The 288,358-nt window shown below is 39.7% G+C and overlaps 4 protein-coding genes and 3 long non-coding RNA genes across 13 annotated transcripts in view; 4 read left to right on the top strand and 3 right to left on the bottom strand.

Moving 5' to 3' along the window:
- The window catches only part of cdkal1 (CDK5 regulatory subunit associated protein 1-like 1), a 259,083-nt gene extending 256,592 nt beyond the window's left edge, over positions 1-2,491 (top strand). For both annotated transcript variants that reach the window (XM_086310824.1, XM_086310823.1), the window contains one exon: positions 741-2,491. In XM_086310824.1, coding sequence (XP_086166950.1) covers positions 741-902 — 162 coding nt within the window. In that variant the 3' untranslated portion in view covers positions 903-2,491. The remainder of the gene's footprint in view (positions 1-740) is intronic.
- Positions 2,492-17,081: 14,590 nt separating this feature from the next.
- On the bottom strand, positions 17,082-24,493 carry LOC147318745 (uncharacterized). The gene is made up of 3 exons (XR_015131395.1): positions 24,355-24,493; positions 17,447-17,634; positions 17,082-17,343 (listed from the first exon to the last, which is right to left on the bottom strand). It is a non-coding gene; the product is annotated as an uncharacterized LOC147318745 (long non-coding RNA).
- A 42,193-nt stretch (positions 24,494-66,686) lies between these two features.
- Positions 66,687-70,315, top strand: LOC147318744 (uncharacterized). The gene is made up of 6 exons (XM_086310819.1): positions 66,687-67,032; positions 67,342-67,604; positions 67,800-67,990; positions 68,124-68,217; positions 68,399-68,592; positions 69,213-70,315. The coding sequence occupies exons 1-6, from the start codon at positions 66,835-66,837 to the stop codon at positions 69,398-69,400; spliced, it is 1,128 nt and encodes a 375-aa protein (XP_086166945.1). The 5' UTR covers positions 66,687-66,834; the 3' UTR covers positions 69,401-70,315.
- LOC147318743 (uncharacterized) lies at positions 67,349-72,089 on the bottom strand. The gene is made up of 6 exons (XM_086310818.1): positions 71,600-72,089; positions 71,209-71,337; positions 70,809-71,002; positions 70,165-70,312; positions 69,865-70,069; positions 67,349-69,784 (listed from the first exon to the last, which is right to left on the bottom strand). Exons 1-6 carry the CDS (start codon positions 71,807-71,809, stop codon positions 69,480-69,482), a joined length of 1,191 nt encoding a protein of 396 aa, XP_086166944.1. The 5' UTR covers positions 71,810-72,089; the 3' UTR covers positions 67,349-69,479.
- Positions 72,090-113,175: 41,086 nt separating this feature from the next.
- On the bottom strand, positions 113,176-117,806 carry LOC147318742 (uncharacterized). The gene is made up of 2 exons (XR_015131493.1): positions 116,888-117,806; positions 113,176-115,822 (listed from the first exon to the last, which is right to left on the bottom strand). It is a non-coding gene; the product is annotated as an uncharacterized LOC147318742 (long non-coding RNA).
- Positions 117,807-130,432: 12,626 nt separating this feature from the next.
- sox4b (SRY-box transcription factor 4b) lies at positions 130,433-135,100 on the top strand. The gene has a single exon (XM_086310817.1). The coding sequence runs from the start codon at positions 131,020-131,022 to the stop codon at positions 132,262-132,264; it is 1,245 nt and encodes a 414-aa protein (XP_086166943.1). The 5' UTR covers positions 130,433-131,019; the 3' UTR covers positions 132,265-135,100.
- A 4,505-nt stretch (positions 135,101-139,605) lies between these two features.
- Positions 139,606-253,145, top strand: LOC147318740 (uncharacterized). Of its 6 annotated transcripts, none has more exons than XR_015131491.1 (8): positions 139,606-139,717; positions 141,226-141,609; positions 193,090-193,226; positions 226,222-226,497; positions 231,569-231,631; positions 246,524-246,580; positions 248,912-248,968; positions 252,788-253,145. It is a non-coding gene; the product is annotated as an uncharacterized LOC147318740 (long non-coding RNA). The 6 variants fall into 6 exon arrangements; XR_015131489.1 differs by having other exon boundaries at positions 252,783-253,145; XR_015131488.1 differs by lacking the exon at positions 231,569-231,631.
- The last annotated feature ends 35,213 nt before the right edge of the window (positions 253,146-288,358 follow it).

Here is a 288,358-nt window from a genome sequence, read left to right as displayed (position 1 = left end):
CAGAGATAATAGCATCATAATTGAAATGCACTCATTTGCATAAGCAAATGGCCAGTTTTTATGAATGCTTTCATCCGCAAAGTATTAAAACAAGCACTGCATTTTAAATTCACTTTATTATTGTTTTCCTTTCCACATGAAACTGAGTTCTAGAGAGGAAACAGATGGAGAGAGACAGAAGGTGTAAGGAAGAGACAGCAGTGAGCAAGCAGAGGAAGTGATAAATCCCTGTCATTATCATCATGCCAGCATCCATAGATATATTTCAAAATGTACACAGTAATCAACACGTATGATCTATGAATGGATTTATTTCTTTTTATTTTTTGATATTTCTTTTGGGGCTTGCCTCACATCTGTCCAGGAACTGCAGTTAAAAAATTATTTAGTTGGCTGAAGTGTCATATTTAAAGAAATAGCTTGTGTGTGCTGTGGAATAGACTCAAAGACAGCTGGGGTTTGGTCCTTAAATGCTCTTCTTTATCTTTTTCACTGTGCTGTCAAGCCTTCTTTGATTTGTGACTGTGGCCAGCTGATTTATTTTAAAGATGATTCCACCAGAATTACACGATATGAACTCAGTATCAAGCTCTGTGTGTCTGCATAGGAGATGGGTTTTCACATATCACAGATGATGCTAAAATTAAATCATTTAAACTACCAATCGTTACAAATAGTGCAGAAAAAACTCTCTGATTTGTGTTGGGATTCTTTTTAATCTGCTTGTTTTCCTCCCACAGGAACAAAAGGTCAATGGCGTCCATGTTTCTGCTCCCACGCCGCCTTCGTGCACCTTCTCCATTGGATCTAATAGTCTGGACAGAGAAATGCTGAAGAAGATTGGGATCGGGCTCGCGCTGGCAGCAGTCATCTTGGCTTATATTGTACAGAGAGTGTACTGAACAATGACTGTTGTGTGCGCGGTCTTTTTTATTGTAATGTCAATACCTTCTCTTGGCAGTCTATCGGCATGGTCAAACGGCTTCACCGAACACCTTTTATACCAGTCTTTTTGGTACAAATAATTCACCAGATTTAGGATTTCATTTAGAATATTTTTTAAGTGCTGATTACTTGTGACAGTGACAGTAGAGCCATTTCTTGCTTAGGAAAAAGGTAAAAGTGTGTTTTGTTTAGTTCTTACTGATGGCTACTGGTGCAGCTGTTACACAGATATTCAGTTGATCATACATTCAGGGCTTTACCATCAGTATGAGAGTCTGATCTGTCACTCTGCATCCTTTTAAATTGGAACGTGATTTAGCTTGGTTTATTTCATTTCGTGAAACTGAGTGATGATCTGTGTTATACTTTGATTAAAGTGTGTACAACTTCTTTTCACAGTATTTATTTTTGAAAGTGAGACATGAACATATTTTCAGAAAATGAATGTCATTTGTGGTGTTTTAAAATGTTAACCTTATGTTTCATTGTTCAAGAAGTGCTTTGTGTTTAGAGTTTTTCCACAATAATTCATAGAATATTTGGCAGAGATGCCAGGCGAATTCTTACTGCTGGGATTCATTTATTATTGACACGCATTGTGTCACCACGCACACATTTTACAAGTAAGATGTAGTTGTTTGCTTCTAGCATACAAGGTTCCCTATATTCTCCAATAGGCCACCGTCACACAGGTCTAGAGAATGGTCAGAAACCCTCTGGCAACCACAGGCTGCAATAGAAAAATCCCCCACCAGTTGCCAAGTAGTTGCTGGCTGTTGCTGAGTGACATTGGTTGCAAAGAGGTATACAGTCCTGCACATCCTTGTAATTTCTTTGGTAACCGGCAAGCAGCCATTGTCACCTGTAGTTTCCATGGAAGATACCAGCTTGTCTCCAAACACACTCCTAACTGCTTGCCTAGCGGTAGTGAAACTGTAAAAGTTGCTCCTTTTAAACCTGTTGGTTAAAGGAATAAAGCACAGCTTTTACTTTGCCTCACCCTTTTTCCCACTTTCACTGCTGCTCAGCGACTAGATGGGGAGTGTTCCAGATATCAATCTAATGCCCGGATAAGCTATAGGTGACTAGCAATCTGCTAGCAACCAAAGCAAAGAGGTTTTTGGTGCAGCACCCTCTTTGATACACATTTTCCCAAGCGATCTGTAGTTTCCAGAGGGTTACCAATTGGTCTCTAGGCATGTGTGGCTGACTTGCAGTGGTATCTAGCTGATTTCCTGCCATGCCAGTCTAAATAACGAGAATGATTCCACCTCCATCATTGATTCATAGGGTTCATAATTCACATGTGGACAAAATTCAAATAGTTGGATAGCAGCAGAAATCTCAAGGGCACCGATATCATACTACTGCTGGATTTTACCAAAACTTGCTTGTGTTTTTTTGTTTAGTTTTCCTCCCTTTCTATAACAGTGTAATTACCCTCCAATACAACTCTCTATAGTTAGATTTTTTTTTTGGGGGGGGTGTTGTCCCAACCATCCAGAATTGTTAAATAAAGGATAAAATCCATTTGCCATGAGTAAAACTGCCAAAGTGTTGATTGATTGACTGAGTCATTGAATTATTGATTGCTCGGTTGTTGTCATGCATAGAGTTTCCCTGTGTTGCTCTCTAATGTCAGGCTGTTTGGACCTACAGCTGTCCCAGTGCAAGCTCTAAAAACCCCAGACAGTTAATAATGCATGCCCCAATTTATGTGGCGCTTCACTGGGACGTGTCTCCACCAGGATGTCTGTATTTGTGTGTGTGTGTGCACCCTGTGCATATTTATTTCTAGTCACTCACTTAGCTTGTTTATGGGCTTGTGTCAAAAGTTGTGTGTGTCAGAAAATGCCTCTGCTGTCTGATGTCTTGTCTGTAGGGTCGTCCTGTGCTTAATTTAGCAGAAAGTCAGCATGTGTGCGTCTCTGTTTGTGCGTGCGTGTGTGTGTGCGTGCGCATGCTTTAGAACTGACAGGACTCATCGCTCTCTTATTCAAAAAGCCCTCTTGTTAGATATACAACTGCTTGTAGCCTACATACACGCAGGCTTTGTATTATCTAAGTAAATGATGCATGTCACACATTTTGTAGACAAACAGATACAAGCATGCACTCAGACTTTTTCTTCCCTAGTTGATGCATATTGCATGCACGCACACACATACACTCACAGCATATTGCAGCTTTGTAGTATATAGGCAAATGATGCATGCCAGGCAAACTTGTGCACAAACACAAGCACCAAAGCTTTGTATTACCTGATCAAATGATGCATGTCGTACACACGGACGCACACACTACCTTTTGTATTATGTGATCAAATGATGCGTGTAGCTGTGAAGCTTGTTACATCCATCCAGCAGTGCCCTATATTATTCTGCAGCCATCCATACTGTGCGACAGTTCTTTTGATGCTTTGTAAGCACATTTCCTGCTTGTGTATGTCAGTAACACTGCATTGTTCTCCAATGAAATATGGATTCAACGACACCCTTTATGTTTAGGAGATCATCACTTACTGTGAAATATTGAGGCGGGAGCCATCCACAGAAGATCATTATTCACTTCGCATCATTCACTTCAGTCGTTTCTAATAAAAGCGGCGGTTTCTGAATTCTTGTCTTACAGTTGCAGCTGTTGTCAATTTGTCATCTGTGATGTCCTCTTGGTTTGAAACGGAGAAACTTTGGACGCAAGACAAATGCAAGGGAGGCTGAACATTAACACACTTTTCGGTGTCGTCTCTCATTTGTTTATCATCTCAGTTCATTGATCTAAATGCTGTTTGGCCAGCATAAGAAAATGTTTTCAGGGGTACATCAAACTAAGGTCTTCTAATCCAAAATAAAACAATTTAAGAGATCTAAGATTCTATATGATCACACTTTAAGTCTTTGTTCTAGAGCTTGACAGTGATTTACTACAGGAAAAGTTACAATTAATATGTAGACCGCAGGGGGAAGAAAGAAGAAAGACGTCTCTGCATTTTCAACTGTACAAGTGGTAGCATGTGGGAGGCCAGCATACGCTCACTGTTTTCATGCTGCTACACAGTATGTCATCCCTTTGCAGCCCAAATTGTTGAGTCTGATAGGAAAAAAGGTCCTATACTCACTATCTGTGTAATAATTGATACTCTACTGTGTGTGTGTGTGTGTGTGTGTGTATATACAGAGCTCTAGACTAACTTTTTGCCATGGGCGTACCGGTTAGGCGTTAGGCGCACACAAATTTTATAATAATTTATATAATATAATGTGTTTTTCTGGATACACTGTGCTTTTTCAGCATTCAAAGATTGATGACACCATGTCAGAGCACTGGCTATGAATTTCAGAAGGATCAGGCCTTAACTTAACAGAAAAGTTAGCAATAGTTCTTTTCCTATTACAGCTACAACCACTTCTGTCGTGGCTAGGTGGCTCACTAGGGCTGGGTATCATCACTGATTTCTATAATCCATTCGATTCCGGTTTTCAAAGTCCCGATTCGATTCAACTTAGCCAGAAGAGTCAGAAATATTATAATTCTGATCATTTATCAGTACTGACTTCATCAGAATTGTGAACATCACAGCAGATGCCTTTGTGTGAAAGTAACTAAGAATAAAACACAGAAAAACATGAAGGAGATTTTCCTGGTCTGGCTTTTTATAGCAGATAACCTTAAAAATATTCTACAATGTTCTGCATATAAAGTTTAAATTTCTTCAGTATTGAACAACAGAAAAAAATAGGCTTTTTTTTCCGAGGTCATTTAAGTGAAAAAAGAAAAGAAAAAGACAGCAGCCACAGCGCTGTAAACAACGGTAGACTGGTGGGTAATAAGCGAATGAATAATACAGAAAACAGAGATTGGAGACGGGAAACTGTTCTTGAAGTACAGAGAGAGATAGAGAGAGAGCTAGCTGTGCATGAAGTGTGATTTTAATAGTCGTGGAAGCAAAACAGCAAAATTCATGACGACATTGATCAAAGTGAAGCGCAGTTTGCTGCTTCTTTCGCTGCTGGCTCGGTGAATTTTGGTTGGAGAGAGACAAAACCTGCAGCTCAGAATCAGCGCAAAAAGACGTAATCGCAGCGCGGACCGGACGCATCAGGATCGCTAAGCTCCGACAGCGTGTCCGTCTACGGGCCGTCGGGTGAGAAAGCCGAGAAAGACAAAGCTGATTCTGATACGTCGGTCCGCTCTGTGTTTACGTCTTTGTGTGGAATCCGTGTACCTGCTCTCATCTGCTGTTTGGTTGTTGTTGAAATAGTTTTGTGAGCTTTAATCTGAGAATCTGGCGTTTCTGGCAAAACACAGTTATATTTAAAAGTCGATTCAGGATTTAATGAATTGATATCGCTTTATTCAAGCTACTCACCTCCCACTTCCACCTGCACTTTCAAGTGGACCACGGCCAATCAGAGAGGTCCCGCCCCTTACTATCTCTGATTGGTTTAGTCCACGATAGGGGCAAAATGTGTGTCTGTTGTTGACCACAGGGAAGGTTGCAGATTTTTTTTTTTTTTTTGCTACCCGAATATTTTTTTTTAGTCGCACCACTGAAAAATTTGGTCGCACTCTAGACCCCTGATATATGTGTATGTATATATTAGGGGTGCAACGATACACAAAATTCACGGTTCGGTTCGGTTCGATACTTTGGTGTCACGGTTCGATATTTTTTTGATACAAAAAAAATGTTCATGCCTTTTTAATTTGTCATTTATTAAAATTATAAATATATATTTTAACTCAAAAGTACAGTTTTTAAATTTAACCCTAACCCTTGTGCGTATTTTTTATTTTGACAGCGAATGCGCACCTGCGGACCACTTATGTGCAGCCCTGGTTATTTAGCTCGTCATATTGCGGCCACAGAAATTATTTTGTCCATGAAACCATAAAGCTGCACTTTCTTTTTGCCTTATAGTCTGATTTGTCATAACTTCTCCGTTTTGTGGTAAGCTTTTCTTTGGCTGTCACTTCTTCACCCCGACCTGTCTTATTTGGCTCAGCAGAACTAAAATATATATACTGCTACTTTTACACACGCACTCACATAAGCTCAGCGATTCTCTGCGCGATCAACCTCTCACATGTTTAAGCTGCGGGAGATTTCACTTGTCATGTTTGCATAGTAAGCTAACGATTAATAAGACGATGTCAGAGGAATTGGTGCACAAATTATCATCACTCACAGATCAGTGCTGTCGCTCTCTATACACAGTTCGCACGATTGCAAAGTGAAAGCAAAAAAACAAGCGCAAATTCAAACGCGAGTGGCTCACCGATGCCAATGACATAATTACCCAGCTACATTTCTGAAAGAATGCAAAAGCATTGACATATATTTTTCCTTCCTACAATAGCCCGACGGGCAGGGAAGAGATAGATTTTGGTAGCCCGACTGAAAAAATCGCTAGCTCCGGGACGTCGGGCTAGCGATATTGCAAGCCCTGTATCTGATTGAGGAATCACTCATCTTTGGAAAAGAGAGTTTATTACAGAGAAATGTCTCTTTCCAAAATAAAAGCTATACTATCCGCTTCTTCTGGGCTATATTCTCAGCAGCATAAGGAGAATCACGTGCTAACAGCTGTCTAAATGACTCGGCTAAAGTTAGTAGCATGCTTGTTGTTTTTGTCTTTGCACTAGGATGATGTCGGCGTAAATGTGCAGTCATATTCGTCGTGTTCCCACTAGTGCTTTCAGGTTAATCTCGTTGAAATGACCTTAACGCCACAACACGGCAAATCTCCGTTAACGAGCTACCGCCGATCGCCCCGTGCATGGGGCTAGACGGCCAACACGTTAACGAGCTAACTGCGCTAACACACTAGCTCCCACCCATGTAATTAAGCATTGCATGGCACATCCAACATACTGTTTTACTTTAGTCCATGACTCGCTTACCTTCAGGGTCATACGTCACATGACAACCAAAATAATTCCAAACGCCAGATCTGAATGAGGGTGGGGGAGGTCCATGTTGCAAGGAGAGCTTAACTTCTGTCTCGCTAGCTTGCCCTGCGCTCTTCCTTCTGACTATGCTGTCTGTGTTGAGTGCTCAGTGGATCTGCGCTTGACAGTGCAGCCTAGGCGGAGTAGTCGAACGCAGATTCACTGAGCGCTCAACACAGACAGCATCGTCAGAAGGAAAGTTGATAAAATAAATTACAAATGTTGTATTGTTCGATACATATGCGTACCGAACCGAAAGCACTGTATCGAACGGTTCAATATTGATACGAATATCGTTGCACCCCTAGTATATATGTGTGTGTGTATATATATGTATATATATAAAACGGGCAAACTGCGCTAACGCAGTAGTTCCCACCCATGTAATTGAGCACTGTGTGGCATATCCGACATACTGTTTTACATGTGTCCATGACGCGCTTATCTTCAGGGTCATACTTCACATGAAGACCAAAATAGTTCCAAAGGCCAGATCCGAATGAGGGTGGGGGAGGTTCATTTTGCCATGTTGCAACGAGCTTAGCTTCTGTCTTGCTAGCTTGCGCTGAGTGGATCTGCGCTCGACAGTGCAGTCACATATAGCATGTCCTGACCCCACAGTCAGGTGATGCTATATTATATTTAGATAGAAGCTAGCGAGCTAACTTCCTGCTAACTTCTAACTCCGTTAAATGTTATAAATTCCGTTTTCATGGATGCCTGGATGTTAAACTCAATTGTTACACCTGGTAGAGCAGAACGCTGATCATATTATGAAAGACTTTAGACAGTTTTTCAACTCTGTGATGCCATAGTGATCGTTTGATATATGGACCTGCAGCGGAGTTTAGGCCCAGACACGGCTAGTGACATCAGACTTAACGACCGGATTGTTTTCTGTATGAATATGTCATCTGTCACATGGTTCTGGGGACATTTTGGCCCATTCTTCTTTACTTCTTTGCTCTGCACAGTATTTCAGGCTGGAATTTAACTGGACCACTCAGTATCTTTATCACTTCTACCTCTTCTTAAAGTCAATAAAGAGTTCTTTTACTGATGGCATGAAGTTGGCTTTAATGTTAGTTGTAAGGTCTCGAGGTTGTTACAGCTTCACCTTGATCACAAACTACGATCCAAGGAAATAGTAAGACGAGTGAAATAAAGACATAAAATGATCTATATAACATACAAACATACCTCGCTGGCTGACCCATGCTTTGAGGCAGAAATGAGCACTTTACAGATACTTTTAAGAAACAACTTTCTCTGAATTAAATTGGCTTCTCTTGCTTCAACTTGCCATGCTCACACATCAACATGGGCGTGCATCTCCCTCAGGTGCACCAGTGGAACCAACATGCAGTACAATAGTTCCTACATGAGAATTTTCACAATAAATGACCTAATGGCATATAAAATATGCATAGTGCAAAACAAAATACATTAACTGAAAGTAGGGCAGTAAAAATCTTGATTCTGTTCTGTTTAAGCTATTCTGTTGCTGCTATGCTTGGGATAAGGTTTTGCATGTGAATAAATGGCTTCACATTTGACTAGAATACTTTGGCATACATTGAAGTTCATTGAAGAATGCAAAGTGCCCAGGTCGTATCATCACCACTCCACCACCATGCTTCACAGTTGGTGTGAGCTGCTTGTGCTGATGTGCTGTGTTTGGTTTTTGCCTAAGGTGTTGCAGTGCATTGTTGCCAAACATCTGTAGTTTGTTCTGTCCAAAATAAAGCCTTGTGGTTTGTTCAGAGTCAACTTTGCACATTTAAGCTGTGCAGCCATGTTTTGTTTTGTTTTTAGAGAGAAGAAGCATGGCAACCCTTCCAAATAAACAGTGCTTGAATCATCTTCTAGTTATGCCGCCACAAACTTTAACATTTAACATGCTAACTGTGGCCCATAGGGTGTGAGATGTATTTATGGTATTTTTGTTGTTTCCAAGCCTTGCATGGACTGTTGTTGGGGTGAATATGCTCAGAAATTCACTCCTGGTAAGATTGTAGAATTTTATTTAGGCGTACCTGAAAGCTCCAGACCAGCAAACTGCAAAAACATCTGATTTTATAGATGTGCTCACACTTACTGATGATCAGTTAAATCAAGTGCATTTGATTTGAGTGTACCTGGCAGCTACTTGCCCTTTCAATTCCTAAAAGTCCATCCATCCATTCTCTTCCAGCAGGGGGCTTGAGCCTATCCCAACAGAGTACACACTGTGGCAGGGCTTGCACAGAGAGACACACAACCACTCACACTCATACCTATGGTCCGTTTAGAAGCACCAATTAACCTAACTCCACTAACTTCATATATTTGGACTGTGGGAGGAAGCCAGAGTGAACATCCAAACTTCACATGGAAAGATGTTGGCGTTAAACTCAAGACCTTCTTGCTTTCAGGTAACGGTTCTAACAGCCACACAACAATGCTGCCCAGAACTCGTTCAAATTACTGTACATACCATGTGACACAAGAATCGGATGAATTCTAATTAGAAGTTAATAAAAATGAAACACATGCACCAAGAATGTAGAATGTAAATCATTTTTAAAATCATTTTGAATGCTTAATCACTGCACAGCCCCCTGGTTACTATGCTTCTCTCTCTCATTGCTGTTGTTGTTGCCTCCGTTTGACCTTTCTCTCGTTTCCTAATGTTCGTGTTGCCCCCTCTTTCCCTTTCTCTCGCTCCCTCTATCTAGGTGTGTTTCCACATTCCTGCATCTCTGGCCAATTAAACAGCCACACTTGAGATTCATCAGCTCATCAAGACTTAGCAGTATTTAACCCCTGGCTCTCTTTATCGTTCCCTACTGGATTGTTCAGGTCTGCACTACACCACACCACACCACACCTGTAACTATAAAGTTATCGTCTTCTTCTCCTTGTGCTCTTTTTGACCTCTAAGCTATCCATTTTTCCATCTCAATTTCTTCTTCTCCTCCAGCCACCAGTTCTGCCTCACCCCACCATCCACCTTCTACTCTCACCGGATAAAACCTGCCCTCTCCGCTGTCCACTTTGCTCTCGGCTAACTGTACCAGCCACACCTCTGTTCTCCAGTCTCCGCTCACCTGCCCCCACCTGCTTCCTCTCTCCCAGGGCTAAAATTCTAAGTAAAATCAATACTCCAAAAGCCTTGTTGCAAATGTGAATTTTTTACCCTCTGAGTTCTGCTATTCCATCCAAGCTCTTTTCTTTGACTGGATCTGTGTGTCCTGAGCGCCCATGATCCGGTAACTCTAATAGTGCTGTAGAATGACATGCACTAGCTAGTCTTCTCTTCTGGCTTTCCAGGTACCCTTTCCACTGAGCTGATCAAAAGTTCGTAAGAATACAATTAATTTCAGATTAAACTTCAATTTCACAGAAGATGAGTTCTGTTTAAATAAATGCATGTCAAAATTAGACTATATACACTTTGATAGCAATAACTAGTGTGAATTGTTGGTTAATACAGAGGGTCTTGACATCAGCCACCGGCTGACGGAGATTCTTATTAGCCACAATCTCAGGCAATGACCTTTTCATTCTCATCTAATGAAGTAAATTTCTCACCATTTTTCTGCATCCATCTCTAGGATTATGTATGCAGTAGCCTCTGCTCGAGCTTATCTGAATGTAAATGATTCTTTTGATTAATGGATATTTCGACTGTTTCAATTTTCAATACATGAAAGCAAACAAATACAATTTAGAAAGCAAGGTTTTTGCTTTTTTTAGACTTTACCTGATACCACTCTTGTTAATGTTTGTTCCGCTTTCCTGCAGGAAAGCAGTCATTAAAGTACAGAGAATGAAAAAACCTGACATAAATCCCATGTTGATATATGTCAGGTTAAGCCCAATTTAGCACAGTCAATTTACCATGCTGTCATTCAGCATGCTTCACAACGGTTTCATTAAAAGTATCATTTTCTCTCCCCGTGTGTTTTAGCTCAGAATTTTAACCAGCATCTTTCCTCCATGCCAGTCAAAGCTGCAGCAGCGAGATTACACGGACAACAGCGCTGAAGGTGCAAATAAAATATTTACACCATCAAAGCCTTTCACGCACCATTTATTACAGCGCTGATTCTAATTGACGCAGGATGACGAGCCCACAAAAAGAAATATGAAAATACTGCGATTTGTGAGCGCTTGCGTGTGTGTCTGGAGGGAGGGTGGTCTACTTGGCCCCGGGGCAGATACACAGTAAGAGCAGTGATTGACATTACCTTACAACTGAGGCCTGGCTGAAACAATATCCGCTAATGTGCGTGCAGCGCTGCACTAATTTCCAGCTGCCGCCGTGACCTTCTTTGGAAACAAGGTTGGAAAAATCCTTCTTTTCCTCACCACCTTCCAAATTTTGCGCACATTTCTGCACGCACTGCATGCACCGACATCGTAAACGCATGTTGTAAAGAAGCACACTGAAGCCATATCAGACTTGAGCTACAGGGAATTAAACCAGTACTCCGGCTATTAATTGAGTAAGGACAAGGACGGATTGTGATAATGAATGGAAATATTTGCACTGATGGATAGTTCACCTAAAACTGGCTTAATTTGCTCCAACTAGACCCAAGTGCAATTGTTGAGTGTGAATGAAAGCCCACATGGGTGTAACCAATTAATTTTTGCAATTTTGGTGACCAACTTGCTTTGTTGCTTTGTCTTCTTCACCTCCCACCCTACCCCTTCTTTCTGTCACACTCTGCCTTTCCATATAGGCTGAGTGCTTAAGCACCTTAGTGCCTTCTGGAACAGAGGGGAAACTGTCTTGGCAAGCATATCCATTCCTAATCATATATATGTGTGTGTACATGGGTCCTCATGCCAGCTCCGTCCAAGCATTTAGTTTGGTGGCCCTTGTGCCTGCATTCAGTGATTGTGGCGTTTTTATCTGCACTCACGCACAGACGCAGACTTGCACACACACCCCATTGTCGCTGCAAAGCAAACTGGGAATTCACAGCCTGGCGTGTGAGCGAGAGATTGGCTCTATTGAGCGTCTTGGTGGTTTGCCAGTTCTGATTCAGTGTGTTTCTTTGTGTGTCTCTGGTTTTGTGTCTTCGTGTTTGATGGACCTACATACATCTTTGACTTTGAACGGTTAAGGGTGTTTGTAATCACCAGTGGGACGGGAGACCAAAGTCAATATTTTAGCTCCACACTTTCATTGTTCTTGAAAGCACTTTAATAAGCACACAGAGACACGGCAGCGCCGCAGTATTACTTGGTGTTAAAAGCTGTTATTAGTTTGGAGACAGTTTTAATGTCCCTAAACATGCCAAGTGTGTGCTGTTTGCACAACAGGAAGTGGATAAAATCATTTAGTTTATCTGTCTGAAACTAAAAAAAAAGAGAAGATTTTTGTTAAGTCATCGTGAACTTGTCTGCATAGTCGTGAAATCTTGTCGATGAAATAAAATCTCTCCACACAAAAGCCCTGTCAAAATGAAGTCTATTTAGGAGTTCATGATGTCATTTATGTTCAACTTGTTCCAGCTTCTGGATACTTAATGAAAAGCTTCTCATTGAACTGATGGACTGCTCATAGCTGCTTTTTTTTTTCTTCTTCTTCTGAGAGAGAGAGCACTTCACTCAGGTAAGTTTGCTCAGATAAGAGCTACGCTGTAGATCTTGGCAAGCTTACAACTCACTTTTACTGTGGGAAGGGTCAAAAAAGTAACTCCGAGAAACTTTGCTAATTGCGGTAATGTGCCACATTTAGCAGGTTTTAGTTTAATGAACCGTCTGAGTTGAATATTTTTCATCAAACAGCAGGAACGTGCATAATATCTTTTTAAACAGGAATTTGAAAAAAGAAAAAAACAGAAGAGAAAAACAGAGAGATCACCTTGAGGTCTCGTGGCTGTTTTCCTCTTGCTAATGTTTGATTAGAGTACTTCACTTGGCTTCCAAGAAACTTTTAATGATGTTGTCATGGAAATAACTGTACATTGCCTGAGACTCCTGAGGGCTGGTTTGTTGCCATGGTGAAATGTTCCTGCGGCGTTGTCCGCGCATGAAACAATGCTCATTTACATAACTACATTGTTAATGTTTATTGGCAATATTCTCACATGTGTGAAAGAAGAATGCTGAATTAAGGGTGTTTTTTAAGAGTAGAGATATGTAGATATATCATATCTGCTAAGCCAGTGGTTCCCAAACTTTTTTTGCTGGGCCCCCCTTTGTTTTACAAGAAAAATGTCACGCCCCCCCTTGCACTCACACATCCTCCATCCATGCACACCCACATTTAGTAGATAGATAGATATAATTTTATTTCGAACATGCAAATATAATTGAAATAACAACAGAAAAAAAAAAATTAAAAATCATCAAGTTTTCATGTATATATCTATGTCTACAGAACGCGTGTGCTCGAAAAGGAGTAGGATGAAGTTTACACTTTTCTTGCTCCTACCCCCTTATTTCAAATTTCATTGCTTACAAATCCATATCCAGGATTCAACATTATTTGATCATATATGGTTAACTATGTACAAGTCTAACACATTGAACATACACAAATAAAACCATTTTCAGCACGTAAACCAGAACAACAACAAACTACATTTTTACATAAACGAATCACTCTGTCTATAACAGCTGCTTAACCTCTGAGCTTATTTTCTATCTATGTGACAAACACCTTAATGAACACTTAAGGTTGGGTTACTCAGACCTTGATCTATAAAAAATGAGGACACAATGAGACAACTCAGTCACTGAGAGGAAGATTTCATATATTCATACAATTTATTATTTTTGAACAATCGTGTGAACTTTTGTATTGATGTACTTGTCTTGATTTCATCTGTAGAGGTGTTCCACACACTAACTCCTCTGACATTGTACATTTGTCCTTACTACTGGCTTGCTGAACATAAGGATCCCTCTCAGGTCATGAGTATTTGGTCTTATTTGGAACAAGTTCTGAATGTAGTGGGGCAAAGATTTATTCGCTGCTTTGTACATTGTTTGCGCAGTTCTGAGGTCAACCAAATCTTTAAATTTGAGAATATTTAATTTGATAAAAAGTGGATTTGATGGTTCTCTTGAAGTAGCTTTATTTATCATCCTTATTGCTCTTTTTTTGCAGAATGTAAACAATTAAGCAAATACAAGTAATCTGCAATAAATTACAGGTGGTAATAAAATAAACTACTAACTCTTTTACGCTACGTCCACACCTACACGGGTATTTTTGAAAACGCAGCTGTTTCTATGAGTTTGGACCTTTCGTTCACACGTAAACAGCGTTTCGAATCACCGAAAACGGAGATTGTTTTAAAACTCAGTTTTTGCGTTTACGTGTGGACGAGGAATACAGTTCGTCACGCAACATCAAAGGTATGCGCCTTTATATTCACGTCACGCTGTGCGCCATGTTATTGTTTACATGAGATGAATTGCAGAATGGCAGATAGTCAGATTAACAGTATTTTGTCTCTATCTTCAGGTTTTACATGCTTACATATACATATGCAGTTCCTGTCCCTCCATTTAGAAAGGCAGAGGCGTCACGGTGTAATTATTTTACATGTAGTTGTTTTTTTTCTGTGTAATAGTATTCAACATTGCTATCAATACATTTTTCAAAAATGCCTCTCTGTGCAAAATGGGTTTAAAAACATAAACAGCTGTAGGATACTGTTTGTCCATGATTTGAACTGGGGGAACAAATCGTGGCAGGATCAGACTGATATTATTTGTATCCCACTGTAACTTTACTGTATAAAGAGCTAACATCTCCAAAGTGTCAGGAGTAGTTAGTCATTACAACAAGTGTTTGTGAACTAAAAATCAAGAATGTGGGATACTGTTTGTCAGTGATTTGAAGAGCCCAGCGCTGCTCCCGACGCAGGGAAAACTAATTCTGTTGCAGAGACCTACCTTGGCACTTGTGCAGGTGAAGTCAAAAGGAAGATATGCTTCACCATATTTTCTAGTCTTTGGCTTAAAATGAAGTTGGTTTGGAAACATATTCAGCGATGCTTCATCTCTTGCGTTTCTGTGGGCGCCCCGTGCTAGCAGTGTCCAAGCGTTTTGGTTTTTTTCCCCCCCTTTTCATACCGCGCCCCCCCAGGCGGCGGGCCCCACACTTTGGGCAGGTCTGTGCTAAGCGATCATGAAGATGGCTTTACCTGAATAAGTGTACATATTAGTCTATTTACTGCTGTTTCAACTTGCATAGTGGACAAAGTGTCAGAACAAATATTGGTGAGGTCAAGAACTCAGCCCAGTCTGACCAATTAAATTTACATGAAATTGAATTACATTTACATGAAGAAATTAAACTCTTCTCAAACCGATTGGAAAAAGAAAATTTACTTGAATAAACCAATACCAGAAAAAAAACTTATACACTGTAGATCGATATAAAGGTCCAGAGATCCAGCCATGGTGGGTTTCTCCACACATCCTCCAGGCTATGACTCAAGTGGTCACTGTAGAACAGGCTGCATGCTTTCACCCTCACTGACAGACCAGAAACTTTCTCCGCATTTCTGTGTGAAACATCCCTTCAGGCCGCTCTAAACGCAAAGTCTTTTATCACTCTCGGCTCTGTATCAAGTCAATCTGTCAGGGTATCTGGGTCTGAGTGACCCAGGGACCCTGACCAGTAATGAACTTGTATTATAATATATGTATTTTTGGTATTGCTGTCCCTCGTTCTCCCTGCTTGTAGATATATGTGTGTGGATGCAGGTGTGCTGTAAGCACTCGTTTACAGGCATCTTCAGGCCTGGTGGGTGTGGCCCTGGGAGGTGATTGGCCACACCTGAAGACCGTGACACACCTGCAGCTGATCAGGCCTCGTCGGAGGAGGTACTTGAGAGTGTGGTGGAGCTCTCTCCGACGCTGGATCATTGCGTGGCTTCACGTTAGTCTCTCGACCAGTTCCTAGTTTAAGTCTGCTGCATTATTGTGTGTCTGACTGCTGCTTCTCTCTTATGTCCCCAGGAGTAGCGGGGAGACGAGAGGACAGCGAGCACGGGGTGCTCATCACGGAGAAGCGGAGACAGGAGTATTAGCACTGGGAAGAGGACACGTCACAGGAGTCGGTAGAGCACGGGGATTTATTGTCATGTTTTTCCATCACTGTAAATAAACGCACTGCTAAGCACACAGAGCTCCACGCCTGGGTCCTCCTTCCCTACATCCCCACAGTTTGCCCTGCCAAGCCGTGAAACAATCTGAGCGGAGATTAGTTCAGGCTCAGAAGCTCCACCCACCCGCTGGTGAAAACTTTTGTTTGCATGAGGCAGCCAATGAGAAGTAGAAAAACTGCCTAAATAAAGAAGGGACAGGAGCTAAAAAATGTTTCCCCACACAGATGAACTGAGAGCAATAACCATCATCCAGCAAAAGGTGAATAAGGATACTGAAAACTACTCTGGTATATTAAAAATAACTACAATAGGGCAGCCTCTCTCTTCTGCCTTACTTTTTAAAATTATATATCATCCCCCTTTTCACCTCATTAGGTTTTTTTTTGCTTTTCTCCCTCTGTCATATCTCTCACTCATCTCTGCTTCCCACTGTTGCCAAATGGTTGCTACTAGGTTGTGTAGGGCGTTCGTAGTTCAGGGCGTTCGTAGTTCAGGGCGATCGTGGCTCAAGAGTTGGCAGTTTGTCTTGTAATTGGAAGGTTGCCGGTTCGAGCCCCGGGTTAGACAGTCTCGATCGTTGTGTCTTTGGGCAAGACACTTCACCTACCGCCTACTGGTGATGGCCAGAGGGGCCAATGGTGCAATATGGCAGCCTCGCTTCTGTCAGTCTGCCCCAGGGCAGCTGTGGCTACAACTTTAGCTTGCCAGTGTGTGAATGTGAGAGTGAATGAATAGTGGAATTGTGAAGCCCTTTGAGGGTCTCGAAAAGCGCTATATAAATGCAGTCCATTATTATTGTGCTTTTTGGGATTGTTGTAGGGTCTTTGCCTTAGAATATAAATATAAGGCACATTGATGCAACTGTTATTGTGAATTGGCACTGTACTGATACAATAGAACTGAACTGATGTTATGGACATTCACTGATGAAAAAAGTAGGTAAACTCACCTGTCCTCCATTCCCCATTCGGTGCACATATAGCAGAAGACAAACTCAAATCATATCCAAACATATTCATACATCTAAAGGACTTTCACTGATAAAAGGGAGTTGTTATTTAATAGGCACCTCTTCACCTCATAGTGCGAGCGTCTGGGTTGAGGGAGAAGAGCACTGACAGGTTGAAAATGACTTAATATCACAGCTAATTACATGCATGTGCAAGGCTTTCATGCCATATTTTGAAGTTATTTTTTTCTTTCTGAGCTGAACATAGCTTTTGCTGACAGTTTGCAAGGCAGGCGGTCTGCAAAACAACAATCACACATACGGAGTTGAGAAGTCATTCGCAGGGCAGCCTCGCAGCAAGAGGAGTCAGAACTACAAAATGAACAGAAAAGGAAAAACAATAATGGCATTCAAGTTCCCTGAAGACATTTTCGTCACATTTTCCTGTCATGTGGGTGTGGGGGTGGGGGTTCACCTTTTGCTCTTTTTCTCTCTTTATCACTCTTCTTTCTCTTTTGTTCATTTCCTCCTCATGTTTCGTCCTCTCCTCCCTGCTCTTTTCATTTTCTCTTCTTTTTCCTAGCCACCCTCCTCCTGTCGTTGACAGCTCCAGTTAATTTAATGTCAGCTCTGCCAGGCTCGCCTCAGCGCTGTGAAACAGATCTGAGCGCAGGAAAGTGCGAGAGTGGAAGAAAAAACAGAGGCGAAAGGGGAGCAGGAAAATAAGAGATAAAAACTACTTCAAAACTTACCAATAAATAGATAATGACGATCAAATAAAGAAGTCGTACTGTCAGAGCTGATACATGGGAGTTTGCCTTCCCACAATCCTTTGCCTCTTGCACGGGAGGCAATTACAATTTCACAGGTTGAAAATTAAAATTCCCTGTAGTGTGTGTTTGCGTGTGTGTGTGTATTCCATGAGATAGAGCAGGCTGTCAAAGTGATTTCAAGCTGTTTAAAGCCTAAGCTCGCAAAAAGGATCCTTGTGCAGCAAAGGGAGGAAAAGAATCTAAATCTCCTCTCCCCTCCTTTTTAAAAAGAAAACTAATTCCTTGAATATTAATTGCTTGGCTGGGTCTTGACGATCGGCTTATTTGTTTGTGATGAGGCTGCAAAAGAAAAGTACTCATAATCCCTGTCTCTTTCTCTCTCTCTCTCGCTTCTCATGCTGTCTACTGCTTGCATTAATCTTTGCGCTCTCCAAATCTTTTTCTTTTTCCTCATATATTTTTTTTTACCCTTTCTCCATCTTCCTCTTTCTTGGAACATGTTAGTTATTTGTATAATATTTTGCTCCTTAGATAAAACTATAAGCATTTTAGAGTTGGTGTCATCGGATATTGAAGTTCTAATATCTAATTTCTGGTCCTGCTTTATTTACATCCCTGAAGATTTATGGCCCATGTCAGGTTTCATTTTCAAGCCCCAGAGTGTGGCGTGATTTATTCCCATTATAATAGTATCTCCACTTTCCAGTCCCTCTCTCTGATTCCTTACAGCATTCTGTGCAGGCTACATGAGCTATATAATCTCTCTGAGTGTCTGTATCAGTCATCAGTGTTTATGGGTTATCACCCTTTATTCATCCAAGAAAGTCAATGGAGCACACTTGTTTTCATTACAGCAGCACCCTGGCAAATGTTAATACCTGGGAACAACTAACTGCAGCTGCATACACCCGGTGTTCTCTCAGCTGCTCTGCTGGGCCTGAAGTCTAGATTCCTTGCTCAAGGGCACTGTGGCTGGGAAAGAAGGAAGGAAGAAACCCCTACAGGAATATTTAGCTTGATTTATGTGTGAGCTCTTTGATTGAATAGGAACCACTCCAGGAATTTAAAAGGTATGAGGTCAGCACTCGGTAAAGCAATACTTGAGTTGATCATGATTTCATGAAAAAAACAGCAATCAGACATAAATGGTTTTGTCACACTCAAGTAAAAATATGATGAAAGAATTGCATTGATTTTTTTTTTTTGCATTCAGCGACTGATCGGAAGCAGTTGCTGTAACCAAACCTCCGGGCGACCAACCCTTTGAATGCAGGGCAACTGCACAGGTCGCCTGGTGGGAGGCAACCTGTCTCCAAATAATCACAATCACTGATTGATTGCAATCCTTCTCAGACAGAATGGTGAAGCAAATAATTTCTGTCTAATGTATAGATGGAGACAGACTGGCAACATGTTGCAGTCACTCTGAATCAGTCAGAGTAACTCAGCACAACTCCTCTGCAATGAGACTCTTTCCATTAGGTCACTTAAGAGGTTGCTGAGTGGTTGCATCCTGGTTATAGTGCCTATATTAAAGCATGAATACTGGGCATCTTGAATCAACTGATCAGCTTTAACTAAGTCACTATTTCTGGAGGAATCTTTAAGTTTCTGCTTCAGATCTTGTAGGTTTTGGCCAGACTCTGTAAGTTCTTAGTGAATATCTGCGTATGTTGACAGCAGGATATTTGTGATTTTGCAGACTAATCACAGTTAATCACTGTATCATCACAAACAGATTGTGTGTAATTGCAAACTGGACACCAATGAGTTACAAACTGATAGCAAACTGATTAAATGTTATTGCCGTCTTGATGCACCAAAGTCGCTTTGAAGACAGCAACTAATTGAGCGGTTGAGGACCAGGTCCCCGTCTTCAAACCAACAATTTCAAAGGCAACAGAATCACAACTTCATTGCAAACGATGCCTTTTTTACTTTTACGCATCGTTTTCTCCCCGGTTTGTCCTCATATCCAAACTGAGACGGTGTTTTCACTCAACAAAAACGCAGTGTTTTGAAAACGCTCTTGAAAACGTTTGAAAACGGTGCTTTCGCGTCGCAGTGTGGACAGCGAAAACGGAGACTTTTTCAAAGCAATGACACATTTTAGTCATGTGATGCAGTCAAGTGACCAATTAAACTAAGATAGCAGAGGGCATTATACAGCAGTTGTTTTGTTTGCTCTCAATTTTGACATCCCTGTCAAAGATTAATAGTTTGTACATGCTTCAGATAGCTTTTCTTCAAATTCTTTAATTCTCACTCACCTTTGCAACTTTGTACCTTTGTGTTACTCGCAGCAACAACTCCACCTCATTGTTAGTCCATTTAAAAAACTCGGTGCTTTTCCTCGACATTTGCCGCGACGTTTCAAAGAGCCGGAAAGTAAATAAACAGCAGGCAGAAATGAGGCAGGTCGAATCGTCTTGTTTCACGCAAGATCATAGAGTTTGAAGCATCTTTTTAAGTGACTTAGATAAATTTTGTCATCCATAGCGATAAACAGCACATGGATGTGTGTGATAGCTTTTCTGTGTATGTGCAGAGGTCCAGACAAACCACAAACTCAAACTAATTCACTTCCTCTTCTCCTGGCCTCCGGCTGTTTGCTGCTGCCTCTGCACATGCACTGAACTATCTGACTCTAACTGCAAAGTTTACTCTGAAATTAAGTTTCAGCTTGAACAGATGTGTTATTGTGCACTGACGTGAATTTCCATTTTCACTTTATACACATCCATACCACCTCTTTCACTTCACATTGTAGCTGAATGCAAAGAACACATTCTAGCAGCCCAGGGTGCAACTGTAGGGCAGGATTCACACTTTGTCACTGTTGTGGAGATAAGACGAGCCAAACCTGTTACAAAGCGAACAGGTTTTCTCTCTGCAGGGGCAGATAGAAATCCCAGAGCAGCTGGGAGCAGAGTGATTACAGGCTGCTTTGAGCAGCAAGCAGAAATTACTGTGGCTCCTCTCCACTCACATACTCTTTTCGTTTTATGTAGACTTGGGACTTGAGCAAGGTTGACTAGGTCACACCTTTTGGCAGAGCTCTGCTCATTCATTTTCAACTACATTTATTTAGCTGTACTCAAGATCTAAAACAGTTTAAGTCCTCTTCTCTAGCCTGTAGGGCTTTTTTAGCAGAGTGGATGTTACACCGGTGGATTTAGGAAGGGCCTTTTGAAGGACATTCTCAAAAACCAGCTGCACTGAGATGAAAAGACAAACTTTTTTCTCTTTCCTTTTCTTTTTTTAGAGTTCAGCACCAGACACAAAATCTGTAGCACAAACTTTTTGACTTTGGAAAATTAATGATGGTGACTCGGTTTCCCCTTCTTAGTTTACCATTTAAATAAACTCACACCTCCTCTTGATTTTGTTGATTGTGTTTTCTTGTGCGGTTCTAATAACTCTCTCTCATGAAAAAGCTCGCAGTATGATTGTCAACTGATCATTTATTTACATTTTTCCATCTGCTACACCAGCCTCGCTCATGGGACTGCAATGTAGTTATTGCTTTCAGATGCATTAGTAAGCAAATCAGATTTTTTCTTTTTCAGGTCTCGGTGCAACATTTTTTTAATAGCTAAAACATTAGCAGGAACATGATTTTAAACCCTGGTGTAGCTTCCAGAGGAAACTGAAAGACTATTGAATAATATAACATGCTGACTTATTACTTAGGAAATTGCAGTGCTTGTGGTGAATGACTTCTTGCAGGGTGTTAATGTAAAAACCCAGCAGAGCAGGGCTCACACTTTGCAAAAGACAACCTTATGGAAAACATATTTTACTCAGCATGGGATGATGCAAAACAGGTCCTCTCCCTCCCCCCCCCCTCCCTGTCCCTCACCATAGTTGATTAATATTGCTAAATATTAATATAATATTAGATGCTGCTCGATTAATAATGCCAAATCTTGCTGACCTGTGCTTTTTGATTTTATGCTCCCTGCACTACATGGCTTTGTGTATATGCACGTGTGTGTGTGTGTGTGTGTGTGTGTGTGTGTGTGTGTGTGTGTGTGTGTGTGTGTGTGTGTGTGTGTGTGTGTGTGTGTGTGTGTGTGTGTGTGTGTGTTCAGTGGTGTTGAAGGCATTAAAGTGTGAACGCATTTCGAAATTGCTCTTAAATTGCCCACGGGACAGGTTTGGTGAATATATGCCTTACAGAGCTGATGGAAGGAGGACTACTCATCCATGGTGGAAACACTTGCGTAGGTAAACATAAAATGATTTTTTATGTATAGATATACACAGACATACTCTGCTTTCCCCACCATTCCAGCCACACTGATCAGTCTCTTCTGATCCTCCTCCTTACCCTCTTCTTTTTGATGCTTATAACTTGCTTCTTCTTTCCCCTCCTCCTTTCTTTCTCCCATTGCTGTGAAAGACGAGAACCTGATTTCTTCCACTAACCCCCCCCTCTTTATCAGTCTCCCTACCCAGTCAGGTTTAATCCTGTTAGTTATGGTGGATATATGGGGTCCTGCTCACTCTGACTATTCCAGTGAGACATTCCCCAAAGAGCAACCGTAGAGATTCAGTTGCACACTCAGTTTAGAACTACTTCTGTAGGGAAAAGTGTTCACGCAGATGGATTCGCCTGCTTTTACCAGAAAGTGTTTTAAATAAGGAATTACTGAAGTGATAATGTAGCAATTTAAAAAATATATATACACATTATATAGTACAGATTTTGGAGTGTATGTGGCAACTCTTGGTGTTTACTTTTATGCATGGAATGCCTGAAAACCATGAAAATTTGCACAGTCTCGCATTATCCTGAAATTACTTTAAAGTTGCAGTATGTAAAATCTCACCAGTAGATGTCAGTAGACTGCGGATTCTAGTCAACTGAATATTTTTCGTAAGTTTGAAATCATAGCTATGGTGGCCACTGTAGCACGAACAGAATTAGAGCTCAAAAGCATAAAATTTACACTTTAACCCATAATGGCTGTGGCCAGCCAGCTTGTTTCTACTACTGTAAAAAAGAACCCCCTATCCCCACCCCGCAAAAAAACAAAACAAAAACCAAAACAAAAGATTGTATGTTTTAAGATATTTGACTAATATAAACACTCCGAATTTTTTAATTGATTTGTTAAATATTTGGCAGCCCCCTCAAAACGCTGGCCGCTATTCATCTGTAGTCAGCGTAGGCTGTCTGTGCGCTCTTTACCTCAGCTGTCAATATGCCAGGTGAGAACTGCTGTCTGTTAACCCTTTAAGACCTACCATAGAACCAAGGCCGTCAGAGCTTACTTTATATTTTTACATGCTGTAGTGCCATTTTTGGGAGCATTTCAAGTTGCTATACATCAATACAACTGTTATAGCCCAAATTTTAATATGTATGCATTAAGTCCATAGTGACTACATAAATTGCAAAAAAGTGCAATAAACTACAAAAAAATTGAAAATCACTTTCTACTTGGAGAAATTTAAGAGGTTTATCCCTCAAAACTTTAAATACAAAAAAGTTGCAAAAAATAGTTTACAACAACAGAAAATTTATTTTGAGTGTCTTCATAGTTTTATTTTTGAGATACACCAATTTTTATATACTGCAGAAAAAACAAAAAAACAATCCTATGATGCAAATTTGCAAAGACAACAGCATGTGCATCAAAATAAACTATTTCCAGCAGTGCAATTAGAGTTCTAAGCATCCCAGCAACTATTTAGAAAAGCATTAAGTCAAACATGACATGACTTATAAAAACACCAGTATAGGCTTTTAAGGCCTACAAGTAAAAAAAAACTACATTTTCTGCGAAAATGACGTCACTTTTGGTTTCGGGCAGGTAATGGCGGACATGCGATCATTAGCGCTGTCGTCTGTTTCAATGTGGGAAGTGTTACGAACAGCTGATCGGATAGGCTAAGTGTGTTTCTGGAATATTATGTTTTTGTTCCTGCAAGCGCTTTTTATGCAATATTTGCAAAGCTATATGTGGAAGGAAACCGTGACCTAGGACAAGCTGATGGCATAAGATGTAAGTACAATTGCTCCGGTTTCATATGCAAAAAAAAATACTGTGCTAGCTTACGCAGTTCCGGTTCTACAGGGATTTAAAAATAGTTACACGAAATGGAGCGTGCCTGCTCTGACCGGCTTTAAAGGGTTAACTCTGGATGAGGCTGTAAAACTTTGTGAAAGAAGCCCAGTATGAGATGATAAGTGATAGTGACACTGAGGTTAGTTGTTGAGAATGTCCTAGACTTTTCTATCAGTAGCTTTTGTTAGCCTCTGTTAGGTTTTGTTAGCCTCTGTTAGGTTTTGTTAGCCTCTGTTAGCTGCTGTTAGCTGCTGTTAGCCTCTGTTAGCTGCTGTTGGCCGGTGTAAGTAAAACGTTCTTTAAAATGAATCTAACATTGTTGGACTTGGACAGTGAATTTGCTCTCATATGATGGTGTATTGGGAGAAAAGTGTGATTTCTTTTTTTTTTTAAGGACACACAAAGCTATCATTAGCTGCCACAATTTTTGCTTAACAGCTGTTGTTGTTTAGCCAACAGCTGTCTGGAGATTGGGGGGGTCACACTTCTAATCTGCTGACAATAATATCAGGAATAAATAAACAACCACTCACCTGGAAGTGCAGGGCAGTTACGCCAGGCTGCTCTTTGTTGACTTTAGCTCTGCTTTCAATACGATACTCCCGGACAGACTAATAGTTAAACTGTTGGAAATTGGACTTCCTTCTACCACCTGCCGCTGGATCAGAGACTTCCTCTCAGACCGTGTACAGAGAGTTAGAGTGGGCCTCACCTTTCCTCAGCCCTCAGCCTCAACACCGGCTCTCCACAAGGCTGTGTACTGAGTCCCCTACTGTACACTCTGTACACACATGACTGTGTTATTTCCCACCCAGACAACACAGTCATCAAGTTTGCAGATGATACCACCGTGGTGGGGCTCATCTCAGGGGGAGATGAGACGGCATACAGAGCTGAAGTTCAAAGGCTGTCAGATTGGTGTGTAGATAACAACCTGGACCTCAATACCACCAAGACAAAAGAACTGGTAGTTGACTTCAGAAGGAGGAAGTCCGAGCTGCAGCCTGTCAGCATCAACGGGGAGTGCATGGAAAGGGTCTCCAGTTTCAAGTTTCTGGGTCTGCACATAGACACAGACCTCCAATGGAGCTCTAACACTTCTGCGGTCTTAAAGAAGGCCCAACAGCATCTCCACTTTCTGAGAATCCTCAGAAAAATGGACCTGAAGAAGGAGCTGCCGACCGTCTTCTACCGCTGCTCCATTGCATCGGTGTGTGGTTCTCCAGCTGCACCACAGCACACAGAAAGGCACTCCAGAGGGTCATCAACATGGCCCAAAAAATCATTGGACATCCTCTTCCCTCCCTGAAGGACCTGTACAGCACTCGCTGTCTCAAGAGGGCACGCAGCATCCTACGGGACTGCACACACCCAGGACACGGGGTGTTTAAGCTGCTGCCGTCTGGCAGGAGGTTCAGGCTGCTGAGGTCCCGAACAAATAGACTCAAGGACAGCTTTTACAACAGGGCAATAGCCCTGATCAATGTAAATAGCTGACCTGACTGGATACCTCCCTGGACTTTTTTTAGGGGGGAGGTAACAATGTTTAAAACAATAACAATAATAATATTTATATTTATAACAAGGTGCAATAATAATTAATATGCAATAATAACAGTGTTAATACACATACACTTATTCTTTTTTATACTAAGTTAATATACTGTGTTGTGTTGTTTGTTGCGTTGTGATGTGTCATAATGTGTCATGTTGTGTTATATGTAGTGCCGACGTAGGACAGTTTTCCAATTTCATTGTACTAGTGTACTATGTATGACTGTGCAATGACAATAAAGAGTTATCTTATCTTATAAACATGTTTTCTTGCATTAAAGGCCTGAATTCAGTTCATGACAAATGAACAAACTCCATATGTTGAGTCTAAAGGTTCAGACAAGAATTGAAATTTGCCTCATTGGTACACAGATGCCTACAGGTTCTTTTCTCCTTTGCCTATTGTGTACTACGTATGTGGCTGGTCTCTAGCCACAAACATATAATATGATTAGGCAGAATGGCAATATCCATCTTGACCACTGTATTCAACATGGTAGAGTAACCACAATATCAGAGCCAGCTCCTGCGTATTTTTAATGGATTAAATCTAAGGTTATTAGAATGCATTATTTTGTTATAAAACATAATTAAACACTAATCAGTGTATATTTATAAGAATAATATTTGTTTTTCCAAGTAAATAAACTTAAAAATAATAGCCTGTATCTTCAATTCCAGTACTCCCCAGCAATTTCTTTTAAATGCTTGCAAATGAAATAATCACAAGATTACAGTTTCCTTCTTGCCAGTTTACATGATTTCACATGACCTTGTAAAGAACAATTCGGTGACTTCCCCCTGTTTTTTCTTAAGTATTGGTAGCTGGAGCAAAACACAGATGTGGACTGGAGACATTTTCATATTTTTCCGCTGAAATGCAAAGATGTGTCTTTTTTCTCTTAGATTACTACAGCATACCAAACCCATAACACTAGATTTTGTTTGTTTCATAACCCACTAACATTTCAGGGTGCACACAGTGATAGGACTGTGGACATGATTTAAAAATAACATTTTAAACAGCAGTGGAAAGCTTTTTACAATAAGAGACAGTGTTGGCCCGTACTTCTGTCAGCTCTCTGCAGCAGGTGATGAGAGACTCTTTGGGGTACAATAGCCTTTGGGAATATATTCTATGAAATAAATTCAGTTTACCTAGAAAATCCTTGTCTTATATTGCCACACTTACCCATACACTGATAAGTTGTTATATGCAACTGGTTATATGCAGGCAGTTATTAACTCAACACTTGAGGTTGTATTTACTACATATGAAAAAGTGCACAAAAGAGCAGGTGTATTAGCAGAAGAGTGTCTTATTTTACAGAGCAGGCTATAATATTAGAAAAGAAAATAGAGAGTAGAAAGATAATTCTAGATAAATGTAACACAAGTCCTTCAGCCAAAGCAGCATGTGAGTGCGTGTGACTGAAAGTAAAAAAGCTCTACAGAATGAATTTTCGTGTGCTTCAAGTGATCAGCAAGAGTATAAAAACACTATATAAATAAATCTCTGTATAGCCATGAAGGGAGTTATACAAAATACCAAACGTGTAAGTAACTTTCCTATATCCATCTCTAATGGCTATAACTTTTTATTCCTTTAAGGTTAAAATGAAGGTATTTCTGTGATGTTTAAGACAACTTTAGTCATATTCTCTCAGCTGCAAAACCAGGCAGTCTGAGAGCAAGTAAAGAGCAAATAGAAAAATAGAATTCAAACTGGTAAGCAGGCATACTTGCAAATTTTTATAAGGGTCAACAAGTACGAGGCTTTGGAGCCCTTAGGATTTCTTCACTATATTAACACAGCGAGCAACAAAATTGGTTTAAAATTGCTTGCAGCAAGCTGGGGAAAAAAGAGCAAGGAATTAAGCTGGTCTTAAAAATCTCTGTTTCTTATTATGGAGGGGCAAAACTTTCAGTCTACTAATACCCTCTCACTATGTGTGCATCAGCACTATTTACCATATTGATTTAAAAAGCGAACCACCTGCATGGACCTGAAAACCCAAGGTTGAACTTGAAGCTACCCCACTAAGCTCCAAGTATTACATCATGGCACAGGCCTGTGGTGGGGGAAAAAGGAAAGGCTGATCGGTTTTCTAAAAATAAACAAATTGTTACTTACAGAGCTGATCATTCATTAAACTATCAGCCTACAGCTGAGGAAAACAAAATGTTTTACTGACAATGAGAAAAAAAGCCAGTTGACGATGTCCCATTCCTCTGGAGATCATTTTTAAGTGTTGTCGTTTATCACCAGCACTTTGCATTTTTTTAGCACTTGGTTGAGATTTTGTCATGAACTGAGATCTGTACTACAAAACAGGTTTCTGGACTTTGTGAGGTAACTTTTATCATTTCACTCTGGTTCTACATTTACCAGGATACATCACCATGGTAACCTACACCCGAAACCCAATCTGCTCTGAAGAAGGCTAATTGAGATAACAGTCTAGCGTTCATGAAACAGCTGCTTACTGACCAACCAGTTCTGCTGAAATCTGTATCACCATTCCTAGAAGATCCTACTGAGCTCAGTGTGTTCCAGGAGTCTCTCTAGGGGTCTAGTTTCTAGATGCCATCTAAACCCTTTAGCCTTCCCTGATGAGCAACAATAATATTGTACAGACTGTCTTTTCCTGCTGGCCTCTTTTTAAAGTCATTTCATTGCTTTTTGGCATTTGACATAATCAACAAACAGACACCACTGAAGCTGCCCACTTAGCTGTTTGCCAGACCGTTCAACAAGCCCCATAATAATAAACAGAGTTGTCAAAAGTACAGACATTCTGCACTTAAGTAGAAGTAAAAATACTACTGTTGAAAATACTCCAGTAAAAGTTGAAGTACTAATTCAATTTCTTTACTCAAGTAAAAGCAAAAAAGTACAGGCTATGAAGTGTACTCAAAGTAAGAAAGTAAAAAGTAGCTCTTTGGGGGATCTTTCTATGTTTGTGCAAATCTAACTGAACCTTGTGCTTTATTAACATAATGATAAAATAATATCAGTAGATTTTTATAAGGAGCTCCAGTAGATTTTCTTAGTGTACAGGCTGTTATCAGCCGACCTGCTGCTGTGGATGTACACAACTGAAATCAACCAGATGTCAGCAGATGTTTAATGAGTTGTCCTGGCTGATTTCATCCTCTACACCAGCAGTCTCCAAATTTTTTTTGCGCCACGGAAAAATACAAAATAAAACTAGTACCGCTACTGAAAAATAGAAGAGTTATTCATAACACACGTGAAAAGACCCAGGAAAACAGAGTTAACGATAAAAACGATAACAAAATAACGCTGAAAAACGATAAAAACCCTGAAAACCACACATTTCATACCTGAGCCTCAACTCTCGTGACCCGGTACCAAACGACTCACGGACCAGTACCTGTCCGAGGCCCGGGGGTTGGGGACCGCTGCTCTACACTAACAGCACACTGTTTAGGTTTGACCTAATTTGACTGTTTATATTAACTTCATATGGCCACTGTGCATCAGTCACACTCTGTTATTTACTTTACATCCATCACAGTAGAGCAAACTAACCTGTTTATCCTGCTTTAACCTGCAGAGGATTTTCATGCAACCTTTAAATAACACAGTTGGTCTACCTCGGTTTGTTTTGCACCATGTTTCACAATATAAAAAACGTAATGTCACGTGTTCAGACCCAATACCTGATATAAAGTTGCATGTAAGCTTCAAATTTGCAGTTTATCAAATCCCACTGAGCAGTCCTGACCTTTAAATCTAACCTCTCTTCTTCCTGTCCTGTCCTGTCTTTCTTATCTTTCTCCATCTCTGAGTGAAAATAGCTCTCTTTCTTTTCTCTGTTTCTTTTTGCCTGCATTGTGTGTTAATTTCCAATTTTAACTTGTACTAGAGTGATGGCAAGAGAAATGTGGCACGGACATGTATGGCTGCCAGTGGAGACGGGTCACTCGTGTTTACTGATGATGTGGCTGCTGATAGAAGGGATTTTGAAATGTGCATGGCTGTTCTCTCTGCTCAGATTTAGAGAAATGCTGCAAAAATGACCCGATGAGGGTTCACAGTGCTATCGGAAAATGACCCAAAAGCTCACTGCCAAAAAGTTTTTCAAGGCAGTGAAATGGGATATTCTGTGATGGCCAAATTCACTGACCCGAGGTGAAAGTCTCTACTCTTTAATTACATCTTGATTATTTGATGTAAAATAAATCAATCAAGTGTAGAGAGCTAATCTTGCTAAACAAAAGAAAACAAAACAAAATATGTCTTTGTCCAAATACTTATGAACCTGACTATATACAACATGCCAGTACATTTAAGAGCTGAAGCAATCCTTATATCTTAAATCCTAATTTTAATGTTAACACTCTAGCTTTAATGATACTTCACCTACTTATTTATGTTGCCCTTCTTTAAGTGTTTCTGCCTTTCCTTCTCTCCCACCTATCCTATTCTCTATTTTGCAGTGGCTCACACTTTTATGTCATGGATCAACAACAGAGGTCACTCTTTGCATATGTGTGTGTAGGTGTATGTGAGCAAGTGCACATTTTGATTAAGGCCTTGTCTGCAGGCCCCCCCCCTTTATTTTAATTAAAGAGCAGATGCACCACCCTTGTCCCGTCTGCTGTCCTCTTTTGTACGTGCATGTGTGCGCGCATGCCCGCTTGTCTTATTTTGACCCAGCTTGCCCTCACCATGTGCCACTTTTGAGCCATGGTCTACCCAAGACTGTTGGTGCCATCCACGTAGAAGATAAATTAGTAGGCAGGAGGGACAAAGGGAAGATCTACACACAACCAGCTATTCAAATAGGTTAATAGCTCTTCATTAAGTGCAAAGTTTAACCACTTTTTAACAAGGTATGAAAAGAAAGGAAACACACCCTTTCTTACTTTGTCACACCCCTTTGACTGGCTGATTGGAGGTTTTACAGACTTGGTTTTAAGGTTAGAGTTAGAATTAAGCAAGAGTTGGAAATGTATTAGGCAATGTCCTCACAAAGATAGCATCGGTGTGCATTTGCGTGTGTGTGTGTGTGTGTGTGTGTGTGTGTGTGTGTGTGTGTGTGTGTGTGTGTGTGTGTGTGCGTGTGTGTGTGTGCGCGCGCACTCGCAGAGCCCAGATTTCACAGTCAGTAGGAGAGCTAATTCTCAGCAGTTGCCTCCTATTGCATCAGCTGACAGTCAACAGATGGAATCAGCTACCGAACCCACTAATAACTTTATTGAACAATGTGTTGGACACAGACACACAAAACAGATGTTTGTTTATTGAAAGCTAAAAAGAAAGTCTCAAGAGGATTAATAGCTATCAATCTGTATTATATGTCTTCTATTACCACTGTATTACCACTGTCTCTTTATATCCGCCACCAATTAGTTTTTGACATAAGCACATATTTTACCAAATGTTGTATAAGGCTTTGACCACCATAACCCACATCTGTTATTAACCATTAACGATAAAAAAATATCCAAGATTAATATCCTGGCTTTGATAGTGGAATATAAAGAGAGTCACACAAAGTGCATAATTGTCCTGACCACATGTGATTATGGGTTGTAAGTCATAATATAATATAAAGGTTGCCTCAAAGTGCTTTAGATTATAAGGTGAAGGCTCCACAGTATTAAAAAGAAACCACAACAATCAGATTAGCCGCTATGAGCACACACAAGGCAACAGTGGGAAGGAAAAACTCCCCTTTTAACAGGAAGAAACCTGGAAGGAAAGAGACGAGAACAGAGGGAGCTCAGACAAAAGACACACTATGGGAGAAGTCAGAGTTCAACAGTTACATATGATCAATATAAACCTTTCATAGCTGCAAACTATTCTATGTGAAACTGCAAATTCATTTTTCGAGCAAATTTACATTTAAAAACTATAGCCATGAATGAGACTTTTGCATTGACCTAGGGTTACGCTGTGTAACCTCAGTGTTTCTTTTTCCTTATCGCAGTAATTAAGGTCTGCTTCTTTTTTGTCTTTCGACACTCTCTGACTTGTAAAAAAAGATATATTCCAGTGCTTTTGGGTTTTTTTGTTAAGAAATACTACACGTTTTCACCGTTTCTGGCCTGATGAAAACAGTAATACATTACCTTACAAATATTCTTAACAGAAGCTCTTTGACAGGCAAAACAGCTTTATTAGGAAAGTTCATGGTGCAGCTCCCTGCAAACTTACTGAGTCAAGGCTGCCTCTACTTGCTTCCTTCTATTCATACGGTCTTTCAATGTGCCATTTATCTCCTGCTAAGAACATTTTAATTTCTGTGTGTCAGAAACAGAGAATGAATAGAATAAATGGCACTGGTTTTTCAAATGCGTGTGTTTGCCTAAGAGTCTATTGGGTGATGGAGAGAGCAGCGTGGTAATTGAAATCTTGTTTCGGTACGTGGAGACCTTTTTCTTTTTTTTTTAACAAATGTGCTGCATTTTGCCCACAGTCTCTCTCAGTCGCTCGCTCTCTTCCTCTCTCCCCCTCTCCTCCTCTCTCTCTGCCGTGTTGCTACCCAGAGATTTGGCAAGTCACTCAACTTAGGATCCATGAGTGTGTTGCCAGGGCATTACAACATCTCTAATTCCCTCAGCCAACCCAATCACAGTAATGAATATCACTCTTTTTCCCCCCAGTAGTTTTTCATAAAACACAGGCGTAGTGGGTCGCAAACAAGTAATGTTTTAGTAAACCAGATGTAAAGTTTTTCGGTAATCTCTGAAGATGGAGGACAGTTATGATTCATTCTTTTCTTTTTTTTTATGGCAGGTATTACAGATATTAAGTTAATCATTTTGTTTTCTGTATAAGCTCTAATCTCAGTCACACACACACACACACACACACACACACACACACACACACACACACACACACACACACACACACACACACACACACACACACACACACACAGCGGTGTAAATACTCCCACCCTCCTCCCTGCTCCTTTCTGCTCTTTCTCCTATGGATCTTTTGATGTCTGCTGTGCTGTGGATCAATGGGCTGACTTTCTGGACTCTACACACATCTGTTGTCAAAGCAGGCCAGTGGCAGGTCTGCCGGGAATGCACGCATTTACACACACACACACACAGGCACACAGAAGATGCTGACTGGAAACTACATTGTGATATATTGACAAGATAGGATTCTGCTGAAAGAGCCCTGACCTCCTGAAAACCAATATGACTCTCAGATTGACCTCGGGGGAAGAGATTTGATTTGATTTATTGACATTCTGACTTTGAGAAATTATTTGTTTGTACAATGTTACCAAAATAGCATAAGTGTATACATATATGTTGAAATGACTAAAACCTACTGCTTATTTGAGAGTTACAAATATTTTTTAATATTCAGTGTATCAGTGTTTAAGTACTTGCTTCTCATTAAGTGAAAGTCTTGTGAGTAAATATATTGTGCCCCTGTGTGAGAGCTAGTTACTACAAAGCAAATTGTAAACATCCTCTTTGTACGTGTGTTTAATAAACGATATATAAAGCATATATGGTAAAACGTGAGATAAACAGAGGTGCATAAAGGCACGGTTCTGAATTATTTGTACGAATGCATGTGGGCATAATTTTGGCATGCAGCTGAAACTGGTATTTCTGTCTGTGTTGTGTTGGCAGTGAAAATGACTGCTTGCCTTTTCTTTCTTTTCTGTATTTCAGAGGTTGCATAACAAATTGTTTCAACAGCTATGCAACCATTACAGAATCCCCTGCTTTGAGTGGCCTGCCCGCAGGCTCCCAGACTGTGCAGCCCAAGAAAATTGGATATAAAATGTGCTTTTGGACCCTCTAACCACATTACTGAGTTGAATCATAAGCATAGAGAGTGCCTCTGATATTCACAGAAGTATATTTGACAATATTGTTACAGAGCTTGTTATTCAGCCAAGCGAATAATGGAGCTGCTTTTGGGTACACTGTTATTTGAAAACTGAAGCAGTTTGGTCTTTGGCAGAGGAAGGCGCTCATTACTGCACCGCTGGCAGTCAGTCACACCTTGGACATGAATATTTCTTTTGATTCCATGATACACACATTACATTAGCCGTCAAAAGAGATGCAATTGAGGAAAAAAAAATATTGCCTGCAAACCAGCATGGGATACAATATTTGTAAATATGACAGAGAACAAACAGTGAACACATAATATTCATTACAGCAACCGCTTTGATCCGTGCTTCACTGCCTGTTTTGTTTAGCAGGAAAGTGCAAAACCGTGGATTTTCTTTTAGGTCCTTTCATTAATAACTTGTGTTTTTCTGCTTTGGTTAACTTTAAAGACGAAGCTCTCGAGCAAAACTTCCTGCACCTGCTCTTTTTTTCCTTTTTAAAGCAAGTAATTTATGAGTAGAAATCTGCAAAATGTCTTTGTCTTTGTTCATACTTCTGTAATGCCAATCAGGTGACTGTTAATCCAGTGGCAAATGCTGGCCGGGCAGATGTTTGGTTTTGCAGATGATCTGTTTGGTAAAAACATGTATGGTAAGTTTAAAAGTGTGTTTACCCAGCGAAATCAGCATTCAGAGCCACACCGAGGAGACCGTTTGAATTTCGAAAGCATCAAGGGAATGGAAGTACGCGATAAGCCTCTCCATATTTGAAGATTCACTTGTTTATTTGACGACGCCTGCATGGAAGATTGCATGCTAAACAGAGTTTGCGTGACTGACTACCAATTGGCAAACAACATGGCAGTCTTTGTCTTAGGAGCCTTCATAGTAAGAGGAATTTGGGGGCTATCATGTAGGGTTGCATATAATTGTACCTAAGATAGATAGCTGTTATTAACATTATACCTGTGTTATAGAACAGATACCAACACATTGTCTCTTTTTTGCCTTTCATAGTCACTTGAACATTTGGAACATATTTCAAAAATATGTGACATAACTACATAGTACAATATGTTTTTTGCCATTATTTGAACTGGTTTGATATTATTCAGTAGGAAGCTCTGAATAGGTCATGTTTGTCTAAAGTTTGATAGACAAGTGCAAACAGCTGTTTTCTTTTTCATCCTGTCCCCTCTTACGTACTCCTTTAGAAAGTGCTGTTGGTCTTTTAATTACCACTTTCATTTGAGGTGAAAATAGAATTTAAAAAATGACACAATTTGTACTTTTTGATGTGATACATCTGATTCCACTTTTTTGACAGTGATATCCCTTTCAAACATTGACATTCAGCCCTGTTAAATTTGCTGAATGAATGAGATCGTTCCTTTTTTCCCCCCATTGTGCTACATTTTTGGACTTTATTCATGTCTGTTAGCTGAGAAAACCAGGACTAATTTTTTATGTGCCAAATGTCATTCAGAAAACCTCTAAAAACATAGTTGCCCTTGATCAGAGCAACAATAACCCACAGAAAGACTAAGAAAACTGCAAAGGGGAGCGAGACATTAATATTACCAGAAGGTTACATTTATGCGAATTTGAGGACAATAATTCCTGCAGCTGCAGCGAGTGAACTAATGCATGCGGTCTGACCACTGACTGTCAAAACCTCAAAAAGCATTTTGCTTGATTAAAGCAGGTAAGTGAAGGGGGAAAATACTTCAAAGTGTTGTGGATGTCATATTTGTTAAAGACTTAAAAGTTGTGCGTGTGAAAGATATTGTGTCCTGCTAATGCCAAGAATGCTCACACATTTGCGTCAGAGTAGGTGATCAAATTTGATGTCTTGCCTGAGAAACCTCAAAGCAGTTGTTTTGCAAAATGATATTCATGAAAAGCAGTGGAAAGCCAGAGTTGCACTTGATCAGAGTAATAATGACCCTGCAGGCAGAGCAGAGCAATTAAAGGAGAGTCCAGGGGAGAGATGAGAACTATTAACAGCCACAGAGGACCTTCTCTCTCCCCATTTCTGTCTTACTCTCACTGAACCGAGGCTAGCAAAGCTATACACTGATGAAAAAATTGCTGGAGAAACTGAAAAAGCACTAATTAAAGAGGGGGGTGGTTGGGGTGGGGACTAAAGAGGGGAAAGAGATGAAGATCCTCTGTGCTTCAGAGGCATTTCCTGTCCAATTTAATATGTTGCATCAGTTATTTTTGAACTGCCGTTTCTTGCATACAATTTTACATTCACACAGGGTTCTCTGCCTGACCCCAGTCCAAGTCACGCACACTACAGTGGAATAGGAAACTTGGCAGGAATATGACTGTGTAGGATGTTCTCAAATGCCTCGTAGTCACTGGTATAATGACCATGGCTACCATGTTTCTGTAAGCTAATATCTTATTACGATTAATTAGTGGATTTCTCGCTGCTGAGAAAATACCAATTAATCGTTTTTTTTGGCTTAAATTTGTCTTTTCTTGCTTGTTTGAAAAATGAGAGACTGCGTTGGCCACTGTGATAAACACAGTAGTCATTTCAACATTAAAACTCCTTTTTGGCTTTGACGGTAAGAAGCCTGATGGTAAATCTGTTTAAAGGAAAAAAAGCAAAGTGAATGAATGAATGTTGATGATGTTTATACATCATCTTTACAACTATTACTATGTGTTACATTGACATGAATGCACTGCACAGTCCTATAATGCATATGTATATTTGGTGCATTCATATATTTCTGCTTAATCCATAAAACACATATTACAAATGCTGACGTACTGTTTTTACCATAGTGTATTTCCAGCCTACCGCTGGACAGTGTAGTGGTACGCCTACAAACCTTTGGAGCGGGAGTTGTAAGTTCAATTCCCACCCGGTATCCAGTAAGGGTCCTGGCTAGACCCCCCCATGCTAAAACCAAGCCCTGGAATGCCGCAGCCTGTCCGCATCTCGGACACAAAGCATTGCACTACATGTTGTATGATTGTGTATATTACAAATAAAGGCTGTTGTAGTATATTACTATACATTTTATTATATACTTTAAGTCACAGTGTCCTGCTATACTTATGAACAACAACAAAATAAAATCGTTTTTTCTTGTATTTGTACCCTGGCCTTGGGCATTGCACTGTATATGGATTTTTAAAAAATGTCTGTTTGTTCTCCTCTGCTTACTGGATTTGATTTATAGTTTTTCATAAAGCGTGTTGTACCAGCTAAGTTTGTGTCCTGTCTTAAGAAAAATGATGATATTCTGTTTTTCTCCTCTCTTCCCATTTTACCTGCTGACCTCTGCAGAGAGATCTATAGCTCAGTTCATTGACAAACAAGTTCAATAAACAATATATAAATAATATATATATATAACACCAATGTTTAATCTTGAATCTAATCATGAAATAATTATCAAATAATTTGTATTATGAAAAAAATACATATGAAATCCCCAAATGCAGAACAATAATAATTTAGTGTTCTACCCAGTAGCAAAGCAGCTGGTGTGCTTACCACATGAGTATTGATGCCCCGGGCAGCAAGTCCCTGGTTGGATTCCTGGCTGGCCAGTTCATTCACCGCATGTCAGTTCTCTCGTGTATATTTTCAGTTTCTTTCCACTACTCCTGCTAATAAAAATGCTCACGAACAAATCTTTAACAAATGAATTCACCTGTATGGTATCATATTTTAAGAACACAACGTTATTTTGTGTTTGAATATTTTTTCAAAGTATACCATTCTTCATTTTACCAAACAAATGCTAGTGTGTTACAGTTATATGAAGGAAATACTAACAACAATACCAAGGAAGACCCTAACATTGCATTAGAATTCCTGTTGTGGGTCCTGTTTCCGGGCAGAAAGCAACCACTCCCTCTAATACAAATTTCCAACAGTGGTTCCACAGCTCGGTGCAGTTAACTCAGAAAGCAGAATAAGGCGTGAAACAGGTTACCTTAACAGGGTCAAACACCAGCTCTATTTAAAATGTCACTGATACGTTCAGGACATATTCCAAGAGTGCGTGCTTGTGTGGCTTGGCTCCTGAACAACCGTGGCAGTGGTAGAGATGAGCTTTTGTGGCCTAGCCTTAAAGTCACATTTAATTGGTGTATTCCCACAAGTAAATAAAAAGGTGACATTTTCTCTTTGGTGCCATGAATGGAATGCTAAAAACCTACAGGCCGAGGTCCCTGAAATGTCAAGGAGGAATAATTTCCATCACATACTATGTCAGCTTTTGTGCCTTGGCCCTGCTCTGCTTTGGGAGACTTGAAAAGGTCATCAACACGTTTGACTTATTTTATGTCAACATTTGGCTGGGAATCAATGACATCTCTGCGTGATCAAAGATAAGTAGGCCATTGCTAAATTTTGTCCCGTGCTTCTACTTTTCTATTTGATACAGCGATACATTAAGGCTTAGATGTCAGATTTCTACCTCCTCCTTGCATCATCCCTGCTTAGGTGGTTTTCTCTGTCTTGCACACACTCACAGGAACACACACTAACACACAGTATCTACAGACTGAAAGCCCCCCCTGGCACAGTAAACAACTTTAAGCGCCCTGGAAAACAAACAGATAAAAGCACGCCTTTGACATGAAAACATGACAATTTTCCCCTAAGAACCTCTCAGAAAAATAAAATCCTGAGAGAGAGATAAAGGCTTTGCTGACAAGAACAGACACCATTGACTGAATCCATGTTATTTTATCATCTGGCATAGCTCTGTGGCCGGCTTTAGGCCAATACGCAGCGAATTACCTGCTGCAACATCAAAACATTCTCATGTAACCATTCAGCTATTCTAGGCCTCAAAGCGTCTTAACAGAAGAAGCGCGTTTGTCCATTGGCTTACAGTGAAATGATTTCAGAAACCAACGCGGCAAAATCTTTAAACTATTCCCTCTTCCTCCCTTCGTTTGTCTCACTCACTCCCTCTGTCCCTCTCTCTGCATTTAATGGCACATTAGGCAATGCTAATCAAATCCAGAGTGATCAGGTTTGATGCATTCATTGACAAGGATTTGTCAGCGCTCTCAAAGAAAGGACTTAGCATTCATAATAGCACAGAAACACCTCTCCCCCTAAACCCTTCCTTGTTTTAGGATTTATGACTTACAGATATGTAGGCTGAAACCTAAAATGGAGGTTTTCTCAACCTTTGATGTCAGTGTTGTGGAGGTTGATAATCTATGTGGGTTGCAGCAGTTTACTTGGGTAATAGTATGTGCATGAACCACACCAATCCCCTTACAAAATGCAAGAGCTGACTAGCCAGTGTATTCCACCACATGATAGACTCATCAACACAATTTGGACTTTGATTTGGACAATAAAATACAGGGTGTAGGATTAGGATGTAACTGTCAATGGGAAAATTCTTGGACTAAAACAAGAGATTAAGAAAAAAAGGAGCGATCATGAAACTCGGTAAAGCAAACGTGTTTTTGTAAACGCCTCGCAACACATGCAAATGTTCATTTTTGTCCCAAACACCACCAAACTGTGGGATTACAAAAAATAAAGAGATACTTGGTAGAGGATTTTTAGGAAAACAGTTGCAAAGACGCAACCAACTCAAGGCTAAGTCAAACAAACCAATTAGAGAAGCCTCCTCAGCAGTGCCTGATATTTAAAAGTAATAAACAATCAGGCAGATAGACAGCCCCCAAAATTAGACACACACACTAGAGGTCTATTATCTCATCTCATATTTAACAAGCAAGTGCTTGATTAACAAACAAGGAGCTTAACAAGCTCTGATTGTTTAACGATGAGTTGCATTAGGGGAATGATTTTAACGTGGATGATTTTATTCCAAACTGATGGCGATGATTTGGATGCCTTCTACGGGCCGCCGTGACATTTGCAGTAATGAAAGGTTTCACTCACTGTTTTAAAGTTTTATAAACCCACGTCAAGACAAAAATCATTTTACTCAAAGACTAACGCAGCAGCGGCAAACTCAAGCAGGAGTGTTTCAAAAGACTTGTCAGATTTTTTATCCCTTTAAAACCTGAACCATAAAAAAACTGCCAGAAATCTTTAATTTTTTGATAATGGAGTGTTTGTTGAACCTTTAGACAAAATATATAAAAATATATGAAAATTTTAAACGGCATATACGGGTGTTAATTTGTATCAAATTTGCTACATTAGCCATATTTTTGCAATTTAGTCATTGAAAATGTCCATCCATCCATCCATTCGCTTCCACTTACCCTTTTCAGGGTCGCGGGGGGTGCTGGAGCCTATCCCAGCTGTCATAGGGCAAGAGGCGGGGTACACCCTGGACAGGTCGCCAGTCTGTCGCAGGGCTATCATTAAAATTGTGTCATGCAATTTATATCATTTTTTGAGGGTAAAAAAAAAGTCACGCTGATGATGTAGAAGTCTCAAGAACTCACAAAAACACATGTATCAAACACAATACACGTGGCTTTAAAGGGTTACAAATGATTTTGGAGAACATTTGCACATATGCAAATCTAAAATACTCTAAATTTAACTTTAATAAGTTGAAGCCTTGGGTGAAAAGTGAGGACAATTAATCGCAGTATTTTCACCCAGCAACATTTTGCTGATCACACTGTTGCAGGTGGTTTAATTTATTCCCCCCGTACACTTATTCACACACAGCGTGTGGGTTAGCACGTTGAACCATGCTGGAGCTTTAGATGTGTTGTAGATGGCATATGTTATGAGGTGGGGCAATGCAGTTAAAGCAGCAAAGAGAATAGCACACACACATATGTACTGCCTGATGAATATGAAGTGGGATCTCCACCTAAAGCAAACTGCTACAGCTGACATAAACTGAGCATGAAGACTCCAGTAGAGGCTTGCACTGAAGGCTAGCTTCTAAAGCTCCCCCATATTCTTTTCTTCTTTTGTTCAGCTGTTTGCCATCAAACAGACCACTGACTTATGCGATGGACACAAAGAAATGGACGCCTTAAGGCATTTCAACCACTCGTCTCCTTCATGAGTGTCAGCCATATTGAAATAGCTGAGATAAACCCCGTTTTTATGATTGAAAAAATGCGGAGACAACCTGAGCTGTGGGTCTTTAATGGTAAAACGGCGATTCTAAAGAAACAGACCATTTTCAGCTCATTTAATGGCACTTGCGTTGACAAGCACTTGAATGATTATTGAGCCTCTTGAATAATAAGGCAAGTCAAGTGTTCCCCGTGTCAACAGAATGCCCTGTCCTTTTAAATCTGCTCAATTGCAGCTGTCACTTAAATGACAATTAAATGCATTTGCTGTGCTGCACAGGTACACCACCACAAATCCAGACTCCAAGCCATTTCAGCAGCAAATGAAAAAAAAAACAAAAAAAAAAAACAGAAGAAGTTACGTGACTATATAAATATAGCATTGACTACTGGTGCTATCTCAGCGTCATACTTTTTATTTTGCTGTCAACACAAGCATAATGATACAGCAACCTAAAACAATCAGAAGAGAAGAAGAAAGTGACACATCGTGGGCTGCAGGAGTTATGGCTTACTGCTCTGCTGCTACAAATTCATCATGTTTGTGACAAGCGAAGGATGATGTTTTTAATTGCTACAACCTCCAGTGGCACCCACGCCTGGCCTTGAGGGACCTGGCGGAGTATGCATGCCATTATATGTATGTGTTGATGTGAGAATATGTACTGTAAGTGTATCAAAAATGTGTATCTGAGAACGTGTTTGAACTTGCAGCTCTAATGTAATCAGTATAATTGCGGAGGTGTTTGTGCGTAATCTAGGTCTCCAGCTTCTTAGCGGAGCAGGGCAAGGGGATATTACAATGTTTAATTAGTAGCTACAGATACACAAAGGTCTCCTTGTGCAAATCTGTGTAGGACAGCACACAGCTCACAATGCAAAAGCGAAAAGATTTAACCACATGTAGCCATGCATGTAAGTTTAAAATCTGTGGTTTCCAAAAGCAAGCGTAAACATCAAAGAATTTCAATGCAGTCTCTTATAGATAATGAAAATCCTTTTATTCTCATGGCATGAGTATGTACACGACTGCACCATTAAATAAAGGCTTTAATGTATCCCTTCCAAAGAGGACCTCCTGGATGGGATCTTTCTGTGTGGAGCTCTCGTGCGTTTTCTCCAGGTACTTTAGCTTCCTCCCACAGTCCAGGGAATGCATGTTAGGTTAATTGGTGATTCTAAATTAGCTTGTGCATGTGAGAGTTCCTATTTCTCCATGATGGCCGTGTCCAGGGTGCATCCCTGCCTCTCGCTCAAAGTCAGTTTGGAATAGACTCCAGCGCCCCTGTGACCCTAAATTGGATAAGTGGTGAAGAAAATGGATAGATGGGTGGAAGTGACTAAAATACACTGCATACATAATGATCTGACTCTCTGGAGAAACTGTACCTGCCATAGTCCCTATTCTTCTCCCCTTCACTGCACAGCTTCCCTCTCAGCACACATTAGGGCCCCGCGCTAATGACACCCATTCTCTCTCCCTCTCGCTCTCTCTTTTCTTCACACACAGACACGCACTCAGGCACACACACACACAGGCTTCCTTTACTAATGAACTCAGCCTCCAACACATTTGCATCTTTCTAAATTAGCTTGATTATTTCAGGCTTATTAGCATAAGCGTATGGAAATTAAATTGGCTATAGTGGCGCGGTGGCTTCAAGGTGTTTTTTTCGTGTGATGTGTAGGTAATGGGCTACATTTGATGATTCCTTAGGAGATGTGTTCCTCTTGTGTAGTGTGAAGTCAGACTGTTTTTAGATCCAAAAGGGCCCGCAAAGCTCATAGATTCTCGATTCAATTATAGTCATTATTAATTGAAATATGAGGACATGTTATAGGAAACTGATTGATAGGAGCAAGTATCCAAGAATTGAGGTCGGGATATAGCTTGTTTCTACCAGTAACTTTGTCCTTGACTTAAAGGAAAAAGTCGAGTAGTTAACTTGGCTAGTTAACTAGCATCCTCAACAAATAGTTCTACTGTTAGTAGCTTGTAGGGGGAAAACACTGCAGGGAGCCACTGAATAGGAAACAAATGTACTCATTTTATTTTAATGTATTTAGAATTAAGAGGCAGTCTGTGTCGTCTTCCTTCATCCCTTCCCTTGATGCCCTCTAGTTTTACTGCTCTACAGTAATAGGGGCCTGAAAGCGCTCCTACAATAATAACTCAGCCATGGATTATTAATTAATATGTTGAAAGTACTCTCTCTGATTCTAACCCCCGACCACCATCACCACAGCTAATGTGAACCCTGCGAACTTCTATTCTGTAATATTCACAAAGGGATGTGGGTGATGAAAGGGAAATATTATATTCAAGTTTAGGGCACTCTAAATTTAAGAATCTAGGGTGCTCACTGGCCATATTAAATAGCCATGTAATTAGAAGTATATTTCTGGGAGGTGCATACATGTTTTAACTCAGCAGTGAAAAATTAATTAAGTTAATGGTGCCATTCCAGAGGTAGGGCATTCAATGTCTTGTTCAAGGAGACATCAACAACGATCAGGGTTTAAGATTTAGTCATTTTCACTGCAAAACAGCTCACGAAACATGCAGATAGCCAGAATGACTCTTCTAACCCAGCTACTAGAGCTACATGAAGCATCCTTGACATATGTTACCTATAATAATAGAAATAGCACCATTAACTGCAACAAAGCACATCAGCAATTCATTCATCATTTGCCTTTATTGTAAAGGATGTCTTCAAACCAAAATGACAAAACTGATTTGATTTTGTGTTCCAGAAATATTTTACTATGTATGTGTCATATAAAGCTGCATTATAAAAGTGACATTTGTAGTACACTTTGTCAATGTCATAACTCTTGCTCCGTGTTTTGTTATCCAATCCAACTGCCCTTACGTCTTCATGCACGTGAGTACATCCTTTGACACTGCATTTATAAAGAGACCAAAGAGCAAGCGACACCTTCTACACAACAGTGCAAAAGCAATATGGCAGTGCAGGAATGTTCAGTATATCAAAGTAGCATCAACCATTTGTTTACACACTTGGTGTCTTTATTTGCAACCAGAAGTGACTTTCTAGACCAGAGGGTGGAGTGATTTTTTTTCAGTGGATTTTCTGGATGTATAGCTGGCTGTACCTCGCAGCAGGCCATGTTATTATAATATCATGATTCCATTCCAACACCATTAACACGGTCCAGTTCAGTCAAGACTGGAATTACTAGATGTGAGGCTAAACAGACAGCCCTCAGCATGTTGGCACACCAATAACAGTGGCTGAAACTAAGTATGTACAATGAATTGTTGAAAAAAAAATGGAGGCACCCTGCTGTGTGGTGTTTGCATGTAATCCTTGTGCCTGCGTGGTCTCTCTCTGGGTACTACTTTGGCTGTAGTTATGAATGTGAGTGTGAGTATGTATGTGTTGGCTCTATGATAAACTGGTGACCTGTCCAAGGTGTACCCCACTTTTTACCCTATAACAACTGGGATAGGCTCCAGCAGCCCCTCATGACCATACATTAGAAAAGTGGTTAAGAAAATGGATGGATCTTTAAGGAGTGTTAAGTAGGTATTGGAACTGCAGGTTTTCTTCACAGTTCTGCATTAGCTTTATTTTTCAGCACTGGCTAATGCTACTTGGCTAACAGTGGTTAAACTCTGAAGCCTATTCCAGATATAAAGCAGACATTCTGGCGAGCCTCAAATGTATTTAACAAAAGTCAGTCAATGGTATTGACTCCCTTTGGTAACCACCTGTACTACTAACCTTAAAATAAAAAACAAACAAAGGGGACTTTGAATTGCAGTTACATTTGAATTGCAAAAACTTGATTCTGTTCATCTGAATGTAGCTTTCTCAGCTTTAGACTCTCTTCTAATATGGCTTAATGACTCACGAGTAAAGTGTCACACTGACACAGTTTTATTATGAACACCAGGAAGGTGAGAGAGCCCTGGGCCACTCTGAATATCATTTTCCGCTTGCAGTAACAAAGAAATCTGCACATTCACATAATTGACCCCTGGGAATATACATTTAAAGCAGAATATACATGAGTGTAACTTCATTCATGGCTTATTGACTCTGCCTCTCTCTTCACAAACAACACAAGCCTGCACAGAGAAATATCACATATATACCACAGCATCTAGTGCTATACATTGGGGGTAGTGATAACATTTATGAGCGTGATGCTTTTTTCACAGAGGAGCGTTGTAGTCGGTTATTGATGAATCCCACTGTGTAACATTACTTATGAATCAAAAGACGGCGAAAGGGAGCAGATAGAGATGAGAAGAATGTATAGATGTTATAACCTTATCCCTTGAACCATATTTAATCAAAGCTCATGGCTGGAGACCCTTGTTGTCAAAGACACAGCTCACAAGATTTTCTTTTGCAGTATAAGTTGAGCTCAGTACTCAGAGTACATGAGTGTGGATTTCATACTACAGAAAAGTGACAAATCAGATAGTCCGAAGATGAGCGCAATCAGACTTTTGAACTGGATATATACTGGGTATATAGCTTCTAAATGCAATGTATGCTGTTGTTGCAATGTTCGTGTGTAATGTAACTCAAAAATGTGAAACATTCATACTTCTGCCCTGATAAAATGCCAGGATTCCCAAATGGTGCTGCTATCACTAACAATAAGATTAGACATTTAAATTTCAAATAAAGCAATTTACAGATGAAAAAATGGCTCCTTGTAAATGACTGTTGGAGAGATAAGGAGAGTATATAGACTCAGCAAGCTTTCTCTATCTTACTTATGAACCAAGGGAAAGGTAATTAACTACAGCAGAGTCATAGTTAATTATGAAAAAAGGAATTTTTTATGTATTCAATGACAGTTTGGCTGCATCATACATTTGAAGTTAATCAGAACACTGGCTTGTTAAGTCATTTCGTCGAACGGAGGATGAGGGGGTAGCGAAGAAGAAAAACAGCACAGTATATATGGGCACAACAGCCACAAAGCATGAAAAGAAAACGCAAGACATCTAGAAACTTGAGCAAAAAAGGAAGAAGGAGAAGACAAGAGGATGAGCAAAACCGAGGTGAGCACTGTAACAAATTAGCCAATCAAACTGTATCAAGTAACAGTTCTGCTAGATACCAACTCATTCCGATTGGTCCTGAGCTCTTATAAACAAATAATTCAGAAAGGAATCCCTGCAACTTTCCATAGAGAAAGAGGAGTCCTGAATACAGTCCTGAATATAACAAATACAGCCTCAAACGTTATGTAAAATCGTTGCGTTTCAGAACCCCCCCCCCCCCCCCCCACACACACACACACACACCAGTACTCCTACTCCTTATAAGCAAACACTTGACAACTGTGTGTTGAAAAAAAAAATCCCTTTTAAGAGAAGGAAACCTCCAACCGAACCCGGCTCAGGGCCATCTGCCTCAACTGACTTGAGATGAGGGTGAAGCTTAAAGAGAAAAAAGCACAGAGATATGATAACAAACAATGTGACAAGTATCTTTATTTAGTATAATAATAAACTAAAGGCCAACGTCTATTTATTTCCCTTTGCATGTGTGTTTCCATCCCAAATTCTTGGTTGGAAAACACTTAATCCAGCGGGACCTACCAAAAGGTGGTTTTGAGGACTTTGGTAGGTGTTTATAAATTTATGTAAAACATGATACTGTCATAACCTCACAAGATGCAATCATGCACAGGTATGCGGATAACATCAAAATAAAAGCTTGAGGGTTTAAAGATGAGTGTGGAGCTACAATGTTGTTGCAGGTGGTTTATATACTTAATGACCTTGTAGTGCCATATCACCCTATTAGAGCGCTTTGCTCTCACTCTGCAGAACTACTTGTTGTTCCTAGAGTATTTTAAAGTAGAATGGGAGGGAGAGCCTTCAGTTTTCAGGCCCCTCTTCTGTGGAACCAGCTTCCAGTTTGGATTCGGGAGACAGACACTATCTCTACTTTCAAGATTAGGCTTAAAACTTTCCTTTTTGCTAAAGCATATAGTTAGGGCTGGACCAGGTGACCCTGAATCCTCCCTGCAATAGACGTAGGCTGCCGGGGATTTCCATGATGCATTGAGTTTTTCCTTTCCTTTCCAGTCACAATATAATAGACCTCTCGGTATTGAATCATATCTGTTATTAACCTCTGTCTCTCTTCCACAGCATGTCTTTCATCCTGTTTTCCTTCTCTCACCCCAACCGGTCACAGCAGATGGCCGCCCCTCCCTGAGCCTGGTTCTGCCGGAGGTTTCTTCCTGTTAAAAGGGAGTTTTTCCTTCCCACTGTCGCCAAAGTGCTTGCTCATAGGGGGTCATATGATTGTTGGGTTTTTCGCTGTACCTACGGAGCGCCTTGAGGCGACTTTTGTTGTGATTTGGCACTATATAAATAAAATTGAATTGAATTGAATTTTTAATAATAATAATAATAATAATAATAATAATAATAATAATAATGGATTGCATTTATATAGTGCTTTTCGGGGCCCTCAAAGTGCTGTACAATTCACTCACTGGTGGAGGCAAGCTACAGTTGTAGCCACAGCTGCCCTGGGGCAGACTGACAAAAGCGAGGCTGCCATATCGCGCCATCGGCCAGTCTAGTGTTATATGTAAAAACGGCCATTGTTTTTCAAAAACAAGAGGACTGATTTGCCAAGTTTTTGGTGGCTTTAAAGAACATTCTAGATAAGTGAAAAATGTTCCTTGAACTAAAGGTCCTATGCTTCTTCAATAAGTCACTGCTGATCACCGCTGTTTCCTTGTTACATTTAATGAAAATTATGCCTTTGTAAAATACAGCAAATAATAATTTTTATTATAAAGACTTATTCGTTAAACAAGATGAAAAAATATGGCGTCAAATGCATAATACATAAAAATAATTTGTTAAAGTGTTTGCTTCTGATTAAAAGAATATAAAGATGGTGACCTCTAATCTCTACTTCTGGCTATGATATTATGTTATGTGCATAACAGAAAACAAGGTTGTGCTGAATACTAAAGACATGTGAAACAGATGAGAAGAACAAATTTACACATGAATATGTAAAGCGAAAGACAATAGAATAAAATTAGAGAGGCATGACGACATTTCTTTTTTTCACAAGTTTCATTAAAGTGAGAAAATTATTGAAGCTTGTGTACATACAGAGAAACGCTGCCCTCTTTAATTAAGTACATCTATGTCAACTTTAAACAATGAAAATATCTGTTAGAGTTAGACAAACTCAGAAACAGTTTTTGTTAACAGTTTACCCTACATTACCTCAAAAAGCACCAAGTATCTGGTGAAAAGTTGCTGTTATCAATTGGCAATTACTAGTTAATGTTATTTGCGGCCAGTGTTGGGGAGTAATGGAATACCTGTACCCGCCTTAGGTATTTAAAATACAAAGTATGAGTAACTGTATTCTGCTACAGTTACTGTTTAAGCAGCGATAATTAGAATACAGTTAATTGTTGAAATAAATGGATTACACGGCGGCCTTTTTCCATTTTTTCCCCAATTTGAATCAAAACAACAGAATTTGAATTAAAAAAACAGAATTTGATCAAAAACCAAAGAATTTGCATGAAAACAACAAAATTAGAATGAAAACAACGGAATTTGAAAGAAAACAACGGAATTAGAATGAACAGAACAGAATTTGACGTACAGAAAAAGACGTACAGAAAAAGAGTAGAATTAGAATTAAATGAATAGAATTTGAATGAAAACAACTGAATTAGAATGAAAACAACAGAATTTGAATCAAAACAATGGAATTTGAATGAAAACAACAGAATTAGAATGAAAACAATGGAAGTTTAAAACAAACAACAGAATTAGAATGAAAACAATGGAATTTGAATGAAAACAACGGAATTAGAATGAACAGAAAAGAATTTGAATCAAAACAATGGAATTTGAATGAAACCAACAGAATTTGAATGAAAACAATGGAATTAGAATGAAATGAATAGAATTTGAATCAAAACAATGGAATTTGAATGAAAACAACAGAATTTGAATGAAAACAATGGAATTTGAATGAAAACAACAGAATTAGAATGTACAGAACAGAGTTTGAATGAAAACAACGGAATTAGAATGAACAGAACAGAATTTGAATCAAAACAATGGAATTTGAATGAACAGGGGCCTGTTCTTCGTACGTCGCTTACTACATCCAAGATCAAATGACACATCCAAGACCAAACCATCGCGCTAACCGTGAGCTCGCTAATCCGGTTCCCCGAACACACCTGCTGTTGACGATTAGTACAGCTGGACGCAGGAATGTGACATCACTGGGTGTCAAGTCAAACCGAGTAGGAGGTGGAGAGCCCTGAGAAAAAAAAGTAAACGTGACAGACTGGAGGGCGGAACTAATCTTGTGTCTGGGTTTCTGTCGGGAAGGAAAAAGAAGGCGAACTGGGGAGCAACAGGAAGTTGCCACTTTCGGGAAAAGCCCAGCATAATTCTTTCAATAAGTTGTTGCCAACATGAATATTGTGTGGAACTGAAGTATCTACAAAGCCAGGGAGGCAGCCAGTAAGGGAATGGTTGCTGACTATGGTAAAAGACTTTGAAGCGAGTTGCTAAAGAATCGCGGCTGCCGCTAGCTTACGTAGCATTAGCACTGTGCCGTGAGTTGGTCGCCTGTTTACGAGCGGCACCATTGTTTATTGTTGGTCTGCATATGGAAGACTGTTAATGCTTGCATATGGTTAAGAGAAGCTGGTTATAAATACTATTGTTATTGCTCAAGTTCTAATGCAGATTGATTATTTAATTTAGCACTTTAATAGAAAGCAGTATTTCTCAAGGTGTATGTACAATTGCTAGTGAATTACATAATTTGAGCATTTAAAAATACTCAAGTAAATATTGTACTACAAAGCTTGCGCACTGCATTGATGTGTTTAAAAAAGAAAATGTGTTTGGGATTGTTTACAATATTTGCAGATGTGTGATAACAAACATAATTTGTATTTTGGTTTTTTGGTTTGTATTTAAAGGTTTTTCACCTATGGCTGACTGTGGCCGAAAAGAAGATTAAAGAAAAGGAAAACAAAAGATCTGCCTGGTCATTGAGTGAAACCCAGTTAAACACCTGTGGTAGATGCATCAATCCCTTTCAAGCGAGGAAGCTGCACAAACTTAGAGAGCTTGGCAGTGAAAAACCGGGAAATCAAATCTGGGAAAAATGACCTGGAGTCCTGGGATAAGGGAATAATTAGTGCAAAGAGGAAATTCGGAGAATCCCTCAAGTTGCATGTGCCATTCCCATTAGTAAATAAACCCCAGTTCAAGCCTGAGCACACAAAAATGGCAGACCAAGCTGCTGGAAAGTCAGTTGAACAACTCAAAGGAGTGAGGGCAACAGCCAAGAGATCATTCTCTCGTCTGGTTAATAGCATTACGAGGACGCATGAGGATATGACTGAAGAAGAACTCAAAGACAGTTTCAATAGACTGACGATGGAAGCAGAGAAAGTCATGGAGGCCAATGATGATCTAGAGGCCGGTTTCATCACAGAGCTAGAGGCAAAGCCTGACACAAGTGAAGCAGCTGTGCTGACAGAACAGCAGAGAGCCGACTTAGCAAAGACTGCAAGTGAATGTGAGTTAAAACTGAAGGAAATAAAAACCCTAGTCAGAGAGGCTCTCTGGGCCAACTTTGGAAGTGCAGAATTGTCCACAGCACTACAGGCAGCAGAGGCTGAGTGTGAACATGTTGCTGCCATTACGCCTGACGGTAATTATGAAGTGTATGATTTCGTTCTTGGCCACCTGAAAGAACTGGTGGGAGTGGCAAAGGAGAGGTATAGCAAGTGGAAGCATTGGATCCCATCAGGTATTCGGAGAGATCTTCAAAGCAATATACAGAAGCTGGAACTCTGCGTCCCCAGGCTGGTTTCCAGAAAAGCTGACTTTCTGGAGATGAGAATAAAGGAGGATGCTGATCACCTGTCATCATTGCCAGTTACCTCCAGCTGCCCCATGCCAATCATCAAGCTGAAACCAACAGCACTTCCTAAGTTTCTTGGAAATAAACGAGACTTCCACAGATGGAAGAAGGAATGGGAGGTTCTTCAGGGGCAGGCGGAGCCATCTGGTTCGAAAGAGATCAAAAAGTTTCAGCTACTTGATAGTGTGGATGAGAAAATAACGAGAGAACTTCGACTCACCACTTACAACACTGCAGACGACATCTTTCGTGTTTTGGAGAATCGGTTCGGCAATCAAACATCAATTGCTATTGAAATAGTGGAGGAGTTACAGAGAATGCCAGCTGTCAAGAGCCACCAGCCAAGAAAAATAGTGGAATTAATTCAAGCTGTGGAGAAGGCACTTCAAGACCTGGTTGACCTTGGTGACACGGGGGCCATAAAAAACCCACTGGTGACAAAGTCAATCGAAAGTAAGCTTCCGGAAACACTCAAAAAGGAGTGGCTTATTTATGTTGCTGACAGTAGAAACACGGTCACTCCAGAAAAACGATTTGATAGTCTTCTGGAATTCCTCAAAGAGCAAGAAACCATATATGAACAGCTTGATCATCTGAGAGAGGAAGAGCCAAGTAAGCGAGAAAGAGTGGAGCTGAAACATTCCAGAACCAAATTCACCAAATCAGGTAGTGATGAAGGGTGTGTGGTCTGCGGTGATGGAAAGCATAAAAAGAAACTCTACTTCTGCAGGCAATTTAAGACATTAAAGCTTGCAGAAAAGAAGGCTGCAATTAAGAAACTAGGCGCATGCTGGAGTTGTCTCGAGGTTCATGACAATGGGTCATACTGCAAACCCGCTTATCTGTGCAAAAACCCAGGCTGCAAAGAAGCACGCGCTGCGGAGCACCATTACTACCTATGCCCTAATGCTGAGGTGAGGAAGGGGAGTGCAGCAGGGAGGCAAAACAGATCTGATCCAGAGGGAGGAAAGGTCAGCAGGAAATGTACGGAGGATCAGGAGGAGTTCCTCAGAAAACTGTCACCTGAACTGGCAAGAGAATGCAGGGATGCGTTTTCAAACACTGCATCTAGGGCATGCAGCACCACCAAGGAGAAGCCAAGCCTCCTGTTTGAAGGTGGGCTTCGAGAGCTGCCAGTAATCATGATGCTCCTTGAGGTCACAGCTAATGCTGGGCAAAAGATTGGGACATTAATTGACCTGGCTTCTGACACCAACTATATAACCCACAGAGCTGCAAGCAGTCTTAACCTAAGAAGTGAAGAAATCACTCTGGTTGTTCATGGAGTAGGGGAAATGAAAACGCACGTGAGAACAAGGCGGTATCTTTTGAAGATCCGAGTCAGAACGCCTAGAGGCACCCTTAGGTCACACCAACTGGTCTGCTATGGACTCGACAGCATAGCAGAAGTCCACAAACATGTCACACCGAGTCAGCTACAAAGGTTCTTTCCGGATATACCACTCAACGATCTTGTAAGACCGAAAGACATTCACCTGCTTATAAGTCATAAAGAAGGTCGGCTAGCGCCTCAGAGGAGCAGAGTCATCGGTGACCTTGTGTTATGGGATGGGCCACTCGGAAAGACAGTTGGGGGAACTCACCCTGAGCTCTTCGAGGAGCTTACTGTCTCTGCCCACATGTCCAAGACACACTTTGCCAGGTCAATGAGAGCAGCAGCTGTCAAGTATGAGGAGCTCATTGGCGAGGCCTCGGACCAGTCTTCAACAAGGAAGCATGTTCCTGCTAAGCTTCAGAGGTCAAGTACCTCAACCACCAGTCGAGGATTCTTAGAGTGGTGGAAGTGGGATAGTATTGGTGCTGCATGTGAGCCAAAGTGTGGGGGTTGTCGTTGCGGAAATTGCCAGCCAGGTGGGAAAGAAATGACACTGGCCGAGGAGAGAGAGCTTGAAATAATAAGAGAAGGACTCACCTATGTCACGGGTGATGGCCACAGCGACGAGCCACACTGGCATACCAGATACCCTTGGGCTGAAGATCCAACATCCTTACCAGATAACAAAAAAGGAGTTGAAAACACATTCCTCCGGACAGAGAAGCAATTGGCCAAGGAGCCTGAATGGAAAGCTGCTTATGCCGCCCAGGTGCATGACATGGTGGAGCGTGGAGCCGCAGTCAAGTTGTCCAAGGATATGATCAGTAACTGGGATGGGCCAGTGTGGTACGTGAGCCACCTCATTGCTCCGAATCCCCACTCTGTTACAACTCCAGTGAGGCTTGTGTGGAATAGCAGCCAGAGGTTTAGAGGTGTGAGCTTGAACGACCTGCTAATAAAGGGTCCAGATGTCCTCAACCAGATTCGAGCAGTTCTCCTCAGATTCAGGGGCGGAGTGTACGGAGCCCTTGGTGACATAAAAAAGATGTACAATTCAGTTTGGTTAGAAGACAAAGAGATGCATCTGCATAGGTTCCTCTGGCGGGACTCTGAGGATGACGAGCTAGAGGAATATGCCATCACAAGGGTGAACATTGGAGATAAACCGGCAGGATGCATTGCACAGCTGGCAATGCGTGAAACTGCCAGCCTTTCTACCTTTTCCCACCTCAAGGAGGAACGTCGTGTACTCCAGCAAGACAGCTATGTCGACGACATCCTTACCTCTCACAATGACATGAACCAACTAAAAGTCATTACGGAGAACATTGAGCAGATCCTAAAGGCTGGAGGATTTGAGCTGAAACCTTGGGTCTTGTCTGGTCAAAGTGGGAGGAGGAAGCGCAATGACGAGGGTGAGAAAACAAGAATGAAAACCATTGTCCTACCAAACCAAATGCGTGACGAAGAAAACAAAGCTCTTGGTCTGGGTTACATAGTGGAAGAAGACAAGCTTCATGTCATGGTAGCAATCAACTTCTCCAAGAGGAAGAAAAAGATGCGAGTTGGCCAAGACCTTGCCCAGGAGCAGATTAAGACCCACACGCCAAACCCACTGACGTGAAGAGAGCTTCTCAGCCAAGTGTCAGGGTTGTATGACCCAGTCGGTTTGGTCACTCCTGCAAAGCAAAAAGGAGCAATCTTAGTTCGCAGGGCATTCCAAGAGACAAAAGTAGAAAGCTGCTTGGTCAAGGACACTTGGGATATGGCGCTCTCAGATGCCCTGAGGGAGGACGCCATTAGGCTTTTTGAGGAGTATGCCCAGCTCAGCAAAGTCACATTTGCAAGGGCGCTAACTCCCCCGTGCTTCACCGAAGAACCCTGGGCAATTACTTTCTCCGATGGAAGTGAGCAAGCCTATGGGGCAGTGTTGTACTTAAGGTGGAATTCAGATCAGGGCACAATCATCAGGTTGGTGGAGTCCAAAGCTAAGTTAACTCCATTGGACCACAAAGGGGATGTTGTCAAAGCAGAGCTGTGTGGGGCAGTGTTTGGCTCACGCCTAAAGAAATACTTTGAGGCGCAAAGCCGGATTCAGGTTGAGAGGTGGTATCACTTTGTCGATAGCCAAACCGTCATTGGGGCAATACAGCGGGAGAGCTATGGGTACCAGACCTTTTTTGCAAATAGGATTGGAGAAATACAGAGCAGCACAAGGATTCAAGATTGGTGGTGGGTTCCTGGCCTTCAGAACATTGCGGATGTAGTTACAAGAGGAGCTAGTCCCAGGGATCTAGATGAAGACTCAGAATGGCAAAATGGTCCAAAGTTCTTGAGTTTGCCAGTGTGCGAGTGGCCAGTCAGGTCAGCTAAAGAGTTAGCCGCCACTGCCAAAGAAAACGTCAATAAGCTGCAAAGAAAGGCGTTTGTCGCTGCCTTGACAAGGGCCGAGATAAAAGGGCAAGAAGAAAAGCGAAGTCGGGCTGCTGAGGCCCAGGGAGAGCAGCGAAGGCCACCTGCGGGGTCAGTCATCAAGAACCTTGTAGATGTCAAGCGGTTCAGTGACCTAACTCGATTAGTTAGATCAGTTGCTTGGACTTGGAGAGCAGCTAGAAAGTTTCTTGGGGGACATCCAGCTGCTAATGACCCAAAGTGGGAGGCAGTCCCGTTGGTAGGAGTAATTTCGGTGAAGGAACGTGAAGATGCCCTAAGAGACATCTTCCTTGCAGCACAAGACAGCGCTGTCTTCCCAAGCACTACTACAGATAGACTGGTTGTATACAAAGACCCAAGCTCTGGGCTCTTTGTTTGTGGCGGCCGAGTGCAAGCTTTTAAGAAAGACCAGGTTAGTGTTCCCATCTTGGCTTATGATGCTTGGATCTCTACACTGTTGGCTCGGGAGGCCCACAATGAGAGTCATGAGGGAGTTGCTGGGACCCTGCTCAGAATGAGGAAGAAAGCGTGGGTCATAAGAGGGAGAAGGATTGCTCAAAAAGTTGTGGATGGTTGTGTGGTTTGCCGGAAAGCAAAAGCACAGAGTTGCCGGCAAATAATGGGCGACTTACCTCCGGAAAGAACTCAACCTGCTTTACCTTTTGAGTTCACAACAGTGGATCTCTTTGGACCCTACCAAGTGAAGGATGACATCAAGAAAAGAGTCATGATAAAGGGGGGTTGTATTCTGTTGTATGGCCAGCAGAGCGGTTCACACGGAGTTAGTAAATTCCTTGTCGACTGAAGGCTTCTTAATGGCTTACCAGAGATTTACAGCAATTAGAGGACATCCAAGAAAGATCTGGTCAGACCCAGGTACTAATTTCGTAGGAGCAAAGTCTGTCTTGAAGGAACTTTACGGATTCTTGGAAAGTCAGAATAAGTTTGTCTTGGAGGAGACTGCAGCAAAGAATGGAACAGAGTGGATGTGGAAAGTAAATCCGGCTGATTCCCCACATAGAAATGGAGCTGCTGAGGCTGCTGTGCGCATTGTGAAGAGAGCACTCCAGAGTCTTGGAAGGGAGTCTGGGCTAAGTTACAGTGAGTTCCAGACAGCTCTTCATGTGGCAGCTAACCTTGCAAATGAGCGCCCGATTGATGCCAGAGTACAGAGTCGGGAAGGTTGCATTCATTACGTCACACCCAACAGTCTTTTGCTTGGTCGAGCATCTCAAAGTGGGGACTTCAAGATGTTTGACTTTTCCGTTTACCCCTATAAGAGACTTCAAGCAATCCAGGCAGACGTGAGCAAGTTTTGGAGGTCCTGGAGCCAACTTGCTGGCCCTAATTTGTTTGTAAGGAGCAAGTAGCACACTGCACACAGAAATGTCACTGTTGGAGATGTCGTCTGGTTAAGTGATCAGAATGCGCTGAGAGGGCACTTCAAAATGGGCATAGTTGTCAGCACTAATCCAGACAAAAAGGGTATTGTGAGGGACGTCAATGTCCGGGTATGCCCAAGTTACAGTGGTTCTGTGGCTAAGTCCTTGAGGGCGGAGGACTTAAGCTCTAGTTCAAGAGGAGCGACTCCAGTGGCTCAAGCTACCATCCTTCATAGAGACGTCAGACGTCTAGTTGTTCTGTTACCTGTGGAGGAGCAAAATGGGACCAAGTCGTCAGTGTCATGCTTAAATGGGATGAGTTAAACTGCGGTTTGCTTGTGAACTTGGCGATCTCCTGTGTTCCAAGGGAAGATCGAGTGGGAGGTGTCAAGTCAAACCGAGTAGGAGGTGGAGAGCCCTGAGGAAAAAAAGTAAACGTGACAGACTGGAGGGCGGAACTAATCTTGTGTCTGGGTTTCTGTCGGGAAGGAAAAAGAAGGCGAACTGGGGAGCAACAGGAAGTTGCCACTTTCGGGAAAAGCCCAGCATAATTCTTTCAATAAGTTGTTGCCAACATGAATATTGTGTGGAACTGAAGTATCTACAAAGCCAGGGAGGCAGCCGGTAAGGGAATGGTTGCTGACTATGGTAAAAGACTTTGAAGCGAGTTGCTAAAGAATCGCGGCTGCCGCTAGCTTACGTAGCATTAGCACTGTGCCGTGAGTTGGTCGCCTGTTTACGAGCGGCACCATTGTTTATTGTTGGTCTGCATATGGAAGACTGTTAATGCTTGCATAAGAGAAGCTGGTTATAAATACTATTGTTATTGCTCAAGTTCTAATGCAGATTGATTATTTAATTTAGCACTTTAATAGAAAGCAGTATTTCTCAAGGTGTATGTACAATTGCTAGTGAATTACATAATTTGAGCATTTAAAAATACTCAAGTAAATATTGTACTACAAAGCTTGCGCACTGCATTGATGTGTTTAAAAAAGAAAATGTGTTTGGGATTGTTTACAATATTTGCAGATGTGTGATAACAAACATAATTTGTATTTTGGTTTTTTGGTTTGTATTTAAAGGTTTTTCACCTATGGCTGACTGTGGCTGAAAAGAAGATTAAAGAAAAGGAAAACAAAAGATCTGCCTGGTCATTGAGTGAAACCCAGTTAAACACCTGTGGTAGATGCATCAATCCCTTTCAAGCGGGGAAGCTGCACAAACTTAGAGAGCTTGACACTGGGTGTCGTAAAAGGGGCTACGCATCGATAGTAGAAACATTGATCGGCAACCCGCTGATTGGTCGGCGAAAATGTCGAAGGGGCGTGCTCGGTATTTTCCGGCAGCAGAGCAAGAACTCATGAGTGAGGGATTTCAGGAGTTTCAGAGTTTAATTAAAACGCAAGAGAACACTGCAAAGGCTGCAAAAGCAAGGAGAGAGGGCTGGCAGAAAGTTGCTGACAAATCAAACTCGTAGGTAATTTAATAATAATAATAATAATGGATTGGATTTATATAGCGCTTTCCAAGGCACCCAAAGCGCTTTACGATACCACTATTCATTCACTCCCACATTCACACACTGGTGGAGGCAGCTACGGTTGTAGCCAGGCTGCCATATCGCGCCATCGGCCCCTCTGGCCAACACCAGTAGGCGGTAGGGTAGATCTATCATATGACACTATATTGTCCAATATCATATGGCATTATATTATATTATAATATGTTATATTATATCCCCTTTCACATTAGAGCCACAACAGGACCCACAAGAACATGGGAACAAGTAAAAGTGGAATACAGGAGTATTCTACAGAATGGTAATATTTATCTCTTAGATTGCTTTGCGTCTCTTGGCAAGGTAATACTGGCCTGTAATACACTGTTAGTTTGTTCATAACAGCAACCAAGAAAAGGGCAGAGGAAAAAAAGACAGGTGGTGGTCCTGCACCCCCTCGTCAACAAGTTGGTTAAGTAAATAATACCCTCACGGGAAAATCGATATCTCTCTATGAGCACACTGTCGCGCTGAGCTAAAGGATCCTGTCTATCCTGCAATATACGCTGAATTCTGAGGACTCTCCTTATCAATCTTGCACCTTCCGCAATGGGTTGGTCGCGTATACAGACAGGACATGGCTGCGACAGGCTTCCCAAATCCACCTTCGCTTTTATAGCCGTGGTCTCTCATCTTGATTACACGAAGTAATTTACAATTACTACTCTGAAATATGATGTAATAATCACATACATGTAATAGAATGTTAATAGTTCATTTCCCTTTTTTAGGAAATGACCTGTATGTATCTGTGTGACATCAATAAAAGGATCAAGTGCTGCATTATCTTTAGTTACATTGATGTTATTTATTTATGGTGAAACAGTGGTAAAATATCGCTGTTGCTTTCGTATAAATGAAGCGGACGTACCTGCTCCCGAGCAGGTTTACGCTTACGGCTCTGTTGCTATGACAGCAAGTCCCGGATGAGCTTCGGGGAACCGAACGATCCAGGATCACGCGAAATCATCAACAATCTAATCCAGCTGACTTACTTAGCGAGGTACGAAGAACAGGCCCCTGAAAAGAATTTGAATCAAAACAATGGAATTTGAATGAAAACAATGGAGGTTTAAAACAAACAACAGAATTAGAATGAAAACGACGGAATTAACATGAAAACGACGGAATTTTAATGAAAACAACAGAATTTGAGAACAAACAATGGAATTTGTATAAAAAGAGTAGAATTAGAATTAAAACAAAAGAATTTGAATGAAAACGGAATTTGAATGAAAACAACGGAATTTGAATGAAAACAACGGAATTTGAATGAAAACAATGGAAGTTTAAAACAAACAACGGAATTAGAATGAAAACAATGGAATTTGAATGAAAACAAAAGAATCTTGAAGAAAATATAACCTGATCAAACATTATTCAGCTTTAGATATTGTTCAGCTTTAAAGTTACTGTGCAACTGTGTAATAAAAATGTGCTCACGACTTTGGCCTTGAGAGCGATAAGAAGCGATCGCCTCATCCTGCAGGTGCAAGATATCTGCAAGCGAAGAGACTAGAACACCCAAGGCCGATTTCCTTTTATGGAGTTGTTTTTTCTGCTAATGCAGCACTTTCCTCACAACCCCCTCCTGTAAGTTTTAGAGAATATATACCCATCCTCACAGCAAATATTAGGAATCTCTTGATGTGAGCTGTGTTGAGAGGTTGTCTCTGTCTCAATAAAAGTTCACTGATTCCCCATCTGCAGCAGGTGTCCGGTTGTCTTCATTCTCCGCCAGCCTGGTTAAGTCAATTCCTCCTTAACATCTAAAAGAACCTATTTAATGAAGGAAGACGGGTTCACTTTGTGTTTAATATTATTCTATTGCTGTTGTTGTTTTTTTTGTATCCTTCAATTGGCGTCACGGAACAGGATCCGCTCCAGGTCAACTGGAACGGATGGGAGGACATCGGCCGTGGTCTGAGTGAACGGAGTTTGGACAAAAGCTGTGTGCACACAAAAACAAGGTAAGCAGACCTTTTATTTCTGCTATATTGAACATTATAAAAATACTTAGTGTCCAAACTCCTAGTAATTCATAACCAAAATTGTCTGGCTTACTTAAGGCTTGTTGAGAATCAGACAAGTGAATAAGAGATAAGTGAATAAGAAATAAGTGAATAAGTGAATAAAGATAAGAGTGAACTGAGGTCTGACCACGGTTGCAGCCGACGGGTTGCTCTCCGGTGTCGGATATATACCTCAGTGCAGGTCTGGGACCTTGAAAGGGTTTATTAGTAACGCCTTTCTAAACAAATTAAAAGGTTAAAGGCCTTGAGAATATTTTTTAGTAATATTCTCTAAACTACAGAAGGGTTAGGAAGGCCCAGAGGACTTTATTAGAAAAGATCCTCTAAAACTTAAAAAGGAGAAGTACTGGTTGGAGTCCAAAGGAGGGGTCCCTTTGATCAATAGGAGAAAACGGATCTCTTCTTAAAACCCCGATGATTTTAGTGTTTTAAATGTTTTGATGTTCTGTTTGATATTGGACACACATAAATACACGCTGAATGCTTGCTGTGGAACACTGGGCAGGACAGTTTGGTTCTCCGTTGTTCACAGATTACACAATTAAAGGAACTAGGTTCCTCTTTTGGTTAAAATAATACACCACACATAGAATTTTTTTTTACACATTTATTACATACATAAGGAGGGTAATGAGTGACTGCAGGTAATGTATGAAGTGTGAATGAGACGTGTGAACAAGGTGACAACCAACTAGCACCCCTATCAGGAAGCTCTAGGCAAGGCTACCCGCCAGACCCCGGTTTGGTAGAAGCTTGGTAACACCTGAAGGGATATTTCAGTGCTGACTCACCTTTAAAGCAGCGCCCCAGCTGTTAGTGCCTAACAGAGGCAGAAACCCAGCTGGCCCAAATTCTCCTTTAAAATCAATAAAAGAACACTCCTCCATTGACAGTAAAATGGATGGAGAATTAGATCGAGAAACTAATGATGATGGTTGGGGTCCCGGTGTTATTCTTAGCACATTGGGAGAACAATTAACATGTGTTGAGACAGTCATCAACTCCACACACCAGCCTAAAGAAGCAAAAAAGCAGAAAGAGTCATTGAGGAAAACAGCTGAAAGGTTAATGAAAGAAAAGGGAAAGGACGAGGGGAGTAGTGGTAACTGGGGAATAATTTGGCAGAATAAGGCTATGCAGGCAAAAGAGAAAGAGGAAGAAGCCAACTCAGCAGCGGTTACTTTTACAACAGATCAATTACAGTGGTACATGATGTCTGATGAGGCAGCTCCCCATGTGTCACTGGCCTTACATCCTGGACACCAGGCTAAGGAGCTGGGTGGAATGGTTAAACGTTCCCTTGCGGCCACTGACTGGACACCTACAAAACTCCCACAGGTTTTGTTTTCTCCATCTACCAAGACATACCAAATTTTAAATGATTGCTTTAATTCCTCAACACTGCAACATGGAGTGGTCAGCGGGTCACATGGAAGAGAACACACAGACCACTGTGATGCTGCGCCTTTACTCGACTCTCTTCCAGATTGTTTGTGGTCCCTTGGACCCACAGATGTAGGTTTAGTTGATGTGGAGCCAGTCTCTTTTCAACTGTCATCTGCTACCCCTTTGTGGCAGCCTCAGTACCCACACAGACCGGAGGCTGAGGCTGGGATTGCAGAAACAATTTCTGGTTTGGTCACTGCCGGTGTCTTGGAGCCCTCTCATGCCTGGTTCACCTGCATTGACTTGGCTAATGCCTTTTTCTGCCTCCCACTTCGTGAGTCACTGCGTGACATTTTCTCATTTACATTTAGAGGCCGACAATGGCGTTACACTCGCTTACCACAGGGATTTGCCCTCTCCCCAGGACTGTTTAATCAGTGTTTGAAAGAACTTTTACAAACCAGCCCACTACCATCTGACTGTATGTTAATACAATATGTGGATGACCTTTTGCTGTCTGCCCCCACGGCTGACATCTGTTTGGAGGCCACCAGAGTGGTACTTCACCACCTGGCCAACACAGGTTTTAAAGTGAGCAAAAACAAACTACAGATTGCAAGAAAACAGGTTTCTTTTCTAGGCCGCATGGTCTCACAGTCCGGTATTTCCTTGTCCCCAGAACACAGGAACTCCATTTTGCACCATCCAAAACCTCTAACTGTAAAAGACATGTTGTCATTTTTGGGCCTGACTGGTTACAGCAGGACCTATGTCCCAGACTATGTTGGCCTTACTTCCCCTTTGCGCGTTTTGGTAAATGAACAAGGCATGAGAAACCTCTCTGCTCGCCTCTCATGGACTACAGAAACAGAACAGGCGTTTATAAAGTTAAAACAACAGCTTTCTGTCGCCTCTGACCTTGCTGTGCCAGATTATGCTTTGCCTTTTCATCTTGATGTTTCTGGAACTGGAACCCATATCAATGGTATCCTGTTCCAGAAAAAAGGGGGAGAGAGAAAAGTGTTGACATATGTAAGCGTAATGCTTGACAACACTGAAAAACGCCACCCACCGTGCACACAACACGTTTCTGGACTTGCAAAAATCATTCAGAAAACAGCACACATAGTGATGAACCACCCACTAAAAATTTTGACATCACACAGTGTGGTGGCCTACGTCTCCTCACAGGCCTTCACACTCACTTCACTCAGGCAGAGACGCCTCAGTACCATTTTGGAAGCACCACACATCACCTACTCACATGAAGGCATAAACATGGCTGATCACATGGGATCAGGGGAACCACATATGTGTGAAGAGGTTGTGCAGGTACAGGAGAAAATCAGGCCAGATTTGCAGGCAGAACCTCTAATGGATGCAGAAAAAGATTGGTTCACAGATGGATGTTGTTTCAGAACTGAAAGTGGAATGTTGAAGGCTGCATGGGCAATAGTGGAACAGACAGACATGAGATGGAAAACAGTGAAAGCAGAGCAGTTGACAGGACAACAGTCTGCACAGAGAGCTGAACTGAGAGCGGTGATTGAAGCCTTAAGGATGGGAAAGGGACAGAAAGTGAATATATACAGTGATTCAGCTTATGCTGTGGGAGCAGTGCATGTGGAGCTCAAGCAGTGGCTAAGAGCTGGTTTTTTGACAGCCAGCGGAAAGCCTATTAAACATGAGATAGAAATGAGGGAATTAGCGGAAGCACTGTTGTTACCTGTTAAGGTGGCAGTGGTAAAATGCAAAGGACACAGTGCCGGATTGAACTTAGTGGCATTAGGTAACAAACAGGCCGACTTAGTAGCTAAGCAGACAGCTGGTTACTTACCCTCCCTGATTATGGTAATGGACCCAGAAGCCACACCCCCTCCAGAAAGACCACCCATACAACTAGGCCTAGCCACAATCAGAGAGTTACAGGACAAAGCCAGCCCCCAGGAAAAATCATTATGGGTAACAAGAGGGGCCACAAACACAGATGTTTGGCGTGGCCCAGATGGAAGGCCCATTCTACCGCCAGGGGTCAGACAGACAGCAATGGAAGAGGCACATGGAGTGGGGCATGTGGGACCTGCACAAATGATGAGGAACTTAGCCGCCTGGTGGCACCCTTATCTAAAAGACATGACAAAATACATGGTTAAAACCTGTAAGGAGTGCAACCAATTTGGAATCAAGCCCGCCTTCAAGCCAATAGCAGGGTACTTCCCCATCCCACTTTGCCCAGGGAAAGAAATAATCATTGATTACACAGACATGGTGGACAGAGTAGGTAGTTACAGGTACCTGCTGGTGGCTGTGGATGCATTTTCAGGTTGGCCAGAAGCCTGGCCGACAGCAAGTGAAAACAGTAGAACTGTGGTGAAGTGTCTGATTAATCATTATATACCACAGCATGGGTTTCCCGAGGTCATAAGGTCGGACAATGGTTCACACTTCAGGAACCACGATCTGCAGAGGGTTGAAGCCGCATTAGGTTTGAAACACAAGTTTGGCTCAGTTTACCACCCCCAATCCCAGGGGAAAGTGGAAAGGATGAATCAAACTCTAAAAACTAAATTGGCTAAAATCTGTGCACAGACCAAATTAGATTGGGTTAAGGCATTGCCTCTTGCATTAATGTCCATAAGATGCTCAGTAAATCAAACCTCTGGTTACACTCCATTTGAGTTGGAGCATGGCAGGCCTTTTCCTGGCCCCTCCTCTCGCCTGTTAATGTCGGATGAAGCTGATTCAGACCTCGATCCGAGGACATATTATAACATGCTCCGCAGTTTTGTTGCCCAGTATTCCTCACAGGTCGCTGAAAGAAACCAGCAAGAGCTGAAAGAGGCGGCTACACCTGGAATGGACTACGTCCTCCTGAAAGTCACAAAGAGAAAGTGGGCTGAGCCTCGCTGGACAGGCCCTTACCGCATAACAGAGCGGACCTCCCACGCTGTCAGGCTCGAAGGGAAAGGTGACACCTGGTTTCATTACACACAGTGCGCTGCTGCCACCGAACCAGGAAGAACCTTGAGAGAGGTGCAGAAGGACCTGTCAGAAGGAGCTGCAACAGCATCACCAACCACTTGAGGGAGCCAAAGCTCAACCTACAAGCCGGCTGGTTACAAAAGGGGGTGTTCTTCATACTGAACTAAACATTTTTATTTTTCTATTTTTAACATCTTTTATGACTTTGCTTTTATATTGGCTTGAGTTTTTAAGATTTACATTTTACATTGCAATAGTTTTAACTGCTGAAAGCTCATTTAAAGTTGTGTCACTGATACTTTTTGTTGCTCTTTAACTCCTCGCCAACGGATGATGAAAACTCTGATCGTGAGGGTGACGAACATTATCGTCTTTCTCTTGTTTAAATGCTTCTAGAATGGTTGTTTCTCTGTGGTGTTTTGTATTAGGCTTGTTATTAATTGTTTCCCTCACCCACTTCCTCTTGAAGGATATATCTGGTTGAACTGTGTCTGGTCGGGTTGTGAGGGTTAAGCGATGTTCTCAGGGTCTCCGGACTTAAGCCTGAGCGAATGTGTACTCCCACCACTGGATATAAATTGTTTTATTCCACACCCCTTCCTCACTTTTTAACATATTCACTTTTGAATGTCCTTAGCAGTTACCGTTCTGTGTTTATTTTACGGTTGATTTATTCTTTCACATTTTCACGTTTATATCTCTCATTATTATAGTATACTCTGTACTCTCCACATTTTTATCATTACTTATGCTTTTTGGTTGCTAGGTTACAGGAACTGTTAATTTTGTGTCACTACCCTGGTTGCACTGACTCGTTGTATCCTTGGTTGCAGGACAGCTGTTACTGCTTTCGTCGGGAACCGAGACTGCTTGCAGCCGACCCCTGGGCAGGGTGGTGCCTGGACTCTTTTCTCCTCATCTGCAATGACAGATAAAGACAAATGATAAGACCCGAGGAGTTTTTCGAGCCAGGCTTCGACACGTCTCTGTGTTCCTTTGAATGTTACTTATTTTTGTGTGTTGACCCATTTAAGATGGGTCAAAAGGGGGATTTGAAGAAAATATAACCTGATCAAACATTATTCAGCTTTAGATATTGTTCAGCTTTAAAGTTACTGTGCAACTGTGTAATAAAAATGTGCTCACGACTTTGGCCTTGAGAGCGATAAGAAGCGATCGCCTCATCCTGCAGGTGCAAGATATCTGCAAGCGAAGAGACTAGAACACCCAAGGCCGATTTCCTTTTATGGAGTTGTTTTTTCTGCTAATGCAGCACTTTCCTCACAACCCCCTCCTGTAAGTTTTAGAGAATATATACCCATCCTCACAGCAAATATTAGGAATCTCTTGATGTGAGCTGTGTTGAGAGGTTGTCTCTGTCTCAATAAAAGTTCACTGATTCCCCATCTGCAGCAGGTGTCCGGTTGTCTTCATTCTCCGCCAGCCTGGTTAAGTCAATTCCTCCTTAACATCTAAAAGAACCTATTTAATGAAGGAAGACGGGTTCACTTTGTGTTTAATATTATTCTATTGCTGTTGTTGTTTTTTTGTATCCTTCAATCTGAATGAAAAGAACAGAATTAGAATGAAATAAAAAGAATTTGAATCAAAACAACGGAAATTGAATGAAAACAACAGAATTTGAATGAAAACAATGGAAATTTAAAACAAACAACAGAATTAGAATGAAAATAACGGAATTTGAATGAAAACAACAGAAATGGAATGTACAGAACAGAGTTTGAATGAAAACAGCAGAATTAGAATGAACAGAACAGAATTTGAATCAAAACAACGGAATTTGAATGAACAGAAAAGAATTTGAATCAAAACAATGGAATTTGAATGAAAACAACAGAATTTGAATGAAAACAATGGAAGTTTAAAACAAACAACAGAATTAGAATGAAAACAACGAAATTTGAATGAAAACAACAGAATTAGAATGTACAGAACAGAATTTGAATCAAAACAATGGAATTTGAATGAAAACAATGGAGGTTTAAAACAAACAACAGAATTAGAATGAAAACAACGGAATAAAAATGAAAATGATGGAATTTGAATGAAAACAAAAGAATTAAAGTGAAAATGATGGAATTTGAATGAAAACAACAGAATTTGAGAACAAACAATGGAATGTGAATAAAAAGAATAGAATTAGAATGAAAACAAAAACATTTGAATGAAAACGGAATTTCAATGAAAAGAATGGAATTAGAATGAAATGAATACAATTTGAATGAAAACAACGGAATTAGAATGAACAGAACAGAATTGAATCAAAACAATGGAATTTGAATGAAAACAAAAGAATTTGAATGAAAACAACGGAATTAGAATGAAAACAACGGAATTTGAATGAAAACAATGGAATTAGAATGTACAGAACAGAGTTTGAATGAAAACAACGGAATTAGAATGAACAGAACAGAATTGAATCAAAACAATGGAATTTGAATGAAAACAAAAGAATTTGAATGAAAACAACAGAATTTGAATGAAAACAACAGAATTTGAATTAAAACAACGGAATTAGAATGTGCAGAACAGAGTTTGAATGAAAACAACGGAATTAGAATGAACAGAAATGAATTTGAATGAAAACAATGGAATTTTAAAACAAACAACAGAATTAGAATGAAAACAACGGAATTTGAAAGAAAAGAACAGAAATTGAATGAAAACAATGGAATTTGAATGAAAACAATGGAGGTTTAAAACAAACAACAGAATTAGAATGAAAACAACGGAATTAACATGAAAACGACGGAATTTTAATGAAAACAACAGAATTTGAGAACAAACAATGGAATTTGTATAAAAAGAGTAGAATTAGAATTAAAACAAAAGAATTTGAATGAAAACGGAATTTGAATGAAAACAACGGAATTTGAATGAAAACAACGGAATTTGAATGAAAACAATGGAAGTTTAAAACAAACAACGGAATTAGAATGAAAACAATGGAATTTGAATGAAAACAAAAGAATCTGAATGAAAAGAACAGAATTAGAATGAAATAAAAAGAATTTGAATCAAAACAACGGAAATTGAATGAAAACAACAGAATTTGAATGAAAACAATGGAAATTTAAAACAAACAACAGAATTAGAATGAAAATAACGGAATTTGAATGAAAACAACAGAAATGGAATGTACAGAACAGAGTTTGAATGAAAACAGCAGAATTAGAATGAACAGAACAGAATTTGAATCAAAACAACGGAATTTGAATGAACAGAAAAGAATTTGAATCAAAACAATGGAATTTGAATGAAAACGGTCCGTGTACTTTTCGGTATTTGAAGTTTTGTTTCAGAAACCAAAACGAAAAAACGATATTTAAAAGAATTTTCATTTTTTAAATTTTTGATAAAGAATAAAATGGGCGAAAATAACTTGTTTTTTCATTCGGTGGTAACAAATAGCCGTCATACACTTAAAATTAGACGTGCTTTTTTGGATTTCTTCGTGATTCAAATAATGAAAGTATACTAGCGCAAAAACAAAAAAATAGACGCATTTTCAATGTCTGAAACGGGAAGTACTTCTTCTGCGCGTTTTTTTATGGCGCGCGCACACCGTCCCCCACACAAGAGATCGACGGCCTTAAAGTTACACTGGAATAAACAGAGGATGGACCATTACGTTGTTTTTAGGAAAACTAAGAGAGTGACACTCCGGGACGAAGACATGACTGCAGAAAAACTGGGTCGCATCTTTCAGGTAGATATGTAAACTTCGCAAACTTTGCTTTCAGCAGTTTTTTTATGAACGTTATTGTTCTTCCTTACTGCGGAACGGCTAACGTTAACATTTGGTGATTTCATGTAGGCCTACTTTTACTAATACTATGTCTAGCCGTCTTCATTGTGCTAATATGTGAATTGTGCACATGTGCTAATGTGTAAATAGTTATTCATTGACTTTTACCGGCTACTAGCTAATAAGTAAGCCTTTAGAGCCTATTAACCGTGTGCACAGGAGTAACATGTTAGCAGAGCAACGTGATTTACGGAAACTTTTCTTAAACAGGTATCCGCGCATACTCTGTACATCACGGATGATTCAAACGTGGCTATGTTCCCCGGTGCGGTCTCTGGTGTTTTCAGCGCATTAGACCTTACACCCAGAGGTCACTATGAAGTCCACGGAGAAGACATGGAGTCAATTCCAACAGCAGGTTCCAGCGGGCAGCGTTTTGCATTTATGCGAGCACCAGCTGTGGCAGCGTCTGCACCTTCACGTTCACAGCAGGCTACTTCAAGTTCCCCTATGTCCTCCAAAACATTTCAGAGGTAGGATGAGTCTGTGTTCTTGAATATTAAATTACAGAACAGGCAAAATAAAAAGAAACATAAGGTGCATGGATAGTTGAATTGTTAAGAATAGCAAAGCTGTTTTAGTACAATTTGCCTATAGCAATCACTGAATGGATTTGTGGCCTGCTGTCTTTTACAAGATATGTAAAATTATTATGTTTTGTTTTACAGATCAGTGTACTTTGCAGATGTAGTTGGTGGGAGGTTGATTCCCAATAGAATGGTGGTTGTACGATTCCTGGAGTCTGAGGCTACGCTTCAAGGGATAGTAGGAAAAGTGCAAGATGCCATTGGTAATTACAACCCAATAATTTTGACAGATGCACAGGGCAATGCAATTCTGGAGTCGGAGGGCACAACAGGTGAGCCATAATATTACAGCTAAAGCCCATATCTTATGGAGAGACATGTCTTACCAGACTCTTTGTAATATTTATTGGGTAATATGGTATTGGCTTCTAAACAGGTTTCTTTGGTTTTGTTTTTCATCTGTAGGGTCACAGTACTGGAGACAAAATGCACGAAAAATTCTTGCTGTGCCTGAACAAGACTTTAATTGCCTCCAGGGAACAAAGAGGAAGAAACTGAGGTATGTGAATAAATATGTATATACTATAGGATGAACATCAATATAGAAGAATTAATTTGATTTAAATCCTATAATAGCAGTAAGACATCACTACATAAATCATCATCTATCAGTAAGTGATGTGATGTTTCTTTAAGCCAGTAAGTAGCTTTGACATCTGATTATCCATTTTTATTTGTAGCAGCCGTAAAGATGATGACAGTGCCAGTTTGGGAGAAGTGAGTGACAAAATAGAAGAGTTGGTGTTGGCATCTCAAAGTCTGCCAGCTGTCACAGCAGCAATCAAAGAGCTCACTGATCTTGCAGTTGCCCAGAAAGTCACAACCCCCAAGCTGCAGACACTCAAGGAGGGATTTAGCTGCGTGGTTTGTATGAGTATGTTCAAATGTTGCTTAGTAAATACATTACATCTACACTAACATTTTAATTACAATTAAAACAATGTCAAACCACATTCAATCATTACTTTGGACAAACATTTTTTTACCAAACATAGGCTCTTTATTCAGCAGTGTCCATTTAAATACTTAGGCACAGACAATCAAGATGCAGGTCTACTGTAACATAACATTCAAAAGTTTACATGCACATTTAATTTGGGTTCTCCTTGCAATCTTGACTATGAAAGTATAGCTTTTCAAATTGATTACAATGTCAGTATGGGTGACGGTACACTGTTCACAGTAATGTAAAACTAAAAAGTTCACATTTAAAATGGGACTGTAGTTGCATATATTGAATCAAGTACCTGTAACTTTTTCATTTTTCTTGCTTGCTAATTGAGAAAATGTACTGATTTTGCCCCTCATCAATTATAGACAAAAATATAGACAGGGACTTTCTCAGAACAGCGTGAACAAGAGGAATTACAGAATAACCAAAAATATTCTGCATGCTGTCTGTAAATTTATGTCAAGACTGACTTTGAACCTATAGTTTGAACTAAATTCAACATAAATGGATAACAGTCTCACTTATCTGATTTACTTTTGCAGACATCATTGAGGATCCAGTGTTCTCACTGTGCTGCAGAAGCATTATTGGCTGCAAGACATGTGTGGAACAGTGGCAAGAGACATCACAGCACTGTGCAAAATGCAGGGAGAGTAACAACGGAGTTCTACAAATTACTGGTCTAACAGCTGCATTTTCTGTATTGAAATCTTTTTTTGCAGAGGAGTAATGTAGTGTGTACACACAAATGTTTACAGTCAGTTGATTTTTTTTTTTGTCTGTTCTGTACAGTTTACAGATGCAGTGGTTCATACATTTCTCTGAGTTATGTTTATGAGACAGAGCAGAGCTTCTTTGTATGGCATAAAGTCACCATTTACGGCTCTAAAAAACAAATGTGAAATATCAGGATATTTTTCTGCAAAATGACTCTCTGTTCTAAGTTTGTCCTGTTCGGTTGTGAAGGGATCAACTCCAAAAGTCGAATATTCTTTGAGTGCAGATCCCAAGTGCTGCCTGTAAAGGTCTGCTGCTTCAAGTGCATTTGGCAAGAGCTCTGGAGAAATTCTTCTTTTACACCCATGTTCTGCAAAGTGATTTGGTATGCCTTTTCCTGTAAAAAATAGAGGAGGTGTTTAAATGTTCATTATCAGGGTTGTAAGCAATCTGACTTTTTTTTTTTTTTTTTTTTACCTGGGATTCTATGAGCATTCCATGATTCTACCACACTTGCAAGACCAATGTTACACAGCTGACAGGTTAGATTGGACACACAGTATCGCACAAGGTTATCCTCCATATCTATCTCCTCCTGGTCCATCAGCTGGAGTAGGGCAGTTTTTAGTGGGTAGTTGACACGGTTGTTGATTTCAGGCCAAATCCTTTCAACTGTGTGGTTCTAAAAGAGTTAAAAGAAACATGTCTTAAATGTACGTAGTAGTACACGTAATAGTATAAGAATTTCAGCTGATGTTAATGGTACTTAAATCTTACTCTTGTGGATGAGGTCTGTAAATAAGGCAGTCTCTCCTGATTGAAGCGATGATGTGACAGCATCTCTTGCATGAACAGTGTTAAATAAAATTCCTTTCCATGGTCTACTCGCACCTGGTCCCACATACCATAGGTGATCACTGCAGGTCTGGTACAGGAAAAATAAAGAACATTTATTAACTATTTTGCTTTAAGACCAGCAAAGGTGTTATTATTTTGAATGTATTCATTCATGTTTTTTTTGGGTAATATTTTAGTTGTAGTAGGACAACATATATTTCTTAAGTTTCTTTGCAATGTCACTGTCATGCTCAGACTTTAGATGTATGTCAGAACAATTGAAAGATATGTGGAAATCCAAGAACCTTGTTCCATTCATAAATGAACACTGATTAATTGCAATAAAGTAGTTAAATGATTCATGTGCAATTCCATTTTATTTATTTTTACATTAATAGAAAATGTTGATCAAAATGTTTGGTAAGTTCTTAATATATTATATTCAGGAACATAACCAGACCCATCTGTTGCATGTCTAATTTAAATTCAAATATTGTAAATTTGGGTGCAGCTCATGTCCAATATGACTAACATGTCCATCAAAACACTTAAGATGAAATAAATGGTTTGAGAGGTTGTATTACCTGAAAACATATTCATAGATGCTCAAGTTGTTTTTGATTGGCATTGTGGAATGACTCACAATCTTTTTACTGAATCCATCTACAGCTAAAACATGGGTGACTCCAAACATTACAAGTTTCTCGTTTTGGTCCAGGTGAACCTTGTGCCCCATGCATTCAGCATGGTACGGTGTGGGATTAAGATTCCGAGCTCCCTTACAAAAAAATCACAAAAATAAATGACAGCTGACTGGATAAAGGCAGATTTGATCATATGTTTGAGGAAGAGTCAAGTAACTGTTAAAGCAGGGCGTACATCTGTTAAACAGAATTAGGCCCTACCATTACATGATGTATATCACAAATATGACAAAGAACATTGGAATACAGTTCTAGTGGAAGATTAAATAACATAGGCTACCTGGCGTCTTGCTTCATGATAAGGTTGATGCACCTCTCTTAAAATTGACCCAATTCGTCCCTCTGCAGCATGTACCCCTTTTGTGGACAGATAGCCCTTCATCATTTTGCGGCCATATGTTGGGCCCACCTGTTTAAAATAAAAGATCATGCTACTACTAGAACAACAAATGTAAAGTAGCTTATTCTGAAAGCAAATGTGTAAAGCTAAAGTATTGTGCTAATTAACTGTACAAATACCAGTGAGAGACATCTTTAAAATAACTAACGTTACCCACCACCCGCAAGACGCTAAAACGCGCGGGCGCGCGCACACAGTCTAGACTAACCCCCTTACAACCCAGTTAAGACAACCATACACAGTCATAAGGTGAAGGAAGAAAGTACCTTACCTCATTTATAGCTTGTGTCACCTCAAGCTCCAACCGTGTGTCCGAGAGTCGACAGCTAGTGATTTGCTCAGCACAAAACTTTCTAACATTTCTCGCAGAAAATCCTCTCACTTCCCCGTGTTCATATGACAGACGCTCTGATATAATTTCCGATGACAGGCCTTGTTTTGCCATCTCCATGATCACGTCTGAGTATTTTTCCAACGTCATGATGTCCACACTACAGTGTTTGCCATAAGTTTGCGCATCACTTGTACAGGTTGTTGACCTACTAAAACTTCCGGTTCAGACAAAATAAATAAAGGGCCCTTTCTCGTTCTTTTTTCTTGGGTTTTTCGTTTCTGATGTGCGAAAGGACAAAATGAAAAAAACAATTGTTTTACGTTTTTCATTTTAGCTTTTTAAGTTGAGAATTAAATAAGTGTCTCATTTTCTTTTTTAAATTATACTTTCTGAAACGAAACTTCAAATACCGAAAAGTACACGGACCGAAAACAACAGAATTTGAATGAAAACAATGGAAGTTTAAAACAAACAACAGAATTAGAATGAAAACAACGAAATTTGAATGAAAACAACAGAATTAGAATGTACAGAACAGAATTTGAATCAAAACAATGGAATTTGAATGAAAACAATGGAGGTTTAAAACAAACAACAGAATTAGAATGAAAACAACGGAATAAAAATGAAAATGATGGAATTTGAATGAAAACAAAAGAATTAAAGTGAAAATGATGGAATTTGAATGAAAACAACAGAATTTGAGAACAAACAATGGAATGTGAATAAAAAGAATAGAATTAGAATGAAAACAAAAACATTTGAATGAAAACGGAATTTCAATGAAAAGAATGGAATTAGAATGAAATGAATACAATTTGAATGAAAACAACGGAATTAGAATGAACAGAACAGAATTGAATCAAAACAATGGAATTTGAATGAAAACAAAAGAATTTGAATGAAAACAACGGAATTAGAATGAAAACAACGGAATTTGAATGAAAACAATGGAATTAGAATGTACAGAACAGAGTTTGAATGAAAACAACGGAATTAGAATGAACAGAACAGAATTGAATCAAAACAATGGAATTTGAATGAAAACAAAAGAATTTGAATGAAAACAACAGAATTTGAATGAAAACAACAGAATTTGAATTAAAACAACGGAATTAGAATGTGCAGAACAGAGTTTGAATGAAAACAACGGAATTAGAATGAACAGAAATGAATTTGAATGAAAACAATGGAATTTTAAAACAAACAACAGAATTAGAATGAAAACAACGGAATTTGAAAGAAAAGAACAGAAATTGAATGAAAACAATGGAATTTGAATGAAAACAATGGAGGTTTAAAACAAACAACAGAATTAGAATGAAAACAACGGAATTAACATGAAAACGACGGAATTTTAATGAAAACAACAGAATTTGAGAACAAACAATGGAATTTGTATAAAAAGAGTAGAATTAGAATTAAAACAAAAGAATTTGAATGAAAACGGAATTTGAATGAAAACAACGGAATTTGAATGAAAACAACGGAATTTGAATGAAAACAATGGAAGTTTAAAACAAACAACGGAATTAGAATGAAAACAATGGAATTTGAATGAAAACAAAAGAATCTGAATGAAAAGAACAGAATTAGAATGAAATAAAAAGAATTTGAATCAAAACAACGGAAATTGAATGAAAACAACAGAATTTGAATGAAAACAATGGAAATTTAAAACAAACAACAGAATTAGAATGAAAATAACGGAATTTGAATGAAAACAACAGAAATGGAATGTACAGAACAGAGTTTGAATGAAAACAGCAGAATTAGAATGAACAGAACAGAATTTGAATCAAAACAACGGAATTTGAATGAACAGAAAAGAATTTGAATCAAAACAATGGAATTTGAATGAAAACAACAGAATTTGAATGAAAACAATGGAAGTTTAAAACAAACAACAGAATTTGAATGAAAACAACGAAATTTGAATGAAAACAACAGAATTAGAATGTACAGAACAGAATTTGAATCAAAACAATGGAATTTGAATGAAAACAATGGAGGTTTAAAACAAACAACAGAATTAGAATGAAAACAACGGAATAAAAATGAAAATGATGGAATTTGAATGAAAACAAAAGAATTAAAGTGAAAATGATGGAATTTGAATGAAAACAACAGAATTTGAGAACAAACAATGGAATGTGAATAAAAAGAATAGAATTAGAATGAAAACAAAAACATTTGAATGAAAACGGAATTTCAATGAAAAGAATGGAATTAGAATGAAATGAATACAATTTGAATGAAAACAACGGAATTAGAATGAACAGAACAGAATTGAATCAAAACAATGGAATTTGAATGAAAACAAAAGAATTTGAATGAAAACAACGGAATTAGAATGAAAACAACGGAATTTGAATGAAAACAATGGAATTAGAATGTACAGAACAGAGTTTGAATGAAAACAACGGAATTAGAATGAACAGAACAGAATTGAATCAAAACAATGGAATTTGAATGAAAACAAAAGAATTTGAATGAAAACAACAGAATTTGAATGAAAACAACAGAATTTGAATTAAAACAATGGAATTAGAATGTGTAGAACAGAGTTTGAATGAAAACAACGGAATTAGAATGAACAGAAATGAATTTGAATGAAAACAATGGAATTTTAAAACAAACAACAGAATTAGAATGAAAACAACGGAATTTGAAAGAAAAGAACAGAAATTGAATGAAAACAATGGAATTTGAATGAAAACAATGGAGGTTTAAAACAAACAACAGAATTAGAATGAAAACAACGGAATTAACATGAAAACGACGGAATTTTAATGAAAACAACAGAATTTGAGAACAAACAATGGAATTTGTATAAAAAGAGTAGAATTAGAATTAAAACAAAAGAATTTGAATGAAAACGGAATTTGAATGAAAACAACGGAATTTGAATGAAAACAACGGAATTTGAATGAAAACAATGGAAGTTTAAAACAAACAACGGAATTAGAATGAAAACAATGGAATTTGAATGAAAACAAAAGAATTTGAATGAAAAGAACAGAATTAGAATGAAATAAAAAGAATTTGAATCAAAACAACGGAAATTGAATGAAAACAACAGAATTTGAATGAAAACAATGGAAATTTAAAACAAACAACAGAATTAGAATGAAAATAACGGAATTTGAATGAAAACAACAAAAATGGAATGTACAGAACAGAGTTTGAATGAAAACAATGGAATTAGAATGAACAGAACAGAATTTGAATGAAAACAATGGAATTTGAATGAAAACAATGGAAGTTTAAAACAAACAACAGAATTAGAATGAAAACAAAGGAATTTGAATGAAAATAATAGAATTTGAATGAAAACAATGGAAGTTTAAAACAAACAACAGAATTAGAATGAAAACAACAGAATTAAAATGAAAATGATGGAATTTGAATGAAAACAACTGAATTTGAGAACAAACAATGGAATGTGAATAAAAAGAGTAGAACAAAAGCATTTGAATGAAAAGAACGGAATTTCAATGAAAAGAACGGAATTAGAATGAAATGAATACAATTTGAATTAAAACAACAGAATTAGAATGAACAGAACAGAATTGAATGAAAACAATGGAATTTCAATGAAAAGAACGGAATTAGAATGAAATGAATACAATTTGAATTAAAACAACAGAATTAGAATGAACAGAACAGAATTGAATGAAAACAATGGAATTTGAATGAAAACAACAGAATTTGAATGAAAACAACAGAATTTGAATTAAAACAACAGAATTAGAATGTACAGAACATAGTTTGAATCAAAACAATGGAATTAGAATGAACAGAACAGAATTTGAATCAAAACAATGGAATTTCAATAAACAGAACAGAATTTGAATCAAAACAATGGAATTTGAATGAAAACAACAGAAATTGAATGAAAAGAACGGAATTAGAATGAAATGAACAGAATTTGAATCAAAACAGTGGAAATAGAATGAAAAGAACAGAATTTGAATGAAAAGAACAGAATTCTGTTGTTTTGAATGAAAATAACAGAATTTGAATGAAAACAATGGAATTAAAAAGAAAACGACGGAATTTGAATGAAACCCAAACAAAACACGCAATGAGAGGCTCTAATGTAAGCGTCCTGTTGATGTTGGTGGTGTCAGATACACAATGGACTCGGAGCCAGCACAACAGAGCCAGGGCAGGAATGCATTTCTTCCGATACCGCTTCACATTTAAAGAAGAAAGGGATTGGCGAAATCTGACCGTGCAATGCAAGTGCTGTTTGCCAGCAACCAAGCTGCTCTCAGCGTCAAGACACTAACGTTAGCCTACTGCAACTACCTTGTTTTAGTTGTGGTAGATACCTGGGTTATGTGCCATTTCAGTATCTTCAATGTACTATTGCTGTGTGATTTATTACTTTCACTGAAGGCTACTCGCCACCGAGCTAACGTCTTATCTTGTGCTAACTTATGTTAAACTAAGTCTTTGCTCCTCTACATTACATATATTGTCTAGTCAGAGAAATTTAGGCCTAACAGCCCGTTAAGAAGCAGAAAGATGTGATTGCTACATTCATGTAGTTCTAAAAGGCATGGCAATATATTAAGTAATCCAAACTACTCAGAATACGTTACTCGCATTGAGTAATTTGATGGAATACGTTACAAACTACATTTTGCGCCATGAATTCTGTAATCTGTAGTGGAATACGTTTTAAAAGTAACCTTCCCAGCACCGTTTGAGGCTTATATTGATATAGTTACTACAGAAGAGACCAGGAGAAGTCATATGAAGGAAATATGTGATCAGTAAATTCTGTGAAATACAGTGAAGATCTTTGTCTTCATAATTCACTTCAGATTAGGGTTGTCATCGCACTAGAAATTCAAACCGCATGCCTACTTGGCTTGATTAGAACAATAAAAAAATTACTTAGGTTTAGCAAAAGCTTGGTGGTTTGCGATAAAAATGGAACATTAATCATGCCCACTGGAAAATGACAGTGACCCAGTGATGCCAGGCATGTATATGTGGTGCATGTGGATGCTTATAGGGGATCCTTTGGTCAATGCAGCAGTTCTTTCAGCAAGAGGCTGGCAATTTCAACATAAGCCCCCACCCCCACCCGAGTGCGAGATATCAAAGAAAAGTGGCTTCCACTTAGTTTTTCAGTCAACTGGATCTTATGTTTTGTTTGCTGTTTAATAGGCAATGCGGATTATTAATGAAAAAGAATCTCCTTCTGTAGCGATCTTAACATCAAATAAAAGCCTTGTTTGTAAATTCAGAAGAAGCCTAATCCAAACTAAGCAGAGACCAGCGCAGACTCTTTCTGCTCTGCTCTGATTTGTCCCAACATTTTTCATTTGCTAAAGAGACTAAAGAGACCCAGACTACCACGCTCTAACTACTTAGGACCACCAAAGATAGACTTGAAAACGTAAGCCCAGTTTCAAAAGTTCAAGAATATGAAAGGAGAAAACAATAAACCCTTCTTAGCCGAATTGCTCTCAGTGGGAAGTAAACAGTTATTAACGTATGGCAAGCAGCATGCAGGGATTTCAAACTGGGAGGGAGGTGGGAGGAGAAAGTTGGAGAGAGCGGGTGGAACATGTCAGGACAGAGCGAAGGAGATGAGGAGGGAAAAAGAAGAAGAGAAAAACTAGAGGAAAAGGGAGAAATCTGTCCTCGGTGACAAAGCTGCATTTAGGATTCTTAACTCTAAAACAATTCTTTTATGTGCCCCCCCACCACCTCTTATTTTTCTCTGCCTCCTATCCAATGCACCTCCTCCCTCAGAGGAGTCACTTATATTTCCCCTATCTCACTTTCTCTCTTTTCCCCCCTTTCCTTCTTTCTTTAAATTTTTTTTCTTTGAATAATTTACTTCAGCAGGGGAGACTGGTAGTGCGTTTATTTTGAGTGTGTTTGCGCTTTAAACAGAATGCTTAATGATTGCCGATGGGAGAGAGACTGAATTAATCCCATTTATGTTGAGACCTTTTAGATGTACTGACACCCGTGGCAGACAAACAGGGCCTAGGCAGTGTGTGTACACATATGTGTGTATGCACGTGGTGGGACCTCAATGGGTAGACACAAACGATATCCCATCATATCTGTGGGAAGAACCCTCATATCGCACTTTCTGTTTATGTGTGTGTGCGAAAGAGAGAGAGAGGATATACCTCCACTCGTGATCAAGGCGAGGCCTTTGGGGCATCCCTCTACTTGTTCAGTTGATTTGAAAAGATTTCCTTATGAAATTCAAATTTTTCAGAGTGTATGTATTTCATACTATTTCTGCATTTCCTGAAATACTGAAAAAGCTTTGAAAACCATTTTCATTTATCTTTGTCCAGCTGAGGCATATGTCATTGAATATAACAGCAACCTTTAAATGGTTTTTCTCAGGGGTGTTTTCTTTACATCTGGGCAAAAAAGAAAGAAGTCAAAGGCTTAAAAAGCATTTATAACAGTAGCTAAATTCCAAACTGAGGTGGTATTTACATGCAAAACAGTTTAGCATTGAGATGGTATCTCATGGTGTTGGAAAAACAAACATGTTAGATAAAGTTAATGACTATAAAGGACAAAATACTTTACCTGTCTATGGAAATTGTGTTTTGCTTCAAACTTACACTGGAGTATCATATTTTGATACATGACTGATATTTTGCATGTTTCCATTTAAAGCTGCAGTGCCACATTCTGCCTCTTCTTCTAGCTGTGAGAGAAATAACTCAAATACCGTTAATGTGAATGCTTCTGAATAGGAAATGCAACACCAGGGCATAATCCCCATTGGACAATCAGACAATTCTGATGAGCTTGAAAGTCAGTGTTTAGTATGACCACCTTTAATCTTCAACACAGTCTGAATTTTCTTAGCTTTCTGGTAAGTATTTAAGCAGTCATCAGGAATAGTTCTCCATGCTTCTTGTAGGACATTCAAAGCTCTTCTTTGGATGTTATCTGCTTTTGTTATTTTCTCTGTCAAGATGATCCTACCCTGCTTCAACAATGTTGAGGTCTGAGCTCTGGGTAGATCTGGCTAATGACTGACACTGTTCCATTGCACGTTTTTCTATGCAGGTATTCTTTTACTGTATTGTCAGCGTTTTTGAGATCGTTGTAATGCTGAAAAATTAAGCTGTTGCTCATCAGACACTTTCCAAATGCTACATCCTTCATCCTCTACTTGTCTAATTTCCTCAATTTTTTTAAGGACACACTGCACACCATGCCAACACTTACCAAGTTTTCAGCTCATAGCTCTTAACAATCACTTTGTTGGGCCAAAACTAACATTTTTTGCCAAATTATCTTTGGCAGTTTTTGCTGATTTAGCTAATAAAAAAAGAAAAGGGAGCTAATAATGTGTTTTTGTGACAGGCTGCTAGTGATAAAGTGGACAAAGATAAAATTTAAAACTGGTTACCTGTTATGTGTAGTCACAACACTGGTTCCTGGTACCACTCAATGTAGTGTTTTAAGATTTGAACTGCACTTTGTATTGCATCCAGTATTAGGAAAATACTCTCATGAAGACAAGGGTATATAGGGCAAAAATCAGGTGAGCACCGGTCCCAAACAACATTTATCTCAAGCTTTATGTATGCATTGAAAAGCACCACTGAGTTCAATTGTAAAGCGAATTTATTGGTACATTAAAAGGCCTTGCTCCTTTTTTTTATATTTCATACATTCAACTAGGCATTTACGTGCCAGGCTCTATATTCAAAGCTAATCGCCCCCATTAAACCTCTGCCTGTTGCAGCAACAAAAACTATTTCACAGCTTCTGCAGCGATGTTCACCAGCAGCACTTATGGAAGAGCATTAAGGTTTCCAACAGTCCTTGAATCCACATAATATTGAGCACATTCAGTGTTTGCCTCTGGTATCGCTTGATGAATTTCTGAGCATATGGCACATTCCTCTGCAGGTCAGCATATGTCAGCACAGAATTTAGATTCAGTTTAGATTTAAAAAGGAAAGAGAAAAAAAAGAGAAGAACCCCCCCCCTTCTTTTTCCCACCCTCCCTCGCTCTCCTGCCACTCCACTTCCCCCACTTCCCTCCTCTCCATCCATCTGTTGTTTCTTGTAGATACAGGGAAAGTGAAAAGAGAGAGAGAGAAATAAGCGAAACATCTGATGAAACTCACTGTGTTGTTCTGGAGCTGATAGCCCCGTAATGCCCATCGATGTATGTATGAGACAGAATAATTTGTTACAGATTTCTGTTTTAGGCATAAGAAAATCTGTAACCTTACATCTTATGACATAATTCCTGCCATATCATTCAGTGATTAAGAAGACTACGGTACTACGCATCTCAAATAAATTTCTATAATGAAAAATTTTGACATGGTTCTTTTGATTAAAGAAAGGTTTATTAGAAAAGGGACCAAAGAAGCTCTCAGGGTAATCAGACAGGATTTGGTAAATTTTGAATATTTTAAAATGGGATTTTATTTTCCAGAAACGAGATTGATAAAATGTATAATCTCTCTCCACATGGAATTCCCTTTTATAGTCTGTTGACTATTTATTGTGTCTATACCTGCACTTCTTAATAGGCTGGTCTATATTTGAACATTTTATGTTACTGGATACGGTTACTGCATCCCTGTTCCAAGAAGGTCATCTGGAAACTGGTTACCTGTTTGGGTTTTTTGTTATCTCTTTGCTTCGGGTATATTCTGTATATTCTCAAGGGATCTTTTATATATAGATTTGTTTTAATCCAATAAATCCAATTCTAACTCCAAATCTTTTTCTCAGCAAAACTGCAAATTACTTTGATGCTACAGATCTGCAGACAGGGTTAAGTTCAGGATGTCACGATTGCAGTGATTGCTTTTGCACACACATATATGTTCTATTAATGCCTGACACCCATGTGCTGTTAGCTTATAGTATGAGGAGTGATTATTTGAAATAGGCCAGATGCCCGGGTATACGTGTGTACATGCTTTGAAATCAACTTTATGCTAATCCGGTTCCACTCCTTGACAGTCTTAGTGAGGAGAGACATTAGCATAACTAGCTAGCGCCACGAACCACAGGGGGTCCCTGTTGTTCACGTACAACATGTAGGTGTGTGTGTCTCAATCTGTTTGAGAGAAATGCTCTAAAGAGACAAAATGCCAATCTGTTTGCTCTTTCACTCTGTCTTAGTTAGAGGTAGGCCTCTGTCTGCTGCCTCTCAATCTCATTTACACCTAGAGGTGTGGGATTTGGGAGACTGACGCACATCCCCACAACCATACACACACACATGGCGGATGGAAGGTGTTTGTCATTTTCCCGACACAGAGTTAGAGAACTTCAACCTTCATTATCTATAATCTATGCTTTGTGATTTTTGCAACCGATGTAGAAAACATGGTGTGGTTTTATACATAAATATATATATGCTGTCTTGCTCACTTTCAAAAAAGACAAAAGTGTATATTACAAATGCCAATCTGTAACCAGGTCACGGAGGGTTAATTAGTTTTAGTTTAGGGTCTGCTACCAAGATAAATAAACACACGGAGGGGGATGATTACAAGAACTTTTCTCTATTCCATCGTTGCTGCAAACAAAAACCAGGTGTAAAGAAAAGGTATTGTAGAAAGATGAAATCGCTGAATAGACAGATAGAAAGTCTGCATTCCTCCCAGTATCCATCTCTCTCTTGTTTGTTCTTGTCTGCTTGTTTTTAACATGGAGCCTAACTCCCAGCAGGACACTTGAGGTGGGCAGAGTTGACACACAAGAACAATCGCACACACATACAAATACACACACATGCATGCACCATCCTCCTGGCACCATGCCATCCTGTCTGGGTCTGTCTATGTGTAGGGGGTGAGCTGTCTGCCCTCATCAGTGCCAACATGTCGCCTATATGTACACTGCTCCGGGGGGACCTGCATGTATGTGTGTGTGTTCCCGTCTGTTCAGCCCTTTACCAATACTCAGTGACCATGTGGGGACAACAAAGCTCATTACACTGGTGACCCCAATCCTATCTGATATGTGTATCCACATTTCATGGGCATACATGCACATCCACAGACAAAATACCTCGGCAGGGACATCATTTTAGGTAGATGAAAGTATATGCATGGATACAGATACAGCATTTTTGGCTAGTGTGCATTATTATTACAGTTTTTTCTGATGGCTTAAGCGCATTTTTTTTTGTAACTATTGGCTATTTTTGCAAAACTCTACACACAAATAAGAAAACCCTTCACCAAATCAGCAAAACATTGTAGTTTTCTTGCAAAAGCTAATAAACCTTGTTTAACTCTCCAAACCTTCGTAAAAATGGTATTTTCGTATCAAACAGTTAACACAAGCCATCACATTAATAAGCACACAATGCACCAACTACACACTGATGGTATGAATAAAAAACACATCTGGCTTTTGCTTTCTTTGTGCACAAGGTAGGCTATGTCAGTTTGAGGTCATACTTTTGTCACAGGTCCATAAACATAGAGGGATCCAAACTTCAAGTACTGGTGTTTATTCACACACATCAAAAGTGTTTATTTCCAAGTCAAAACAAAATAGTAATTTCACTGAGGAAAAAAAAGAAATCAGTCTACATCGTGTCGTCTCTCTGGGTCTGGCCATAAAATTCCGTCTACATCACATGCAATGTCCTCTAGTCCAAGGCACCGGGGAAAATATCTTCTGGAATGGTGTATCCAGGCCTGACATGATGCCTGGTCAATATCCCCACATGCCTCCTCCATTGCCTGTAAAAGGGCTATGCTTTGATGGGGATGACGGTCAGACCTTCCAGTGCCAGGCAGCGAAGAACTCTTCAATTGGATTCAAGAATGGAGAGTATGGGGGGGGAGGTTGAGTACAGTGAAGAGTGGGTGATCTGTAAACCACTTGCAGACCAAAGCAGCCCTATGGAAACTAACATTGTCCCATATGATGACGTATTTGGTCTGCTCTGGTCTCTGAACATTAGTAAGCATGTCATGTAAGGTGTCCAGGAATGTAATAATGTGTGCAGTGTTATATGGGTCCAGCGTTGCATGATGGTGAAAAACACCATTTTGACTTATAGCTGCACACATAGTTATGTTACCACCACGTTGTACTGGGACATTGATTATGGCACGGTGTACAATAATGTTCCTGCCACCTCAAACCAGCCTCATCCACAAAAAACTGCTCATGACCCATGGCATCTGCCTCTAGCTCCATCACTCTCTAGACAAGACAAAACAAATTCAGCACAGCAGGCACATGCACGGCACTACAGTGTGCACTTCCAGATTCAGTACCAATGATACTATAGCTTACCTGCACATAGTCATATCGCAGCTGTTTTACACATTCACTGTTTCTTTCCAAAGGTGCTCTGTAGATTTGTTTCATTCGGATTCCGTTGCGAGCAAGTACACCACCTAATACAGAAATGCTCACATTTTGTATGTTTTGGAAGGTGGTGTCATAGGTATTGTTGTGTTTCTCATTAGCATATGGCAGTGCTACAAGTCTTAGTGCAAAGTGACTGTACTAACCGATTCTCATTTCGAAATGTCCTTATGATGCTTGCTACAGCAAGCTTCCCTCAGGATCATTCCATGGTTGATTACATGGTCCACTATTGTAGCTCTGATGTCATCAGTAATTCTATATCTTATTCTTCTTACCCTTCCTTTTACCCCTCCTCGTCCTCCTCTTGCTCCTCCTTGTCCTCTTCCTCTAACTTCACCTCCTTGTTGTCCTCTTCGTCCTACTTCTTCACCTCCACGTCCTCTTCCTCGGCCTCCTCTAATTCTCACTCTTCTCACTCTTCCTGCTCCCTCCATTGTACTCCACACGGACAGCTTACCTGTAGCTTATTTATAGTGCTTATGCTGATTGCAAAGCGAACTAATTATCTAAAACAGTTTTCACATGTGACAGTGTGCCGGACAGTTGGCAAAATAGTGTAAATAACAGCCATAAATGTGTATAGTTTTGTTAGGAGCGTGTGGAAATTGAGTGTAAAGCAGTGAGTTGTGTTCACAGTTCCGTAAAAAGAGTGCTGTGCAATGGATTGTGCCTACAGTTTTGCAAAGTGTGTGTTACAAAATGGCAAACTGAGTGCAAAGCAGTGTTTGGGTTTGGTTTTGCTATAAGTATTAATAGTTTTAGAAATTGTGCTATAAGAATCACAGTTAGGGTTTAAGCATTCAGAAAAAACTGTAAAACTACAGTGAAATTCTCTAGCAAGCCTATAAGATAAACTTACTTCATAAACTGTGCATTCAATCACTGTAGACCTGATTTAAACTGGTCCAAAAGCTACACACATGTTCATTTGTTGTCGTTGAGAACAAAACATCAGTAAACAAAATATCACAAACCCTAACAAGCCTAAAAGCATTTCATATGTTTCATCTAAAATAGTTCAAACAGTATGATATATATTCCTGCTACAACCCTAGAAGAGATACATATGTTCACCAGTGAGCAGTGGAAACGCTGCTTCTCAAAGGTAAACATCAAGTTTCAACATTGCAAATGAGCTATATTTCTAACCACAAAGACCCTTTCTATGTTTCCTTTGCAAGATTTTTCTAGTTTACTTTCATGAAGCACCAGCACAGCAAATGATGTGCAGTTTAATCTGTTTTGTAACATGCCCCACAAGCATGCTGCATTCCTCACATCTTTCAAGTCTAAACATCCTTCGTGAGTAAAATTTAGCGACTTAGTAGTGTTTAGGGTGTTTGGATTTTTACATTAAAATCAAACCTAACAGAAGAAGCCTATTGAAAACAGATTTGCACTGATGCCCCCCCCCCCACCACCACCAGTGGAAAGATAAACTCAAAGGTCAAGTCTGATTTCCCGCTGGGGAAAATTTGATTTTCTACGTGCAAATGAAAGAGATTCCTGTTTATAAGGGGATTTAAAATTAGAAACAGATTGAAGTTGAAAGGCTTTTGAGATTTTAGCTGTAAATCAAGATAGAAATGCTTTACTTATGTTTACAATTACAAGTCCAACAATCTCCATTTCCCCACTGTCTCACTGCTGCACACTGTTGTGCTGGTGAAGTCAGATCAGCTGTTTGTAGGTGCAGTGTTCAAAAGTTCTGTTTTCCAGGGATTTATGTTAACTTACAGATGAATAGCTCTGATACCTAGAACCGATTTCCCATTCAACATGGTCACACCTTGGTGATAACTTTTTTCTGGGTAAAAAAAAGAACTTCAATAAAGTTCCTTTTAATATCTAGTCCTTTTCATTTTTTTCTCTAAAGCCATCAGCTGTCCAACTCCAAAGCCCTATGGTGGTAATTGCCCTTCTCTCTTATCATGACTGGCATTTGCACATAGCACTGACACATTGGTCCTTGCTGGCATTTGCTGATGAGGCAAAAGGGCAGTATCTTACACACTTCTGCACCCACACATAGATGGACTCACACACAGACACACAGGCATGCACCTAAACTTGAGTTTGGAACTGTGCGTTCTAAGGTAGGTGCTCAAGCATAGATATATAGATATATATTGTGGTGCACATTTATACACAGAAGTGGCGTTTTGTCACGGTATTTGTGGTTTCTCTGTTTTTATATGGTTGAGCATGAGCGACAGAGTCTTCTTGTCCCCGAGGCTCTGGTGTCAGGAAGTATTGGAGTCGACACAGAGTACGCTCAGTAGGCTGCCTGGGCCATGCAACACTGATCTTTATGTCAGCTCAAAGAAATGGAATCAGCCCTTTTCTCTGTCAACCGTTGTGTGTTTTATGTGTGTGTCTGTGTGTGAGCGCGAGCATGACAAAAGCAATGAGGAGACAAGAGGACTCAGCCTTGCCTTGAACTCTGTCACTTTGTTATAAGTCACTACTTTATGCTTTCTGTATGCTCTCTCCATTTGAGCTCTCACTATCTCTTCTCCTCTTGGCAGTTTTCCCTTTTTATCTGCTTCTTTGGTTTGCTCACTGCAAAACTTCTTCCTCAATCAATACATTCCACGGCTCACAAAATACAGCACAGAAACATTTTGGTGGGAAAAAGAATGCACCAAAAAGTGCATTTAAGAATCTTTAATTACTTGGTTAGACAGCAGGTGTTCATCCAAGGTCTGTCCGTGTGGTCTTGGTACAACATGTAGCTCTAATAACCATTAAAGTGGGTTTGATCTCACAACACATAGGAAGCATTGCAGCTTCTCGGACATCAGCTTCATGTGATCCTGATTCTGGATTGGTTTGGAACAAATTCACAGCCTCTATTTTTATCAATTAACTGTGCAGTGCCATGAAATCCTTCTTACTTTTCTCTATGAACACATGAAGCCAGACTACACAAACACACAACACATTTTAAACTATAACGGTGCTTGTGTGAAAAAAAAAAAAGAATCTCCTCTTTTAGTTATGAGCGGCTGTGGCTTAGGAGGCATCTACTAATCAGAAGGTTGTGGTTGGTCAATCCCTGGTTCCAGTTGGCATGCCCAAGTATCCTTGGGCAAGATACTGAAACCGAGTTGCTCTCAGTGTGTTTATTGCAGTGTGAATGTTCGATAGAAAGGGTCTAAGGAGCTTGCAAAGAAAAACGTCTGGACTTCTTTAAGTTGCTTGAAGACGTTTCACCTCTCATCCGAGAAGCTTCTTCAGTTCTAGGGTCAAATGGTGGAGAGCCCCAGATTTAAGCCTTGTGGGAGTATATTCTGTTATGATCCAATGTTGTGTTTGTTTTATGTGTGACTCCTCCCACCAGAGGATTACTGTGGGTTTCTTCCCCTTTTCTCTCTTAGGAGGTGGAGACCTGGGCGTGCCTGCTGAGTAGCTGGGTGGAGTCTCTGTTCGTAACACCTCCCAAGAAGGACAATGGACTCCCTAATGGTCCTCTACCTAATCACATGAGCCAAAGTGTGAAAACGGGTGTGGGTCACAATTAGCTAAGGTTTTGGGTGAACTCATTGTGAAACCTAGCCCCACCCTATCATGTGATTTCCTGAGGTCACATCACCCAGGATTCAAATCGCCCAGGTTTCACAACCTGGATGGCTGAGAACTTTCACAGACACGTTAGATAGAAAGCATTTAGGCATAGAAAAGAGTCCTTACATTAGTGTGTATGTGAAGAGGCAAATGTGTGAAGCGCTTTGAGAGCTAAAGTAGAAAAGCACTATATAACAACCAGTCCATTTACCATTTTACTATATCCAAAAAAGCTGCAGCTTGACTAGACACACGCAGGCCTGATTGTTACCAGAGCTTCAATCTAATATCCGACCATCCATTGATCCACAAAAAGAGGCTATTTTCTGTTCTACACCATCTACTATTTGTCTGTTTATTGGGAACTTTTTAATTCTCCTCTGTGATTACAGTGACAGTGCTCTTTCATTACTCAGCAAAGTCTCTTATCACTAACATGTGAACTCTGACTCAGTGGACCTGACCTTAACCCCACTAGCTCCTACGTGTGCCTGGGGATGTCAATATTCAGCCTACACTCAAGCAGTCAATAACTGACGTTTAGCTTTTAAAGAAAGAAACAAATTAAACCTGGATGGGGATGAGCTTAGGTCCAGTATTCTGGGTTCAGTCAATTTCAAATTGTTTCATTACTTTTTGTCTTTTTATAATTTGTTGTCTAATTAGGGTGAATTTTACTTTTTGAATGTATTTCTCCCCTTTTTGTGTTCAGTCTGACTCGTTTTCTTTAAATCTATATTCTTTAAAATCATTAATATAAGTAATATAATTGTTAACATGTTTGCTTAACAAAAGGTGTATCTCCAAATACATGTGTTGTGCGGAAAGGTGAAGAACGCGTGGGGAACTTCCTTGCAATCACCAGTTGTTTTAAAAAAAATGCCCCTTTAAAATCATCCATATAGAGATTTTCATTTAGCTGCATAATAATGTTTATCATTTGATGCCATTGTGATAAAATATCTGAAGTAGATTTCATTAAAGATTATGAGGCAATTCTGCACATTTTTCATGGATTCTGCTCTTTAAAAAAATCCTTTTACAAAGCTGAGATCATTTGCTAATCCTCCAAAGTGACTCCGTCCTTTCCAGCACATCCACAAATGTCAGTTAAAGCACTGTCCTTCATTTGAATATCCCTGATTATTATGCAGCTCCTTCTCTTACATATTCAAAATGGGGTTCTCAATCCAATTAAATGGGCAATGTGCTGTAAAGGCGTGGGCAAACATGATTGAAGGCAGAGCTTAGAATGACAAACAAGAGCAATCTGAGCGAGATGGAAAACCACTTGCTGTGAAGTTAATGGAAGACTCTGTGATGATCACTGATGGAGCGGTGGGTGGAGATGTATGTGTGTGTGACAGAGACACAGACAGATAGAGTGAATAAAAGGTAAAGTCTGAATGAGAGAAACCAAGAGCAATATGGAATCCTGGGTATGAGTTAAGACATACACATGCCAGATTCATGGAGAGGAAGTGACCATTTTTATAGAACACTTAACGAACAGCTTAAAATCAGAAGCAAATGGCTATTAATGTAACATCTACGGCACAGCGTGTTGTTTCATCCATATGATGTTTGGACAAAATCTTTAATTGGCTTGTTTAAGAGATCCAAGAGTGAGAGGTTTATTCTTACACTGCATCTGTAATTAAAAGCAAACTGAACCATGAGGAAATTAAATATATGCAATTATCTGTTTGTGTTTATAATACAGCCCTTCATCTGCCCTTGGTTTAAAACCAAATCAGTGACTTTAAAATAAATACTCAGGAGTGGCTTGATGCTGTTTTGTCAGACTTCTGTCTGATGAATGCCTCTGCGTCCCACTGGCTCACTAAATATGCACAGTGAAATGAGCTGAAACATGGGCCTTAATTAAAAAGTGGAGACCCACGAAGATGTGATTAAAGCAGCGCTCGGTGGATTATAGTGACTAAAGCATCTCCAAAGGCATACAGAAAGAAAAAGAGAGAGGGGGAATGAAAGAGAGGAATGAGCGAGTGATTAAGGCACCGCTTTCTGGGTCTTTTTTCTTTTTTACTTTTCATTTTTTTCTCTTCCATGTGCCTCATAAAGAGCAGCAACAGAAGCACTGTTAGGCTTTGACATGTATTCCCAGTTACGACTTCAGACCCTATATGTGATGGCCTTATGCAAATGTGTGAAATGTCAGACCTCCCTCTGTTTCACCGAGCTGTTATTGTCATATAAATGCTAATGTTAGCAAGAGATACATTTTGGTTAAAATAAGATTTAACAGTTCATGTATACAATGATTACAATCAGAATTATTTTGCCTGGATATACTGTATAGTTTCAGCCTGAAAGAATATTTCTGTAATAGTCTCAGCTGTACAGCAGGGTGATTAACTATGCAGTATGTGCTGTTCATAGGAGTGCTCAGACAGGAGGTCTAGTGGGCCCTTTATAGACACTGCATAGCTAAGCAGTCATAATGATGCTCTCATTAATAATGCAAGGTTTATTATGGACAAATTCACTCTTCTCTTCACTTCACTCAATATTAAACTTTTTTTTCATGTAATTATGAAGAAAAACAGCACCAAGTGAATTGAGCTCCATAAGTTGCAAAAGTTTTCTATATGAAACCTTTATTAAGCTAGCAGTGCCCACGGGCTCAGCAATAATAAGATGAAGAGTTAAATATTAGGACGTTATTCCAAGCAAAGGAGAAAGTAAAGCCTCGTATCACTCATGGCAATATTTTCTAATTAACCTCTTTGTTGTTGTTTTTCTCCATCTGTCTCACTCAGTGCCCCGATGCCCCATGTTGACCTATAGTATGTATGCAAATATCCTGTTTTTCATATCAGATTTCTTACTGTATGGACGTCGGTTCCTGTATTAATCAAATCCCTTTGCACAGTCTCAGCATGCAAAATGGGATAGCGGTAGATAACACAGCGATAAACAGACACTGCTTATACTCCTTTTTCTGTAGATAATCTCTTTAACATCAGTGTGATTAAAGGCTGCATCCCCTATCCATGGGATCTGCGATCCAGTAGCTCTTTTATTGAATCTCTCGTGAATGGGATTAGTGTGGGATGAAAAGTAGGTGGAAAAGGTCATAGAAGACTAAGAGGAAATGAATGGATGGATGAATTCTGGTTTATTAATAACTACCAGATTTTTATCTTCTGTTTGACTTACTTGACAAGGAGGATACAGAATAATATGAGTGAAGAGGAATAAGAAGAACGAAGTAAAACAGGGTCAAACGGTACGGTGTAGAAAGAAAGAAATAGATGGCAGACAATGTGATAATGAAAGGAATGCACATTTGTTGGTGCCGGAGAAGAAAAAGCATAGAGTAAGTAAACAAGTAAACAAAAGAAAAATGAGAACAGAAACAAGGGACTCACACTGAGCACTCAGGTTAAAATAATTCAGAATTAAAGCCAATATGCTAACCAAATCATTATTTTAAGTAATACCCTTTTAAACATTTGATAATTTGAAAAGGAGATCTGGAAGTCAGTTTTAGCCTGTCAGAATTGAACGAAGACGAGCTTCGCAGCCTTGTGACACACTACATATATACTCCATACGCAGCAGCTCTTTCTGCAGCACCCTTGCCACTCATTCAGAATCACATCACTAACATATCAGTGCATTACCTGCTTCCCAACCCCCCATCCCTCCCTCTGACACTGACTGATTAATAACCTCAGACGGTCTTGCACACCCACTCTTACCACTTTCAATCCCACCTAACCTCCTGTGCGTCTCGCTTCTCTTTTAATCTGTACGCATTAGTTTTGTGGCTTGTGTTTCAGTTCTTCTACTTAAACAGACATGACGTAGTTGATGGTGACAGATGGCATTTATTATTGCATGGCTAATATGCAAGAGAGTTGACTGTTTACGCTCCTCTTTCTCTGTTTTAAGTTACCCTGCACTAAAGGTCTTCTTGTTCCAGTCCAGTGAATCACTGGATTACTCATATATTGCTATTTTCTTGTTCTGCCAATCAGACCATAATCTCCCCATCTCCAGTTGTTCGTGTCATCTATCTGCTAACTCAAATTCTCTGCCACCTGTGTTTAAATAGAGGGTTCTCTCATCTCCATTTCCTTTGCTTCATTGCATCTAATCACCCATATGTTCATGGTAGAAAAGTGTCCCTTAAATATTTATTCCCAGAGGCCAAGGCCTTAGTTACACAGGCCTAGAGAATAATCAGTGACCATCACCTGTCATCAGGCAAAAATGTATACTGGTTGCGAGTGGTTGTTGGCAGTTGTTGAGGATTTAATCATTAAAGATCCATTCACACCGGCCAAGCGACTGGCCTAGTAACCACAGGTTTCTGGGGACGAGTGTGTTTTGGACAAGAGGCCAGTGGGTGCTGGTAGCTGTTAGTGTGAAACTCGTCTCAAAGATGGATATGGTGCTAAACTAAAAACGTCCATGCGATTACTCTGGTGGCTAGCAGGTTGTAATATTCACCCACACTTTACATGGAAGACGCCAACATGTCTGAAATCACTTGCAAACCTGCTACAGTGAAACTATGAAAAGTATTGTGTAAGTATGGTAGCAGGGGTTTTGTGTATTTATTATTAGTTGTTGGATTTTGTGAGCTTTTCTGTTTGTTATTAGTTATTTTCATACTCTTAGATTACACAGCTACCTGCCTCCCATGTCTGCATTTTGGGTTTTCAACTTTTACAGAAAAGCACGATGGCACTTGTAAATGGAGAATGTTTATCTTCAAAGTAAAAGTGTTAAATGTGTTTGTGTTTTACTTCGAAGGCTAACATTGTCTATTTCAGGTTCACTAAGCCTGGCTTTGAGTGCTACAAAAAGGCCACACTTATTAACAACACCATTATAACTGAAAGGAAGACAAATACCTAATGGCTAAAAAGCTAATAGCTTTCATATAGCTAATAGCTCTGATGCACAGAGCACTTCAAAGTCATCTGATTGTTAAGTGATGACGTGACGAATCCTACTTCCGGGCCTAAAGTAGTCTGCGTTTAATATGGCTTTTGTGTTGTTAACATGTTTAATGTTATGTATTTTCTTCTATTTAATCTCAAAAAGCTCATAAAACAGTCAGTGATCACTGTTGACCTCCCTCGGCTTTTATTACCGCTAATCATTTATTTAAGATCAGTTTTTAAAACCTTAGGATGTAACTACAGCCCAGCCCATGCAGCAGTATATGAATGACTAACCTCGTATTGTGGATGGATTATCTCAGTTGTTCTCCTGGCTGAAGTTTGGTCCTTTTACAGCATCCTGCCATGCGATTACATTTGTTCCTGACCACCGAGAACACTCACGTTAACTTTTATCGAGTGGAAAAAAAGTTAGCTTGTTTATATTATGCTAACATAGCTGTGTCGCTAGCGGTCACGTAGCACATCATTATATACCTGCTAGCCAAACTTCAGTAACCCTACAAACGTCACTGCTGTTTAGTTTTCTGTCTTCATTTATGTTGGAAGTGATAAGGAAGCTGTACGTTTTAATTTGTTTCCAAAACCCCGCAGTCAGGACATGCTAAATTGTATTTACATGGAAGCTAGCGAGCTAACTTCCTGCTAACTTCTAACTCCGTTAAATGTCATAAATTGCATTTTCATGGATGCCTGGATGTTAAACTCAATTGTTACACCTGGTAGAGCAGAAGATGAAAGACTTTAGATAGTTTTTCAACTCTCAGTAATGCCATAGTGATCGTTTGATATATGGACCTGCAGCGGAGTTTAGGCCCAGACCCGGCTAGTGACGTCAGACTGAACAACCGGTTTGGTATAATTGCTAGTAGACTGAAGTAACTCAATATAAAACACTATGTATTCAATTGGCAGTGACTCTCAAAAGAGCACCTAATTGTTACACAAATTAATATTTACACAGGCTAAGGTAGGAGCTAGCAACAACTCAGACAATGAAAGGGTTTCTACAGTTTATGATTAAATGCAAATGATTTCTTCAACAGTTTAATTGGAAATAGCATCATTTTTTCTGTGCAGACTCACTCAGTCCTTCATCTTAAAGTGTTTATTAATTCCCTCATTAGATCTATGAAGTGTGCTGCTCATCTAACTTGTCATCTGACTCATGCTGTCACCTGCACTGCTGTGTAAAACATCCAGCGATGAAAAGGTCAAGGTGTCATTGCAAGTGAGGAAATGAGAGTTTTGAGCTGCAATACACAGACATGACTGTCGGTGTCTGTTACTGTAGCTGGTAATGTGATGCACACTCTATTCTAAAAGGTAAGTGCTGTCTTCACCACAGATCTGGTAGACATTGATTTATCAAGCTGGTCCATTAGGTCATTCACCTTGTTAGGCACTAGTTAACTGATCTGTGTATGTTTCACACACCTTTTCAGAACTGAATACAACTGTGCTAGTGACTGTTTGCCTGTTGTGTTGTCTTTGTTTTGTACAAGCTGATAAAATCTTCCTGTTGACTGATGGAAACCTATTTTCAAATTTCATTCTGAAAACTTAAGAGAGTGTTGTGCTTTTAGTTTGCCCTTCATCAAAGTACTCTGGCTGGCTTTGCTTTCACTTTGTGAGTCTGTGAGTTGGTCTTTGAAACATTTACTTTAGCAGAAACTACAACAAATCTGTGGACAGATTTTGCCCACAGCATACAGTCACAGCTACAAAAGAAATGAAGGTTGAGTTTGAAGATAGGCATCGTTTGGCCCCATGCTTTAGTTCACCTGTTTGACTTTCTTTTGCAATTTTTCTATTTCTAACTCAATGTATGAGGTGTCTTTACCTCGTATATGCACACACAATTTTTGAAAAACTAATTGGCTTGGTGGCTGGTGTGATGCCAGTGCAAGATTGGGTCTTGTTGACATGGTTTTAATTAGCTTATGAAAAGAGTTACTGCTCATGAAACTGCCCTGCTAATCCTCTAATTTGCTCTGGCCTCTGATCCCGGACACTTATAGGAAAGTGTTTTCTCCTAGATGCTGGCGTTCTCCCAAGGGTACCTGAAGTAAGTTTGTAATGTCAGTGTCAAGTATATAATCTTAATTCCACTGCCAGTGCACAAACCACTGGTAACTGCACAACTCGAACGTCTCTGAAATCTCCAGGATGGAAGAGCAGTCTGAGATTTGAGAAAAGTCCAGGATAACATCTGTGTTTCACATATTCTGTCCCGCAGCCCCAGTTTAATAAACCTTGTTATGCACAGAAAGGAGCCCTAAAAAGTTGAAAGCAGGACACAACTCAATAAGTCAAATTTTTATTCCAGATTTATCCACCTTTTTACTTGCAGAACATGCACTCATAAGTACACAGAAACTGCTGCTCAAATACTGCTCCCTTGCCGATCAACTCTGAAGTCAGCCTAAGAATAACGATTGTAAAAATGTCATCACAAGTTTGCCGCTGACATGCAGAAAGACAAACTGGTGGAGGACCTTCTGAATAGTTGTGCAAAGAATTTGAAGAAAAGACACAACCTTGTTGGCCTGAGAAGCTTGAAGAGGTAGAAAACATTTTGAAAAAGACATTGTGATATGTGCACACAAGAGTGAAAAGGAGACAGTGAGACTGAAAATACTTAGAGGCAGGAAGTTGGCAGCGCTGTCAGTGCAGAACTGTCTCAGCTTGCACAACGAGGTGAAACCACCTGATGAGGTGTCTCACTCCTACACACACATATGCAGCTGTGTGACTTGATGTCAATGACTGTTTTTCTGACAGCAGCAGTCTGCTGCCTCTCTTTCTGATATTATCACCTTGTTAAAACATGGTAAGATGTTTTTTTTTTTTTGGTTTTTACATGTTGGAAAAGGTGTCTAATCAAAAAATAAAAAGTGTGACTGTTTACATTTTATAGTAGTGAAGCAGGCTGCGGAGGCATTACTCATTTTTTACATATTGGATGCTGTATAAACCACAGAAAGTAAACTAAATTTTCCCTACAGCTCATTCTCCATCTCTGCATGTCTCTTATTTCACTCCACCCCACGTCCCTCCTACTCGCCTTCATCCTAGCTTCCTGCTTGAGTGCCTGGCGGCGCTATAAATGAATTGAGCTAGATGTATGATCAGAAATAAATTTATCTGCTCGACGCGCTTCCTGTGACAATTTCCAGGGCAATATGTAACTGTTTGAAGTCTAAGTTAGGTCTCAATCTTATCAAACCAGAGAGGGCTGGCTAGAGAATCTAAGCAGGCCTCCCCAGACTGTTGGATATTATTCACTCTGATGGCTTCAAGAGCTTTATCAGTGTGCCAGAAATGCTAAGTAACTGAGTAAAGCCTGTTTCTGTATCTGGCAGTGCCTTTTCATACAGACGTTCTTGCTCTTAAACACATAAATACACATGTTTGTCTCTGTTACCCCGTTTAACCACACGCAGCAAAACCCCCCCTCACGTTCCACACACCCATACTTACGTTTAATGTACTTGCCCACTAAGCCTCCTTCTATGGGCAGGCGCAGGAGTACTTGGACTGGACATAAAAACAGACACACTGCCTATCAACCTCCTACAGCCACATAAGCGCACACACACACACACACACACACTCAGACTGGATTGGTCCCAGCGTCTGCCATCTGCGTGTGTTTGTATGTTGGCCTATTGTACCAGGGAATGTGTTATATTAATGTGTGAAAGTGAATGAATGGGTGTTGAAATGAGTCTTTTGATATTTGGAAAGTACAGAGGGTCAGTCTGTTACATGCTGTCAAGGCCAACGTTGTTTCTTTGAAGAAAGTTTAGACTAAAGTTTGTATTCACAGTGCAACTTGGACTTGAAATATCTGAAAGGCATTTTTTTAAAGATCATTTTTATGTGACTTATACAAAAAAGACCCCTACCTGTGTAACACAGCCATTCTTAAAAACATTTGAATCAAAAGTATTGTCCAAGAATGGCTATTACATCCCATTTATTGTGTATTTGGAGTCTTTCAATAGAAAGACTCTTTCTCTGCATTCAACATATAAAGAACGGTGAAACTGTAGAAAAGTTAAAAATTGTTCAAACATTAAGGTGTTTAAAAGTCTTTGATATCATCAACAATTACTCCAGAGTTTTACTTTACTGAAAGGAAGTTATTATTTCCAACTACAATCATTTGCATATATGCCAGCTCATTTGTAAGGTGCACTTACACAAGGTGTTTAACTGCCATTTAACACAAATATTTAATCAGCCAGTCACATGGCAGCAAGTTGGTCAAGGCAACTTGCTGAAGGTCAAACATCAAAACAAATGTAAGTGATTTTGTGATTCAAGTGTGTTTGCAGCATGGTTGTTGGTGACATTCAAGCTGAGTATTTCAGAAACTGCTGATCTACTGGGACAAACATCTCTAGGGTGTACAGGGAATGGTCCAAGAAGAGAAACTATCCAGGGAACATGAGTTCACATGAGCAAAAATGCCTTCTTGATGCAAAAGTAAAAAATAGCCAGAATACTTTAAGTTAATAGGAAGGCGACAGTGACTCAAACAGTCATTTGGAGAAAAGGATCTTTGAAGGCACTACACAGTGAACCTTGAAGCAGCTATAAAAACAGATAAGAAATGTCAAGTCTGATGAGTCTTGATTTCTGCTGTGATGTGCCGATGGTAGGGTCAGAAAAAGGGTGGTGTAATGATGTGCTGGCTATTTTCTTGGCAAACTTTGTGCCCCTTAGTACCAACTAAGAAATACTAAAAAACTGAAACCTACCTGAGTATTGTTGTTGATCGTGTTTATCCCTTCATGAATACAGTATACCAGTCTTCTGATAGTTGCTTCAGTATTATAACACGTCTTGTCTGGTCAAATCATTTCAAAATGGTTTCTTAAACAGTTCATTGTACTCAAACGGCCTCTACAGTCCCCATATCACCTTTGGGATGTGGATGGATGCGCAGCTTAAAAATCTGCAGCAGCTGTGGGGCGCTACCATCTCAGTATGGACCAAAATCTCTGACTAATGATTCCAGCATCTTGTTGAACATGTGCCAGGAAGAATTACAGTAAGCAAAAGAGGATCCACATCGGTATTATCGAAGTGTAACTAATAATATAACTGGTGAGTGTATGGTAGCATGGATTTTCTCTGGTACCTCCAGATCATTCCATGTGACAATGTGAAAATGCTAAAATAGGCAAAGCACAGCTCCTTGCAATTGCATTTACCTACCTGGAATGCCTTGGGCACAGAGAGCGGCAACAAAGACCCCCTAGGGAACCGAACAGTCTGGCCATCAATGACAATTGAAATGACGCAGATTAAGTAAGTCACAGCTTGAGACTGAAAACCACCACTCCAGTCAAAGTAGCTTGAACTCAGATAGATACTATGTCTAAGGCAGTTACATAGCACACCCTGAATGAGGCTTTGATAATTAGCCATTAACTTAAGGGTGTCATTGTGTCAGGACTGTCCACCAAGGCTAACCTTGTTAGCTGCTGGAACTAATGCTATACTCCATTACTAATTTCATGCTAGTATGAAGTACACTCAAACAGGTGACTTTCTAAATCCCTTCACTGGCTGTTGGCCATCATAGAATTTTTAATAAAGGTATTTTGAAATCCTTGTTCCCTCCTGTGTTTCATAAATAAATAAATAATGTTCTATTGCTGTTGACATATCACAAGTATAGAGTGAACAGAGTCAATTTTCTATGAAAACTAAACGGCTTTTAAATCTGCTGATGACAAAACATTGTTACCCTTCACCGTTAATGTAAACTCTGCTGTGTCTTTTGCCCGCTCTTGTTATTAGCTTATTTTTCCAGGGAAGATGAGAAAGATTGAATGCCTTAGACATAAAGCACACAGAAATCTATACACATGGCCTTAGGAAGACCTGAGCTTTAGGTGGAGCGTGACAACTGTACCTGAAGGTGTAAATTATTTTCACGCAAGGTAAAATTTAGCTCTGGCTGATGCTTTTTAAAAAGGATACATTTTTTGACAGGCTTCCACATACCACATACATTATCAAACATTATCAAAGTGATAAATATAGGAGATAACAATACAGGGACAACCACAATAACCAAATAAGACTACACAGACTCTTTTCTGAGAAATCTTTTTCTCACTATTTACAAAACTGCTGTACTGGCTTCATATCTTACCTATGTTTATGCCGTGTGTACTCCAAATCTATCAATTTATTAATCTGTGGTAAGACTGCAAATTTGGAGGGTATCATCTGCTCTCACAAGCTGTACTTTTAGCCTCTCCATAGCAGTATTTCTTTTTTTTGTACAGAGAAAACTCTAAGATTTCAGCACTGAAGGAATGGTTGTAAGGTGAAGTTTTTAATATGTCAAGAGAATTCGAAATGACCTTCATTCCTTATTCCACCTCACCAGTGTGTAGAGTGGATGGCACTAGCACCCACTATCGTCCTACAAATAGCACACATGCAGCAACTTGTCACTGTACTCAACACTTGGTGATAAATCTCAGCAAGGATACAGGGCTACACATACTGATGGTCTGCCCACACTGTTGTCACGATGACTTCATACTCGGCAAGTTAGTTGGATCTTTGAGATTAGTTGGCACACACGCCAAAGCGTTACTTTTGACTGGTCAGGCTGTTTCTGTCTGACCTGCTTTGCTCTTTTCTTTGTATCAAGGCACTGAGCTGCAATATAACATGGTATACATATACCATGATACAGACCTTTGTTATTTTATTTGATGCTAAGTCAAATGGTAGTGTTTTTGCAGACAAATTCCAAATCCCACCAGTTACTAGTTAAACATTTGACTTTCCTACTGTATTTGTTAAAACATGTTTTAAAAAAGGTTTTCTTTAATAATAATAATTTCATGTTCTTGCTCTTTTTGTTCAATTTCTGTATTTTCAGAAGTGGACAAACATACAGAGAAACAGCTCTATCCAAAGAGATGCAAAACAGACAACTGAAAATGCAAACACATGCACACATACAATATCTCTCTGTGTTGTTCTCTCTCTCTCACACACACACACACACACACACACACACACACACACACACACACACACACACACACACACACACACACACACACACACATGTACACACACATATGAGTAAAGGGCTTATTTGAGGTTATTATGGGACATTAGTTTGGCTTGGGAAATGACAGGGCTTTGCATGATTCTGCCGTTGCATAGCAACCTAGGTAATTTTCAGATAGCTAACACTGCTTCATTTTAGGTGATAGAATTTTATTTTTTTGTTAATAAAACAGGAGGAGTGTAGATATTTTTGGCTGCCAGCCACAGGGAGAAAGAAATGGGGGATAGAATAAAAGACAAAAAAAGCAGTCTTTTAAATTGCATTTATATATCACTATGTGTTTTTAAGGGGACGTAACTGCTATCAGATTCTATTTTCTATTAACATAATGAAGATTAACATTGTTAATTGACATATTTGCATTTTGCAAATGTGCTGATAATGAACAAATCAGTTCAGTCTTTAGATATTTTAACGAGGAAAATGAAACAATCAAGCACTGCTCTGTAGGGACTTACAGCATTGTTAAGCTTTTTGTACGGTTATACGGTTATAGTAAAGCACTGGAAGCACTCGGTTAAGACTGGGGAAAAGTCATAAAGTCATAATCATTCCACCCCAAAAAAGGAAAAATAATCCACAGCTGGGCCTTCAACCGCGATTTGAGGTCTACTCTTTTGCGTGATGATGGTACAATTCTACAATCCAAAGTCTGATGTCCTTCATACATGTTGGACTTCATGCAATGTATTTTTGTAGTACAGTACAGTGTTTTATATGAGCACTATATACCTTTTCAAGTCCTCTTTCAGAAAAGGACTGCATAGTATCTTGGCAAAACGTTTATGACAATTTACTTCTACTCTCATGAAAATTATGTATTTGAACTAAAACTGCTTTTTCCAGCCTCACAAATGAGCAAATAAATATGCACGTAATTAGTGAGTGACAATAAAAAAGAAAAGATTCCACTTTTTTAGTTAGGCAGGTGAGTTTGAGCCTCTTCCACCCCAGCTACCTCCCACAATTTTACTTTAAACTGATACAAGAAAACCTTACATTCGACACGACAGTTTTTCACCAACACCAGGAAAGTGAAGAGACTGACCTGAACTTCAGTAACCAAACTTAAGTAGTTTCTATGCAGTGAAAACAATAGCAATACATGAACTCCTGGTGCTCCACGAGGACTATATTCAACCTCATAAACTCACATTCTTCTCTCTTTAGTCTAATCAAATTTCTCTCAATCAAAGGTCCCACCAAGGCATGCAGTGTCAACAATTACATTGTAACACAGATTTAATTAGACAACTAATTTATTAATATGCAACTTCTAGGAGCCAGGGTTGACAGCTTTGATCACTGTTTGTGAAGTTAAGTTGATGGTGTTAGTAACATCCATGAATAACAGAAGCGCTGTGTAGGTTTTCTAAATTAGTAAATCATTTTGAGAATAATGTAGCCTTCAATTCACTCTCCCCTTTAAAATAGTAGAAGAAGAAAGAAAAGTATTTATGATGTACTGCTATGTCACAAATTTGATTTAAAAGATAAATATTGTCATTTGAAAAAACTAGTGTGAAGCCAAGACATAATAAATATACTAAATAGTGCATTTAACATTTGGCAATTAAAACAAAGATGAACACAATGAGAATTTGCATCCCAAATGCCACACTAGGTCACTCCCAGCTACTCCTTGGATAAAAGGGAGAAAAGATAAGGAATAAAAGAATGTGACAGAGCGGGGGGAAAGCAGAGAGGTACAGAAAGGGAATGAGTCTTAGGAGAGATAGAGCTACTGTACAACATGCTGCTGTAGTGGCAGATAAGTATTATTCTGGTGGGGCAGATTAAAAGACTACAATCTTCCGATGAATATATTAACATTTCATGAGACAAATCGAGGACTGGCAATCTCTTCCCTTGCATAAATAATGAACTAGCTTAATATGAATGCCTAGTTGAGAGCCTCCCCTGACATGTGCGAAATCGAATGGGATGCTGTGTGCGAGTGTTATTTGCAGGATGTGTGTAAATGCGAGTAAAAACGTGTGTGTTTAGTGGACGGGGCAAATGGGATTTCTGTTGCAATATGTGTTGGGGTGTTGGCTAGTGATCTGTGCTGTTCCTGCACGTTCAGGCAATGAGGAGTCTCTTTTTCCTTTTTCCAGAATGAAGAGATCAATTGCAGCATACACCAGAGTGAAAGCCAACATTTTTCCAGTACGGAAAGAAGTAAAAAAATTGTTGTTTTAAAAGTGTAAAGTGCAGTAAAAGCTGTAAGACATCTCATCAATTTCACACCTTTTTCTTTATTATAGTATTTGAAAATATATTGACATATATTACAATATAAAGCACCTTGAGGTTAAAGTTGACATTTTCCTCTAAATAAAATTTAATTGAATAGGGTCATTTTTCCAGCTGCTGGCTACTAACCCTAACCCTAACCTATAAAACTTAAAGGCACAGCATTTCTGTGTTATTTCTATAACAAACAGAATAAATAAGGCTTCCAAGATAGTATGATAATGGGGAGATGCTTCTGCTATAGTTTACCTTTTCTTTATAATGTTAACTATGAAGATAAATATTAGAAAAAGTAACAAAAAGTTCCTTATCGTTAAGTCCTCTTACTCTCTTTATGTTTTTATGCATACATCATTTCCATCTCATCTTTGGCTCGCTCACTCACCTCAGCCACTCTTCCTCTCTTTGTGTAACTGGGAGATGGAAAGAATTAAGTTGTAGAGTGCTAAAATGATTAGAGATTACAGATATTTTTCTTTTTCTTTTTTTGCTAAAATGCCCCTGCATGTTTTTGCACTCTTCGACAGAATGACATCTGCAGCAAAGTTGTGGAATTTTGAGTGGAACCCTGCTGATTATTTAAAGCAGCCATAGCAAAAACTGGAAAATGCGCCAGCTACCCAAGTGTGAAAGTAGTGGGTTTAAATTGATTTTTGATCCGTGAAAACACAAACATGGTGTGAACTGCGTCGCTTCCAGTTCGCTGGCCCAGTTTAGAATGGACTTTACTGGCAAGGGTGCAACCCAAAATAACCAACAAGCCGATCAACATTTCTCAGCAGAGTACGGACAAGTTGCCAACCACGGTACATGTTTCAGCTTAGACACACAGTAGAGGAAAGTAACAAAGCAAAGCAAAAAACCCGCAAAACAAAACACATAACGAATGACATAATGAAATGCATGTTATATTGATTTAACTGAAGACTTTTGGCATTAATCTTTTACCTCGAGACCACGATGAAAAGATTTCAGAGAGTTTTGAGGAGCCTCTTATCAGTCTGTGTTATGAGCAGCTATTTCTTATTCCTTTTACCCTGTGCTACTTTAGCGCTAAGTTCCCAGAGTCTATTAAAGCTCTGCATTTTGACGCTGGTTTCCCTAGAGCGTGACAGATCAGTTCAGTCGAAGAGGGTCAAGTAAAGTTCACAGATAAAGGGCAGTTTGGAGAGAATGATGGATGAGGGGGAGGTGGAGCAAGAAAGAAACGTTCAGAATGAGAGAGCTCTCACCTTGCTTCCACATGAAACATCCAAAGACACCAGTAGCTGATGCTGCATTAAGGTTATGCTACTATTAGGCTGTGTGTGATCAAGCTTGTGCACTATATCAGCGGTCCTCAACTCCCAGGCCACGGACTGGTAGCGGTCCATGAGTTGTTTGGTACCAGGCCACGAGAGTTGAGGCTTGGGTGTGAAATTTATGGTTTTCAGGATATTTAGCGGTTTTTATCGTTATTTTTTTAATCGTTTTTATCGTTAACTCAGTTTCCCTGGGTCTTTTCCCGTGTGTTATGAATAAATCTTCTTTTTTTTGGTACGGGTACTGGTTTTATTTTGTTGTATTTATCTGCCTTAAAGGCCGATCTGTGAAAATATTGTCCGGAATACACTGGTCCATGGTGTAAAAAGGTTGGGGACCACAGCACCATATAACATGACTTATAATATAATGAGAACCTGTTGTGAATCTGAGGAACAAAAACAATCAGTAACTGGGATAAAACGTCATGTAAATACCCAGTCGGACACAGAGACCTCCTCTCAGTTACAGCCATGCCATAGTTTCCATATCTGCGAGTCTGCTGTGGTAAACAATGCTATCAGATGGTGAGCCTGTGGACATCCACATGCCTGCCAGTTTTAGTGACAGTGCAGACTAACTAAACTACAACTGACCAACTGTGGATATGCCCTTCAGCACACTTGGGTGGACTTTATAGATGTGTAACAGGAAGGCCTACGTTCTCTGGTGTCTGCATCTTCCCATGTCTGTGTCTGGAACTGAGTATAATCTTTGCCTTTGTATTCTTATTATTATTTTTTGTCATGTGCTCACAGACAACTCATTCAAGTGATTCTGAAGCTTTTTGGCAAGAATTGCCAGGAATGTGAGGATTCCCCACAGTGGTTAATGCCATGGCCCACTGCAGGAACAAAGCTGGAGTGTCGCTATAACTCCCTTCAAACACGCTCCCTTCCATTCTAGTTTTCCTCAGTTGCTCTGGCTCACTTCTTGGCAGTTGAAATTGTCAAAACAGTAGGTGAAATCCTTCACAGCATTGTGTTACTTGTGAACACCAGAAAGAAACTCTCTTTCTATGTGAGTATTTACAGATTGTTGAATTGTCAAAATCTGCTGAACTCACATGTGTTAACTTATGAATATGAGTATTTTAGAGCCTGAGCACAACAGATTTCCAACAGTTTTTGAACATGGATCCAGCACGACGAGGGCAACAGCCTGGCCATGGAAGATGGAGAAGAGTGTGGTAGTGTAGCAAGGGGAAGACAAAAGAGTATAGACTGATACAGAAGAGAGAAGAGTGGTTCTTTCTCCCATTGTCACATGAAGGAGAAAAATTGGGGCTGATTAGAATGTGTAGCAACCACTATTTTGTAACTTTTGTTACAACATGTTGTTTATTCTGTTTACTATAGTGTAATGTGATATGTAACCATTTCATACATCATTAGTAATCAGTTTTGTTCCTTTTGAATAGATCTCTTGAAATTAGCATGTGAAGAGTATTCACTATGATACCCAATAGCAGTCAGTTAACAAGAAAGAAAATTCAAGAAAATTCCTGATTTGATTTCTTCAATCTCTAAATGGGGAGTTTGGCTTCCTTGTGATATTGTTGAGTTTTTGATTTCTCTTTTTACTGCATGAATCCTTTTTTGTTACTATTCTGTGATCCTGTTTTGGTTCATGTTTCCGTTATTATTCTGGTAATGCTGAATGTCTTTTCTTTTTTACTTTTGTTTTGTGATATCTTAAATTTTAGTTCATGACTATCTTATAGAACAGGTCTATTATTTATTCTGGTAGCAGTTGTGGAGATCACCTTTGCTGTGTTTCTGTCTCATTTCTGTGTTTAAGGCCTTGGTCTCGTACATCGTATTAAACATTAGTATTCACGTCTGCATCAGTATCTTCAGGCTATTACCTTTTAGTCTTTGAAGGTTTGTTTTCTTTCATGTCTTGTCTTAGTTTTACTTCCTGTCTTTCTCCCTCTGATTGTCTCGTCTTGTGTTATTTCACCTGTGTTTAATGGCCTTCCCATTTGTCATCCATTAATCAGCCCTCCGTGTATAAATAATCCCGCCTTCCCCTTAGTCTTTGTCACGGTGTCTCTTATGCTTCCTGTGTAAGCTTGAAGAGCATGCATGTGCTCCTTTTTCTGTTTCCTTCTTGGACTTTGATTATTTCTTTAGTTTTTAATGGTTTAAAAGCTTGTTTTTGTTAGCCTCCAGCTCCAGCCTCCTGAGTTCACACTTCACTCTTACAATATCACATCTATTGGAGAATGAAATGTGCACAAAATGCAGCTTTATGTTAAATACTTTACCACAATAAAGTCAGAGAATGCAACACATCTGATTGATGACACTTAACTATTATGATTCACATCTGAGCTTTGACAAAATATTAATAGGATGTAAAGTTAGAAGTTTATTTGGAGTTCTTTTGATTAGTTTGCATATTGTGACTTCTTCTACAGAAACAGATATTGTAGAGATCATCAACTGATGGTTATATGACAGTTGTTTCTTTTAAGTCAATCTTTGTGAAGGTAAACAAAGAGGTAAAAAGAGTCCATAATGTAGTTTATATCATTCATAAAGAGGTATTTTTCAAGTCAGCAGTTTAAGTCTAGTTACATACTCTGTTGTTAGTGTACACCTAGTACACATGATGTCCCCAAGCTTTCCCTGCTTGCCACCAAAAGCGAGTTTGTAGATGTCTTGAAGCTGTGTACACGAGTCCATATGCATGCATGATGTATCTGAGAAAGTGTGCGTGTGTGTGTGTCTATTCCCTGCACAGCTTCTGTCCACAGTCACTGTCAAAGCTAGTCCACTGGGTCTTTCAATGCACAGGTGGTGATAGACTGGCCCCTAATGAGTCCATATGGGACTGTCTGGGAGAGGTGTGTGCTGTGTGTGCTGGTTATCTCTCTGTGTGTGTGTGTGTGTGTGTGTGTGTGTGTGTGTGTGTGTGTGTGTGTGTGTGTGTGTGTGTGTGTGTGTGTGTACCACTGGCCGGTAAAGTCACTGTGCACTTTAGATATCAATGTCCCCCTTGTGCACAAAAGGTAAAGCCCTGCTGTATGTGAGAAAGAACAACCCACCCACTGAGAACAGTAAAGATGAAACTTGCCACAGTGGGTGAACTTAAGCATCCTGTAAACAACTGCTATGCTTTTACAACCACATACAAACATGCACACTGGTTATGCAAATTCTCTGCACTGCATTGTGTAACAATCAAATTATGGGTTCTGTGGCCAGCATTGTTATGGCTTCTACTGCACATCTATTGGTGTTCTGTTGATCTTACAGCAGTTTCTGTTTATACTTGTGTCAATTCTCAAGGATTCATTTTGCATTTTAATGTATTATATTTCTTATAAAACTGTCAAAACCAGGCAATTAGATATTAACTACTGAGTGTCCTGATCTGGATAGAATCAAGCATTTCTGTAATAGACTTTCTCAGTTAGAGAAACCCAGTTTGTTTTTCTTGTATGTGTTTTTAGTCTGGCTAATCATTTATCTTTGCTTGGTTTTTCAGATTTCCACCAATTACCTCCTTACCAGGGAGTGCAAGCTGTCCCAATGTCAACCGATAAATCACCAAATTGGGATAAAGGATTGAAGAAGTTGAGCAAGGAACACCTGGCCTTGATCATTGCTCTGCAGCTCAGCTCTTCTATATTCTAATTCCGTCATGCGCTCCCAGGACATTCTGGATAAACAGGATTTTCCTCCAGTAATTCCAGGAATTCAACTGGACAAGGCTTCCAAAGGAAACCTGCATCACCACTGGCTGTCACCTTGGTTCCACCAAGAAACCCCACAGCCTCAGATTCTCCATAGCCTCCTGCATGGCCTTGCAATCCATCCGCAGTCAGGCTGGTCCGTGATACTGCAGTCAATTCCACCTTGGTTCACACTCCATCCTGCTCCACAATTCTTATTATAGGTATCTCCATCATGTTGAAATTCAGCATGAAGATGGACAAAACTTACAGCTTTCCTTGTGCTTGAGTTCTGTAAGTTATTGACAAAATCCCAGAGATTAAAGAAGACTATCTGAAGTTGAAGTGGGTTGTAGTCCATGTGGGAACAAATGACATCCAGTATCAACAGTATGAACTTGTGGTTACAGTCACCTGCTGAGTTTGCAGACCTGGCTGTCATCAATGTGTAACGACTATGGGGTGATTTTTATAGATAACTTTGACTTGTTTTGGGAGCACAGACAGCTTTACCAAATAGACTGTCTCTACACTCTAATAGACTGGGTTCATGGAGGTTATTGGCATAAATAGCTTAATGTTTACACCACTTGCATGCTGCACCTTTCTCTGACAACTGCAACCCAACTGCCACAATCTGGTGTTTAAGTGATGACGTATGAATCCTTCTCCTGGGTCTAAACGACTCTGTGTTTATTAAGGCAGTTGTATTTTTAACGTGTTTTAATGCTTTGTATCTTGTTCTATTTAATCTGAACAAGCCCCTAAAAAAGGCAGTAATCACTGTCGGCCTCTCTTGGGTTTTATTACCACTATTCATTTTAAAAGTCAGTTTTAAAAACATTACTATGTAACTACAGCTCAGCCCATGAAGCGGTAAATTAATTACTAACCTCATATTGTGGATCGATTATCTCAGTTGTTCTCCTGACTGAAGTTTGGTCCGTTTACGGCATCCTGCCATGCAATTGCATTTGTCCCTAACCATCAGGAACCATCACGTTAGCTTTCATCGAGTGGAAAAAAGTTAGCGTTTATCCTCCAACTTCACTGTGCTAATGTGTTTATATTATGCTAATCATGGCTTTGTAGCTAGCCAACTCTGGCCTCGAGTGCCGGTGTCCTGCAGGTTTTACCCTGGGTCAACACACCTGAATCAAATGATTAGTTCGTTACCAGGCCTCTGCAAAACTTCAGGAGATGTTGGGGAGGTCATTTAGCCATTTGAATCAGCTGTGTTGGATTAAGGACACATTTAAAACCTGCAGGACAGCCCTCGAGGCCTGGAGTTGCCCACCCCTGACATAGCACATCATTATATACCAGGTAGCCCAACTTCAGTAACCCCACAAACATCACTGCTATTTAATGATAATAATAATAATGGATTGGATTTATATAGCGCTTTTCAAGGCACCCAAAGCGCTTTACAATGCCACTATTCATTCACTCTCGCATTCACACACTGGTGGAGGCAAGCTACGGTTGTAGCCACAGCTGCCCTAGGGCAGACTGACAGAAGTGAGGCTGCCATATCGCGCCATCGGCCCCTCTGGCCAACACCAGTAGGTGGTAGGGTAAAGTGTCTTGCCCAAAGACACAACGACCAGGACAGAGAGCCCGGGGATCGAACCGGCAACCTTCCGGTTACAGATACGCTTCCCAACCCCCTGAGCCACGGTCGCCCCAGTTTAGTTTAATGTCTTCATTTATGTTCCCTTATTTAGAACATGGTATATCATGTTTAGGTGGAAACAAGCGAGCTACCTTCCTGCTAACTTCTAACTCCGTTAAATTTCAGAAATTCTGTTTCTGTGGATGACTGGATGTTAAACTTAATTGTTACACCTGGTAAAGCAGCCACACTGATCATTTTATTAAAGATGAAAGAATTTTGACAGTTTGTAACTCTCAGTGGTTCTGCAGTATTCTTTTGACTTTAGGACCTGTAGCGGAGTTTGGACCCGGAAACGGCTAATGACGTCAGACTTAAAGGCTGAACCAGAACTACACGTCAAGCTTCAATCCCTTGAGTGACCAGTTCACATTTTTCAGGTTTGTTCATTTCAATCTAATTACCGCCTACAGTAAGCACAGTCTAGTAAATTCAGGATTACAGTAATACAGTAGTCCTGAATTTAATAGAGTAATTCATTTAAATGGGGACTTTAATTATTTAATGCATCTGCATGACTGTCATAGCCACCAATAAACCAAATCCTGTGGAGACTGTCTGCTCCTAGACCAGCGGTCACCAGTACCGGTCTGTGTTTGGTACCGGGCCGCGAGAGTTGAGGTTCGGGTGTGAAATGTATGGTTTTCAGGGTTTTTATCGGTTTTTAGCATAATTTTGTTATCGTTTTTGTCGTTTACTTGTTTTTCTGGGTCGTTTCACGTGTGTTATGAATAAATCGTCTTTTTTCGGTACCGGTACTAGTTTTATTTTGTTGTATTTATCTGCAACACCTTAAAGGCGTGAAAATATTGTCGGGCATAAACCGGTCCGTGGCGCAAAAAAGGTTGGGGACCGCTGTCCTAGACCACCTAAGAACAAACAAAATACCAGAAAAAAATATTTGAATTATGAAAAATCACAAGAAAAAAATACTTTTTTAACTAAGATAAGATAAGATAAGATAGAACTTTATTAATCCCTCGGGTGGGTTCCTCTGGGAAATTCGACTTCCAAAAAGCACAGCAACGACCGAAGTTACAGTTACAGAATTGTTATATATATATATATATATATATACACACACACACACACACACACACACATATATAAATACAGAGACAAATATAAATAAAATATACAAAGGGGATAAATAGAATAAATAGGAATAAAAAATAAAAATACAAGTGAATTGCACATTTCAAGTATTGAGTCTATTGCACTGTTGACTATTTACAAAAAGTATTGCACAAGGTATTGTACAGTGAGGTGAAGAGGCACTACAGCTTAGTAGTGTACTACAACTGTACTAAAGAACAAAAAATAAATAAATAAATGTGGAGTATTAAAAACACGAGATTACTCTCTTTCAAGTCCCTGACAGTTTATGACTTAATTGATTAAAAGATTGATTTATTTTGCCTCACAGAAACCTGGCTGCAGCAGAATGAATATGATAGTTTAAATGAATCAACAACTGAAGTTATATTAACTGTCAGAATCCTCAAGGCAAAGGCCAAGGAAATTATTTTAACATTCATATATATTTTGCCAATAACAGCCTCAATACTGTATTGAATTATTAGACTCAGCTGGCTTTTCTCAAAATGTAAAGTAACGTACATATGGCACTGAACAGTTTTTCCTGAAAACCCTCTTTTGTCTGACAATTTCTTAATAACATTTAATTTTATAATAATGGACTACACCGAACTGGAAAACATTTTCGGTACACTAGATATTTCACTGAAAATGCTGTAACACAATTTAAAGTTCTTCCTTCTATGTTCAATAGAATTCTTTGTACCAACACAATTAAGAGCAGTTACAAGAACCTCACTCCCACAGAAGTCAATTATCTTGGTAATAGTATTATATCTTTATGGTTTATGGCCCTGAATACAGTCACTCCAAAAAAAGAAAGTGTCAAATCAAAGAGTCAAATTGATGATTCTCAAATGCCTTAAAGTAAAAATGGCATTGTACTAATTTAAATAAGTCTTTGTTATAGTTTTTTGCTCTCTAAAAAAAGATTTCTTTAAAAATAAAATTCCAACCATAAGAGAAAAAAAATATTCAGAGTCATCCCTCAGACATATGATTAATTAAAGCAACTTTAATAACTGCTGATATTTGATTACACTATTTCATGCCTATTGATCTTTCTGAATTAACTTCAATAATATCTTCCTCTAAATCATCTACATCTTTATTGGACATCATTCCTAGAAGACCGATCAAAAAAGTATGATCATTACTCAGCACCACAATTTAATATGCATATTAAAAAAAGGTAAAAAGTCCTTACTTCATCGAACTATCTTAGCTAATTCTAGAACAATTTCCATCCTTATTAAGCACAAGGCCACACATAGGCCAGCACAAGGCCAGTTGCATACACACTGTTGGTCCTATGCTGGCCCATGTGTGGATTACCTCCGGCAAACCTGATCTGGGCCACCAAAGGGCCGTCAATCTTTGCAGTATGTGAGCCATCTGTAGGTGGTGTGCAGCCACGGGCCAGTTGTAGACAGACTGCTGGCCCTGTGCTGGCCCAGAATAGTTTCAGCTCTGGCCCCAGATATCAGCCTCTAATGTGTACCTTAATCAAGCCATGTAATAACAACATGTGCCAGAACATGCAAAACAGGGCAAAAGTAACATGCCGAAACTCTGTTCAGACAGCAAATGGACTGATTATTGTCTAACACTTTACTACTCTCCCAGAATACTTAATGTGCTCTATACAACATGCCACATTCCCCCAATCACACACTTTCTCTTAACTGAGAGCTTTCTAACTACATACATATTCACACTCTTGACATGCAGACTGGAGGAGCCAGGAATCGAACCACTAAACTTCCGATCAGCAGGTGACCTGCTCTACCGCCCGAGCTACAGCCACCCAGTGGTAAACACGAGTAAACCGTTACTAGGTTTTGGATAAAGTGTACACTCACAAACTTGTCAGACCTGCATTTGAAACATTAGCTACCATAGCAGTATAGTATTGCAACATGGCATTTGGATCTTCTAACTAAAATAGGAACATAAATAGTGCCATCATTGCCAGACCTGGCCCATATGTGGTTGACATACACTCTGCCAAGACACCGGTCAGTCAGAAGTGCCAGCTTGATGCCAGATCTGGGCCAGACCTGTTTTCTATGAGCCTGGGCCACATAACCCAAACCACAATCAAGCCAGATATGGCATGCCATCACGTAGACAGTGCCATCTATGCCAGGCCTGGCCCATATCTGGATGACATACGTCTTATCATGCCAGAAGTCAGCCAGCAGTGCCGGCTTGATACCAGATCCGGGCCAGACCTGCTTGCTATGTGGGAAGTTAGCCATGTAGTTCCACATGGTTTTTTGCTGGACATTTTATGTTATAGATGCTTCCCTCAGGTAATATTATTAACACAACACTAGGATACATTTTCATTTCTATGCAGATGAAACCCAACTATTTTTATCTATATTATTCCTCTATTTATTTATCTTTAAAGCCACATGCATAATTCAATTAGTTATAGAACATAGTTGGTGCAGGTGTGTCTTAAAGAAAAAAGCTTTGATTTCCCATAAATTTCTCCTCCTAAATTCAAACAAAGCTAAGGTTATTATATTCTGCCCTAAAATCCTCAGAAACATGGCGTCAAATCAGATCCTTACTCCAGATGGTATTACTTCGGCCTCCAGCAACACCGTCAGTAATCTTGGAATAAATTTTGACCAGGATATGTCCTTCAATACACACATTAAGTATGCAGGACTTTTTCAACTCCTCAATGTGTCTAAAATTAAAAACATCCGGTCTCAGTCAGATGCTGAAAAACTAATTCATACATTCATTAATTCCAGGCTGGAGTATTGTAATTAATTATTTTCACGTTCTAAAAGCTTCCTTTTAATCCAAAATGTTGTAGTGAGAGTACTCAGAGGAACGAGAAAGATCATATTTCCCCCATATCAGCTTTTCTTCACCACTCCCTATCAAATCCAAAGTTGAATTTAAAATCTTTGTCCTCCTCACTTACTAAGTCTTGATGTGATCCCATTTTATCTTGAAGACCTCGGTAGCACATTATCACAAAAGAGCACTTTGCTCTCAGACTGCCACCTTACTTGTGGTTTCTAAAAGTAGAATGGGAGGCAGAACCTTCAACTGTCAGGTCACACTCCCATGAAATCAGCTCCCATTTTTTAAAATCAGACTAAGCTTTCCTTTTTGATGAAGCTTATTGTTAAAGCTGGATCAGGTGACCCTGTGATGGTGCAGGGTTATAATTATTATATAGGCTCATACGGCTACGTGATTTATGTGGTGCTCTAAGTATTTCATCTCCACTCAGTTTTTCACGTCACAGCTGTTTATATACCGCTCCAGCATGTCATTAAATTTTTGTTTCCTCCCTCTCTTAGTCTGTGTAATCCTATCTCCCTAGGCTCTCTTTTTCTCTTCTCCCTTCCCTCACCCCAGCTGGTCACGGTAGATGGGTACCCCTTCCTGAGCCTGCATTTGACTGATGTTTCATCCTGTTTAAAGAGAGTTATCCCTTATCACCATTGCAAAGTACTTGCTCATGGGAAGTTGCTTGATTATTTGGGGTTTTCTCAGGAATCCTTTAGGTCTTTATCTCGCAGTATAAAAGCCCTCAAGTTAGCTAAATAAATAAGCCTGAATTCAGCTGAACTGAACTTTTGTTGTTATGTGGTGTTGTTAAAAAGCTGCCCAAGTTACTTAAAAGATTAACTAATAATACAAATATGTGACTATAATGTAAGAAACAGTGTGCCTTCAAATGGTTAGTCTGACCTTAATATTGTGTTTCCTTGTAATCTTTGTCTTTAATGATAAAATGTTTAAGCATAGCAGAATCCATTTTTATGCAACAGATCTATCTGCAGGATTTTTGCTTACAAATGCAAAAGAAAGGGAACAGTTATATCAGTTTAACTGAACACAGTGGACAGATGTGTTTCACACAGTCGGCTTTGTGTACACTAAACTTAAACTATGAGGTGTGTGTGTGCTAGATTTTTCCATTCGAGTTCAAAAGAGTTATCTCTTTATCTGTTTATTCAACACAGGCTGAGTCACAGTGTTGAGTCAGTGGTTTAAAGCAGGTTTGACCTGCTACATGAAACCTGCCTCACATCATCTGGAGGGGCGAGACGGCTGCAAAAACAATAACAAAGAGCACTTTGTGTCAGCAGACTACCAAAGTGACACATTTCATTATGCATGGTGGAGAGAATCTCCAGTAAACACTTTGATGTTTTTCTAAAATGTCAAAATACAATTAACATACAATCCAATTCAGTGTTAGCAGCATACTGCTTTGTGTTATGTGTTACAAGTTTTGTTTGGATTAGCAGCAAACACAAGAAAAGTAGGAATAAATGAATGAATGAAAATGTGTGAAGAAGATCGGATTCAGTGAAAGAAGTGCGACGCTTTCAGTTATTTTATAATGGGCATTATAACAGAGGAGCTCTACACACATCACAAATCTTGTGCTTACTTTGGAAGTGATTTTATTTTCTGTATTTCTGTCATCATGTGCAGAAGCAGAAAGACGTCACAAAATCAGCGTTTTGAAAAATAATTTTAATCACATTTTTCACAAATAGCTGCCTTGTACAGTTCTTTTGAAATATACTTACAGAAAACTTAGTGGACAACCACTTACCTGTTACCTGATCATTTAGTGTTTGCCTTGCTGGATTTACTGGCTGTTAACCAAAGATGACCAGCTGTATTAAAATATAAATGACATAACAGCATCAAAGTGATTCGCTTGCCATTGTGGAAGTCAGTAAGAAAGGAGGAAATTAGATGAATCATTTGAAAGAAATGCCTTTTGCTTAGCTTAATGCATCAGACAGACTTCAGAGCCGATAGTCAAACTGACTACATCACAATCCATCACAACAGTATATGTTAACTTTCCTCCTTTCACACATCAGATATAACTACAAGTCAGCAGGAGAAAGGTGAACAATTTGTTCTTCATTCAAATAGTTTAAGGATACTTCCTGTTATTTAGTCTTTATTGCCTTGTTGTCTTATTGAGGCCTAACATTTCATATAATAATTAGAACAGTCTGCTCTAATGCATCTGAGCAGGAAGAGTTAATGAAAAGGGAACAGTGCTGTCTTGGAAGCAGATGACTGAGACAACAAAAAAGAATATAATGAGGAATAATATAGCACTTTTTCCGCCTACTGAGGACAGAACTGTATTAGACACAGTGAGGAAGCTTAATGTGAAGGACGTGACTTATAAGAGGCAAAAACATTTTTTCCTTGATTAATGTAATGCTATGCGGTCAGTTCACCGGTTGATCCATGAGCATTACTGTGCCAACGTTACCTCCTGGTGTGCCGGTTATTTCCATTAATTCAGACTCAATGTGACATTAGAAATAAACCACAAGGAGGACGAGTGTCATGGCACTGATGAGAGAGTTAAGACTACAAGCCTGGGTTTTTCAAAATTCTCATTACCATTTGTATTAAAGAAATAGAAATGTTAAATGATATTTAGAATGAATGCGGTTTTTTTTAGTATTTAGTGTCTAATGGTCTATTGAAACAGAAATGTGGCATTTGTTGAACGTAGTTGTTGCTAAAAAGTCTTACATCACCATGGATGTGGATTATTTTCCAGCACATCTACCTCTTAGGTACACATTTGGAATTTACTTTATGGGTCAAACACAAAGCAACACTAAAGAGAAACATAGCACACATTAATTTAGAAACCAGATTCAGCAACACTACAACACATTTCCTTGTTAAATGCCTCTATTATTAGGAATATATTCATATATCTGTATTTATATTTAGCTAAAATTACTATGTTTAAAAAATAAACTGTATTTGAGTTACATAAAAAATCACTATACTATTTGAAGCACATTTAAAGCAAAACCTGCCGAGAACCAAGACTCCTCACTAACATCAAATAGATGGCGGTTACATTAAGGACCATGGAGCAGAGTGCATTTGTTTCCTGGCGTTGAAGTCCTGCATAAAATCTCCAATTCTGCAGCACTTTTATGACTGTTACTGACAACTAGCATTGTCCACCATGTACTTGGCTAATAATAGACTATGCAATGTTGAAGTAGTGCCAGCCATGAAGGCTTTTTTCATCTCCCTTGGGATTTTAGAGACATTTACAAACCAGGTTTCAATAGGAAACAAGATAAAAGTGAGACGAACAGAGGAAAAAATATAAGTACATTTAGTAGTAGGCAATTTTGACAGAGACAGAAAACACCATTGCCGACAGATGTGATTTACTCTAAGTGGCTTAAAGCAAGAGATGTGCTGTGTAGTTGCCATTTACAAATAATGGACCTGTCATATATGATGTGGGAAGACGAGGGTATAGAAAATGGGGGATGCTACTGATTCTTTGTGTGAATGTTTATGCAAAGGTCAACCTTATTATACTGATATACAGAGAGAGCACAGTAGCAAAAACAAGCTTGTCAAACAAGACAAGTATCTGTCAGGGTTACAAGGCAAGCAGAAGCCTTGTTAGTGATTATTTAAGCTGCCAGAGTGCTCCAATGAGGGGAAATAACACTCTATTTATAAATTCACATGTCTCAGGGCAAAGTGTGTTCTGTCCTGGACTCGTGTACAGAGAGAGAGCAAGAATGAATGCTAACAAACACAATCGTAAATGCTTCTCTAGGATATTTCCATTGTTTTTTTGTTACTTACAGTAGATGTGAACTAGAAATCCTACTAATAAAATTAGCAACATTTGTTTTATGACTGTAGGTATAAGTAAATAATTCAGTGATGTTGGAATTTGTTGTGTGAGCAAAACCAAAAGAGATCAGAAAGAGCTGGCTGTACTTATGCGTTCTCGCATCACGAATGCAATGTACGTGGCATTTGTTTAAAGTGTGTTGGAAACCATAAAATAAATATAAACCAAAAAAGTCTGAGCAGTTCTTACAGTCTTACAGTCTGATGGAAGAAGTGCTCCCACCACCTTTTTCTTTAAAGAGTTAAAGGAAATACAGGATTCTGATCAAGCCTATTCAAGAAGGTGAAAGCAGTGTAATTCTCTTTCATGAATAAATCATTTTCTCCCCCTTTCCAGCCTCGATTTTCCTTGACAGATGCCTGTGTGTCCTCTTCCATTACCCATGTCATTTCCTCTCCTTCAAGTGCAATTCCTGCTCTTGTCCTTAACACTGATCCCTGAGGACTGACATGTAAAGGGAGGGAAGTGATGGGGGGGGGGTCACGAGGAAAATTGGTAAAAACTATAAAAAGGTTGCAGTGGGTGCATTAAAAAAACAGACTTAAAGACAAAAGAGCACATAAGATAATTAAGACATCTCTTTGTTAAAAGTAATAATCATTATGAAAAAGAAAAAAAACTTGCAGAATGACACAATATAAATCCAATGCTGCCAGATGGACAAATGCTCAACCAGCCAGGCAGTCACACTTGAATATCGCACCTTACCAACTGTACAGTCAGCTACACAAAAGCTGTGAGAACCAGCTTGGAGGCCATCAGCTTTCAGACAGGCAGCTTTCTATTCATGAGGCAATCAAATAGATATAAAGCCGAGCTCATGAGTTAGGCTCACACACAGATAGATATAACTGCTGCTGCTACTTTTATGCTTCCTCTCTACTGACACTAGATAAAAGAAGCTAGATAACATAATCCAGTATGAAAAAGTGTTGCGGTTAGAGTTAGCCATACATGATAAATGCTGGGGAGGAGAGAAAAGAAGAAAGAGGTAAATATATAGGGGAGGGGTTATGGGGTGGTTGAACGTAGGGGAATGAAGTTTAAAGAGTGCTGAGAAAAATTGGAGTGGGTGGTCAATATGGAGTAAGAAGGGTGCAATAGAAAATAAAGAGTCAAAATCTGTGGAAAAATATGGAGAACATAAGCAAAACCAAGACGACGTCCCGGGGTGACTTTTCTGTTTCTCAGCTGTTTGTGTGCCAGAGACTTGGGTTACACCACAGTCAGCTCCATTCCCCCCAGACACCCCACACAATGGATGATTAATGGTAAAAGATGAAAGTAAAGCAGCAACATAGCAGGAAGAAAATAACATTGGATATGGGGAGAGGAAGGGTGTGAAAGGTGTAAAATGAGTGGATGGAGGAAAAAAAGACAAAATGTAGGAGAGACAGCGCTGAGGATCGGCTTTCTCTCTCCTCTGCCACGGCTAATTTCTGATTGTGTTTGTTTCTGTATCTCATCTTCTGCTTTTCATCTTTTATTCATGCGGTTTCATCCCCCTACCTTGTTTTTCTTCATACATTTCTCTCTGTCTCTCTCTTTCTCTCTCCCTCTCCCTCTGTCTTTAACTCCAGACTGTTAAATGTAGGTCACTCTGTCTGGAAGCTCCCCTCTCCTTTCTCCCTCTCTCTCCCTTGCCACTCATTCAGCCCATCGTTTCCTGCCTCTTCTTCTCCTCCACTGGGGATGCAATTTGTCTGGGCTGGGAGCCGGTTGCTGGATAGCTTGCTCGCCTGGCTGGATACCGCTGTACTGGATATGATTTATATTGCGTATGGAGAGTGCAGGAGCTGCACAATTATAAGGCCCGGCCGCATCTATATCCTGGAATTAGCGGAGACATTTCCAGTGCTTTTTCCCTAGCAACGTGCAGGTGGAGATTGAGCATAGCCAGAGCCCAAGCTGCTGCAAGACTGTTTTTTAAAAGAGGGCAGGAAAAAACCTTTGGCATTGCCCCTGCCTTCTTAATCTCGTCCAAAAAAGAAAAAGACCCTTGGAACGTTGCGTGTTCGTTCGCTTCCAAAATCCACCACATAGGTCCAAATTTCGTTTTCTTTCCTCTCACTTTTTGTGTCTCGTTATTGGCAGGCAGGTTGAGTTGTGCATATTCCTTTTGTCAGGATGATGCTCCGAGCCTCTTTGAAACAACTTTCAGCACAAGGCAAGAAAACAGAGATTTTTGAAAGGTATTTCTGGATTTTACAGCAGCTCTCCATCAAGAAGCGTAAAAATATCGTAGTTGTGTCAAGGCTTTGCTTGCTCCTCTTCTCTCCCCTTCCAAAAAATCTGGGAGTGGAGTGGTGAGTGTGTGTGTCTGCTTCCCCTGCTTGCCGCAGTGCAGTGCGACTGGCTTGGAGAAGTGAGGGAGGCAAAACGCAGACTGTTGCTAACTCTGTGGTGGCAGACTGGCAAAAAGAGTGGTTGAATTGTGTGGAGCTGGATGGCTGCAGTTTTAGTAGCACAAAAATCAGCTGAGGCTGTCAATCAGCCATCACTCACTGTCAAGCACAGTCAAAACAAACAGCCTCGTGCATTAGTGGGAGCGTGAGTGGGTGTGTAAGTGGGTGTGAGTACAACAGTCATCACCTCAGAGACCATGCAGACAGACACCCTAAAATTCATATAGACAAAGACACCTCACGCACAGACACGCAGACACATATGACTGCACATAAATACAGACAGCACTTATCCTGACTAGCAAGGTTTTTGCTCTGCCTCTATATTTAGTTTAGTCTCCTGTAGTTTAGATACCTTAATGTAGTTTTCAACTGCCCAAAGATACAGATACGCATCTTTCTCTGTCTTATTGGGTTGAGAAGATCAGGCATTCATACAAAGCTTATCATAATTAACTAAAATTAGACTAAAACTAGGTTTGAAACAACCGATTACCTGGAAGAAAAAGAAAAAATGAGAAAAGGGTACTTATGAAACGACCTAAATTCTAAAATAAAAGTACAGATGAAAGGTCTTCAGTTTTAGTCTTTGACATTGAATTGAAATTCAGCAACCCCCAAATAATCAGGCTTTGGTACACGTATCTTTAAATCTTAAAATGCCAGTGCTCTGTAAGAGTATTTGAAATGCACACAGGTCAGAGGAGGACCTGACTTACCACCTCTTTCACCTCTCCTCGGGTGTCTTCAAAGCTTTTTTCAGAGGCTTTCCTTCAGTCATTCACATTTTTCCCCACTCCTTCTTGCTTGTTTTTTCCCTCCTTCTCGTCTTCACATGAGCAGGGCCAAGGTCTTCAGATGCACCTTTGTGTAAGGCTCCCTTTTTTTTCACTGACCCGGCTGATCCCAGTCTCCCTTTCCTCCACTGCTAAAAGCTAGCTCACCTGCTTTTGCCACTGGTTTTCCAGGTCCTTCAGCAGGGTGGCCCGCTCCATGTCTCGAGTGCTTTAAGATTTTTTTCAAATGCTACTTTCATCTTGCCCTTGTCCTTCCTCCAGGCAGCACTGCCTGTTTAATTTTAAAAGAGTTTGTCCTGAGGGGAGGTAATCTTCTTTTCTCCTCATACTTACCTTCATATCTGCTTTCTGTTTTGTGACCTAATCTTTCAAAGCAAAATTTAGCCTGCTGTTCTCTTCCTTGGGATATTAAGGAAATACAAAAGGATACAATTTCTTCTATTTTCTTTCTGACTTTAATGCATTCCTCTATCAAACAGTTCTGTTTTCAAGGTCTGGTTAATTATATTATAGCACATATGTCTCCAAAGAATACATATGGACATCTACAGTTATCCAGTTATTTAAAAACACATTGCTATGGAATGAATGTACCTACAGTCAGTGGAGAGCCATCTACATGTATGTCTGGTGCATTTTTGCTTGATAATGCAGTGATATCTAAGAGAATGTGAGTTGTAAATATACTGTTTGTGCAGTGCAATTAAATATAGTAATCTAAATGTTTTTCTAAGAGCTGAACAGCTGGTGGTTATTGAATTTCTGTTGTCAGCTGACTAAGACTCAGTTCACTAGCACATGGCTTTCAGCATCCAGACTGAGATAAGAAACATGGAGGATGTGATTTTTTTTAAAGCCTTCAACCTTTGAAACAAGTCTTGTACAGTTCATGTTTGTTTTAAATGAGAGTTTGCATTCTTGAAAAAAAAAAAACAATTTGAAGGCAGAGCCAACTGCTTTTTCCCTTTGTTTCCAATTCACACAATGCTTGTTTTGTGTCATCACTGCAACACACAGCGAGTGTAAAATAGCCACTTACCAGAGATTACATTTAACCTCTGTCTGGTTTGTTTAAACCAGTGTGTGTTTAATCTAATTTAAATTCCCAATCAATGATAATCCACGAATATATTGAAAAGCAAAGTAGACATGCATAAGAGGAATATCCAGTGTCAAAATGTTCTGATTCCTGCACAGAGCAAAATGGTCGATGAGGAAGAAAAGAGAAAAACACTGCTATAGAGGGCCTAAATACAGCAGTGTGATATTGCAGAAACAAAGATATGTCATTCTCCTGATGATAACTGAGAAAATGTAAACACAAGTGACAACCCTTTTAAAACCTCTCTCTGGCTGCCCTTTTTTTTTTTTTACCCCTTTCCCCTCTCACCCCTCCCAACCTCTCCCCCATCCCTCTGTGACATGCACATACACATTGTCAGCCACATCCATCCATCCCATGCCTGCTAGGTGTGAAGAGGGAGATGGCAGTCGGTAATTGGTGAGAAAGCACTTTATCACTTTGCTGGAGAATAGATTACATCCAATGTGTTTCTAATATGATTGAACATAGAGAATAGAAATCATATCCCCTCTTGTCACAGAAACCCCAAAGCAAACTCCTAAAGTGAAAAACAAAATGCAGTACTACATTGCCCTGATATTTGTAATAAAATGCACTCTGATTTCACAAAACTGCTCATGATGGATGCTGGAAAGAACTAAAGTTGTTCTGTTTTTCTAAAAGGACCACAACATACAAAAAAGTGGAATGTAATTAAAGCCAATAAAGAAAACCAAAAAACAAACAAACCCACTTACACACATTGTACTACATCTTGCTGAGAGCAAATTGTACCTTCTTGCTAATTGAAGTCTTTAAAGCTGTAAGCTGAGACACATTTACATCATGTACTCATGTCTGCACAATCAAACAGCATTTTTACAGGGCTCTCAATAGGTCTGCCCATGATATGTTTCTCCAAATGTACTGTATGAAGGTTTAAACTTGGGAATAAATCAACACAGATCTTTCATTTTACATCTGTTTGTGTTCCATCCTCTACCCTGAAAACATACCAGAAGTCACTGACTTCCCACTGACAAAGCATATTCTTAAAGACGTGAAGCAGAGAACCATTTCTTGTATGCTTCGCAAATGTGCTACTTGTGTTATATATACATAGACCTGGTGCCATTTTATGTAAAGTGGAGCGCTGGTGTAAAAGACGGCTTCTAATTTCTCCAAAACTTAAAACCTTATTGAGATGCTCGTTTGTTTCTTCCTTCTTTTCTTTCCTCAATTCTCTTTTCCTTTGACCCTGATATTGACTGACTGCACCATCACTGAAAGAGCAGAGCTTAACTTTCCTTATGTCAAAACTGTGTAACTGTGCGTGTGTGTTTGCCATCAATTCTCCAAAGAAGATCGTTAATCTCAGGAGATGTGAACCACACACATACGCTGCTGTCTCATCACCTGAGGTTCACTCCAGGGAGCCTTCCATGTGTGTCATCCAGGCACTTTGCCTGGGGCAGGTTAGGAGGTGTCTCTGGAGAGGTATGCCTCACACTGACACAAACGCACACGTGCGCACACAAAAACGTTGGAGGTGACAAGGTGACGCTATGTCTCTGTGATACCTGGTCTCTGTCAAAGCTCAGTGACAACTGGTCACCTCTGACTTGACACGACTGCTCGCACACACGTTGATGTGTAAATGAACTTGGGCATATGCACACAGAGATGCGCATGATATAAGCTACTCTATCACACCAAACAATGATATTTTGAAAGTGCAGCATTTTGCACATGAATGTCAGATGTCAATCATCATATTTAGTTTAATACACATGCATTAATAGTAATCTTTCTTTGCCTGCACCCAGAGCTCTTTATACCCTGCTACACTCTGTGTTGGATGACAGAATCCAAATGGAAAGCGACACTATCTGTGTTCTTTTTTACCATCTATACTGTATTCATCACTATGCTCTCTAGGTACAACTGTTTATTTAGATGGAAACTGATATTATATCTAATTTGGGTCTAAAGCTGACAGTGTGGCTACCCCACAAGCACATTTTGTGGCTAGAGTAAAGGCTTTCTCTTTAACTGGACCACTGAGGCTGACACAAGCTCATTGAATATATAGCAGCACCCTGTGTCTCACAGAAAATAATCAAATGCCTTATAACGATGCACAAAAACAAAATATTTATACGTATATATATATTTTCTCACACACCATGATAAGTTCAAGGCACATATACCTACTCTGTGTGTCTGTTTGCATTTCACTTAACCATTGCCTTGGTAGTTAAGCCCTGCCTGTGTTTGCGCTTCCTAGAGAAACAACCTTGAAATGCGACAGATGTTCAAATTCACCTTTCTGAACTTCACAAATCAAAGCAAGACCACTAATAATAAGCTCCTGTCAGTTTAGAAAAGGGGAGATTGTGGGGGTTAAAACCAAAAAAACCAAAAACGTATATATGCACAAACATACACGCTCCCAAACACACACCGCCAATCATTAACAGCTAAACTAGGGGTCATACTTTGCAGCTGCTCTTTCTGGATAAGATAAGACTTTGCTGCTGTGAAAGAGACACTGTTGTGTGTTCTTTTGTGTGGATTTATGTCTGCATCTTTGTCTCTATCTGCGCTTGAAAACACCTGTTCAAACAAAGCTTTAGAAATATTACTGAATAAATACATTTTATATATACAGTAACCAGCCATCTGTCTGTTATAAGGTTGTAAAGGACCCTGTTGGGGTCATTGACTTCAATGACTTGAATATAATAAATCAAAGAACTTTATTGTCTCTATTGTAGTTTAGTAATACATGCTGTGGGTCCTACTGCCATGTAGATCCATGTGCTTTCAAGAGGTTGAAAGTTTTCCTGAATTTCTGTAATTCTTTGGATGCCACCCATGCCCAGATCATCAAGTTACAGACCCCTGGGCACAAATGTTTGGTGGACCCTAGCCAACTTCTTTTAGTGGTCACACTGTTTTTCTTTCTTCAGTAATCAGACATATCATACAGGAATGTTGACATCCATGTACACAGAGTAGTTTGAAATGAAGGGCACTGTGCCTTACTGAAAAAATGAAAAGTAACCATCACAATACAACTTCACAACAATCTCTAAAAACTTCCAGGCCATGCACTGGGATTCTCCTTTAGAAAAATGAACAGGTAGGAACAGAGGTGTCACTGCTCATCACTGCTTTTGTTACCTGTTGAAGTTCAGGACCCAGCCTGCTGGGCTGGGGTCAGCATTCACTTAGTTTTAACATCACTCTTGGTTCTTGGCTAGCTTAGCGTTAGCATGCTATCTAGGGTTGCCAACCGTCCCTTAAAATACGGAATCGTCCCGTATTTCGAAACAAAAGCACACGTCCCGTATTGAGCTAATAAGGGACGCACTTTGTCCCGTAATACAGTGAGAATCAAAAGTAGTCTATAACTTTTAATGGAATTAACACTTTGTTTGAAAACACAATTCCCAGCCCCTCTCCTGCTTTGTGACCAATGAGCTGACAGCACACTTATGACAATTCGAGTATGACAATTCAGATTACCGCTCATCTCATTGGTCGAGGAAAGGTCGCTTACGGAGAAAATACCGGAAGACAACAGATGACCACAACAAGAAGCATGGCCAACAGGGAAACAAACGCCGACACTGCGGTGCAAGTCTCGGACGACAGTACACCTAAAGCTGGGCAAACACTGTGCGATTTTTTTCAGTCGCGATATTCAGCTCCTGCTCAAACTGCACGATTGAGTCGCAGGGGTTAGAAGTTGGTAGGTCACGATGCAGGTCTCACACTATACCGCCCGATGCTCTGATGCGACCTGAGAGCTCACACTGTGCGTCCATAAAATTAAGGTTATAACAGAAAATCTGTCGCTCTCTCTCTCTGTCTCTCACTCACACAGACACACCACCACCATCAACTTTGCTAAATTGCTAATGAAAAACATGATCAGGCAGCTGTGATTTAGCAGCGATGTAGATCCAACTATTTTCACGGTTGTTGTGGTCGTGATAATTTTGTGAGGCCACATCGAAAAGGCTCGGATGAGCTTTTCAAAGTTCTACAAGTTGTGCCTCCATCGCTTGTGTCCAGATCACACGCTGCACAGCCGTGCTGCTCCGTCTTTTTCACGGCGTTTACGTGTTTGCGCGCGAGCAGTGTGAGCGGCTCACGAGCGATTGATGATCGGGAGCTGCTCGAGGTGTTAATCGCTTCTCGTTACCCCACGTATACTACACGATGAAGGCCAAAATCGGTCCGATCACTCAAAAATCGGCTCAAAATGGGCCTAAAACCGCACAGTGTGAGCCCAGCGTTAGAGCAGCAATGTTTGTTCCCCTCAGAGAAAGGGAAGAATGGGAAAAGGAAAACACCTGGCTGGAAAAAGTTAATATGGGCATGTGCAGTGAATATCAGCGCTATGTGGCCAGAAGTGTGATAATATAATTTATTTTGTGTAATAAACGACTGCAAGGATAGATGATTACAACAAATAGATGACTAATACATAAAAGTAATACATAGATGAATAATGATGATGAGTTATGATGCGTAATCATGGGAACAAGCGGGTTTACAAACAGGAGCAGCTGATTAGCATTAGAAAAGCTGAAATAATACCTCAGCTGAAGCCAATTGTACTAAATGCACTAAATGTGCACTGTTACAAGAATATTTTTCTTTCTATTGTTTTCTATTATTTTAAGTTAAGCAGGACAGAGTGCTTTTAAAGAAAGATTTACTTATATTCTCAAAAGTTAAGCATGACAGGCTTCTGTTTAAGAAAGAGACCTGTTTTATGTGTTAATGTTGCCATTTTGAGCTAAAAATAAATGGCTAAATGATCATTTGTTTCACATGTGTTCATATCACAAAGAATACACATCTACTTAAATCAAATTCAAGTCAAATGGTTAAAAAAAATAATTTCACACACAAAAAAAGAGCTAGAAAATTCACCACACTGGGAAGGGTGAAGACAACTGGGTCGCCCGGCCCTGGCCACGAGGTGTCCCTTATTTATTTTTCAGGGAGTTGGCAACCCTAATGCTATCTGTGCAGATGCTTGCAGAGAGCTAAATTTGTGTGAGCAGTGTAAAGTAGTTGTTTCGTCCCTGGATGCAGTTTGCACTTTACCATCATGTTCTTGTCCTTTTGTGCAATAAAATTAAAAGTAATGTCCATATCTACACTGCGGACTGCACAGCTGCTTTCTTCTTCCAGCACACAAACCAAAATCAGTTGATTTAGCGCAGTGCAAGTGGAACTGATATACTTGATTGATAGGCAAGCAGATTAACATTTCCAAGAAACTGAACTACTGGCAACCCATCCCTACTTCTCATCACTGTCTTTGTTACCTGTTTAAGATCTGGCTCTGGCTGCTGAGCTGGTCAGTATACAATCAGCTTTAACATCATTCTGGGTTCTTTGTTAGCTTTGTGTTTGCATGCAGTCAGTCTAGATGCTTGCAGACAGCCAAAGTTGTGTTAGTAGTATAATGCTGTTGTTTCTGTCCTGGATGCAGTTTGCATTAAACCATCGCAATCGTTTTCATTTCATGAAGATATGGCATGCAGATAACTGAAAACACAAGTAATGACATAATTGTAAATGAAGTTGCGGTTGACAGTGGTATTTACTCTTGCAATTAATACAAAATCATTATATTTAGCAACTTAACACATCACATTACTAAAAAAATGTAGAGTGACTACTAACATGTTACTTTGGAACATTTTACACCCACCACTTAGGTATCACTTTTTTTCTTTTTTCTTCTATCATGCCCTTTTCAGTCCTTTTGGAAGTGCTGAAATACTCTTCCAAAGCTAGCTGACTTTGGGAGAGACAACTAGTCTCAGCAATATATGGAAGAAAGGGGCAGGTTGTACATTGTCCCCGTGACATGTGCCCAGAATGCCCATTGGATAAACCCAGATGCCACAGTCCACAAGGTGAAGCAGAGGGGAAAAATCCAAGGCCTTTCCAATATTGGGGTTATATCACTATCCATTAGTTTTTGTTGTGTTCAGCTCTCTACAGAGTATAACATAAAACAGTGTTATTCTTGTTGTGCTCAAAAGAATAACACAAAATCCTTGAAAAAAGTATTTCAGCCTTTGCCGCCGGCCCAGGCCCTTCCTATATAATGGTCTTCTCATTTCACTGATTACATCCTTTTACAGCTACTTAAGGAGGCAGGTATGTGGTCCATCTGCAGACTCTAATTCAAGTGGCATGCATTGTCAGAGTGTAATTATAAACATCCGATCCACTGGTTATCTTGATTAACTCTTGCGCAACCAACATCAGGCAAAGTAACCATGCAGATTGCTGTGTGGATGTGCACATTAAAGTGTTGAGCTTCTGTTTAGTATTCCACGCTCTCTGCTAGTTTGTGGAGTGAAAATAATTAGGAGTGTTAGAGATAGTGACATGCCTGAGATGCATAGGAACACAGAGTTCATTCATTTCCATGAAAAATTGTGGAACAATTAAAACCTTTCACAGTTTTTTACATCGCTGACACCCTCCAGACATCCATTACCACCACTCGCCTCACTACATGCTTAATACTGCAGTTGTGGCTATTTCTTTTGGAAGATTGCAATAAAGGTCAACCATGGCTGGGATGAACAAAAAAAATGTGGTAGTGGAAAAAGCACAACTGTTAATTTAATTGTGTTTGTTAATGCTGGTGATTGTGTTTCCCAGCTTCACTCTACATCCCATCATATTTTCATAAGTGATTTCATCATTAAACTTTGTATTTTCCTATTTGCCATTCTGGGATTTCCATTACTTATATTCCACTTATATCTATACTCTTTGGGGTTTTTTTTAAAATTATTTATCATGAACATTCACGTATTTAATTATTAAAAGGCCAGTATTTTTTAATAGATCAACTACTGTTATGATTCAAGCAGAGTAAAGTATCCCATATGGAAAAGATATATATAAATCTTATAAAGTTTGTATCTGTCTTGTGTGAAACTTGTATGAAAAGCATACAAGAGTGAAAACAGATGTAAGATCCCTTGAAAAATTATATAAATGAAACTTGTATGTTTTGGATACTTACTAAAACAATATATGAAAGTAATGAGAAAGTGGCCACTTTCATGAGTAAATCATATAAGTTTTTACTATTTCTTTTCCATATGAGATAAGCAGGGTTTGTGACAGCCGGGAAGTATAACACCTTCATCAATATTTAAGTATGGGAAGATTTAAGTTTTCATGATACCGACTGAATGCACCCCGAGTGGGTGGCTGACCATATGGTGTCAGTGTTCTGAATAACAGATGACCTCAGATCAGATTTATCTTCGGGAGGGAGATGGGGCGAGAAAGGAAAGAGAGACGGGGTTCTTTGGCAACAGTGTTCACCTAACATTCATGCCAATAAAACAAAGTGGGCTTGAGAGTAGAGAGAGGGAGGCAGAAAGCAGAGAAGGAGCACTGAATGACAGATGGGTAAGAAGAGAGAGTGCACACAGAAAGAAGACAGAAGAAGGAGAGTTAAAGAGTTTTTGCTGCTCTGTAGCCTGTATAAAGACATAAATACCAAGTTCCTGACGCAATCTAAGACCCAAGCAAAATTCAGTTTGTACTTCAGTAGAAAACCTGACATTTCTATAAGTCTTATTTAAGTGGCAGGATATTCAGAAGCTTTGAATTCCACCTTTTTTTCTCATGTTTATGTTTATTTTTACCATCTTACCCATTTCAAGTCGTATTATATTTTAAGTGTAATGTAACATAGGATGTAATGTGTGCTAATGTATTTTCTTACACGTTTTTATGCTTAACTTCATTTAATTGTGGTCATTCTATTTGGTTCAAGTAAATTTGGATCTGGGAGGGGCAGGGAGAGAGAGAAAAGAGAGAGAGAAAAGAGAGAGAGGGCGAGAAAAGTTAGTGAAGTGAAAAATGGAGGGAGGAGTTGAGTGAGAGAGAGAGAAAGTGTGTGAGAAGGAAAGAGTGAGGACAGACAAAGGAAGTTGGGGGCTTGGGGTGTGTACAAAAAGAACACCTGTTGAGATTGGGGTTGGCACGCGACCCACTCCGACTCGCGTGGCAGCTGCACCTTAGTGTAACAATGGCAGTAAAAGAGAGAGACGGAGAAAGCGAGAGGAAAGTTTGAATGCACTACTTATCCTTTTAGGTCGTGCGAACCTCTGTGTGTGTGTGTGTGTGTGTGTGTGTGTGTGTGTGTGTGTGTGTGTGTGTGTGTGTGTGTGTGTGTGGCATGCTAATGTTTACAGAGAAGGTAAGGGGGGGGGGGGGGGGCAGAGTGAAAGAAAGACAGATAAGTGTGCCAAGAAATTGCCGTGTATTCAAGTTAACTGTGAAACCAAAACTAGGTGGAAGGTTGCATTTATGTTTTAGAATAGAATAGAATAGAATAGAATAGAATAGAATATACAACACCTGCTCAAGGTACTGAATGAGGTGTTAGGTTTAAAAGCTTACCAGCTGTCCCTCCAGGTGCACAGAGCTCCCAAGAGTTTGTTGGAAGAGAGGAAAATGTATGAAGAAGATATACTACCCTTGAAATTGTTGTCTGTAATTATTATTACTACTGAATTTGTACCAGCCTCAACAGACTCAAGCTGAAATGTGTGTGTTTTTAGCTTTAAACTTGTACAGTAAATGGTCATTCCTGGGCTATAGCACAGCGACTTCTATAGCAAAGAGTGAAACTGCATCGTGTTGTCCCACATTTCCATAATAAAAGACGCATTATGGCAAAGTGTGAGTTTACGAGTTAACATTCTTATATCCATTGCAGTTCTGCTCCATGAACACACAAATTGGAGCCCAATTACCCACTGCTTTACTTGGATGCACTGCAGATACGAGGCCATATTGAATATAATTGTATCCAGTGAAATGCATCCAGTAACTCTGGCGACTGTACTTTCATACTAATTTCCCTGTGGCGGTCTAAGTCACCTCTGACTCCACTTTCATTAAGACACTGAACATCTGATCAACTCTCCTGGTCTCTCTCTGTTACACAGACACTTGGCACTATTTTTTTTTAAATTATTATTTAGATTGATTTTTTTAATGTGAAGAAACAGGCATGCTCCCCTGGAAGCCAGAATCATTAAAGTGGTGACTGTTTTCAATCTTTTTTTTAACACCACCATATTGCTTCCATTTCCAGTTAATTCCACAGCCTGTTCTACCTCAGTGCAGTCTGTTATACCTTATTCCAACATACCCGCAGATACACGTTCACTCTGCACAACCGTATCGCTTGGATGCCTCCCTGTCGCACAGAGACATTATGTAATTCACCCCTGGTAACTGTATTCAATGCTGGGGTTGATCTCTTTTTACTCTCCCTAAATTTTCTGTAGCACAGACCGAGACAGGGTCCTCTCCGGCTATGCGACGCCATCTAGCGTCACTCCTAACTCCGCATTGTAGTTTAAAGCCTTCCTACGTCCTACTCTCATTCGTCTCTTTTCATTTATGTGACTCATTACATTTAAAGTAGATTAAATCACAAATTGTCATACTGGGTGAACTGGATGCCCCGAGAAAACAGAGCCTACTACGTGCTGTGATTGCTTTAGGATGATAATATGTCTACAAGCAAAATATGTTTTTTTTTCTTTTTACCCAGATACTTTTTGCGCACCTTTATTAGGTGCATGTGTTAAGATTCAGGAAAACAAGATAAAGTGATGCTGTCTGTTGGCTTTCTGTTTTTGTACACACGTTTCATCTGATTGTGGTCTTACCTTGCGCTGTGCCGTGCGTTTCTCTCTCACCGGTGCTTTTTGTGTTACGAAAAACTGCACTGAGTGTCAGTTTTGAGTTGTGTGTGCGTGTGCGCGCGAACGAGAGAGACAGAGAACAAGCGCTCTCGCAGGCGGTTAATGCGCACACACATCGCACACACAGCCTACTTCTTCTTTTTTTTCTCCTTTTTTTCTCCCTCCTCGCTTCTCTCTTTCTAGTGCGCTGGAGAGGGTTCGTTCGATATGTGTTATGTGACAAAAGACCGCCCAACCCCGCCTCGGAGAGAGAGAGGAGTGAAAGCAAAGCAAAGCATATATACAGCTTGGCTGTCTTGGAGTCTTTACTCACACCAGCCAAACTATCATGTCAGTCTGCTCGCACGGTGACCACCTGTAGGCAAACTATCACCAATTAAACTAATTATCGCATGTTTCAGTCAGTCGTTAGAATGATAATCAGTTTAAATGAGTGATCCCATTATAATATAGCCTGCAGTATACGCCAGATAACCTTAGAGTGTGTTATCTTTAGCATTGCAAGCACACGGCAATGGACCACTGTATCAGTTGGCTTTATTATATGTGCGCACCATGCACAATATCCTCACTCTCTGTGTGAGGATAATGGAAGAAAAGGAGGCTGGTTAAAACAGAGTGCGTGGCTTTTGTGCCGTCTCGGGCGCGCTGGTACAAACTGCACTGTGTTTAAACGGCCATATGGTGAAGTATACTTAGCTTTCCTATAGCAAGGCTACATGTTAATGATATACACATGGGCTGGTGGTGAGGGGGGTGTTCATAACATAAGCCAATGTCTCTTTAAAAAAAATGAAGTTTCTTGTTGTATTCTGGAATGAGGTCAGACACGAGGCTCCTCATTGCACGCGCTGATTATTATTAGATTCCATTTTTGGCCAATCGGCGCCGAGGTGGGCGTGAGTCTGGCGCGGAGGCAGGCTAGCGACAGGATTTCATTGGTGGATTTTTATCGCCGTTGTATTACGGGAAGGAATAAATGCAAGTAAGGGGGCCGGGCCGTGAGGGCTGCTTGAATCGCGACTGTAGTTGATGGGAGGCGGACAGTGTAACTCGCTCTAGCTGATTTTTTCTCCCTTACACAGCATGCATGGCTTTTGTTTCTGATGCAGAGAAAAGCACTTACCCTACACACTGTACTTGGGAGCCCTTTGTAAGTGCCCGAGCGCACAGTGTGGCACCCGGTCTGCGCTCTGCAGCTGCATAGACTGTGCTCAGTGGCCCCCACGGCTAAACTGGTTTTTTATAACAGAAGGGGAGACTGAGAGACTGATTACAGGGTACACAGTGGAGACTGGGCTACCATCCGTGCTGTTTTAAACGCCAACAGAAGCTGGAAATTAAACTTTTTTTTTCTTTTTACGCATCTAGCCGACTGAGGCTACTCTGGACTGAAGTGTTGCCGAGTTTACTGCGCATCTCAGGAGTGAATTATTTCTTGCACTGGCTTTTACTCGGCTCAAACTGTGAAGAGGAGGAGAGAAAAGAGCTGAGTTTGCTTTAATAGTGAATCAGAGGAGCAAGGAGAGAGGGAGAGAAAGAGCAAGCACACCGCTCTCCCCCTCTGTCTGCACAGCTGGGCAGCATGGTGCAGAAAATGAGCCACACAGAGAGCACCACCGAGGCGCTGTCCTTCTTCGCCGGGGACTCGAGCTCCGACTCCGGGGCGTGCATGGACCTTGAAACGGCCGCTTCGCCTCTCTCCCCGGGCTCCACCGCTTCTTCGACCGCCGGCGACAAGTTGGGAGACAACCCGGCGTGGTGTAAAACTCCCAGCGGTCACATCAAGAGACCCATGAACGCGTTCATGGTGTGGTCCCAGATAGAGAGGAGAAAAATCATGGAGCAGTCCCCGGACATGCACAACGCCGAGATCTCAAAGAGGCTGGGGAAGCGGTGGAAACTGCTCAGAGACAGCGACAAGATCCCCTTCATCAGAGAGGCGGAGCGGCTCAGGCTGAAGCACATGGCGGACTATCCCGACTACAAGTACCGGCCAAGAAAGAAGGTAAAATCGAGCGCATCCAAGCCCGCAGGAGAGAAGGGGGAAAAGCTCAACTGTAGCTCCAACAACACCAGCACTAAGACGTCCTCCTCTTCGAGGAAGACCGGATCCAAATCACCCAGCAGCAGCAGCAAACCCCACAAATCACTTTTCGGGAGCAGCAGCAATAGCACCAAAGCATCAATGTTTGCCTCTGAGCACCCAGCAGAGCACCACCACAACTCTCTCTACAAGTCCAAGTCCGTCTCCTCCTCAGTAGCCAAGCAGATACCTGATGGCAAGAAGCCCCGACGAGTGTACGTGTTGGGGAGCAGCGGGACTAGCTTGAGCGTGAGCCCGGCGTCTTCCGTCGTGGTCCCGGCCAGCCCGACGCTCAGCAGCTCGGCGGACTCCAGCGACCCGCTCAGCCTGTACGAGGACGCGGCCAGCGGCAGAGAGGAGGGTGCGGACTCCCCCGGCAGCAGCGGCAGCTTGGGCGGCTCTTCGGAGCGCCACGGTGGGCACACGTACAGCAGTCGGCGGGCTTCCTCGCCTACCCCCTCCGGCTCTCACTCCTCCGCCTCGTCGCACTCCTCCTCGTCCTCCTCGGAGGACGAAGAGTTCGAGGACGACTTGCTCGACATCAACCCGAGCCCCAGCTTTGATAGCATGTCGCTGGGGAGCTTTGGCTCCTCGGTGCTGGACAGGGACTGGGATTTGAACTTTGAGTCCGGCTCCGGAGGGTCCCACTTCGAATTCCCCGACTACTGCACACCCGAAGTCAGCGAGATGATCTCCGGGGATTGGCTAGAGTCCACCATCTCCAACCTGGTGTTCACGTACTGAGAAAGGCAAGAGACGACAGGTAACATCCTGAAAGCAAATTAATAATAATAACGAGAAGAAGAATGAGACCACAAACAGAAACGGGGACATAAGTGGGCGCAATAGTTTGTGTTATAGGTTTAACTGCATCAGACTATTAAAGCCCCGCTGAAACTACCCCCCAGTCCTTTCTCGTCCCCCAAAATAGGCAAGAGGCTGCATATCCTTGGAGAGCTACACTTTAAAGCAAATAAATGCCTTTTCTAGGCTACTTTTCTTTGGATGCGTCGACTGTGGGACTTAATACCAACACGACAGTGAAGGGGGTGAAGAAGAAGAAGAGGAAGTAGTACTGGAGACTGAAAACGCTCAGTCGTGGACTGTTTTGAACTGAACAACTTTACTGTGATTGATTTGCACGTCGTTCACTTAATCAATGTTGTTGACGATTTAGCAAAAGAAAGAAAGGAAAAAAAAAGAGACATTTTGCAACTTTTTACCAATCGCCAGGTGAACTTCACCACTAAAAAGGTACAGAAATGGGACTGCCGTGCGACATTTTTTGTTGTTGTGGTGTGTCACTAAAGAGGGATTTAAAAAAAAAAAGAGAGAAAAAAAAAGTGAAACCAAGGTGGGTTGGAGTTTTTTTTTTAAATTTTTTTTCTAAGTCGACTATTTTCTCAAAAAGCAAAAGGAAAAAAACACGTTAAGCATGATAGCCTACTTTGTTCCTATCTTGTGCTGAGATTTTCTGTGAGACTGTCGAGCAGTTTAAAAACTAGTATTAGGGTTATTTAAATGGATAGGTGGCGCTCGCTTCGGTTCTTCTCTTTAAAAGAAAGGAAGGAAAAAACGGACATTGAAATAATCACCAGCTGTTGTAATTTTTCAGACTTCAGGATTCAAACGCAACTTCAAATCTGTGCTGAACTTTATACACATGTTCTCTATGATTCAGGACCAAAATTCTTTTAATGTTTTCGAGATTTTAACTATAGAGAAATCCTCACCGGTTTCGCTCTCTTCTTTTCCCCTTTTCTCCTCCATCCTTTGAGCTTTGTTTTGTACATGTATTCAGATGCCATTTTATATGGGATGTTGTATTTATATACTGGGCCAAGCATTTTTGACTTGATCATTTTTTAATTTCTTGTATACATGATCTAGTCCTGTATTATTATTATTTTCTTACACGATTGTTTGTCAGTATGTCTGTGTCTGTCACATTTCCTTCTCAGGCGAAGGGCTAGAGTTTAAAAAAAACACACAACTTTTGATTTCTTTTTTTATATTTAAATGTACACACTTTTGGACACTTAAAAAGAGAGGAAACAGTTTGATTATTTTCTCAGTGTATTTTTGTACAAATCTATATAGAAACTGGGGGAGTCAACAATCGGTGTGTGTAGCCTACTAATACAGCTGTATTGGATTTTCTAATTTTTAATACCACCGGCAGGCTGCTTTTCATGCTGCCTTCAAGTGCTTACAGTAAGCTCGTGTGCTCTAAGGTTTTGTTGCCTGTCCAAACGTTTCCCCCACATTTTTTCTTTCTTTTTTCTTTTTTTTCTTTCGCAAAAACAGGCAACAAAACAGACCTTTTAACCGCGGTGCCAATTGTTTTTGATTTTAGAAATCAAAGGCACCAAACTACATTTACCTACTGACGAAATGAAGGAGCCCCCGTGGCTCAGGTGTGTAATTCATGTTTTACTTCAGTAAACAGGCAAACTTTGCGTGTCTTTTACCAGCATATGCTCTTAAGACTTCTCTGATATCCAGTCCCTAAATATTTCAATATCCTGTATTGACCGTAGCCTGCAGGCATGACATGCTTAACTTCTAAGGATTTAATTGCGATTTGCCCGACAGCACTTGAAAGCAGCATCAGCCTTTGTATCAGCCTACCTTCAACGTTTACAGTGCCAGACTGCAGGCTCCTTAAAGACACAGGAACGCATTGTTTCTGCAGGCTATTCCTGTGGGCCATGTGGGTTTAAGAGCATCACTATCTTGAGCAGCCACTTTGCTTTTGCATTTCCTGTCAAATATCTTGCCTGTGACAACAACAAGGAGATTGTAGCTTTAAATTTGACTTATTTCTTGATGTTTTCATTAACTGATGTCACATTTGCCAATCAACCACTGGATTGAAATAGCACTAGCATTGCAGCAAGTAAACAACAAGGATGATAACATCAAGCGTATTCAAATTTCAGACTTGAGTTCTGCAAACACCTACTTGTACTGCGTTTCTCATTGTATTTGAATATATAATCTTTTCTACTTGTGGGCTAACTATTAGCTAATAATTGTTTTAGTATCTTTATGGCATGGTGAATAGCATTTGTATTTCAGATTCAGGTTATTAGCTGTTGTGTTTTTCAGAAAAAAATGGAAAAAAATGAGGAAAAGCGATGAAACGTGAACTCGGTCTTTGTATATTTGACTGTATCATAAAGCAAAAAGATTGTGTGTTTATGTACGTTGTTGCTATCGAGGACAGGCACTGTCTAAAGCTGCCATCTTTTACACATCATTACCTACATTCGAGGTGGTCAGTTCAGACTGTTTTTTTATATATAAATATGAAAGCATTTTTAAATATATTAACTTTATTTTTCATCCATCCTGTGCAATATGATGTGTAGAATTATCATTTATTGTCTCTAATCATGCCATAAACAAAAGTACCCACCCTCTTTTTGAGTCTCAGAGAAAAGGGGCGGGGACTCATGCCAGCTAAATTGTGTCCATTCACTGCCTGTCAGATTGTTGATACAAACTTGTGTACAGAACTTTTTCAAGGAAGGAAATAAATATCAGCTGGAACTGAAACTCAACAGCTTTTTTCTTTATTCATGAGTGTTGTTTATTTGTTTGATTTTTAATCTCTCTTTCAATGCCACAAATACCCAAGACATGATACATTTGTGTTATTATGTTCCAAGTTCATCTCCTAACAGTAGTTGTCCAAACTGTGTTTAATTATTACATTATATGTTGTTAAGTGTTTTCTATAAGAGGATGAAGATTTTTTACTCACCACTTCAGCTCCTTTTAATTGGCTCTTCTATTCTTCTCTCCCCAAGTTAATCAAGCCATGGTTTACTTGGGGAGAAATGGACAACTGAAAGCAAACGTTTGCGATGCGGGCTGAAAATAACTTAAGTGCTCAAAATAACTTATAAAAACTGTCTTGAGTAATGAGCATTAACTGCTTTTGGGGAAATCCACTCCAGCGGTGTGGCAACACGCTCCCCCACCAAAAAAACTATTATTTACATAATTTTAAGAGGCAAGCAAAAATGGTTGTGAGGTCTGCAGTGTGAAAGAAAAGTGGTTTAGCGAAGAATTATTCAAATATTGTGTTGTAAACTTTCTCAGCCACTGTGACAATTGCACATTAAGTCAGTTTATATTATCCATGTCTGCACATCGCAGGGACTTTTATTTAAGTTTCCTCTTAATGCGGTGTAAATGCCTCATTCATATAGGAAACTTTCTGAAAACTGTCGCAGCTCAAAAAAAGCACACACACTTTAAATTCTAGTCACCACAAAATGGGATGGTTTGGTTTGGAAAGAGTTTTGTAGCAGGTGTCAGCATCCCTAGAGTCACTATCCACTTTATTCTGTAAATAAAGCTTAAAAGGCGATGCTCTTAACCCCTTTGTGACATAAGTTTGATGCTGGAGTTAAGTGGTATGGAAGCTTTATGTTAGGATTCAAGTCTACATCAGATATTCAAACGTGTAGATTTGTTTATTTTAATTTTTTGTATAAATTACATGACCTTTTTCTGTATTTACTGTTTTTATTATATTTGCACATCACCAAGAAACCGCATGAAGGCTGCACCCATCTGTTCAAGCACACATGTAAAATTGATTTATGCCTCTAGAGTTTAAAATTCTAATGCATTATGCATAACTTAAAACCACGCTGCTACTGGGTCAAAGCAGAAAATAGTTTAGCGTCACGCGTATCGAACAGAATACACAAGTCGTATTCCCAGCAGCGCTAAATCATGACGATTAACAACGACCTCAGAGTATCTTTTGGTGTTGCTACAATGTTACTTCTGGAGTTCACGTGAATTTCTTTAGTAATAAAAAACAGAAGAGATAGCATTGAATGGACAGAACGCTCTTTATCCCTGAATATTTAATAAAACAACCTGGTAACCGGAAAACTGTTAGAAAGATGATGCAAGAATACAACCTGAAAAGGAAAATATGAATTGCCTGCTGCACCCCTCCTTTATTTCCCCTTCAAACCTCCCCTGGATAATACATTAAAGAGAACACACCCAAGCCAAGAACTGATCATGAAAAGCGATCCCACACCATTGCAACTGACCAAAATATGCCTCAAGCAGTTAGGGCAGGTTTGCCTAAGCACCTTATTTCTTCTATATAATAGCACACTGCTTATTTACGTCATTAATCAAAGACACACACATACTGAGACCACCTTAAGTGACTGAATGAAGGCGGCTCATTACTGAATACATAATTATCTTCATCCAAGATATGTCTATTCTATTCTATTCCAGCCTGTTGTGCTGTTACGCTGGCATTCAGACTTGATTCAGTCATGATTTCCCTTCCCCCTCTCCCAGACAGACCCTTATTGTGGGGGAAGGGCTGTTTTAGCAGCAGTCAGCCAAGGGCCCTCCAGCGTAGCTGACAAGCATGTCTGTCTACAGTATGCGGATGTGTCTGTGTGTGTGCATGTGTGTGTGCGGGCATGTGCATCATACCACATGACATGGGTATTTTTTGATAACAAGGCAAGAGACTGTATACTTAACTCAAATATTAATGGTTTAATTTATTATTATCATTGTTATTATTATTATTAATTGTTGCTATTTCTCTTCTGTCAGATACTTTAACACAACAGACGATGCAGCTCGAAGCCCACAGCGACTGGTTTTATTGCATAACAGTTTATTTTATTAAATTACTGTAAGTGTTCCATGGTTATTAGTGTAACTGGTTTTGTGAAACTGTTATGTATGGTAAAAACACCAGCATGTTTAGGAGTTATTAGTTATTTTTATTGTCGTAATTAGATGCATCTTGATGCCCTTTTTCACTGTCTGACGTCTACTTTTAAATAAACGAGGAGTAGATGTATAAAAAAAAAAATCTGCATTGATTGTGGAAACAAAGTGAGCGTGTACAAGTGCATAAATCCATAGTGGATATCATGATACGACTGCTAACTATCTCCTTAATGAAATGCAGATATATGCATTTTATAGCAGCTTAATTAGTCGTGTTTTAAAACTAACCTTACACTGCAAATAAACAGTTATTTCAGCTGCCAGTTTTAGCACCCACTGCATACTTCATATCTTAATGTCCTCATGATTGTGAAGCAATAATATCTGTACTGTTTGGTATAATCTTGCAAATTTCTTAAGATTTCCAGCACTTCTGTGTGTCTGTGTGTGTGTTAAGCTCCTCTAAGCTGTATGTAGCCTGTTCAGTGTGCAGTCTCATGCCTGGCTCAGCTGACTCCTCAGTGGGAGATGTGCAGGCAGCAGTCAGGGCAGAGCAGAGTGGAGCAGAACAGGCTGATTGCTGGAGTCAGTGGCCCAGTAAAACCACAGCAGGGGGGGGGATAAGAGCTCTGCCGGAGGGGCAGAGAGAGGTATGACTGTATCTCTGTCTGTCTGTCTGTCTGTATATAATATATCCATCCTGAGCTAAACCCAAGGGGGTAGATGGTGTTGCTGTGGTGATGTGACTATATGACTATTTATCTGCTTTCTGTGATTTACACCCCCCCCCCCCCCCCCCCCCCCAATTATTGATGTGCAAATACCATTTGTTATAGTCGCTGTTAATACACAGATTTCCGTGAGGAGTAGCTCCTTCCTTTTATTATTTATTTGTATTTGTATGGCATATAAATGAAGGACACAGTAGTGGTGTTGTCGGCTATCTTTAGTTTTTAAGTTTTTACCTAACTGGCTGTGTCTAGATGTTCCCAAAATGCATTCACTCACACACTTGTGGAAACCGGTGTACACAAAGAATGCCGCACACAAAAGCAGTATTGACTAGTACGCTGCTTTTTCAGGACCCAGGTCAGGTCCAATAGGCAGAGCCACAGAGGCTTTTTCTTCTGCCTGTGAACAGCAGTGTGGTTAATCACTGTCACTGCATGTATTTGCATTTGAATGTTTCCTGTTGTCCTGCGTGCTCCTTTACAGCCGTTACAAACGTTACAGCCGGGACAAAGAGCTGCACATAACTGGGAGAAGGGAGACGTGATTATGACTTCTTCCCTGCCCCTGCTCATCTCCCTCTTCCCCCTCCTTCCAGCACACCCACATGTAATATTACCAGCACCACCCTCACCGACTGCAGTACCAAAAGCAGCCTTCCTAATGAAAAAAAAGCCTGAAACTCTGAAACTCCTTTAATTTATTTTTTTATTTCTCACGACATCCATACAGATTTACATTTCCTATTGGAAGGAGTTATACAACAAAGAGTAACTGATGTTAAGGTAGTGGTTAAGTAAAATTTCAAGTTAAGTTATAAAAACTAGAAAGTTTGCTCATGTAAATGAACTTAATCAAATTAATTAATTTGGTGTATCACTGTTACTGTTCTCCAAACTCAAAATAAAGCTTTTGCATAAGATTTGACGTAGCAGTAGCACAGCGGATCCCCGTCATTACAAGTCTAGAGCTACTGATATACACACACCACTTCATTCTTTATTAAAAAAAATAAAAATAAAAATCATTTCCCCCCTTTTTTTGGTCTCTTTCTTTGTTCCCCTGCTACTGCTATCCAGACACAATGGTTGTCTCCACGCGGAGGATACAGGAAAGTTTTTGTCAGCCAGCCAAAAGACAAGAAGAATGGAGGAAAAAAGTATTTCGGAAGCAAAGATTTTCTAGTGTGACAGTTTTATGAGGGTTTCTTTTGGTTGCGACTTGAACGAAAGAGAGAGAGAGAGCGAGAGAGAGAGAGAGAGAGAGAGAGAATGCTCAGTGAAGAGCACCTTGCAAGCCAGTGCCACAAAGAGGCTTTAATGAATAAACAAACGCAAGAAGAAAAAAATTTGGGTAAAAAGAATAAATAGATATCCCACGACACAGACAGACATAATTAGCTGCTTTGTAAAAAAAAAAACTTTTGGGGAGTTAGTGTGTTTAAATAAAGTAAAATAGTAATAATAAGTATAATGATAGAACCCAACACCGTGATCTTTATCACTCGCACGGATCCACAGTGTACATTGTTTTGTGCATAGTTGTTTGACTTTGAGAGGGCGGGACTCTTTGGAGAGCGAAATGAACTAGGCGCGGCCAAAAAAGAGCCCCATCCATCTATCACACGTGTAGACAAAGGGGGACTCCACAACACAAAGCTAGATGTGCCCTCTCAAACTTTTTTTTTTCCTACAACCGACAGCAGCGCGCGCACAGGAAGCCGACTGCCCAGGTGAGTTGTCTCCAAGCGGCACACTGTCTTTGCTTTCAATCCTCGAGCGATTTTTTGGAATTTATTCCCAGTTAAAAGTTGCGGCTGTAGTTGGTGCGTCAGCGCTCAAACTTGAGCACAAAGCAGGAGGGAGAGGGAGAGAGAGCTAGAGAAATCGAGGCAGCAAGGAAGGAGAGAGAGAGAGGGAGCGAGAGGAGCGGTCCCCTGTTCCTTTGTCTGATGCGGGTCGCTTTGAGGAGAGAACTTGAGGGGGATGCTCACACACGCATCTCCATAACGCTCATTAACACTCAACTTGTGCTACTTAGAAGCAATTGTCAGGGAGCTTTCATGGAGTTGAGGCAGAGTTTGTGGGGTTGCTGTATTTTTTTGTCTCTCGAGGATGTTGCGACACAAGACAAAGCCTGTCAGAAGTTTGCGGAGGAAAGGACCTTTTTACGCACGCGAGAAAAATCACAGTTGGCTGATGGATAGTTTGTAAATACTTCTTTTTTCCTTCTTAGTGCAGTAGTTTTATGACTGTTGTGTTTACGTTCTTGCGAAGTTGTCTTTCTGCACCATGGGAATTCCGCGCAGTGCAATCAGGTGTAAAGTCTCCAAGAAACAAGAAACGGTAACACAGAATTAAACTTTTTTTCCCCACTAATGAGAAATGATGTTTATAGGCAACAAAAAAGATGCAATGACGTGAATCTAAAGCGAGCTCGTCTTGAAAATCTTTAAGAAACTTGTTAGAGTTTATTTGGAAATAGATCAACAGGTATAAGTCGCTGCAGCTTCTTTGTTAGGCTACTGTAAAGGCTCCTTTGTTCTCAGTCCATACAAAGAAAGCTAGCAGAAAGGAGCGCAGATCCACCAGGAAACAACTTTTTCTTTTCTTTTTCAAACTTGCAAAGTTAAATTTATGTGATATATATTTTCTAATTATGTTGTTTAATTCTAGTATTTCAAAGTGTTTGAATAGCTTTTATTTGCCTTGTTTTCTTTTAAAGAAGCAAATATCAATGTCAATGTAAATACTTTTTATTGTTTATTGAGTTTTATTGTTAAGTTCCACCTTCATTTTTTATTATTTTTCCTCGTTATTTAAAAAAATAAAGTGGACACGATTTAAAAACAAACAAACTTTCTTTATGTTGTGAAGGTGTGGCCAAACAACTTGTGTGGATTTGAAGCATTCCACAGTGGAGTAGCTCTACCCTTAAACTTTGCATTATTCAGCAAAGGGGAGAATTCACACCTACAGGATTTACATGTGGTTTGAAACCAAATCAGTTTGTTATTCTATATAAAGAAATATATATATTTAAAAGTTTCTAAAAACAAATTTGACTCATACAGTTCATTCACACACTTTTACGCTGCTTATTCACTCCTAAAGTACGAGTTTAATATGATTTAGACTGGGATTCCATTTGAATGAGAAAAATGTGCTGTAGCTTTGACTGACTGCAATGCCTTTAACCTTTTTTCTTTTTTCTTTTTATTTGTCTGGGCACTGTCCTTAGGTGGGAATTTAAGCAATTTAACCAGTACAGTGCTTGCTTCTGATGGATTAAGAAAATAAAAAAGATGTGTAGAAAAAAAAACACACGGAAGATGTACAGATTCACCTATCAAGCCATTTTTAAGATGAAATGAAGGATTAAGAGACTGTTCACTTTTCTTCTGGATGAACATGAAGACTTATCTCATGAGGATTTAGACTTCAGCAGCAGCAGCGCCAGTCGGATTGTGTTTTAGGCACACTTGGAAATCTAAACCTCATGGAGATACTTTGAGGATTATAAAAGATGTGCATGTAGAATGCCACAATACAAGACGCGTCCTGGGCCAAAGTCCTTGGGATAGCAGGATATTGCTTTCCTGATCCTTCTCAGCCCCCAGAATGGGTAGGTAATATTACTCTTTAGTGGGAGATGGTATGTGGCACTTGTTCAACCACTTGTTTGCAGGGCTGGTACATGTGTGAAATCCCTAGCACACGCAGGGACACACAAACACACACACACTATTTTCCAGCTACATTTGTCATCAGCTGTATTTTGTAAGGCGTTGTGTTGCCCTTGTACTGTAATCTGAGTTTATTTGTAATGCCATATATTATTTAGGCTTAAAGCTAAAATCAATATACAGTTGATAAAAGATTATTTTGAGGCAACCAGCTTGTCTTATCATGCCAGTCATTAGTCATTGCCCCTGAGAAACTAAGATAATTTTGGCATGGTTAAACAATGATGACTACCAATACTGTAAATTTGCAATTCTCGCAATGTCTTTTTGTATTCCACACTTGTTATGCACGGGGACATTTTTTTAATAACACAGTGAATAACCATGAAATGCCCAAAGCACCTTAATGAAGCTGGACGTTTAGTCCAAGTTTGTTGCACATGACCACTAGTCTGTATTGTAAAATAATGAGCTAAAAGTTCATCTGATGATGTGCAGTTTGTACAGTTCAGTAGTAGTAGAGTCCCTACCTCATGACATGTTTATATTTTAGTTTAGTTTTATCTGTGCATGGTCTCGGCATAGCACAGCAGCATCATTGTGTCATAGTCGGAGTGCATGTTTCATCTGATTTGACTTCAGTTATCTTTTATAAAGCCCAAGAACGCTTTTGGGCCAAATTTGAGTGTCCACGGTCTGATCAGTTTTAACACTGATAGTTAGTTTCACTTACGATTGCGTGACAGTCGCATAATTTGCACGCACTGTGATCCACAGCATTCATCAGTTGCGAAATGTTCTGTAGAAAGAGAAATCTTTCTTCAAATGCTCAGTTCATTCGAGGGTCAGGCGAGAGCGAGACCATCCTACGATGGAGAAGGCAGTTTTGTATTTCGCCTAATGCTTTAGCAGCAACTAATTCAGACGAATCTCTTAGAGTCAGAAAAGAGTCACAAGCTATTCAACTGGCCTTCTTAACCTGCATTTGCATTCTACTATACAGGAGTGTGAGGGAGAGAGGAGAGTCACTCCTTTCTCTCTCTTTGCAGCCCCTTATCAATGATGTCATTGAGAGCCAATGAGAGTGTACAGTGGAACTTGTAAGCATCCAAGCTCCACCTTCCAGTCGCTTTGTGCATGGTAGCCCACATGGTCCTGCAGCATCACATTTTCACCATGCATTACTCTGCAGCAGAGAACGGGAGAGAGAGAGGCAGAGATACAGGGATGTGGCTCTTGGCTATGTGTTCTGATGTCAATCTACCGTGTCTGCTCAGAAATGAGTTGTTTATCATTTTAAACATGCAAAGAGCAATCAGATAACATTTTAAAAATGATTTGCCAAAAGCCTCTGAGATACTATTAAATAAGATTATAAAGAAGAATAAAATCCAGCCAAATAACATCGTTAATGTATACTAAATTATTGAAAGTAAGGCTAAAATGCAAAGAATCATTGGAGAAGATTACCTCGATAATATCCCTTAAATCAGTTCGAAATTTCAAATTAGTTACTAAAAGACATGCGGGTCCCTGACAATGCTTTTGTCGGCTTTAATCACATTACTCACTTTTTTCTTCTTGTAACCAGTGGAATTGACTGGAAGAGAAATATTTTACTTGCTTCCTGCTGGTGTTGTGCTAAAGACTCACGTCACTGTCTGGAAGTGAGTAGATCAGTTGGAATCAAGGTCAGTCGATAGTGTGACACACAGGTAGGGCAGATATAGGTCAGTGGCACAATATGGGTGGTGATGAGTCACAAACACACACAGACAGACATAGAGGGAGGGAGGAAGAGGGAGCATGGCAAATTGGACTCTGAGATATGGAAGCTTTATTTAACACAAATCATATCAACTTTGCAATGTAACATATAAATGAACAGGAAGTGCATATTAAGCTGCACTCATAACTCTGTAGCTCTTACATGTGACATAGTGAATTTGAGTTGTGCAGTTGCATCCAGTACTCAGATAATGAAATAGTGAGTAAAACAGACACATCAGGGTTATAATAAATAATCATTATGACATGCCCGGCACTTGGCTCTTAATAGAGATTGCACTGGGGTGCTTTTTCCCACAATACAGCATGCTCCACTCTGTGCATCTTAATTACATTGCTTATCAGTAATGCTGTTATCAAGTGCGGGGCAGTTTTCTTAGCATTTGCCATTCAGTGGACTCTTTATGAGAGGATACATTCTTGTATGCGGTCGCCCTAGTGGGAGCTGCAAATCTAAACCTAATCCACTGAGTTACACAGGATGACATTAACGCAGCAATCTGTGCCATCTCTCAGTTCTGAAGTCTCAATATCCATCTAAGCTGCTCATTAAAGTGGGGAATGGTTTAACACCCTCTTTTTCTATGCGCCATATGCACAACTAAATCTGTGTCACTATAATCGCTTATCCATCCTTGTTTGTTGTTACACTAAAATGCAGCTCATTCTCTGCCTGGAAGTGAAGTCTAATAAGAGCCACGCTTTGTACTGCAGAGTTGGAGCAATGTATTACCTTAGATTCTCATCCCGGAGATGCCAGCATTCTTACATCTACATTGTTTCTATCCATTTATAATGCACAGCATGTCTGTAAACCCGACTCATGCTATGCAAAGTGCATTAGATTAGAATACAACATTAGGCCCAGAGTAACTAATCACTACAATGAGCCTAATTCTCCTAGACATTGTGTGGTTGGGCCTCTTGAAAGCTATCAGGTTTATTTTTTACCGCTCGCTGTATGGAGGTTATGGGAAATGCAGCTGATAGTGGCTCACATAAAATCCCTATAATAAATTTATGTGTACGCTGCTGGTGTTTTCTGGTTTATTAAGCAACAAAATGACAACAAATGCCACTTAAGGCCCAATCTGTTTATGCAGCATGTGATGCCTACACACCGTCGACCCTTAACTGTGTATGTTAACACTGCGCTTTATCTAATTCATGCTATTTTTACAGTCTCATATGTACTGTCTGATGCTCTGATACTAGCGCTGACAGATGGCCAAACAAATTTTGAGTTGGACCTTCAGAGCGCAACAGCCGCTCAAACAGATTTTGTATGTGTTATGTTCTGCGCGCCTTAACAAAAGAACAGAATTGGTTGAGATGGGCTGGTTGTCAAAAACAGCAGCAGTTAATAATCTTTTCATTTTCTCCACCAGCCGATTTTGGGCTGATAGTCCTTTTTTGCATATCATTGAGTCATACAGTTGGTACAGTTCAGTGAATTACAGTGCAGTAAAACAGGCCCACCATTACTAATCATGACGACAGCCCTAATTCTCCGAGCTACAGGCATTCTGTGGTCATCCTGTTGCAAACTATCAGAGCTTAGTTTTACCACTCAGCGCCTGTAGCCGAGAGATAAGTTAACGTGCTCTGCTGGCATGCTAATACATACCAGCACTGGGGGACAGGAATAAATTATTTCTTTATGACTGCGCACAAGGCAGAGCATTTGAAGGGAGCGTAGGGAGAGATAGAGAGGAAACATAGGGAGATGAAGCAGAAAGAACAGACATGGGGGTAAATGATGGGCAGAGAAGACAGGAGGGGAAAAAAGGAAATAGAGATCCAGACTGAGAGGGGAAAAAAGAGTTAGAAAGAGAGATAAAAAAGACAAGGATAATGCAGATAGCAAGCATCATTGTGCTCTTTATACCAGCCTTTCTTCAGTTTATAGTAATTCTGTCACCATGCCTGTGGTGAGAGAAGCAGCCATAAGTTAAGCTATGAGCTCATTATCAACAAAGGGTTTGTTTTGGGAAATAATAATGGCAGAGAAAGTTTTATTGCTCTGACCAGGAAACAACAGCCTGCATCCACAAACGTGCGACCTTTTCACCGGTTTTGCCCTACTTTTAAACGCTCAAGTCACGCAACGACAAATGGGTGTCAGATAACATTAAAGTGAGTGAAATCTCACTAAAATACACCCGGATTGGTTTCAGTGAAAATAGCTTTGATTCAAATGGCAATTTAAGATCTCTGAAACATTAAATAAAAGAGTACTAACATTTAGCTAAATTATTTTTGAGTCTGCGTGCTGATGTCTTGTGTCGTGCCACGTTGTGTGCTTACACTTGGCAGCCGCTGTACGTTTGCACTCTGGGATTTTAGTAGAGGCAAAACCACACCACAAACAGTAGCGTGACGAGTCAGTCAATACATAAAGGTAAGCGCCAAATCAAAATTCACCGGATGATAGCTCGCACGAGGTGTTGCACAGCAGGTCTGACTGTCTCTGAAGATATTGCTTTCCAACCCTCTTTCATCTATGCCCAGGTATAGATATGGGGGACACAATTTCCAATAACAGCCTTTAGCTGTCTGGTGGTCTGTCTATTATGGATCAACTTATTACCTCCATAAATGCAGAGCGTGTTGCTGTCTGGGAATGGGCTGATAATCCCTCTAAAGACTGGGGTTTTATCAAAGATAAATCTGCTACACACACACGCACAGACACGGACAGGCATGCCCCACATGAGTACACATAGACACACACATACACACACACATGACTTGCCTGGTATAAGCATAGACATATGTGTGAGGACTAGGATTTTATCACAGACAAATCTGTGATTGTCTGGTAGTTAAAAGATTATAAAGCAGTGATTTTATAGACACAAACACACACACGTGTCATTAGCGCATGAACACTGGCTTCCTTGCTACAGGCACAGTGTAGTTAAGTGATATCATTAATACTATTCTTCAATACTGTGATTCGCTTTGGATTATTAATCTGATAAGGGCTCAGTAAATCATTTCACTGACAGCTTTTATTATATTCACTTACTTCTGTTTTCTTTTTACCCCCGCTTTAATATAAAGTCCCATTCCCAGCCATGCCCGGCTTTTTTCAGTTTCCTACGATTGCAGAGGTAATGTGTCTAACGTCACCATCAACACTGCAAAGCCCATTTCGATTTTTGCTATAGTTTTACAGAGATAACATTTTGAACATCATGTTTCCCCTTGTGAAAAATAGAAGAAAAAAAATAGTAAGATGTGTGTCAATCCAGTTAAGGAGAAAACGGTTCTGAGATAAGCAGTCGGGCACTGCATTGTACAGCCTAATTGAAATGACAGCTGTCTCAAGCTAATTGATCTGCAGCAGAGCCAGAACACAGGGAGTGAAGAGACGCTGGCCTTCAGTGCAAGGTTAGAGAAAGAAAAGCTGCCAGTGATGAAGACCCAGCTTGCAGCCAGCACGCTGCTTTTTCGAGGTTGGACCTAGACTGAGTTGGCACTGTTTTCCCAGACCAGCAAGTCAGAGGAGAATGCCCTCCAGTAGTGAATGCTTGGACTGTCCTCAGTGCTGGGTACTCACTCTTAGATGCAAGTACATGACCCGACTGTATCTGTTTACTTTATTTTCCATCATTCTTTTAACAGCGTTGGAAGGATGTAGGCTTTCTGTCATTTTTTGACAGAGCAGAGCAGCACTGAAAATTAAAAATAGCATACCGTCAAGTCACTCACGGGCAAGTCGTGACAGCAGTAGCAGTTCATAAAATGTAACATACATTGCAGAGTTCCCCATTGGAGCATGTCTATGAGGACTAAAGGACCTTAGGTGCAGAAGAAGTGCACACTGCTGGATTTCTTTTGGTTTAAGCCCCACAATCAGCTACTTTTGGTGACTCCTGGAAGAAATGTCCCTGCGACTCGAAAACTCTTGCTAAACAGAGCTCTTAGTTTCCCCCATGCATTCGATTACACTCATGTCCATGTAGTTCACATTTTCTAGTTTAGACACGTTGGCCGCTTCATTTTGGTGTCTCGGAGTCAGTTTGGTGTCAATACTTGCCCTTGATCAGCAGGCAGAAGTTAGGAGTTACATAAAGGTTGTGTATTTTGGTGCTTTAGATGAAATGAACTCAAAGTAGCGTTCATTTTTTCAGGTTGTGTGTAATTTGACAGAAGTAGGAGATATAAGATGACAGAAGAGGTGTTGCTTACCTCCATTGTGTGCTTGTAAACAAATTTACAGTGATTTTGTGTCACCTTTCCACATTCCCTCCAAAAGATGTATACTGTCAGCCAGAGAATGATGCTTCCTTATATTAGGGAGCAACCTGCCTCAGCTGCCAGCCATATTCTGTAAACTGAAAGGAAAATTAAAGACAGTTATTCTGTTTGAAACTACATCCTTTGATTTCCTAAAGGATTTATAATGTTTTGACAGTAATTATTTAAAATATTAACTTTAAAAAACAACACAAAACAATCACAGCAAGAGAGCAAATATTTCATACAGGGATAAAAGCGCAGGAGAATGAGTGAGAATCTCGCGAATGCAATAAATGAGCTTTAGCTACAATCCTGCTGCCCTGGAAATGTCACTTGAGATTTTTTCTTAGTTTCCCTTAATTATTTATTTATTATATTTTATTATATTATATTTATAGTGATGATTTTTCTTTTCACTTATTTCAAAATATGAAGTACAGTTTTCTTGTCTCTTGTGTCACTCTATCATTTAGTCCTGGGTACTTCAGATATAGAAATATATATAGAAACATAAAGACAATGTCTAAATAAAAAATGCTGTGTCTTAATGACATGCAAATCCAAAGTATATCTTTGAGCTTTTTTGAGAAATAGATAGCGAGTGGAAGTGGGGTTTTTCCAGTTATAGGTGGCAATATTAGAGTTAGGTGGTGTGTTGTCTCTTTTTGTGTCTGTTTGATATTTTGTGATATGCGCTTTCTGCTTTTGGAGAAGTATTATTCAAGCAGGTTAATCCAGAATATTATCTTCTGTCATCTTGCCTCTGCACCATGTCAGGACTGTGTACTTTGGCTGACTAATACCAAATCTATTTTGATGTTTTGATGGAGATATCTTTGAGCTTAGCTGGATATAGTGTGATAAATCAGATTATGTCCCATAACACTAGCTGAGATATCAGACTCGAAACTGTCCTGCTCTATGCAAACAACTCTGCTTTCAGGAATGGGAATTTTGTTGCTATCAAGATTACCGAGTAGAATAAAGATATCTACATCATCTTACTCAATGCCGTTCCTAACCTTTTGGGAGATATAAGGTGACATGTAGACAGCTAGGACAGGAGCCTCATTTAAACCATATCTGTCAACAGGGCCTGGATTTCTTTGGATGTGCTTTTGCATGCTGTTCTTTTCTTTCTTTTTGTTGCAAAAAGACTACAAAGTTTTAGAAAGTCCATAAAAGCATTTATTTTAAATATTCATGTCTACCCTTTCATCAATTAAAATCTTATTCTGTTTTAAAATGGACCTTTTGCTGATAAAGTACAGTGTGATTGGTACTTGTTACAGTATGGTGAATGTCATACTGAGAGATAACTCAGAGTTTATCTATGTGCATGGCAGTGCCATTTATAGCTATGATGGTGAATATTAAATGCTGGGATTCCTTGAAGCAGATAATGCCTGTGACTGTAAGTCTTACCCTGAGAGTATCTGCAAGGACACGATTTTCCAGTCCAGTGCGGGACATAATCTGAGTGCCTGGAAATGGGCTGAATAAACTCAAGTTAATTTCCTGCTCTGAATAAAGCAGTAATTCCAGGCTGGATACAGCCTTGACGATGGACACAGGTGGATAAAAGCGCAGGTTTTTGTAAAACATGGCACCACACGCAACAGTAAGGGCTCACATTTAATTCAAAAGCTGTTTAAAGCAATGCACCTCAAGCTAAGGCTTTTCTGGGCAATATTAAAAATTCAGTGGAGTATAAAGGTTGACATATTGCTTTTCCAGGTCATACGAGGTCAATATGAAATCTCTGGTGGGAATGCGGCTGAATGAGGCCAAGTTGTGTCCCACTCTTATTATTATTATGCATTCAATTGCTTTGCATCAGCTGTCAGCTATTCTGTGCTATACTTGGTTACCAGCTCTGCTGCACAAGGTCAAGTTCATGGTGCTTGTATATCCTTGCTGAATAAGACTGATTATGACTCAAACCCACCATAGTGTGTCTGACTCATTGACAATCACTGAAAGTCTTACACATATTTGCACCATCATCCGCCTGTAGTGTTTGGGTTGTACGGCTGGGGGCAAAGTTCATAAAACCTTAACATAACCTGCTCTTATTAAGACTAACAATCCACTTGAAATCACATTTGGAGGCAAATTTCTTTTCAGACAAGGTCACCTGAGAAATGAGCTGATTAAGAATGAGTCATACCTTTATTTATACATTAGGCAGTTACTCGGCACACTTTGACAAACAAGCTATCAGATATCTGTCACGGGCGAGACTCATCAGTGGCTCCGTAATCTGTGCCCCACTTTTTAGAAGCCTATGATCAGTGGGCTCAGTGGACTCATTCAACAAGCAGCTGAAGACTCATCTTTTAAAATTGGCATTTGGGTAGAATTTCATTTCATTTTATTGTTTTATTTCATTCAATTTTTTTTTTGCCATTGTTGGTTTTGTTTGGTTGGAAGCACTTTGTGATTTCAAAAGGCGCTAAATAAATAAATGTACTTACTTTTTGCCAGCGAGCCTGTTGTGGAAATAGGAATCATTTACTACTGTCTTAATTATAAGGAGTGGAACTAATTTACTCCTCAGAACCTGGCTACCTAGTACAGCTACTACACTACGTTTCTTTTCTGGTGTTCAGGCTGATAACTTGTTAAATATTAATTCACTCTTTTTCCAAACTGAGGTACCTCCTTGTACACTTTAATTGGTTTAGTGGGCATTAAGAATGCTCACATGCAGCTTAATTGCCCATTAATATGACTCATTTACTTTTATTACAAATTGCCTAGCTTTATTTCAGCACTTCGGGCAGACTAGATGAAACTGACTGGACTTGTTCTGCCTAAAATTCAATCCAGAATCAACTAAATCTTCCTGCACGTACAAATTTAATCCATGTGCCTAATTTAGGACGCTTAGAAAACAGACATATGTGTGAGTGTCAAGGTGTTTCAAGCGCCTCAGTGATTCCATGCTCATTTGTGAGAATCTCTTTCTCCCGCTGTTTATGTTTGCCGTCTGTTGTTACTTGAACGCACGCAGACAGAGGATGCTTTACCGGCTACTTGGTAAGATCTCTGATGTCCTCAGCATGTATAGTAATGAGAACTGCTGACACAGTGATCCAGGGACACTCAGACACAAAGATGTTCAGGATGAAAGCACGCAGACAGAAGGTGTTTTTTCTTTCTTTCGTCCATTCTTATCTATTTCACTTCATTTCCTTCATGTGATTTCTCACTTTCTCATATCTGTTTGCCCTCCCTTGTAATTTATTCCATCTTTCTTTTCCCTGTTGCCTACACTGCATGTCTGAGTCTGTATTTTTAAATATATATATATATATATAATTTTTACCTCTGACTTCATTTTTCAGATTTTCTCCATCACACACAGACTCACACTGAAGTGCTGTCTTGCCACAATAGACAGTGGGAGGACTGCGCCAGCCTCCTCTTCAGTTCACTGCCAGTTCACTCAGCTGCACACTGACAGGAATGATGCTAGAGAGAAATGCAAATCTGATCATGACGGCTATGCCAGCCACAAATGTTAACATCCCTCCTCAAAACTTTAGGTACCGTTTTGCATTCACTTGAAAGTGCAGCTCTAGACTTTTAGACATGGTTTTGTATTATTCTCGTCTCAGTGCGGCTAGACTGGTAATGTACTGTCACTCTGTGCTGATTCACCTGTCCCTGTAGCTCGCACGGAGTCTAAAAATATCACTTCAGGCTTTGTGAAAGTCAAAAGCATCTCATTTCTCATTTGATGAGAATACAACACAAAGTGGCATCATTACATTAAGTGCATTCTGGGACCCCAAAATGCGAGGTTGTCACCCCTTTGTGACGACCTTGCAAAGATCATCAGTCTTACAAAGTTTTTTATTTGGCACAGTTTCTTTTCACAGTATGAATGGATGGTAATTTTGGTTGTGTAGAGCAAAGACAAGCTGTCCTTGTCATGTCGAGTATTTTTTTTATGCTGGACTGTGCCCTTGGACAAAAATATTAGAGTCCCCACTGAGTTATGCACTCTCCATCAGTCTGTGTGCATGTCTGCCTCATCATCTTGGCCTCTTTCTCACACACTGCACTTGCACTACCTCCTCTGTCACTTTCCCTCTTCCTCCTTTAGTTACGCTTTGACTTTTTCTTCTTTTTTGTCTCTCTGCTTTCTTTTTTTCCCTCCCTCAGTCTCTTGTCTGCATTGCTGTCTTTCAGAATTTGCTTTTTTAAGTTTCCTTGTGCCGTCTGCCTGTCACAGTTGAGATGCATGTCTGTCTTACTCTCGCTTTTCTTAATCTCTGGCTGCCTCTCTGGCTGGCTGCATGACTGTCTGTTTCTATAGCTCTGCCTCTGTTTCTAGCTGTGTCTGTCTGTTGGCCTCTACCTCCCACTCTCTAACTCTCTTTGTCTTATGCTCAAATGCCTTCTTAGCTCTAATGGCTTTTTTTTGCTCTCTACTTAACTCTATTTCCATATTTTTTTCTCAACCATTGTAGTTCTCCATGTTAACATAGCCCGTTGAGCACCCCTTCATTTTGCACTGGTTTGCTCCTTCTCTCTTTTGATGACTGAGTCACTGTCCTCCTCCGTCACATGTGTTCATTCAATCACTGTGAGAGCTCACTTCTTGAGGAGTTTCCCTCCTTAGATTACCTCTGACCTGCATGGGAAAGATGGTGACTTATTCCTTTTTTAGCGAGTTCACATTACTTTTCATGTATTTTAGGCTACCTGCATAATACCAAGTACAGTTGGCTTTGACCTGGATCTGTACAAATTATTTTATCTGCCGAGAATAAAATATTTGCTCACCATCTTCACAACATTTATGGCGCTAACTGGCCTCTAGCAGGTACAGCTAATATTTTGCACTCAGTGAATTTTGATTTGATGGAGTTTGTTTTTGTGTTTTTATAAGTAAAATTAAACTGAAATGAATTGAACTGAAATCTATGCCAGTTCCCATTTGTGTTTTGCAGGGCTCGTCATGTGTGTATACATACGACATGTACATTTGTGTAAGATCCCATCCATATTCTGTGCTGTTGAAATTCTGTGTGTGTCTATATTTAGATTACCTTTCCTATTCAACACATTAGGATATCTCTCAATTAGTGACAAGGAATTTCCAAACCACTGGAGCCATTGTCTTAAACTAGGGCTCCATAAAGCTTAATTTCCCATAGAGAAAAGGGGTAGCGGGGTTGTTTTGACGTCCAAATGTTCTTATCTCATGCACTATTAAGTGAGGCACTGGGGTGTGTTGGTAACATGGTTTAGAGTCCGTCTGTCACAGCCTCAGGTTATGCTGCTTCTAGTGCACACACACGCATACATGTACATAGAAACGCATGCATATTCACACAAATGAAAAGACAAACTACATGCACACATAAACACATAAGCAACTATTTTTTTCAGCCACCCATTTGCACACCTAAACACTGCCTCAGGGCTGTATAGCACGAGTCCTGTTTGGCATTGGTGCAGGTCAGAAGGGTTCCCTGAGACTTCACTTCACTGATCACATCAGGGGACACTAATAGCTTTTATGTATGTGTTTCCATATATATTAAGTATTGATTCCACTTTGACTTGAAAGGTAACATAGGGCGTTTTGGCTGGCTTTGGATTATTCAGTTTGATCTCAGTGTGAATATAATGAGAGAATAGTGTACATGTATGGCACACTTTTCTTATTACATTTTAAGTGACATTCAGTACACTACTGCACATGCATTTCCATTGAGAGTCAATCCATTCTTTGTAACAATAATGCAAATATTTATTTTTACTACACCTCGAGTATTTCAGCAGACCTCCTTCAATGAACCAACCCAGTCATCAGGAAGCAGGAAAGAAAGGAAGTAAAGGATGTTTGAGCATATGTAAGAGCACCTATGAGTTTGGTGTTCGTTTATCATGTTCAAATCAAAGACTTTGCTAAAGAACACTTCACTTTATTTGCTTTGCAACCCAGAATAAAATGTGAATGCACTGAATGCACTTTCAATCATTTTATAGACATGGAGTAGAGATGGATAAGAAGATGAAAACAAGCATGAAACTAATCTTTAAGCACTCAACAGCATGGAATGTGGAGTTGCTGCAAATCTGTGAAAAGCACAAGAGTAGTTAATTGTTAATAATAGTAATAGCTATCGTTACTTCTTCATGTATGTGTGTGGAAATGCATATATTTCCTTGGTTAAGAAAAATCTGTCTAATAAAATCATGCCAGTTCAAGAACATCCTTGAAGAAGTGAGCGTTTCACTGTCGAGGTCAACGACCAAGAGACGCCCTCATGAATGTAAATACAGAGGGGTGCAACTCAATGGAAACACTGAAGAACAGAAAGGCCAGATTAAACTTTGACAGAGAACATTTAAAAGAGTCTGCACACTTCTGAAATTTTTTTTGGACAGATGAAACCAAGATTAGCATGTGCCAGAATGATAGGAAAAGTAAAGAGAAGGAAAGGAACCGCTCATGTGAGCATATCACATTAACAGTCAAACATTGGAGATGCAGTATTATGGCACGGGGGTGTATGACTCCCGGCTGAACCAGATCTCTGATGTTTAGTGTTGATGTGACTGCTGATAGAAACAGCAGGTTGAATTGTGAAGTGTAGAGGGCTATATTCTCTGCTCAGATTCAACCAAATGCTGCAAAACTGTGCCGACACTTCACAGTGGCAGTGGAACAGCACCTAAAGCACACTACAAAATCAACCCAAGGGTTTCTCAAAGCAAAGAAATGCAGTATTCTTACATGGCCAAGCCAGTCACCTGATCTCAACCCATAAGTGCGTGCTTTGCAGTTACTGAAGCACAAACTGAATGCAGAAAGATCCACAAAGAAGAAGCTTCAGTGATGGCCTCAAATAGCATCTTAGCATTTGTTGATGTCCATGAGTTGTAGACTTTAGGCCCATCACTGACTGTAAAGTAATCCACTGTGTTGATGTAGAGAGGGAAAATAACCAGAATGTGTAATTTCCCCTAAACCAAACTAGATGCAGTTGTAATGCACTGACGCAGATCTCCATGTGCATACATACGTCCACCTATAGATGAACTGAAAAACACAAGCAGATGCAGACATCAAGCCTGGGAGAGGCTCTGGCAGGCTGTGAGGTGCTGCAGTGAAATTGATGCCACATACACTTTGTGTATTTTGCTTGTGTGTGAAGGCGTGCATACATGTGTGTTTTGGCCTTAACTGCTGGCAGTCCCGTGTAGGAGCTCTGATAGTGTGTGTTTGTGTGTGTCTATAAAAGATAGAGGCCAGATTTTGGGACAAAAGTTAAAGATTATCCTAAGTTGGTACACTCTTTTTGTTTTTTCCTCAAATTCATCCTCAAGGTTTTTCTCATATTGTCAGACTCTGACACACACACACACACACACACACACACACACACACACACACACACACACACACACACACACATAGTATACAGTGTCTTTGCTGCAGGCACCAAAGTAGGTAGTCAGGCAGTATTTGTCTTTCTTTGCATGCGTGCCAGGTAAACTGATGCCTGATGTGTCTCTGCATATGTGTGGATGAAACTGGGTGAGGGGTATGTTAGCGTCCACGCAGTCATCATGGAAGCAGGAAAGAAAAGAAGTAAAGGATGTTTGAGCATATGTAGGAGCACCTGTGACTTTGGTCTTTGTTTGTCATGTGAAAATTTTTCCTTCAAATTAAAAACTATTCTAAACATGAACTACAGAACCCACTTTAACTTCTCTGCAAGACAGAGTAAAATATCCACAGCTAGTGGGTTTGTTTGGCAGTTAACAAACTCAATGAAGTCTCTTTTCTTATGATTTCACTCTGAGCTCACGGAAGAGCTGGGCTTCTACCACCAAAGGCACCAAACTTAGAATACATTTTTCTGTTTCATTTCTTTGTTTTCTGGTTATCCAGGGCTGAATTCTTTTTTTCTGCTGTCACACAAAACGCTCATGTATGCTTTAAGCTTTTGCTGAGTGAGTAACACAAAGTACGACAGACTGTGTGTAAAGTGCTAAGTGAGCAGAAGACTGCATGGCAGCCTCTCACAGAGTTTGCCAAATGCATGTTGCCTTGGCAGAAGAACTGTCCTTTCTGAGCAGCTAGTGGTACCAATGATCTAGCTAGTGTTACATGTATACGTCTGTGTGTTGGTGAGTCAGACCGCTCAGTATTTCTCAGTTTGTTTGGAGCACCAAGTAGCATCTGAAGAGAAGAGTGGCTTCCTGCTCTGATAATGACAGAACAGCATGCATTTTTAGCGTGAGTGTAGTGTATCTACTGATAACATCAGCTTAAATCCAGATTAGAAAATCCCTAGAGCTTGTATTTATGTTTGTAGGGCTGGGGTGTGCTCTTTTAACGAATCTGTTAGGTACAGTTTTTCACAGTCGTTTTTCTATGTGGACGCATGCACACAAAAATGCCGGTTTGTCCATAACACAACAAAGGGCAAGATCTTCTGACAAGCCTGGTGAGCCCTAAAGTGGGTTTATCAACAAAGCACTTCGGAGCAGTGAGGAGGAGGCGAAAGAGGAGATGAAGAGTTTAAAGTAGCAACAGGGGTCTTTTCTACTTAAAAGTTTACCCGAGAGAAACTTTTGAGATCAAGGCCCAGGCGACTGACTAGCAGCTGACCAAAGTCCGGGTAAAAAAACACAAACCAAAACCAAAAAAAACATCATCTGAAAACTTGGGGAAGTTACGAAAGGCTTCAAAGTGAGACAGGTGTGCTGGATCCTGTGGTTGTTGTGATACTGGAATTTAAAACTCGATACCAATATCCAGGAAAATGTCATAGATACTACCGTATTTCCCGGACTACAAAGCGCACCTGAATATTAGCCGCACAAGCTAAAATCAGGGGAAAATCCTGTTTTGTACATACATTAGCTGCACCTGACTAAAAGCCACAGGTGATTCAATGTTGACTTATCATATGTTAGAGAATATGCACAAAGGGAATTGTCAGGAAAGAGATGGCTGTTTGGAGACACACCCCTTTTATTAATATTTTGAAAAACAAGTTATGGGTACATATTTGCATAACTTTTTAGGTATATGTACAAGTAGCGGTAATTACAAGTACGAAACATGTACTGTGCTTCATAAATGAGTACCAAAGTCCTCTTCTCCAGTGTCGGATACAAACAGGCTCAGGATGGCTTCGTCATCCACTCTCAGCTTCTTTCCTTCGTTGTCACTTTCAAAACCAAACAAATCCTTGTTGTCAGTAGGGATGGGTACCGGTGTCCGGTGCCATGATGGCACCGGTTCTGACATAAACGGTAGTAACCAGACCGAAAAGCAGCGCACATTTCGGTGCTTTATTTCGGTGCTTTTTTTTCCTGAGCTGTGATACACTTTAGATTCTAGCCAATCATTTTACGTTTCCGAGGATAGTAGGCGGGGCCAGGTACGTACATTCTGTTAGCGCAGAGCTACAGATTAAAAATGTCCAAGGCGAAGCGGTCAAAAGTCTGGCTGTACTTCATAGCAAAAGATGCAAACTCAGCAGCCTGCAACAAGTGCTTTAAGCTGATACTGTGATACTGTCAAAGGAGGTAACACCTCAAATCCGATGAAACACCTGGCGACGCATAGCGTTTTTTTTAAAAGCCCAGAAATGCGCCGTATTTGATAGCTTGCCGCGAGACCTCACACCGAGCACATCTACTGCCGGTGGGTTGCCTGTTATGCAACATCCCCCAAAAACACGAAGAGGAGAGTCCTGGCCCCTAGCCCTGCCAGTGTAGCAGAAATGATGACGGATGATGGTGGCAGCAGCCGTTCTTCTCTGCGTGAGTAGCTAATTTACGTTGAGTAGGCTAACCACGTTATTACATTAATGCATGTAAGGTGAGCTAGCAAACATCATCATAGCTACATGCTGCTGTCTTCTTGTTTGATGGCAGATACTCCCTTCACCCTGGCTAAAAAGGCTAAAATGACCAAAGAAAAAGTGGAAAACAGTTAAACATGAGAGGTTTTTGGACAAAGTTTGTGTTTTTTCCATTGTTTAAGCACTGCTTCCAGCCAAGAGTGATACCATATATGCCCCATAGCTGCAGAAAAGGCTAACATTGTTATCTTTTTACAAAAAACAGCTGAACATGAGAGGTTTTTGGACCAATTTTGTGTTCTCCATTCTTTAAGCACCGGTTTGAGCACCGTTTGAGCACCGGCACCGTTTCAAAAGTACCGATTTGGCACCGGTATCGGATAAAACCTAAACGATACCCATCCCTAGTTGTCAGTGTCAGAGTCGAACACCCTCAGAAGGGCTGTAGCGGTGTCCTCCTCTCCATCATGCAGCAGTCCAGCCCTTCGAAATCCGTTGGTGATCATGGATGTTTTCACACTTTTCCACGCTGTCAGATTCCACCGGTGGAGTTGAGCATAACTTGCTTTTCGCAAGTTTATCGCCGCTCGTCATCCACGCCTCCCGCTGAACGCGTAGCGCTACTTTGAAGTTTGTTCAAAGTAGAGTGGTATGTTGTGACCAACATACCACTCTTGAACCCCGATACTGTGTGTCTGATCACATGCCCTTCCGCCAGACAACGTGGTGCCGTACAACAGCGGAACAAACAAAACAAATCATCTTACGATATGAAAAAAATCATGGACAATCCATAGAAAAGCCGCACCTGACTAAAAGCCGCAGGGTTCAAAGCTTGTGCAAAAAGTAGCGGCTTATAGCCCGACAATTACGGTAATTTAGATGCCATGAGAGAAAAAATGACACAATTGTGAGGTTTATTAAAAAAACAAAAAAGACTACAACAATACTGGTTGGTGCAAAAGAATTCAACTATAACCCTGTTTAATTTCTGTGCTTCTGGTGACTTGGCACCATATTTTTAGGGGTGTGCAAATAAAACTGGAAGCTTGTTAACATTACAGACAAGCAGGACTGATAATGTTTGCTAATAGCTGCTACCTTAATTGTGACTTAACATATAGCTAATAAGGGTAAAAGCTGAACACCTAATGCTAAAATGTTCTGACCAGGTATGTATTTATATTAAGTGTTTAATTAAGTGTTTTCTTAAGTGTTGTTGAACCGGAAGCTTTATTGACCTAACAAAACACCTCATAAAGACTGGGGTATGAGTCATTAAGGTTACATTCACACTGCAGGCGAAAGCGCACTTTTTTGACCCTATACAACCCATATCCGATCATGGTATGACAGTGTTAACAGCACAAATCCGACCTAAGTCACTTTCGTATGTGGTACTGAATCCGATACATATCTGATATTTTAGAAAGCGACTGCTGTTTGAATGGTCATGTCACATTAATAATAATAATGGATTGCATTTCGAGAACCTCAAAACGCTTTACAATTCCACTATTCATTCACTCTCACATTCACACACTGGTGGAGGCAAGCTACAGTTGTAGCCACAGCTGGCCTGGGGCAGACTGACAGAAGCAAGGCTGCCATATCGCGCCAACGGCCCCTTTGGCCATCACCAGTAGGCGGTAGGTGAAGTGTCTTGCCCAAGGACACAACGACCGAGGCTATCCAAGCTGGGGCTCGAACCGGCAACCTTCCGATTACAGGACGAACTGCCGACTCTTGAGCCACGATCGCCCCTTGAATCTGTCTTTTTAAATCTATTAAATTAAATCTGTCTTTTGCGTCACTGACACAAGACAGACGCCAATTATCAGTGCCGGAGAAGCGCCCAAGAAGACATCGTGAACGCTTCCTGGCCTTCCATTGTAGATGTTAGCGAAACTGTTGGGAAGACAACGTTGGAGAAATGTGAACATTTTATTTGTATAATAATCTGTATAATCTGCAGATTCTGACAAAAATCTGCAACTATCCTTTGAAGCACCGCTCCTCTAACAGCAATCCGATCGTTCAGTCTGACGTCACTAGCCATGTCTGGGCCTAAACTCTGCTGCAGGTCCATATATCAAATGATCACTGTGGCATTACTGAGAGTTAAAACACTGTCTTTAGTCTTTCATCTTTAATAAAATTATCAGCGTTCTGCTCTACCAGGTGTAACAACTGAGTTTAACATCCAGGCATCCATGAAAACGGAATTTATGACATTTAACGGAATTAGAAGTTAGCTCGCTAGCTTCCATCTAAATACAATATAGCATGTCCTGACTGCGGGGTTTTGGAAACAAATTAAAACGTACAGCTTTCTTATCACTTCCAACATAAATGAAGACAGAAAACTAAACAGCAGTGACGTCTGTAGGGTTACTGAAGTTTGGCTAGCTGGTATATAATGATGTGCTACGTGACCGCTAGCGACACAGCTATGTTAGCATAATATAAACAAGCTAACTTTTTTTCCACTCGATAAAAGTTAACATGAGTGTTCTCGGTGGTCAGGATCAAATGTAATCGCATGGCAGGATGCTGTAAAAGGACCAAACTTCAGCCAGGAGAACAACTGAGATAATCCATCCACAATACGAGGTTAGTCATTCATATACTGCTGCATGGGCTGGGCTGTAGTTACATCGTAAGGTTTTAAAAACTGAGCTTAAATAAATGATTAGCGGTAATAAAAGCTGAGGGAGGTCAACGGTGATCACTGACTTTTTTTAGGAGCTTTTTGAGATTAAATAGAAGAAAATACAAAGCATTAAACATGTTAACAACACAAAAGCCATATTAAATGCAGACTACTTTAGGCCCGGAAGTAGGATTCGTCACGTCATCACTTAATAATCGGACAAGGATAATTATTAGACCATATTTAAATAACAAAATAACTTTATAACTTAAAGCAAAATTGGGAAACGTAAAGTTCGAAACAAGTCTTTATATTAAGGGCCATCAGTCAAACAATACTGTTTGGTCTGGGTCTAAACAGAGCGAGTTGTGTGTGACATCTTCTTTTGCACATGCAGGCCGCTTTGAGGGCCGTCAACGGTTCACACTAGGGTGCGTTTGCTGTCACATTTTATTTGTAGTGTGAACAACCACACAAAAAAAATCGGATTTGATCAAAAAATCTGAATTGAGCATTAAGACCTTCAGTATGAACGTAGCCTAAGATGCTATGCTAAGTTTGCTGCGCTGCTGTTCATGTGTCAGGTGCTGGTGAAGAGAAGGGCTTTATGCCTGCCTGTCTTCAGGAGTGTTCTGTCACATTGCGAGCCAGCTGCTGGAAACAATGCTGTTTGAAATGATTAGTCATACTAAAAGTAATTTTTAGTATCAGTTAGTATTCAATTATGCCATGGTATATGCTAGCTTCTTTAAAATTTTGGTATTGAAAGGTACTGTATTGGTTCTGGAATTGGTTATAGTGACATCCATAGCGGATATCTTGCATAGATAAGAAATAGGGGAAAAAAACAAAACAAAAAAATAAACCACACACAAAATACACACTCACATAAATTTTACTAGTTGCACAAAATTTCAAGCCAATTTGGAACAACGTTCAGACTTGTTTTATTCATGATGGACTTTGTTGTCAGAAAGGTGAGACAAAGAACCAAGTTGGGTGCTTGTATCTTAACATGCAGCATGCATTATGCTCACTTCTCACTGTGACTTTAATTAACCATCGTTCAGCCTCATCACAAATTTTTAATAGTATCCAAAGCTATTTTTGACAATACCCAGCAAGCCTGCCTATTCAGATAATTAAGCTCCAAAGTTGCCATCACAGCCAAAATTTCAAGTTTAGGGTTGTCCCAAGGCTGTTGAATTTTTTATTTTTTTTCCACCACCACATTCTCCTAAATTTGCATGAGCGGGCCTAATTAGAGGTTGAATTTGGTTGCAAAGCACTGACTGCACCACCAAGTTTTTATCCAGCCTTAAAGCACACAAGAGGCCTGTCTTGGTGTCTCAGCAGAATTAAGCGTATAATATCACAAGTGTTGATGCAGCTCACAACCCGGAATGTTTTCCCTGCCGCTCTTCATTTCATGCTATGACATTTACATTTTTTTAAGAAACCCACATTCCTTTAAATACTGAGACAAAGATAAAATGAAAGCCAAAGTTGCAAATATGGTAACGAAACCCAGTGAGTTCTTTCAAACATTTAGCAAAAAGATAGTAATGCATTACATGGTGTGTTTCTGCACAGTATATGTATTTGTGCTTCAGAAGTCATATAATGATCTCTACAGGGTCTTTGAAGCATTATGTGAGGTATCAGTCTCATGCAATGTTACTTCCCACTTACAATGTATCTGCATAGCCAAAAGCAAAGAGCCTGAAGTTCAGCCCATTAAATGGATCCAAGTTATCCTCAGGCTTCTTTTCCATCCAGCAGGGTTTTATAAGGGGTATATTTCACTGACTCAGTGGCACAGCTGAGCAGGGAAATCCTTCTCTTCACGGTCTAGTTAGGATGACTGATGCAAATATGCTGCTGCTGAGTCCAGACACTGACACCATCATCACACTGACCCACTTAAAGAGCGAGAGAGCGAAATAGAGACAGAGTGAGAGAGGATGTTCCAAGTCATTTGTGACTTACATTTATTATTGTGACTTCACGTGTTTTAAGTCGTTTCAAAGCTATTAAAGCACCAACTCGTGCACGCAAGCTCTGTGATGTGGGAAGGAGGACGAGATATATTTCAGCTCATTTCAGATGAATGTCCGGGACATTCTTTGGACATGCATGAAAGAAAGAGATCAGCTTCAGATCATTTGTGATGCATATTGCGTTGTATATTTTCTGTGCAACCACATGCCTTTCCTCTGTGTGGGACTTTCCTAATTGATACATATGGTAGCCATCAACTTTTGCATGGATCTTTTGATCTGGTCGTCTTGTTAAGGAAAGAGTGAATGCTCGTTTTACAAGATCATGATAGTATCATCCAGTTTTATTTTTGTAAGTTTGAACATTTAGCAATCTTAGACTAAGGATATAGTTAACTATCCCCTCTATAGCCTTGGCTTGTTCAGTCTGGTAAGCATTAAAGAGGAACTCATTTAACTTAAGTAACTTTACCATTTAACTGTCACAACCTGGCTTGATTTGGTCCAGGTTTTTGCAAAGAATGAATGCCATTGAAATGCAGCAGATTTAACTGGAGGTGGATGGAGTGGATGACAGGTGAAAGATCAGTGATTACTGGTAATATTGGCAATCAAGTCACTGCAGGATTCAGTACTAAGCCTGAACGCTACTCGCATCAACCAAGATCTGTGAGTGCCTAAACGGAACCATTAAAACTAACAATGCTGTAGCAGCAAAAGCTGTAAATCAAATACATTGTTACGCATTCATCGTCAACATTTTTACAACTTGTCTGGTTAATAGAAAGCATATTAAAAGCTGTATGATTTCTTCAAAATGCATTTTCAGTTGTTGACTACTTGGCTTTAAATATCTTCTAGGCGGCAACTTTGTGAGGTAAAAGTGAAAGGCACTATGGGACAGGAAGTCTCTGATTGTAGCCCGGCCCACTAATTTGTCTGGGTAACAAACAAAGTCAGCATTTTGGAAGGGCTGTAACACAACTGATGAAAGTCGTTATGTTATTTAAACGTTTACAATTGCCCCATTTTATATCAAGTAAATTAGACTGATTGTGAATCAGTCGCAAACGCCCGTACACTTCAGGAGTTGCACGAAACTCATCTCTAATCCTTGCCGTTGTCACTTATTTTTTTTCTCACCAAGTTTATGGCTTTTTGTGTATTTGTTATTTGCTTATTGTGATTACTTTATTGAAAATATCTTGCCCAGGTACTGAAATCCACATGAGCTCCTATGCCTTCTTCTTGTTTATATTCCACGTGAGTGCTGCTGGCCTTATTGCTCGTTAACCTTTCCTAATATGACCTGCGTGTATTAATAACACTCAGTAGGAAAGGTCAATCAATGTGTGTGCGTGCATTAGTGCTTGTTTAATTGTTTGTCAGCAGGAATGCTTATGCAATCTGTAAGTGGCTCTGCATAGGAGGTATATGGGCTTTTCAGTGAAGTGGTGAGGGTAAATTGAATTTGCTCTTAATAATTAACCAGGACAAATGGTTTGATTTTTGTAATTCAGTTAAAACATAGGAACGCAAAACCCCTTTTTATCTATACAGAATTGCCTTGTACTCAATTACTTCATTAAATTCAGCTTGACCTTAAAGAATATTATTACAATATAAATGTATATATCTGACTCGTGAATTTCAACCAATTGTCTCATTAAAATGTTGCGTGCAATTCTACGCTGACCTTTTTAGTGCAGCAGTGCTTGGAGATGCTTATCTTCCAAAAAGAAAAAAAATGAAGATTTTCGATGTGCACCACTAAACAAATTACATAAAAATGTCCTAGTAGGCTTCTAATTGTTATAGTAGTAGTAGCAATGCAGCTAAATATGTATCAGCACAGTGATTCAGTTATTTAACTTAGCTTTCGATTTTTGCCGTTTTTCTGTGTTAAACTACTGGATCAAGCAGTTTTGATGATTTATTTTTAGCTTCTGCACTGTAAGTGAACCCTCTTTAATGAGCTCCATGTTTTTTTTCACTCTGGATCCAAATCATTGGGAAAGGAAGTCCAGGCATGTGTGCATCTGCAGAATCAGAGAGTGGGTATGCTTGGCAGTCAAACAGATCAGGGTGTCATGCGTGAATCCACTAAAAGTATTGATTATAGCTAAGAATGCTCAAATGTTCGGAGAAGTCCCTGCTAACCTGCCTACTGAGTAGTCCTGCTTGGTGCATTACCACCTGCTTCCTGAAACATGGATGTCTGAGTGATGGACATTGTTAATAAAACCAAAGCTTACTGTCCTGAACCATGAACCGTGGATAATTTTCATTTAGTGTTAGTGTTTATAGTGATCGTGCACTTATGTCTACATTATCGTGTACTCTTGGCAAATAGTCTATATTTATAGTTTTTTGAGCCAGAAGTGACCATGTTTGAGTGAGAGGATGGCGTGCTGACACAAGTCTTTTTCTTTGACTGAGAGTGATGTACATTTTGTCATCGGATGGTGAGCGCAAGGCTCTGACTGAATGTCCGTGTTGATGTTTTGACTGTGCAGACTCGTCCTCTGAGACGGCACATTATTATGCATCAACTATCTGCCCTTCAGGCAGACCTCAAGAGAAGTCAAACAGGAATGAATACTTAGCAGAGGTGTCTCCAGCTGTTCATGTCTGCAACAGAGTACAATCACTCAGTAACGCTAACAAGCCTGGTTAGCAAGGTGTGTAAATGTACTGTATGGTTAAATTGCAAAGATGCATAGATGTGCTAATCAGTGCATACAAGCAAACAAGACGTAAAAAAAAAGCTGCAGTACACTTATTGGGCAGTCTGTCAGTGCATTAACAAAATAACTTGTTGTATTATTCATCCAATACCTGTGTTAGACATGCACCAACATTACAAACATGGACACGTTGTCTAGTTCAGAGCAAAACTTTCAAACATTTAAACCTAAATACTACCAGTAATGACAGCTAAATGTTTGTTGACATTGACAGCTTGGCACGGGGAATTAACGATAGATTATTGAGACTTGACAAAGTGGCATTCACATGGGTCAGTGAGGATTATTTCAACAGGGCCACTGAGGTAAAGAGATATTTTGATCAACACCTCTGAAAGCATAATACCCCATGCAGGTTTTTGTAAACTCAGTAATGCACAACTCTAGTACACAAATAGCAAAGTTGATGACAACAATGTATCAGCATGTAAATGTTAGCTAAAACAGCAGCTTGGTGCTTCATATATTAACACATCCCCATTGGCACCAAATAATCTTCCAAGGTCAGGTTCAGCTCATGGAAATCTTTAAATGTGCAGTGAATGCTTTCTGTGTTTTTGAAATATTAGATCGTTATCTGCCATCCCAGAATTGCGTATGAAATTTGTCTTGAACTCTCTGTTTAATACGTCCTTGTGCTCTTAATTTTTTTTGTCTCAGACCTCAACAAACCATTTTTCATTTTGTTTTAGATAACAGACCACCACTGTCTAGTATTATTAATTATAGCCCACAACAAGATAAAAATAATAAACGGAGGCATTGCTTCACAAACAGAGAAGCATACCTGAGTGTTTATCTCTGTGTGGTTGACTGCTAGGTGAATGCGAATGCAGTCAACCACAGCTCGATTCTTGGTTTATGTACACTGTATATATATATATATTTACAAGCCTGTTTGTTGTGCTGACTTTGCTGTGTAAGAGCTTAAAAGCATGCACACAAAGTTCAGCTTTCATTTAATTGCAGCCCACCAAATACCCAATTTTGGGTCCCAATCCGTGGTTTAGAAAAACAGCCGACACGACCCACTGCAGACGAGCATTTCATGTTTTCTCGGTGTGTGATTTCCAATCTGACTGAGGCCCGATAACAGCGACATTGCTGTTACTCATTCCCTCAGATCCCCATGCCTTCGTCTCTCCTAATCAGATTTCTCTGGTTGGGTTATTTATCATCGCCAGCTCTGACTGTGAGTGATGCTTGGCTAATGGGTTTAGCATTCAAATGTGCCGGCTTGATGCGACAGAATCCCAACAAGGGTTGTCATTCCTGTGGCAGCAGCAGCTCCAGAGTGGCGTAAATAAGAGCAAAAAATAACACTGAAATTTGCATTCATGTCATGTCCTTTTTTTTTTTTTTTGAACTTTTTGGTTTGATTGATTTTAAAAGTGTTAAAGTAATATGGAGATAGAGGTGAAGAAAGGAAAAAAGAAAGAAAGTTCAAGTTTGTTAAGAATGACAAGATCAAGATGTTCATCCATGCATATGTTTACTGATGTATCCATCCAACCATCCATGAACTGTGCATTTCTGTTTGCCTGTTCATTTATTTCCAGTTCAGATGGGATAAAAAAGGGATCTTGACTCACTGAGAGAGAGCCAGGAAATAAAGAAATGCATCAAAAAACAGTATACAGCACAGAGTCTTTGACAGGGTGAAGAGCCCATAAACAGAAATGAGTTGTGCTGAATGACAGTTATGGTTATGACAGTAAGTCATAAACCAACAGCTGTGAGTCTTCTGCGACTCTTCTATCTAATTTCACAATTGCACCTGCACCGTGCGGTGACATTCTGTGGTATGTGCTTGTGAGACGGGTCGTCGTCTCTTTTTGTTTGTTGCACAATCTGCAGCGATGACAGAACGCTAAATAACAAGACAGCTGTTTGTCTCTCGATGATATGTGGTTGAGTGTCAGGTGCATCCTTTCCTGATGTTTGATCTAAGGCCATAAATTAACTGATAGCAGTGATAACGACGCAGAGTGCATGTGTATGGATGCACGTGTGGGCTTGTGTGCGTGTACGTCAGACTCTGCAGTCTTCACTGTTCCATGTAAATAGCTCCATATGTGTGGATGGAAGACTTTATAGGGCTCATGTGAAACATTATGGACGCCCTTATCGGCTCATCAGTCATGTAACCCGGTTACAAAGGGAAACATTTGATCACAATGAGCAATATCAAGAATGCTTTACTTTCAACTATTAGTTCTGCTCCTTAGTAGTTTCTAAAGTGTGTAGATTCTTCCTCAGCAGATTGCTAATCAACCACCAGTTTCAGCATGATTCCGGGCAAGTCTCGACATGCATACACCCTCTGAGTTTAGGCAGTTTGTCTTGCCTTCCAGGATTCTGCTCACACCTACACTCACAGAAACACATGCGGCGCCAGTTTACTGGGATGTTTAGCATTCATTGGCGTCAAAAGAAAAGAAAAAGTGAAAAAAACTCAATTTAAAAAATGCAACAGAGCACATCTGTATCACCCTACATGGCGGTAAAGTTGCAAAACCTGATCATGAGTTTATCGTTATGTAACACACTGTTTGTTTCTGTATCTGTGGCGGGATTTTGCTGAGGCCTGACAAGCTGCATGGACAAGTTAACCAGGTAGTTAGTATCTTGTTCTGGTTAGAAAAATACAACGTCACCTCTATAATCTCTATAATGTCGCACTCATAATAGATTACAGTTTTTTGCTGCAATCTCATCCTTTTTTCACCTCCTCCAGCCTTATTTCTCAGTGTCTCTCGTCCCTTTACTCCTAGTGTTTACTTCTATATTATTGCCCATGTATTTTATCCTCGCATGCATTACATTTAATTACGTGGTTTGCGCTGGATCATCTTGCTGAATAAAAAAAGTATCTATTACTTATCCTAGAGTATTTCCTTGCAGCACAGTTTAAATGTGATTGAATTGTCACAGTGTATCTGTGTTTTGTCCCTCCTTTTGTGCGGGCTGATGAACTGACAAACCCTCATGTCTCTGTATTTTGATTCAGTGTGCGTGCTTATTTGCCTAAACGTGTGCGCCTAGGTTATGTGTCCCAGCATGACTTCAAGTCTCCCACTTAGCTTTGTAATTACCTTTTTTCCTGCTATGACTGTTAATTGGAGTAGGGGAAAGTCACTGCTGTGCACATGCAGACACACAGATTAACACATGCACAGTTGAGCTGTCTCACCGAGAGCGATCAGGACTCTTAAGTGCTCTTAATTAAGTTAAAGCTCCACAGTGACATGTTTTTGTATTTATCTGTTCTGATTTTTCATTTATCATTTTCTGAAACTAATCCTTTGTGTATATAGTTACCCCGGTGAGTGGGAAATGACACTTTGACAGCCTGTTCGGTCTGCTGTTGACAAGTGCGAGTGAGAAATTTCATTTGTCATTCGGATGCAGGGGAGCTGACACCAAATGACTGTGATGAAGTTTTTAATTGAATTTTGAAAATGGTTATGTATTTTCATTTTTACATATTTCATTACTTACTATGTCGAAAGCTGCTCATCAACATTTGCCACGAGGACAAGGAAACTCAAACTTAACATCAGTTTGCAGCTTTTTACATATTGATTTGACAATACTACAATTTGACATGCTTCGATGAAAGCTGCTAAGTTGGGGAAATTATGTTTTAAGTGTTAAATATGTATATTTTAACATGCTATTTGTTTTGTTGATTTTTGTTAGTCTGTCTAAACTCTAATTGAGATCTTTTCCGACTGTTTTTTTCACTCATTCATAGCATTCAAACCTCACAGTTTTGGAGCCTACAGTTACAGGGCCTAGTCGGTACCACTACTGGTACCATGAAGCTAAATGTGAGCTTGCACAAGTAGTCCACATCCATACATACCACTGCCCGTGGGACATTATGTTTAGGCTCATCTGACTGTTCGGGTGCTTTCAGAACAGATCATGTGGTTTGAGTTATAGGTTAGTATAAATCAGAGGATCAGTGAAACAGGAAGGCAGTTAGGCGTGAGTTGAATAAAATGGTTTTCTGATTGTTACACTGCCAATACATTGTAACTTATTATAGCTTTAGTTTCTTTCTCTTTCTGTCTGTGGCTTTCTCCTTCTTTCTTATTCACTTCAATAACGTTTTCTTTATTCTTTATTCATTCTGGAATCAAAGGTGATCTATAATTTCATAATGTTGACAGACTGACAAAAAGTAAAAAGTGTGCAGAGACAGAAGATTTCAAATAGAGTATCTGAAAGTGTCACTTCAAGATCCAGTCCAGAACACTGCAGTTGATTGTGCTTTTTTTTTAAGTGCTTTGTTTTTTCTGGTTAGAAATGTTTAAAATGACAGCTATCTCCTGGCACATGATGTCTCGCATGTCACAGTATTCCTGTTCTTAATGTATTGCAGTGCGGGTTTCAAGTTTTCGCATCATTCTTGTATGCCTATTTGCAGGAATGTTTCCCTTCCAAGTCATGAGGTCAAGGATTCCTGCAGGTGCATGGCCCAAAGGCTGCATTTTTGGAGACATCAGAGAAAGTTTCTCATGCTGACAAAACAAGCGAGACACGTAACAATAACCAACACACATTTTTAAGAGGAGGTGGACTTTCTGCAACCATCAGGGATGTGTCTGTACATGGGATGCATTTACACACAGATTACTTATTAATTTTTGTTTGGTCCGCTTGTTCCAGTGGTAAGGAAACATTTTTTTTGTCATTTGCATTTTTTCTTTTGCATTTTGTGAGTCTGAGATGTAATGTGTGATTGTAGCCATGGTTGAGACCGTTCCTAGTCTATGTGTGTGTATATCTGTGTGAGTGCGCACGCGCGTGTGCATGTACGTAATTTTGTGACAAGAAAGCCACAGATTATTGCACATGAAATGTTATTCATACAAAGCAGCTCTAGCGTGACTATCCCCCTGCTACAGCACTCAACAGCCTATTGGAGAAATACAACAGAACAAATCTCAGTGAAAATAACAGTCTGCAAATCTCACAAGAGAGGTTCTCTTCAACTTCTCGTCATTTCTGATTTTACTTTTTTCCAACTGAGGTCCTTGTTGTAAGTTAAAAAAAAAGAATGTGTGTCTTTTTTTTTTATATGAACAGAAAGGCTGTAAACATTTGTGTGCTGGGAACTGTTACAGTACAGCATGAGGGTGTTGTCTAGAAACCCCCCAGAACAAGGAAGCTGTCTAAAAGTTTGGAGGTTAACACTAACTAGAGGTGGGAATTACCACACACTGCATGACACAATTATTACAATACTTTGCTCATAATAGGATATTCTGATATTAGTGCAATTTTAAACATTCTGTGATATGCTGAGCATTGCAATAACATATGCTGCCATTCTTAACCTTTTTTCAGCTGCAGATTATTTCCTCAAAGTAATATGTCATCAGTGTCAATTTTGACGGACAAGATAAAGATATTTCACTTCAGTTACTTTGTTGCTGGAAAATAAGACTACCAAGTACACTAACAATGTCAATGAATGGTATCAAAAGTCAGTCTGAAATTGACTGGAGTCAAGGTGGCAATTACATGCAGTCTGTTTGTGATTTTACAGCAATTACCTGCAATAAATCATTAAAAATCACATATCCATTGCTGTCTACATAAACAGAAATTCATATTTAACCATTATATTTGCACTCAGTAACCTTCCTGTTCTTCACGGATATAACCAGAATACAACCAGCCAGCAGCTAGGTGTGCTCACAGACAAAGACTCATTCAGACTTATGCAACATGTTGGCAATCTGTCTGCCTTTATAAACAGTCGTTCCAGGTTAGACTGCAACTATCTGCACAAAGGTTGCTCTCCTATTAGGTAACCTGTGCAATCGTTTTGCAGTCAAAAGTGGTTGACACCCTCTATCTGTGGGCTACTGTTTAGTCAGCTCATGTTACAATTTGTTGCAGAATTTGAAAAAATAAAATCAATATAATCACGGGGCAGTTATTGTTTTTTTGTACACTCTAAAAAAAGATCTGCTGGCTTAACGTAAAAAAATTAAGGTAACAATTTGCATGGATCTTTTTAAGTTACTTCAGCTTAGCCACTATAGCGTAAATGCCACAAGAGTTCTCTAGTTAGGCAAACTCTATTCCTTACGTACAAACAACATGATTTGCTTTGTCCTCTACAAGCTTAATTAAGTTGAACCAACTTAATTTTAATTGTTTAAAAAATTACTCCATTTAGTTATTAAAACTTATTTTTTAACTTTTATTCTACTCAGAAATATCCATGCAAATTGTTACCTTAATTTTTTTGAGTACTAATAACTTACAATAACTTATAACTTACAATTATACAATAAATTACACATTGAAATTCCAGTTTTATGATCAAACTGTTTATTAGAACACCAGTCCACCATTCCAGACTCATTGACATTTCAATAGCAGACAAAATTGTTGCCTCCATAAAATAAATGACATAAAACACCCCTGTAAATCTGTCTCAAAAAGACTGAACATTTTGACAGTCATGCTCTGATTCAAGTTTGTTTGTGTTAAAGTGATAGTTTAGGTTTTTTTAAGTATGAAGTACATTGTGAGTGTATTACACACAGTAGACAGCAGTCAGCACATTCCTGCCACCAACACGCACGATAGGCTCAGTTTGTTTGTGTGACTTTGGTAAATCTGAACTAACCCGAACTAACACCAAAGTCACCAAATAACACAATTACACTTACTGATCAAGGCAGCAGGAGACCAGCAACTCCTGTGTGCTGTCAGGTAAAATTGCTGTTTTTGTCCATGGACGCTGGTGGGCCAGAGCGATTGAAACAACAAGCAGTAGAACTTCTCTTTCCTCACAGAAAAGGCTGTCTGATAGCAAAATAAAGCAGTAAACATATTCTTGATATAATGTACATTTAAACTGACATCAGTTTTATTAGGATGGAGGCTCATCTTGCGTGCCGGTGGCCCCGTCTGCTTCTCCGTAGGTGGAGCTTACTGACTGCCATCTACTGTGTGTAATACACTCACAATACATATGTACCTCATATACAGCCTCACTTCAAAAGACCCGAGCTATCCTTTTAAAGTGCATTATTTTTAACTAGGTGTACTTAATGCTCAACGCTCAACTTTACACCTACTGCCTACTGTAAAGTATGTAACACAACACATTGCAAACAACAGTGGAACATTTCCCGTTTAATTTGAGGATAGCCTCACTCTTCACATTTTTTAGTACAACAGTTTACTTTTTAGTGACATTACCTTAGGACTGGCTTTCAGATCATCCAGCTCGAGGAACATCTTTTGAAACACTTCAAAAGTGTTTTTCAAAAGTGTTTTTCAGTTCTTTTGGGTAGCTGAGGTTGAGTGCATATATCAGCCCCATTAGCAAGGCACAGGCTCTGGGTACATCCAGGTCTGCTAGGACTTCTGTTCCTTCAAGTATGATCCTTGCGCTGGCTGGATCAGACGTTGTGGCACCTCTGGTTACAATCTTCATCACTTCATTGGTAATATCGCCGCCACCATCCTGGTAGATCAGAATCAATATAAATGTTTTAAGTAATCATACTTATACATGAGAGTAACACAAAATAGGGCTGCAACTAACAATTTTAGTTATCTGATTATGTCTGTGAAGGTTCTCTTTGCAAGCTCCTTTGACGATTATCTGATTAGTTGTTTGGTCCAGAAAATGTCAGAAAATGGTGAAAAATGTCAATGTTTCTCAGAGCCCAATATGATGACCTCAAATGTCAAACATATTCAGTTTGCTGTCATAGAGGAGTAAAGAAACCAGAAACGATTCACATTTATGAAGCTGAAACCAGAGAATTTGGACTTCTTTTTCTAAAATAATTACTTAAACCGATCAATCAATTATCAAAATAGTTGCCGATTAATTTAGAAATCAATTAATAATAGATTAGATCGTAGCTCTAATACAAAGTATAGTCATGTCTGATTTACCTGCTCTTTGAAGAGATCCTCCTCCTTTTCCCTGAGATACACCACTAAGCCACGGATAGCGACCTCTCGCCTTCTCTCCACAGAATCGTCCTGTGAATAAGAAAAAGAATGTCGAACTGCTCTTCGAGGAGGATGGGTTTTTGATAATTACATCCAAAAAAAAAAAAAAAAGATTGACTTTATATGGCCTGAACTGTACCAATTATAGATTTCCAGTGATAATCAAAATAATGAATTGATCATTTCAAAGAGCCATTTCTCTGAAATGATCAATTCATGAACTTGAAAAATCCAGGTAACAAATAGAAAAACTGCAAAATCTTGCAAATTACTCTGCCAATCATGATCCACATCACCTATAATTTGTTTTATTATTAAGTATTTATAGTTTTAATTGATATTTGTGCCTCAAGCTCTAAACAATAATTTGACATAGTTGAGTTGTAAACAGCTACCTTTTAAGACTCAATATCACCTATTGGAAAAAAAAGTGGATTATCCTATTTGAAATAAACTATATTTCATTCATTCATACCTCTAGCAGCATGTTCTGGATGCGCCGAATGCGCATTTTTGCAGCCCCTCCTCTTGAGGACAGCAAGGACATTATTTTCTGAGAGTACTGGTCCAGCTTTGCCATGAATGTTGTCTCCAGGTTAACAGTGGTGATCCTTCTGAATTCTTGGTTTATCTGTATAAAAAAAAGGCACAAATAGGCACAACATGTTAATGTATACAATTTACTTTAAAAGAATACATACTGCAAATTATCTTATGGAAAAATATTTACCTGAACTGCATCAAAACGAGCAGGCCATCTTTCTTTCAGGTCATTGATTTTTGGTGCTTGATTGACAACTTCCTGCCTGCGAATGGAGAATGTTATGTTATGTTTCCAAATCAAAGATATTTTTTCTTAAGTGATACAACTGCGCTTATGTATCTGCAGTTAACACCCAAAAGAGCAAAATTATATTTTATGTGCTAATGCACACTCAATGTAATGTCATTAAAACAACTAGTTTATGAATGTTACTTAAGATCTTTCCTGTGGCGTTTCTACAACATGGCGTTCGCTTCCTCGCCCGCGTTTTTTGACTGAACTTTGACACAGGCTGTTCTTCAGCTAGGGCTCAATTAACAAACTTCAATCTCACATAAAAATAACTCTAGGACTTAAACATCAAAATGCATCGATGTTAAACCGAATGTATACTCAGTAACCTACATTTGTTTAGTCATGAATGTAAAATGGCCCAGCCTTTTGCTGGTCAAACCTTCATCAACGCTGCAACGATTTCAAAGTAGAAAGAAGAAAAACATGTATTACCCTGTCTTTGCAGAGTTAAAACTACTGCTACAGAAGCTCAGTGTCAATTAACACCATTTGGCTGCCACCGTAAAACAAAACTTAACAAAGACTAATGTTACGGTTGAATTACTTCACAAGTTAGCCAGAAGTGTAACGTTACTAGCTTATCACCACCACTCGCCGAGGAAGAGTTTAGTGTTGTGTAAAAAGGATTTCTTGCAGTGCGTGTTGATAGAGTTAAAGTTAGTTATTAGCTGCTGTGAATAAAACAAGGCAAAAAATTGTACTCACCACAAAGCTTTAACGTTTGATAATGTTCCGTACAAAATGCCGCTTCTCTGCTTTCTCTCTTTGCCTCCGTTTCTTTCGATCAGTGGTCTGAGAGCACAACATGTCCGGGCAAGTCAGCCTTGTACTCAGCTTTTAAAGGACGCTTACGAGATTTTTAAGTTGTATTAACTGAATACACTTTCATGTTAAGTTAACACAGAAATGTCTGTTCAAAATCGATATATTACTGAGCTAAGACTGTTTTCTTTATTTTCATTTCGACCAACTCATTAAATTAAGTTATCAACTGATTACAATGTGTACATGCAACAAACTTAATTTTTTATGCAGAAAAAGCTATTAATTTTAAGCTTTACTTACTAACCCCATGAATCATTTTTTAGAGTGTAGATGCAATGTCCTATTTTTACATATGTGGCTAAGTCATTAGCTTGCTCTGAATTTAGAGGCAGCTTTGTCAAGCTAAGTGTATCCAGTGTCCAGAAAATATTGTGATACCACGCTGTATCGACTTTTTCTCCCCACCCCTATAAACACTCAAGAAAAAAAAATTTATACAGTCTGCTTACTAACAAATAGCTGCTCGCAGGTCATATAACTTGTGTACAGAAAAGAAAATAGAAAAATATAGAAAAACATGAAAAGAGAAGTTGTGCACACTACTTTTCTTTTCCGTTCCTTTTGAGAATTGCACACTCACTCAAGCACCCCTTTTCTCCATCATATATCCTTTTACACTATACTTTCACTGCCCACTCAACATTTGACCAGAGGCTACAGAGTGTGACCATTCAACACGCTGACATCAAAATCCATACTTATAATGGTGCGAGAAGTCCGCGTTTGATATTTGATTCTGGTGTCTGCTGCGCAGGCAATCTGGAGCTTTACAAAGTAATGTCTTTGAAATGTCACACAGGATTATTGGGGGTATAGGGAGATTATTTTTTAGTGATCTGGAGATCTCTTTAGCTCACTATGTAGTTTTATATTGTGCCTTCTTCACAAAGGCTTTGTGAGTCTGTGATAAGAGATCGTGATTGAAATGATGGGCTGGCAGTTAAAAAAAAAAAAGGTAAGTGAAGAAAGAGGACCAGAAAAAAGCCTTTTGACTAAAAAGATTTCTAATAAATAGGTTAAAAGACAGCAAGAAACAAAATTTGAGGAAACATTGAACAGAAAGTTTGCAGAGATCAACTATAATGTCAGTGCAGTGAAGGGACATAAACAAACAAGCAGTCCATCGTCTTTTTGTCTCATTCTATCAGTGCCTGAGTTATTTTCTTATCCTAGCTCATTTTGTTTTTCTGCATCCATACTTACCCCACCCTGTTTTTAAGCTGGCTCTTGTTGTGTTTTTTCTTTCCCCCCTCACTGTTAGTTTTCTCTTCTTCTTTTCCTTTTCCTCGCTGTGTCCTGTGATTTCTTCCCTCTGGTGTTCTGGTTTTGTAGATGTAATCTCTGTGATCTCGATGCGAGCTGTTTATAACTTCTAAATATGCCGCTTCCCTACCTTGACTTATTTTCCCAGAGTAACAGTTATGAGGCAAATGTTGTCATTTTCATGGTGTTCTGCATGCTTATCTTTTATTTCCCGCTAGATTTCATTTTTGGCAATCCAGAAGTTATTTCCTACGGTGAGAAGTGATAGGTAAAGTGGGAAAGCATTTCCTCTGTATTTTTCCTGTTCTGAAGCCGTAGTTACAGATCCTGTACGGCTTCTCTGTTGTTGAGTTGTACTGCCGCGGTGAAATGTTCTTAGAGATCATATTGGAACAAAATGGCTTTTTGTATCGCAGATTGAATAATAATCATTTTATTGGTTATTTTACCTAAAAATCATTGTGCCATAACAATTTCCCCTGGCTGCTCTAAACATGTAAAGCGCAGCCTGACATGGCTCATAGCTCAGCTATAATTCTGATAATATATGGGCGTAATAACACAGGGGAGAACTGTGGAAGACATATTCTTTTTAATAAACAAGATTTCAGTCCTATTTCTACTCTCAGAAAAGTCCTTGAACAGTAGCTAAACAAGTGGCAGTTGCTATGCAACATCCAAGTGATAAATTTTGCTTTGGCACGTTCATTTTATAATCATTGCTAATGCAGTTGTTTCTGTGTGTCTGTATGTTTTGAAACCTGCATCAGTCAGTCAAAACGGCACTCAACAAGCCGTTTCAAAAAAGTTTCTTTTAATAGCGCCGTCTGCTGTTTTTGAGAAACTGTGGGTCTGCCTCACCGACAGTTAAAAAAATGAATAAAGGGAAAGTATTAGAGCATTTGAAGCCCTGCAATTGTGCGGATGATTATTAAAAGGATTTTTCAAATTCTGATTTCATTTAGATGTGGTAGAAATGCTGACAGACCGCTATTGTTCACCGCACACAAAAGAAACTTCTTTAGGCTTACTTTATAGCAATGAAGCATATTTCAGCCTAACGCCACAGCTTTGTGAGGCAAGAGACGGCAGAAGAGAAGAATGGCCTCTATAGTCTGCCTTTGACACTTATGCTGCCTGCGACTTTTTAACCCTAACTTCCATTGGATGAAAGAGTCCCTGGGTCTGTCTGCTGCCTTTTTTTCATTCGCTCCCCTCCATGTCTGTCACTGATCTGATCATCTCTCTCGACCCCCCGCCCCTTCCACACACAGTTCCTGCCTTTTCTCTCCCAGCGCCTGTGGTCATTTTCAGTTAGTGGTTGAACTGACTCTTTGAAACAGGAGCAGCAGGAAAGAGAGTGAGAGCCAATGAAGAGAACAAGGCAGTAAAAAGTAACAGAATAATGAGAAGAGAATTAGAGAGCTCTGAAGACCGAGGAAGCGGGGAGAGAGAAAAAGGGATTGATCCTGATACTCGTGTACCGACGGCCTCTTTTTCAGCAGACCTCACTCTCCCCATGAACTCTGTGTAAAATCACCTTAAGCAATTAGCTTTTTAGTGTTATGCTCCATTTACCAGTGTTGCATAATTATGCAGAATTAAAGTGCGAGCAGAGTTTCACAAACAGAAAGCCTGATCCCATTGTCTCCTTTCTCCTTCTGAATGTGATTAGTATTTCAGTGTAAAAGCCTCAGCCATCCATTGTCACTCCATTTCTCTCCTTATATTCTTCTCATGTAATTTGAGAAGTAACGCAATGAAAAAAAAAAATCCCCCCGCTCGTCTGACCCACCGTTGAACCTTTGGTTGCTCTGACAGATCGCTCCAACACAAGCCTTTCATTTCATCAGTGAAAAAGGGTCTCTCTCCGCTATTTTTTTTAATGCGTCGCGTCTCTCAGCGCAAATAGACAGCAGTAAAAAGATCAAGTCCAGTGCCATTAACGTGTGTGATATCTGCGCTTTGTGCGTGTTTGTCCACCTCGGTGCCATTGATGTATGTGATGATTGTGTGTCTGTATAGGGCCCATTTGTGAGATAAGGAGCTATAGTGGATATAAGGGACGTGCAGAAAGGGGCTTTGTTTCGTCCAGACATGGTGAGAGGTATTGCAGACAATTATAATGTTTCTTTGGAGCTCGACTCTTCAGAAGATGACACACCCTAACACAGACCGCCCATTCAGTCCCTGTGGTTACGTATTGGACAAATGACAACTGTGCAGGTCTACGTCTGTGCAGACATTATATGTCTTAAAGAAATGATATTATATGAACATCTCTTAATGAAGCTTTTCATTTCATGCATTTTTAAAAATGATTATTTCTGTGGATGAAAAGCAGCAAAAATTGAGATTATTGTCAGGCGAGTGGAAACACTGAAATAAATATCATAAATGAAATTTTAATTTTCCTGCTCGAGGACATTTGTGAGGTTGTAATCGGTAATTTTGAGCCTAAAAGAGACTAGATAAACGAAATGAAAAAAGGTTTAGTATCGGTTTGATTTTACAAAAGGTGTAAAGTGTGTGGTAAGAGTGTGCACCCAGAGATGCAGTAGATGGATGGGATCGTTAAAGTATGGGAATGGGATCAAGCAATACTGTAGATGGAGAGCACTGTTGTACTGTTTTAGTTGTAGCTTAATCTATTATATTTTGGGAGTACAAACTATGAAGTTCTCCCTCTGTGTGTTTTTTGAGGTTTTAAATAATTAAAATAATAAAAATGATTCCCATGTCTGAACACGGGGGCGGACTTAGCTATGGTTTGAGATGTAAAATATACTGGTTTTCTGTGTCAGAGTATAAAGTGCTCAGGTGTTTCAAGGTTTGAGAGTTCATGTGTGGCCTCTGTTGGTGTCAGAAGGACTTGCACTGTGGGACTGGTTTTATTTCATGTGCATAACTATTAGTGTGTGCATATTTCAGTGTTTTTCAACTGCACATCTGACACGCACTGAACTCTTCACCCCTTGCATTGCAAATCTTTGGCTCAGGACCTGCAGTGCTTGGCAAACAATCTAGGAAATGGAAATAATTTTGTTTGTGTGTGCGTTCTTAATTTCTAGGTAATTTCTAAGTGTAAAGCTGAGGTGTGTTAGTTGTTTTGATTAAGATTTGAGCTGAAACTGATACATCTCTGCCTTTTGACAAATGAAACATTTACATTTGAGGTACACAACATGTACTTTTCTCACTTTTGTGCCCTTAGCCAGATTCTTAGTGCCTATAAAATGTCAGTATTTCCCCATGTGGAGAGTCCAGGAGTGTTTTAATGATCAGTTCCTGTACCACAGCTTGATAAAAACTGTAGTTCCATAAAAATATTTTGCTAAAAAGTTTTAAGCTGCTGATCTGTTCTGTGTAATAGATTACATTCCAAAAGTAAGCTTTCCAGCTTTGTTCACACTATAAAGCTTTTATAATAGCTTTTATGAACCTCAGGCTTTGTACAGTATGAAGCTTTTATCTATAAGACTTTCAGCTGTGCGTTAGCTTTGCCAATAAGACATGCTGTTTAAGAGTTGGCAGCTGGTCTCTAGCCTCCACAGTAAATGGTTTGCAGCTGACTCTTATTCATAGTGTGTGTTTTTTCCCCTTTTTTCCTTTTCAAAATGATTTTGTCATGACCAAAACTTTTCTTAGGTAGAGTTACCAATCTTTGCCAGCTTGTCAGTCATGCTGTCCCACGTCTGAGACTCAAAAATCTCTACTAAGCTAATTTATAGTCCACTTTTTTAAAAGGGTGTTTTAGTGCTTTTTAAATATTTATTTATAAAAAGGGAGCTGTAAATCATCACTGTCACGATCCTGGGTCTTAGGACCCAGTGTTTTGAGTTTTAGTTCATTTTGATGTTTATAGTATGTTTAGCTCATTAGGCCTCCTATGTTGATTTGCTTATTAGTTCCCCCTTGTGTTTCAACCCATGTTAAGTCTCCCCTGCCCTTCATGTCTCTCTGTGCCCCCTCTGTTCTGTTTATGGTGTGTCTTTGCATGTTTGAGTTTCTTGTTTTCTGTCACCCTGCATTGTGCATTATGTTCTCATGGTTGGTCTTTTGTTACTCCCTCTAGTCTAGTCTCTTGTGTTCAAAGCTGAGTATTTCCCTCTGTGTATTTTGGTTCTTAGACCTCTGCCTTATGGTTTGTCTCTGTTTCTTAGTTGCTGTCTCCACTGTGTCTAGTTCGCGTCTCTGTGTGATACTTCCTGTTTTACTTTGAAGGTCCATGCCTCATGTGAGTGTTTCTAGTTTTGCGTCTCTGTCTCGTCCAGTCCTGATTTCTCCCAGCTGTGCCCTCCTTCTGTGTCTCATTCCCTCGTTATCCCTCTGTGTATTTAAGCCCTGTGTTTCTCTTTGTCAGTGTCATAGTCTCCACCATAGCTGTGTGATTTTTCCCTGTGGCTCCTTGTGCTTTAGTTTTCCCAGTTTAGTCTATTTTGTATTGTTTTTCGTGTCCCACTCCACGCCAGCAATAAAGCTGTGTTTTTTGAGTTTACCTTTTGTCTCTGTGAGTTTGCGTTTGGGTCCTACTTTTGCCTGCACACAGCCGTACTGTGACAGTCACAGGAAGCTCTAATACTTCTTTTTAAAGATTAAGGTGCCCATGTGGGAAATCCCGCATGTTTAGCTGCTGTGGTGGAACTTGCCATGGGAGACATTCCTTTCTACCTGAGTAAGCTGAGGCGCACGCACGCACGCACGCACACACGCACACACACCTAACATTTTAACAAGATGGGCCTGTTGTGCTTGTTCTCACTAAAACTAACAACTAATATACTATATCAGGAAGCAAAGTTATAATAAAGATAATAGACGTGTATGTGAGGCTGTTTGCGAGGGGGGAGGAAGGGGTAGGGCTGCACTTTAATTACTTACAGCTGAGCAACTGAATCTCTCTCGCCCTCTCTCTCTCTCTCTGTCTACCCTATAATCCACATTTAAGTTATAAACACTGTTAAGTTTCCATCTCTTTCTTTTTCTCATCTTGGGTGGCCAAACTGTGTTCATGACCCAAATTATGCTTCTTTTGCCTAATAGGGCTAACATTTGAACACGTGTATTTAAACACAAACTTTAGCAGTTTAGTTTTCTTTGGTTGTTTGGCATATAATTGCACGTCTTAACAGCTTTGACAGAAAACTGAGGGAAATTATGTGAAATTGCAGAGTGAATAATAAGCGAGTCTCGTGGAATTAAATACAAAACTTTACAATGGAAGAGATGCAAAAGAAAATGCATTGCTTGGGATGTTTTCCTGTTATCTTTGTGTTTATTGCAATTGTCACAAAAGCCCTAAGAAGCAGTTGTTGTAAAATTCATATAATTACAGACTTCCTTTCACGCTGCTGAGTGAAGATTATAAAGCCTTTCTCACAGAGGCTTCAGGTTTAATATTGCTTGGGTACTTGTAGTTCCTGGGTAGCTAAAGTTGACGTTTGATACTCTATTGATCCCTTAACAGAGTTTTCAGGTTTTATTGAGGTCAGAGGTCAAGCTTTGCTGTAGAAAAAACCCCCACTGTGGTTGGAGTTGCTGGCAGGTAGCAATAACACCACCCCTCACTTCCATTTGATTTCAGCATTATTCTGAATGGCTGATAAGTAGTTTGGATTAAGTTTTACAATTATTAATGCGGTAACCAAATTAATAGTTTAATTTATTGAAGTTGATGACTAAATGCTCAAACTGAGGTATTTTAACTTCCCACTGTTCCTAGAAAATGTACTGAGCCCGCTTTCAGATGGGCTACTATATGCAAACTGCTGAAGTAAAAGGCTTAGATATTCAATTCAATTCAAGTCAATTCAATTCAGTTTTATTTATACAGCACTAAATCACAACAACAGTCGCCTCAAGGCACTTTATATTGTAAGGTAGACCCTACAATGATGCATACAGAGAAACACCCAACAATCACAGGACCTCCTATGAGCAAGCACTTTGGCGACCGTGGGAAGGAAAAACTCCCTTTTAACAGGAAGAAACCTTTGATAGAACCAGGCACAGGGGCGGCCACCTGCCGCGACCGGTTGGGGTGAGAGAAGGAAGACAGGACAAAAGGAGAACCAGAGATTAGTAACAAGTATGATTCAGTGCAGAAAGGCCTATTAACACATAGTGAGTGAGAAAGGTGTTTGCTTTAAACAGAGCTCGGAAAAAAACCTGAAGCTGTGAAGCTGTTGTTGCATCTTTAGGTTCTTAGGTATGCTCACTTTTAGTAAAGACGGTGGATTGAAACTGTGTTTAGTGGTGTGCATACAGATGGTTGGTGTTCAGGTTTCCCTCAAATGCCTTTATTTTCTCTAACTCTGACTTCGAGGTTCACTGTAGAGGCCATTTGAATACAGTGACATGTTTACGAAACCAGTTTGAGATGATCTGAGCTTTGTGACATGGTGCTTTAGCCATTAGAAGATGGAAGATGGGTACAGTATGATCATAAATGAATGGACATGATCAGCAACAATGCTCAGGCAGGCTGTGGCTTTTTAAAAAATGCTGAGTTGGTGTTAAAAAGACCCAAAGTGTGCCAAGAAAATGTTATATCCCCCACATCATTACAACACCACCAGCAGCATTTAAACTGTTGATATGACGCAGGATGTTGTTCGTGCCAAATTTGAATGCTGAAATCCAAAACGTTGCAACAGAAATCAAGACTCATCGGACCAGGCAACACTGAATATTTTCTCGCCTTTGGACAGTTGTCTATAAACTCTAGAAATGATCTGTGTGTGGTATTCTCAGTAAACCAGCTATTTCTGAAATACTCAGAAAAGTCCATCTGGCCCCGACAACCACCCTGATCATCTTTACCACATCTGAGTTAGAAAGAGTGAGTACGTGAGAGTGAAAGAGGGAGAGATTTTCTTATATAATGTGAAAGTAAATAAAAATACAGTAAAACTGTGAGGGTCAGCATAAATGGACAAGGTGGTAGAGGTGAAGAACAGAGTGAAACAGAAGCAGGAGTGTAGGAAGTTATGAGTAGCTGCTGACACCACTCTTTAGCTGTACAGTATATGGAGAGTCTCTATATGATCTGTGGGTGGCCTGAATTCATTCGGTGGAAACTGAAACCAGCCTATCCTCTCTAGTCTTACATCAACAGAATGTTATTTATGTGTTCTATTTTAAGGTGAAAGCTCTGAGTTTCTCCCTCTCTGTCTCCCTCTTTCTGTGTGTATGCCTGGAGCATTCCTCTTACTGCAAACTATGTGAAAAAAAAATAAACCGGGTTGGCTACGTTTCCCTAAAGTTAATGATTATAAAGAGGTGTTGGCAGACTAAATTATCACCTTCTGAAAGGACTCTTTGAAAAATATGTGAACCACACATATCTGCAGGAAATGTCAGTGTAATCCTGCCACCCTTACCTCACTGACTCCACCCATTTCTGAGCTTGAAAAACCCTCAAAAGCTACATTAATTTTTGAATGAAATGTTAATTTTTGTCCGTAAAAAGGCATCACTGTAAAAAGGTTAGTTAATCTATCGATAACATTAGATGCACCTGAATGATATAAAGCAGAATGATTCCTTCTCATAGTATCACATCACTGAAACACTTTGCCTCCTGTTCAGATTATGTGCAGGTTAACAGTGCCAATCTTAACTCAGTTGATTGATACGACCGTTTCGTTTCTGAGGAATTCCACACGCTTAACTCTTTTGCCAAAACTCCTGTATTAAAATCATGAGGCGAAAAATCCCCCAGATGAAAGCGCAAAAAGAGCCAGTGTAATATGACAGCTAAATTTGATGGCACCGGGCAGACTAAGATGACTGCTCTGAAAATCTAATGAAAGGTTTCTTTGAGAGGCCATGTTAGCAGGTGAATGGAAGTGAAATATGTAGGCTTCCTCCTCCTTCTGCTCCCCTCTCCCCACCTGTACTCTTTCTCCAGGCTGAAAGGAAAGCCTGTCTAGGCTTCGACTCTGTGTAACCACAGCTCACTAACAACTTCTAGTGATTCATTTCTGTGTGATTTATCTATACAGTTGTCCGTGTCCCAATGAAGGAAGGAGTTATTCCAATATAGCTACTTTTAAAGCCTTTTTTAAATTACACTTTTCCTTTCTCTTGCATAAAGAGGCATTGTACATGGGACAGACCAAAAAGAAAATTAAATAGATTAAGTCTTTATTCTGATCGTTTTTAAGAGCGAGTTATTAATTCGACATAAGAAAAGGTAATAAATTAAATGACTGTTTACATTTTCCTCTCCTCATTTTTAACATTTTGTGTCTAAGTGAGTAATGCTGTTCATTATTCAAACTGAAGCTTAGGAAACAAAACGAGATCTGACACACCCTTGTATCAAGCCCCTGGGCTAGTGAGAGACAATATGTTGTTCTAATATGCTAATTTCACATTATGGATTCAGTGAAAATGAGCATGTGAGATGATCACACCATTAAAAGTTAGCATTAGCAATGTACTATGCTAATCACACCAGATGGGACCATTCTGTTTGTGTAAATTAACTTCCTCCACTTCTTTGTCGTCAGACCTGGGAAGATAATCCTTGACAGGCCTTACTTGACTGAAATATATTGGCTGAAATAAATTCATTTAAATGAGCTTTCAGGAAACATAGTCCGAGCTCAGATACCCTCAGACTACGAATGTGCTGCGCGCCTCATTCCAGGAGCTGCTGTAAATTACTTTTTCATTTTCAAGGTTTAAAATAAGCTGTGAAAATATACCAGACTTGGTGGTAACTAAAAGAAAATGTAACTGGTATGTTTTAGAAATACATATGTATCTTGGCAACAGTGTCTCGCTTGAGCCTGTAAGCCTGAAGTACTCAGCTGATGGGGTCTTTTCAGGAGTTTGTGTCTGGTTTTATGTGAGTTATGGGTAAGCCCTTTCTTTCCTCTTGTGCCGCTTGCCAACAGTCTAGCTGGGTAGACTGATTTGCTCATACACATCTTTGGTACAGTCTGTTTCTGCAGTCTGCATATAATCATTAGCACTTTAGGATTTTAGAGTTATTCTTCTATCGTGATTTGCTCTAGGTGGTGGCTTGGGGGAAGGTGTGATAAGTACTAATGTGAGGAAAACATCTACCTCTAGTAGAGAAACTTGCCCCATTAAAATACGTTGTTTTTATGCCAAGAATACTGTCATTATCATAACAAACTACACAAATGGACTCTGATAAAATTCAGTAACCCTCCTTAGCCAAAATCAGTATTAGTTTTCCACCACTGTCCCCGGGCATGTTCTGGCTCTCTGGCTCCATAATCCAGGGCATATTCTAAGATCCCTAACCCAGCAGTAAGCTTTGTTATTGGGCTTTCGTCCAGCTCTGCTCTTGGGAGGTCCAAGAGCTCCTCTAAAACCCCTCTGGTATTTTTTTTTTTTTGTTATGTGAAGGATTTTTATTTTCAATCACACTGTCCCAATCCCCGGGACAATTAGAGGTCGTCACAGAGCAGTTTACAGAAAGTGCAGAGCAACTGAATGTTGTTTTGGAAAGTTGTTATGGTCCCTTGTGTAACTGAATAGTCTTGGAACAGCAACATTAAAAAGAAAGAAAGAAAAAAAACTTCACAATACAGTAGCAGAAATAGGTTGCTTATCTTTTAATATTTTATACTTACCAGAGACCTTGTTTATCTAAATCCCCGAAAAGTTGAGGGTGTCCAAGAAAATTAAATGTTTTACACAGACATTCGGTAAGCATTTCTTCCAAGACCTTATTCAAATCCCAACATGAGATAATTATATGTTTTCATCTTCCAGGTACTTGAACTCATTATCTCAATTCAGTCTACTTATATCATCAGATCTAATAATTTCACACAAGGAGCTTATACAGTATCATGTAGTGCTAATAGACCTTTACATCTTGCCAGATTTATGTTTGTAAAATCAATGTTTAAAGAGACAATTTGGCATTTTTGTTATGTTCCATTTCTTTCACTAAAAGATAGCCATAGTTACCCTTTATTAGAACTCTGTCACACAATGCACACAACTTTTACTTTGAAGGCTAACAATCTCCATTGCTTTTTACTTTGCACTTTTTACAGTAGTACAACACTAGATGTTGGCATGTGCTAGCAGATAAGTCGGTGTATTCCATGCAAACTACAGGCGACTGCAGCAGTCTGCTAGCAACCAAAGCTATCACAAAGAAGTATCCCCAGCAAGTATCCCGAGCTCTTATTGTACTTAGCTAGTAACCAGCCATTGGGGAATTTGCCTTTTTCCCGTGATAGCCAGGTGGTTGCTGAGTGGTCTCTGGGCTGGGGTGACTTGGGCCTTATTCAGCAGTCTCTAGCTACCTTGTATGATAGCAGTATTGTTCATGCCAATGTTTACATGTAGGACAAAGCTCTCCAGTGGTGATAGATGGAAGCACATGAGAAAAAAAGAGGTTATATACAGCAATGTCTCAAGTAGAAGTAGTGGTAGATCATTGGATTCTTCAGCTTTGTTTCCTTTTTCAAAAAGGTGATTACTTCATTTATTATTTTATATTACGTTCAGTAACATAAAATCAAGTGTATATATTGAAGCGAAAATAGATCTTTCCATAAACCAATACTTACTATACTGACATGACAAAACCACAATGTAGAAGCAGAAATAATGTATTAGTGCACTGAAAACACAAGGAAACTACTGTTCACTTATTGTGTGCAAGAGCTTGCTCTAAATTGCTGCTTAAAATATTTGTCCAACATTAGAGCTAATGATAGCATAAGGAAAAAACAAGCAATGCAACATTACCAAATTATAATCACCCGGTATTTATGAGCCACTATTTAACAGTTGTGGCAGTGGAGCAGTTCATTTTGTGCCTTTAAATAACTACGTCGAACTCATTAACCTTTCACATGTACACATTACTTCTGCAACCAACCCTGTTCTCTCTCTTTCTCTCTCTCTCTCTCTTGGCCATTATCTTGTCAGCATGAAGTCATTGTCTGAACCAATCCCAATGATGTAATTTCCTTCATAAACAAGTCCAATTTCCTCTTGAGGTTCCATGTGAGCTGAGTTTATCCAGAGTGCCCCAAAGGGACTTCAGTTTGCTTCAGTCTTTCTACTTCACCCAGTATACTGCAGGACTTTCCATTACAGCTTGCTTATTTCTATAGGTGGATGAGCCTTGTGTGCAGCAAAACCACATAAGACGTGTTTGATGAGACAGACCCTGTCATAAAATCATTCATATATTAAGATGTTCTATACTCTTCTATAAGTATCCATCCATCCGTCCATTTTTTTTGCTCCTCCAGTTTAGGGTCACGGGTGGACTGGAGCCATCCCAGTCACCAAAGGGCTTCAATAACTAGTCCATAAGTAATATACCAAACAGTTGATTCTTTTCATCTGGATGCAGTGTTTTCCATTCATCAAGTGACTTCCTCTAAAAACACTGCATCCAGATGAACAGAATCAACTTTGTGGAATTTCCTTACCTGGATGATTGAGGATGCATCAAAACTTAAGTAATATAGTTTTCTATAAGTACCCTGGCTTAAAGTGTAGATTATCTGAGTGAAAGCATATAATCTTTTGATAGGTTTTTGTTGGAGCAGTGGTTCTTTTTTTTCTTTTTACAGCAATGCAGATTAACAATCCAGTCACAACCTGGACTGATGTCAATGCTCAGGCATCACAATATGTGGAAACGCTGCGCTGTTCAAGCAGAAGTTGTAGTTTCTTTAAATCAGCAAGGTGAAACGAACGACCACAGCATGAAGTGTTTTTGGGATTTTTTTATGGAGTACATCACAGCTGTGGCCTGCCTGCAACAACATGGCCTTGGTTATTGTATTCAGCAAACGTAATCACAATCTAGATGAGCTTTAAAGCTGCTCGTTGCTGTCAGGGGAAAAAGAGCACCATTTTCCTTGCCAAATACCCTCCTTGGTCTGTTTCTCATGGAAGAGTGATATGGGTTAGGAGTTTAGAACTGTAACACACCCATGTGTTTTAACAGTTCTCCACCACATGTGTTATCAGCTGAATGTGGGAAAGCCCCGCTGAGAGAATGACATCATCCCCTAAAACTAGCGATATTTTTAACACACAAGGGTGTAACTGGGAGGAAAGAAGGCCATGGCAGAGACTGCTGAAAACAACTGAAACTAATGTAAACAGATAAAGAGGCAGATGCCAATTAAGGGTCGGAGGAGAGCTTTAGATTTTGCACAATTTGGAAAAGGTGCAAAAGTGCACAGCGTACAGTTTATGGAACTTCCAGAAAGAACTTTGAATCTCAAAGCTTTAAAAGGTTATCAAAGCATCCTTTATAATAAGTAAAACACAATGTGGGCTATAAAATGAAGCATTTGCAATATTTTTTTCACCTTTTAAAGCTCCAACATAGTCGGGAGTTTGATCTTAAAATGTTTTAACTCTGCATGTGCTGTCAGTTTAGCCATAATTAGCATGAAACCCAGTGGCATAATTTATAGTTTTGCAGTAAGAGAGAAGGGTGGAACTGGAAAATCGCAGGGAATCTTTGGAAATGAGTGAATGCTAAGAAAGACTGAAAACAATGGAAACAATGATGATGCCTGCAGTTTTTTTTTCTGGGAACAGGGTCGTGATATGCTATAATTCACTGGCATTACCATAGAAACATGAGCATGTTAAAGTAATTGGTTTCGACAATAAATACAAAGTGTGAGCACACAATGTCTCATCAATTCTGAATAGGGCAAAAGACGCTGAACTGCCTTCTCAGCAGTTGAGCCTGCATTTCAGACTTCTCCAAAGGTTGTGGGCTCTGTTTAGCAGAACTTTGGCAAAGACACAAACTCATCCTAATAATTGTGAAGGTTTCTTCCAACATATTAACTGTCAGCTGAAAGTGTTCTTGCAGCATTAAAAGCATAGACACTTAAATCTGATACTTCTCTTACTTTAACAGGCATGTTTTGGCTTAGTGTGTAAAATCTTGCATTAACGTTCTAAAATTCTGTTAAACATTCTTTAGGTTAGACACCACATGATGATGTAACATTGTAAGTGTTTTTTTTTCTTCTGATCTACTGATACTGATACTATCTGGCGTAGTCGACTGATTAAGGGGTGAAGTCAGCTAAAGTCATCTGGCCACTGCTTCTTTAAAGAAAAGTGGTGAGCTGCTCATGCTATTAAACTAAAAAGGGGGGGGGGGGGGGGGCTTTGGGGAAGCTTACATCACCATTGTCATTACCACCATGACCACTGCACTGACCAGCAATATCATCTGCCTCACCGCTGTCATCATTATCAGCTCCCAAAGCTCAGTGCAGTAGCATAATAAACTCTGAGATTTAAAGCCCTGCTGGAAAGATGACATCATCTTTAACCTCCCAATAATTCTTCAGCGAAGAACTGACAGAACTGAAGAGCTAGCTGTGTAAATGATGTGGTGTGTTGGCATCTTTGCAGGAATTGTCAGCTGCTTTGCTGTCTACATCTCAAAGAAAAGGCCCTGTGGGAAAGTTGACATCATTCACATGCTGCAGAACAATAACTGGCATCTCTAATCCTCTGACATAAAATTGACATATGTCTAGAATTGGAGGGGGAAAAAATATGTGAGCAGTGGAAATCGTTGGCCCTTCTGCCGGAATCATCAGCTGTTTGGCGTTCTGGAAATGAGCGCGGGGTTTTTTATTTTAGCAGACTTGTCAGAGACACAGCCCGTGAACTGCAACTGCGAGGGTTCAGCGGTTCTTCATGAAATGCTGTCACACATCTCTGTGCAGTGTTCCAAGGGTATCTACTCTGTAATGTCCAAGATCGCTTAATAACCCTCAAGAATATGTCTTCAGTCTAACCCCAGGCTAAATGACATAATTCCTAGACAGTGAAAGCTCAGCTGTAAACTTCAAACTGGTATGAAAGGAAATAAATATGAGGTCAAAAGCATCTGAAAATTTACAACCATAGCGGCCAGCCCAAGGTTAGAAACTTGAAAACTTGTCAGCAGGCGTTCATCAAAGATGCAGTAAGGGCTTGAGGGACATACAAGCTCTCTATTGCAAAGTTTTGTGTTTTCACAGAAAACTGACAGAAAGGCAATGTAGTAATCTTGCTGAAAGGTATAGTTATATGCAACATTTCAATTCAGTTGAGTAAAATTCAATTTCATTTATATAATGCCAATCACAACAACTGCCAAAGTGAATACTGTTTATCTTGTTTATGTTTACTGATCAAATATGACATAGAAATGTAGATAAAATGTGTTTTAGATAAAAAAGTTTTCATAGAAAGCTGTTAAAATGCATAAATACAAAGTAAAGAACCATTTTTTTTACACTGTAATCTAATAGCTAATTAATCTAATTTGCTCTTTTCTACCCTTTTCTTCATGGGGGTGGGGGGTCCACTGGATGCTGCCTTTGGGAAAAAGCACTCAGTTTACTAAACTGGCTGAGAAAGCATGCCCACTCTACACCAAGATTTTATATATATTTATATAATGGCGGTCTAACCTGGTACCTTTACTGTTAGTGTTTGGAATAATTTAAAAGCAACAATAGTAATTACAAGGAACTGCTGATGAAGTCAAAGTTCATTTATTTGGTATTTATTCTGTATATGAGCAGTTATGATGTTAAAGGTTAGCACCTAGAGCTGGGCGATATGAGATTTTTTCATATCACGATATGTTTTTTTCATTTCAGGCGATAACGATATCTATCACGATATAAGCCAAATAACTATATTTGTAAGATTTAAATGTGCCGTTGCTCACAAGTAAAATGTGAAATAATCAGCAGCTTGTTTTTATTTAAATATTTATTTCCCATAATAAGTTCAACAGGGTAGATGTACTTAAGGAACATGAGACTTTTTCAGATAAATAAAGGCAAATATTGCAAACTACACAAAAGGCAGCCGCTAAAGCGTTTAAGTTTCAAAATAGAACAAACGAAACAGACTAAATTGTCAATTCCACTTAGAAACAAAATATTAATTCTAAAAATAAATCTTAGTTTGTTTTACAGAAGAACAGACAAAACTGACTAACTTTTGTCAATATCAAATAAACTGAGAACTAAAAGGAAATTCCCAATCTCTCCTTGTTGTATAGCTGAGCTTTTCAAACAGTTTTAACAGTTACTTTAGTCTGACAAAAGCCGAATGACGAATTAGCGCTTCCAGTCAGAGACTGAGGCTACGTCCACACGTACACGGGTATTTTTGAAAACGGAGATTTTCCGCTTTCGTTTTAAAAAATAATCCCGTCCACACATAAAGGCAGAAATGAAGGAAAACGCTGCTATGAACATGCCAAAGCAGCAGGTGGAGCTAGATTCCTAACCGTGCAGAAATGTTGGCCAATCAGAAGTCTAGAAGCCTCGGTGGGAAAAAGTAAACAAAGCTGGGGCATAGAAGCAGAACAGAGTCGTATGTGTGGACGGACAGTAACTGTGTGTATATGTAAGCATTTAAACACTGCAGAGAGTACAATTAACAGTATTGTAGAAGTTAATTTCACCGAAACAATAACGCGGCGCACAGTGTGACGCATGCACCAGTTTATTGTATTTCCAGACTTGCTTTCGGCACAATTTACAGTGCACGCTACTCTGTTTTTTGTCAGACTTGAAATAGCCGAAATACCTTCACACTACGGAACTTCTATGGCTCTTCCGTTCGACAATCTCTCCGGCATTGGAACCATCATCTGTTTTCTCTTCGGTTGATTTTTCTAGTCGGCACACTGATTTCCTCCATTACGTGCTGGCTGCTTCCCAAACAAACACACGTGCGGCTTGGCATTTGTGCTGTACGTAACAAGTCATGCGACGTGACGCTGCGGCTGTGATTGGTTCGGCTCTGCGCTACTTAATTTGGATTGGCTGACCTTTTTTTTTTTTTTTTTTTTTTTAAGAGGACAAGAGCGGCGAGGTCTATCGCGATAGCTTAATTTCTCTATCGAGTAAAAGTTATATCGCGATACATATCGTTATCGTTCTATCGCCCAGCTCTATTAGCACCCCATAGCATACAAAATCAAATCAAGACAAAATGTGGCATTTACATCCTCTGACTTGCTATAGTACGTCCCTCTGTCCTATTTAGGGATTCATGGGGTTCTACATGAATATTTGAATTCATTTGCATGAACAAACAAGCTGTGTTGCTCATGATGCAGTGTTGTTTAGCTGGCTTGTCTGGGGTTCTCACCTGCTCAGGAAGAAGGATGAGTAACACCTTTAATTGTTGAGGTCACTGAATATTGCAAAGTCCATAAAAGGGTCTAACAAAGCTGAATCACTTAATGAATCAGTAACTGGAGAACCAGAGTGGAGAACCAGTGCCGTTAGAGTTTCGCGGGCACATACAAGAAGGATACATCACATGCTGAGCCTTTCTAACTCCTCAAAGAAGTGATGGCATCACTGAATGAATAATGAAAAGCTGACGTCTCAAGTGTCCTGTATACTTTGCATTCTCTTCAGATCTTTCCTCAGGCACAATGTAACTTAGTGTCTGACTCAAGTGAGTCACGCTAACATCTGTAGAGAAAATATGGTGTGCTGTTTTTAAGTCAGTAAGTGAGTGACTCTGCCTGATGAGTCATTGGGTTTATACTGGACAAACTCAGTGGCTCATTCGCAAATATTTAATCAGAATCCGTAGCATCATTTTACAATAGGAACAACTCTATAATTAGTCAGTGAGTTGCTTTATAATAAGGAAAAAAGTACAGGAATTCAGGTTGCATGCAAAAGCTCAGGCTTTTACACCAGGATATCAAAGTACACATGACTAAGCTGCTGATAGTGCTACTTTTAACAGGCATGGAGTAAACACGCTGGCTGCTTATGCCCATGTTCAGGATGCCACAGTGTTTGAATTGGATGTCAGTACGATTTCAGCATGTGACCGAATGATGAGCGTGAGTCCTCCGTGTGACTGGAAGGATCTTCAAGTCGTCACCTAATTATTGTTGAAATCCCCTACAACACATGTACGCAGACAGACACACAGTTGGACATGTCTTCTTTCCTATGGAGTATTAACTCTTCCTTGTTTATCCAGTTGCTATGAAAACACAATCAGCCACAAGTCAACACTGAAATACTCCAAACAAGCTTGATTATTTCTCTAATTAAGCTTTAATAAGCCCTTATTAAACGGCCACAGGCCTCGTTAGGCGGTTCATTAAGCCATTTCATCCTTTTATCCCTTCATTAAGTCCCTTTTTCTTCTTTCTTTTCTTCTCAGGGAGTGTGGGAGTGGTGAGGTCTGGGAGATCACGACCTTAATTCTCTCCAAGACAGACGGTTTAATTAACACTGGAAGAATCCTCACTGACTCCAGACCTCTACAGTGAGAATGTACAGGGGAATTGGCTTGCCAAGGTAAGTCACTATGCTAATGTGCTTTTTACTGGCAATATACACTAATAACCTCTTAGGTTAGAACAACTCTGTCTCCTGTATTTGTGATGTAATTAGATGATAATATTGTGTGCATTAAAACATGCAAAAAATATCAATTCACATCTAATTTGGCAGTGTTTTGGAGAGATGATTATCATGAGCATGAGTGAATTAAATATGAAATACATTCTTTTTGAAACCTCAATCTTAGAAATGGAGGGGTAAGCAATTTTTAAAGTGGTGCAAGCTACAGAACAGCAAGATGTAAATATTCAACCAACTGACAGCATGCTAAAAGTGGATAATTTTTTTGGTTCCCCTTCACCGGGTAGCACGTTATGTGCAGTCAACACTGACATTTTGGTTGCAACAGCTGTCGCAAAGTGCAAAATGTTAAGATCCCACCACTTGTGTGTGGGTTGTTTACAGTTAGAAGCAGGAAATCTATTCGTGTTATCAAGACAAGTTCGACTGCGAAAGCAACTAGAACGGAACATTTGCCACAGATAGAGAGAAGTCTGAAGTGGCTAACCATCAAAACTTCCTAAATGTTGATCACCTTTTTAAATTTTCTCACATTGGTTTGCACTTTGACATTATGCACCAATACTGAGTTAACAGTATCCTGTTTGAACAGTGTATCAGTTTCAGGATGGCATCTAGTTAAAAATATCTTTTTACAAGGATTTGATGCTCACAGTGATGCTTGTGATAGTTGTTTTTTGTACTGACTAAAGGTAATAAACTGATACCAGCTGGACACCCAAACATTATGCTCAAAACGAGTTTTCGGCATTACAGTTTTGGAACTAAAAAGAGTCCCTTTTGAAAAGTGAAATACTAAATATTCACCCTGAAGCTCAAAAGTTGCAGATAAGGGTTAATAGCACCTGTTTTTAATGTCTGCTGTGTTGGGGGATTCCCCTCTCTGTGTGGAATAGTGAATCTCCCACACACAGAGCTTCTATTTCACATGATAACAAACAGCACCTGACAGTGTGTTTGCCTTTAGCAGTAAAGAAATTTATACCCCTGGGAATCTTAAAGAACAGGTGTTCCTCAGTTCATCCACCATAACGCTGTTTATAATTGCATTAAGAATCAGTACACTCAGAAAAATAAATGGACCTATTGTACTTGCAGGGCAATGTTTTTCCTGTGGTCTCTCCAGGTGAGGCTTGACGTTGAATGACTAAGACTTCTGATCCAGATTTAACTGACATTCAGCCTGGTTCCCATTAAAACAAACATAACAAAACTATGTTGTTAAAATGTTTATGATTGCATAAGACTGTGATTTTCTCCAGCCAGCTAGGACGTTTGAGTGCTAACGTTGTACCTTTGCATATTAGTACATAGCATAGCATTTTTCTACTTATACTGACTGACTTGTCAAAGCTTATCTCACATCTGCACCTATGCTCAGCTAACATGCATGCCTCCAGATGGTGAGAGGAAAGGAGAGCACCCAGTTAGAAAAGCACCAGGCACGGGAAGAACAAAGGCCCCAAGAAGGCTGACACCCAGAGCTCACTTGCAGAAAAGAGAAAAAAAACAAACCAAAACCCCCCCAGAATTATGCAACTACATGTTTACTGTTTGGAAACAGCTTTTTGGTCCTTGAACGGATACCTTTAGTCAGTGTCAGAAATTAGTAACTCTAACAGTAAGTACCAAACAAGTAGGGCATGGAAGCAGTACATCTAATGTAGACGTGTGTGTATTTTTGTGGGGATAGAGAAAGAGAGTGGTAGAAAATTAAATATTGTGGGAAAAGTTAATGTCTGTATGTGTACGCACACAAAAATGCATTTTTTAAAATCCTGCTGAGGTAACAGATGTTCACTGTAGCGATAAGCAGCGACTGTCCAAACTAATCACTGGTTTGTGTGTGTGTGTCTGTGTGAAGGGGAATATGTGTCCCTGTGTCAGTCAGAAAAGCTGTCCTTCACCTGTCTGTGCTGTTTTTGGTACACTGTATGCATGTGTGTGTGTAGGCTGACATGCTCTAGTGCACATAGATAAATATTACACCTTCAGTGATGAAGTGACTGAGCTTCCTGACACTTCTCCAGATGTCCAAACCCCAGGATTCACCGTCTGCCTCCTTCATTTTTTGTCTTTCTTCCTGTCCTGGTTGTTTTGGATTTCTTTGAGTACCAACACAGCATCCCTGTTGTACAATTTATTTTATCACAATGCTTCTGTAGATCACTCGCTTCAGTTACCCTTGCTAACACATATAGCATTAAACACGTACTCAACATACACATGCACATTCGTATTTACTGCGGTGAATATGAATATGCCCCCTCCCCGCATGGAAGTGCTGGTTTTGACGTTATGCAAAGTCACAGCTCCTACATAGGAAGACAAAACGAGAAACACACACACCCCATATGTCAAGTGATAAGTTACAACATTAGTGCCAAAAATTCCATTGAAAAGCAGAAGCTCTGACTGTTTTTACCTTTTTTGTAGAGAGAAATGAAACTTGTGTAACTACAGTATCCACAGTTGAGAGATTATATTGACTTACACATTAAGTATGATGAAAAAACGTAGAAATATCTGCCATTATTGTGTATTTAATCAGAGATGCCTTTGCAGACGGCTTTTTGATGTGCTAAATAATGCTCGGAGCGAGTAATCCTAACTTAAGTGGGTACTTGGTTTTATTCAAGTCCAAATCTGAAAATAGGGGGATAAGCTTTGGACAAATGCTGAATCCACAAGATTACGGTGTGCAGCTTAGCCTGCTGAGCAAGCCAATCACTGGCTGAGTGTCTTAATTGTCTGTAATTGTAGCTGTAGTCTAGTCAGTGAAACAATCAAAGCAAGCTATTACAAGACCTCGGTCACCAGCCCTTAGGGTGGGACCTTAGATCTCCAGATACGTGCATGCACATAGAAATATACAATTGCGTATACATGCACGCATCCATGCACGCACGCACACAGAAACAGACACATACACATACACATACACATACACATACAAGCAGTCACCCACACATTTCCTGTGTGTTTCATGTAAGACAGTCTTTTTCTTCCTTCTCTTCTGTTTGGAGAGGAAGTGCAGGTCTAATGACTTTTCCAATGCGTCACAAGCAGTGCATGTGGGAGGCAAGCAGCCGCACTGCACGTGTGTGCATGTGAGAATCTTTATGCATATATGTATGAGTCTGTGAAGGGCTTGACACATGCGAGATTTGTTATTCATTTGTTAAAGGCTTTATGTGTATTTCGCCTGTCTGTTTCAGAGAAACTTCACAAAAAGTTTGTGAGCGCTTTTGAAATAAAGTTATTCATGTGCTTGTGTTCACAGGAAGTGTGCACACCTAACTGAGTATTTTTGGTCAGCCTCTGACAAATAAGCATCTCATAGGGATTCCGATTCACTCCTTGCATCGATGTGGCCATGTGCACCACTGAATACTGCATGTGTACACAGTTTGTTTTTGAAAGTGCATCTTGTTTCTCGTAAACAGAGCTACCACTGAGAACACTGTAAAACCTAGTCTGTCTGCACTACTCATACTCTACATATCAATCCTAATCAATATTTTATTTTATGGGAGAATGTGTAGCAAGCTGAACTTTCAGTAATAATATTTTCTGTTAATGTATAATGTATTTATGATGGTTGCTGCCAATATTTCTCCTCATTTTCAGTGTCCCACTGCATCATTGTGGGGCTCTGGAGGGTTCCACTCATAAATCACCAGCAACTGGTGAAAGTCAGGCTTTTCACCATGAAATGTAACAGTTTTTAAAAAATTGGAGTCTTTTTAAGGAAACAGTTGAAGCAAAGACAAACCGTTACAATGGCTGCAGATTTCATGTGTCCATTGGTATTGGCACTTTTTAGTTTTGTTCCATTGGTGCATTCTTGAATTAGTCAGAAGTTTTTATGGGATGCCCTCTCAACCTCGATTTCCTACTCAGAAAGTCCAATCTCTATCCATGAATGTACTGCAACAGCAAAAAGCATAATGATTGTGATCCCTGAATGGCTCTACTTTGCGAGGAACCAAACAAATCTGACATTTGTGTTTCCAGGTATCTGGACTGCAACATATGTTACAGCTAAGTTAGCTGTAAATGCAGGCAACAAGAATCAGAGGAACTGGTTAAGATGCCGTTGCACAAAAAGGTGACTAAATGACTAAATGAACTGAGCAAAGAAAAGTGGCCATGGAGAAGCTCAGTTAGTAGTAGGAAGCGCTGGAGCTAAAGCAGGGTGCCAGAAACCTGACTGAGTTTACTTTGAAACTGCAGACACATGGATAGAAGTTAACTAGAGAAAGAATACGTTTAGAATAGCACATTATATACAAGTTACTGAACGTGTGACTGATTATATAAGCAGAGTATCTACTAGGTGGTAGACATGTTGGAGGTTGTAATGTAAGGCATGATCCTTAGCTCTGACCTCGAGCATAGATTTCTAGCAATACAACTACATCGCCACAAGCAGGAACCATTCTTCTTGGGTTGCCAGTGTGAAAAACCATTAGCTAATCCCCACAATGCCTTGTTCCCCAAGCTCCAGCTGCAGTGAGCTTGCACAGTTCAGCTGAGGCCACAGAGAAGTGTTTTGCTCAAAACAAGTACCCATTCAAAGACCAGGGTTGGTTCTTAGCAACTTCAGCAAGTGACTATTGAAACATTATTTTAGGTGAAATGAAAAACAGAATCAAAAACAGTGTTTTGATTGGATTCAAGGCCTTTACTGAACCCTTCCACCACATTCATCACTCCTATTCTTTACCTTTGCTCCCTAGTGCCAACTCCATCATTTTCTTCACTGTCTTATGCTTATGAACACCCACTCACATTTTCCTTCTTTTTTCTCCTCCTTTCATGTTTTTCCTTCAGTTTATTCCTCTTTCTACTTGTCCTTCCATTCTCCTCTGTCCTCCATCGTTTCATGCCCAACACCCAACCTCTTTCAGCAGCTGTTCGTCTCCACTCCATTCCTTTTCCACACTTTTTCCTTTGGATCCTTTACTATCATTACATTCTTTCTGTTGTTTGACATATTAAACTTCTTTGTGCTTTACTGGCTTTAAGTCTGGCTCCAATGCCACATATGTGGTGATCGAAGGATGAAAAAGGTTATAAGTATAGTGGAAAAGCAATGGCTTGGTGTAAGTATGTATTATTCAGTGATAAAATGGAATGACTTAGTTGTCTGCAATACCAAGAGCAAATGATAGCTATACATTTACAATAATCATTGATAATCATTACTAGTTAGTTTAGGCACCTATTAATTTTCTTACCAAAACATGGGAAATGTCATGAACCCTCATGCTTGTCTACTGAATATAAGACTACAGGCTTAGCATTGGTTAGCTTAGCCTTAAGACTGGGTAATCATTAACATTCGCATCTGGAAAACAAGAGCTAAAGTTGCTACTGAATGAGTATGATCACCACTGACAGTGAGAAGAAGACATGGGAATGAAGCCCAACAGTCTTTTCCCCTGACATGTTTGAAACCTTTACTAGTTCTCATCAGTTTAAGTTTTATATCAGCATGAAACTGTCATCCTATTTGTATTTATGATTTTTCCCATATATTTATTCCCCCCCCCACAGAACCTTTAATATAGGCTTTAAAAAAAGAAAAAAGAAAGTAGTAGAGATAAAACAAATGAGATAATGTGTCAATATAGTAAAACTTAGGAGGTGAAGCTTTACTTGTCTGATCTGATCTGGCTGTCTGGTTTCATATTTAGTATTCACATGTGTGCGTGATATTGAGCTTCTTCTCTGACTCTCAGCCAAAAAGTCAATTGTTCAACATTAATTTTTCATATCACCATGGCGGTTTCAGTCATAGTTTTAACAGCGTATTGACCTGAAATGTGTTTGAAATCAACCAATTTGCAGAATCTTCTTTTGCCTGGTTCCAGTAAATGGATAACATACTGTACAACAACCATGTCTCTACAAGCAAACTGTATTATTATTTCCCTTATTAGATTTTATGTTGTTATTGTTATTTTGTTCTGAATTGTTATTTGCTTAGATTTGGGCACTAAAACTGATTACTTATTTCAGGGAAAGGGATCATGATTAAAATGTAACCTTTTATCACATTAACCACCTTAGGAGCTCCTCCTTCATTTTCTGGGTTACCAGGGTGAAAGAGTTCCACCCCATCTATTGTATGATTGTTCAACTGAAGAGCAGCTAAAGCAGCAAAACCAATATATCATGAGGTTGAAACTATTGATGAAATGTCACAAATCTGAAGAATTAAGTCGCCCTTGAAATGTAATTGAGAATGCAGTTTAGCGGTGTAGGAAGGTAATTCTTAGGAGACGGGCCTTATGTTTTATTGGTTTTAAAGTACTGACTCAGTTTAGCCTTGAGTTGCGTTTATTTTATTTGCAGCTGTATAATGAAGGGTCTTGGGTTTATCATCTCCACCAGGACCCTGTAAGGGAAGTCATTGCGTTCCGTCCTGCATGCTCTCTACTGCTCTCGTTAGCTTTTCATATCCCTTCTATCTGAGACTACTGAGGCAGTTCAGCTGAGGTCAGATAGATAGTGTGCGCTGCCCTGGGGATACACAGATTGGCTACCAACCAGAGAACCAGAATAAGTTTGAAGGAGATGTTCAAGTATGCTTTCAATCCCTCTCTCTCTCACTTTGCTGCTATATGCCAAGGCTTGTTGCTTGTAGAGGCTTGTGCCAGAGGCTTAAAAGAACTTTTGGGAATAATACTACTACTAATAATAAATAATAATAATAATAATAATAATAGTCTCTTTGTTTGAGGGATAGAAATGGGGTAAGAAAGTGCTTGAAGCAGTGAGAAAGCCAGAAAGGCAGAGGCAAATACTTGCTCAGGCTAAAGCCTGAAGTCATTGCAGGAAGCTGATATTTTCCCAGACTTACTTTACTCTTTCTCGGAGTCTGATCCAACAATTGCAGCTTCCTCTGAGGGGCTAATAATACAGCAGAACCATTGTGCAAAGCGTCATTTCCTTTTGCCTGATTTAGCAAGAGAGAATGTTTGCATGCAATCTTTCCCCTCCCAGTGTGGTTGGGAGATTTTGCTGCCATCAGATTGGATTGTCACACCACATCGTAATAATGCACTATTATAGTCTGGCTCAGATGATCGTAGATACACAGATAACAGTCCTTTAGCTGCTATAGGTGCTCAGCTGTTCTCTAAGTCTCAGCTGTCTTGTAACGGTACTGTTTTTTGGTGTATAAAAAGACGAGCAACATGCTTTAATTTTTAAACAGTGTTTTTCTTTTACGCACATAATGACCTGAGATACACAGACTGATCACTGTGCATCTCAGCTTAGCCTTGATCATTCCCGCAGGCAAAGCATACTCAGCCTGTCTGACCAGCTTGACCAGTTTATCTATCTGTGTTTTTTGTGGATGCGTCTGTGTGTATGTGTGCGTGCGTGTGTGCGTGCGTGTGCATTCATATCTGTTCACCTGGCTCTCGGCCTATCTTGCAGTTTGTCTTTATGTTTGGCTGACTATGCAGTTTCTATTTTATCGGTACGTCTACCAGTTTGTGTGTATGTGTGTGTCCATGGGTGAAATGACCACTGGGTTTCCTGCTGTGTTGACCACATGCTCAGCTCCATTCTCCTTTCCTTCAGTGCTGCTTTTTACCCCACTTGGCTGCTCTACCTTGACTACCCATGTTGTTCTGTCTTGCCTGGCTTTTCATTTTGTAGTGAATGGTCATGGTTTTGGGCCTTATTCTATCCTTGAGGTTTTGGACCTCATGGGGATCCCTTTCAGGTAAAACTGGTACACTGTGAAAAGAAAGCCTACAGGGACAAACACACAGGATTCAGATGGATACATTTTGCTACTCGCAGTTGAAATTGTAAATGTCACGTGCAGGTTTGCTTTTGAAATCACCTGGAGCCAAAGAGGTGTTTTATGACACCTCTGTGTCAGGAGATAAAGATCTAGGAACCATAGCATGAGCAGTTATAGTCCTTTTCACTCAACAGATAATGCAATGAGCACCACCTACAGTGACTCAAACAATACTGAATGGAAATGAATAGAGTCACAGTGCTGCATACTGAATGACAAAGAATGATAAAAAACAAAAACAACAAAAACAACATCCTCAAAGAAGCCTTGTGCTCTAAATTTGCATGTTTAAGAGTTCTGATTTTTCTTTGTTAATGCCAGTGCTGAGAGGTACTCTTAAAACTCAGCACCACTGTCATCTTCATTATCATTACCACCAAAAAGTGCAACAAAATCCCTCCTTCTCTATCTCTCCACTTGATCGCAGCTCTATTTCCTTCTCTCCTCATAGCCACATTCTCCAGAAGTCAGAGACAATAATGGTCTAATTTGTCTGGGTGAGAGCTTGTGAGTGCAAATGCCTGGCCAGTAGACCATATGGTGTTGAGACTCAAGGAGAAATGCATGTCTCTGTGTATGACCTTACCTGTCTGAAAGCATGACATATTTGTTTGTAAAACATGTGCAGCTTGTGTGATTAGAGATTAAGTGTGTAGATATGCCCATTTGTCTTTGAGTGTGTGAAGAAATAAACTACCAGTCAAAAGGCTGGACTCAGGGAATTTTTTAAATGAAAACCTGTTGCTTGATTCAGTAAATAAATTACAAAATAATTGAGGAATATAGTCAATACACTGGGAACTTCTTAGATAGGGTCAAAGCTATTCCCAACACGGTCAACCCCAACAACTCAGCAGAACTGATTGTGTTGCCTACTCCATTATAAACAGTCCTAACTCTTTTTTCTTCTGTAAATAGTTCTTGTAGAGCTTACAGTTAAGCTCTGGGTCACTGCATGTGAAAATGTGTTCTAATTAAGTGGTGTCCACACATAATGATAAGGTATTGATAAAGTATTTGTTCCTGAAGACTTGTTTTATCCTGTGAAATTCTGTCTCTGCAAAACTACAAAAACGCTCCCAAACCCTGCCTGGGAGATGCCATCAATCACTTATCCAGCATCTTTCATTTATCTCTGATGGTCTCTTGACCTATCAAGTTGCATTTTGTCCAACTAAGTCTGTGTCATTTTACTGGAACTGCAAGCTACAGTCTAATACAAGTATCGTGTACTTGTTTCGCTTGTTTCTTTATATTATGTGCTGTGATTTACTGAAATATGTGCAAACAGAGTATTTACAATTCTAAAGAGGTTGAAAGTGTTACACCCCGGCCTAGGCAACCGGCGTGCAACACAGGAAAAATAAAAATAAGGGAAAAAAACAACAAAACAACTACTACGGTTTTCCACGAAAATATCCCAAAACAAAAGTATCGACAACTATTTACCTCAAAGCAAAATAAGACATTTATTTACATCAAAACACCAAACTATTTACAACCGGGGGGGAGATCGCGACCATGACAAACTGAAACACAAGGCTTAAATACATAGAGGGAGCAATCAGGGAATGGACCACAGGAGGGAAACACAGCTGGGGCAAATCAGAACTGACGAGACAAGGAAGCGTAAACTGAACACACTGAGATAAGACAGACTTTCAAAGTAAAGCAGGAAACACATAACAGTCACGCCTAAAACAAAACACTGACAACACTGAATCGTAACAGTTCCCCCCACCCAAAAATCAAACATTTAAAACATGTAACCCCAAAGAAAATGTTTGATTCATGACCAGCGCATACGGCACCGGCTGCTGTTCTGCGGCGACGCTGATGGCTGGACGGGCCCCTTGGATCCTCCAGTGGAAACGGAAGGCTGGAGCGGTCCCTCGGACCCTCCAGCGAAGGCAGACGAAGGCTGGAGCGGTCCCTCGGTCCCTCCAGCGAAGACAAACGAAGGCTGGAGCGGTCCCAGCAGGTAAGGGGGGTCGACCGTCGCGTTCTTTACATCAGCCAGAAGCTGGCAGAGCGTGAAAGACGGTACAGCACTGTGGAGAAGGAGTGCTTGGCTATCCGGTGGGCGGTCGACTCCCTTCGCTATTACCTCCTGGGGCGCTCATTCACCCTCTGCTCGGACCACGCCCCGCTGCAGTGGCTCCACCGCATGAAGGATGCCAATGCCTAGATCACCCGGTGGTATCTGGCTGTACAGCCCTTTAAGTTCAAGGTGGTCCATAGGCCATAGAAGCAGATGGCGGTGGCTGATTTCCTTTCTCGCTCGCGGGGGTGGGGGGGGGAGTAGGTTCGGCCGGACGGCTCCCAGGCCTCAGTCGGGCGGTGGGGGTGTGTGGCGCAGGTGTGGTCCCGGGCGCGGCTGCAGGGGAGGAGTGGTGCAGTGAGCTCAACGGGGCGGTGCTGGAGATGCCGGTGAGAACAGCTGATGGCGATTTGGACTGATGGTGGTTTCCTTCCCTTTTTATAGTGAGATGGAGAGGAGCGGGGAGAGAGGGAAATCAGCTGGGACCGACAGCTGTCAGACTGTCTTCAGTCATAACCCAGGGAAAACTATAAATAAATGTGGAATCTGGTGATAAAGACCTGTGTGTGTGTGTACCTGTGTGTAGTGCATTTCACAGACTCAAACAAGTTTTGCTGAAAAACTGAATATGGAACAAGCAAAGCTTAATACTAAACAATATATACATTAGCTGTATAATACCAGTAGGCCAGCTCTTATAGTAATTTGGTATGGCTTTGCGGGCCAAATGTAATTAGGCTGCAGGCCAAATTTGGTCCGCGGGCCAAAGTTTGACACCTATGGCATAGTGGATCAAAATCCTATGGTACTTTTTTGCATGGCTGAACTGCAGCCCAAACCATGACAGAGCCTCAACCAGGTTTTACAGATGGATGTACTCACCGTTTCCCCATCCTGACCTCTACAGGGTGGGCCATTTATATGGATACACCGTAATAAAATGGGAATGGTTGGTGATATTAAAATCCTGTTTGTGGCACATTAGTATATGTGAGGGGGCAAACTCCTCAAGATGGGTGGTGACCATGGTGGCCATTTAGAAGTCGGCCATCTTGGATACAACTTTTGTTTTTTCAATAGGAAGAGGGCCATGTGACACATCAAACTTATTGGTAATCCATCCATCCATTCGCTTCCGCTTATCCTTTTCAGGGTCGCGGGGGGCGCTGGAGCCTATCCCAGCTGTCATAGGGCGAGAGGCAGGGTACACCCTGGACAGGTCGCCAGTCTGTCGCAGGGCCAACACACAGGGACAGACAACCATTCGCACTCACATTCATTCGCACATTCACACCTAGTGACAATTTGGATTATCCAATTAACCTATCCCCACAAGCTGCATGTCTTTGGACGGTGGGAGGAAGCCGGAGTACCCGGAGGGAACCCACGCAAACATGGGGAGAACATGCAAACTCCACACAGAAAGACCCCGGCCTGATGTTGAAATTGAACTCAGGAACTTCTTGCTGTGCGGCAACAGTGCTAACCACCGTGCCACCGTGCTGCCCCTTATTGGTAATGTCACAAGAAAAACAATGGTGTGCTTGGTTTCAACGTAACTTTATTCTTTCATGAGTTATTTACAAGTTTCTCTTTGTTCACAGCCATTGACATGTCGAAGAGGTTAACACGTGAGGAGCGGATCGAAATTGTGTTGATATCTGGTGAACGCAGTAACCGGGTCATTGCAGCAGATTTCAATGCAAGACACCCTACGAGACCACCCCTCTCCCATGCTACAGTTAGCAAACTGCTTGCTAAGTTTCGTGAAACTGGTTCAGTGTTGGATTTGCCAAAATGTGGACGCAAGAAAACTGTCACTAATGAAGAAACATCAGTGGCTGTCCTAGCTTCATTCAGCAAGAGCCCACAGCGTAGCGCTCACCGCATGTCACTGGAGAGTGGCATTAGTCGAACATCCCTTCGGCGGATATTAGCTACTCACAAATGGCACCCTTACAAACTCCAGCTACTGCAGCATCTCAACGAGGATGACCCAGATCGGCGCACAGAATTTGCCGAATGGGCAAAACAAAAATTGGAACAGGACCCTCAGTTCACGCAGAAGATTTTGTTCAGTGATGAGGCAAACTTTTATGTGAATGGTGAAGTTAACAAACAAAACCACCACTATTGGTCTGACACTAACCCACATTGGATGGATCCCTCCAAGACTGTTGGAACAACAAAAGTGATGGTTTGGTGTGGTATATGGGGTACAACGGTAGTGGGTCCAATAGTTCTTCATCAATGGAAAGCTCAAGGCCACTGGATATTTGAAATCGCTACATGATGTTTTCCCCTCTTTATGCACTGAAGCTGGCACGTTCCCTGAGTTTTTCCAGCAAGATGGTGCACCACCACATTATGGGTGCCAGGTCCGAGCATTCCTAGATGAACAGTTTCCTGGAAAGTGGATTGGTCGTCGTGGGCCAGTTGAATGGCCCCCAAGGTCTTCGAATCTGACCCCCTTAGACTTTTATCTTTGGGGTCATCTGAAGGAAATTGTCTATGGTGTGAAGATACGAGATGTGCAGCACCTGAAACTACAGATACTGGATGCCTGTGCTAGCATTTCTCCTGCGGTGTTGTTATCAGTGTATGAAGAGTGGGAGAAGAGGGTTGCATTGACAATCCAACACAATAGAGATTGACAGACCACGTGACTTTCGCGCATTGCATGCCGGGAACTCGTGGCAAAACAATCAAAGCAATGCATCAAATGCAAACATTTGCAGCACCGCAAAACGTTCATTCTTCAGTTCCAATACCTTCTTGCTTTTTCTTTGTCCCCCAAAAAAGTTATGTACAAAACAAAGGAGAACAAGGCCGGTCCGTACAAAGACAGACTCGACGAAAAGTCAAAGAAAAGATACGAGGAAAAAATCAAAGGAGTGAAAGGTTTGGACCCTTACGAGCACACAGAGTGTACAAAAGATGTGAGCGTGCTGCCCAACTTTCACCACGCTCATATTTATAATTATACGGTTCTTTGATGAGTGCATACACTCATGAAGTTTTTAGCAACTTCAGGTCACTGCAACAAGCCCAGGTACAGTTTACCGACGGATGGGTACAGGACCTTGAAATGCACCGTGTAGAACGAAAGACCATCGTACATATCACAAGTTTACCAGTCTCACAAATCGTCTTCATAAATACACATTGGTTAACCGTTTCTTAATAGGACCTTTAAGCTTAACGGTAATTAATTAGTAGTGGAAATAATTTCTGGTTCGCATTACAGAAATGTAGCAGTGACAATAATATTGTATGCTGTAATCGTACTGGGCAATTAGTGATACAAAAAAACCTGTTTTATCCTGTGAATAAAAGTATATGTTTTTGTCAATGTACCATGGTAATAACAGAAGCGAAACGCAATATTGTGTCAGGACAATTCACTATTTATACACAATTAATAAAGGAGCATAGCGCGACAATTTCTGTTCAGCACCAGACTTGCTTTTAACCTATATCACCAATTATGTTATGAAAAATGACGTATTAACTACTACAAAACACTGACCTTTGTGGAAATGCTTGGAGCAGACTAACCTGTGAGCTGGAGTGTTCTGAGACGTTATATTTGGTCTTTGAATGGCTGCAATCCAGGCCATCCGTTGCCTCTTTGTTACTTCGGAAACATGGCTCGAACAATTTCTCTTTAACGACGTAATACGATAACAACTGATCTCTTTACCTGTCGGTTTCCCGTGGCTGTCATGCGACCGGCTATTGCAGTTAATAATACAACAGCTTCTTGCCATTTTTTGTGTTTCTTTTCTTTTCTGTAATTTCAATTGAAAGCCTGCGTGCGCTAGTACCTCTTGCCACGAGTTCCCAGAATCCCTTACGGTTTTAACCCTGAATGACGTCACATTTTCAATCTCTATGGGCAGCACATTGAACACATTTTATAAGTGGTCAGAAACTTGTAAATAACTCATGAAAGAATAAAGTTACGTTGAAACCAAGCACACCATTGTTTTTCTTGTGACATTACCAATAAGTTTGATGTGTCACATGGCCCTCTTCCTATTGAAAAAAACAAAAGTTGTATCCAAGATGGCCGACTTCTAAATGGCCACCATGGTCACCACCCATCTTGAGGAGTTTGCCCCCTCACATATACTAATGTGCCACAAACAGGATTTTAATATCACCAACCATTCCCATTTTATTACGGTGTATCCATATAAATGGCCCACCCTGTAGACTGAAGATGATGTGAACCAGAAACTTGAAATTTGGATTCATCGCTTTATCAGACCTGTTTCCACAGATTTTTAGTCCAGTTCTTGTATAAGTTGGCATACCTCAGCCTTTTCTTTCCTTTTTTCTTCCTTCGGTGAGCAGTGGATTAACTGAAGGGTCAGATGCATCTCTCAGATCCTGTGTCACATGTTTACTTAATTTCCCATTTCTTAAAGACATGACTTTCAGATACTGTTTCTATGCTGTAGATAGTTTTTAGGTCTGCTGCTTCATCCTTTGTCCTGAGCTTGTCCAGGTTCTTCAAATTGTTTAGGAAACACTGTATACCACACTGAGATATGCCAAGTTTTTGGCTGATAGCTCTTTGGGAATCATCTTGATTGTGTAGAATTGCTATTTATTTCTATCAAACTATGTTTTCTTTGGCATTTTTCATAGATTCAACTAAAGAAATGTGAAGAAATGACTTGTTTTTGTGTCAGGCTGCTAGTAACAAACTAAACAAACTACAGTTTAAAATCTTTTTTTCTGTATTGTCTGTTATGTGTAGACACAGCAATGGTCATTTCTTGAGTTAGGTGCCTTTTTTATGCTTGAATGATTCGTTGGCCAGTGTTAAGTGGTTTAACAAACAAAACAAAAGCAGCCAAACCCTAAAAGACCTCCAGGAAGCCTGGAGAACTATTGCTCAAGACTACTTGGGGAAAATATAAGACAAGAAAGTCTGGCTTCTTGGAAGCAAGATAAAAAGAATTGAGGGTGTGGGTCAAAACTTTTTCACAACACTACATTTGTGTTAGTTATGCACAGCCTCTATCTTCTCTTCCATAAAACTCTTGAATGGTAGGATATATTCTACCCATGAGTTTTGTCTATGTCTTTTCATTATGGCACTAGCTGTTCCAATGTGGACTTAAAAAGGAAAGCAGATCTTCAGTCCCAAGACAAGAGCTGAATTAGTGTGTCCAAGTCTAGACTAATCTGGATTATTAGAAGGTGTGCCATAGTGGCATGAAGTTTAAAAGAAGAGGATTTGGCTTGGGGAGTGTTTATGTTTTACCTGCTTCCTTTTTCTGCTTTGAGAGGAAATGAGGGCTTAACTTCAGAATGCTTGTGGCAAAACATAAAGACAACTTTTCTCTGGTCCCATAACTTTATTGCATCATTAACTGCTTCTCTTTTGCTGATTGAATTCACTAACAAAGTGCCCATGAATTCTTAAAAGCATGTTATTGATATAAAGTCCACTCAGAACAATTGAAATAAGTTCTTGCACCTCTTTGCCCTACTATAAACATTCACTTGTGCCCTTTTAAACTTGCTTGCAGACACTAGTAAAATTCCCCAGCTGTCTGCACTCTCTCTTTCTCTCTGTAAACCTAGCCAGCTGCCTGCCCTCCACTTTTGACCTTGTTTTAATGAACTTGATTGTTTGTGTGTTTATATATATGTATGCGTGTGTGTGTGTGTGTGTGTGCATATTTGAGTGAATATATGTCAGTTGGCTCCCACTGTGACCCTTGACCTTTTAAGACTGACAGGCTAAATCTAGCCTCCCTGGTTCTCTGTATGGCTCTCGTCTCCTTTTCTTTCCCCTGTTTCGTGACTGATACCCTGTCAACGGGACAAGCTCTCAGGTTGTATGTGTGTGCATGTGTGTATGTGTGTGTTTGGGGTGAAATATGTCTTACAGATCCAAAGAAACAAATAGTTTATGACCCCTTTAACCTCCACTTTGACAGTCGGGTCAGAGTGACCCGAACAGTATATACGTAATATAAACATGGCAGTGGGGTGCTTAAAAGTGCTTTCAACTATATATATATATATATATATATATATATATATAATTTCAACAATAAAAGGAGGGCTAATTACTCCATAAAGATGGGGAAACAGCACAGTACCAATCCATTCACCAGAACAAGGAACAAACTGCTGAAAGAGAAGCTTTTACATCAATGTTTTTGAATCCAGAAAAACACTCCCTGTATTGTACAGACCCAGCACAGACCATCATGTACTCCCATACAAAGAGTAGATTTGTAGTGTGTCACATCAGTGTAGTGGGAACAATCCTGGCAGACATTTTTTTGAATAAAACGAACCCCGTCAAATGCAAATTTTCATATCAATACATTTTGTGTAGAATGTCCACTGGCATTTTTAAGTGTCTACTGGAAAGCACACAAAGCATTCATAAATACATTTAAAATTATTTTGTGAAAAATAATGTGTGTTTTTCCACCGAACTTCATTATCTGCTAATTTGCTCACCTGGTTCTTTCTGCTCTTCTACAATCTCTCTGTCCTCTCTCTCTCTCTTTCGACATCCTCCTCGCTCCTTCTTTGCTCAGACAATTACACACAAACACATTATTTTCAATGAGAAAATAACACAAAAATATAATCTTAGGAAACTTATAAGATTCTCATAAGATTCTATACACATTTGATAACCCTGCTTAGTGATGTGAAATCATCATCAGTGTGTATGGGCAAAACAGAAGCTACTTTGGCTTTATAACTACCTATCCACACGCTCCTGTTTCTTTTTGCTGTCTCTCTCTTTGTTGTCTTTATCCTTCTCTCTGCCTCTCTGTTGTCCCCTCTCACTCTTTGTGCTGTCACCTAAACGTCAAATGTAGCAGTGAGATGAAATTTCCAATCCAATAAAAGGCATAAACTTATCCATATTAATTTACAGCCATATTCAAACTGAATACAGGCTGCCGTTGGCATGAAGTAAGCAGCTAGCTTATTGCTAGCAGCTAGCAATAAGCTATAGGACCACTAATTTGGAAGGTTTAAATGAAGCTAGTAATCTCCAGATATCTAGCCTATATTGATTAATATTTATGCTATTTATTTTATTTATGCTATTTAGACAGAAAATATTTATAAGCAGACACTTTCTAAGTCTCAGTGATGTCCCCAGCTGTAGAAGCATTGTGATATCAAGAACACGGGACAGTTAGACGTGTTTTCATTGTGTCCCGTCTCTAGTAGATGAGTTGGCAAATTACGACACTTTCAATGATGGCAATGTCACAAAATTTGGGGGTCTTTGATCACCACAAAAGAAGGGTCTAAACTTGCCTTTGCTGAAAGGATTGCTCCACCCCCATATCAATCCTTCTTGTAGGGGAGACCGGGGATAGTTGTAACATGGGTCAGTTGTAACACTTCCAATTTCTCCAATCAGGGCTAAGTTTCAAATGATGTGATTCATCCTGTGCATGCCTAATTCAGTTCTGCTATCACATGTAAAAAATCAGCACATTTTGTCAAACACAGACAATTTAACACGAATAAAAATCATTTGTATGCCAAAAAGTAAGTTTTTCTTCTTTATTTCAATTTCTAATAGCATTATCTGCTTTGCAGTTAAACTCATCAAACTTGAATTATGTTATTTGTATGTCTATGGGGATATATTCTGTGTAGGTCTTTAGTGCTAATGTTTTAGCCGTTGGCTGTAATGTTAGCTAGTTCATGGCTATAGGAGTCTGGGTTAGTTGTAACATGTGCATTATTGTTACAACTTACCACACTATTACTTTAACTTATATTAAACAAGTTGGGGCAACGACATCAGCAGAGAGAGGTTCACTGGTCACTTTTGTATATGCAGTTAATGCCATTGGCAACACAATTCCTCCACTGTTTGTGTTCCCACACATACATTATGCAGATCACTGTGTCAGAGATGGACCAGTAGGAAGTACTGGTAGTGGAAATAAATCAGGATGGGTGCAAGAAACAGATTTCCTCATCTTTCTGAAGCACTTTGCAAACCACACCAAGGTAAGCCATGATAAAAAGTAATGGAATTGCGATGCTGGTGAACAACTACATTTTTTCAGCTTCATTGTTATGTTCAAAATTGGTGCAAGAGTTGTAGGTTATAATGCCCACTGAGCCAATGAGGCCAAACTCAAGGAAGACCAACCAAAATTAATGAAATATTCAGTTGCAGAAAATTCCATAATTTGTCTTTTTTGGGGGGTTGGAATATGTTCAAAAGCTAGATTTCTGCATTCTGTTACACACACACATAGCTACATAAATGGCTCTAAGTGCATTCATGTGTTGAATAAAAAAGATTACATGTTAATGTTTTGTCAGTACCCTTATTTCATTATGTTACATTTCACCCCAGGATATGTTACAACTAACCCAGACTATGGGGTTAATTGTAACATTTCACTCTTTGTGTTTGAGACCATACCATGCAATGGGTAATTGTGCTGTAGAGAAAATAGCTGCACTATGTATTAGCAGAGACATGTAAATACTTTGCATTACATTTTGAATCCACTACCTTAAAAGAGCTCCAATTTACAGACAAATGTCAAAAATGTTACAACTATCCCCGGTCTCCCCTACTCCTCATTTTGTTAGACTAGACTAATCATTAAGTTAGCTAGCGGCTGTGGCTAATAAAAAGATAGTTACGTTAATGGTTAATGTGGGAGCTAGGCCTGTTGTCATATTAAAGCCTTAAAGTCGCAGGTTGAGGCTGAGAAAACTCTGCCAGTGACAGAAACAGTGGAAGCCTGTCTTACCAACTGTACGTGATCACCGATCAGATTATGATTCAAAGTCAGCAGACGCTCAGCACTACTTTAGACAAGCTAGAATTATTGTTGTCTTTTTAATTGTTTCTGGTTTTTTCACTACCTAAGAGAAATATTTCAAATATTTTTCATGTACATTCATGGATACTTTATTAAGTACACCTGATCAACTGGCTTTGAACCTGGTATGGGTTTTGTCTGTTCAGAATACTTCAGAAACTGCTGATTTACCCACACAAACATCTCCAGTGTTTATAGAGAACTGTTGGAAAAAGAGAAAATATCCAGCAATCAACAGTTCTCAAGCTAGTTCACACTAGTGTTGATGGTGTAATGGTGTAGGAGATATTTTCTTGGCACGCGTTTAGCCTCTTCGAATCGAACATTATTTATAACGGCCTACCTGAGTGTTGTTGCTGGTCGTAGCCATCCCTGTGACAAAGTAGCTATAACGGAATTAATTTGTGACTAAAGTGTACTCATCTTCTGATGGCTGCTTCCAGGAGGATACAACACTTTGTTAATAAGCTCAAATCATCTCCCAATGGTTTACTGAACATGATGAGTTCACTGTACTCACATGGACTACAGAATCACCGGACCTTAATCCAACAGGACCACCTTCAGGATGTGGCAGAACAGGAGATTTCTATCACAGATTTGTAGCTGAAAATCTGCATCGATGGTGTGATGTTATCATGTCAGAGTAAGGACTCAGAGGAATGTTTTCAGCATCTTGTGGAATCTGTGCCAGTACTTAATGTAAAAGAGTGTCCAAGCTGGTGCTACAATGGTACAAAGTGTCCAGTGATTTTATATACCTTATATAACTTGTTATATAACATTAAAATAGTTTTGTCAAAATCACAATAGTTTCATTTTGACACTGTGGCGGTATCTGCTCAGGCAGGTGGAACAGAGCACACCCGTTTGTGAATGGGATCACTTAAAAATGAGGCGACTTAGAATTTTCAAATCAATACCACAGATACACCTACTAGGAGACTGAGGGGAAGGAACAATGACAAACAACAATTAGTTGATGCTTAAAGCTGGTTTATTTAACATGACATAAACAGTAAATTGTATCCAAGTTATCTGTCTTAATGTGTTGTGCAAGGTCTGGCTGAAGGACTGATGTGCAGAAATGATGTTATGTCCCTCAATAATTCACAAGACCTGCTGCTCTGCTTCGAATATTGGTAAGAACTTCACCCAGTGATTACTGAATGGATTTTCACCAAAATTTTGCCCAAGTTCAAGACCAGATTTGTTGGTTGTTTTTTTGTCATTTAGTCTATTTTGTTTTAAATTTTCACAAGAATTGCTTGTTCCTGTAGAATATTGGTGATCCCCACAATCAGACGATTCCCTATGTGCAAGCATTTACCCACAGTGGGAATGAAAAACCTGCTTGTAAGAGGAAGAAACCTCTGGCAGAACCAGATTGTTGTCACAGCAGTGACTGGTTGGGGTGGGGGAAGTGAAAAAAAAAGCCAAGGTGATAATTGTTGGAGCAACTTAATTATTTTTTTTGTTAAAATATTAAACTGTTGTAATCAGATTTAATTGAGTATTGGGTTTTACAATGTGGATAAGCATTTGCACTGGAATGCATCTGTAATTTTGCTGTTAATTGCTTTTTCCAATCCCTGTTTGTGGTTTTAAATTGAATGTTTACTTTTGTCTGGGGTCAAAGAAACAATGCTGGGGATTGCAGGAGATTGATTTTGTGTGGTGTTTCTTGTTTCCAATTTTAAGTCTGCTGAGAGATCACAAGGTTTTCTCCCTCTGTCCTTCTAATGTCAATGCAAAGGGAACTCGTAGAGAGGTCAGTGTCATAGAATAGATGCTGGAGAACCTCCAGTGTTGTGATGCCATCAGCTTGTCCTAGGTCACGGTTTCCTTCCACATATAGCTATGCAAAAACTGCATAAAAAGCACTTGCAACAACAAATACATAATATTCCATAAACACGCTTTGCCGATCCGATCAGGTGTTCATAACATTTCCTAGACGTCATCGCGAACTTTCACATGTCCGCCATTACCTGCCCGAAACCGGAAGTGACGTCATTTCGTGGAAATGTAGTTTTTTACCATCAGGGCCTCATGAGCCTATACTGGTGTTTTTAAAAGTTATCTTTGACTTTATGACTTTCTGTGTCGTTTCTGGGATGCTTAGGACTCCTATTGCACTGCTGGAAATAGTTTATTTTGATGCATATGCTGCTTTTTTGCAAATTTGCACTATGATATGTATTTTCATTTTTCCTGCAGTGTATAAAAATTGGTGTATTTCAAAAATAAAACTATGAAGACACTCAAAATAAATTTCCTGTGGTGGGAAACTATTTTGTGCAACTTTTTTGTATTTACAGTTTTGAGGGATAAGCCTCTTAAATTTCTCTAACTAGAAATATATGTTAAAAAAACAAAAACGATTTTCAATTTTTTTGTAGTTTATGTAAATACTATGCACTTAATGCATACATATTATTAAAATTTGGGCTATAATGGTTGTATTGATGTATAGCAACTTGAAATGCTCCCAAAAATGGCATTGCAGCATATAAAATATAATATAAGCTCTGGTGGACTTGGTTCTATGGTAGGTCTTAAAGGGTTAAATGGAATACGAAGCATAATTTTAGGCTCTCTGTACCAAACCGTCTGCTCTCAGGAACCAGGAATCACTTAGATATGGGACGTGCTTGGCCAAAGTCAATAACTTTAACTTTGATGGGATACTGATGGCGTTCCACAACCATTATGTTTCCAGGTTTGAGGTCAGCATGCACTATTCCCAGAGAATGCAGGTGGAACAGAGTATTTGCTAGTTGATGTAAAATTAGACTTGTTTTTCTTATGAGGACACCCTGGTTATTCCAATCCTCTATGTTGCTCCTCATGTGCATATGCGTGTGTGCGTGTGTGGTGTGTGCATGTGTGTGTGAAGGTGGGTGTCTAAGTGCCAAAGACACAGGCAAAGAGACAGAGCATATTCAAGTGTGTTTTTGTGTAAGGAGGTCACAAAGGAAGACACTGTCCAGACTTTTCAAAAATAACAACATATAGAGTTGCGTTTGGACAATGTGTGTGTCTGTGTTTCTGTGAGTGCATATATGTGTGTGTGTGCATGTGTGTATTACTGAAAAGAGTATCTGGTTATTATTTAGTCAGGCTTGACTTCTGACCCTCTCCTTTTTGACCTCCCACATCCTGTTCATCTGGGGAGATGGGCATACATTCATACACATGCACCCACTCAATACCCCACCCCCATCACCACCACCAACCTAACAGCGCCACCCCCAGCCCTCTTGGCCACCAACAGACACGCTGGAGTCACAAAGAGTTCATGTTTATGTGAAATGAAGTGAAATCAAAGGTTTATCAATTTTCTCTCGTGAGTAGTTCAGCATACACGACTTATCCGTGATAGAATGTGCTGGAATAATAAAAAATAAAGGATGGCCTGTAAATGGTAAATGGCCTGTATTTGTATAGTGCTTTACTAGTCCCTAAGGACCTCAAAGCGCTTTATACATCCAGTCATCCACCCATGCACACACTGATGATGGCAAGCTACATTGTAGCCACAGCCACCCTGGGGCGCACTGACAGAGGCGAGGCTGCCGAGGATGATCAAAGGTGGCTCAGAAATGACGTAAATACACACACTCTGTAAAGGCATACAGCTTTATTAGAGTCTATATCTAAATATTCTTTCCTAACATACCCGTCTGCACATGTTTTCAAACTGGATGTGTTTTGTAACAGGATTTAAAGAGATTTCAATCTGAACAATGAGACTGTGAAAAAAGAATATGCACTCCCTCCTAAAAAAAACTAAACAGAAACAAGATGATTAGACAGAGGCTGCTGCCACTGCACTGACAAAAAAAAGGAAAGCATCAGATGTAGGTCTTAGCTTTGTCCCGCTGGATGCCATTACATTACTCTTCAGTCGTGGTATTTTATCTACTCAGAGCTTCATTATGCTTCATTAGTCATTGGATGGTTTTTGTGAGTCATTGTGTAAACAACACTTGCATTCATATATGGCATGCACAATTTGTAAATTTATGTTTGCATATGCTGTGCATGTCAAATATTGCATCTGTAAGCAGAAAAGGGGAGAGAGACTCGTCAGTGCCTTTTATAGCATACTCACCTTCTTATCTCCTTTTGACATTTCAAAGACCAAAACCCTCGTCTGTGCAGCTATAGCTGAAGCGATAAACTGCTGTGGTATACTGGATGGCACTTCACCATTTTTGCATATGGTGTTTAACAGCACTATTATGTGTACTTGAAGCGGCATACATTCATTGCCGTAATCATCGCTGCAAATATCCAGAAATGTGATCGCAATAAAGCATAACCACACAATGTCTTGAAATATAAGACAAAAAAAGAATGTGTTGGCACACGGTGTAATTTTATTTCACCAAGTCTTCCCAAGTTGTCAAACGTCAAAACAGAATGCAGCAGTATAGAAAACAAAATAAAAACAATAAAAATACAGCAGTGAAGTGGAATTCAATAAAATGAGTTGAAAGCGCAGGCTCGCTTATGGTCAGGCTTGAGTTTAGCCGGAGGGCAAAACTTTGCTTTTAACTGCTGGGACTGGGTGAATAGGTTGACTTAGTGCTTGTGTGAAATATTTGTTTTGGCAGTGTTAGAGTGAGTGTGTTAGTGTGAGGGAACTGCTGTGTTGGTGTGTGGATGTCAACAGATGTCTCTGTGTATGTAAGCTAAACATGCCCTATTCTTAATTCCAGGGTGAACCTGAACTTCCTCCCCTTTCAAGTCTTTTTTTTTCTTCCTTTCTCCAACACAGACTGACACAAGATGAATGAGTCATCTTTCAGACAGTTTTTTCTCATTCTTCTTTGTACAGATGTTTATTGTTTTAACAACATGCCTCCATAGGGGCAGGGAATGTGACAGGACGCTGTCCGCACAATGATTACCACTAAATAAACCAAAGAAAGGGGTTTATTAAGATTGGAGTTAACATAAAACAACAAACTAAAGGTATCTGGAAGACAGAGAGAGTACTTTATTTACTTTCATGCTACTATGAGGGTTGTGGTGTGCATTGCTTTTTGTGACAGTGAGCCTGAAATGCCACAATTACTAATGTGATTTTCTTAAAATAATATAAGTCATTTACTCATTTTTTATTAGCTTTTACCTTTTCTTGCCCTTTTCTTATTACACTGAAGTTGCTGTCCATTTTGGATGTTTCCCGAGTCCTCAGAGGTGTCAGTGCTACAGCTTTGTGCTTGTTCACTGTCACCTCACACCAAACCTGACCTGATCGCTGCCCACCTTTGAAAGAGTGAACTTTGACCAGAAAAACCCCTGCCAGGTCCTAATGATGTAGAGAGGATTGCGGGTGACAGGAGACGAATGCGAAGACAGACACACGTGGGCTGGTGCACAGACTTTGAGACACAATAATAGAGTGAAAAGGGCTTTTCTGCAGACCCGAGTGACGAGAGAACACGCACACACACACAGAGCACAGCTTACAGCTTACACAGGAAACTGCTGAGACATGCGGGTCATGTCCGCTTCCATGTTTATAGTCTTTACAGACATATTAAAGCAGACACGTGCACACCCACACGGGCACACCTGGCGTAATCAGTTATCTTTGTTTTTGCATATTGTCTTTTTGACAAAGTAGTATGTGCTTTAGTTTAGCCTGAGCCACGGGGTCAATTTGACATTGTTTTATTATTGCTCTTTGAGAACATATAAGCAATTCTTCAAAAAGTCCTGAAGAACATGCATGCAATCGCCTTACCTCCTGTAATTGACTCTTCTGAAGGTTAAACTGGACACAAACTAATTTGCTTTGGCCTCCGAGGGCTTCCTTCACCTAAAATAACGAGCCACGCAGTTTACCCTTTACTAAACCTCCCCAGTAGACCACAGATGGCCTTTCAATTACCGAGCTAAAACATGCAGAATGGCAACGCATAGCATTATTAATGAAGTGCAAGAGGGGCTGTATTCATATCTCATCACGATAAAGCAAGCAAAACCACACATACGCAAAAACACGGAGACACACACACACACACACACAAATTTGCAGACATGCTCATGCACACATGAACAGACAGATATACAAGCATGTGGCAGTGTACTAGTCACATATATGGCCATGCACATATACACACACACAAACCAAGATTACCTTTCTTATTTGCTTAGCATGCAATCTTTCTTAGGGTCACTACTCCATTCATCTACATTGCACCAATCTATAAATCCAACCCTCTGATGCCAAGGAAAGCCAGTGCATATGCAGAGCGATCTGGAGCTAGTTACTGTGTTTCTGCTGACTCATTTGCACATCACATTGAGCTTTTACATTTATTATAAATGGAGTAGGCAGCAAGAAACACTGAGGGTCAGTTTTTTTTAATTCTGAAGTTATCAAGCCATTTATTTGAGGGTGGACTTTTTTTTATTTCTCTCTCTCTAGTTTGCCATGATAATTCTTCTGTTAGAGTCCACAAGTATAATAGCCTATTTAAATTAAGGAAACTTGCATTAAATAAAATTAAAATGTGAACAAGGAGGGTGAAAATTGAGAATAGAAGGACCATAATTATTCTTTTCTAACTGTAAAATCACACTGGCCACAGGGAGCAGGGTATTAAATCACCAAACTAGCAATTAGCAGCTGACCCGCACTACCTCCTGAGCCACAACCACCCACATATACAACTGTAATACAGTTAGTGATTTGAAGTTTGCTAAATCAGTAGTCTTTAATATTTATATTTTACTTATCTAATAAAAGTTTTATGCAAGCAGTCTTGTACAATTTACATTTTTATAATCTAAATGTTTTGAGTGAATAACCAATATTTAATATTACTGATTAAACTGGGACTGTTTTGCACGTAAGTGTTTGTATTTTCTATGCAGTGTATATATATTACATGCTGTAGTGCTGGCACAGAGCATTGACCAGCCTGCTGAAGTCATGTGGTCTGGTGGATTTCATTTACCCAAGCCCAGCATCACATGGCCAATGATAAACAAGGTTTAAGATTCCAGACTTTGCCACACACTTAAAAAAAACAAAACAAAAACGTATTATAATTCAGAAAATAACATGTCTAAATTTGCTTATGCAATATTTATGGTGACAGAGGGAGAAGGAAATCATGACAGAAAACCTCTGTAGTCTTTACATCAGTGTGACGGCTAAATGTTACTTTCGAGTGTGTTTTGTGTGGAATGTTTGCACACACATTAAAAAAACAAAACAAAGAAAAATCCGACTCACACTGTGACATTATGAGATGAGAAAGTTGTGAAAAACTGTATGTATGTAAGTCCCACTGTTTAGGAATATATAATTCTCTATTGATATGCTAAAAAGACATTTGGGATTGGAGTTTTAAAGGCAGATATCCACCAGGGAGTTGTGGGCTAGCAGAGGGTAGCTGCATAATCAGCTCTACCATCAGCCAACTGATATTCTGCATAATAGAGAGGGGATTTCTGGGTCAGTGTGTGTCTGTGTGTGTTGTGTATGTGTGTGGCTGTAGCAATGTTGGTGGGGGTCTATCCTTTTATCCACACGGATGTGTGCATGTCTGCATGTGTCCTATCCGCATGTGTATGTATGTGTTCCCTCCACGGCTTGGTGTTTCCGTGTGCATGTGTGTATCTGGGGCTCTGACCCTTTACCCCACCGGGAACAGATTTCATTAGGGAACAGAGAGTGAGGTACATGCAGACAGACAGACAGAGAGCCAGAGAAATAGGAAGAAAAAAATCAGGGGACCAAATGAATGAAAGATGGGCAGGAGGCAAGTAAGGGTAGCTTTAGAATGTATTAATAGGTCAAAGGTCACTTCATTTTCACAACAAGGAAAAAGAGCCAATGCAAAAGAAGCCATGACCTTTTGTAATTCACACACACATATGCACGTTTGTATGAAGCTTTTTCCAATTAGACACTTGACCCAATGCTAGGTTTAGCCTAGCGTTAAAAATATCTGCCCATCTGTCCCCCACACGAAAGAGAAGACCCCACAATGTGTCTGTGTAAACAGTTTTATGGCCCCACGACATGATTAATACCTGGTCCACTTTTTCTCAAACAACCCAGCTGAACAATCTAGACTTAAGTGTGGTTTAATTAAGTTGCTGTGCGAGTGTTTGAGGTGTAGGAAATGGGTGAACAAGGCATGCAGGGTCGCTTGATAGAAGGTTAGAAGATTGCGTGTGTATAGCAGAAAATGAGACTGTCAGGTTCCATGTGTGTACAAATGCACCCGTGGTGCTCTCTGTATTTGTGTGCTTCAGTGCTTCTGTGTGGAAGGTGTGGGTGTATACAAATAGGTTTACTGAAAAATCAGAGTCTTGAGCCGACCAGTGTTGCAAAAGGCAGGTTAAAACTTTTTAAGTTTAAAAAAAGAAAAAATAAAGATGAGGAGAAGAGGAAGAAAGGAAGAAAAAAAGTTGTGTAGCAATAAGCATTAGAAAAACTAAAGGAACAAATGTGATTATTGCTCATATTCAGTTATAAGTTATTAAAGGAAAATTAAGTCATATTCAAAGAAAGCAGGGTGAAACAGAGAAGAAGTTGATTGATGAAAAATGCCAGGATAATCTTAGAGGAAAAAAATGGCATCGAGGTACAAAGCAACCACAACAGAAGCCCAAAACCTTAACAAAGCCCACCACCGTATGATCACACCACACCACACCACCGTATGAGTGTTGTGGTTTATCTGACAGGACGTTCCCATATTTATTACAGTCATAAACTAAACTGCCCGTGTGGTCAAATTACAGTATCTTGGCTCACACATGTGTAAAAGATCAGGTTCTTTAGTCATTTGTAGGACAGGTTTTACTGATGGTTTTTGTAAAAAGTTTGCTTTTTTACTGCCCAAGTTCTTGTCATGTTCTTTTTTCCACGACTGAATTTCGATTGCTGGCTCTTGAGTCGCGCCTTCCTATTTGATTTGTTACATGCAGGACTCATGACGTTAGATAACTTCAAATGTTATTCACGGATGTGTATTGCCTTGAAGAAAGTGAAGGATGAATGGTTTAAGGATGAGAGAAAGATCGATGGATATAGAGAGAAGAAAATCCGGAGAAACAGCCAAAGGGAAGCAGAGCGTTGAGAAACAGACTGAGAAACAGACAGACAGCTAGGACAGAGATTGAGTGAGAGTCAGAGACAGAAAAAAAAGACAGGGAGAGAATTAAAGGAACCACAACAGAAGCCAAAAGCCCACTAAGTCTCCTACTCCTTATGGTGGCGGGGTGTGGTGTTGGGGATCTGGCACAACTTCCTACAGTACAGCCCCTTTCTAAACATCTCATATATACACCCAGTCAGACACAAAGTCACGGCTAACCACATCACAATTTGGTGCATATGTGTGTGTGTGTGTGTGTTTGTGCATGTGGGAGTGTGTGCAACCACTCAGCTCAGCTGCTCCCAGGCTCACAGAAAGCATTGGCTGCTTGAGCGTGTCAGAACGGTCTCTTGATCTCATCTGTCTTTTTATTGCCTAATCCCTATCTGTATTTTCTTCCATTCTCCCCTCTTATATACCCCTCTTATTGCCCTTCATCTTCTCCCTTCTACCCAACAATCCCTATCAATACAACTTTAGTTTCTCTGGAAGCATTTTTCAGTTCATACCAGTAAAAGTGTTTCTTAAGTAGTGTACCGGTAATTCAGTAAGTTTGACATCTGTCTAACACACTGAGCCTTTCTAAGCATTCCTGTTTTTATGGATGAGATTCAGATCGTAGCCAGCCCTCCATATGCGTCTTTCACGCACAATCTCAATGGGTCGATAGTCCGATGAGGTTTTTGGCTATGAATGTTTCATCCTGGTTTACATAACAGTAGCTGAGCTCTTTGGTAGCACATTGTGAATGTGTGATTACAAAGTGCTGTTTGTTCTACTCAACCTCTTCTTACTCTCTGTCTGACTGCGCTTTAAATTTCCCTCTTCTTTGTTTCTTATTTCAGATAAATACTTTTCATTTGCAACTTACCTCATTACATAACATTCAGTTTGTGTTGTTAAATTTTGCAGACAGGAGTACATAAAGAAAAACAACAGTGTAACTGTAACTAAAGGTCCTCATTTGTACAGTTTTGTTACTTTGGGATACCTTTAATTTTTAAATATTTTTTTTATATGTAGCTGCTTTAACATTGATGGAATGTAGAAATAATTTTGAATAAATTATGATTTTAAACTAGAAATTATGCTTGAAATGAACAAAGCAAAGGGAAACAATGTAAAGAAAATCTATGGTCATGTTTGTATGTCTATGAGACTATACATCATCACAGACGTTCTAAATGCTAGCATGTTAACAACAATTGGATAGAGAAAAAATCCCTAATTTTATGTGCCAGTTTAAAAGAAATCAATAAAAATCTGTTCAAATCCTGATGGGGACATGACATTTGTGTACCAAATGACATGGCAGTCCATCCAATATATGTCAGGACATTTCTCTTAGCAATCCCGTTGAAGCACTCCAGACTGGGCATGTTGTCGTGCACTAGCTAAAATGTGTTATTAACTGTTCCTTGATTCTTCTTCCTCCTAGCGTTTTTCCCGCTCGGTTGCAGGGTCCGCTTTTCTGCAAAGTCGTCTCCACTTGGGTCGGTCAAGGGCGTCGGTCAGATCGGCTTCGATCTTCTTCACGTCGTCCTTGATTCGGTCCATCCATCTCCGCTTTGGTCTGCCTCTAGGTCGACGTCCTTGGGGGCTGAGCCGCAGTGCTGTTCTCACCACTGAGTTCTCATCGCTCCGTACCACATGTCCGTACCACCGCAGCCTCGCTTCTTGCATCTTATCTGTGATTGGCGCGATTCCCATCCTCTTTCTAACGTCGGTGTTCATGACGTGGTCCCATCGTGTTAGGCCTAGGCACCATCGCAGCATCCGCATTTCCATCGTGTGAAGGGCTTGTTCGTGCTTTGCGGTGGCTGGCCAGCACTCGGATCCATAGAGGGCGACGGGGCGCACTACACTCTTGTAGATTTTTGACTTGAGGCGATTGGGCATTCTTCGGTCACACAGGACGCCGGTGACTTGGCGCCATTTCATCCACGCTGCGTTGATCCTGGCTCGTACATCTAGTAGGATATCGCCGTCATTGCTGATCATCAATCCGAGGTATTTGAAATGAGGTACTTTCGCCAGATCTTCTCCATTGACGCTGATCGTGCCGTCGGTCTGGGGGCCAGCCTCTAAGTATTCGGTCTTGTTTGGTGTTGAGCCTCAGGCCGAAGTCAGCTAGGCGAGTCTTCCATTGCTGCGTTTGGTATTGCAGTTCTATTCGCGATTCATCGGCCAGGAAGACATCGTCGGCGTAGAGAAGTGTCCAGGGATGGGGTGACTGGAGATCCGCCGTCGCAGTGTCCATGCAAAGGATGAAGAGCAGCGGGGAGAGTGCCGAGCCTTGGTGGACGCCCACATTGATGTTAAAGGGCGGCGATGTTCCCACTGGGCTTCTGACCACGCTGGTGACTTGTCGGTAGAGGAGCTTTGTCCAGTTGACGTAGGCTTCAGGAACTACATGTGATCGCAGGGAGTGCCAGATGAGGTCGTGTGGGACACGGTCAAACGCCTTTTCCAAGTCGAGGAAGGCCATGTGGATGGTCTTGGACTTCTCTCGGTGCTTCTCCAAAAGCAGGCGGGCAGCATGGATGGCGTCCGTCGTGCCACGCCCCCTGATGAAGCCACATTGGTTGGGCGTTAAGTTGACGATTTCTCGCATCCTGGCGTCGATGATCCGTTCGAAAACCTTCATGGTATGGCTTAGGAGTCGGATCGGGCGGTAGTTGGAGCATTCAGCCACATCGCCTTTCCCTTTCCAGATGGGCACCGTTATGCTGGTTGACCAGGCTGCTGGGACGGTCCCGTCTCTGATGATGCTATTGAACAGGCTGGCGAGGACTAAGGCGCCTTGGCGCCCGAGCAGCTTCCAGACTTCGGCTGGTATGTCGTCTGGTCCGGTCGCTTTACCATTCTTCATATTTTTAACGGCTGTTTCCACTTCCTTGATGGTGATTGGCGGGACAGGTCCTGGGACGGGCGGGGCACTGTGGATTGGCTGGTGAGGGAACTCCACGTTGCAGATATCGGAGAAATACTCGCTCCAGCGATTGAGGATGGCGGGCGGGTCGCGGAGGGTTTGATGGTTGGCATCCTTGATGTGTTTGACCTGGCCAATATCCTGTGTTGCTCGATGGCGGCTGCTGGCAAGGCGGTAGATTTTGTTCGCTCCTCCGGGCGTGTCCAACTCTTCATACAGTTGGTCATAGTGTGATGCCTTTGCCGCTGCTACCGCCTTCTTTGCGGCCGATCGTGGTCGTCGAGGGCGCGCCAGAATTCTGTCTTCTCCTCGTCGGGGCAGTTGGTCTGTGGTGCATAGCAGGAGATAATCCGTAACTGTTCCTTGATTAATGCACTTATATGTGGAAATAAATCTGTCTGGAGACCATCTTTGAAAGGCAGAGTACAAAAGTAAAACCTTTCCCCACAAGGCAATTTCCTTAGCAGACAGTAGACCAACACAACACAATACATAATTATAGTACATCGTACAAAACACAATACAAGGTCCAAATATCCTACACTGTTAGAAAAACAAACAAAAAGAAGAACAGATGGAACAAAGGACAACCTGTATCTATTAGTATTATCTTCGTACAACTTAAACTTTAGCCCTAATAGAAGCATCTGGAACTCGATGTAAAGGATGCTGACAATCCCAAATAGTGGTTGTAGCTTGAAGAAAGATAGCTGTAAGTCAGCTGTCAGTGGAAACTAAAACTTACCTCTACAAAGATTATAAGAGTCTAAAAAAACAAATTTTATTGTTGTTAGAAAATTTGTAATATTGTGGCACAAGCAGAACTTTCAGGCTGCGCCTTTTTGCTTCTCAGAAGGTCAGTATAAGTCTCAGCAGACGAGTGTCTGTGCTTTTGATTATTAAAGTAGGAATTAATGTCATCGCCCTTGCAGACAGACAAAAAGCTGTCTTGTGTCAGTTTTTCCAATATTTGCACATTTAATCAGCATCAGCATCTTGATCATCTTACTAATGTGCAAACCTTCAGATGCATTGCCTCAAACAGTCCGTGCTATTGTTGAAATAAACGACACCAGAATCTTTTGATTCTACGAGCTCAATTTATGTACATGAAAACACAGCCTGCATTTCATTCAGTTGTCGCATGCAGTGCGCCTATAATTAGAGTGATTTACTGAGGCAACAGATAATTATATAATCATAGGCTGTGAATGTGTTGTATACTCATTTAGGGAGTGAAGCTGGAATCGATATTTCTACACATAACCGAGGTTGCTTTAGTTCAAGAGGAAGCAGTATAATAAAATATCGCCTAAAGCCTGAAAAGTTGATACTTGTTTAGTAACATCCAATAACTTCTGTGTCTCAATTAGATTCCTATCAGTTATCCTAATATGCTCTTTACTGAGTGATGGAAACGTAACTAGAATCTTTCATTTGTTGCATAAACATCACAGATAAGGCAGTGTGTCTGCTTCAATTGGAAATACAGTATATTACAATCCAATGAGTACGCCATCACCTGTGGTCCAACATCAGCTCCAAAAGCTGCTATTGCTATAAATTTTAAGCTTTGGAGCTAAAAGGAAGTATAGATGCCACCATGTATGAGTCAGGTCCTCTAACCACCCATAAATGTGAAAATAGTTAATGTGTTTCCATGCTGGTTCAAATGTCTATTTCTGCATCATTTGTGGTCCCAACCTCAGTTCCTTCTTCTCTAAACCAATAAGATGTATGAGTCAGGTTCCTTTAGCCATTTATAAGCATGGCATTGAGCAGACAGCCACCCATAAATGTCTTTGCCTGTGTCTCCAACTATTGCCAAAAGTCTTATTGCAGGGACTCTAAATGTCTTCTTAACCTGTTGATGAATATGTTTTTTCACTTTTCAAGATTTCAGGATGTGTTTCGTAGAAATAATATATGTCTTTTTTCGCAGGCAACTCTTCTTTCCTCTCTCCTTCATAAAAGTCGACATTTTACTCTATCTCCTTATTTTTCATTCTGTCAGTGTTTCTGACTTAATCTCTTTCTTAGTGTTTGGTGACTGTGTATGAATCAGGCCTTCTGGTGCATTTAGTTACATTTTCCTCCTTTTTTCTCTTGCTCACTGTCATTCTTTGTCAGGTCCTCTTGGCCATAGACTGAAATGCTGACAGACGATGCCCATGAATGATGAATGATGACTGGAGGTCTGTCTGGTGCCAGCAGAATGCATAATACAGCATCGATACAGCAATCGCAGTCCTCCTCAGCAAAAACATGGCGCAGTTTCTGTATCACATTATTGGAAGATTTGCCCCAAGCAGGACAGCAGGACCACTCAAAGTGGAAATCAACCGCAATGTTGAATGTTGTTTCGGTTGGAGTCCTAAATGAAGCAGCATTACAAAGAGTTTTCTGGTGAGTGCTGAAATGATCATGTCAGGATAAAAACAATAACCCGAATAGATTTTTTGTTAATCTTGTTATACACATATCTTTGTTCTTATCTCTGTATAGGATAAACCATATTTAATCTTAATCTACTCTAACGTGCTGTAATGTGACCAGATATTATAGCTACAGCCTTTCAGTGTGTATATATGTGATTTACATTTTATACTTTATAGGTCTTTGTTTGGATATGTTTCAAACTTTTAATGTGGATGTGAGTTCATATCTTTTTTTGCATACAGTCAGTGTGTATGTGTGTGTGTTTGCAGTGGGTGAATGGAAGCACATATACATTGACTTGAGGCATGTTTACACTTCTGCATTTATGTGCTACTGATTAGGTGTGAAAAGTGGCACCCAGAGTGTATGGGGAGTGAACTATATGTGTCTGCATGCAGACCCCTATAGTCTAGGGATGTATGGCAGTGTTGAAGCATGTTGTGGATATATTACTGTGTGTGTGTGTGTGTCTGTGTATTCCTAGTATGTAGGTCATCTGTGTATTCCTGATGAAATGTAGTCCTCTGGAGAACCCTACAGATATGAGGGCCTAAATTAGACACTATTATCTGTGTGTGTGTGTATGAGAGAGAGAGCTATACACATTTGCCGGACCAGAGCTTCACAGACATGTGTTTTCAATTTTGTGCATGCTTTTACATGTAAGAGCAGCATCACGAGTGTGTGTTTGTCCATCTGTGTGCGTAGGTGTTAAATTGCATGTAATTTCAAACATTATGTATTTATGTATGTGAATGAAAATGACACAGTGGTATCATCTGACAGACTCGTTGCCTATTATCACTGACCTGGGACTGTAAACCTCGGCCCTTGATTTTAACGACTGTTGGCACAGAAAGCCTGTCCATATTGTCACATTACCAAGCCAAACTGCTAATAAGCCTCAAGCACCACTCCAAGAAGAGTATGTGACCAAATGTAGGAAACACACACTCTGCTGCATAACATACACAAGAGGTGCATTTGCAGGTGTGATGAAGTTAGTTTTAAGGGTGACTGACTTTTATAACATGTAAAAAAAAGTGTTTGATGTCTTTTTGTACGTCTTTAACACTGAAATTTCAGTTTTGGAAATCCATTCAAAGCTATTACTCTTACATCTTGGTGTTTTGTATAGCTGCTGTTGGAGAAACAGGGCAATGATGATTAGGTTTCTTTAAAGTATACAGGACATACATATTTTGTGTCACTTTCTAGATACAAAATGTGTCTTTCTGAATACCCTGTGATCTTAGTGCTGTTGAAACATTACATATAATCCCCTTTCATTTCGAGATGTCTACATTTCCAGGCAGCCGACTGTCAGTAAGTCACAGGGACAATATGCAGTCAATCTGTCAAACCAATTCAGAATTTTGCCAGAGCTCAGCCCAAAAGTTATATTCAACCTGAGAGAGATGAATGGGAGTGAGAATGTCTACCTTTGAAAAGCTTCATGCTTTGACCAAATCATATGCTGTCACTCCTAAGCTTTAGAAGGCCTGCACTTTTCATCAAAGCCGTTGATGGCTACCTTTCACAGTACTGTCGAATACACCCTCAAAAGCTTCCCTCCCTCCTTTCCTTCCATCCCCTCCCAAATCTCTTTCTTCTTCCCTCCGATGTCTACTACCCCCCTGCCCCTCCACCCAATCCTTCCATTCCCCTTGTCCTTAATCCCTCCCCTCCCTCCTCTCCTCAATCAAACCCTCAAATCCCTCCAGGTTTTTTCCCCCCCTGTGTGTATGTGTGACTTCAGTACTGTCAAGATAGATGAAACAAGAAAAATTCAGATTCATCACAGTCATAACCTGCCATGATGATAATCCACTGCTATTCTTCCCTTGTGGCATTAGGCCGATGTTACTGGCCTTTTTGGGGTTTATTTGCATATTTGTTTCCCCTTTGTTTCTTTTGATGAATTATTTACTGTGGAGTAAAAATGACAGCAGAGATCAGTGATGATTGCTGTCACAGGCGGATGTGAGTTCTTTTCTCCTCTTTGTAATTGTTCTCTTCTTTGCTGATTTTCAATCAAGCTTTTTTTCTTTACTCATATTTCCTGGTGACAACAGACAATAAAGTGGGGGGGAAAACACACAGATATTTTAACATTGCCAGTGAAACCTTTCCACTGTCTAGCGGGAACGAAGCTTCCTTTGTTGTCGTAGTGATTATAGGGTAGGGAAAAGCTGCAAAAAGAGGAGAAAAGGGAGAGAGAAGGGATCAAATGGAAAAATACTGTGAACACAAATGTGCTAGGAGGACCACCTCACACACCTCCCACACACACACACACACACACACACACACACACACACACACACACACACACACACACACACACACAGGGCAATTGAGTGAAAACACACACATCCTGCCCTTCATCATCCAACCATAAAAGAGACTTGATTAGAATAAGATAAACGACTAATAATAGTCGAGCAGTGCAGTTTGCGATCCTTTCAACTTTCTAACTGGAAACAGAAACGTCTTGCTGAGTTTCCAGGAGCTTAAGGTTTAGGCAGCATGTGTATTTGCAAACAAAACAATGTCTTTCGAGTTGTAATCACAGTGAGCTGTGTCCACATGCCTTGATTGTAAAGCCTCAGAAACATTGTCTTCGCAGTGTGTATCAGGATCTACCCTCATGTACACACACTTCCACGCGCGCACACACAACACACACTGCCACCCTGTCCCTGTGTTGGCCTATCCAAGAATAACAATGCATAATTCATGTTCCAAAGTCTCGTCTGCAGACAAAAGTCAGCGCTTGCATTTATTATTTATTGAAAACAGCTCACATGATGAATCCTTTAACAAACAGACTAAGCACTGTACCTATTTCTTTTTCTCATGCTGTTTGTGTTTTGGCATAGATTTAAGTAGGCTCATTAGCAGAGATGAGGATGCGAGGAGAGGAGAAGAATGGCAGGGAAGAGAGAGGTGAAGTGAGCCTGTGTGTGTGTGAGAGAGAGAGAGAGAAAGAGGAAATGAGGCGAAGGGATAAAGGGATAATTTTTTGAAAAGGTGTGAATTAATGAGTCTTGGGCGTCGCAGACTAATTAATACAAAAATGAAATGCTTTGAGCGCTAAGTTTAAGGCCTTCATTACATTTAAACAATGAAAGTTTACCCCGCTAACCGCTGGGTGTTTGACTTTACTTAACTGCACTGAAAAACCTGGATGTAACAGATTTGTGTTGCTACATAATAACCGAATCTTTTTTCCATGGCTGTTGCAGTGCTGCAGCAGTGCTACACTCCAGCAGAATCAGTCCAAGCAAACACCCGTGCACACCCGCTTTCCAATGTCATGGCTGCACTTGTTGTGTGGGCAGTTTGCCTTGAAGACGGGGAGCAATTTATTGTAGAGTGAAGGGACCCTGTGCTATCCTATGCTAATGCAGTCATCATTTATTCCAGAGTACTTGTATTTTTTTCTCTCTCTCTCTTTCTCCTTCTACTCCACCCCCTTCACCATCCATCACTCTTTCAAGCCATGAGGTATTATCTTTGCGGAACGTTTTATATTCAGTCTTCCTTTAGATGGGTGGAGGCGCGCGCACACACAGTCATTTTTGTTAAATAAAAACGCAATCAAATCTGGTCTCGCAAAGGTTGAATAATTGATGCGTTATGTTAAAAAAGGAATGAAATAATCATAGCCTGTTGGATGTTGGAAGAATATCAAACCCAGCATTGGTGCTTGGCAGACTGGGCTGAGCAGGGTAGGGGCCTTATGTATTTGGGACGGCTGCCCTGTAAAATAATAATGAACAGCAAAGAGTAAGGAGATTAGGAGATTTTTGCTCTGCACTGTACCTGACACTTTGTAAATGCCCACCCATGCTTTTGTTATACAGCGTGACCAGGATCCATCTATCCTGCACTGACAAATCAAAATTTTCTGTAAATGATTCATTTGGTGTGCCATTCCAGCAGCTCTGCAAAAATGGGTGCAGTAGTAGGTACACACGAAGTTGCTGTTGTCGTTGCCGCTATGGAAACAATACATCTTAGGCATATTATTTTTTTATTTAACCATTTGCCAAAGCGTCAAATAACAATAATGTTGTCATTTATATTAGATATTAACAAAGTCACAATACCAGACCAGACTAAATAATAAATCTGAATAGCATTCTAATAAACATACTTGATGTTGCAGTGATTCATGGTCAGCTCATCAGCATTCAGCTTTACTAGTCTACAGTATAAGCTCTTAGGGGTGATGAATGAAATAATATCTGCTTGTTTGCCACTGTAGACTAGTGGGACCTGTTTTCACAGCCATAAAAGTCAGCTATGAATATATACATAGTGTACATCTCTTTATGGATCATGCGTACACATCCACAAACACAGACTCCAAATAATATCATTGTTTCAAATGAAGATGAACTGTTTTTATAGTAAGGAACACCTTTAAGATTGTGCCCATTCGGTATGTAGCAACCGTGCAAAATGAGCATATTCATTCACAGCTCCACTGAGTCGTGTGCAGCCGAGCATTGCTCACCGATAGCGTTTTTATTAATGTTTCAGATTTCCATTAACCAGATGTGTCTGGGTCAAGAGGTGCATTTGTCCTCTCTTTTAATGTGGTGATTGCAGCTAGGGTTTTATTGATACTTAAAGATGCTGTACAGGATGCTGTGTGAGCAGCATGATAAGCTGCTTGATTGTAAGTAAGAAGGGCAGGCAAAAAAATATGTGTGTGTGTGTGTCTTGTTCGGGGATCACTGAGACAAAAACTTGTCATTTACTTATATATTTATTTCCTTCTTGATTCACTAAAGGATAATATGAAATACACTCAGCGTGCATTAGGCCTTTATATATTCAGCGCACCACTGCAAACCTATAGACAGCCACAAAACATGTACAAACAGTGCCATTTTATCTGTGCTTCTCAGTTTTTCTTTATTCTGCCAAACCCTTCCCTCCATCCCTTTTCTGTGCCCTCTGACTAGTCAAACAGTGTTCTACTCAGGGGGCTTATTTTATTAATTCACCATTTCCTCTGTTACAGGCCGCTTTCATTGTAGTCCACATAGCAAGAAGACCACCTCATAGGGATTTTCCTCTTCACCAGGTAACCACAAAGGGTAAAAGAAGCACATTATCCACATGTACAACACCCAACCCCTCCCACACACGCAAGCTTTTTGTGCTATATTGTGCTGACCACCGTCGCAGCAGGAAAAACACAAGCGCGCACACACATAGCATATTATCTTTATGAGGTGTTATACACCAGTGACCACCAACACAGGGTCTCAGTGTTCTCTAATCCACACTCAGACTGAAAAGACTGTTCCATGCAGTAGAGGGATTACACTGTCGGATTAATGTGAGTTTTAATTTGAGTCATTTTGAGAGCCCGTGATAATAGGAATAGGTGCAGGGAATAATACCACTGCTCCGATATGAACTGAAATGTGGTACAACTTTATATTATTTTATTACAGCTGAGTCGGCTTCAGTGAGACACACATTGTTTGCGTGCGTGTTTGTCCTTGTTTGTCTCACTGGAGATGAGCACGCAGAAGCTTTATAAGTCTGTGAAACCTGCTATTATCACTATGGCTAGCACAGATATTGGAGTGGCTCAAGGAAAAAGTTTTCATTTAGAGTCACTGATTAGCTGCTTATTGTGCCCAAAACAATTTTGAAGTTATTATGAAAAGAAGGCAAAATGCATTGTTTGGAATTTTATTTATTTATTTTATAGATTTTCCACTTTTAGAGATTTCAGACCTGCAGTGAACAAACATTACTCTGCTTTTTCCCCTCTCAGTCCTCATCCGTTTGTATCAGCATGTTACTGCTTTTCAGCCTTTTCTGACTCTAAATGAATCAAATGCTGCTGTTGTGTTATCCAACAGTGGTTGGAGAAGGCAGCATTACCAAAATTATTTTGACTTTGTGCAATGAATTTGTTATATCATTGTCTTTGAAATGGTTGTTCTAAAGATGGGGTCCACTTGTAGTCAGTTGTTGTCTTCAAAGCAACTTCAGTGCATCAAGATGGTTATAAAAAGGGCAATAAGACTAAGGTAGTTCGCTGCTATCGGTCTGCTATCAGTGAATGGAGTTAAGTTGCCATTCGCTTGCAATCTGTTTGTGAATTTGGTGAAAATGGCAAATCTGTTTCTGTCTGCATACAAAAGAAATTCACATTAAACAGAAATTTAAGTCCAGTAAGAACCTTATAGATCTGAAAGAGAAATTCAGAAACGGCTCCACAAATAGTGACATAGTTGCTCTAGGAGGGCAAAATGACAGGCGCTTGACAACCTATCTTTTCTAAAGGATTGATTCTGAATTTGGCTTCCAGCTCCCGATTGCAAAGAGATGCATCACAGATGAGAAATACTCATTTATGCAGACAGATTCTGATTGCAACATGGTGGGATTGAGTCTACATAGTTTAGGTACCTAAATCTAAACTAAAGGCAATAGGTGAACCCACTGCTACCCTCGCTGACGGCAGCAACTTCTGACAGAAGAGTACTATTTGACACCCAGGGATGAAAACACTGTCTGTTTTCTTTATATTTTATCATTCTTTGTGCATTACCAGTACGAAACAGTTCTTGTGTATAGAACCCAGTGCTTGCAGTCCTCCATTCTAGGCAAAATAAACAACAGCTGCTATCAAATATGGTAGATTAACTCCAAAACAGAGAGAGCCCAGAAACATGATATGATGTTCATTCCAAAGTCATATTCTTATTATACTATTGATACAAGTGGTGTTTATAGATCATTCATTTTTTTCTACATGAATAGAGGCAGAAAAAAGCTTTTTCTCTAGAGTGAAGATACTTTCTCTACGAGCAACAACAAAATCATGGTTTTCAGTTCAGTGGATGCGATGTTATATATTGTTGGGTTTTTATTTTCTACTTCTAGAAGGAGGAGAGCTGTTTGGAGTTGGGGTTAAAAAAAGAAGAAGAAGAAGAAGACGGGTTGTATTTTAGTTAATTCAGATTCAGGTTGGATTAATTAGATTTTGCACAGTATCTGTGTAGTGCAATATGGCTTCATCTCCCCTGTAGGAGATTACAACAATCGAATCCCAAATTCTCTGTGGTTGTTGATCCATATTGCTTTTGAAAAACTCACTGCTGAACTGTTCTCTGAAATTGCTTGCTGGAATTTTCATCAGTCTGTTGACTTAAAATTAAAAATAAAAAGTCAATAGATTTGTTAAACAACAGAAATGACTCTTACTGGGAGTGACTGGGAAAGAAATGAATTCCATCACTGCGTAGACCACATCATCTCCTTTGGCTCTGCACCACCGTCCTCTCTCGCTGTGATCAGACAGTCAGTGGTGATTTCATTTTACATAAAGTAGAGGAAACTACAGTTAAAGTGCCATATCTCAACTTTGACTTGAAGTTTATGTTAAGTTTATGAAACTTACAAAAGAAAAGGTTTAAAAGTAATTGGACATGTGACACTGTGTGGGCAGCTCTCGCTTTATTTAAACGTTTTCATACAAAATATGCTGTAATTACGTGCCATCTGCAAGTAAAGACAAGAAAAGCAAATGAAGTAAGCATAATAGAAACACTCAAGAAGCACATCTGATAAAATCAAGGCCAATTGCTTTGCTGAAATCAAACATTCTAAAAACAACGGTGTTCACAGAAGAAATGGCAGGGAACATTATATTAACAACATTGCACGCCATGTTGGTAATGTATTTTGCGTTTTAAACAACCCCCCCAAAGAAGAGCTTTGAGAACTTTTCTTAAAGGCTACTCAAAGAAATTATTGGGACACTTGCCTAAAAGTTCTAAGGTGGTTATAACAAACATTGACTTTCGAGCACATTAGAAATGCACAAATTGTGCTTGCACATTTAGATAAATCCCTCAACCTATATCCCATTTTCCAACCAAAATATGAAGAAATGAGGGGTCACTCAAGACTTTTGCATAGTACTGTATATAGGATCATAGCACTCAGAACTCATTAGAGAATGATTAACCTGGACAGCGTCTCATAATTTAACAGGATAATGATACTAAGAATATACAGCCAAAGACATTTTTCAGTGTAAAGAGGTGGAACATTGTTAGTTTGGCAAGCATTTAAGGTCCTCAATCTTGAGAATCCATCAAAATCCATCCATGCAGGCTTCAAGCCATGTTCTTGTAGCCAGACCACAGCAGGTTTGGATCTGTCAGTGTCCCATGAGAAATTACTGGCTAATAAGGTTGCTGCTACAGCATGTTTTAGCTATAACAAGGTAACAATAACAAAGGTTTATGCAGTTTTAGACCAAGTATGTTTTTGAAGTGACTTTCTGGGAAGCACAATTTTTTCTTAATAAGACGGTAAGAAATATCTAATCATGTACAAACTACATATCAATCTGCACTCAGTGCATGCTAGCTTTCTGAACTGTGCAGTCTGTGCCTTTTCCCAGCTTCTGTGCTATATCCCATGATTCATCTGACTTGTAACAGTTGTGTTTTATGAAAGCCTTTTTTCAAACAGTTTCCAACTTTGATTTCCCAGGTTCAGTGTATTAAACACTCTAATATGATACATTTTAAATTTTATATACACAGCCTGTTGTCATAACTCCTAAGGAAACAAAATAAATTTGAAGTCTAATTTCAGTTTTCAGTCAATACGTCAGTTGGTTCGCAGCTGTCAAACATTCATCTACTAAGAAGAATTTGAAAACATTCGGATCCTTTACAGAGGGGTTGTTACAAGGTATCAAAATGTCTAAAAAAAAAACCCACTACCCAAGACAAAGAGATTACCCCAGCACTCCTCAGCGCGATGATTTTTTGAAGCCCCTCAGAAGAGCATTTGAGCTTTGTATAAAGGAAAAACAACACAGGAGAAGCACCGGGACATACAGTGCAAACTCCAAAACACAATACACAAAGAGATGCAGTGCAAGCTACAAGAAGAAGACCAAGAGATGCAGTGCAAGCTCCAGCAATTCGAGAAGAAAAATGAAGGGCTTCAAGTGATGTTTAATGAAGCATTCAAAAGAAATACACAACTGCAACAAGAGAAAGAAGATCAAGAACCTTCAGTGTAAGCTTCAAGAAAAAGACCAGGAGATGCAATGCAAGCTCCAGTGCATGGAGAAGAATATGAAGGGCTTCAAGTGATGTTTAAACAAGCACTCAAAAGAAATGCACAACTACTGAAGGACAAAGAACAACTGGAAGAGATGCAAAAAGAAATGCAACATGATCTCCAAGAGTTTGAGAAGAAAAGTACAGTTAAGAGTATTATACAACAAAGCAAATGACAAAAACATTGAAATTGAGGACGAGAAACAAGAACTAGAAAAAATATGCACAGAAAGCAGAGTAAAATCTAAGCAATGGTGAGCAAAAATACCCATTTGCAACAAAGTGCAGTACACAAACACTGAAATGCAAGAGGAGAAGCAACGACAGAAAATAAATACATAAAGACATCCAGTGTACACTTCACGACCTGCAGAGGAGACATCAAGAGTTACTGGCCATATCTGACAAAGTACAACAAACAAACAACGTCATGCACAAGGAAAGGAAAGTTCAACAAGAAAAACATTAAAAGAAAACTGCAAGAGAAAAACAAAGAGCTCAAAGAAAAGCACGAAGAAAAGCAGGAAAAATTAGAAGAACTGGAGAAAAGGTGTAAGAAACTTGAGCTGCAGCATACAGAGCTTTTCAATGAGATGACAAACCTCACAGCGCAGAACAAAGATCTGCAGGAACTGTGCCTGCAAAAGAAGAAAAAGCACTTCAGGTTTTTCATGAAGAAGGACTCCGCTGCTTCTTTAGTTCAGCCAGGAAAAGAGTAGCCTGATCCTCCTCCTGCAGGGGCAAAGTAGACAATAAATGATGAAAAAAAATTTAAATAAATAATGTCGTTTAGGAACACTACTGAATGTTACTTAAGAAAATCTGAATAAGGTAAACTGAGCTTTATTTAACCTGACGCTCTGTATTAAGATTTGTTGACAGGTTTGAATTGGATAACAGGATGAAGGCAAAGAATAACTCACGAAACGTTTAAGAATAATTCACCTTAATTGGATAACTGGACATACGTAAAGTCTCACTTTAACCATTTGTCTTTGTTTTATGAAGAAACGTTTACATTTATAGTGTCGACTAATCGGTAAGGGTGTGACAAATTAAGTATGAAAACAGCAAAGGGGTCAGTTGAAGCTGCACACATGTGTGTGGACTGTCACAATATGCAGATCAATTGCAACTGTGAAATTAATGCAGAATTATTCTGTAGAGCATGGATCCCTTAGAACGTACCATCACGTGCACAAGAAAACCCCATTTACACAAAAAGGAAGCGTCATTCAGAGTTGCAGCTGTTGAGTAGAAATGCATGTACTGAGTGTAGATTGCTATGTAGTTCATTAGATATTTCTTATATTAGCTTGTTAGCTCGTATTTTATGAAAGTCCATTCCATTTTTTCAAAGAGTTTCCAACTGTGATTTCCCAGGTTCAACGTATTAAACACCCCATTAACTTTGAAAGAGCCTTCATTTTTATTTGAAATTGACTGGTCTGCCAAACAAACAAATAAGTAACTGTCCAAATGCTTGGATCTGGATGCCAATAAATTCTGCAAATGCTAACCAAGTGAACAAAAGAGTTGCACACACTTACTTTAAGACATATATGATTTTTTAATGTAATTGCATAAATCTCCCTCTGCAAGAAATGCAATGAGAAGTTCAGTGCAGCTGCTGTTCGCTTCTTCTGAAGCTGTTCTAAAGAACTTTGGTGATCTTTTTCCCATTTTCTTGGTTTCCCACTGACTTGGTACTGTATCATATCTGTAGCCTTAGCGATGGGTGTCAACCTCACAGGGAACAGAGATTATTCCAACACTGACAGTTACTCACAGCTATCTGGGCATGTCTAAAGAAGCTATATGCATCATTTAAGGTAGAAATTATTATTAATGTCCTTTGATGATAAGAATATGGTTAATAATTATTAATACATATCCTTATTCATTTGTAGTGCAGACTCAAAGTTCCCTAGCTTTTGCTGGCTAGCAGTAATGCACAATTCATAAACTTGTTTTATTTGTTTTTGTTTCTTTAAATATAAAGGCTAAACTCACAGCATTTCTTCCTCTCTGAATACACCTTCTGGGAAAAGAACAACTACAGAATTGGAAGAGTCTATAATGTAAATAGAAAGAACCACGGACCAGATTTTAAACTGAAATCGCCTTTCACGCTGACGTACACTTGAACAGAACACGCAGCAGCTGGTAAAATTGCAATGTTTTGCGCGCTAATTTGGTATGTGCTTCAAAATCAGCAAATTGGGACAACCTTGCTGAAATGGAGATGCTTTTGGCAAGTGAAATGGCCTGCCTCATATATTATGCTAAAAAAATACACATTTGAAAGGAACGTCTGACGCTGTAAGCAGGAAATTGGGGGTAAATTGGCACATTCTCTCAGCTTAAGTTAATTGTGCTCGTGCTATTGTCAGGGCATTTGCAGGGTGACAGACAGATGGGCGAGGGCTGACACATGTATTTGGAAGAGTTTAAAATTCAAATGCTCCTCATGTGTGAATGCAGACACCTGCGGTAATCAGCTGGCTGGTGTGTATGTGGTGTGAGTGACGTGCAACCTTGTATTTACCCATAAGCCTCTCTGTCCCTGCCCGTCTTGCTGTCAGGGTTCCTCCTTGTTTTCTGGTGTCAGGTATGCTGTCACGTTTTCCTGAGTGATTAAAAACCCTGGAAGAAAAAAAAAAACACTGTGTACTGTGGTTATATTTTCTAAAAGGAGTTTTAAAGTAAGGAGGCAAGGTATTTATTTCTGTTTGAGCTCCTGGGCATGGTTGATCTCTGTGCTATTAAAAATTCATTCACTGATAATACCCCCACTCCCCACCCCCAACGCGTTCCTCTCCATCTCCCTTCCCCTGTCTCCCTCTGTAGAACGCTCATTTTCTCAATGGTATCTCTGTTTCTTTGTGTCAGTTCACTTCACTTTATTGGCATGGGGTGTGATTCACTGTCTCTATCTCTCTTTGTTCGCGTTGTCTCTCCTTTCATTCTGCGTCTCCTTCCCTCTCTTTCCTCGCTCTTCAAAAATCTGCCATGGAAGCGAGACAGAAGAGCGCCTGCTGTTTCTCTGACACACTCTTCCTCTCTTAAATCAAAACCAACTGAGGCGAAATCAGGTTATTACCTTAGCAGTGTTTCTTCTCTCTCCCTCGCACCCATTCTTCCATTTTTGCCCAAGGTCTATGAAATTTTACACTTTGAAAAGAAAGGGCAGCCGCTCAGTCAGACGAATGGGTGCGAGCTGAATTTGAAAGGAGATAGCTGCATAAATAAAACAGAAAAAATAAATAGCCTACTGAAGTGTGAGATGGATGTCTGACAGGGCCTGACGATGTATGCGTGCGCATGTGTGTGTGTTTGTGTGCATACTCTTGCCCCTCGGTCTGCCTTCAAACGCTACACCTCAGACCCCTCACACGCACGTACCCGTTACAGGGGGTGGTGTTATCAAGTTTGTTGTGGTCAAATATTTGTGATTTCTTTACTGCCTTTCATCCTTGGAGGCAAATAAGGATAGGCATTTATCAGTATGTGATCTCAGAGAGTTGGAAGAGCTCCATAAGTTCTCCGAAAGGAACAAGTTTTGAATGTATACTACACACAGACGAAAGATGGGGAATAAGGGAAAACACAAAGTAAAGACCTAACTTTCAGCAGAGGTGAGCAGACTGAATGGAAAGCTGAAAACAAAGGGAAAAAGTCCATTTAAAATGCATGCATTCAAGTGATACAGATGGAAAGGGATGAAAGAAGTTATAACAAATTGAACAGAGTAAAGAGTTGAAGGAGAGGAGCCCAAAAAAGCAAGGGCGGTCAGTAAACAGCACGGCAGAGAGTCAAGCAGACATAAACAACTGCAGCTAAAGATGGATGATAAAGACGGAGGAACGGCTGTATCGGTGATGAACGATCAGCAATGTGGACGGGCAAATGAATGATTTGAGGAGAAGAAAGGGGAGGGAAAGGTTGTAAACAAGTCAGAATAACCTCATAAGAATGGCATATCCACCAGAGCTAGGATGGATTGTTGTATGTTATACAAAAAATAAAGGAAAGTTGTCACAATGAAGTAACCTTTGCATGACCTTGGATTGAAAGGGAAAGTAGGAAAGTGACAAAGTTAAAATCTAGCACAGAGCATGGAGATCAAGGACGCAGATTGTTGAGAGAGGGAATGAGCACGGAATAATGAAAAACATGTAAAATAAATACCTAACCTTCTGTTTGCTTTTCAAAAGTACAAATAGAATAAGATGTCGGCGCTTTGTAGACGACACAAACGTGTTTTCAATGAGGCTGCTGTATGGAGAGACCAGGTTGATTAGGAGCTGTGTCATCTTTTGCCAAGACTCGCTTTCTTTGAATAAATACAAGAATCTTTGGAAGACTCAAGAGTGTGTCTCTTTGTGCACTTGTGCATGTCTGCCTGTTTGCCTCTTTGTACAAGGCCCAGATGATCGGGTCAGACTCACACTTCTGTGCGTCCATGACCTGCCAACAACACCTCCACATTAACGCAGGAGAAGCAGTTGATACCACGGACCTAATGAGCACACTTGAGCATGTGAAAATAAAGCAGGGCGGCTCAACTGTAAGACTTTTTTTTGTTTCTTTTTCTTCCTCCTGACAGGCTTACCTTTGTAACACAGATTTTTCTTTGTAAAATTTGGCTATGATGAATTGAGCTGGATGTGAAGCCAGCCATATATGCAGCAGGGAAGTTCTTTTCAAGTCCAATTTACCTGATATGTCTTTGAACTGGAGGAAATGGGAACATCTGTTTAAAAGCCCCAAAAATATATGGGAGTAAAAGCTCCAAAAGGCCCCTGCTGACCCTTGGTTCAGTCAAACAGTAGTGCTGCTTTTTAATGTGCAGACTGCTAAACCACTTTGTGCTGCTTGTATTTCTGTCATAGAACTAAACCTGATAACGAACTGTTGTATATTTATAGCTCCCAGATAGTGTCTCGTCACACCTTCTTGTCTATACCATATTACGTGACTGTATTCATGTCAGCTGCACTTTAATTAAATGCAGACATCTTTTCATTCCCTACATTTGTTATCACTTTGAAACAAATCCATCACACCTTTTTTGCACACATGATTTGAAGCCTGAACAAATCTTAGCAGGGCTTAATAAATGAAATCAATTCATGATTTTTACTTTTTTTTTTTTTTTAAACAACCTGAATTCCTCAGTGGTGAGAACTAAACAAGGCTCCTACATTCATCCCAGCAGCCCACCCTCTCTCACCTGTGCAAATTACTGTGTGTAAACAGATTGGATCGCACTAGCTTCATGTGGTTAGCCACTTCCCTAGCTGGGACAGGCTCCACTCAGGAGAAATAAACCATTTCCTGTTCACCGAGGGAACGATATGCTCAACTGTAACATACTGTAATTCTTTCCAGACGCTGGGTAGATTTGATCTTGTTGGAAAAAGTGCAGTACTAACAGGAGACATGTTCAGTAATGCAGAATACTTTAAACACATTCATAGGTTTCATTTCTTTAATGGGTGCATGCTAAAATATTGAAATAAAAACATGGAGTTAAACCCAGTGTACTACCTGCAGTCATTTTAAATTACTCCATATAGGACAAGATGTCTTGTAATCCTTAATGTGGGTTCCTTAAGGGTCAGCTTGAATTAACAGTCATCTGGGCCCTTTATTTCCTTTGGGCGTGTAACTGTTTTAAACTCCCAAAGTAAACTCCACGCCTTGCAAATGTGTAGCTGTTCTGTTTCTTACTCAGTGAAAAAGCTTATGTAAGCTTAAAAAAATATCATTTTATTGTAACATTATTCATTATTATTTATTGTTTGTGTCATCTCTCTGAGATACTTACTTTATATGTAATCAGTCATCCAAACAGTTCATTATGAATTGGACACAAGAAACAGATTTGGCTGCAGATGCAGTGCAGAACCATCCTTGTTTGAACCCGTGGAAGATCCTCCAGCGCCGGATATATCTCAATGCATCTTCTAGTCTTCTGCTTAGTTATCACACTGATAATCCTAAAACTGTGAAAACAGACACTATCCTTAATTGGTTTGTATCATATCTCTGAAAAACGCATAGTTTACTGTCACTTTGGAATGTAATTTGATGTCTTTTTTTAATGAATGCTATTGCAATATTGGGCTAGACCCTCAATGCTACTGATGACATCTAATCTTCGTGACAGCTTATTTTGCAGGCTGACTTCTCTTGATCTCCCACACTGATATGCAGAGTGTAAATGTTTGAATGTTTTATCGCACAAGTGAAAACGGGAAAGACAGAGGTTTAAAAATATGGGCTCAGTTGCAGTAGGCATTGGATTAATTATACAACGATTCAATAATTGCAGTATATTTAAATATTAAAAAACATTATGAACATTTAAAGTGAATGAGTTAGGAAGATCATTAATGGATAATGAGTTTAGGAATATACGATGTGTTATGTGTTAGTGCTTTGATAGGATCATCAATCCTATACACTTTTTATTTGGTTAACGGGAGCTTCACAAGGTCGCCTCATACCCTGCTCTAATTTTTAAGTCCGACCTTGTGTTGGCGTGTGTGTATGTGTGTGAGTGCGTGTGCATGTATATGTAATAAAGAAGAATTTCACTTAGTGTGGAGACATATCCTGGCAAATCCACAGCTCAAAACACACAAGCAGTAAGTTTCCTTGACCTCAAATGTTGTTAAAATATTCACGAGTACAAAATATTGTTTCTTCCTCTTGATTTTACCTGATTTTCAACCTTCTTTTCTTCCTTTAATCTTTTTCTCTTGTTAGCCCACAGACTGTGTTCTGTAGTACCACAGGAGTTCTGTCGTCTGCAGAACAATTATGTCAATTATCTCGCATTTAAATGGTTTCCAGAGAGGAGTTCCTTGGCTAATAACAGTCAAATGAAGTGACAACTAACCAATTAATCTCACTCTAATTGCTCAGTAGGTACAGTCAATCAATCATAATGCCCCTCTCTCTGTACTTTCTTCCTTGCTTTCAGCGCACATTTTACACTCGGTAGCTTGGCTCACTACATGTCAATCAAATATTAATTCATCCTTTCGCTCCTGTGGGGATGGAAGTGCATTCCAGTGTGTTGACTTCATGGCTATGCTGCTAGTCAGCACATTTGACTTCTATCGTGACAATGTTTGCTTGAAAATGCTTTATGGGCAAATTAAAAGAGTAAAGCAACAGTAGAGATAGGGAGGCCATTCATTTCATAATTGCATGTTTGCAGCTTTGATCATGTTACATAGACAAACATTAGCTCACTGTTAGTCTATATTTAATAGTCTAAATTGCCAAATCACTGCTCCATATGCTAGAGACCAAGAGCCTTTGAACTGACAGTTTCACAGACTCAAATGTTATGATATATCTTGTGAGATTTACACTATGTGCAGCTTTGCTTTCTGCACCCTTGCACACATGTATCCAGAGCCACAAGCTTGAGTGAAGCACAGAGCTGAGCAGCTAAAATCTGCCTGAGTGCTTTACTGAAATAATTTATTCCGGTGTCATTCCAGAAAAAAAAAGGTCACATTTGCAATTTGCAGCAGTGGTGATGGAAATCTGAAAAACAAACTATTACTGTTTAGTACGTTTAAAAAAGTTGAAAAATGACACTTTAATGTGAGCTTTGTGAGGTTTTTGGGAGAGCTTATTTATGTGGTCAGCATTATGAGGAGGTAGGGTTAGTGAGTGACTCATTAAAAAAAAGGAAACAGCAAAGAATGTGAGCCTGTGTTTTGTCCTAAAGTGGGAGAATCCGCTCACCACTCCAAAAATTTGGAGTTCGTAACATAATGCTGGGTTTCCCTACAAGTAATGCTAGTCAAAAATGTCCATACAAAATCTATTGGTTTCTCTGAATCGTATTTTTTTGGCATAACAAGATATTTTCACTGAGCACGTATTGACAATAATATCCAAGTTTTATTCCAGTCTTATTTATCCTGGCACATTTAATCTCAAGAGCTGCTCATTAAACGTCTGTCTTTAACAAATTCCCATCAGCGAGATGTTAGTCACCTGCACGCTATTAAAACATCACAACATTGAGATAGTCATTCTTAATTCTCTCATATTAACACTTTACATCAGGTGCATCAGGGTCTGTGAGTGTGTGTCATTCACTACAAGTGCTTGAGTAAAAGTGCTAACAAAAAACTTGCTATTTTAACAAACGGGGATGCCAGTTTATTTCATTTATTCTCCACAAAACTGCACTTTTATTATAAATCGTGTTTTGGACACTTTGGATTTTTGAAGTTGTGCCTTGAAGCTACTGCTCACTTATTTTAAATTTCTCAGTCTCCAAATGTTATTGCAATAAATGTGTTTATTGAGTCAAAACTTGTTGGATATTTTGTTCAGAGTGATCCCACACAAATGCCATAGTGCTGTCTTCTATGGTTAATGTAGTAAACCCATAATGTCAGCGCTTATTATACTAGCTATTGATCTTTCAAATTTGCGTCCTTTTGCCCCTTTTGATGTGTATATTCATAGAAATTAAGCATAAATATCATCACAAAGACTCAACTCAAAACAGAAATTTTGATTAGTAAATGTAAACCCCAGAGGAGCACTCAACAGTCAAGCAGATATCACTGCCAGCAAAGTCCTTGAAACTGCTGTGAACCTCAAATGTTTGCCGTTCACATCAGTGCAACAACACAGTTGATGTGGAATAGGCAGGCCTCCTGCCATATTTGCAGTTTCAGGATTTAGCCTGAAATAACAAAACAGTTCTTAATAGTTCTTAGTTAAGCTCTGCAGGGCCTACATGCAGTATAAAACTGACCGCAGTACTCTGGCATTACATGTAATTAGTTGCTGCCCAGCACTGCCCGCCATGTATTCTGTCAACAACAAATGTATATCTGCAGGTTGTATTAACTGCAGCTATACATGAATTGGCTCAAAAGTCTGAAATTGATTGGGGGGGAAGAAAAATCTGCCGTGTGGGCACGTATGCTTCGTCCCACACTGTCACGGCTCGTGGTGTCAAATGTTGTCTGAAAATATTGTTTTCCCTCAGTGATGTTTAATTGTTCCTCAACCAATTCCCCTTTCCATTCTCATTCCCACCACTAATTAGGAATGGAATTTAACTAGCAATGACTTTAGCGGGGAATCAGAACACACCCAGCCATTATAAAAAACCTAGGGACCCATAATGTGGTGTGGACTTGGCCACTGAAACCATGGGGTGGAGAGACATGAGGAGAGAGCTGCTGCTTCTCTCTGCTGCTCTTTGCATTTTTGGTTCTGGTCTTTGTTGCCATTGGCCTGTCATGAGAAGTTTCTCTCTTCCCATTTTGAAATTGTTTTCTGTTTGTGTTCCTCTGCTCTTCTGGCTTTTTTTTGTTTTCCTCTCAACATCTCTCCGTTTCTCTCTTGACCTTTAGTGTCACCTCATTCTTTTTCCTCCACCCTCGCTCACACACACACACACACACACACACACACACACACACACACGCGCGCGCGCTCTTCCTCCTTCCCACTCTCTCCTGCCACAGTAAGACCTAATATGAACTTTTGCTAGGAGCTGAGATCTATTTTATTGCCAGTGTTACTGTGAATGCCTTCATAAATTTAATGCTGTAATGCCTTTGAACAGCCTTCAAGTCCTCAGATTCATAAACACACACGCGCACGCACACACACACACACAGATACACGCACAGTTGCTCCCATTTTTTCCCACTTTTCTTTATGAACTTCCCAACACATGCACAATCGCACACGCACAGATGTGATGTGTGAATGAGGTCTTTGAGGTTGTTTTTGCTCACATCAGACACAGCAGCCCCAGTGTTTGTTTGCAATTTCCACTGGCTCCGGTCCACTCCACCAAACCCATGGGAATTTGTGGATCAGCATCTTCTCAAAAAGCTCCTGGGCGTCACAGTGTACGAGTGAGCACAGAGCGAGTGCAATGGGTGCAGTGATGCTGTTAGTTTTATGTGGTATTTCAGATGTACTCTATGTGCCATAGTTTATGGTAGAATTTAATAGGCAGTGCTGTAGTTTAAGACTGACAGTGTCATTAAATTACTAAATCACTGCAAAAAAAAAAAGTAAATATATACAGTTTGTCCTTTTCAGTTTCTTTTAGTAAATATTTCATTCTGAGTCCTGCAGAAAGTTAAGAGGCTCTTGAAATTAAATTTGATGTATGTTTCTCTTCATACTTTTGCTATTGGGTTTTACACACTGTATTATTATTCTCACACAATAACACTCAGAATACAGCCTACAAGGCTGTTTTTAACCAGAATATTTAAGGACTGTATAAGCTACAGTGTTTAGCTGCTGTTTAGCTGCTGTAATTTAAGCTAAATATATATACTGTGTAAAAAATGTCAAGACTGGAAGCTAACTACAGTGTTTTATGTAAATGCGGAGCAGATGTTCTTATTGAAGTGATGTCAGTGTGTAAATAATGTTAAACATACACGGCAGCACAGTAACAGTGAATCATTAGCACCTGCAGTAGGAACATACAGCAAATTTAAAAAATACATAAATAAAATTGAATTGAACTGAACCTGCTGTAGGTTGAAATTAATAATGCACAGTTCAGTAGAGGCACAGTGAGTTTGTTTCATGGGTTGTTTGGCTTGTGATATAGATCATAGGCACTCACATGCATTAGGAGACATGTAAAGAAATCTTCAGAAAGATGAATAAAGGTTTGGCGTTTAGACTTCAAACTCACAGAGAACAGTCTCAGAGATGACGTAAAATCATCTCGTGTAGCACGCCGCATTGTCATTCATAGCCTGGAAGCAGACATCTGAAGCTTTGCGTGTAACTGGAGAGTAACATGTGTAGGTAAACAGTGTTACTGTTTGTTTCAGGTGTGTCAGAGTGAGGCTCAGTGGGAAAGATTGCTGTGTCTAGACAGGAGTGTGAGGGTAAGTGTAACATTTTCTCTTTGTTGTAACTTACGGCAAAGACGTGTCTACGTCTCTCAGTTTTCACCCCCTGTTCTCTTTTCTGCAACCCTGATTATTTTTTCTGTTGCCTCCCTCTCTCTCTCTCTGTTTCTGTGCTCCTACAGCTGATTGCATAAATAATTTACGGCATGTAAATCCTTAGCAGCTGTTTGCTCCTCTTTGCCCCGTTTGTTCCTGTTTTCTTTCTTCCAGGTTAACATGGGACTTTTCTCAACCTTGTCACCTCTCCTCCCCTCTCTCTCCCTTTCTGCCTCTGTGCCTGGGGTTAACCTATCTTTCTTTCTCTCTAATTACACTGTTCTCAGTTCCAGCCCTTGTGTCTTCCCATGGGTTTCCATGTCTTTATGTAAGGAGTGGCTTTTTCTTGTATTGATGGGAATTTTGACTTGTAAGTCCATAGCTGTTGTTGTGTATTTGCATGTGGATGTGTGTGTCTTCCACTGTGCGCTTCTGCATGTAGATTGCTGCTCCACAAGACAGCCACCGTGTGGCTTCAGACCCTTACAATCAAGACGCTTATATGGGCTTATTGTGATTACAGTTCTTAGCTGTGCCTATGTACAATTTCGTCTGTCACTCCAGGCTTCAAATCCTCTAAGAAGGATCTCCAATTCAAATTGCGCTGTCAAATTACGTTTTCTTCTTTTCTGCCGTAGTCCCCTCAATCCATTCCCTAGGTTGGACATGAAGCAATTTTATGTTAAAAAAGAAATAATAATAATACTAAAAAAAAAGAGTCGCTCTGCACAAGAGAATCTATCAGAAAATTGTATGAGGCCAAATTCAAGGGGGGAAAAAAGATGAACAACAAAAGGAAAACTTTACCTTTGGCTCTGTTAAGTCATTTCTTTTCCCCTATTCAATTTCCATTGTTTAAGACTGGGGCTGATCTTTCCAATATTGCTGCTAATCTAACTTCAAAGGGATGCCGGTATGTTAAAACACTTTTTAATTGTGATAAGGAATACGCTTTCATGCTTAAACCCCTTCTCCTCTGTTCGTCTGGACAGAACCCACAAATGCAGAGGCTGTTTTTTCACTCGGCAATTAAAATTAGAATTGGTCACATTTTTCACTGTCAGCCATTTCCTTTGCACACAAAGACATGCGGGCCACACAAGCGTGCGCGTACAGACATATGCAAACCCAGATACTACCATACAATACACATGGTGTTTTTGCTCAGTTGAACCATATCTAAAATAGCTTGCATGAAGACCATTAAAGAAGAAGAAAAAAAAATCCTCCTCAAAACTAAAACAACCCTTAAGACCGTGTGGGTCTGGTAGGGCTGATGATTCACCACAAGCTTCCCTGTTACTTCTATGAGACATGCGATGCAGGCTGCGCCTTGTTGTCCAGAGATAACAGATTAACATGATTGCTGAGTGAATCATTTGCACTCTAGTGCTTTTGACATGGAAGATTCTTGAGGCTTTGATACTTGCACAATATTTTGAAGGAGTGGAGCAGTAAGATGTAATTCTGTTGTGACAAAATCAATTTGGATAAAAGCACAATGTAAAAAGCAAGAGTGGCATGAAAATGAAGTATTGGTTACAGCTGATAGGGAAATTGTCTATTTTGCCTCAGACCTTTGAATATGAGTGCATCTAAAAAAAATTTCATAAGAAGAGTGAAAATTTGAGGAATGGGGAAAAACAAATATACTGTGCTTGCTGCCCAACCCAGTCACGTGATGGGTTTTTGTGTTTCCCATCCAGGATGCATTTAAATGTACGTCTGTAAATCAAAGCTTTTTTAAATATACATGAAGTGGCTCAGTATTCTCCGAGAATAGTTGTAATCTGGAGAGATGTGTCCTTGTGTCTTTGCTTATGGCCCATGTTGAACAGGGACATTTGTCATACTTAAAAATTTAATTTCCTCTGTTGCAGCTCCTCCACACTTATTTATCTAGTCTTATATGATATGTGAAAAAGTGTAAGAGGTGGGTCACTGAATCCTTCTTTTCAAGGTTCATCAAAAACTAGTGACAAAGAGCTGTTTTTTCCCACTAGAACTCCATGAACAACAGAATCTGTCAGTAATAAAAAATACCAGCAATTTATCTGACCCTTGCTGAGCAAGCAAGACACAAACTTGCAGAAATACGATGTATTACTGCTCCCCCTACAGTCAACTCACAGTTAGACAGATAGCCACTTATATTTGAGTGGTGATGATGTGTCTGTTCGTCACACGAAAGCAGACACACACAGACACACAAAAAAGTCGGCGCAGTCCTGTGACCACCCACCAAACTTCAGCTTGTACCATCTCCTGTAGGCTGCAAGAATGCTGGAGTGACAAAGGCAGCACTTTGGACAGCTGGCACAGGTTCAGGTGTGGGCCAATAACTTGCCTGTAGTGGAAAAGTCCTTTTGTGACTTTGCAGTCGAGACAGGCAGCTCTGTTCTTCCCTGCAGCAGCACTCACATTTCACACTCAGTTTGAGCATTTGCAGTATGTCAAAAATCCTGACTGAGTGTTTCGCTGACATGACTTAGACAAGGATTTGTTTCTGCATTTGAGGAACAAATTACTAGTGACGGCACAGAAGTAGAACCTTCTTGAATCCATGTCCACTCTGTCTAGATTCTTGTTTTTCAGTCTGAACCAGTTATGTGCATGTGCGGTTGTGTATGTGCTTAAATGTGTTCATGTCTGTGCTTGTTTTCCCGTGAGATTTATTTGCATGTGTGACTGCGCGTGTGACCCTGTGTGGCTGCGTGACCCGATTGTGAGTCTACAGTACTCGGCAGAGTGAGTGAGGTCTGTGAATCTGTTTTGCTTTTTTTGGGGTTGTTGTGCAGCATGGCCTCATTACCCAGGTGTTTACCCCTAACCACAGGAAGCTCTTGTCAGTGACGACTGTCTGCCGGCAAACATTGCCTGAGGGAAAGAAAGACAGGGAGGAAGGAACCTAGCAAAAGAGAGACAGTTGAGGGGAGGCATGAGAATCAGAGATGTCTGTCTGTCTGCTTGTCTGTCTGACTATCTATATATCTGTATATACTGTATATGCTCTATATATATTTCTCTAAGTGTGTGTGTGGTTGTGCCAGTCAAACCTTCACTGGCAGGTCACTGGGTTCTTCTGTTTCTCCACCAGTGAAGGGAGGGAGGATAAGAGACGGGGAGGGAGAGAGGAGAGGAGGCATACAAGCTGCTGACAGGGATTTATGAGCTGATAGTGTCAGACTGCAAGCACAACAACAGTCTCCCTGTCTCTGCCTGTCTGCTCATGGAGGGAGAGAGTGACAGAAAGAATGGAGGGGGTGTTGGAGGAAGAAGTGAGCCAGCAAAATGAGTTGAAAATGAAAGAGCAGAACAAGAGAGGAAGTGAGCCAGGGAATAAGGCAGGATCAGGATTGGGATGTTATTTGATTTGATTCTTTCTTTGTCGTTTACTCTTTTCCTTTTATCACAATGTGGGTTTTTTTCTTCACAACCCTTCATTTACTCGCCTTTCAACATCACCTTTGTATGACTTGAATTGACTGTTGCGTTGGCTGATTTTAATTGTTTAGACCAATGATGTGAGTAAGAAACAGAGCGTTTAAGGCTACTGTTGGTCTTGCATGGCCAGAAGATGATGATGATAATGATGATGATGATGATGACAGTACAAACACTGTACAGAGATGACCAGACATTCATATGCTGGATGGTAACATTTCTTCCATTGTGTTGTTGTGACACATCAGTAGCTCAGATAAAGACGGTGATTATGCGTTTGATAAGCTGAGGCTACTGCAATGAAGTGTGAACAGTTGTTCCATTTTAAGAACTGTGCAGGAATACATGCTAGCACAACTGTTCTTTGTAGTTGTGTGTCTGTGTGTGTATGTGCGTAGAAGAGACAGAGTGGCTGTTTAGATATGTCATGGTGAATCACAGCTAAAGTGTTCACTGCTAGATGACACACAGTAATATATAGTAGTTGGACTGTCTGACTGTCTGGCGTATGAGAGATCCATTCTGGAGTTAATTTTGTCTAATTAATGTTGTAGGATAAATCCATAATAGCTGTCTTTAGTTTGTTTCACAATATATTCCCATGTGGCTACAGTTAAGAAGATAGCACTTAATTCCCCTATTATCAGTATAAAATCTTATCTTATACTACACTTGCATAGTGAATCTTATGGGAGTCAGTACTGTAACTATATATCTAAGCTACTCATCCTTTGCGTTTAGGTATACTTATGGTATATTTCAACTTTTTACATGTGGTACAGACATGCTGAGTGCTGTTGTCTGTTAATCGCATATTCTTAGGCCTAAAAATATGTTGTACTTATAGACAACCCATAAACTTAATTTCCAAAATTGATTTCCAGTTTTGGAAGTTGTATAATTGTGCCTGGAATACCATGCCCTGTTGAATGTTATGACTATGATAATAACAGTGATCCAGATGTGAAGTCTGCCAGACTGGCATGTTGGGGGGAAAAGCAGCCTGACTGTGCACAGCATACATGCCCCCTGGGAATAATACAGACATCTAGTGATTTATATGTCAGTTCTTTTTTTTCTTTTTTTTAATGACATAGTATTAAAGAGTAGTGATTCATGAGGCTCTTTTCATTTCACATCGAAACTCTGACTTGTTTCAGGCTATAGCTTACACTTTCCAGTATGCTTAGTAATGATCCTACAATAACTTTCCCAGAATTTCAAATGCCAGCGTCTTTCTTTTTGAATTCTTGTCTGTAGATAATAGTCACAGCCCCTGTGCGCCAAATATTAATTCAGTGACGACAACGCCAGTTGGGCATAGATACCCTACGGTGCAGATCCTTCATAAGAAAAGCTGGCCCTGTGGTTGGTGCTTTTTTCCAACCAGTAACAGTACAGCGTGGTAAGGAGAGTGACAGTTTGGGATTTTTTTTTATTTTTGGACAGCTAGTGGTAAAAGATAAGGGCAGAAAGCAAGGCAACCTATGAAATTTAGAAAGAGCATGTTGCACTGTTGGGGCCCAAATCTGAGCTGCACTGAATGTTATCACAAAGGTAGTTTGGATCCTTTAACCTCCTAGGACCTGGCGTCCACATATGTGGACATCACATTTTGGGTTATTTAGACCAAAATACTCAATTTTGCTCTACAAGGGCCTGATATCCACTTACGAGGACATTATACTGCTACTGTTCTATCAAATTTTTAAACGAATATCCTCATATGTGGCTCTTATTTTTCTTAAAAACAAAAATAAGGTAAAAAAAAAAAAGATCTGGTAATTCTTTGTATTTACGTTAATCGGGCCCCAATATGCCCAACTATCAAAGAGAAATTAAAAATGCATGCCGTGGAAGAGTTTGGGTCTTAGGAGGTTAAAAATTAACTTGATATTCCACCAGTTTCAAACAAATATCTCATCATAGTAGTATGTACTATAAACGTATGTGCTATGTGCAATACCTGTTACTCAAGGTAACCAAAATATTTCAACGAAAGATAGCAACTGTTGTTTTTACCCATCATATTTCTGCTTTGTTAAAACCCAGCCACATGGGGGCCACAAACATAACTCCTCTTGTCTGAAGAGTCGCAAACATGCAGATCATCGGTAAGAATTGTGATGTGTAGTGAGATTAGGTAACAGGTGAAAGAGAGCTGGGAGAGGTGGAGGTTTTCACCAGTGAGAAGAGGAAGAACAGGAGTACAAGCGCAACATTTCATGTGTCACAGTGAGAGGGAGACAGGTGGAAAGGTGAAGATGCAAGGAGAGAAAGAGATAGTGAAGGTAAGGTTGTTTATACACTAGGGGTTCACCATTCCAGAGAACAAGCAGTGCACAAGAGAGGTGAATAAGAGAGTGGAGGCAGGGTGGGGTGGGTGGAGATGAGTGTTTGCTGTGATTTGTGACAGAAAGACAGCAGCCAGAGTGAAAGGGAAGGTTTACAAGATATTAGTGAGACTTGCTATGATGTATGATTTGGAGACCGTGTCACTGAGAAAACAGGAGGCGGCAGCAGAATTGTATTCCTAAGATTTTCAGTGGTGAGAAAGTGGCAACCACTAAAGGGAGAGAAGAAGAAGATATTCGCCTTCTTTTACCCTTTTGAATTAATTGAAACTTTTATCCATAAAGACTAAATGCACTAAAATTAAAAATTCTTATATCTGTTTCTTATGTATGTGTTTGCACAGTGCAGATCTACACAGAAGCTTACAGGAAACTGAAGAAGACGGGTGAGGTTAAAGAGGACAGCACGATGGAAAAAACAAGAATGAAAGCAGCCAGTGATAAATATTAACTTTTGTGAAACATTTTGAGCATTTGCATCACTAAAAGTCCTCATATATAGCTGTTTGTCATCGCCTTAAACTGCTAGAATTTGATTTTAAAAATACGGGTATCATGTAGCGGTTCGAGTTAGAAGCTGGGAATATGCAATCACATCTGTAAGAGTTACATTTCGCAGCTCATTGTATCTCTGACTGCAAAATAAAGTTTGATAACAATCTGTTTTTGTGTTATTAATATGTTGTATGGAAATAAAGAAAAAAACCCAATGAAAGCACTTTTTAAATGCTTTTTTGTAAATCTGTTTTTTAAAAAAAAACAATATGTCTGCACAAGGGCCTGTAATTAAAAGGGAAAAGGGCCTCAGTGTGGCATTTCCTGTATGCTATAGGAACATCACTGTGGATTTTATGTGAAACATTCAGAAGTGGTGGATGTCACAACAATCATAGCCACTAACCTGTGCTAGTCTGGTAAAACATGCTAAAAGCCCGTTGATGTCGAGTCCCTTACTGGGATGAAAGTCACTATTGTTTCTGTCTCTTTCAAATTCAAATTCAAATTCAAATTCAAATTTTATTTGTCACGTACACAGTCATACACAGTACGATATGTAGTGAAATGCTTGGACAACTGCTCGTGACCTAAAGAAAACAAAAAAGGAAAAGGCTATGAATAAGATAGGAAATAAATATGAAAAATTAAAAAGGGTAAATTTAACTAGGAAGGAATAGAATATAAATTAAGGTTAAAAATGAAATAACTGTACAACACAAATTAGAATGAAGGGTAAATTTAACTGGGAAGAATAAGATAAAGATAAATATATAAATTAAAGTTGAAAATAAAATAACTGTACAACAAAATACACAATACACAATATAGAACTATATAAGAATGTATGAAGAAATCTAAATATAAATAAATATATACACAATAACAGCAGCTGTACAAGTATTAACCGGAAATGAAGAATATAGTGACCAGTGTTGTGCAAAACCAAAGTCCAGAAAGTCCAGTGTGTGTGTAAGAACTGTATGTGTGGGTCAGTACTGTGTGGTGGTGTGATTGAGAGACCGTATCGCCTGCGGGAAGAAGCTCCTCCTCATTCTCTCTGTGTTGGTCTTCAGGGAGCGGAATCGCTTTCCTGACCTCAACAGAGAGAACAGTCTGTTGTTGGGATGGCTGAGGTCCTTCACGATCTTCCTGGCCTTGGTCCAGCACCGCCTGCTGTAGATTGAGTGCAGGTCAGGGAGCTCGGAGCGGATGGTGCGCTCAGCTGACCGCACAACCCTCTGTAGAGCTCGTCTGTCCTGCATGGTGCTGTTCCCGAACCAGGTTAAGATGTTTCCCGCCAGGATGCTCTCTATGGTGCACGAGTAAAAGTTCCTGAGCACCTTGGAGGGCAGTTGGAAGTCTCTCAAGCGTCTGAGGTGGTAGAGACGCTGTCGGGCCTTTTTCACCACGGTGTTGATGTGACAGGACCATGACAGGTCCTGCGTGATGTGAACTCCGAGGTATTTGAAGCTGTCCACTCTCTCCACTGGGCACTCGTTGATGACGGGGGTCTGGTAGTTCCTCTCCTGCTTAGTGCTGAAGTCCACTATCAGCTCCTTTGTCTTACTGACGTTTAGAAGGAGGTTGTTCCTCTGGCACCAGTTCTCCAGATTCCTAATCTCCTTCAGGTAGGCCGTCTCGTTGTTATCAGAGATCAGGCCCACCACGACGGTGTCGTCAGCAAACTCTGTGCGCACGCCTGTGTTTTTGTGCGTGTGTGCACATGTGTGTTTGTCTGCCCTTACACTGATCTGAAGAGAAAGTAGTTTCAAAGGGAGCGACTCACATGTAATAACATGCACAACATGACAATCCACATGCACACACACACACAGGTGAAAGGTGACAAAATTCCCTCTTTATATCTTTACATTGCAAATTCTTTGTTGAACAGTGTATCTAGGAAAAGTTCCAACACAACAGTGTATTCACATATATACTCTCTATATATGTGCATTTTAACTCTCAAGAAGTAGCTTTTACAATTTAACCACAAGGGAACAAATACTACATTAAGAACATCTATTCATACAATATGTAAAACTCTGGAGAAGTATGTCCAGCACTGCAAAACATCTAAAGACTTCCACTTTCATCGTCACAACATAGATTATCAATGAATATTGCATTGTTTTGAGAAAAAAATCTAAAATAACATAAAGAACTTTAATGATCACTCAGGAGACTTGTGAAAATATGAAGCTTTACTTTTCATATGAGAATACCAGCAGTCTGGGAATGCTCAGAGGTACAGAACCAAGTGCCTCTTCCTCTGCTTTCAGAGAGAAAAGAGAGAAGAGAGGTAATTATTTTTCCTTCCACATCTGCATCTTAAAGCTCTTTAAATAGTTTAGAGTTCAGCAGCTCGTTCAGTATGCTGCGATAATGATGGTGGTGACTTTAGATGAAAAATATCTCACGTCTGTAATTTGATTTGAGTTTGATCGGAGGTGACTTTTAACTCATAGGGTAGGGAAACCTAGGCGTAGGCTTGCTTTTACAATATGCTTATTGACCAGTTCTTTATCCTCATAGGGCCAATATAAAAACAACAAGTTCATATCGCAGTACCAAATATGAAGTCAAAAATCCCTATACTATAAAATGCTGCAGCAGGCTCCTACTCAGCGCAGCGCCATGGCAACTCAACGCACAATTTTATGTCAATCCATCCAGAAGTTCTTTAGAGGTTCTTTAGCTACATCATCCTGTCCCATAACTCCACTGCCATGGCTAAAGAGTAGAAAAAAAGTGTTTTTTATATAAGAATGTCCATTTTCAGCCAGCATAGAGCATGTGAAATACCAGAGCAGGGTTCGCTTAGGGACGAACTTCGAGGCCGGCCTATCTTTCTCCTTCTATCTTTGCATGCGGTTACTAACACCAGCTTCCCTCGTCACATGCGACCCCCCGCCTCACTTGTTCACCCACCATATTTTCCACCTACAGTTTATTGCACTTCCTCTTCTTCTGCTCAAGGCCCCTAGTCTGTCTGCCAGACAGGAAAAACAAAGACTTTGGGACTATCATTACGGTCCAAATGGTATAATCACACTGTACCAATGAACGGTACCTCATTGAATATTCAGTAGTGTTACACAGTATCTATTTAAGAAAAACTAAAATAAATTCATTAGATACTTAGGAAGTTATGGACATAATTTAAGTTAGCTTTCATCTGTGTCCTCATTCATGCAAACTGGTATTTGAAACACGAGCTGTGCTTTAAACTTTAATTTAATTTGGTAAAGAGCCGAGAAACACAGCCGACTTATCAGATGAACACACGTACAAGCAAGCATGTTTAACTGCACGCAAGGTGTCAGTTGAATTGCTGTCCTTGTTTCACAGTTTCAGGCCAAGAATGAAACTATTTGAGGACAAAACTCACTAATGTTTAAATTACATGCTTGACATCAAATAATTATCAAATAAAATAAGTAGGGCAACAGCTATATTTACCCTATCACATGAATTTATTCCAAAACCGGAATGATTTTATTGAAGTTTTATGTTTTGTTGGTCAATACCTCTCACTACGTAATTGCAATTTATTAATTAATTAAAAAAATGTCACCAGTACATATTTTCAGGCTTAAATAATTGTAAGAGACAATTAAGTGTGTAATAGTATATTATGACTGCAATGTCCAATTAATTGCTGGAATGTATCTTTTTCCACTTGTTAGCTGCCATGACTGTTTTTTTCCCTCTTATGTACCTCAGCCAGGATGTGCACAAGTCTGCCAGCCGTTAACCCCACAGAGGAAGTGTGCAGGAAATTAGATCAGCCTTAAACAGAGGTAACGCCTAAGCCTGAACCACTGACACCAGACCAATAACTGTCACTCATTGCACCTGATGCAGAGATACTAAAAATGTAGCAAATAACAGGAAAGTAACAGAAAGTAACAGTAACAGAACAGAACAGAAACGATCAACACAGCAGAGCCATCAAAGAGAAAAGCAAATCATATGAAAGAAAACTAGAACTGAACTTAAAGAAGGGATGGGCTTGAAAAGACAATGAGATCAGATCAAATTTAGCAGAAGAGAACAGAGAAAAGAAAGATGTGCAGCTTTTAGAATCACACATATTCTGGTAGAAAAGATAACAGTGTTAAAGTTAGGCTGAATCTATGCGTGACCAAGACTACATTGTTGCATTTTGCTTTACAAGGCAACAGAATAGACTAAAACATTACAGCCAAGACCACATTAAAACGAAACAGCCCCGTGATGCTCAGAAGAAAGAAGAAAATTACTTGTATTAACTTTTAGATATAATATATTTGGAAAATATGATGTTTCAATAGCTAAAAATACCAATTCTGTGGGCAAACTCATACAGTAACTGCTGCTACGGCCTGTACGTATTCTTGTTACCATGATGAAAAACACATTTCGAAACTTCACAGAGGAAACCAGGCCTGGCAGTACTGTGTGCGCACATGTGGATGTGAGTATATGTTGTGCATTTCTATACACTGATCTCAGCACGCACATCAGTGCACATCAGAATGAAAAAGAAAACACTGCATTTTTTTTTCATTGAGCGCACAGACAGGAAGAAGGAGCAACCATGTACACTATATCCAAGCACAACAACTTTTTTTTCTCCTTGAGGTGCAATACACAACTGCAGTTAGTAGAAACCTGCTTTGTTATGCTAAGTTTATGTTCTATTTTCATTAAACCCCTACATAAATTTGTTAGTTTTTTTAAAGTGCCCGAATATATACAAACTGAATATGAGGGCAATCCCAAAAGTAAGGTCTCCAAAGCAGTGGCGACGTAGAGAAACTGTTCGTATGGCTGCTGGCCACACTGTTGTGATGGGTGCTTCCTCCAAACAAGCATGCATGGCTTCGCTGGGATGCTCAATCTTGGCTCGGCAGCCCTTGAAAATGGAGCTCCCGTTGAACGCTACCACCAAGTGCAAAGTTCGCGCAGTTATTTGAGAATGCCAAAGGTGTTAAACCAGTTGAAATTCATCGCCACTTGACAGAAGTGTATGGACACTCATGCATAGATGTCAAAAATGTTTGTTCCCTAAGTTGAAAGAGCATTTGTCTGGAAGGCGATTCTGCTCCGACGAAGAGGTCAAAGATGACGTTCAATGCTTACTGAAGGACATGGCAGCAAGCTGGTATGACATGGGCATTCTAAAACTGCCACAGCATCTACAAAAATGCTTCGACCGAAATGGTGATTATGTAGAAAAGAAAAGAATTCTTCAGCCTTAAAAATCATGTAGATATTATAGAAAGTAAACAGAGTGATTTTCTAACGAAGACCTTGCTTTTGGGATTCCCTTCGTATATCAGAGACTCTGCAGTTGTCAATCACTTTCTTATTTACTTCATAACTTAGTCGCTTGAACTGCTCACCGATCCATCTGCTTGACCGTGTAGTGGCGCATGTTTGAATATTTGTTGAAGAGCAGCTTTTGTATTAAAGCCACTCTTTTCAAATAAAAGATACCAGATAAGTAATGTATGCATGACCCTTTACTCAAATATAATGAGGTCCATTTTGTACTTAAGGGCCATTAAAAGTACTTAGTAAAATTTAGAAATGTTAATCTCTGTCTGCAGATGGGACTCTTTGTCAGACAGACACTTGCCTCGATGAAAAAATAGCCAAATGCAGCAGGAGTTATGAATAATAATAGTGTAACAAAAATAATACTAATGTTTCATAGCTGTGAACTGTCACCTGACCGAAAAATATAATTAACATATGGTGATATTCAAGGCTTTGTAACACATTACGTGATTCAATGAGTGACTGATGAAGCAGGTAAATATACGAACAAATAAATGAATAGGTAATGAAATGATTAATTATTTAATTAGTTAAACAAACCAAGCAAGCGTCAGACACTAACAATGCTCAAAAGCATCATTATCATACCTGCATAATCACACCCTTGCACAAAATGTCACACGGTTTTAACACCATTTTAAACCTATTTATGTACTTTTAACCACGCACACCTAAATCCCACTTTGCATACTTTATTGGCATGTTCTTCTCAGAAAACACACAGAACATGTGAACTCTTGGTTCTTAAATGACTATCACTTTGCTCCGCTCTTTATAAATGTCATGTTGTTGTCAAATTAAGATATTTATTTAAGACATACCAGTCTACATCCTACAATTTACCTTTAGAAGCAGCCCTGCTAGTGTGGAATCACTGATAGTTAAAGATTTCTGAAGGGACTAAAACCAAGGTTACAATTAATCAGAGATTCTCTGTTAGATCAAGACTTTATCTCCACTGGAAAAATCAACCCCTGCTCCTACACATCAGTCTGATAGAAGAGTAGCTGGAAGACAATCAGGAAGAAACGGCATAGAACAAATTATAGGGCCATGGGTGTGACAGAGCATTGCATTCCCGAGGCAGACTCTCAACTGTATAACTCTGGAAGTGAATCAGTCTAATATTGTGATCCCAGATATCCACTGTCGCAGGTTTGGAACAATTCTTGACATGATGTCTGCTGCCATGTACAAATGCCCTGACATATGTAGGGCCACGAGTGAGCATAAGAAGGGTATTGTGAAGCATGTAGCTTTACGTTTTTTTGAAAACCAGTGGCTTTCAGTAATAGCCTGCCCCACTTCATTACCATCAACATTATCCAGATATATTTTTTGGTGTGTGTCCTGAGGTATAAAACAAGGCTTCCTTTTACCCATTAGGAAACTAAGAACTCGGCTTCCCTCTAATGAAGGGTGAAGAAAAAAAGGTGTACAGGGAAGAGGATAAAGACTGAAGAAGTTAAAATGTAGAACAACGTTACTGTTTGACTGATGTGTGCTTGTGGTGGTCATCAGGGTCATCATGATGAAATGCGGTGGTCAAACAATGAAGCTGTTCCAATTAGCAAAAAGTATTGCTGCATCTATAACAGCTTATTAAGGTTATTATTAAAGCATGCGTTTAAACAGTTTGGCTCACTGATATCGACGTCTCTTTTTCAAGCGAGTGTTTACACATAAACACAAGACATATACAGTTTAGGAGTAGAAGGATGGGCAGACAGAAATAATGTAGCGTCACAGGTTTTTGTAGCTCATTCAATTTCTAGGCACCATATTATTTTAAATACAGTTTTACGAAGTACCGTGTGACTAAGAGGCACAGCTAATTTTAAAATGTCTTGCAACCTGACATCGAAAGCACTGTAGTTAAATTTAATCAAAGGGCCGGGGCAACCAGTCAGGTTTTGTAAATAAACACCTTACAAAGGTGCTCTCTCTCACTAGCCAAGTATGACCATGCCACTTTGCCATGTAACCTGGTGGGAAAAGCAACATCACCTTTGATAAACTGCAATTAACTGTGACACGCAGAATCAAATGGCTACAGGGTAGATGGAGATAAGTCTGAATAGTCATATTAAGTGTAATGTAATAAAAGGCAGTTTAAAAAGAAATAAAAATCACAAAAAGTGACTGCTGACTAAGAAAAACAAATCATGATCCTTAGGTTAGTGTCCAAATCTTTTTTATCTTTTCCAAAACATTAAAATACTGCTATCTTGGACACTTACAGGATAGTTGGACACTTGTAGGTAGTTAAGTCTTAACTAAATAATATTTGACTCAGATTAACAAGTGAAACAGAACTGTAATATGTTGATAGGATGAAAGCCTTAGCGGCCTCAGTAGCTCCCTGGATCAAGAGACTGTATTCTCAGAATTCTATTAACAAGTTGATCACTTTGTTTTGTAAGCTGGCCATCTGTAACCCTGCAATACCTGTTAGGGCAGGTGACTTCACCAAGAAAGGAGCAGGAGAGAGAAACTGTTCAAGTGAGGTCTTGCTCCACCAGAGGGAGAAAACCACGGGCAATATATATGCTCCTTGTGTATGTAAAAAAAACATATTTGATACTAAAGTCGGGCAGAAGAGATTCCTCCAGTGTGGGGCACACATCTGCACTCTCCTTAAAATTAAAGGTAGCATCCACAAGGTTTTTCACACGTCTCATTTTTACTTAGAGGAAAGACAGTCGCTACATCTACATCCTCCTCGTGTTTTCCCCCCTGTTTCAGTCCTAGAGTGGCAGTATGTGATGGACTGTGGAAGCACTTTTCTCTTCCTAGTGTGACCGTTTCAATCCTTTTAATTTACCCTGAGTACTAAAAAGTGGAAGCCTGAACCATGATTGCTGATTATTCACCTGGACTGTATTCTGTATTCAGTATATTGTTTTCCCAAACAGGGCAAAAACGTATCATGATCATCTTTACATGGCACAAAAATAGCACAAGGATGTCCCTAGTGGCGTGCCATACTTCATCTGCTATTACTCTTGTAAAGACAGGGACCGGCAGCAGAAAGGAAGCGCTCACCTCTTTGTCTGATGCAAACACGACTAGCTTTGTGGAATTAACATATCTCAGCGAGACACATATTCAGTATTGAATATGTTTGTTGGTGACTGCAAGCAATAGGCTACCCCTCAGGGGCATAGAGGCATCAACTACCTGAGGCTTGTAGGGTCCTTTGTTCTGATTTTGCTTATACTCTTATACAGTAATAGGACAGAGATGTCAACTTTACCGAGCTGGAATACAGTTATTTCAATTGCTGCTAGCTGGCTTATAATGTCTATACTCCAGCAAGAGTCCCCCTCTGCATGTAAGTTCACGAAATTGCAAGCAGTACAGTTGTAAAGGGAATCACATCCATCATAGCCAGAAGTGAAAATCCAGAGCAAGTGAAACAATTCAGGATCTCTGACAGATACGTCAACAGTAAAACATACAGCATGACTGCGCAAACATACAGAAATATCAACACTTACATATGCAATACGATACACAGCAGAGGGAGTCTATGACAGAAAAAAGTATTAAATGACAAAGAACATATTCTATGAATCTTTAAAAAGCTATTATCAGTATCTTATTATATGTATACAGCGTATATATTTACATAAAATATGCCTTCTAAATGTCATTTGCACAGCATACTCTACTGTTTCATTTGTTCTAGGAAACAAGGGCAAACTAATTTAGCAAAACAGAGTCGGCTGGCTGATGCAACACAGTGAAATTTTAGGAGCAATCATGCACAATGAACCACTTCTGTCAGACCACCTATCGAGCTGCATGTGTGTGCTTGTGCATGTGTGTGTACAAATCAGTGTCAATATTTTCCTGTACTGTATGTGTGTAGGTGTCTAAGTGTGCACCTGTCACTAATGTACATAAGAAATTCATGTCTTCTCTGTTCTCCACTCCTACAGTGCAGCCTGAAGGCAATTTTCATCACTACCTCATGCAACTGCAGGTATCTATTGTGGCCTGTTCCTAGTATCTTGCTGAAGTTTTGGCTGTAGGTGATATGATCCGAAAACCCCTCCACTTGAGCTGTGCCATGTAATTTAAACTGAAATCCATAATAAGTCTGCTCAGAACAGTGCTACTGTTGTGGCTTATTTGTCACTGTTGTAGGTGAAAACTGCTATTATTTTTGTGTATTTATCCATCCATCCATCCGAGGAAGAGAGAGTCTGCCAAGACTCATGTCCAGACCCATATAAGAGGCATGAAAATAAATAAATAAAGGCTTGGAACTGACTTGACGTCAGATCTAAGCACAGCAGGCCATTTATTTTTTAAAGTTGCATGGTTAGATTTGGAAATGGGTGTATCACAATCTAAACTGCAATCTTTGTAAAGTAGTTTGGTTCCCAAATTTTACCAAACAGCAAGTGAAAGCATCCATCCATCCATCTTCATCCGCTTTGTCCGGGGCCGGGTCGCGGGGGCAGCAGCCTAAGCAAAGAGGCCCAGACCTCCCTCTCCCCAGCCACCTCCTCCAGCTTATCCGGGGGAATACCAAGGCGTTCCCAGGCCAGCCAAGAGATATAATCTCTCCAGCGTGTCCTGGGTCTGCCCCGGGGCCTCCTCCCGGTGGGACATGCCTGGAACACCTCACCCAGGAGGCGCCCAGGGGGCATCCTTGTCAGATGCCCGAACCACCTCAGCTGGCTCCTTTCGATGTGGAGCAGCAGCTGCTCTACTCTGAGCCCCTCCCGGATGGCCGAACTTCTCACCCTATCTCTAAGGGAGAGGCCAGCCACCCTTCGGAGGAAGCTCATTTCTGCCGCTTGTATCCGCGATCTCGTTCTTTCGGTCACTACCCACAGCTCGTGGCCATAGGTGAGGGTAGGGACGTAGATCGACCGGTAAATTGAGAGCTTCGCTTTTACACTCAGCTCCCTCTTCACCACGACGGACCGGTGCAGCGTCCGCATTACTGCAGCTGCAGCCCCAATCCGTCTGTCGATCTCCGGCTCCCTTCTCCCATCACTCGCGAACAAGACCCCGAGATACTTGAACTCCTCCACTTGGGGCAGGAACTCATCCCCGACCCGACCAAGTGAAAGCAAAAGTACACAAATTAAGGATGAAAAAAAAATAGTGCCCGAATGAGAGGAGCCAAAACAGAGTCAACAAAAAATGTATAACACAAATGATTTTTGTGTCTTGATAGACATGACATGGATTCTAACTTGAGCTATGGGTTGCTTTTACAACAGCATCAGATCAATCATAACCCATTTTTAACACTTCTAGGGTACACTTGATCTGTTTCTCAACCTGAAAAGCCTGGCTCAGTTTAATCTAGTTCAGCCTCCCTCTTTCTCTCAGTTTCTCTGCTCCATTCCAGCTCCTCTCTGGGAGTTGATCACCCTTTGGCTACTCTACTTGATTTCTTCCATGACTCTATACTTTTCTAACAGCTTCCTGATTGCCTCGCTCTTGACCTTTATATAAAGATGAAGCTGAACATGAAACTCTGCATGCCCACCGATTAACCCCCTAAGTAACTTGAAATATTGGAGACTTAGCTAATAAACAAATGCATTAGGAACAGGGTACCATACAAATGTTGTGGTCCACTGAATTTTATGACATCTTCAACATAAAAATGTGGATGACATTATATTTAATGTTTCTAATTTGAGCTTGGTTCATTCTGCCTTTTTCCTTTGTCTCCTGTAATGGCTAAAGCTCAGCATTTTTTCATTTAGTATAATGAAATCATTCAACAATGAAATATCACTGAGCTTTTTAACAATACAGCTGCAATACAATCTATGTCTAAATATATGTAGTTAAAAACCATTTAAATAGAATGATGATGCAAATGTTATGTAATGTTATGTTTGCATAACTAGAGTACTTTGATACAATATTATATTTGTCTAACACGTAAAAAACAACCAGACAGTTTTTAATTATTCCACCGTGTCTCTTTGTCCTGTCTTGCTCCCCATCACCCCCAACCAGTCCTATCAAATGACTCCCAATCCCTGAGCCCCAGGAAAGTGAGTTTTGTCTTCCCACTGTCACCAAAGCGCTTGCTCATAGGAGGTCAAACGCTTGTTGGAATATCTCTGTTTTCTCTGGATTCTCTGTTTTCTCTGTAGTATTGTATGATCTTTACCTTACAATATAAAATGCCCCGAGGCAGCTGCTGTGATTTGGTGCTATATCAATAAAATTTAATGTAACTGCTTTATTTATAAAATGATTTGCTATCTACAAAGTAAAATGTCAACTATTTAGTCTGTGGTATACTGATGGTAAGAAAAATAACTTTAGCAGCAGATTTGTGGCTGTGTATTGCACACTAAAACTTAATAAATTAAGATGGCTAGCCAATATAACAAATGACAAGTCCAAATATGATAACATCTTTCCCTAAAAATCTAACATGGCAGTGGAAAAAAATGCTGTTTTGAGACTTCAAAACGCAGAATTGAAAACCAACAGGTGCTGCAGCACTGCAGACATTTCTATGTATACACTGTTTCTATAGGAGAAACAAGATCTTTACTGCATCTTTGATGAGTTGCCTACTGAGATCTGGCCTCCTTCTTGGCAGCCAACTAAGCTTACCCCTGCTTATACATTTGCTGCTAAGCTGCTACAAGTAAATGTTACAAATCTATGAGTGAGAAGAAAGTTATGACAGGATGGCAATACGAAGGAGGAAGGGAGAATGATGTATTTGTTACAAGTGGTAACAATGATATTAACAAAATAAAAATGTTCTTCTGTTTGACTGATTAAATATGGCTCTTTTTCACATCATGCTTTCTGCAAATCAATCACTAGATCAGATTTGTGTCAGATTGTGTATAGTTCATTTTTATTATGTATTTATGAATCAAACCATACCTACAGTACTCTACAATCAGGCTCAGCCTTGCGTAACCAGGTCACTAATTCTTGTCATTGATGAATGTCAGATTATCAATAATATATTTCATCTGGAAGAAAAGCTGTTTGCTTTGAGAGCTCATTCTTCAGTGTATTTTCTATGATTCCCTGTATTCTAAGTATTTAGACAATGAAACACTGATAACTTAATTACCTTGGATGTGAAATGACAGCAGTTATTTAATTGTTCACTTTATATGGCTAAATGCGGCCTTTAATTAAAGCTGCCAGTCATTTGCCTCATAATTAGTGTGTCATGCCATATTTAGTAAAGCAATAACAACAGGGTGCCAAAACATTAGAATGTCACATCTGTATGGACCTCAGCCAATTACTTTGCATTGACTTACATCACTGACAATGAGCTGAAATTGTCTCCGTTTAACAGGTGGACATTCTCTGAAGTCAATTAGCGCATTTTGTTTTTTGCTCTCTTCCTCTTTAAACAATCAGTACCATCACCAACAGTTGATTACAGCAGAAACTGTGGGAAGAAGCACTCAAATGCCTTTGGTTAATCTTTGGTTGTGAGAGAAAAGCAAATCTGTTTCAAGTAGTGTAACAATGTACTGATACAAAATGTTAGCATGTTTGGCTAGAAACGTATATACAATATGATTATGTGAGTTGCTAATGATGAACTAGTTTTATATTAGTCCCATCATTCCATTTTGCCTATTACCATTTACCAATCACACTTCTCTATGTGAACTGCTCCACAGGCCTTAAAAACAGTAACATACTGACAGAAATGCTATGCTAATATGCTAATTGATTAGTTTAAGCAGGGTATTTCTATTTACAATGACACGCGCAGCTGTGTTTAAGGCTAAACATTCCATTCCATCAAAAGTTCAAAGTTCAAGAGTTCTGGTTCAACTGAATGCCCCTTCAAGTCAGATTTCTGATTCAGAAACTCAAAGAAGCACCACCAGTCCAGAATTCACAATCCAAGATGGCGGCAGGGAACATAAATAGTAAAACTGCAAAACCCATAGTCTGTACTGCCCCTATTGTATATTTATAACTTGCTAAATAGGCCACACACAGAGCACTGACCAGCCTCTATCCCTGAATGAGCAGCCGTGGTATTTTCGAGCACAAAAAGGTGGTTGATTCAATCCTTTATTTCCAGAGATCCAGATTGAAATGGAGGGCAAGTGAAGTGGACGTGGCTAACGTATGTAGCTAGAGTGGATGAGTGATGTCAGATAGTCAGCGAAGCCAGCTGCAGGTCAGTTGTTCCAGAAACGACAAAACTGGACACTCAAGGAAACAGCAAAATACAATAAGGGAAATAACAACAATACACATAACAGCCGAGTTACAACCATAGGAATTGCTGATGGGCTTGGGATGAGTGGAAGGATGAGCTGGTCTTAAATTCCTGCCTGCTGATTGCTGCTGGATCACAGGTGGATGATGCAGGTGTGGAAGCAAGCCTCCATCCCCATAAGCAGTTACCGAAGAACCAGAGCTAGCATGGACAATCTTCTAAAACCAGTCTTCTAGTCTTTAGTCACTGGTTGTAAAGCGCAAACAGACAAACAGTTCAGGAATTGTTAAAAAAAACTGTGTGCTACACTCAGAGAAATATTTATGTTCCAAAATACTGATTTTAAGTAATTAAGTCATTTTAAATAACACTGATTTTACATATTTCAGTTGCATTTTACACAAGATTATTGCTTTATCTTTATGGAGTGTGTTCCATTGTTTCAGTAACATAAGCATTTAATATTGACCCCCTTATCTCAAATATGAACTGATATGTAGAAACATTTTTATTTATTTACTCCTCGAAGTACCTGCCTACCTCAACAAAATCTCACCTCTGGAACATAGCTCTTGTAGAAGTCAGTAAAAATAATCCATTGAATGTGCTAGCTGAACCTCACAAGACCTAGTTCATCGACAGCAAACAGTTACACCAGCGAGAAGTTCCTCCTAATTTGAGTTAACGGCCAGATTGGAGTTGGAAAAAAAATTACACTCGAAAACAGCTGCTGATGTTATAAAATTCTGGGCTGCAGTTCAGCATTGGATCATTACAATCCATTAGCCTAAATCGAGAACAAATAAAAGAATAGGTCAGGTTTTCTGTAGCCCTATAAAGTTTATAGTCTTCTATAAACCAACAATATTGTATTTCACATAATACAGATGCCAAGCAACAGGTGATAGCACAATAATACTTTGCATTTACCAACAAATAAACAAACCCAGTGAACTGTGTGTCAAGCTGATGGAATACTCTGATATTTATATATTTATTTATTCATTGGATGAAAACCGGGTTGAGATAAGTATTTTTACTAATTTCTCAAAGTTTTATAATGAATAGCACATAATTAGCTGTGGAGTGACTGGTGAACCATACAATGCAGTCATCACCATCAGCTTCACCAGCACAGAAAAGAAACTGGTTTTAATCATCGTATCACTGCATAACTTTGTTGTTTCGTTATACAGTCTGTGTGATTCTGACTTAGGAAAAGCACAAAACATGGAGCAAAACTCACTGCAGAGACCTGATTAAAATTCAAGGCAAGTGCAAAATAAATAAATGAAAACACCATCACTGTTGTCCATCTAGTATTTCAGATGCCCAGTCCTGTCACCTGCAGCATTACAGCTTAAGGAAACACACACATTTCCTGTTTATCTGTGAGAAGAAAAGAGAACATCTGGGAAAAGACCTGGGACAAACCCAACCAAACATGCTTGCATGTTTCTATAAACATACACAGGGTGGCAGGAAATACCCCCCCCCCAAAAAAAGAAAATACTGTAATCGTTGCTCTCTCAGATGCTGTCTCTCAGATGCTGTCTCTCTGTCTTTCTCTTGCCGCCTCTCATAATAAAAGCTGGTTTGACAGGCCAGTGTAGAGTACTGCATTTGTGGCACAGGAGGGAGTATTCTATTGCTGCTGAACACCAAATTGTATTATTGAAGTGCTTTTCTTATTCCTCCTTCGCTATCTGTCCTTATATTAAAAATGTTTCCAGTCTTCAATAAAAGCTTAATGCGGTCTTATACACGCAACATTTGCAAGTGAATTGCAATGCACCATATTGCCTCCGATGGTAATCAGAAAAACATTGTGCTGTGCGAGAAAGAATAGCCAGGCCAATATCGAGCGTGATTGTGCTGAATGTTATCTGATGGAGATGTTGGAAATAAAGGCAAACTGTATGTAAACTGAATGCCACACTGGTTGGCCATATGGCCGGCAATAAGATGCAGGCAAGTGAAACAGCAGGAGGAAATTATAGTTAAATTATATCCACAGCCCTGTTTGCATGCAAAGTCGTAAGTAAATAAGACAAGCATATGGCACAGAATAAGTTAAGAATATGTTATATGTGAAATATGCTTAAATTGTGAAGGAATGTGTGTGGTGTCTTTGTGCAGTCAGGTAATCATATATTAGTTCTCCTTCTCTCTGTCTCATTTTCATCCCAATCAAGTTTGTCTTTTATGATTCATGCTTATCTCTGTGCTATCTCAGCTTGTTATTGTGTACCTGTGTTTTTGGTATCTTGTACTCTCTTGATATTTTACTCTTGATCTGTGTGATTTCTTTTCCTTCCTTTGCAGGATCTATCTTTTTCATCTAGTGTTGTTCTCATGCCTCTTGCCCACTCCCCAGCCCTCTTTCCCCACAGACAGTATATTTGGATATCATTTGGCAGAAAAGGTGTCTTACGGGGAGGCAAGAAGCCGTTTGAACATCAATTTCAGCAAAATCAAAATAGTGCGCAAAAATTCCTCACTCTTCACCCATTTCTGAGCTCTTTTTTTCCTCTCTCTCGCTTTCTCTTTAATTTTTTATTTTGCTCCTCCCTGACATCTCAGATAGTGACAGTGTGGTGACAGGCTGGCTGATTAAAATAACAGCAAACATAGAAAAACGTGGAAAATAGAAGGGGCAGGGGTCAGAGAAGAAGACAGCAGCTAAAAAAAACACAGATAGAATAAAAGAGACAGAAATTAGAGGATAGAGAAAATGACTGCACTAGAATGCGGTCCAAAAGAGTTGAGAAAGCAATAATAGCTGGAGGAAAGTAGACAGGAAACCAAAAGATGTTGGACAAACTGATGTGCACATTTACACACTCAGCAGGATATTGGTGATAAATATACTGACAGTAGCTTCTTAACAACTTCAGGTGTGTGCTGCCATGCTGTCTGACATTTACACCTGGGACCTGAATTCAGAAACAGTGAAGGATGAATAATATTTTTATGCTGTTAACTCACAGTAATGGGAGACTGAATCTGACAGCGATCTGTGTATCACTGCTCTTTTAGTTAAACTAAGCAGCAGCAAATATATTTCCTATAACAAGAAGTAATAAATGAAAAAAAGAGATTTATAAGAGACAAAAAATAAGGCCTTCAAGAAAGCTGGCAAGTGTAACAGTCTTATTCCCTTTTTCCTATCTCATTCAATGCCTTCCCTCTGATTTGTAGTGACCCAGTAAACTTCGCAGTGAACCAGAATCGCTACAGCTGATTGGCTGCATAAGTGCTAGAGAGTCATGTGATCAAACACATAAATGCACGCTTCTTTGGGGCCGCACCTTCTGAGCTGTAGTTGGCAGTTTTCTGCAAAGAACTCCCCTGTAATTTTTCTTGTGTTCATGTGAACATTGCTGAGCTCCTCTTTAGCCTGTCACGCTAAACTTACCTCCTCTCCTTTCCTCTAGGCTCCTCTCCCCCTCCAATCCTCTTTAGTCATATGCTTCACAGTTTCTGTATTATGAAGTTCAGTCTGTCAGTGGGTGCAATATCTCTTGGGGAAAAACAAAGAAAATGGAAAAATAACCAAAAAAAAGAGAGATGTGTATATATTCAACCCAGTTTGCTTTTCTTAACACATGCCAAAGAATTTGTAACAGCTTTCAAGCTTCAACACAAAAGCTCGTCCCCTCTACCTTTTCCAACAACCACAATGTGCTTGTCTGTGAGATGGTGCTCTCATCTCAGGTTAAGAAAAAGGTTAATGCTTTAGGGTGGTGGGGTGGGGTGGGGTTGTGTAGTAGACTAGACTTTTTCTTGGCCGGACATGGTGGCTTCCTGAGAATTCTTTGGATGAAGGTAAGTTTACTCATCATTTTTTGTAATAACCCTAATAGCTGCATTTTTAACAAGCCAAGCTTTTCATTTAAAAAAACTATAATGCTCTGAGTTGGACACTCCCATTAACAGTTCAATGTATTTAGGTTAAAAACTCTTCTTTCTATAGAGTATAGACCCTTTTTTTAAAAAAACAAGAAGTGTCAACCCCACCCCACCACCCTAAAGCATTAAACTTTTTCAAAAAGATTTATAAACCTCATCATTCATTTTAAAAGTTGCACTTTGGTGGACTTGGTGGTGCATTTAAATGGTGGTAGCTTTTTATGTACTGTACAGAAGAGTATAAGTGCAGTTTTATTTCTCCTTAACAAAGCTAACATTTTCTTAAAGAAAGGACAGGGAAAGCTTTTATTCCACTGCAGGAAGTTGCCATAAAGTTTTACACCAAATCTCTGCTCTGTTTGCCTTTCTGATTCCTCCAAAGGACTGATGAGATGACCTCATAATTTTGTGATAGCTTAAATACACAGCACATGAAACCATGTTAACAATGGAGGGAATGTTGATTGCATACTGTAGCCACAGTGTGTTGCCGTTTGTCGTGCCAGCCTATAATGACAAGTTTTAGGTAGTTGATGCGATGTTTGAGAGAAAAAGAACTCTACCTTGAAAGTGTAATTTCAGATGTACCACGAAAGCAGCATTCCAATGAGCAGCTTGATGCTGCAGTGACGCAGAGTGACTTGCTCTGTCATGGGAAGCAGATCTTTATTTACAGCTCACTTACATTACAGTTACACAACAGCCAGACACACAGCTCAAGTTTCCCACAAGGCAGCAGTCTTCACTTTGCTTCTCTTCTCTTCAGACTTTTCTGCATTGGTTTCCAGTTTCCTCCCTTCCCTCTCATCCTCTTGCTGTTTCCCATACTGTTATGTTTCCATATGCTACAGACATTGGTAGTTTATGGACTGAGGTCTCCTACCCTATCCTACTTGGCTGAAATTCTGCTGTGTAACATAGTAAGGTAGTCTGTTGCAATCTTTTGCCATCATTTTTCCAGTACATCATCCCCTTCCTAGCCATTCTTAAACAGGCAGCTCTTAAACAAAAACTGCTTTATAAGTAACTTTTGACCATGTAACAATACTTAGTTCGTAATACTATTGGCTTTTTTTGAACTGTAATAGCCATGGTTAGAGGACATTTTTATATGTTTGTTCAGATGCTATCTTTATTTTCCTGTATTTTCAGCAGCTACTCTGTGGTGCAGCGTAACTGATCTGAATCTAGTAAATGAGGCTTGCAACTCCAGCTGCTGACGAGGGCAGACACGTACAAAGGTCTGATGTTGGAGCCTCGGGAGAACAAGGACTGGACATTGTTGCCATATCGTTAAAGTGCACATCTGTGGTTATTCGAAATAATAAATAATTGGAAATCATTAGATATTATCCCAGTACCTGTGGGGTTGGCACGTTGCATGCACTTATTTTTTCCACTTGGAGTTTTCCAGTTTGGAGGTGATGACAGATTTAATTTGTACTGTATTAGGGTTGACCAAATTTTCTTCAAGGCATTTGCAGAAATACATGAAATGCATATGTAATATTCCACCGCTGTCTCTTCCAGGTAGCCTACAATGTTGATTGTCTTCAATTATAAATAAGCTCTCAACTGAGCTAATGTCAGTTCATGGGCAAGTCGTCTTTAACAATGTACAGCCTCTACTTGGCTGTCTCCTCCAGCGCTGCTTGACTCTTGGCCACGTTTGATTTAATCACTATGTGGGCCAGACTCTAGACGATGAATGATAACGTTATGATGTTAGCATTTCCCCTCTACTAACCTTTGCAAGAGAACAGCCCACCACTCTACACAGTTATCAGAATGCATACTTTTTGATTTAATATCAAAACTGAGGCTATACCAGGCTTAACATATCAATAATATATAACAGGTGAAAACTGTGAGCTGTTCTCACTGTAGACTGTAAAAAGTAATAATTGCAGTGGCAGTAAATAGACCACACCCGATTTCTTTAAGCTGACCTGTGAAAAGAAAAGGCAAATTTGGTCCATAAAGCGAAAAATATACACTGAAAGTAGAAGATTTGAATTAGAGGACACAGACTTTGATGCAAGGAAGGTCTTCCTGAATATGATTACTGTGAATATTTAGTTCATATGATGAAGTGCGCTTCCACACTGCTTACGTCTTTGTGCGAGTTTGTGATATGAGAAATGACTGGTGGTGTTAATTACATTTTAACACAGCAGGGTTTAATTATACAAGTGCTGTCTGGGTAATAGCCACACATGCTTATATCTGAAAATTTAAATCACAAGAAATAGTTCGGCTGACCTGATCTGAACTCAGCTTGTTAAGGTAAAGAAAATAAACCTACTTTAAACAAACACAATAAAAGAAATAAATAAAGTGTAATAAAATAAATTTAAGTTACATCATGCAAAAATAATGAAATCATAAAAATCTAAAACCAAATTTTCGTTTAGCCAAAAATGAATTGACTGAGCACACACATACTCACACATGCACACACCAAGGCTGCCTTTTCCAAACTCAAACCACATGAAAGCATTCAAACCCAGCACAGCTGGGTGTGTGTCTGTTTTTTATCACCCAGCTTAATTTTGCCATATGATGTCTTGTCTTGCCCAGAGTCTTAAATTTCAACGTCCCGCCTTTTATTATATTGGCATTAATTATAAAAATGATAGGGATCTGATGCCTTGTGTGTATGTGTATATGCATGTGGGTTTAGATATAGACCTCCTTAATCTTGCTTAGTAAGAAGGGTGAAATGCTAATTATACAGTAACTCTGTCATCTTTTGGGGATTAACGCCATATATCAGCCTACTCACTGTATGGAAGCCTCTGGCAGGCATTTAAAATTGTCAAAACTTGGGGATCTATGCATAAAATCTTATGTAACCAGTACACTATGCTGTACATTATTGCTTGGAAGCATTACAATACTGTGAAAAAGTCTTAAGCCAGCCCTCAATGCTTTATATTTAGCTTCAAAGTGAGGCTTTCTTTGAATTTTTAAAAAGTGGTCTTGAGTAATACTTTTCTGAAGGTCTTAAAATGTTTTTCATTGGACATTATCGAGTCCAGTGCTTGTACCTGCCCATTTTAAGGGGAATGTTCGTTGAGCCACTTAACACTGAATCGTTCAAGCATAAAAACACAAGTGTCCCAGTTTAGTCAAAAAACATTATGCTAGAGTTCAAAAACAGCACTCTCTTTTCTCTATTACCACTACCTAATTCCACTTTCTCTTAATGTAATTTCATGACCACAGTGCCAAAATGGGTCTTACACTGAAATGTGATCACCGAAAACACAAATGCATCAAAAATATAACGTTTGTTTGTTATCTGCTTTGGTTGGTATTTTACTTTGTGATGTGTATTTTGAGAAAAGCAGAGAAGAGACAGCATTCGGTGATTGGTTTTCATCTGACACATTCCAACACAGTCTTTTATCAGCTGTTATATTTTAATCTTCGAAGCTTATCATCATATTCATTATCACATTCTTGATTGTGATCACTTGGTTTTTTTTCACCACATTATTGACTAAAGACAAAATTTAGTTGTCTGGAATATGGCATGTTGATTAGTTTCTGTACATTATTACCTTTTTAATCATATTGTTCCATGTAAGTTGACTTAATATCTCTGAGAGCTGATGACATGAGCACAGCTCTCACCCGCTGTCCTCTTTTCCACTTGCTTTTGTCTTTGCTCTTTGCCTTTCTACATCTCCTACCTCTCTTTATCCTTATTGCTTTCACAAATAGTTCAGAACTACAAAGGATAGGCCACAGTCCTACACACACACACACACACACACACACACACACACACACACACACACACACACACACACACACACACACACACACACACACAGGGACCCCTCTGCTGTGTTGCTGTTTCCAAACTGGAGGGGGTTCTGGGAGCAAAAATAATGAGCTCATCAGTTCAGCCTGGAGGTGGTGCTGGCAACACACACACACACACACACACACACACACACACACACACACACACACACACACACACACACACACACACACACACACACACATAATTTTTCTTTTTCTCTCTTTCTATCCCATACACAGACACAGAGGCAATTACCACAATCCATGCTCGGGAGGATATTCCATCTCTCTCCAGCCGACTTGACCGTGACTCACTGTAAAGACTCAGGGCTGCTGAAGTGGTTGCCCCAACTCCTCACCCTCTTCTTTTTGTTGTTCCAAAGAAATGCATGTGGTTTTAAAAGAGAAGAGTGCATGTGTCAGAATATGTGTTCATGCTCGTCGACGGGGATGTTTGTTAAGTGTGCATCAGTGCACGTTCTCAGATCTAATCCTGTGCAGCAAGCGTATGGAGATTTTCAGTCAGTTGCATCTGTGCATGTGGTAATTTAAGTTTCTGGGTAGCGGGGATTTTGTGCACACGGATGTCCTAATGCATTCATATAGCTATGAAAGCGAAGGTGACGATGAGGAGGAGCAAAAGACTGATGATGGAATGTTGTCAAGTGCTGTCTGCAGGAAGTCTAGGCTTGTTTATTTGAAGGGAGGATTATCATTTGAATGAACTGCATGAACCCAGACTTAAAGCATGGTGGCTCTAGAAATGGAGGTCATGAACTAGTAGGTTGAATAATTGCATTGAGTTTTCACTGCTCATAGCAAACAAGTGGGTGGTCTAAATCCACATGACTGCAAGTTTAAAAAAAATCTCATTAATGTGAAGTTATTGAATACATTTTATGAGATAAAAGGCAAACAATAATGGTAACTGAAATACAGTAAATTTATGGAAACTAAATGTGCTAAATTTGACAAAGTACAGTTTATTAATGTCATAAGTAAATTAATGCTCTTAATTAAAAACTCACAAGCTCATATGTTTAGCTTTGCCACTAAGACACTCTGTCCTTCAAACAGTACCTGCCTCAAAAGACAATTTCTTTGTCCTAAATGATCAATTCAGCATTAATAAACACATAGTGGTTTGTTGCCACTCATTAATCATCCTCAGCTTGGGCTCTTTGGCTTGATGCAATTAACTGGTTTCATTGAGATTTCTAAGTTGGAGTGAAATACAAAGACAGAGGATGCCTTCTGGATTATTGATTCAGTTTACTTGCGTGTCCTTTCAGTTGTCTCCACTAATCTCACATTTTTGCTTCCACGTGTTACTTGCTACTTCTCTTCTCTTCTCTTCTCTTCTCTTCTCTTCTCTTCTCTTCTCTTCTCCTGGACTCCTCCTTTCAGCTCTGTCTTTTCTCTTGTTCTGTCCTTCACTTGTTTTTTTGGCGTAATGATGCCTCACAGCTCTAAGTTATTAGATCCAATATAATTTTCAAAGCAATAAAATCTGTGGATTTTATTCTTTGTCTTTATTTTTTTTTCCATTACCCTCGGAATGTATTATAACAAGCTTACTTTTGATCCTTACAGGCTCAGGTTTAATTACATTCAAAGAGACATCACTATCAGCCATAGAGCAGAATAAGCAAAGAAGGCTTTTTTGATTAAGACCATAGTTTCTGTTTTGGGTTCTATTTTTTTTATGAGTTAATATCTGGATTCTTTGTGATATCAGCCATGACTGGAAGTTTGAAACTTATTTTTCAATAACCTCATATTCATATGGAAAGTTAGGCTCTCCAAATCCAGGATGGTGAATATTTAGCAAGCAAAATGTCACACAGGAATATGGTATTAACCTTTTGATATTGAATCATTTACTATGCAAGTTATTAAAATAAACTTTTTTCCTTTTCAACCGGAGTCTGGATGTGTGTAAATGCATGTGTTTCAGTGTGCAGTCGGTTGAGAACGGGTTGGAAAGGTCAGTATGCTGCATTATCAATTACATCTTTTTCGCAACACTTTCAAACAGATAGAGAAAGAAATTAGACCGGTTCCACTTCACTTTGCCTCATAACACTTAATAAATTGAAGAACCAGTCCTAACCTAATATTTAATGAATTCAGTATGAAGTCTGAACAACAAGTCTTCACAATTAAATGCTATGTTGTTGTTGCAGGAGGCTCATGGGTTGATCTTTTTCATACATTTTCATCAAGATACAATTACTTTCACAAGGTTCACAGCACTTTTTAAAAATATTTTTAACGTACCTCTTATCTTTTATTAAGACATTGTTTGCATGTCAGAAGAAACGGAATGCTGTCATCAGCTGTAAATAAGAGCAATAACAAATCACAACCCAACACTGATTATGTGAATAACGTAATGTTATCAGCCCTGATTTCAATACATTATTATTTTGGCAAAACAGTTTTCTTGCCTTTCTCATTTTGTGGGAGTTTATTTTGAATTCTTCCTTAGTGGAATTTTAGCCACTTGGGGGCAACAAAGCAAGTCATAATACTACACATCACTGATATTAAAAATAGGTGGCTATTTACATATCCAGCAGACACAACACCGGCAACGTCAATTTTTGGGGGGAGTGTATTTGTCTCAACCTGATGACTAAGTCCTATATTTGCTTAGTTTTGTTTTTGTCTACGAGCAGTCGCTGATGACTCAGTTCCCGTCAGTCATTACTGACATGCTATTTACCTCCTTGAGGGGATAGGATAGCTGCTGCTTTTAAGCTGGATAGCTTTCTCTGGCTGCTGGGGAAAAAAGATGCTTAAAAATCCATTAAGGAAAGAATCATAACTTTCTGTTTCTGGTTTAGTATGGGCGCTTTCACATCATGCTGGCATTTCCTCCTCATTCACTATAATACCCCAAAACACAAGACTTTAACCAGTTAAAAGTTGTTATACTGATCTCTTCCTTTTAATGGATGAGCTTGAGCAGGGTTGTTTTGTAGATTTTTCCAAACTGTAACTGTGTGTGTAATCATTTAGTGAAGTGCAGAACACTGTTGCTTCATGCTCTGTTATGCTTCTTAAAATCAAGAGGACACAGATGTGGGCAGTGGGCAACTTATAGGATTCCCTCTTAATAATCACTTACAAATGGTCCTGGTGCTTTCTGTCCTATTCTCCCATTGGCTAAAAAAATTGAATGGTGAGTTGTATCCATGTTGCCATTTGTCAGTGTGTTAGCGCTGCAACATATATTGGCAAACAGTCCAGGATGTACCCCACCTCTTGTCCCGTGACACCTGGGATAGGCTCCAGCTTCCCTGAACTGGGTAAGGAGAAGAAAATCGACGAGTAGATGTTGCCAACTAATTACGTTATATAGCTATAAAGTATTTTCCTCCATACTGTTATTGAAAGTGGAGCATACAACCAAATATTACAATTTGCTTTGATAGGAACTTTTTTGATCATCACTCTCTACTGAAAAGATAAACGGGAAGCAGAGGAATCTGAAATATGAGAAAAGATATAGAATAAATTAGGAACCATGGCAGGTGTGACAGTAAAAATCTTGAAAGAGAAATAGACAGAGCAATAAAGTGAGTAGTTTTATTTGCTGAAACAGTTTTTAAATCCAAATAGTATTTCTATGAATAATTAAAACTATGATAATTAATAAATAATTGTTTTCCAGCTTGAAGGTGATCAAAGTTGTGATGCTAAAAAGGGATTAATACTCTGGCAGTCATCTGCATCTTCCTAATACAAAATAATGTGCAATTATTTTGCTATGATTAAGTGCTATATTGACATCAGCTGAAAGATAGAAGTGTTTATAAAGGGGAATCATATTCATAAGACAGTACGCATGGATTCTAATATATGGTAAATGGACTGGTACTTATATAGCACTTTTCTACTTAATTTGAGCACCTAAAGCAGAAGTTTCATTCACACCTTAGAACATTTATCCAAAATTCACTTTAACAGATACAGTAGTGCTCAGTATGTTGCCCGAGGATATTTTTTTTTTTTTTTTTTTTGCCCGAGGATATTTTAACACACGGACAGGAGAAGCTGGAGATCGATCCACTGACATGCCTGGTAGCTGACCTGTTCTACCACCTGAGCCACAGATGTCCCCTAAAGTAATTCATGTGTGAGTGTAAATGTGTGTGTGTGTGTGTGTGTGTGTGTGTGTGTTTTGGTGAATAGATATCACGATATACAGTAGATAGATGTTATACTATGTTCTATTTCTATTGTAAAGCGCTTTGGGTGCCTTGAAAAGCGCTATATAAATCCAATCCATTATTATTATTATTATTATTATTATTATTATTATTGCTGACTTCATTCAGTGCTTACTTACTGCTGATTGTACCATAAGAAAAATGACTGTCACTGCTGATCATTGCCCATGAATCATAATGGATCCTTTTAAACATTCATCTCAGATGCACTTATTGTGCATTTGCATGGATAAAGGTGATTTTAATTTGATGTTTTCATGAATTCTTATGGTGATATTCTCAACAATGCAATACCATTAAACATCCATCCATCCATCCATCCATCCATCCATCCATCTGTTACCCATTATATCTCAAAAAACAAGAAAACAAATAATAATGAAAAACCCCACCAAAAATTTCATTTTACAGTGTTGTGTAACATTTTGCTTGGTCCCTGAGTCATAAAACCTAACAAGAAATTGTCATTGGTCATTTAGAGAACAAGACAAAAGATTCAGGGTGTTAATGTAAAACTGGCTGAATGAAGTTAAAAAAAAAAACCCCAAACCAAAACAAACCAAACCATTCTGAAGCTTACTTTTCTCTTTTCATGAATACTGATGTGAACTACAATCCATTTGCAGCCACACGTCCGCTCAGTCTGCAATTTATGATTCAAGCTGTAACTACCTCATTTGATCCCATCCTTGTTATGCTAATTTCCTCTCACAATGGTAGCAAATCAGTTTGATTTAACTGTGCAAACTGTGTGAGTAGAGGAGTGGTTGCTTTTACAGTTCAGTTTGTGTGTCTGCTTGTGTGGGCTTACACCTGTGTGTCTGTGTATGTGTGTGTGCGCATGTGTGTGTGTGAAATACAGCGTACAGTTGTCACTGCACTGAGAGGTGTTTTTGTACCAAAGCCAAAGCTTCCAATCTGCATTTTGATGTCATTAGCCTGCCACATCAGGTTGCTTCAGTGGTACTTTAAACCCAGATTGTGTTTTCAAGAGCACTACACAGAATATGCAACAAAAGGTTTAAAAAGCATCAAAAAGACCCTTATAATGAAATCCGAAATTATTTTAGAAATTGGTCATTTGGTATTCTAGATTTTCTTACATCTGTATAGTAAAAACTAAAGCACACAACTGAAAGCACACAACTGATATAGTTAGTTATTTTTCTGTTATGGTTATCATACTGTGTTTCTTACTATGCACATATTATTTCCTGTTTTACAGGACATTCAGAGGTTGCAAGCCTTCCAAAATAGCACTACTTATCTTCACGCCAATAAGTTGTCAAAAAGTCAGCTCAGTGCTGGTTGTCTCCTAATGTGAGATTTGCATTGGTCTTGACTTCCTTTTCACACCTTTTCCTTCTATGAGTGTCTTTAAACATTTGAGACTGCTGGTGAGGTGGTGCTCTTTTTGTGGTATATATCACCTCTTTCTGGACTGCAGTATATACAGGTATATATATATATATATATATATATATACACACACACACACACACACACACACACACACACACACACACACATGTACACACACACATACATATATATATGTATGTGTGTGTATATATATATATGTGTGTGTGTGTGTGTACGAAGCTCACTCACATCAAGTCACAAGAACGTGTTCTGGAACATAGTTATGGTCAAAGTTTTATTGATCACCTCAAAATTACTCAAAGTTTTGAAATGTCATGTGTACACACACAGACATTCTGCATAGTAACTACTAGTCCACGATGCCCTTGAGCTCTGGTCCTTGTTTTTTCTAACCTGACCCTCAGTGATGTGAAAGACTGTGTGTCAGAAAGAGAAAGTGAGAGAGTAGAAGTGAATCTATCTTATTTGCTTATTTTTTTATTTTATTTTTTTGCTCGATTCTCTGAAACATGAGGTAGGGTGAAAACAAACCTCAAAGTCAGGTAGTGCTTGACTTATGCAAGTGATTTACGAGAGTTTCTTTTCCTCTGAGTCTAATAACTGGGAGTCTGGAGCTGAGTCATTGTATATAACAGTGATATCTGTCAACTGTGTTAAATGGTAAAAATGGTAAATGGCCTGCATTTGTATAGCGCTTTTCTAGTCCCTAAGGACCCCAAAGCGCTTCACACTACATTCAGTCATTCACCCATTCACACACACATTCACACAGTGTTAATTGAATATTGACCTACACTCACCAGGCACTGCATTGTTTCAGCCTTACCTTACCTTGCTTGTACAGGGTTGGGCCGCCTTTTGCTTTCACAGCTGTCTCACTTCTTCATGGCACAGATTCGACAAGGTGCTGGAAACATTTCTCAGAGATTTTGGTCCCCACTGACATGATAGCAAAAACCCAGTTGCTGCTGATTTATCAGCTGGAAATCCATGACTAGAATCTCCTGTTCCCCCACATCCCAAAGGAGTTCTACTGAATTAAGATCTGATGACTGTTGAGGTCATTTGAGTAGAGGGAACTCATTGTTATGTTCAAAAAATCAGTTTGAGATGATTTGAACTTTGTGACACAACATGATGTATTATCCTGCTGGAAACTGCTATCAGAAGATGGGTACACTGTGCTCATAACCACTGTGGTCATATGATTAGCAACAGCACTTAGGAAGTCTATGATGTTAAATGATGCACCACCAGGAGCCTGAACTCTTGATACAAGGCAGGATAGATCCATGTGTTTATGTTGTTTACCGCAAATGGAGATTCATCAGAATAGGCAATATTTTTTCAGTCTCCTGTCATTCAAATTTGCTCATCCTGTGCAAATTGTAGCCTCAGTTTCCTGTTCCTAGCTGACAGGAGCGGCACCCAGTGTGGGACACTGCTGCGGCACCCAGTGTGGGAAAATCCCAGTACTCAGACCAGCCTCTCTAGTACCAAAAACCATGCCACGTTCAAAGTTAGATCATCTTTGTTCCCCATTCTGATGCTTGGCTTATCTCAATCCTGCCAACACATGTAAGTACACAGAGGTGCTGCCACGTAATTGGCTGACTAGATATTTGGAGTGGTTTGTTTTCAGTTTGTTTTTCAGGTGCAGGTCATCCTGTTTCTGGTCAACTGTTTTTATTTTCTTTTTTGGCCTCTATTCTACTGCTCTGTTTCCCTTTGCCACTGAAGAGTAGGAACGGAGTGCCCAGTAGATGGGGAAAAAAGAACGCATTAGAATGGTGCAAATCAACCAATTAAAACAAAAACAAACACACAAACATGGTGTAGATAATAGTCAAGTATAGTGGCATTAATAACAGGAAGCCCAGCCCAGCCCATTCCTTCTAGATTGGGTGTAAAATAGAAGGTGGTTGTTATGGGAAAATACTGTGCATCCAGAACGAGGTAAGCAATTATGTACTGTAAGCTTTGACTAACAACGCCTTCTTAATCCATGCTGAACAGTTTACTGTAAAGCGATGCAAGCAAGATGTCTGTTCTCTCCTCCGGAAACTAAAGTTTAAAGTTTTTGTTCAACATCAAGACTCAAGTACAAGGGTACATCACTGTTGTTAGTAGTCTAAATGAAAACCACCTTCACATGTAACTTTGTAACTCCTGCATTAAGCTGTAATTTTTCATTTGTATTCTTCTGTTGAATTGACTTACCATAAATCAATAAAGATATGGGCTGATAATGTTGTGATGAGCAAAGCTCAGCTGTGAAATTAAGTTTTGGAATTCAAGGTTGAAATTAACACAAGTGAAGCATCGAGAAGGATAGAGCAGCAAGACTTGTTAATCCTTAAATCCTTAAAACCCTCAAGAAGGAAAAATGTGATTTAACAAGGGCCATATTATTTTAACAAGCTTTCTGTTTAGCCAGCCATACTTGTATTTATCCCAAATCTACCACACTCTCTCAGTATCTCTCCGAGTCTCTGTTTGCTGCATCCTAAATCTAATGTGTTGCTTTTTTCCCTCATATACTTCTCTTTCTCTTTTATTCTGTAAATCAATTTTGGGCTTGAGGCTGCTGTGCCTTGCAGGCATAGCTCTCTTTGATAGCGTTCCCACCACAACTCTGTATGTGTGTGTGATAGCACCCACCACAGCTCAACAGCCAAGCCAGATTTCAAACTTTTTTGTAGGATTTTGGTTTAAACTCAGCTATGATGCTGCCTAAACAGAAGCGTATAGACACATATGCACACACACACGCTCACATACGCACATGCACTCAGTAGTGTGTGTGTACAGGGTTTTGGTTAATGGCAATGTAAAAAACTGAAGTTTCGTTCCTCTGCTACACATGTGTAGGCTTAGCAATAAAGAGCTAGAGACAGACAGAGGGAGAGAAAAGGAGAGGCACAGCTTTGAAGGCAGATGTACCTAAAGGCAATGTCCTTCAAAGAGTTTGTTTCTCAAAGATTTTTCAGGCTGGGAAGAGGGAATATTGTGCATAAATGTTGGAGATAATGAGCTGATTCCCACATGTTGTAATTTCTAATAGGTACATACACACACACACGCTCTCATTTTCATATCTTACTGAGGACATCTAATTGACATAATGCGCTCCCTAGCCACTTACCCTAAACCTAACCATCAAAAATGAATGCCTAACCCTTACCCTATACCTAACCATAACCTAATTGTAACCCTGACACTAAAACTACATTTTGAGCCTGAAAAAGGCCTTCAAGCTCATGGAGACAGGCATTTTGTCACCATAAGTGACTTTTGGTCCCCACAAGTATAGTGGTATGCCAATTGTCTGTCCCCACAAGGATGTCTAAACATGTACACCCCCCCCCCCCCCCCCACACACACACACACGTATACACGTGTATGACTTTGTCAGAGGAAAAGATTTGGGATGAGTCCAAACTAAACGCAATTAAATCACAACATATTTGACAGTAAAGCTATTACATTTAAGAAAGGTTAAGGGAAAATGTTTTGCTTTGCTGTTATTATTTTATTGTAGAATCTTATGATACTGTAGATTGTGTATTAAAATACAAGCAACACATCACCAGTGGATCTCACTATAATTGTTTACTGTAGATGTACTGTTTTTCGGTCCAGTTGCAACGCTGAATATCCAAGTGCCTGGCCTTTATTAGATGGAAATCATAGGCATGTTTTTTTTCCTATCTTTGCTTTTCTATTTAGCCACAAACAGTAACTAAAGGTGGATGCCCCACATGTTCTTTTTTGTCATAACAGCTTCTGTCTTCTCTTTTGACTCAAGCATGATTCATTCCCTCAGGTCACATGTGCCACACAGTTGTCACTCAAGCTCTGCTCTCCAAAACCTACTGGCTCCACCGGGTTGTGTGCGCTCTGCTGCAGATGTGTCTCTCTAAGCCTTGCGCTAAGCCCTCTGTGCTATTCTAAACTCCGACTGTAAACAAGTGTATGGAAAGCTCTGCAATAAATAAGAGTGGAATGCAACATGTAAGCTGACATCATAGCCACCTGTCTTGCAAGAGAGCCCAGACTTTGAACTTAAAATCACTGTTAACCGGTTGTGTTGCATCTTATGTGGAATAGCTCCCCCCATTGACTGAAGACTGTATAGCAGGTAAGTGTATATTGTTGGATTTGTTTGATAGTCAAATGACTGTAATATTGTGTTTTGGAGGAAGTCAATCTGAATTATAACTCTCACTGCTGAAAAAAGCAAAACGAGTTATTGTTTTTTTTCCATAGTGGACACATTTCAAAACCATCACAGTCTCTTCTAATAAAGTACATGTGAAACATTGATTTACATTTGTTACACACATTTTCTAATTGAGCACTGCTGTTTGTTTAACATACACAGTGTCATCAGATGTTTTTCTGGAGAGCCCCAGCCTTTCCTACTCCCCTAGTAGTAGTAACACCTCCTTAGTAACCCCTACTTCACTGTGCTACAGAGAGATTGCATCACACTGGCTCTTTACCTGTGAAAGACAAACAACACATTCTTTAATCCTGTGAATCAAAGGTATTTCTGTATGTAATTTTTTTTAAAACATCACTGCAATTAGTGGATAGAGAAGGAAAATGTTTCTGATAAATACGTACAACCCTGTTTCGAAAACGTTAGAAAATTATGTAAATGCATGCAAATAAAGCCTCATTTTTAATTTGATAAGCTTGTTTAAAACACCATTAAACCTCACTCGTGATTGCAGAAACATGTCGCTACAGTATTTTTTTTTTCCAGTGTAACATAATTTAAGGTCAGTCACTGGATAGAAAGATCAAAACTTTAAGGTCATGCTTCACTTGACAAACTACAAGGGCTGCGTCCTCTCAACCTCTGAAACCATGGCTTCCTTGAAGAGATGTGGCTGAAGAGACAGCAAGATGAAATAAATCTGTCATAAAATAAAAATAAAAACTGTGTTTCTGGTGATTTTCTATTGAGATTATGAAACATTAACTTTGAAGTTGTAACATTAAGTCAAAGCATGACATCATGACATGCTCTGGCAGGCACTGATGTCAGATTTTCTGCCTCAGTGTTTAGAATCAGTGAGCCTTGGTGGGTAGAAGTGATTTCACAAGATTGCCGAAATATAATGAGCTTATATAGCTTTAGAGAAGATGTAATCTTTTCTTAAAATATCATTCTAATCAAATTTTCCCCTTTTTTATACAGTGCAATTGGTTGGATAAGTGAAGTTTAATAATATAGGAAAGACAAGTTCCTAAACTTGTGCACTGTGTGACATCTGCACCTTAATTGGTTGTTCTTTAAACACCTTTCTCTTATAATGTCACCCGGGAAGCTGCATGATATTACTAATACAGAAAATAGTGTAAAGACCTGCCAGACCTGAAATCCAGCATGTGTGCAGCCCTCATTCTCATTAGACCTGCGGCTTTGTTTATGTTAAATACTCACAGATGAGTCTCATAAAATCCTTTTAGCTACTTGGACTACAGCTAACAGTATGCTATGTAAATTAGATTTTTTAAAAAAATATATTTTTAATACCACACTAAGTAATCTGGGATTTCAGTGAAAGCCCTAATAAAATACTTGAACATAAGATTTTAATACCTAGAATATTTCTGAAATACCTGTTGTTTTATTGCATGCTTGTGAAATTAAAAATTGTTTCCAGGGAAAACACGCTCTTCCATAGACAAAAAAAAAAGTTGTTTAGCCAAAGACGTTAAAGACACAGTTTTCCCCTATTTGCTACCCTTACACAGTCATTAGTCCTCTGCTGTTTTATTGAATGTAAATACTCACATCTCAGTGCAAATAGTTTAAACTTTTTTTTTCTCTGAACTGCTTTAGGGAATATCCAAACTTTTCATGACACATGTTTAGCAGAACTTTTGGTCAGAAGATTTGCTTTTTGCCCTCTTTTGATTGAAAAAATTCAAAAACACCTCGTGTCTGTGAAAGTTCTCAGTCATCCAGGTCATCGTAGTCTAAGGAGCTTGGAAAGAAAAGTGTCTGGACCTCTTTAAGTTGTTTGAAGACGTTTCACTTCTCATCTGAGAAGCTTCTTCAGTTCTAGGGTCAAATGGTGGAGAGTCCCAGATTTAAGCCCTGTGGGAGTTTCCATTGTGCCTGTTGGGGGGGGGTCAGTCCCTAGAACTGAAGAAGCTTCTCGGATGAGAGGTGAAACGTCTTCAAACAACTTAAGGAAGTCCAGACGCTTTTCTTTCTTTCAAGCTCCTTAAAAACATCTCCTCTCACCTAATCTTAGATGTCTTGTCATGAACAATACATCTGAAACACTTTCAAAAGAATCTTAATCAGTCATCTGTTTCATAAACTCAAGCACTGTTTATGATTGAGCTCAAAGTCTGTAAGTTTCAGCTTGGATGAGAGGGCCTGGAAATGATCAGCACCCTACTAAAACATTTTGTTGCAAGGTGTAGGCCTGGCCTAAAGCAGCAGAGCAGATCATCCTCAGTCTTCATTCCAGTAAATGCATGAACAGTGTGACTGGGATGTTATAGCAACAAATGTTTTTGGTCCTGTGCTTGTTCTGTGGACTAAGCTTCAGAAGTACCTGGGACCTTAAATGAATGTTCTATCACCAATCGATTACTCTGTGAGTATTTTACTATTATTGGTGATCATTTCATATATGATGAAGACCTATTTTCTGAGTTCAATCTAATTTACTAGGCATGCTAGATTTCACTGTGCTAACAACAAATGCACTTCATGATTCCAAAGATACTAGCTTAGTGTAGATAGCAACATTTTATCATAAATATTGCATAATTAAAATAAACTACATAACTTAATGTTTTTACATCCTGCAGTAAAAAGGAAAAAAAACACAAGCTTTCTCTTTAAGCACAAAAACAAAGCACCCGTGTTTGACAAGTGACATTATTACTTCTTAAAGGTTTGTATTAAACAAATAAACCTAAATGTAATTTAAGTAAAAGTCAGCATCCAGAAACTGACATTGCTATCATTCATATAAAACAAACAAAGATTTGATTTATGTCAACCTTATTACACAGGCAAGCACATAGTAGGAAATGTGCTAGTGCTTCAGTGGTACAGCTCATTTTGAATGTCTATATCCAGGCTTTCTTACCCACATCTCTCTTTCTCGCTTGCTTTAAGTCTTTGCTGTTTTGTGTTTGATCTTGCATGAACTTAGACATAAAAAGGTTTTGTTATATTGTAATATAAAATTCAACCTTCATCAAAATTCTTAAGATGTATAGCTTCAAAACTATAATAGATTTTGTAGAATTTATGTAATAAAGAAAATGTTTTATAGATGATGATGTTCCATTCACTGAAACTGTGAAAGTCCACGAGAGATCTGAATCCTGAACAACAGTACTTGACATAGAATATATCAGTTCATTTGCCTGTAAGTTTGAAGCTGAAAAAGAATGAAGAGTTTTGAGTTTTCAATAAAAACTTCAATATGAAAAACTGCAAACTACATGCTCATATGGATGACTTGAAGTCATATCCTTAGGCATACTTTCTCACACTCTGAGACAGTGGTACTTTTCAGGGTATTTTACTATCCATGTGCTGCTGTGAGCAATTAAAGGTCCAATGGGACAGACAGGAATGTAGCTTTGGCTTTTAACATACAGTGAGCCCTCTGTGCTGCTCAACTCTGACCAACCTTGAAGCGTTTCGATGAGTAGATGGAAATACCTGTTTGTAGGTGAAAACCATGCGCATATATGTCTATACAAACCACATGTCCCTGCATATGAACCCTACTGACCTGTAAAGGGATTAAACCACAGCAGGGTTCTTACAGCAGTCAACCTTTTCACAGTTGCTAAATATGCACACATGCAGGTGAACACACACACTCACATCGGCACACACTCACACAGACGCGCACCAAATGTGTTCTTGTCATCCTGTCCTCCACCTCTAACTCTAACCTTTGTCACAGACCGTTTTCACAGACATGCAGATGTTTCCTGAGACCAGAATCTGTTATCTATGGCAAGAATTGCACCAAATCGTCACAGCTGTATTTTACTTTTAATAGAGTATTTACAAGTAGCAGTGATATACAATGAAATGACAAGTTAAATGTTACTGTAATCTGCAACAGATGAATGGCATTGAGTTATACTCAGTCTAGTTAAAAATGATTGTGATTTAAAAGTTTGTATGTAAAATATAACTTTTTAAAAATTTTGCTTTTAAGTTTTCTGCTATTTAAGCATGTCTTTTTTAAGCATACTGTCTGGTATACTGACAGCATGGGGTCAGACTCAGCACAGCCACTGGGATAAACATAAATTCAAAGTCAAATTTATTTATATAGCACATTTCAGACAACAACTGTTGAGCAAGTTGCTATACATTTAAAATAATCTAAAGAGATTAAAAAAAAAAACAGAGGAAAACATGAAGACATAAAATTTAAGAAAAAGTAGTAAAAAATGAGAAGATTTGAGTAAGAAACAAGATAAATAAAAGTAGTACAAAGTCATTTTAATGTAAAAGCCAAGGAATAAA

This window comes from Aulonocara sp. 'chitande type north' Nkhata Bay, linkage group LG11 (assembly GCF_057382095.1).
Source record: "Aulonocara sp. 'chitande type north' Nkhata Bay isolate Kocher_YH1m ecotype deep benthic linkage group LG11, A_spYH_male_GT1.1, whole genome shotgun sequence".
NCBI lineage: Eukaryota > Metazoa > Chordata > Actinopteri > Cichliformes > Cichlidae > Aulonocara > Aulonocara sp. 'chitande type north' Nkhata Bay.
Note: the sequence above shows the minus strand (reverse complement) of the source record. Positions and strands in the feature narration are given on the sequence as shown.

What these genes read in the sequence shown, in the direction of transcription:
- sox4b (XM_086310817.1), top strand. Translation starts at nt 131,020, where the DNA reads ATGGTGCAGAAAATGAGCCACACAGAGAGCACCACCGAGGCGCTGTCC.
- LOC147318744 (XM_086310819.1), top strand. Translation starts at nt 66,835, where the DNA reads ATGTCTGAAACGGGAAGTACTTCTTCTGCGCGTTTTTTTATGGCGCGC. An exon ending in AACTGGGTCGCATCTTTCAG is followed by an intron (nt 67,033 to 67,341) that starts GTAGATATGTAA and finishes TTTCTTAAACAG; the next exon opens with GTATCCGCGCATACTCTGTA. An exon ending in TAGCTGCGTGGTTTGTATGA is followed by an intron (nt 68,593 to 69,212) that starts GTATGTTCAAAT and finishes TTACTTTTGCAG; the next exon opens with ACATCATTGAGGATCCAGTG.
- LOC147318743 (XM_086310818.1), bottom strand. Translation starts at nt 71,809, where the DNA reads ATGACGTTGGAAAAATACTCAGACGTGATCATGGAGATGGCAAAACAA. An exon ending in TACAGACCTCATCCACAAGA is followed by an intron (nt 70,070 to 70,164) that starts GTAAGATTTAAG and finishes TAACTCTTTTAG; the next exon opens with AACCACACAGTTGAAAGGAT. An exon ending in GAATGCTCATAGAATCCCAG is followed by an intron (nt 69,785 to 69,864) that starts GTAAAAAAAAAA and finishes TATTTTTTACAG; the next exon opens with GAAAAGGCATACCAAATCAC.